This window comes from Protomyctophum bolini (genome assembly GCF_963924005.1).
Source record: "Protomyctophum bolini genome assembly, chromosome: 8".
Lineage (NCBI taxonomy): Eukaryota > Metazoa > Chordata > Actinopteri > Myctophiformes > Myctophidae > Protomyctophum > Protomyctophum bolini.
In genome coordinates this window covers 30,524,202-30,812,559 of record NC_137869.1, presented here as the reverse complement: position 1 = coordinate 30,812,559, position 288,358 = coordinate 30,524,202, and the positions used below count along the sequence as shown (strand labels likewise).

The following is a 288,358-nucleotide window of genomic DNA, read 5'->3' as shown; positions in this document are numbered from 1 at the left end:
GCTGAAAACCAATATTATCAAACTTGCTTCTTGAAATTTTAATTGTATATTTTAAAGTGAAATGTAGATTTTTGTTTTTGTTTGTTTTAATGTTTTGTAAAAAAGAAAAAGAAAAAAAGAAAGAGAACACATCAAGGCTGCCAAACCAAATACTTATTGTTGAACCAAGATTGAAGGCTTTTAAGTGCTGGTGACTTTGTTTTGCTCAGAAAGAAATCACTAGTGGCAACCTCTGACTGGTGAATGAGATTGAATAGAGGGAGAGAAAAGATAAAGCACATCAAACACAATTAGTTACAAATTATATTGCCCAGTATCTCAGAAGTTGACACTGTCTTAAAATGCCTAAAGGATCAATGGTTACTTGACAAGGCCATCTCACACCATAGTATTTCCGGTGCTATATTACCATTTTACTCTGAACATTCAAGGTTGCTGCACTGTCCCACAGCATAGGCAATATTTATGATACATAACCATCTTTCTAACCTGGGAACTTTGTATACTTTGTATCTTTTTTGTCCGTTTGTATTTTGTTTTATTTTTATTTTATTTGCCGCTACATTTTAAAGGAATGAATGTTGCGCGAGCAGCCGTGCATACTGTATCTCAGCTTCAGTATCAAAGTTGAAACAACATTATCAGTTTAGGTGAATGTCAAGTGCCTTTCATTAATCAAAACAACAACACGAAGGAGCTGAGTTCTAGCCGGTAAAATGTTTTCATAATGGTGAAGATTACAAGCTGTACACCTGTAGATACCAGAATCCAACCAACAGTTGAAATGACAATCAATCAATGACAACGTGTCTTATCGACTGAGGCTAAACTGATCAGCCTTTTGTGGGCAATCTAGTAATTAGATTTCTCTTTATGCAAGGACAAAACGATTTACAATATCAATCAAGAGTTTGCCTAATTTTGTAATCTTGTTGTCCTGTGACATAAATGGCAATAAAATTATTGTGGGTTATATTTTTAAGAATTGTGTCCTATATATTTTTTTTCTTGGTACTTGTGGGCAAATGTCCATGGCTGATTTAAAGTGATTAATGGGCTGCAGCAAATGTTTTATTGATTTTCCATGATGAACAATGTGGACAGTAGTACACATGCTTCAGCAAACAAGGGAAATTGGGAGGATTAATTGGAGAAGAAATCCTTTTATTAATTTCACTGCTTCAACCCAGCAGAGCAAAAAAAAAAAGGTCAGAAAAATATCTACTTAGAAAACACAAAAAGCAAAGCTGCCCACTTTGTCTCCCGAGACACCCATGACTTGGTAGCCCCGACTATTTAAAAAGATTCTACGGTCCAAAGATATGATTTACTGATTATATACAGTAAGAGGGTGAACACAGACCTTTTTTCCAAAAAGGAGACTCCCAAACTTGAGTCAAGAATAGAAAAATAAAGCTTTTTTCCCCCAACTTTTCTTGTGCATCACAAGTTTAGAGAGTACACAGCAACACCACACCTGTCAGGTCAGCTAGAGCAAAGAGTGCAACTGCAACCACACATAAACAAACATAAACACTACATATATTAAGAAGAGGTTATAGAAAAGATACAGTATGGCTTTTCTGTTATACATAGATAGTAATACATAAAACAAACACAAGACTGGAGACAAACTATGCATGGGCCTTCATAAAGTTTACTGCTCTGGGACCAGTTTGATCCATTTTATTTTATCATTCAAAAAGACTAGAAAGCACAACACAAAATACAAGAAGAATATGATCTATGATAATCATTATAGTGCTGTACTACTCTATAATCCTCTTTAGAGAGGACCATGGTTTATTAAAGGGGCAGCTGCTTATGTAAACTTCATAATTCTGTCTGTCAAGTATCAGTAGTCAACAGTATACATTATATATTGTGAACAAAAGTGATTGGAGTTTTAAGAATCTCAATACCGCAAGCTCGATAATTTGGAAAAAACCCTAGCCCTGGAGGTGATGTGCTGAAATGCGCAGTAGATTAGGTTAAGGCAGCAGTGCAGCTCAATCCCTTATCTTTCTGAATCTAAGACCTATAGGGTCACGGTGAGTGGATACTTCTCAGGGACTCCATGGCTGTCTGTGGCTCTTGATGGAGCAGACTTCATCAGTTATTTTACCGCTGTGTGGACTTACACACATACAGTACGGAGATTCTTTACCAGGGTTATGCCAGTGTCTCTACAAACTCCCGCTCTGCATACAGTACAATTGCTATGCAGAGATAAGCGGTATTTCTTTTACATGCATTTTAAATATATATTTTCACTACTTTTAATTCGTATTTGACAGGCCTGAATAAATGCCCATGTAATTTGTAACAACATACTACAAGATAGTACAGCATTGTTGTAGTTTCAAAATATACCAAACAAAAGAGAGAAAGAAACATAAACAATCAATTGATCACAGTTAATATTCCCCCCGAAGTAGCAATAGTATTTAGTTAATCTTGGTCATTTCAATGTGAGAACCAGCAAATTCTTAGAATAAAATTGGAAGCCTGTATCTTCACTGCAATGCATGTATGTTCCCCGAGGAAGTTCTCGCTTACTCTTGTGGTGTACCCAGTTCTCATCGGCTGACAGGAATTTGTCAGCAGAGTACATTTAGCACGCACACCCGTGGTATAAATCTAAGGGGTGCAGAGGATGCAACATCACAGGTCCCCCCCAGCCCACCAATTACAGTGTTCTATTACACGTCCTACATCATTATTATTAACCTTCCTTTCATCACTATACAATAAGGATGAAGGAAATGTCATCTCATTGGCCCCATCCTAAGTCATCAGAATCATTATTTGCATGGTCATCTACAGGTCATCTTGCCATTACAAGACATTGTCAGACATCTAAAATGATGTCTGACCAGTGTATTTTCTATATTTTGAAATGTATGTATTTCAATATTCAATACATTCATTGGTACTGGTATTTTGTACTTTATTTTGGTGCAATTGTTTTGGGGGTGTTTGTATTTTGTAACACAATTATCTTTATTTAAAAAAAATTGCCCATCCCTCCATTGTCCATCTTTGTTGACCATTAGTGTACACTCAAAAAGATCCCCCTGTAAGTATACACCAGTTAGTGTACACTCAAAGTAAGTATACACCAGTATACACACTTCCCTTCCCCTTATACCAGTGCATAATCAAACTGTCCTCGCTCAAAGCCTGGAGCGTCCTTGTGGTCGGTCCAGGACGACGCAGGCATGCGGCTGTAGGGGTCCAGCAGGATTCTGAAGCACCTGACCAGCAGGAAGACCAGGAAGAGCAGGAGGAGACCCACGAAGGCAAAGGCGGTGCGCTGCTCTGAATCCACCCCGCCCGTGTATCGTAGCGGAGGGCCCACACTGCTGCCAGAGGCCCCAGGGAGAGAGGAGCCGCCCGGGGACAGCAGCATCTCGTAGTCCAGGGTGGGGGCATCGTTCATCCTCCAGGGGACCCGGGGGCAGGGCTTGCACACGGACTGTATGGCGGGTGCGCTGGACGGAGGAGCTGGGAAGGATGGGAATAAGGTGCTCATGAGGGGACTTGTCCTCCTCGGGACGTAGGAAGGCTTTATATACAGCACTAATGAACAACCTTACACAGCGCTGATGAAGTACTACAAGCAGACGCACAAACAGAATGTATGCCTGGTGATGCGCTGGAACTCAAGAGCAATTTAAAACGTCCTTTACTTGTAGCGCTTATTTGTTGAGGGAAGGGCTACTGGTACTGGTCCTTAAAGACAATAAAGAGTGATGCATGATGTATGTAAATAAGTACTGTATAGGTAAGAACCGTTCTAAGTAAGAAATTTGTGGGGCAATCACCAGTGGAGTTACTGTGCTGTGTTTGCCCTAAACTGTGCGTGACGGCATCAGGGTAAGACCTACTCAGACTGACCACTGTGACCTATTTGTGTCTATTTCTTTCACAACTAGGTCAGCCAATGTGACATCCCCAAGACGGGCCCGGCCCTAATCTGCCGTGACAATGCGATAGACATGCACACTTGGACATTTCACCTTATGCACAGTCTTTCCTTTTATACTCACACATTGTTAATACATTGGGTTACCAACGGTGACGTGTATTTACCTGACCATACTGTGCCACATCAGGACACATTGTTATTCTTAGTCTGAGCAGACAAGACATGACACTGCCACCGAAATACGTACCGGTACACACACACAAAACATACCCACGTTAATCAATCCAAATGAACGCCACCTGGCAGACCCCAGTGAAGCTCAGTGGTCTCTGTTGGAGCTAATGTTGTGCAGATATGTGTGTTTTTGTGTGCATGTGCACCGTGTCTGTGAGTGTGAGTGCGAGAGAAAGAGAGTGTGTGCAACTCTTTTTTTGCATGCGTTTGTGTGTCCGCATTTGTGCGTTATGTATGCAGGTGTTGTATGGGTGTAGGTACGGGTGCACTGGCCTCAGTCTGGGCAGGCTATTTATAGTACCTGCTGATACCAGGAGCACTAGGTGAGGATGTCCACGTCTGTCTGCGAGTGTTTGTGTGTGGCTAATTAGATCACACGGTCAGTGGATCAGCGCAACTGAATGCCAACAGTGCAGCAGCTTGCTGGTGTTGACTGCTAAATACGCTGTTTTACTTTACTCAGGGTACATACGGTATCCGAGTCGAGATCTGTAGTACTGTCAAGTGCTCAAATCAACCGTTCACCCTCTAGTTAGTAGTTTCCCTGTGGGATGATGACTCCTCAAACCTCTCCTCTTTAAAAACATGACAAGGACCAGGAGGTATTAGTTTGGTAAGTAATGTTGCCTTGAAGTCCTGGGTTTTTCCTGTGAATAACTGGAAGAGGTCAGTTGATATAGGAGCTATGTCCAAGAATGTCTAAAGAATAGAGTATCTATGAGTCCATATTCCAACAGTCTTTAGTCAGCATGACAGTGGGACTGAGAATCATCCTGCTTGGCTGGCTGAGCAGAGTATACACCGTCTGCTCACGATCCCACCTTTCGTCTCCACAGCCTGAGAGCAAAAGAGAGAGAGAGAAAACTCAGAAATAATTGCAACACTGATAGACTATTCTTCTAAATGACATTTAAAATGTTACACGTCTTACACACAAACAGCAATATGAACTAGACATAATTAGAGCATTGTCAAATCACTGTAGATACACTATAGCAGTATTAAGGAGTAAAAAATATCTTTCACTGTGGATCTACCAGACCATAAGGAGAAGATTAAATCTTTCCTTCTACGTGTCTGTTAAATAACTAACAATGACATTAGCCAGCATAGGGACTAAATGGGTCACTCACATTCCTGGTAATGACAGTCAATTAGTTAGCTGATTACTGGTGGCATTATGGCTACATAAGCAGTAATGAATGCATAATTATAAACATTGATACTTGATACAGCATTATGTTGACCTCATTTGATGTGGGCCATTTGCTCATTTTGTTGCCATCTTTCATTCAGGAAGTAAAGAAAACATGTGGATTCACTGGATTGTGATGCCCCACACATAGTCAAACTATAGGGGCGGCAGTGGCTCAGGGGGAGAGTGGCCGGTAGAGCAGCTGGAACAGATCCTGTGCTCCCCCAGAGTTTGTGTTGAGCAAGACACTGAACCCCTAATTGCTCCCAATGTGCAGGTTGGTGCCTGCACATTGCCATCGGTGTGTGAATGGGTGAATGTAATGCACAATCTGCATGTAAAGAGCTATATAATGCACCATTTACCAATTATTATGAATATGAATAGGGAGTGCCTGCCTACTGTACATGCCTAACTCCCTATATTATTATAATTATTATGAATATGAATAGGGAGTGCCTGCCTACATGCCTAACTCCCTATAGGTGAGCTGGGTGAGGCTCATTGGAGAGGCTCACCTGGGCCTGGTGCCTCCAGGAGCCTATAAATAGCCCTGCCCATGCCATTCATGGAGAGATCCATAGGAGACAGACCTGTTATGTTTGACTTTATGCTTTCCATCTAATTCAATGGGCTTTATTGGCATGAGAAAACATACGTTTACATTGCCATAGCAAAAAGTGGAACAATATGATGAAAAAAGAACGTGCAATTGAAAGTCAGAATCTCCAATAAATCAATTTCTATGTACCGAGATCTCTCGATACAGAGTGCAGGAATACACACAATCATTAGTAGTCTTTAGGATGGTTCTGTTCCATTTGATATCCTTCTCCTATCACAGCAGCTCACAAATCTAGCTGTTTCACACCACTCATTACTGAATCCACACCTCATAGGATCTGTACACGCCTGTTATGTTGTTCTTCAGTTCTTTACTTCATGGCCTAATTCAATAAATACACCTTTTGTTCCACTTTTACCCTCCTCGTCTCCTGCCCCAGCTATGACAGGATACCTCATGAATAATCTAGGATCTCCTGTGGTGGTCTGGGTTTCAAATGGAGGAGGAAATGAGATATGCTCAGGAACAATCCATTTTTACTAACTCAGCAATCTGAATTGAATGATGACCGGTATCATTGCTCAGACAGAGCTGTTATGACAAGGTAAATAAAGAGAAGAAAGGAAGAACTAAATTGATAAGAGAAAGGGACTGATACAGAATGGAACAAAGAGATGGAAAGATTGTGACATTTAACACAGATAATAAAACATTTCATAAAACAGCGTGTTTTTTATACCTGATTTTAATCTATTGTATAACATGTTAAGACGATGATTTGGAAGAGAGGAGAAAGAATATAGTTGCTCACCAGTTCTGGTGAGCAGACACACCGTGGGTTATGAATATCAATAGAGGATGGAGAGATGGGTTCATGGAGTGCAGTGTGACTGTGCCCTGGTTTAGGGCACACTCACAATATTTATTTATTTGCAGAAACCCGGCAGCAAACGGCTCCATTTCCCATTGAAGTGCATTGGCAGAATCCACCCTCATAGGTAGAATAAACTTTAAGCGCGGCAGCGCCCAATGCATTGCACGCACAACCAAGGATATGTGTGTATGTACATCTGACATCTTAAAGTAATATGCAATGATTTAAATACTTTTACATATGTTTATTTATTTATCTATGTATGTACATTTGTTGGTCACCTGTCTCTCCTCTGCTGTGGTGGCAATCTAATCCTGTTGATTGGAAGGGGCCAACCACTGTAGATGAGGAGGGGTGTTTGTTCCTGTTATTTTGCATGTTAATTATTACATTTGTATGTGTTTGGCGCCTGCAATACTTATTGATTTGTATTTATTGAAAATAAGTTTGAAAAGCAGTATGATATTGTAGATCAGGCCTTGGTTTGCCTATTGTTTGAGTTAATAATTGATACCAATTACTATGATGGCACTTGGTTTGTCCCACCTGTTTAACAGCAGGCATGCTGCAAGTGAGGACTGTGGAGATGTTCAGTTTGACTTGAGACTAGCCAGGAAGAACATCAGGGGAGAGCTGCCATGCAGGGCCTCATGGAAGGCATAGCCTGAATAGCAGAATGAAATAGGCCTACCCCAAAATGTACTGGTGGGCCTGCCTACTTTATAATTTTTTGTCAACTAAAACCAAATAATTTCAAATGACTAACTGAAATTTTATTCAAAAGACTATCAATTTGCTGTCAAAATTAACACTGCATGGTCCTGCACTCCCCCCAAAAAGAGCTGGCTGGGAGATGAGTGAGGGACTGGCAGAAGGGCGGAGAGTGAGGACCCCTTTCCTGGGCGGGGAGAGACGGGTTACAAACGGCCTAGGTGGAGATGGGCGTTGTGGACATCTAGGATGTTGGCCCTGATGTAGGATTGACCAGCGGCCGAGGATTCAGATCAGCTGGTCTGAGAGACATTGCCTAGAAGAGGAATGACCGGAGTAGAGCTGTGACAGACAGTGTTAGGATTTGGCGGAGGTGCTGGTGAAACCAGAAGCGGGTGGCGATGGAACCATTCTCGGTGATGAACAATGGGTCTTGTGAAGAGGCGTTGAGAGAGCGTCTCATGGAAACGTATCAGAGGATGGGTTCGTGAGTACGTTGTTAATGATATCTACGGTGGTGGTGTTGTCTGAGTGTATTAGGATGCTCCTTCGGGAGCATTTGTGGCCCCAAATACCAGGTGGAGATCGGTGCGGGATGACTCCTCGATGGAGACGAGGTCGTGCAGGGAGTGTACGGAGGATGCGGTGGTGAGGAGGTGGGATATGAAGGGGTGAAATTCAGGTGACCAATGAGGGCTAGGAGTTGGCGTCTTGTGCAGCGGAGTGTGACAAGGTAGTTTTGTAAGAGGAGCTGGGTGCTGCTGAAGTCCCCCCCGTGACCAGTGTTGCCATGTTTGCTTACTATAAGCGACTTTGTGCACAAATACGAGTTGTATAAGCACTAAAAGTTTCAGCCATGCGAGAACAAAACTTCAGCCATGAGAGAGCTGTATGTGTACCCTTACCTGGCGGTGTGTGTGTGTGTGTGTGTGTGTATTTCAGTGGGAGGGGGAAGGACGACAGACAGAGATTTGCTCAGCTTATTTTCCTGCTCGTTAAGCCCTGCTCCCACCATCACCCTCCATCAACTTCACACACACACACACACACACACACACACACACACACACACACACACACACACAGCCGTCCATCAGCCTTGCCTTGCCTCGCTCTGCTCGCATTAGCACATCGCCCACTCCATTACTCCTCCAGGACACTTCCTCCGAGCACCACAGATCGCAACGAGACCTCAGAGACGAGCATATGAGAGGTAGACGCACATCAGTCTTCATAGAAGAGCCCTTAAACGGACACATTGCATTTTAATGCCTGGACACACACATCGCACACACACACACCCCCCCACCCCCACACACACACACACACAGTTTGAAAACACACAATTTCACACTCAATGGCATGGCCAGAGACATAACCACGGAGGCCGTCTCTCCTGCATAGAGCCATTGGTCTAACTAACGCTGACAGAACTCATCAGGTCAAATGAAGAGATGGAGCTCTGCTCATCCTTTAGTTACAGTACCCTACGAGGTCCCACTCCTTCCTTCATCCTGCCAAATATCTCAGCATTCCCTGCAACACCAGCAGTGACTCTCAAAGTTTTTTAATTGAAGTATTTTGGTATGAATTCTGATTCCCAGACATACACTGTAAAATCCTCAGTGTTCATTTAACACCCTGGGCCCTATTTTGCGCATCTTAATTATGGTACTTAAGACCTGGAGGCGTGGTCAATGCTGGTTTTGATATTTTGAGGATGGTAAAATGTGCATTGCGCAAGGTGGTAGATGCTAAACATTAGTCATGGGTGTGGTTTTGAGATCAGCGCAAGACGCATAGCTATTGTCCGTGCTGTGAGTTACACTTTTGCATTTAAGACGACTTAATGCTATGTGGTGAGTCTTGTTAAGTCAAGAAGAAAAATAGCAGATATCGCATAGATGGCGCCCTATCATAAACACTCCCCCAGGGATTTAATATGCTGGCGAGTCTTAAGTCTTAGATAGTCTTAAGTCTTCTTATATAGAAGATTGAATATTTTGCCTTCTATAGGTCTATAGGTTGGTATGGTCACATATTATGCCAATTATGAAAATTGCCCAACATATGCAAGTTAGCATCCGGCAGTTTCTACATGCTGGGGACCCATACTAAACATTTACAACATAAAACATTAGTGTACTCAACATGTCCGGGTTCACAATGGGGCTCTATGGGCTGGCTAATAGACTATTTGGTTTCTAACCATCAATCAATTAGCTGGGACCCCCACCACCAGTGACCCCTCGGAGTCCACGGACCCCACATTTGCTATTATACAGGGCTAGGAGCTACGATACAGAAAACAGCCTCGATTTGTCATTTATAGCTAAAGTACTTTCTCCTGAAAGTAGCTATAATTAGACTTGAGAAACAATGGGGAAAAGGGAGGATGCAGAAGGAAAGGTAGATGGAGGGAAAGAAAGGAGACAGAAAGGGAGTGTGAGAGAGAGAGAGAGAGAGAGAGAGAGAGAGAATACCTCCCGCCCCCTCGCTGCAGATAGTAAAGGTTCCCCAGTCTCAGGCACAGCCCTGCTGGGAATTGAATTAGCCCTTCCCAATTGTACACTTATAAAGATAAAGTGGAACCGAAGGAAAGGCCAGAGCAGCCATTTATCTATGAAATCCACAAGCTAAGGCTGGTGACCCCCTCACCTCACATAAAAAGTATTGTATAGATAGAATGCTATGACTGAGAAAGGAGAGAGGCCGCACAGCTCGTAGTCACGATGACATCACATTTTTATTTTTCAACGTTTCGGCAACAAGTTGCCTTCTTCAGGGAATAGATAGAATGCTAACATTTTGCTTGCAGGAATACTAACATAACTGCATATGTCAAACATGCACATGCCCCCCCCCCCTCTCTCTCACACACACACACACACACACACACACACACACACACACACACACACACACACACACACACACACACACACACACACACACACACAGTTATATAAATGTGTACTGTACAACCAATCTGAGAATGTATTGTTGTGATCCATCACTGCGTTTTATCGATAGGGACTGTTTGATTCTCTCATTGTAGGGACTTGTGGTTTGTCTGGTTTCATTCATCACCCTAAGTGTGGACGCCTGCTGTGTGTGTGTGTGTGTGTGTGTGTGTGTGTGTGTGTGTGTGTGTGTGTGTGTGTGTGTGTGTGTGTGTGTGTGTGTGTGTGTGTGTGTGTGAGAGAGTGCGTGCGTGCGTGCGTGCGCATCTGTGTGTAGAAAGAGATAATGAGGACTGAGTCACCTTGAACTGTGCACAATAACAGTCGTTCCTCAATATCACCCTCATACAACATAACAGCATGTAGCTCAACTTGCGGTTCACATTAGACAGGTCTATTTTACAAATGTATACAAATAAGAAAGACCAAGTGGCTACACACCGCTAGCAACATAGCTCACAGCCAGTCATTCCTCACATAGCCCCAGACATAATTAGGCTGGCAGACAGTCAAAACCACAGTAATGGTGATAAAGTTGGGCTATTATATATTCTGCTGTTACACTGCCATACACAAGCGTGTGTGTGTGTGTGTGTGTGTGTGTGTGTGTGTGTGTGTGTGTGTGTGTGTGTGTTTGTGTGTGTGCATGGGTGTGTACGTGTGGGGATGTGTTTTAGTGGGGTTTGAAATTAGAGAAAAGGAGAGAAAGAGAGAGAGTACTATTCATTCTGAGCGAGCATGTTAAGGACGTGACAGCACTTTGAGTGGACGGCGCTCAAACTGCTGACCATTGGAAAAAAGAATGCAGCAACATAATGAAGAAGGAGACATATTGTATTATTCATGTTCTTCAAGCTCCTGCCCGCTATCACTGTATGTATGAACACTCATCCACGCTTCACTCCTAATCACTTTGAAGTATTATGGACCCAATAACAGTCAATCTTTCAAGTGAAAGGTTGTCCATCGGTGCACTTGCATTGTGATGATTCAGGGAAAGAAACTTGAAAGTGTGGTGCGCGCACACACAGAATGGAAAGGTTATGACGTTGTGGAGCAATCAGGGAGGGAGGAAGAAAACAAGCCCTTTCTGCTCTTGAGTGGAGCGACAATCACTGGGCAAATCCATCTTCAAATGTCCTTGCAATCTGCCATGTATCACCGACCCCAGTGAACACAGTCCACAATCATCACATACAGGTCATTTTAAAAGGTTGCCATGGTCATTCTGAGTGCCTAGACTGTACTTCTCTCTTAGGAACCTCTCATCTGATCCATACCTCCCCCCTGAGGTTTCACTATCCTAGTGATCCATACCTCCCCCCTGAGGTTTCACTATCCTAGTGATCCATACCTCCCCCCTGAGGTTTCACTATCCATACCTCCCCCCTGAGGTTTCACTATCCTAGTGATCCATACCTCCCCCCTGAGGTTTCACTATCCTAGTGATCCATACCTCCCCCCTGAGGTTTCACTATCCTAGTGATCCATACCTCCCCCTGAGGTTTCACTATCCTAGTGATCCATACCTCCCCCCTGAGGTTTCACTATCCTAGTGATCCACACCTCCCCCTGAGGTTTCACTATCCTAGTGATCCACACCTCCCCCTGAGGTTTCACTATCCTATTGATCCATACCTCCCCCTGAGGTTTCACTATCCTAGTGATCCATACCTCCCCCTGAGGTTTCACTATCCTATTGATCCATACCTCCCCCTGAGGTTTCACTATCCTAGTGATCCACACCTCCCCCTGAGGTTTCACTATCCTAGTGATCCATACCTCCCCCTGAGGTTTCACTATCCTAGTGATCCATACCTCCCCCTGAGGTTTCACTATCCTAGTGATCCATACCTCCCCCTGAGGTTTCACTATCCTAGTGATCCATACCTCCCCCCTGAGGTTTCACTGTCCTAGTGATCCATACCTCCCCCCTGAGGTTTCACTATCCTAGTGATCCATACCTCCCCCTGAGGTTTCACTATCCTAGTGATCCATACCTCCCCCTGAGGTTTCACTATCCTAGTGATCCATACCTCCCCCCTGAGGTTTCACTGTCCTAGTGATCCATACCTCCCCCCTGAGGTTTCACTATCCTAGTGATCCGACCAATCAGAATTTGGGTTACAGAAAATACACAAAAATCTGGACATAGCTCAAAAAAGGGGGGGGGGGGGCTTTTACTCAGTTAAATAGACCTAGAAGCAATGTATGCGAGAAGAGCTTATTCAATGATGTGTCAAAAGAAAGTACAGGTGTTGCTGTGTGTCCCAAATCAAACCAAGATTGAATCCACCTGTTGTACGTGTTTTTTTTTTTTTTAAGATATTTTTGCGGCTTACGCCTTTTATTGTTTTTTTTAAGGGACAGACAGTAGGCTGACAGGAGAGAGATGGGGGATGACATGCAGTAAAGGCCGTGACCGTGTCGGGCTCAGGAGTCGAACCCGCGGCACACTGCGGCTGGATTACCAGTCGGGTGCCCAGACGGTTACACCACCGCCTGGGCCGTTGTACGTGTTTCTAAACTCAGCTATTACTGTAGATTCTCGTCTTACACAAACATTAAATTCCCTAGGAAACACAGAATGAAAATGAGTGGAATGCCCCTTTAAGTTTCTTCCACTGCTCTTCAAGAATGCTAGTGTGGTATACTCACTGGAAACATACTACTGTACTGTAGGTGTGCACGCACACGCACGCACGCACGCACGCACGCACGCACGCACGCACACGCACACACACACACACACACACACACACACACACACACACACACACACACACACACACACACACACACACACACACACACACACACACACACACACACACACACGCTCAACGTATTGCCAGGCACATTCACCCATGACCTTGTGGTTGACCTGGTGTGTTGAATAAGCCATAAGTAAAGTACCATGAAGCATTTTTTAAGTGAAATGACTGAAGATTCCTTTACGTGGCAGTAGCGGAGGAGGTATAGCGCCCCACTTGGGAACCGTAGCGTAGGTTAGTGTCAAAGTGTCATTGAGCAAGACACTGAACCCCCTAATTGCTGCTGATGAGCAGGTTGGTGCCTTGCATGGTTTCCTCTGCCATCGGTGTGAATGTGTGTGTCAATAGGTGAATGTAATGCACATTGTACAGCGCCTTGGATAAAGGTGCCATATAAATGCACCATTTACTATTTTATCAGTATCACTTTTCTTTTCAGCACTGCCAGTGCTGCGTCTAAAGCTCAAGCTCGGGGCAGCCTCATAGGAAGCGTAGCCCCCATGCAGAGAATGTTTACTTTTTGGAGGCTGGCAGGCTGACAGGGCTGTCACGGTCATTCACTTTTAGGTAATGATTAATTGTCATAGAAATTATTGCAGTTAAAGATTATTTTTTAAATAATTTGATATTGAACATTGGAACATATACAGTAAAAAAATACAGTAATAAATGACATTTATATACTTAAGCTTGTGTGAGCTTGTAGATACAGTATCTGAAAATATATGAACATTTCTCAACATGGAAAGATTGGAAACGATAATATTTCTCTGCTCTCCCTCCTTCACTGTATACCACATCCCCATTTAGAAATTTCCCCTCAACCTCTGACTCTCTCTCCAAATCCTCTCCATCTCCCACCAGTCAGGGTGAATAAGTATCCGACCAATCACTCACCATACAGCCCATGTTTAATTCACAGCCCAAATCATTCACAGACATGAAAAATTCATACAGTGATGAAGGGAGACCCATTCAAAACTGGCAGTGCAACAGTGGGTGGATGAGTGTGTATGTGTGTGCATGCGTGCGTGCGTGGTAGGCAATGAATGCGTAAGCAAGAGAGAGAAGAAACAGTTGTATGGTAAATTGCAATGCAGTGGGTATGGAACTTTGAACCGGTCATCCATGCTGAGAATAGTTGATGGGCTGAGAATAGTTGATGGGCTATTGAAAGATAGAAGGAGAGACAGAGACAGGAAGAGGAAGAAGGCGAGAGAATGGCTGTGGGTGAGCCAAAGAGCAACATCACAAGGTCCTCTGGTGTCAGCGCAGCGGAGCTGAAAATCACCAATAGAGAGACCAAGGACCAGCCTGAGTGGTGGTTATTTACAACTCTCAGAGTTACAAATGGATGCATGCACATGATGTTACTGAGAAAGAAAGACAGAGCAGGCTAGGAGGTTTGGAGAATGAGGGAGAGACAAAAAGAGAGAGAGAGCCGGAGAATGACACACAAAGGTGGGGTGGCAGAAAGCTTCTCCCTGTGATTCATGTCTGTATTCATACAGCTGAGTGGATATTATCAAGCAACGGATGGCATCAATCAGAGACGAATGTGAATGGGAGCCAGGCGACCAGTGAAAAAGATAGATGGAGGGAGGGTAGGTAGAGGTTTGGAAAATAAAGGCAACATTAATGAGATAAGTCAGGAGCACTTCCAAAGTCAGTGGACAGCACTTTCCTCCCATCGAACAGCACTTCAGTCGACTATTCAGGTCCACTGGGACTGAAGGGGGCCAGTGCCAGCCAGTCAGTCCCACTGTAAAGGCCATGCTATATTTACACAAACACATGTTCTTACACAGAGGTGGGAAAGGCAGAGATCAAGGCAGAGATCAAGCAATATGAGACATTGAAAGGGAAGGGTTTGAAAGGTCGTTGGAGCAAGATCGTGAACCAGGATATTAAACAATAGCTTAGAGACAGAAAATAGCATACTGACAGATTCAGAAGCAGACTGCCAGACTCCACACCCATCGTGGCCTGTAGTGTGTCTGGTATATTCTTTCCACCATTTGGATGAAATTGTGTTTGTTATGATTTTTGAGGGGGGTTACTGATTGTATTGTAAAATTTGTAATAGACGAGCGACAAGCTAGAATAACTGTGTTCGGCTGTGTGCTGCTGACTACTCTGATCCCCACAGACTGGACTCTTAAGAATGGATTAAACCCTAGAGAACCACCCCATAAAGACAGGGACACATCGCCCTGCTACAGAATGGATTAAACCCTAGAAAACCACCCCATAAAGACAGGGACACATCGCCCTGCTACAGAATGGATTAAACCCTAGAGAACCACCCCATAAAGACAGGGACACATCGCCCTGCTACAGAATGGATTAAACCCTAGAGAACCACCCCATAAAGACAGGGACACATCGCCCTGCTACAGCGAGGCAGCCCAGTCAGAACCACCGTATAAAGAGAGAACCACCCCATAAAGACAGGGACACATCGCCCTGCTACAGAATGGATTAAACCCTAGAGAACCACCCCATAAAGACAGGGACACATCACCCTGCTACAGAATGGATTATTAGACCCTAGAGAACCACGCCATAAAGACAGGGACACATCGCCCTGCTACAGAATGGATTAAACCCTAGAGAACCACCCCATAAAGACAGGGACACATCGCCCTGCTACAGAATGGATTAAACCCTAGAGAACCACCCCATAAAGACAGGGACACATCGCCCTGCTACAGAATGGATTAAACCCTAGAGAACCACCCCATAAAGACAGGGACACATCGCCCTGCTATAGCGAGGCAGCCCAGTCAGCTGATTTGATTACTGAGCCAAAGCAAGGACAATCCAAAAGTCTAACAGAATAGAAGAAGGACACCTCTCATAGACTAGGCCTATCACAGGGTCAAACAAATCTAGAGGGCAGGAGCGTTAAGAAAGGGGAGCTTAAACTGCACATTTAACTTTACAGTCTGTCAGCAGATTCCATTCCAGGAAGCCCATTCTCCAGTCCTTCCCGAGAAGGTAATGGCTTTCAACTGGAAGTACCATGTGCAGGATTGTGCGTTAAAGAGCTATATCTAACACAGTCCTCCAAACCAAGATGGAGCAGGGCGATAACAAAACAGGGGCCCGCCTAAACCACATGAGAATCTAGCGATACGGTGGGTAACACGATAACAGGGGTTACGATTCAATATATTGTGATATATTGCGACACATGAGCACGGCCATATTGCAATGCTTTAAATCTAATTTGAGGTAAACGGCCATTGGATATCTACATTTGTATTACTATTTATCACAGTTGCTGTAACATTGGTAACATTTAACATTTACCTCTGTAAAAAAGAAAATACATTATCTTCAATCGATATAATACAGTTTGTCTGTACTGTATCACTAAACCTAATGTTGAAACCTAATGTTGATAATGTATTGATACTTTATTTAATTGCCTTCTATTAGGGGGGCCCTTGTGTCAACTGTCAAAATGTTTCAGATTATGGAGATGATGAATATTTGAAGAGTGCATTTCAGGGTGGAAGCCCCATGACGCACCCACGTCTCCAGTTCACTGGGAGGGAAGTCATTTCCTGTATCAGGCTGATGGAATCAGGTGGTACAACCTGATTCCTTTCTCAGAGAGTAAACAGAGTGTACCGTGATCCAACATGGTAGTATATATATATGATTACATTTAGCTGTATATATACAGCTAAATGTAATCATATTCAGAGTGTGACATTGCCATAACATTTGGAGCAATATATACTCCAGTAACGCAATACACAGGTTAACTCACTCACTTGACTGCCATATCCAGTCAGCATGTTTTCAAAAAGCAATTTCAAAACCCCTGAAATGTGATTTCACAACGGTATATAATTTAAATAACATCTGCAGAAAATAAAGATGCTACAAAAACATGATCATGGTGAGAGCCTCTGGTGCTGTGGGAGCTGCATGTGGACAAAGCAATAAAGCAACTATTATATCGGCGGGCCATATTATACCTAATAACAGAGAACAGCAGTGACATGGTCCAGCAAACAGGAAGTGTGGATTGAAACCTTACCTTATTCACTATAATGAGTCGTAATACAGTATTTTCTGAGTGTGTAAACAGTGTAAAGGAGGGCTTTGTAATAACCACTAGGCCTAGGGTTTTCTCTTTCCTCTTACTCTGTCCTCTCATTACAGGTATCCCTATGTGTTGACACTGACAGCTCATCCAGCTGATTGATGACCATTACCATAGCGTACTTTGTAATAATCAGCACGAGGGGGTAGTCGTAACCTGACCGGAACGCACCGGTCGGCGGCTCTCCTCTCGGGTATCCCACACACTGCAACCACAAAGCACTGGACCATTCCCACCGGACGGCTCCCATCCGATTCCACTTCCAGACCATAAAACTCAAATTACTCTTTGCTGCCTATTAACAGGACATTGTTAATTATTTAGTTGTTGCTGTAGTGCATGACAAGCATTCAAAGAATGAAGGAAGGTCTGCGCTGCGGTTAATAGTTTAATGCCTTGCACAGATTTCCGATAGACAAGCCTAAATTGTCAGTGTTCATCTAACTCTGAGATGTAACTCTTTGTTAAATTAATGAACACTCAGGATTTTACTGTAGGCACATCCCTTTGAGAGTCCTATATTAACTGATAAGAAGAGACAATGTGAGACAAAGATAACACATCCATGGCCATGTCCACAAGAGCTGTATCTCATTACACAATAACTGATAGGAGGCTAAGAGAACAGAATAGATAGAGTACACTGTGCTGATAACCACCTGCCTGTGGAGGTTTCCTTTTCAGCATCAGTATATTTTGCATTTGCAAGTCAAATGCAAAATGTATACTGTATTATGAGGGCCAGATTGAATGTTCACTATCTGACAGGTGAAAAATGAAAATGTATTGGACGTTCATAGTATGGCTGTTTGGGATGTATACACGTAATGAAACCCACAGGGTGTTATGGACGCAAACTATATGTTAATTTATTTCACATTTCCTGTGGATGTTTTTCCTGGAACTAAATGCCTTATCAGACAAACAGTGTCATAATAATTTCATGCTACATTGGTTCACCTCATGGTATTAAACCAAAGATTTTCAGGGTTTCATAGTTTCGTTTCATAGCTATAAATCAAAGTGACCATGGTTTGGCAACTGTGGCAATATCCTTCCTCTGCAAGTGTTCCATCTGTCAAAAAGAAATATAACAACAAAAAAAGAAAGAATAAGCCAAATCTATCACTCACTGCTACTGACACTACTAATACACTACTGATATTGCCCATTATGTTCAAACCATAAATCATAAATAATTCATGTCTATAATAATTGCAACAGTTCGAATTAATTCATTTATTTGCCACTTATTTGCCACAACATGAAATTCATGACGTATATAAAACGATCCCCTTTGCATAGCCTACTTGTTTTGTTTTGTTTTGTTTTCTGCCAAATTCGACAGCTCCAATCAAAACCATTGCTGCTCTCTTTGGCAACGAAACTGACCGCTGTGATGAGCTGTCCTGCTTTGGTGTGATCTGACAGCGCGCAACAATAGGAGTCACACAAGACACTATCAATGGGCTAAGACAGTGTTACTTATAGTATTGACTCTTAAAGAGTTTAAAAGTTAAGCAGGAATTCATAAATAGTAGAATAGGCTAGACTGTTAAAAGATAAGTCCTGGCTGTTATATCCCACAGTAAATGGCATTGGCAGTGCACTCCAAAAAACAGATTTCCCGACTTCAACGTATAATTTACAACACTCACTCCCTCATCAGTGTTTGAAAAATTAGCAACAACAATGCATTTATTTGCAGCATTTCACATACCTGAATCCACATCCGTTCTGTGTTCTGTGTCCAGTGAACAGTAGGAGCTTGAAAACTTTATGCCTTGCGATGCGCACCAGGCATCGTGTGTGGAGAGCTGTGTATGTGCATGCGTGCGTGCGTGTGTGTATGCATCGCCGTGTTGCCGCTAGGCGACTATATCTGAATCTGATGAGGAGAGGGTGGAATAGACTAGAGAGCCCAGGCTCTTAAAGCACCCCGCCTTCTTCTATCTGCCTGGAGGCTAGCCAATCACATCACACTCTCATTATAGTAGTAGGCTACAAGGTGCGTAAAACAAATAATAAATGCCTAACCATGCAATTGTTCAGTCCGAAGTGAATTCATTCTGAATATAGGCTATCTTAATAAACAGGCTACTCATTTCATTTCACCCTTCATCATGACACCATTATTATGAATTAGTGATGTGGTAGGCCTACTAAATCAATTAATCTATTTATTTTCTCACAAGCATGATTGAGAATAAAAACGGCTTTCTTCCTTATTCTATACCTTAATAATGTGCCTGCTGCTTTCCTCTACAAGCCATTTGATCTTTTCACAAGTGAAACAACAGCAGTCTCAGATTCTGTGCAGTACAGTATTATCTACAGTATGTATCTGATTATTTACTATCAATCATGTCGAAATTTAAATCTGCATTCCAAAATAAAAAAACACTCAGACTTCACTCTGGAAAAATGCTCTAGTCAAAGCTTCTTATGATGAATGTGAAATGCCAAAACCTGAATTAAGTGTAGCCTACAGAGGAAATGAATTGATACCATTTTTATAACCACTGGCACGAAAATAATTATGAAACATTATGAATTATACATTATGAATTCATCCTTATAAGATCACCTGAATTGGAGATTGTATCTTTAAATAGGCCTGTTCCATTCTCCACTACACATCACAGATTCCAGATCTTCTGGTTGTGGGGTGGTTCTGGTTGGCAGACTGGAGAGTCTGGCTTCTGTCCCATAACTTAAAGGTCACACAGACATCTCCATGCCTGAAGCAGTCGATGTGTCCGCCAAGGCTGTGTGTTCTGGAGCTAGAGACCAGGCCCATGCACTGCTCACTGCTCAGTCCTTGTACAGTAACCTTCTGTGGATAAGTATAAACAGCTGTCATCACCTTGACATCCTACTTCTAAAGCTCCTTTATCTTTCCCTGGCTGTCTCTCTCTCTCCTTCTCTCTTCAACTTGACCACATCTGCCTCCGTCTCGCCTTACTCTCAACTACCTTCCAGCTACCTTCCAGCTGACCCCTTTCTCGTCCAGCTCCACCCAGCCCTTTGTCCGGGGGAAAGCATCTGTGCCACCTGCTGCCAACTCTCCATCCCGATTCCCGCTGCCAGGCTGTGCTGGTACCAGTTGCTCCTCCTATGCCCCGTATACCAGGTCAGGGCTCATATAAGGCAGCAGGTGTGAAATGGGGAGTCTCAGAGCACCTAGTGACGGGTCGAGCATGCTGAGAGGTTACAATTAGATTTATTACTGTAGTTCTGGTTCCCATGTTCACCACCAACCACAGTCATACAGCCAGGAGTTACATTATGCAATTGGTGAGTAGATTTGCCAACATATTGTTTGTCTTCAATCCAAAAGGCTATACAGGCAGTATACACACTTGGTGGGGAAATTGTAGAAAATGTCTCATGTGACATTTTAATGCAAATTAGTGTCGCCATTATCAAAAGTGGACAGCTAGACCCAAAGAGTATTGGAGAGTTGACTCTGTTTTGAGTTGTAGAAACAACTTGTTATTTCCCAGTCACAACAAGTACTGATTTGATGGAGTTCTGCACAAAGTAATTTTTCTACCTCTAATGTATCATGATGAGAGAGTAGGATAGCAGAATCATCAGCAAAAAGGGACATGTTTCAGTGAAACTGAAATTCAGTCTCAGGCTGAATACAGATTACCAAGTTGAGGGACCCCAAATTTTAGTAAGGTATCTGTGGAATGAGATTTTTTAGAAACCATGTTTAAATTTAAACAGGATCAGGTGTGATGACAAATAACTGTAATAATTTGTTCATATTGTACAGTGTACACTCAGAATATGGCCATTGATATTGCCTTCTATACTGAGCACAAAATGGAGATTCTGCAGGTCGATAGTCTCCCGGGTCAAATATTTTCCCTTTTTATAAAGAGGGATTACTCTTAGCAATTTGAATTCATGGGGAAAATGTCCTTGCTCGATGGACAGGTTTTTAAATAGGTTATGCAGGGAGTGATGACTTCACCTGCATCTCTTATCAATCAGGTGGGGATGTCATAAGCCGTGGCTTTGAAAGTGTTGGGGTTTTGAGCCAAACTTATATTACAGACAAAGTACATGCAAAGCTCTGAGCATAATGTCAGTCTCATCTGATCTGTGATCAAATGGCAGAGGGGCAGAATTTGAATAAAACATGATTCTAGAAGCACGTCTGCTCTATGTAGCTAATCTGTTAATCATGTCCAATCCATGAGAGCATGTCAGCCCCTGGAAGCATTTGAAGCACTTTCTGAAAACATGTTGTCTATTCCTGAGCTCTGTCATTCCTGAGTATTATGCCAACAAATTGGACAGCGTTTTTTTAAACAATGTCAATCATTCTCCTCAGATCAATGTGTGTGTGGGCCGAGACACAACATGGTGCTTGAACAAGATGATGACCTGACCTATAGAGTACATCTATATTATCACTGTGCTAATTCAATTGAAAGCAATTTTCTCTTCTTGGTACAAATGCCAGCGTCCCTTCTATGGTGAGAAATGTGTGTGTGTGTGTGTGTGTGTGTGTGTGTGTGTGTGTGTGTGTGTGTGTGTGTGTGTGTGTGCCTGCGTGCGTGTGTGAATGCGTGCGTGTGCGTGTGTGTGTGTGTGTGTGTGTGTGTGTGTGTGTGTGCGCGCAAGTGTGTGTGTGTGTACACGTGTGTGTGTGTGTGAGAGAGTTGGTAGGAGATATGATGAGAGCATTCATTGTGGAGAGCCTGTGTGGGTGTGGAGAGGCTGTGTGGGTGTGTAAAAGTAAGCTGGAGTGCAAATGTGTCACATTCCCAGGTGTCTGTCTGTCTGTCTGTCTGTCTGTCTGTCTGTCTGTCTGTCTGTCTGTCTGTTATTAATATTAGAAAATCCTATATTAAAATTGCCTAGAGGGTCGATCGATCCATGGTGGACGGTGGACGTCACGCCACAAACATAACATGCAGACTTGCAAAACACACCGTTGCTCCGAGCCACACCAAACTTGGCACCAGCACTGCTCAGGGGTCTTTCATCAGAATATCAACACCAGGTGCCACAGGTGCACCGTTGCTCCAATTCTCACCAAACTTCTGTTCAGGGGTCTTCTGTCAGAATAGCCACACCAGGAGGAAGGAGCCACCTGTGGCCTCCATGGCCCGGTGCCTTTGAAATAACATTCATTTAAGTTGTATTATTAAATATATATATAAGTTGCTCTACATACAAGTCTGTTTAAAATGTTGACGCAAACACATTTAGTCTTACAGGTTTCTGCAAGGAGTGCATGCATTAAAGGGACACTTCACCCTTTTTGCAAAGAAATATATGTTAATGACATTTAGAAGATTTAGAACACTTTCCTGGGGGTCTTTATGTGTGTAATATGTGGTTTTAGATATTTTAGATTTTAGCAGTGAGCAGTGTCATGTACTGGGCTCACTTACTTCCTGGACTATACATATTGTCAGACAGCCCTCCTATCCACAAGGAGGAGCAGTGCACAAAAGCATTATAGGCATTGTAGTCCAGGAAGGAAGTGAGCCCAGTGTCATATTACACACATGAAGATACCCAGTGGACTTCTGTGATCTCATAGCTGCATGGTGATGGCGGTGAGTGTTGGCTAAATGCCTACATTTAAAATGTTGTGCATGTGGGTATACAACCCTCAAGGCCAGAGTTTAAAACAAATGTAATCCTGTTAACCACTTTTAAGGCACCTCATGGACTGGCCCCACTTTATATCCTTGATCTTTTAACCCATAAGGATAATGTGAGACCTCTCAGGTCCTCGAATAAAGGTCTCCTAAAAATCCCGGTGGTTTTGCAGTGGTTGCTCCTACCTTGTGGCATGCTCTGCCCTTGCCTATGAGAAATTCCAAGTCAGTTGACATTTTTAAAAGCAGTTTAAAAACGTTTTTGTTCCGTAAACATTTTTCCCATGTTGTCGCTTGATCTCCTCTGCAGGTATGTTTGTTTTGTTTCTGTTTTTAATCCTTGTGTATTGATTACATTTTTTTCTTGCATTATTATACTACTATGTTTGTTTTAACCTGATTGTTTTATATTATGTCACTGTTCAGCACTTTGTAACCTTGTTTCAAAAGGTGCTTTATAAATACAATTTACTTACTTACATCTGTGTGTGTGTATGTGTAGAGGGGCAGGTGTCCATCCCCAATCAATACGTCTAATAATGAGATGTGAAGGGTGTCATTCTGGTGGCCCCTCTGGTTTACACAACACCTCTCCTAACGTAAGGTGTGCCAGACACCTCATTAACCCTTCAAGCCCCCATTATACGTCCATATGATTACGCTACAATGGAACTATGGAATGTGGAATGCACTTCCCATTGCAATCAGAACTGCAGACTCACTCCCAATCTTCTGCCGTTGTCTGAAAACCCACCTCTTCAGACTCCATCTTAGCCTGTGGCATGCCTCGACGACCTTACAGGCGTATGCAAAGGCCAGTGCAGAATTCATTACATAACAGTATGTTGATCTGACCCCCCATGCCAAAGTGCCAGTGCTCGCCCAGCAGTCTGCCGTCACCCAGGTGGATGCGTGCACGCGACTGGTTGCTTCTCGCCCACAGTATTATTACTGTGATGGACAGGAGTGGAAATTACTTGCAGAAAATATCCTAAATCCCATGCAGCACTCTAACGGTCTAACCAACCCACTCACAAAACATCACTCCTATACCCCAATGCCTAATCCAAACTGGATTAGGCATTACATCATACTGACACATTTTAGAGCTGACCAACTGGGCAGCTGATATGACACTTTAGAATTTGTTTATATATATATACATTGAGCTTGACAGCGTTTCTCCTCCACCACATAAGTTGACTATATCCCTCATCGGCTTAATTCTGCACATGCTGAACCCCAGGCCATGGATTACCACAATAATTAGCAGAAAATGAATGGCCACTGTTTTCAAATCAGACTTCAAAGTGAGCAGGCAACCGCTGGGAATCGGAGCTGTCCTGTAGACAATGACCTTCAGAAGCATATAGCGCCGGCACCACTGTGTGTGTGTGTGTGTGTGTGTGTGTGTGTGTTGTCTGACTGGGTGGTACAGTAGTTCACCCCCAACATGGCTTTTTTTTCCTATCGATTACACATTCCATGGAGCATTGAATTCATGGGAGGTTTAGTTTTTGTCCCTATTCCTAAGCCAATAATTTGCTGACCGGCGTAGTGTCCAACGTAGTGTCCGGCGACCGGCGTAGACTCCGCTGGTCATCAAATTATTGGTTTAGGAATGCGACAAAAAGAATAATCTCCATGAATTCAAGGTCATTCATGTGGTGTCTAATTGATCGAAAATAAGTCATTTCTTTCATTCTTTGGTGAACTATCCTTTAATCACACTGATCCTATGAGCGACGGACTGCGTGTGTGTGTGTGTGTGTGTGTGTGTGTGTGTGTGTGTGCGTGTGCATGAGTGGTGGGAACAGAACCTATAGTTCCCTTGGTGGCTTCCTGTTGGCTGCAGGGGAGGTGATTGGTGATAAAGTTTTAATTGCTTCACCTCAGTAGAGTAACATAATCACACTGTATCACATTAGCTCTCTGCCAATAGTGTGGTACGAGGTGTATTTCCATAGGATTTTTTTGCTAAAAGTGTTTTTTTTGCTTTTTTTGCTTTCATACGGACCAAACTTTCAGAAAATGATGGGGTTCAAATTTTCCCGACCCCCACCCCTTATTTGGGGGGGTCATATATTTTGGGACCTCCCATAATAGTACGCCAGACAATTCATGTCCGATTTTCATAATATTAGGGTTGTTTTATAGGTTTTTAGATAATCTGAGTTGATTTATTACACTTTGAAAGTAGCCAGAATGATCTTTTCTGACTTTAGGTTGGGGTCTTTCTTCACCGGGACCCCCCGGACTCATCTCAGTACTCATTACATTCCTCGCTCTGCTCCTGTTCCAGAACAATGTCAAATTAGATGATACTTAAAGCATTAAAAGCTTTTGTAGCTGGGCACCGATTACAAAAATGAGTAGTAGTTAATACCAGGGGTCTTCCACAGGGGGCCGGGACTAGGTTTTCCCCTATTCTTGCACCCATATATACAGATTTGCAAGTATTTCGAATAGTATTAGAATATCTTGCGTTTATGTAAAGTACTTTGATAGTTTATTAGTATTCTACCATTATTGTTGACAGATGTTACTGCAGGGAATAAAGGTATTGCAACTTCTCACTTTGGGCACGCAGAATGTGTCCATTTATTTCACACACTGCACTCACACTAACAACACGCACACACACACACACACACACACACACACACACACACACACACACACACACACACACACACACACACACACACACACACACCTATCCTCTTAAAGAGCCCATGGTCAATTATGCCTACAATACATTATTTGCAGGATCTATTCATCTTTGTCATCATCATCTTGAATGTCCTCCCTAATAGTGTTGACACAGTCTCCACCATAGCATTTGCAGAGAGGAGTGCAAGGCAGGTTATTGTTTGAGCAGCTGCACCGTCCCTTGCAACCTGCTTTGCAACCACATTTGATGAGCTCAAGTACTGCTTTTGGAGCAGGGAGGGCAAAACACCTGACTGGAACATACCCTCCACTATCTGAATTCCATCCATTATGTTCGATTGGTGGAAGCTCAGGGCAATTTGGCAGGTATGAATGACTTATCCCGCATTGTGACGTAGTTGGCACAGAGGATATGTGGTAGCAGTGCAGCACGAGTTGGAGGTAGCATCTCACCCTCCAAGTTCTTTGACAGAAATAGTTCCTATCTGAGTAATGGCAAGGTTGTTGGACCTTTTGGACTATAAACACGGCATGCAAAATGCTCCAATGACTCCAATGGTGATGGAAGCTTGCCGTTAACAAGCTCAGGAGGAATGGAACCCATTCCAAGGTCCTTGAAGCAATTAATGGCAGGATCATCATCAAGCCTCAAGTAGGCATTGACTTCTTGGAGATTCCAACTAATTTTCCTCCCCAGTCAGCACCAGAAAAATTGTGTAGGCCCAGGAACATTGTGTAGGCCCAGGAAGAATGCCATTTCTTGCCCCATCTGACACACGCGCTGATGAAACCAGACACTTCAATGGTGTGTTCTCTTTGAACAGATTGCCTCCACAGTGCAACTCAATCAATTTACATTGCTTGAGAGCATTTTCTCTTGACCTCAATGCAATCTCTCCTGAGAGCTGATAATGTTCTTTCCTTGAAGACCTGGAAGCTTTTGGGAAGCTGTTGAGGTACTGATTCACTAGACCAGAAAGATGAGGTGTGGTAGTGACTAGTCGGTCCAGAGCTGCTTCATCTCTACTGAGTCCAACCATCCACCCCATCTCCCTTTAGCTTCTTGATTTCCTGCTCAAGGGCTTGATCTGTGAAGAGATGAGTGAACGGTATCTCTGACTTTGCCAGTTGCCACCACAAATTCACCTGACTTCAGTGCGTTCCATGTTTCTGGGTCATCCTGTTCAAGAGCGTTCATTTGGGCAAGATAGTCGAGCATATTTAAGGAGATTACGAGCAAATAAATACTTGATGAGTTCCTCTAAGGATAACAAGTAGCCCTCCCAGTCACCTGACCGACAACAGAAAGACAAAGAGAAAAGAGAAAGACAGCAGCGGCTGATCTTGGCTGATCTTTATTTAGCAGCAATATTTGCTACACTTGGGTCTGAGGCACCTTACTTTGAAAATAGCTGATCTACAAGCTCAAACTACAACCTTGTAGATCAGCTATTGTTGGCTAAAGTTCTCCTTGGAAAAGGGATGCTATGGTTCAAGTGGTTTAATGTAAAAAAAGAAAAAAAGTTCCCATCCCACAATGATTTGGTGGGCCCCTGTATAGTAACTCTGAGGACCCCCTAGGGGTCATGGGCCCCCTGTGGAAGACCCCTGGTATTGGCTACTACAATTTTTTTTATATCAGAGCCCAGCTACAAATACTTTTATGCTTCATTTATGATCTAATTTGACAATATTCTGGAGCAGGAGCAGAGTGAGGAATGTAATGAGAACTGGAATAGGCCCAGGGGTCAGTCCGGGAGGTCCCAGGTGAGGAAACGCCCCTACCAAAAGTCAAAAAAGATTCTTCTAACCACTTTAAAAGTTTAAGAAATCAACTCAATGTTTTAAAACATACAAAACAATTCTAATATTATGTAAATCGGACATTAACTGGCTGGCATACTGTTCTGGGAGGTCCCAAATAGATGACCCTCCCAGAAACGGGGTGGGGGTCGGGAAAATTTGAACCCCATCATTTTCTCATAGTTTGGACAATTTTAGCACAAAAATCCTACGGGAGCTGTTTTTTTGACGCCTCGTACCACACTACAACCCTATAACCCCACCTTCAGGGTAACCTCCATGCCTTTACATTCCCTGGCCTGGACCACCCGATATGAAAGATCTATTCAGTACTTGTTCTACATTTTTAGACCTCCAGAATTAGGGATTTGCTGTCTTTCCCCACCCCCAATTAAATTCCAAATAATCCAGTTACGCAAAATGTTTATTGTAAACACATTTTTGTCACAGTTCCTGGCAATTGTGTGCATTCGATATTTGTCATTAGGCCAGTAACCTTGAAAAAAGGAAAAGAGGCCGCACAGCTCGTAGTCACGATGCAAGAAACTTTTATTGAACCGAACCGACAGGGTATTAGGCCAGTAACCACCATCCAACAATAGTAGCTTAGAGCTCTCCAGATCAATACCACAATGCAATTAATCAGTTCTGAGTACAGCAGTGGCATGATGGGACAATGAGTTTTTAATGGAAACACGTTAACTCAAGCCTCCCTGACCTTGGTAAGAGTATTTATTTCGGGATGTATGTTCTGCCCTGAAGGAGAGTGTAGCGTGGGCAACAGCATGGTCTTAGTTATTCATAAGATCTTTAATAATGCACAGATTGTTCAACAGTACTAAACATTCTCTCCGCAGTTTGAGAAAAGATGTTCTCAGCGTTCAATGTAATCCTGCAGCAGAAGAGGTTAATTACAGCAGCAAAGCTTGATAAGAATCTCATTCGTTTTTGGAAAAACAAACAAACACTGGATGTCAGATCTAGTTGCCAAAGCGACATAGAGAGAGACAGAGACAGAGAGAGTGAGCAGCATTGGTTAAGAGGTGTAGAAATAGATGACAGTAAACAGGGGACCAAGAGCGAGAGAAAATTAAGTGAGGAGACTGAGAGTGGAAGAGAGAAGGGAGAGTTGGGAAGAGACAATAGACAATGAGATGAGAGAGAGAGAGAGAGAGAGAGAGGGAATGAGAGGGTGCACGAAGGGAAGGCGTAATGAAATGAAAAGGGAAGAGGACACTATTCAGATAACAAAGTCTGATGGGGCCAGTTGACGGATGATGCTCTGTTTCTCCACATGATTAGCATCAACCAGAGGATTAATCCTGGTTACGTTTAACGTGATTGATCATTTTCATAAATAAATGAAACAAATAATAAATATATTAATACGAAATGAGAGCTAACCATTGCCATGCTGACACAATGAATCACTTGAGTTGCTGGTCAAGGGAACCTCCTCTCTCTCTTCCTTTGTTTCTGGCCTTCTCTTCTCCTTCCCTCTAATAGATACATACAGTATATTGCACAAAGGGCCATGGTTAGAAATTCTGGGCCCCAAGACGAGATGTGAATACAGTACCCTTAAAACATACTGATGTTGACATATATTGTGGGGCAAAATATAGTCGCAAGCCCATGAATCATTATAATTGTTCATGATGGTACTGCATGAACATATCCTATAATGTATACAATTACATTGTCATGTGTGTCTACTAGGGATGTTAATACACTATTTAATCGTTAATCGATTAATCGCTGTTAAGAAATTAGTCAATTAAACGTAACAGTTAATAACAATTTAGGCATTTCGCTCTTAATCCAGAGCGAATAACTAATCAAATTAATTGAAACGTCTCTGCTTTTGCACGTGATGTGACAGACAAGACAGTGCACTTTTCATTTGATTCTATTTGTCATACAAAGATGCCATTGCCTGGCCCTGTATCGCAAAAGGTATAATATAATATGCCTTTTGTATTCTTTCTGTATATCAGAAAAGTGTAGATGTTTAAGTTAGACATTGAGGGAAATTAAGATACTCCGATTAAAAGAAACGCTGCTTGTCAACTAACCGGTTAATCGATCGATAAGCTTAACAAAACGTATCAACTATCAATTAATGCCTTAATCGATAATTCCCATTCCTAGTGTCTACAGACAGCAGACACATGCCTATTAATAATTATACACAGCATGCAGTAGCCTACCATTTAATAATAATGTATATCCAGCATGCAGTATCCTACCATTTAATAATAATGTATATCCAGCATGCAGTAGCCTACCATTTAATAATAATGTATATCCAGCATGCAGTATCCTACCATTTAATAATAATGTATATCCAGCATGCAGTATCCTACCATTTAATAATAATGTATATCCAGCATGCAGTATCCTACCATTTAATAATAATGTATATCCAGCATGCAGTAGCCTACCATTTAATAATAATGTATATCCAGCATGCAGTATCCTACCATTTAATAATAATGTATATCCAGCATGCAGTATCCTACCATTTAATAATAATGTATATCCAGCATGCAGTATCCTACCATTTAATAATAATGTATATCCAGCATGCAGTATCCTACCATTTAATAATAATGTATATCCAGCATGCAGTAGCCTACCATTTCCCACTTAACTTCTAACATGGAATCTCTCAATTGACCTGACTGGACGTGCTTTTTTTAACCCTTCACCCCATCAGCTCAAAACCAATCAGTCAATACCATCCATCTACCTGCCATTAAGTGGCGAAAGGCGAGAATCAATCCCTTCTAATCCCCAAGATGCATTGAGATATTGAAGGAAGGTGACGGAGAAAACTCCCAAACTGATGAAGATAACAGGATTTTGATTGCTTGAGTGACTGAGTGATTGAGCCCTTCAGGCCAGTCGGGGTCCAAATCCCCACTGACTCCTCCACAGGAAACAACTGGCAGCCAGCCGGGAAATTACACGTTCAGTCGTGCAGGTCCACTTCACCATTCTACTGTGTACGCATCACCGTCAAACGTCGAGTCTGAGTGAAACCCGTCCACCCATCACACATCTGCCCAGTGAGTAATTAAATTAAAATGTTTACATAATTACTAACACCTATGTAAACACATCAATAATGAAAATCTGTTCTGACCGAGTAACTTCTACTTCTGCTGGCAATGGCATTCTTTAATCGACCTTGCTAATTTTAGTTTCCACCAGGCCGAAGGCGTGCATGGGGAGAGTTTGTTTTGCACCCCGTCCGCCCATGTGTCTGTCTGTCCTTCCGTCAGTGTACAGCTAATCTCCACCGTTGGCCCGGTCGCTGCCAAACACACTCCCTGGATGTCAATTCTGAACCTCTGCTACAAATTTTCAAGAAACAGCCTGTTATAGCGCCACCATGAGGCCGTTTTTGGCATATTACTACAGATTTTATCCATACCTTACATCAGTGGTTCAAAAAGTGGGGTCCGGGGACCCCCAGGGGTACCTGAGGGAGTTCCAGGGGGGACCCATCTATTTTGTTCATGTTCATAAAGTGCTAAAGTGTTTAAAGCAGTGGTTCCCAAACGTTTTCATGTCAAGGACCCCCAAATTGACACTACTTAGCCTGTGAACCCCCATTTGAAAAGATATGCCAGGGACCCCCATAAGAGAAGACGTACACATTTAGACGTCTACATTTAGACGTCTACATTTAGATGTACACATTTAGACGTCTACATTTAGACGTCTACATTTAGACGTCTGTATACATTTAGACGTCTACATTTAGACGTCTACATTTAAACGTATACATTTAGACAGTGTCCCCCTGAGTGCCTCCCCAGTGTCCCCCTGAGTGCCTCCCCAATGCCTCCCCAGTGTGCCCCCCGAGTGCCTTCCCAGTGCCTCCCCAGTGTGCCTCCCCAGTGTCTCCCCAGTGCCTCCTCAGTGCCTGCCCAGTGTCCCCCAGTGTCCCCCCAGTGTCTCCAATAGCAATACAAGAGCAATAATACGAATTAATCTTAATGTATTAATCTTATTAATTAATGAATCAAATTAATTCATTAATCAAAATTGCGGCCTGTGCCCAGCACCATGCCAAAGCTTTTTCCCGCAGGAAACACTGCTTGTGGTTGTAAATATATTGTTATCCGTGTTGCGAGGATGAGGGGGTACCTGGAAAAATATCTACCCCAAAAGGGGTACCTGGTCCAAAAAAGTTTGGGAACACCTGCCTTACATCACGCAAATCTGTAAACACTATCTCTATAGTCATGTGATCAACACAGATCTGTCCGCTTCCCCATATTCCATTCCGATTGGCTAAGATTGCCCTCCAAAGTTTGCAGGATTGTTCCGTTTTGAACAAAATGCCTCAAATCATAAACACAGAGTGCAATTTCCACTAGGCAGAGGAATAATTGCCACTTAATCTTTTTCAAACCAGCCTCATGGTGTTGTTGGTGCTATAACAGGCCGATTTGTGTTTTTTAACTGCACCAAACTTTGTAAGCTTACTCACTAGACTCTAGTGAGTAAGCTTACAAAGTTTGGTGCAGTTATTGATTGCACCAAACCTTTGCCCTGCATTTTTCACATCTGCCTTTTATAGAGCCACCAGGAGGCCGACTTATGTGAAACACATGTTTTCACTCTTTCAGATTTTATCCAAATATCACTCAAATTGGTATACATGATCTTTATAGTGAGACAACGTGATTTGTTATGTTTGCAGTTGCGTGGCCCGTTTAGAACAAAATAATGCCTCAAGATCCCGAACGCAGGGTCCAACTACTGTGAAACTTTGCATGCGCATTCACACTACGAGTAATTATGTCACTCTTAACATTTCCCTATTATAGCACCACTAGGAGGCACAAAAAATGTTCATATTACTCCTACACATTTTGTCCAAACATCACAAACATTCCTAACCTGGTGGAGACCTGTCACTTTTTAACCAGGTGTAACCTAACCTCGCCTCACCAGGCTTTCCACCTGGTCTCTGTTCCAAAAGTGCTGCATGTGAACCGGTCTGGAACGGATGATATTGTTACGTCATGTTGTAGTATTGTTTTGTATCATCAGGCAGGAACAATCAAGCGGAACTTCCTTTTCCCTCAAACCGAAAGAATAACGATAAAAGCTCTCGTAGTGGCCTGGGCCATGGTTCAGCGGTCCAGGCACCTTGGCTGGTAATCCAGTCTGGCAGTGTGCCGGTTCGACACCCGATCCCGACGGCCTTTACTGCATGTCTTCCCCCCATCTCTCTCCCCATTTCCTGTCAGCCTACTGTCTGTCCCTCCATAACAAATATAAAATAAAGGCGAAAGCCACAAAAAAAAAACATTTTAAAAGCTCTCGTAGCCTGTAGCTTTTATTGAGAAAAATCGGTTTGAGGGAAAAGGAAGGAGGCTAGGTTGTAATTTGGCTATACTGTCGATGTTGAGACTAGTGAGGACCTAGTGGACACTTTTTGAGTGAAGGAACAGCAATGTCCCTATGTCCTAACCCATGTCCCGATGTTTAGAGTACCAATAGGGGGTGCTGTTGCACCACTCGCTTCAGACTGGTCTGATTTTCATGATTTGCTGGCTGCCTCTAGTGCCTCTAAGCCAATGGGAGATAAAACCCATAGTCTGCAACGTGAAGCCATATCCTCTAAGCCAATGGGAGATAAAACCCATAGCCGTTTTGCTGCACCTGGCAGTTATGACGTTAGTCATTCTTGTTCTAGTTTATTACTTGCGCAAGCAGAGCGCGCAAGTAATAATTTCCCCCGGTCTCTTTCACCGTGACAGCCAACCCGCCATTTACGCATCAAATGGCGGGTTGGCTGTCACGGTTTTGGCACAAAGTAACCACAGTATACCGCTAATCAACTTACAACTACATACTCTATATAGTATATGTATATGTATACGTATGTCTTACGTCATCATTTAGAGCTAGTCATACGTATACTACCGTATATACATAATCAGTAAAAATAAAATAGCAAATTGTGCCTGATCTGCTGGGACCAGAGTACGTGGTGTGTGTATATGTATGACTAGCTCTCAATGATGACGTAAGAAATATGGTCATTTGTGTAATCTGGTCCCAGCAAACCAGGCACAGATTTGCTGTTTTTCTTGCATACGCATCAAATGGCGGGTTGGCTGTCACGGTTATTGGCGCAAAGTAACCACAGTATACCGCTAATCAACTTACAACTGGCGGGTTGGTTGGCACGGTTTTTGGCGCAAAGTAACCACAGTATACCGCTAATCAACTTACAACTACATACTCTATATAGTATATGTATACAGTATTATACTGTATAACATATTTTAATTCAGTTTACATACCTTTTTTTTCATCACATATCAATGATTTATTTTTCTTTAAAAAACAAAAAAGGGATCCAGAATATATCTACATCGATAAAACTGTATTTCTTATATAGATAGAAACTTGAACCATACTTAATAATACTAGGTGTTTATATGCATAAAGTAGGTAGGTAGCAAATAGTTACACCTAATAATTATGCATTTCAAACGTTCCTTCACAGAGATACTGAGATTTGACAGTTTACAGTGGTCGAAATATACTTGCACGCTCTGCTTGCACACTAGTTGGCCATTTATGGCCTACTAGTGTGCAACAAGCAAGTATGCACTCGACAGAGTGCAGTTCTAGTTTTGTTTTACTTTCACTTGTAGTGTGTTATTTTGATTTCAGTTTTGTTATTGTTGGGATTGAGAAGCCACAGCTATGAGGGTGGGTGAAATATATATGCTGGGCGAGTCTCCGATGCTTTTGGAAATGTGGTGATTCATCTCAAGAGGGAACACCGCTATTTCTAGCACACAGATTGAGGAAAGCCCATGAGTGGTAGTGGAAATGGTCCGGAACCCTACGGAATTGCATTCCAGGGCAATGTTTCCCAGAGTGATCTACATCAAGAGCATGGGGTTCTGCTTCCAAATAAGACATATATTCACTCCATTAACTCGCAATGAAATCAATTGGCATTTTGTAAGGTTGAAATACAATCCAACACCCGATATCACTAAGGATTCAGGTTTATTTGATTTGGGGAAGTGTATACACTCCTGTGCTATTTTTGTGTTTTCTTCTGATGAAATTCATGCAAACCAATGTCTAAAAGGAAAATGGATCATTTATTTTGGAAAAACTAAACAGCCCATTTACTTGGGGCCGAATCCGCACCTTGCCACAGCTCTGCCACAACTCCCATGCCGCCACTAGGGTTGGCTCAGGTGACACCGACATTACGATAATTTATATAGCAATCGACAATGGTTGAGACAGTTTTAAACAGATTGTTTAAAGAACAGTGCACAGCACTTTTTAACCACTTAAACTTCCAATTACCTGTACAGGTACAGGAACTTGGTTGTCAGGCGTCCCCCAGGGCTCTATATTAGTGACGGTTGTCCGGTGTCCCCCAGGGCTCTGTATTAGTGGCTTTTTTGTTGTCACTCACTTAATTTATATAAAATAGCCATCCTACAAGCTCGATCTGGATCTGCTACTTTATGCAATGGTTTTCCTCATGATATAACCACTTGAACTCCAGCATGATGCTTGGGTGTTACGTCCGCCAGATGATGGCCCCTATAGCTGTCCGATGTCTGTGGCTAATTTAGCAAACTAATGGGCCAATCAACACCAAACTTGTTGTGCCCCCAGTAGGCCAAAGTAGACACTCCCTGAATATTTTTAGGAAGTGTCTTAATTTGCAGGGAGTGTGTGCATTCTGTTTTGCATACTCCGTCCGTCCGTCCGTCCGTCCATCCGTCCATCCGTCCATCCGTCCGTCTATTCTAATCTATAGTATGTCGTATGTCCTTTTTCATGGTTTTCCACAAAAACCATGAAAAAGGACATACTATAGTATGTTGTTTTTCATGATTTTCATCTTGTTTTTTAATCGATAACCATGAAAAATGACTTACTATAGCCATGGTTTTCAACGATAAAAACGATGAAAATCAAGAAAGATGACATACAATATGGCACACATATCGCCAGCGAGGACCCAAAGGAGTTTTATTTTAAAGATATTTTTGGGGCTTTTTTGCCTTTAGTGATATATGTACAGTAGGTTGACTGGAAACAGGGAGAGAGATGGGGGGAGACGCACACAGCAAAGTTCATTGGGATCGGGACTCGAACCCGCAACACTGTCATGCTCGATTACCAGCCAAGGTGCCTGGACCGCTACGCCAGCACAGGCCAACCCAAAGGAGTATTGTGCCGATCGAAGAACCTCGCTCTGTACAATGGATCTCCGTGGAGATCTCTGAAGAATCGACAGAATCTCTGTGTGAACCATCCGACCAATGTCAGTGCTAGTCATATTGATGACATCAGAGATATCAGGCATCATTCCCAACAGGAATTGGCCTATAGTTCATTGATTCTCATTTTGATTTGTGTTGCTCATATCCATAGACAAAAGTGAAACAACTGTTGAACTATATAAATTTAATTTAATCAATGTTGAGTATAACTGCATGGACTATTTCTTGCTTAATCACTGCCAAAGACGTCTTTGGACGTCTGTCAATCCAAAGCCTACACTGCCAGCTGTCTTTTGACATGCATTGTGTTTTTAGTTTTTATGCTAGATGGCGCTCTTCGCTAACATATCAGTCACCATTTAACCCACAGTCATACAGGGAAACAGGATATTACAAAATCTCATTCATCTCATGACTTGCGTGTTATTGGATTTGGAGAAGAAAAAAAGACATCCTTGGCTCTCCATTTTTGGTCAGACATGCTATTTTCAACAGACAATATAGAGAACAGAGGGTGGAGTGACATTAGAGGCCTGCAGGTACCAGATATCAGGCCAAAGGTCTGAAGTGGACATATTCTAAATTGTAAATTGCCTCTACTCTTCATCAGTCGCCATAAATGGAAAGTGGAGGTGGAAGAGGTCTGGGATTTAATTTCCGCCGCTTACATATTTTACCCCCCTGCCCCTCCCTCCCTCCCTAAATCCTACCTTCCCTCCTTTCCTTGTTCCCTCCTGTCTACCTGCATGTTATCCATCATGCGATCTGACTTTAATATGCTTTAAGGCGGAATATGAGCCATTCATCATATAGCGTGGCGAGGCTCGGGACACTGCCATGTTGAACATTTCATAGGGCAGAAAGTCTCAGCAGTAGAGTGAGCCAGCTGTGGAGCTGCTAATGCCTTTATTTATTCCTGCAGGCAGACTCTGGGTCTGAGGTCAATCCATCACCGCCAGCTCCTTCCGGTCCGCCGCTGTACCATGCCTGTTATGGAACCACTCCTTTGTAAATAGACGTTATGCGCATGCATAAAGTAAAGTTAATCCTTGACACATTCCTTCATTTTAACATGTTTTCAGCCTTCTACTACCAATCTGCCTTAGGGAAGCTATTACAGGGTCTGATAGGGTTCCAAAATATCATTTAGCTGGGGACCCCCTGGAACTCCCTCAAGGACCCCTAGGTACCAATGACTTACAGTATGAGTAGTTTCCCGGCCTTTGATAACCAGACTAATATCAGTTGAGACACATTGCATAGTAGAACTCATTAAATATGGTGTTGTTCTTGATGCGAATTACCTATGTCCCGTAATCACTACAGTATGTCAAGAAATTGATTTACGGCCGGGCCATGTTCCTGTGCAGGGTACTTCGAGTGCTTAATTGTTCCTTATGGTTTCACAGAGTGCTTAGTCTCTCCTTATTGTCTGCATTCACCCTCTCTCTCTCTTTCACGCTCCACCTTCCACCTCCAGCAATAAATCACCGTACCTGTCCGTCTCTATGACCCTGCCCTTGATAACTATTGATGATGAACGGATGGAACTCTTTATTCACCGCCTCATCTACCTGTCACACGGATGGGAAATGAACAGCTATCCACATTGTGTGGATAGAGGTGCTCGCACGCACGCACGCACGCACGCACGCACGCACATTTAGGCACACAACAGAGTCAGAGAGTGACAAAGAGGCATGAATGGGTGATAATGGAATAGAAATAGTTAGGTGGTGATCGAACAACTAAAGGAAGAGATAGCTCAGGAAGAAAACAGCGGGGTAGGAACGAGATAAACTGGGGAATAGAGTCTGTGAGCAGGAATAGCAGACAGAGACAGAGAGGTGCCCTGAGGCGACCTCTGGATTCTCTCAGGACAATCATGCTTAATTTATACTCTGTTGTACGATGGTGTCGATTGCCAAAAATAGCAGATCTGCAAGCTTGTCGCCTCGCAACGTATTCTGAATTTAGATGTGCTAATTTTGGTGAGCGTCACGGCCATCACTATCATCCTACAATGATTCTAGAAGTGTCTGTCTGTCTGTCTGTCTGTCTGTCTGTCTGTCTGTCATCCCGCTTTTCACCTCACTTGACCAGTTGATTTGCATTTTCACAGATTGGCATTGACCATTACGTCATGCTGTACTGTACTGTACTGTACTGTACTGTACTGTACTGTACTGTACTGTACTGTACTGTACTGTACTGTACTGTACTGTACTGTACTGTACTGTACTGTGGTTAGCACCACTCAAAACTGAATTACAAGCTTGCAACATATTGTGAGATAGATTGCAGAGCTAACAGTGCTAACAGTTCACATATTATGACATGCCCAGAATAGGGAGTGTCTCATAGTGATTAGTAATCTATTGCTTCCCATAAACTGACATTTTGACAACCGTTTCTTCTCTAGCATGTGTTTCCTCAATGGCCTTTCCCAGTCCTGACTAATAGAACACTGTAGCAGTGTGTACAGTTAATTTAACTGGGCTTCCATCATCATTAGTGTTATTGATAAGATGCTGAGAGCATCATACGTCATAAGTCTGATTTACCCCTATGGATTAGCTGTCACCTTAAACCATTGTGTGTGTGTGTGTGTGTGTGTGTGTGTGTGTGTGTGTGTGTGTGTGTGTGTGTGTGTGCGTGTGTGCGGGGTGGGGCGGGGCGGGGCGGGGGAGAGGGGGGGCCAATGGAGGTGAGACGATCTGTCACGAAATCCACCCATGGCCGGCGAAAGAAAAACAGACATAAAAAAAGAAACATGCATGACTCATGATGTACAAACAGGAATTGGCTCATTTTGTTACCCTTTAAACTGTGACAAAGTCACCGTTTCACACCTCTGAGTCACCTCTCTTCTTCTCTCCTGTCATACATTTATGCCACTACACATCACTTCATGCCACGAGACAAACTGAGTGATCAATAGAAACAGCATTTGCTTCCATTGTTTTTCTTCTCCTCAGCAGAATCACAGATTCTCATAAAGAACCGCCTGCACAATTAGAGTGGGCTGGCTGACCGTGTCTGGGTTGGACGGGTGATTAGATTTAGAGAGGAGGGAGAACATCGAGAGACTGAGAGGAGAGAGGGAGAGAGGGAAATAGGGTGATAGGGAGAGAGGGCGTGAGAGGACAGAGCAGCAGTGTGGGAGGAGAGAAATAGTGATAGGGAGAGAGGGCGTGAGAGGACAGAGCAGCAGTGGGAGGAGAGAAAAGGTGATCGGGAGAGAGGGCGTGAGAGGACAGAGCAGCAGTGTGGGAGGAGAAAAATAGTGATGGGGAGAGAGGGCGTGAGAGGACAGAGCAGCAGTGTGGGAGGAGAAAAATAGTGATGGGGAGAGAGGGCGTGAGAGGACAGAGCAGCAGTATGGGAGGAGAAAAATAGTGATGGGGAGAGAGGGCGTGAGAGGACAGAGCAGCAAGAAGATGGGTTGGTATTAATAGTGCATATAAATAATAAGAGTGAATGGAGGGAAATCTCATGAAATACACATCAAGTTACATCAGACAGAAAGATAAAGGATAAGAAGAGGGAGATGCTGCCAAACAAATGAGGGAGGAATCAATTTTCTGGCCTGAGCTGGGAGGGTGCTGACGGAGTGACATCTCGTGATGCTGGTGAGAAGGCCTCTACTACCTCAGGTCGAAGCTCTAATGCTGGGCATGGAAGTTCCAGCACGTCCGCCTGTCCTCCAGCTCTCTGGGTGTACAGCTGGGAGGTAGAGAGGGGTCTGGTCAGAGCATGCTCCCAGCCAATTATTACCGTACTGGCTGAACAGGCGTGCCTGACCTGCCATAAATTTACAGACAGCTCTGCTGCTCATTTACAATGCTAAACAGAACCGCTGAATTCAAAGTGAGTCATGTCTACCGGTCTGTGCTTATGTCTCTCTCACCTATTTCTCCTTCTCTCGCCAATAGACCTTTCTCAGGGCAGCCATATTGATAAACAGTATATAGGGCAATAGGTTACACATACAGGTGTTACCAATAATACTGATGAAGGCTCCATTCCATTCCAGGTCAGCTATTGTGCTTTCTGGCTCACTGGAAAGGCTCTGCCCAACAAAATGGAATGGAAGGTAAGGTATCCTTGCCCTACTGTGTACATGAAAATGTGACAGTTCATGTGACAAAGTAATTGCGGAAATTGCGGAAATTGCGGCAATTGCGGAAATTGCGGAATTGCGGAAATGGTAATTGCGGAAATTGCGAAAATGGAAATTGCGGAAATGGAAATTGCAGAAATTGCGGAAATGGACATTGCGGAAATTGCGGAAATTGCGGAAATGATAATTGCGAAAATTGCGAAAATTGCGGAAATGGTAATTGCGGAAACAACACATTGAGCAGGGCACTGCAGGGAGTTGAACCCCGTTCCGGTAAACCAGAAGTACGACACCAGTGCCTTAGCTTTTGTGTATTCAACTATTTGGGTAACATGTGAGTTTTATCCTCTAATTCATGGGCCTGGATTTTTTTTTTCAAAATTTCAAAAAACATGGGCTATAACCCATCGTTTTTTTCATTTTTTCATTTTTTTCAAATCCTCAAAAATGATGAAAAACGGCGTGCCATAGTATGCCGTACGATATGGGCTATAGCCCACGGTCCAAAATGATGAGAAAAGAGGCTAACTTTTTTTTTCAAAATTTCAAAAAACATGGGCTATAACCCATCGTTTTTTTCATATTTTCATTATTTTCAAATCCTCAAAAATGATGAAAAACGGCGTGCTATAGTATGCCGTACGATATGGGCTATAGCCCATGGTCCAAAATGATGAGAAACGAGGGTAACTCTAATTGTAGTAGTGGTTAAGATGTTGGCTTTCCACGTGGGAGACCAGGGTTCGATTCCCGGCTGTTACACTATCATACAAAAGAAGACCTCAAAATTACCAGGAGACTTTGCTTGAGATTGTCTGACTGATGGTGCAGTGGTCTAATCATCAGGGTTTCAGTACAGACATTCCATGTTCAAGGCCTGTTCCTCCTACAGCTCAATGCTGCAGTAATTTGAACTTTTCAAGGCTAGAATAAAAAATAGAAACTCAAAAGCACCCGGAGACATCTGCTGAATGCCCAAAGGTGCCGTGGCGTAATGGTGTGGAGCGCTTGGCCCGATGCCTCTGCTACAGTCAGTTGGCCGGTTCAAGTCCCATGTCATGACATCAAGGTGCTGGAGGACCATCGGGAGTTCCTCCTACAGCTCAATGCTGCAGTAATTTGAACTTTTCAAGGCTAGAATAAAAAATAAAAACTCAAAAGCACCCGGAGACATCTGCTGAATGCCCAAAGGTGCCGTGGCGTAATGGTGTGGAGCGCTTGGCCCGATGCCTCTGCTACAGTCAGTTGGCCGGTTCAAGTCCCATGTCATGACATCAAGGTGCTGGAGGACCATCGGGAGTTCCTCCTACAGCTCAATGCTGCAGTAATTTGAACTTTTCAAGGCTAGAATAAAAAATAAAAACTCAAAAGCACCCGGAGACATCTGCTGAATGCCCAAAGGTGCCGTGGTGTAATGGTGTGGAGCGCTTGGCCCGTTGCCTCTGCTACAGTCAGTTGGCCGGTTCAAGTCCCATGTCATGACATCAAGGTGCTGGAGGACCATCGGGAGTTCCTCCTACAGCTCAATGCTGCAGTAATTTGAACTTTTCAAGGCTAGAATAAAAAATAAAAACTCAAAAGCACCCGGAGACATCTGCTGAATGCCCAAAGGTGCCGTGGCGTAATGGTGTGGAGCGCTTGGCCCGTTGCCTCTGCTACAGTCAGTTGGCCGGTTCAAGTCCCATGTCATGACATCAAGGTGCTGGAGGACCATCGGGAGTTCCTCCTACAGCTCAATGCTGCAGTAATTTGAACTTTTCAAGGCTAGAATAAAAAATAAAAACTCAAAAGCACCCGGAGACATCTGCTGAATGCCCAAAGGTGCCGTGGCGTAATGGTGTGGAGCGCTTGGCCCGTTGCCTCTGCTACAGTCAGTTGGCCGGTTCAAGTCCCATGTCATGACATCAAGGTGCTGGAGGACCATCGGGAGTTCCTCCTACAGCTCAATGCTGCAGTAATTTGAACTTTTCAAGGCTAGAATAAAAAATAAAAACTCAAAAGCACCCGGAGACATCTGCTGAATGCCCAAAGGTGCCGTGGCGTAATGGTGTGGAGGGCTTGGCCCGTTGCCTCTGCTACAGTCAGTTGGCCGGTTCAAGTCCCATGTCATGTCCCATGTCCCATGTCATGACATATAAGTGTCTATTTGTTTGTCTCTAAATGTTTTGATGAATTGAACAATGCCCTTTGTTCAATTCATGCCATACTATAGCACGCCGTTTTTCATCATTTTTGAGGATTTGAAGAAAATTACTGCAGCATTGAGCTGTAGGAGGAACTCCCGATGGTCCTCCAGCAGCGCGCAGGGTCCGGCCCATTCCTCTCTGTTATGTCATATGACGAGCATTTAACTTTTAATATCACAATTATTGTAGCTAATCTTTAACTGAATCTGGAAGTATTCCTTTATTAAATGATTCTTCATAGTCTGGAATTGTAACTGATCAATTTTCTTTTGTGACTTTCGCCTTTATTTTATATGGAGGGACAGTCAGTGGTGTAAACTTTATTTAAATAGCACATTTCATACATAAAATGCAACTCTGTCACATTCTGTCTCTCCCTCAGTCTCCACACTGGCCTCCCATATCCCATTCCAGCACACCCAGTTCCATTTACACACCTGTCAACTACCTAATCAGCCCAGCAGTGAACACTTCTCCAATCAACCTGCTCACTATAAAACTGGACTCAGTACAAACACTCATTGTCAGTTCATAACCTGTGTCACAGATGTCCTGCCTGTTCATGTGTTGACTTTGATGTCATTCTGATTCATGCCTGATTCCTACCTGCATTCCCCTGTGTAAGATATCTCGTAATTCTTTATTAAATACTTTATTATTATACTCTAGTTTGTTGTGACTTTGCTCCTGGGTTCAACTCTGTCTGCATCCTTGACAACTAAAGTACTTCACATATTAAACTTTATTTATATAGCACATGTCATACATAAAATGCAACTCAAAGTACTTCACATGAAAATAAAATAAAAAATAACAAGCAGCGGAATGCCAGAAACAAAAAGTAGGTCAATCTACAATTAGCAAATAAAAATAGCAATACAAAACTAAAACATTAAAAATGGTAAGGAAATTTGTATTGGATAATACATTTTAAATTGATATTATTAGATATTCAACTTTATTGACATTTATAATTAAATTGGTGTCTTTACACTGTATAATCCATTGTTGTTTGTTTCTGTTGCTTAACTCTGTTGCTTTAACTACATATAAGTGTCTATTTGTTTGTCTCTAAATGTTTTGATGAATTGAACAATGCCCTTTGTTCAATTCATGCCATACTATAGCACGCCGTTTTTCATCATTTCAAAAAACATGGGTTATAGCCCATTGTTTTTTGAATTTTTGAAAAAAATGTTATCCTCATTTTTCATCATTTTTGAACATGGGCTATAGCCCCTACCGTACGGCATACTATAGCACGCCGTTTTTCATCATTTTTGAGGATTTGAAGAAAATTCAAAATTTCAAAAAACATGGGTTATAGCCCATCGTTTTTTGAATTTTTGAAAAAAATGTTATCCTCATTTTTCATCATTTTTGAACATGGGCTATAGCCCCTACCGTACGGCATACTATAGCACGCCGTTTTTCATCATTTTTGAGGATTTGAAGAAAATTCAAAATTTCAAAAAACATGGGTTATAGCCCATCGTTTTTTGAATTTTTGAAAAAAATGTTATCCTCATTTTTCATAATTTTTGAACATGGGCTATAGCTCCTACCGTACGGCATACTATAGCACGCCGTTTTTCATCATTTTTGAGGATTTGAAGAAAATTCAAAATTTCAAAAAACATGGGTTATAGCCCATCGTTTTTTGAATTTTTGAAAAAAATGTTATCCTCATTTTTCATCATTTTTCATCATTTTTAGCCCCTACCGTACGGCATACTATAGCACGCCGTTTTTCATCATTTTTGAGGATTTGAAGAAAATTCAAAATTTCAAAAAACATGGGTTATAGCCCATTGTTTTTTGAATTTTTGAAAAAAATGTTATCCTCATTTTTCATCATTTTTGAACATGGGCTATAGCCCCTACCGTACGGCATACTATAGCACGCCGTTTTTCATCATTTTTGAGGATTTGAAGAAAATTCAAAATTTCAAAAAACATGGGTTATAGCCCATTGTTTTTTGAATTTTTGAAAAAAATGTTATCCTCATTTTTCATCATTTTTGAACATGGGCTATAGCCCCTACCGTACGGCATACTATAGCACGCCGTTTTTCATCATTTTTGAGGATTTGAAGAAAATTCAAAATTTCAAAAAACATGGGTTATAGCCCATCGTTTTTTGAATTTTTGAAAAAAATGTTATCCTCATTTTTCATCATTTTTGAACATGGGCTATAGCCCCTACCGTACGGCATACTATAGCACGCCGTTTTTCATCATTTTTGAGGATTTGAAGAAAATTCAAAATTTCAAAAAACATGGGTTATAGCCCATCGTTTTTTGAATTTTTGAAAAAAATGTTATCCTCATTTTTCATCATTTTTGAACATGGGCTATAGCCCCTACCGTACGGCATACTATAGCACGCCGTTTTTCATCATTTTTGAGGATTTGAAGAAAATTCAAAATTTCAAAAAACATGGGTTATAGCCCATCGTTTTTTGAATTTTTGAAAAAAATGTTATCCTCATTTTTCATCATTTTTGAACATGGGCTATCGCCCCTACCGTACGGCATACTATAGCACGCCGTTTTTCATCATTTTTGAGGATTTGAAGAAAATTCAAAATTTCAAAAAACATGGGTTATAGCCCATTGTTTTTTGAATTTTTGAAAAAAATGTTATCCTCATTTTTCATCATTTTTGAACATGGGCTATAGCCCCTACCGTACGGCATACTATAGCACGCCGTTTTTCATCATTCTTGAGGATTTGAAGAAAATTCAAAATTTCAAAAAACATGGGTTATAGCCCATCGTTTTTTGAATTTTTGAAAAAAATGTTATCCTCATTTTTCATCATTTTTGAACATGGGCTATAGCCCCTACCGTACGGCATACTATAGCACGCCGTTTTTCATAATTTTTGAGGATTTGAAGAAAATTCAAAATTTCAAAAAACATGGGTTATAGCCCATTGTTTTTTGAATTTTTGAAAAAAATGTTATCCTCATTTTTCATCATTTTTGAACATGGGCTATAGCCCCTACCGTACGGCATACTATAGCACGCCGTTTTTCATCATTTTTGAGGATTTGAAGAAAATTCAAAATTTAAAAAAACATGGGTTATAGCCCATCGTTTTTTGAATTTTTGAAAAAAATGTTATCCTCATTTTTCATCATTTTTGAACATGGGCTATAGCCCCTACCGTACGGCATACTATAGCACGCCGTTTTTCATCATTTTTGAGGATTTGAAGAAAATTCAAAATTTCAAAAAACATGGGTTATAGCCCATCGTTTTTTGAATTTTTGAAAAAAATGTTATCCTCATTTTTCATCATTTTTGAACATGGGCTATAGCTCCTACCGTACGGCATACTATAGCACACAGTTTTTCATCATTTTTGAGGATTTGAAGAAAATTCAAAATTTCAAAAAACATGGGTTATAGCCCATCGTTTTTTGATTTTTTGAAAAAAATGTTATCCTCATTTTTCATCATTTTTGAACATGGGCTATAGCCCCTACCGTACGGCATACTATAGCACGCCGTTTTTCATCATTTTTGAGGATTTGAAGAAAATTCAAAATTTCAAAAAACATGGGTTATAGCCCATCGTTTTTTGAATTTTTGAAAAAAATGTTATCCTCATTTTTCATCATTTTTGAACATGGGCTATAGCCCCTACCGTACGGCATACTATAGCACGCCGTTTTTCATAATTTTTGAGGATTTGAAGAAAATTCAAAATTTCAAAAAACATGGGTTATAGCCCATCGTTTTTTGAATTTTTGAAAAAAATGTTATCCTCATTTTTCATCATTTTTGAACATGGGCTATAGCCCCTACCGTACGGCATACTATAGCACGCCGTTTTTCATCATTTTTGAGGATTTGAAGAAAATTCAAAATTTCAAAAAACATGGGTTATAGCCCATTGTTTTTTGAATTTTTGAAAAAAATGTTATCCTCATTTTTCATCATTTTTGAACATGGGCTATAGCCCCTACCGTACGGCATACTATAGCACGCCGTTTTTCATCATTTTTGAGGATTTGAAGAAATTTCAAAATTTCAAAAAACATGGGTTATAGCCCATTGTTTTTTGAATTTTTGAAAAAAATGTTATCCTCATTTTTCATCATTTTTGAACATGGGCTATAGCCCCTACCGTACGGCATACTATAGCACGCCGTTTTTCATCATTTTTGAGGATTTGAAGAAAATTCAAAATTTCAAAAAACATGGGTTATAGCCCATCGTTTTTTGAATTTTTGAAAAAAATGTTATCCTCATTTTTCATCATTTTTGAACATGGGCTATAGCCCCTACCGTACGGCATACTATAGCACGCCGTTTTTCATCATTTTTGAGGATTTGAAGAAATTTCAAAAAACATGGGTTATAGCCCATCGTTTTTTGAATTTTTGAAAAAAATGTTATCCTCATTTTTCATCATTTTTGAACATGGGCTATAGCTCCTACCGTACGGCATACTATAGCACGCCGTTTTTCATCATTTTTGAGGATTTGAAGAAAATTCAAAATTTCAAAAAACATGGGTTATAGCCATAGACTGTAAAAAATATGGACAAAGCGTTCCGCGGGTCTAACATGAACTTAAAATGAAGCCTGTCAGTCCTTGCAATGGAAGTCGCCATCTTTCTAGATCCGTTTTGGCCCAGCTGCCCATTGGCTGGCCCAGACAACGAGGCGGGACTTCCCCCCTTCTTCTTCGTTGGTTTTTATTTTGACTCGAGTGGGAGGGGGATCCCGTTCATAGACTGTAACGGTAGCCACGCCCCTCAGAACATGCGCGACTTTATGGTCATTTTTTTAATAAATGGGACCATAATTTTCCAAAAAGAATATTATGACATTAGAAATGAGACTTTAAACTAGTGACTGGAAGAAAAAAGTATTCATGACCATGTTTATTAAGGTAATACAGTCTAGGTGAAGTTGGGCCAAAATACATGGACTTCTATGGGGCTATGGGTTTTTCTGAGCCCAGTGAGAGCGCCACAACAGGCCATTATATGAACTTTCATTTCCTTAGTGGCTTCACAAAATATCCGTCTGACTGCCCCCCTGGTTATAGCCCATCGTTTTTTGATTTTTTGAAAAAAATGTTATCCTCATTTTTCATCATTTTTGAACATGGGCTATAGCCCCTACCGTACGGCATACTATAGCACGCCGTTTTTCATCATTTTTGAGGATTTGAAGAAAATTCAAAATTTCAAAAAACATGGGTTTTAGCCCATCGTTTTTTGAATTTTTGAAAAAAATGTTATCCTCATTTTTCATCATTTTTGAACATGGGCTATAGCCCCTACCGTACGGCATACTATAGCACGCCGTTTTTCATCATTTTTGAGGATTTGAAGAAATTTCAAAATTTCAAAAAACATGGGTTATAGCCCATCGTTTTTTGAATTTTTGAAAAAAATGTTATCCTCATTTTTCATCATTTTTGAACATGGGCTATAGCCCCTACCGTACGGCATACTATAGCACGCCGTTTTTCATCATTTTTGAGGATTTGAAGAAAATTCAAAATTTCAAAAAACATGGGTTATAGCCCATTGTTTTTTGAATTTTTGAAAAAAATGTTATCCTCATTTTTCATCATTTTTGAACATGGGCTATAGCCCCTACCGTACGGCATACTATAGCACGCCGTTTTTCATCATTTTTGAGGATTTGAAGAAAATTCAAAATTTCAAAAAACATGGGTTATAGCCCATCGTTTTTTTAATTTTTGAAAAAAATGTTATCCTCATTTTTCATCATTTTTGAACATGGGCTATAGCCCCTACCGTACGGCATACTATAGCACGCCGTTTTTCATCATTTTTGAGGATTTGAAGAAAATTCAAAATTTCAAAAAACATGGGTTATAGCCCATCGTTTTTTGAATTTTTGAAAAAAATGTTATCCTCATTTTTCATCATTTTTGAACATGGGCTATAGCTCCTACCGTACGGCATACTATAGCACGCCGTTTTTCATCATTTTTGAGGATTTGAAGAAAATTCAAAATTTCAAAAAACATGGGTTATAGCCCATCGTTTTTTGATTTTTTGAAAAAAATGTTATCCTCATTTTTCATCATTTTTGAACATGGGCTATAGCCCCTACCGTACGGCATACTATAGCACGCCGTTTTTCATCATTTTTGAGGATTTGAAGAAAATTCAAAATTTCAAAAAACATGGGTTTTAGCCCATCGTTTTTTGAATTTTTGAAAAAAATGTTATCCTCATTTTTCATCATTTTTGAACATGGGCTATAGCCCCTACCGTACGGCATACTATAGCACGCCGTTTTTCATCATTTTTGAGGATTTGAAGAAAATTCAAAATTTCAAAAAACATGGGTTATAGCCCATCGTTTTTTGAATTTTTGAAAAAAATGTTATCCTCATTTTTCATCATTTTTGAACATGGGCTATAGCCCCTACCGTACGGCATACTATAGCACGCCGTTTTTCATCATTTTTGAGGATTTGAAGAAAATTCAAAATTTCAAAAAACATGGGTTATAGCCCATCGTTTTTTGAATTTTTGAAAAAAATGTTATCCTCATTTTTCATCATTTTTGAACATGGGCTATAGCCCCTACCGTACGGCATACTATAGCACGCCGTTTTTCATCATTTTTGAGGATTTGAAGAAAATTCAAAATTTCAAAAAACATGGGTTATAGCCCATCGTTTTTTGAATTTTTGAAAAAAATGTTATCCTCATTTTTCATCATTTTTGAACATGGGCTATAGCCCCTACCGTACGGCATACTATAGCACGCCGTTTTTCATCATTTTTGAGGATTTGAAGAAAATTCAAAATTTCAAAAAACATGGGTTATAGCCCATCGTTTTTTGAATTTTTGAAAAAAATGTTATCCTCATTTTTCATCATTTTTGAACATGGGCTATAGCTCCTACCGTACGGCATACTATAGCACGCCGTTTTTCATCATTTTTGAGGATTTGAAGAAAATTCAAAATTTCAAAAAACATGGGTTATAGCCCATCGTTTTTTGATTTTTTGAAAAAAATGTTATCCTCATTTTTCATCATTTTTGAACATGGGCTATAGCCCCTACCGTACGGCATACTATAGCACGCCGTTTTTCATCATTTTTGAGGATTTGAAGAAAATTCAAAATTTCAAAAAACATGGGTTATAGCCCATCGTTTTTTGAATTTTTGAAAAAAATGTTATCCTCATTTTTCATCATTTTTGAACATGGGCTATAGCCCCTACCGTACGGCATACTATAGCACGCCGTTTTTCATCATTTTTGAGGATTTGAAGAAAATTCAAAATTTCAAAAAACATGGGTTATAGCCCATCGTTTTTTGAATTTTTGAAAAAAATGTTATCCTCATTTTTCATCATTTTTGAACATGGGCTATAGCCCCTACCGTACGGCATACTATAGCACGCCGTTTTTCATCATTTTTGAGGATTTGAAGAAAATTCAAAATTTCAAAAAACATGGGTTATAGCCCATCGTTTTTTGAATTTTTGAAAAAAATGTTATCCTCATTTTTCATCATTTTTGAACATGGGCTATAGCCCCTACCGTACGGCATACTATAGCACGCCGTTTTTCATCATTTTTGAGGATTTGAAGAAAATTCAAAATTTCAAAAAACATGGGTTATAGCCCATCGTTTTTTGAATTTTTGAAAAAAATGTTATCCTCATTTTTCATCATTTTTGAACATGGGCTATAGCCCCTACCGTACGGCATACTATAGCACGCCGTTTTTCATCATTTTTGAGGATTTGAAGAAAATTCAAAATTTCAAAAAACATGGGTTATAGCCCATCGTTTTTTGAATTTTTGAAAAAAATGTTATCCTCATTTTTCATCATTTTTGAACATGGGCTATAGCCCCTACCGTACGGCATACTATAGCACGCCGTTTTTCATCATTTTTGAGGATTTGAAGAAAATTCAAAATTTCAAAAAACATGGGTTATAGCCCATCATTTTTTGAATTTTTGAAAAAAATGTTAACCTCATTTTTCATCATTTTTGAACATGGGCTATAGCTCCTACCGTACGGCATACTATAGCACGCCGTTTTTCATCATTTTTGAGGATTTGAAGAAAATTCAAAATTTCAAAAAACATGGGTTATAGCCCATCGTTTTTTGATTTTTTGAAAAAAATGTTATCCTCATTTTTCATCATTTTTGAACATGGGCTATAGCCCCTACCGTACGGCATACTATAGCACGCCGTTTTTCATCATTTTTGAGGATTTGAAGAAAATTCAAAATTTCAAAAAACATGGGTTATAGCCCATCGTTTTTTGAATTTTTGAAAAAAATGTTATCCTCATTTTTCATCATTTTTGAACATGGGCTAAAGCCCCTACCGTACGGCATACTATAGCACGCCGTTTTTCATCATTTTTGAGGATTTGAAGAAAATTCAAAATTTCAAAAAACATGGGTTATAGCCCATCGTTTTTTGAATTTTTGAAAAACATGTTATCCTCATTTTTCATCATTTTTGAACATGGGCTATAGCCCCTACCGTACGGCATACTATAGCACGCCGTTTTTCATCATTTTTGAGGATTTGAAGAAAATTCAAAATTTCAAAAAACATGGGTTATAGCCCATTGTTTTTTGAATTTTTGAAAAAAATGTTATCCTCATTTTTCATCATTTTTGAACATGGGCTATAGCCCCTACCGTACGGCATACTATAGCACGCCGTTTTTCATCATTTTTGAGGATTTGAAGAAAATTCAAAATTTCAAAAAACATGGGTTATAGCCCATCGTTTTTTGAATTTTTGAAAAAAATGTTATCCTCATTTTTCATCATTTTTGAACATGGGCTATAGCCCCTACCGTACGGCATACTATAGCACGCCGTTTTTCATCATTTTTGAGGATTTGAAGAAAATTCAAAATTTCAAAAAACATGGGTTATAGCCCATCGTTTTTTGAATTTTTGAAAAAAATGTTATCCTCATTTTTCATCATTTTTGAACATGGGCTATAGCCCCTACCGTACGGCATACTATAGCACGCCGTTTTTTATCATTTTTGAGGATTTGAAGAAAATTCAAAATTTCAAAAAACATGGGTTATAGCCCATCGTTTTTTGAATTTTTGAAAAAAATGTTATCCTCATTTTTCATCATTTTTGAACATGGGCTATAGCCCCTACCGTACGGCATACTATAGCACGCCGTTTTTCATCATTTTTGAGGATTTGAAGAAAATTCAAAATTTCAAAAAACATGGGTTATAGCCCATCGTTTTTTGAATTTTTGAAAAAAATGTTATCCTCATTTTTCATCATTTTTGAACATGGGCTATAGCCCCTACCATACGGCATACTATAGCACGCCGTTTTTCATCATTTTTGAGGATTTGAAGAAAATTCAAAATTTCAAAAAACATGGGTTATAGCCCATCGTTTTTTGAATTTTTGAAAAAAATGTTATCCTCATTTTTCATCATTTTTGAACATGGGCTATAGCCCCTACCGTACGGCATACTATAGCACGCCGTTTTTCATCATTTTTGAGGATTTGAAGAAAATTCAAAATTTCAAAAAACATGGGTTATAGCCCATCGTTTTTTGAATTTTTGAAAAAAATGTTATCCTCATTTTTCATCATTTTTGAACATGGGCTATAGCCCCTACCGTACGGCATACTATAGCACGCCGTTTTTTATCATTTTTGAGGATTTGAAGAAAATTCAAAATTTCAAAAAACATGGGTTATAGCCCATCGTTTTTTGAATTTTTGAAAAAAATGTTATCCTCATTTTTCATCATTTTTGAACATGGGCTATAGCCCCTACCGTACGGCATACTATAGCACGCCGTTTTTCATCATTTTTGAGGATTTGAAGAAAATTCAAAATTTCAAAAAACATGGGTTATAGCCCATCGTTTTTTGAATTTTTGAAAAAAATGTTATCCTCATTTTTCATCATTTTTGAACATGGGCTATAGCCCCTACCGTACGGCATACTATAGCACGCCGTTTTTCATCATTTTTGAGGATTTGAAGAAAATTCAAAATTTCAAAAAACATGGGTTATAGCCCATCGTTTTTTGAATTTTTGAAAAAAATGTTATCCTCATTTTTCATCATTTTTGAACATGGGCTATAGCCCCTACCGTACGGCATACTATAGCACGCCGTTTTTTATCATTTTTGAGGATTTGAAGAAAATTCAAAATTTCAAAAAACATGGGTTATAGCCCATCGTTTTTTGAATTTTTGAAAAAAATGTTATCCTCATTTTTCATCATTTTTGAACATGGGCTATAGCCCCTACCGTACGGCATACTATAGCACGCCGTTTTTCATCATTTTTGAGGATTTGAAGAAAATTCAAAATTTCAAAAAACATGGGTTATAGCCCATCGTTTTTTGAATTTTTGAAAAAAATGTTATCCTCATTTTTCATCATTTTTGAACATGGGCTATAGCCCCTACCGTACGGCATACTATAGCACGCCGTTTTTCATCATTTTTGAGGATTTGAAGAAAATTCAAAATTTCAAAAAACATGGGTTATAGCCCATTGTTTTTTGAATTTTTGAAAAAAAATGTTATCCTCATTTTTCATCATTTTTTAACATGGGCTATAGCCCCTACCGTACGGCATACTATAGCACGCCGTTTTTCATCATTTTTGAGGATTTGAAGAAAATTCAAAATTTCAAAAAACATGGGTTATAGCCCATCGTTTTTTGAATTTTTGAAAAAAATGTTATCCTCATTTTTCATCATTTTTGAACATGGGCTATAGCCCCTACCGTACGGCATACTATAGCACGCCGTTTTTCATCATTTTTGAGGATTTGAAGAAAATTCAAAATTTCAAAAAACATGGGTTATAGCCCATCGTTTTTTGAATTTTTGAAAAAAATGTTATCCTCATTTTTCATCATTTTTGAACATGGGCTATAGCCCCTACCGTACGGCATACTATAGCACGCCGTTTTTCATCATTTTTGAGGATTTGAAGAAAATTCAAAATTTCAAAAAACATGGGTTATAGCCCATCGTTTTTTGAATTTTTGAAAAAAATGTTATCCTCATTTTTCATCATTTTTGAACATGGGCTATAGCCCCTACCGTACGGCATACTATAGCACGCCGTTTTTTATCATTTTTGAGGATTTGAAGAAAATTCAAAATTTCAAAAAACATGGGTTATAGCCCATCGTTTTTTGAATTTTTGAAAAAAATGTTATCCTCATTTTTCATCATTTTTGAACATGGGCTATAGCCCCTACCGTACGGCATACTATAGCACGCCGTTTTTCATCATTTTTGAGGATTTGAAGAAAATTCAAAATTTCAAAAAACATGGGTTATAGCCCATCGTTTTTTGAATTTTTGAAAAAAATGTTATCCTCATTTTTCATCATTTTTGAACATGGGCTATAGCCCCTACCGTACGGCATACTATAGCACGCCGTTTTTCATCATTTTTGAGGATTTGAAGAAAATTCAAAATTTCAAAAAACATGGGTTATAGCCCATCGTTTTTTGAATTTTTGAAAAAAATGTTATCCTCATTTTTCATCATTTTTGAACATGGGCTATAGCCCCTACCGTACGGCATACTATAGCACGCCGTTTTTCATCATTTTTGAGGATTTGAAGAAAATTCAAAATTTCAAAAAACATGGGTTATAGCCCATCGTTTTTTGAATTTTTGAAAAATAAATTATCCTCATTTTTCATCATTTTTGAACATGGGCTATAGCCCCTACCATACGGCATACTATAGCACGCCGTTTTTCATCATTTTTGAGGATTTGAAGAAAATTCAAAATTTCAAAAAACATGGGTTATAGCCCATCGTTTTTTGAATTTTTGAAAAAAATGTTATCCTCATTTTTCATCATTTTTGAACATGGGCTATAGCCCCTACCATACGGCATACTATAGCACGCCGTTTTTCATCATTTTTGAGGATTTGAAGAAAATTCAAAATTTCAAAAAACATGGGTTATAGCCCATCGTTTTTTGAATTTTTGAAAAAAATGTTATCCTCATTTTTCATCATTTTTGAACATGGGCTATAGCCCCTACCGTACGGCATACTATAGCACGCCGTTTTTCATCATTTTTGAGGATTTGAAGAAAATTCAAAATTTCAAAAAACATGGGTTATAGCCCATCGTTTTTTGAATTTTTGAAAAAAATGTTATCCTCATTTTTCATCATTTTTGAACATGGGCTATAGCCCCTACCGTACGGCATACTATAGCACGCCGTTTTTTATCATTTTTGAGGATTTGAAGAAAATTAAAAATTTCAAAAAACATGGGTTATAGCCCATCGTTTTTTGAATTTTTGAAAAAAATGTTATCCTCATTTTTCATCATTTTTGAACATGGGCTATAGCCCCTACCGTACGGCATACTATAGCACGCCGTTTTTCATCATTTTTGAGGATTTGAAGAAAATTCAAAATTTCAAAAAACATGGGTTATAGCCCATTGTTTTTTGAATTTTTGAAAAAAAAAGTTATCCTCATTTTTCATCATTTTTTAACATGGGCTATAGCCCCTACCGTACGGCATACTATAGCACGCCGTTTTTCATCATTTTTGAGGATTTGAAGAAAATTCAAAATTGCAAAAAACATGGGTTATAGCCCATCGTTTTTTGAATTTTTGAAAAAAATGTTATCCTCATTTTTCATCATTTTTGAACATGGGCTATAGCCCCTACCATACGGCATACTATAGCACGCCGTTTTTCATCATTTTTGAGGATTTGAAGAAAATTCAAAATTTCAAAAAACATGGGTTATAGCCCATCGTTTTTTGAATTTTTGAAAAAAATGTTATCCTCATTTTTCATCATTTTTGAACATGGGCTATAGCCCCTACCGTACGGCATACTATAGCACGCCGTTTTTCATCATTTTTGAGGATTTGAAGAAAATTCAAAATTTCAAAAAACATGGGTTATAGCCCATCGTTTTTTGAATTTTTGAAAAAAAGGTTATCCTCATTTTTCATCATTTTTGAACATGGGCTATAGCCCCTACCGTACGGCATACTATAGCACGCCGTTTTTCATCATTTTTGAGGATTTGAAGAAAATTCAAAATTTCAAAAAACATGGGTTATAGCCCATCGTTTTTTGAATTTTTGAAAAAAATGTTATCCTCATTTTTCATCATTTTTGAACATGGGCTATAGCCCCTACCGTACGGCATACTATAGCACGCCGTTTTTCATCATTTTTGAGGATTTGAAGAAAATTCAAAATTTCAAAAAACATGGGTTATAGCCCATCGTTTTTTGAATTTTTGAAAAAAATGTTATCCTCATTTTTCATCATTTTTGAACATGGGCTATAGCCCCTACCGTACGGCATACTATAGCACGCCGTTTTTCATCATTTTTGAGGATTTGAAGAAAATTCAAAATTTCAAAAAACATGGGTTATAGCCCATTGTTTTTTGAATTTTTGAAAAAAAATGTTATCCTCATTTTTCATCATTTTTTAACATGGGCTATAGCCCCTACCGTACGGCATACTATAGCACGCCGTTTTTCATCATTTTTGAGGATTTGAAGAAAATTCAAAATTGCAAAAAACATGGGTTATAGCCCATCGTTTTTTGAATTTTTGAAAAAAATGTTATCCTCATTTTTCATCATTTTTGAACATGGGCTATAGCCCCTACCATACGGCATACTATAGCACGCCGTTTTTCATCATTTTTGAGGATTTGAAGAAAATTCAAAATTTCAAAAAACATGGGTTATAGCCATAGAGTTATTATACAATAGAGAAGACACCCAGAGGAAATCCTGAAGCGCAATGGACATAGTGGCCGAAGAAGGTATTGCAGTTTGGTAAGGTTTGGTCCTCAAACACATGAACGCGCACTAGGCTCCGTCCACTCTGCCGGTCGCTCGCGCGTTCATGTGTTTGAGGACAATCCATCCAGAATGCACACTGCTCCTAAACCGGAAGGAAGAGTGGATTCGCCTCATGCGCTTCTGAGCAACTCAATGCAAGTGGACGGGAGGAGAACTTGGGTGTCTTCTCTATTGTATATATACTCTAAGGTTATAGCCCATCGTTTTTTGAATTTTTGAAAAAAATGTTATCCTCATTTTTCATCATTTTTGAACATGGGCTATAGCCCCTACCGTACGGCATACTATAGCACGCCGTTTTTCATCATTTTTGAGGATTTGAAGAAAATTCAAAATTTCAAAAAACATGGGTTATAGCCCATTGTTTTTTGAATTTTTGAAAAAAATGTTATCCTCATTTTTCATCATTTTTGAACATGGGCTATAGCCCCTACCGTACGGCATACTATAGCACGCCGTTTTTCATCATTTTTGAGGATTTGAAGAAAATTCAAAATTTCAAAAAACATGGGTTATAGCCCATCGTTTTTTGAATTTTTGAAAAAAATGTTATCCTCATTTTTCATCATTTTTGAACATGGGCTATAGCCCCTACCGTACGGCATACTATAGCACGCCGTTTTTCATCATTTTTGAGGATTTGAAGAAAATTCAAAATTTCAAAAAACATGGGTTATAGCCCATCGTTTTTTGAATTTTTGAAAAAAATGTTATCCTCATTTTTCATCATTTTTGAACATGGGCTATAGCCCCTACCGTACGGCATACTATAGCACGCCGTTTTTTTATCATTTTTGAGGATTTGAAGAAAATTCAAAATTTCAAAAAACATGGGTTATAGCCCATCGTTTTTTGAATTTTTGAAAAAAATGTTATCCTCATTTTTCATCATTTTTGAACATGGGCTATAGCCCCTACCGTACGGCATACTATAGCACGCCGTTTTTCATCATTTTTGAGGATTTGAAGAAAATTCAAAATTTCAAAAAACATGGGTTATAGCCCATCGTTTTTTGAATTTTTGAAAAAAATGTTATCCTCATTTTTCATCATTTTTGAACATGGGCTATAGCCCCTACCGTACGGCATACTATAGCACGCCGTTTTTCATCATTTTTGAGGATTTGAAGAAAATTCAAAATTTCAAAAAACATGGGTTATAGCCCATTGTTTTTTGAATTTTTGAAAAAAAATGTTATCCTCATTTTTCCTCATTTTTTAACATGGGCTATAGCCCCTACCGTACGGCATACTATAGCACGCCGTTTTTCATCATTTTTGAGGATTTGAAGAAAATTCAAAATTGCAAAAAACATGGGTTATAGCCCATCGTTTTTTGAATTTTTGAAAAAAATGTTATCCTCATTTTTCATCATTTTTGAACATGGGCTATAGCCCCTACCATACGGCATACTATAGCACGCCGTTTTTCATCATTTTTGAGGATTTGAAGAAAATTCAAAATTTCAAAAAACATGGGTTATAGCCCATCGTTTTTTGAATTTTTGAAAAAAATGTTATCCTCATTTTTCATCATTTTTGAACATGGGCTATAGCCCCTACCGTACGGCATACTATAGCACGCCGTTTTTCATCATTTTTGAGGATTTGAAGAAAATTCAAAATTTCAAAAAACATGGGTTATAGCCCATCGTTTTTTGAATTTTTGAAAAAAATGTTATCCTCATTTTTCATCATTTTTGAACATGGGCTATAGCCCCTACCGTACGGCATACTATAGCACGCCGTTTTTCATCATTTTTGAGGATTTGAAGAAAATTCAAAATTTCAAAAAACATGGGTTATAGCCCATTGTTTTTTGAATTTTTGAAAAAAAATGTTATCCTCATTTTTCCTCATTTTTTAACATGGGCTATAGCCCCTACCGTACGGCATACTATAGCACGCCGTTTTTCATCATTTTTGAGGATTTGAAGAAAATTCAAAATTGCAAAAAACATGGGTTATAGCCCATCGTTTTTTGAATTTTTGAAAAAAATGTTATCCTCATTTTTCATCATTTTTGAACATGGGCTATAGCCCCTACCATACGGCATACTATAGCACGCCGTTTTTCATCATTTTTGAGGATTTGAAGAAAATTCAAAATTTCAAAAAACATGGGTTATAGCCCATCGTTTTTTGAATTTTTGAAAAAAATGTTATCCTCATTTTTCATCATTTTTGAACATGGGCTATAGCCCCTCCCGTACGGCATACTATAGCACGCCGTTTTTCATCATTTTTGAGGATTTGAAGAAAATTCAAAATTTCAAAAAACATGGGTTATAGCCCATTGTTTTTTGAATTTTTGAAAAAAATGTTATCCTCATTTTTCATCATTTTTGAACATGGGCTATAGCCCCTACCGTACGGCATACTATAGCACGCCGTTTTTCATCATTTTTGAGGATTTGAAGAAAATTCAAAATTTCAAAAAACATGGGTTATAGCCCATCGTTTTTTGAATTTTTGAAAAAAATGTTATCCTCATTTTTCATCATTTTTGAACATGGGCTATAGCCCCTACCGTACGGCATACTATAGCACGCCGTTTTTCATCATTTTTGAGGATTTGAAGAAAATTCAAAATTTCAAAAAACATGGGTTATAGCCCATCGTTTTTTGAATTTTTGAAAAAAATGTTATCCTCATTTTTCATCATTTTTGAACATGGGCTATAGCCCCTACCGTACGGCAAACTATAGCATGCCGTTTTTTTATCATTTTTGAGGATTTGAAGAAAATTCAAAATTTCAAAAAACATGGGTTATAGCCCATCGTTTTTTGAATTTTTGAAAAAAATGTTATCCTCATTTTTCATCATTTTTGAACATGGGCTATAGCCCCTACCGTACGGCATACTATAGCACGCCGTTTTTCATCATTTTTGAGGATTTGAAGAAAATTCAAAATTTCAAAAAACATGGGTTATAGCCCATCGTTTTTTGAATTTTTGAAAAAAATGTTATCCTCATTTTTCATCATTTTTGAACATGGGCTATAGCCCCTACCGTACGGCATACTATAGCACGCCGTTTTTCATCATTTTTGAGGATTTGAAGAAAATTCAAAATTTCAAAAAACATGGGTTATAGCCCATTGTTTTTTGAATTTTTGAAAAAAAATGTTATCCTCATTTTTCCTCATTTTTTAACATGGGCTATAGCCCCTACCGTACGGCATACTATAGCACGCCGTTTTTCATCATTTTTGAGGATTTGAAGAAAATTCAAAATTGCAAAAAACATGGGTTATAGCCCATCGTTTTTTGAATTTTTGAAAAAAATGTTATCCTCATTTTTCATCATTTTTGAACATGGGCTATAGCCCCTACCATACGGCATACTATAGCACGCCGTTTTTCATCATTTTTGAGGATTTGAAGAAAATTCAAAATTTCAAAAAACATGGGTTATAGCCCATCGTTTTTTGAATTTTTGAAAAAAATGTTATCCTCATTTTTCATCATTTTTGAACATGGGCTATAGCCCCTACCGTACGGCATACTATAGCACGCCGTTTTTCATCATTTTTGAGGATTTGAAGAAAATTCAAAATTTCAAAAAACATGGGTTATAGCCCATTGTTTTTTGAATTTTTGAAAAAAATGTTATCCTCATTTTTCATCATTTTTGAACATGGGCTATAGCCCCTACCGTACGGCATACTATAGCACGCCGTTTTTCATCATTTTTGAGGATTTGAAGAAAATTCAAAATTTCAAAAAACATGGGTTATAGCCCATCGTTTTTTGAATTTTTGAAAAAAATGTTATCCTCATTTTTCATCATTTTTGAACATGGGCTATAGCCCCTACCGTACGGCATACTATAGCACGCCGTTTTTCATCATTTTTGAGGATTTGAAGAAAATTCAAAATTTCAAAAAACATGGGTTATAGCCCATCGTTTTTTGAATTTTTGAAAAAAATGTTATCCTCATTTTTCATCATTTTTGAACATGGGCTATAGCCCCTACCGTACGGCATACTATAGCACGCCGTTTTTCATCATTTTTGAGGATTTGAAGAAAATTCAAAATTTCAAAAAACATGGGTTATAGCCCATCGTTTTTTGAATTTTTGAAAAAAATGTTATCCTCATTTTTCATCATTTTTGAACATGGGCTATAGCCCCTACCGTACGGCATACTATAGCACGCCGTTTTTTTATCATTTTTGAGGATTTGAAGAAAATTCAAAATTTCAAAAAACATGGGTTATAGCCCATCGTTTTTTGAATTTTTGAAAAAAATGTTATCCTCATTTTTCATCATTTTTGAACATGGGCTATAGCCCCTACCGTACGGCATACTATAGCACGCCGTTTTTCATCATTTTTGAGGATTTGAAGAAAATTCAAAATTTCAAAAAACATGGGTTATAGCCCATCGTTTTTTGAATTTTTGAAAAAAATGTTATCCTCATTTTTCATCATTTTTGAACATGGGCTATAGCCCCTACCGTACGGCATACTATAGCACGCCGTTTTTCATCATTTTTGAGGATTTGAAGAAAATTCAAAATTTCAAAAAACATGGGTTATAGCCCATTGTTTTTTGAATTTTTGAAAAAAAATGTTATCCTCATTTTTCCTCATTTTTTAACATGGGCTATAGCCCCTACCGTACGGCATACTATAGCACGCCGTTTTTCATCATTTTTGAGGATTTGAAGAAAATTCAAAATTGCAAAAAACATGGGTTATAGCCCATCGTTTTTTGAATTTTTGAAAAAAATGTTATCCTCATTTTTCATCATTTTTGAACATGGGCTATAGCCCCTACCATACGGCATACTATAGCACGCCGTTTTTCATCATTTTTGAGGATTTGAAGAAAATTCAAAATTTCAAAAAACATGGGTTATAGCCCATCGTTTTTTGAATTTTTGAAAAAAATGTTATCCTCATTTTTCATCATTTTTGAACATGGGCTATAGCCCCTACCGTACGGCATACTATAGCACGCCATTTTTCATCATTTTTGAGGATTTGAAGAAAATTCAAAATTTCAAAAAACATGGGTTATAGCCCATCGTTTTTTGAATTTTTGAAAAAAATGTTATCCTCATTTTTCATCATTTTTGAACATGGGCTATAGCCCCTACCGTACGGCATACTATAGCACGCCGTTTTTCATCATTTTTGAGGATTTGAAGAAATTTCAAAATTTCAAAAAACATGGGTTATAGCCCATCGTTTTTTGAATTTTTGAAAAAAATGTTATCCTCATTTTTCATCATTTTTGAACATGGGCTATAGCCCCTACCGTACGGCATACTATAGCACGCCGTTTTTCATCATTTTTGAGGATTTGAAGAAAATTCAAAATTTCAAAAAACATGGGTTATAGCCCATTGTTTTTTGAATTTTTGAAAAAAAAATTATCCTCATTTTTCATCATTTTTGAACATGGGCTATAGCCCCTACCGTACGGCATACTATAGCACGCCGTTTTTCATCATTTTTGAGGATTTGAAGAAAATTCCAAATTTAAAAAAACATGGGTTATAGCCCATCGTTTTTTGAATTTTTGAAAAAAATGTTATCCTCATTTTTCATCATTTTTGAACATGGGCATAGCTCCTACCGTACGGCATACTATAGCACGCCGTTTTTCATCATTTTTGAGGATTTGAAGAAAATTCAAAATTTCAAAAAACATGGGTTATAGCCCATTGTTTTTTGAATTTTTGAAAAAAAATGTTATCCTCATTTTTCCTCATTTTTTAACATGGGCTATAGCCCCTACCGTACGGCATACTATAGCACGCCGTTTTTCATCATTTTTGAGGATTTGAAGAAAATTCAAAATTGCAAAAAACATGGGTTATAGCCCATCGTTTTTTGAATTTTTGAAAAAAATGTTATCCTCATTTTTCATCATTTTTGAACATGGGCTATAGCCCCTACCATACGGCATACTATAGCACGCCGTTTTTCATCATTTTTGAGGATTTGAAGAAAATTCAAAATTTCAAAAAACATGGGTTATAGCCCATCGTTTTTTGAATTTTTGAAAAAAATGTTATCCTCATTTTTCATCATTTTTGAACATGGGCTATAGCCCCTACCGTACGGCATACTATAGCACGCCATTTTTCATCATTTTTGAGGATTTGAAGAAAATTCAAAATTTCAAAAAACATGGGTTATAGCCCATCGTTTTTTGAATTTTTGAAAAAAATGCTATCCTCATTTTTCATCATTTTTGAACATGGGCTATAGCCCCTACCGTACGGCATACTATAGCACGCCGTTTTTCATCATTTTTGAGGATTTGAAGAAAATTCAAAATTTCAAAAAACATGGGTTATAGCCCATCGTTTTTTGAATTTTTGAAAAAAATGTTATCCTCATTTTTCATCATTTTTGAACATGGGCTATAGCCCCTACCGTACGGCATACTATAGCACGCCGTTTTTCATCATTTTTGAGGATTTGAAGAAAATTCAAAATTTCAAAAAACATGGGTTATAGCCCATTGTTTTTTGAATTTTTGAAAAAAAAATTATCCTCATTTTTCATCATTTTTGAACATGGGCTATAGCCCCTACCGTACGGCATACTATAGCACGCCGTTTTTCATCATTTTTGAGGATTTGAAGAAAATTCCAAATTTAAAAAAACATGGGTTATAGCCCATCGTTTTTTGAATTTTTGAAAAAAATGTTATCCTCATTTTTCATCATTTTTGAACATGGGCATAGCTCCTACCGTACGGCATACTATAGCACGCCGTTTTTCATCATTTTTGAGGATTTGAAGAAAATTCAAAATTTCAAAAAACATGGGTTATAGCCCATTGTTTTTTGAATTTTTGAAAAAAAATGTTATCCTCATTTTTCCTCATTTTTTAACATGGGCTATAGCCCCTACCGTACGGCATACTATAGCACGCCGTTTTTCATCATTTTTGAGGATTTGAAGAAAATTCAAAATTGCAAAAAACATGGGTTATAGCCCATCGTTTTTTGAATTTTTGAAAAAAATGTTATCCTCATTTTTCATCATTTTTGAACATGGGCTATAGCCCCTACCATACGGCATACTATAGCACGCCGTTTTTCATCATTTTTGAGGATTTGAAGAAAATTCAAAATTTCAAAAAACATGGGTTATAGCCCATCGTTTTTTGAATTTTTGAAAAAAATGTTATCCTCATTTTTCATCATTTTTGAACATGGGCTATAGCCCCTACCGTACGGCATACTATAGCACGCCATTTTTCATCATTTTTGAGGATTTGAAGAAAATTCAAAATTTCAAAAAACATGGGTTATAGCCCATCGTTTTTTGAATTTTTGAAAAAAATGTTATCCTCATTTTTCATCATTTTTGAACATGGGCTATAGCCCCTACCGTACGGCATACTATAGCACGCCGTTTTTCATCATTTTTGAGGATTTGAAGAAAATTCAAAATTTCAAAAAACATGGGTTATAGCCCATCGTTTTTTGAATTTTTGAAAAAAATGTTATCCTCATTTTTCATCATTTTTGAACATGGGCTATAGCCCCTACCGTACGGCATACTATAGCACGCCGTTTTTCATCATTTTTGAGGATTTGAAGAAAATTCAAAATTTCAAAAAACATGGGTTATAGCCCATTGTTTTTTGAATTTTTGAAAAAAAAATTATCCTCATTTTTCATCATTTTTGAACATGGGCTATAGCCCCTACCGTACGGCATACTATAGCACGCCGTTTTTCATCATTTTTGAGGATTTGAAGAAAATTCCAAATTTAAAAAAACATGGGTTATAGCCCATCGTTTTTTGAATTTTTGAAAAAAATGTTATCCTCATTTTTCATCATTTTTGAACATGGGCATAGCTCCTACCGTACGGCATACTATAGCACGCCGTTTTTCATCATTTTTGAGGATTTGAAGAAAATTCAAAATTTCAAAAAACATGGGTTATAGCCCATCGTTTTTTGAATTTTTGAAAAAAATGTTATCCTCATTTTTCATCATTTTTGAACATGGGCTATAGCCCCTACCGTACGGCATACTATAGCACGCCGTTTTTCATCATTTTTGAGGATTTGAAGAAATTTCAAAATTTCAAAAAACATGGGTTATAGCCCATTGTTTTTGAATTTTTGAAAAAGATGTTATCCTCATTTTTCATCATTTTTGAACATGGGCTATAGCCCCTACCGTACGGCATACTATAGCACGCCGTTTTTCATCATTTTTGAGGATTTGAAGAAAATTCAAAATTTCAAAAAACATGGGTTATAGCCCATCGTTTTTTGAATTTTTGAAAAAAATGTTATCCTCATTTTTCATCATTTTTGAACATGGGCTATAGCCCCTACCGTACGGCATACTATAGCACGCCGTTTTTCATCATTTTTGAGGATTTGAAGAAAATTCAAAATTTCAAAAAACATGGGTTATAGCCCATCGTTTTTTGAATTTTTGAAAAAAAAATTATCCTCATTTTTCATAATTTTTGAACATGGGCTATAGCCCCTACCGTACGGCATACTATAGCACGCCGTTTTTCATCATTTTTGAGGATTTGAAGAAAATTCAAAATTTCAAAAAACATGGGTTATAGCCCATCGTTTTTTGAATTTTTGAAAAAAATGTTATCCTCATTTTTCATCATTTTTGAACATGGGCTATAGCCCCTACCGTACGGCATACTATAGCACGCCGTTTTTCATCATTTTTGAGGATTTGAAGAAATTTCAAAATTTCAAAAAACATGGGTTATAGCCCATCGTTTTTTGAATTTTTGAAAAAAATGTTATCCTCATTTTTCATCATTTTTGAACATGGGCTATAGCCCCTACCGTACGGCATACTATAGCACGCCGTTTTTCATCATTTTTGAGGATTTGAAGAAAATTCAAAATTTCAAAAAACATGGGTTATAGCCCATCGTTTTTTGAATTTTTGAAAAAAATGTTATCCTCATTTTTCATCATTTTTGAACATGGGCTATAGCTCCTACCGTACGGCATACTATAGCACGCCGTTTTTCATCATTTTTGAGGATTTGAAGAAAATTCAAAATTTCAAAAAACATGGGTTATAGCCCATCGTTTTTTGAATTTTTGAAAAAAATGTTATCCTCATTTTTCATCATTTTTGAACATGGGCTATAGCCCCTACCGTACGGCATACTATAGCACGCCGTTTTTCATCATTTTTGAGGATTTGAAGAAAATTCAAAATTTCAAAAAACATGGGTTATAGCCCATCGTTTTTTGAATTTTTGAAAAAAATGTTATCCTCATTTTTCATCATTTTTGAACATGGGCTATAGCCCCTACCGTACGGCATACTATAGCACGCCGTTTTTCATCATTTTTGAGGATTTGAAGAAATTTCAAAATTTCAAAAAACATGGGTTATAGCCCATCGTTTTTTGAATTTTTGAAAAAAATGTTATCCTCATTTTTCATCATTTTTGAACATGGGCTATAGCCCCTACCGTACGGCATACTATAGCACGCCGTTTTTCATCATTTTTGAGGATTTGAAGAAAATTCAAAATTTCAAAAAACATGGGTTATAGCCCATCGTTTTTTGAATTTTTGAAAAAAATGTTATCCTCATTTTTCATCATTTTTGAACATGGGCTATAGCCCCTACCGTACGGCATACTATAGCACGCCGTTTTTCATCATTTTTGAGGATTTGAAGAAAATTCAAAATTTCAAAAAACATGGGTTATAGCCCATCGTTTTTTGAATTTTTGAAAAAAATGTTATCCTCATTTTTCATCATTTTTGAACATGGGCTATAGCCCCTACCGTACGGCATACTATAGCACGCCGTTTTTCATCATTTTTGAGGATTTGAAGAAATTTCAAAATTTCAAAAAACATGGGTTATAGCCCATTGTTTTTGAATTTTTGAAAAAGATGTTATCCTCATTTTTCATCATTTTTGAACATGGGCTATAGCCCCTACCGTACGGCATACTATAGCACGCCGTTTTTCATCATTTTTGAGGATTTGAAGAAAATTCAAAATTTCAAAAAACATGGGTTATAGCCCATCGTTTTTTGAATTTTTGAAAAAAATGTTATCCTCATTTTTCATCATTTTTGAACATGGGCTATAGCCCCTACCGTACGGCATACTATAGCACGCCGTTTTTCATCATTTTTGAGGATTTGAAGAAATTTCAAAATTTCAAAAAACATGGGTTATAGCCCATCGTTTTTTGAATTTTTGAAAAAAATGTTATCCTCATTTTTCATCATTTTTGAACATGGGCTATAGCCCCTACCGTACGGCATACTATAGCACGCCGTTTTTCATCATTTTTGAGGATTTGAAGAAAATTCAAAATTTCAAAAAACATGGGTTATAGCCCATCGTTTTTTGAATTTTTGAAAAAAATGTTATCCTCATTTTTCATCATTTTTGAACATGGGCTATAGCCCCTACCGTACGGCATACTATAGCACGCCGTTTTTCATCATTTTTGAGGATTTGAAGAAAATTCAAAATTTCAAAAAACATGGGTTATAGCCCATCGTTTTTTGAATTTTTGAAAAAAATGTTATCCTCATTTTTCATCATTTTTGAACATGGGCTATAGCCCCTACCGTACGGCATACTATAGCACGCCGTTTTTCATCATTTTTGAGGATTTGAAGAAATTTCAAAATTTCAAAAAACATGGGTTATAGCCCATTGTTTTTGAATTTTTGAAAAAGATGTTATCCTCATTTTTCATCATTTTTGAACATGGGCTATAGCCCCTACCGTACGGCATACTATAGCACGCCGTTTTTCATCATTTTTGAGGATTTGAAGAAAATTCAAAATTTCAAAAAACATGGGTTATAGCCCATCGTTTTTTGAATTTTTGAAAAAAATGTTATCCTCATTTTTCATCATTTTTGAACATGGGCTATAGCCCCTACCGTACGGCATACTATAGCACGCCGTTTTTCATCATTTTTGAGGATTTGAAGAAAATTCAAAATTTCAAAAAACATGGGTTATAGCCCATCGTTTTTTGAATTTTTGAAAAAAATGTTATCCTCATTTTTCATCATTTTTGAACATGGGCTATAGCCCCTACCGTACGGCATACTATAGCACGCCGTTTTTCATCATTTTTGAGGATTTGAAGAAAATTCAAAATTTCAAAAAACATGGGTTATAGCCCATCGTTTTTTGAATTTTTGAAAAAAATGTTATCCTCATTTTTCATCATTTTTGAACATGGGCTATAGCCCCTACCGTACGGCATACTATAGCACGCCGTTTTTCATCATTTTTGAGGATTTGAAGAAAATTCCAAATTAAAAAAAACATGGGTTATAGCCCATCGTTTTTTGAATTTTTGAAAAAAATGTTATCCTCATTTTTCATCATTTTTGAACATGGGCATAGCTCCTACCGTACGGCATACTATAGCACGCCGTTTTTCATCATTTTTGAGGATTTGAAGAAAATTCAAAATTTCAAAAAACATGGGTTATAGCCCATCGTTTTTTGAATTTTTGAAAAAAATGTTATCCTCATTTTTCATCATTTTTGAACATGGGCTATAGCCCCTACCGTACGGCATACTATAGCACGCCGTTTTTCATCATTTTTGAGGATTTGAAGAAATTTCAAAATTTCAAAAAACATGGGTTATAGCCCATTGTTTTTGAATTTTTGAAAAAGATGTTATCCTCATTTTTCATCATTTTTGAACATGGGCTATAGCCCCTACCGTACGGCATACTATAGCACGCCGTTTTTCATCATTTTTGAGGATTTGAAGAAAATTCAAAATTTCAAAAAACATGGGTTATAGCCCATCGTTTTTTGAATTTTTGAAAAAAATGTTATCCTCATTTTTCATCATTTTTGAACATGGGCTATAGCCCCTACCGTACGGCATACTATAGCACGCCGTTTTTCATCATTTTTGAGGATTTGAAGAAAATTCAAAATTTCAAAAAACATGGGTTATAGCCCATCGTTTTTTGAATTTTTGAAAAAAAAAGTTATCCTCATTTTTCATCATTTTTGAACATGGGCTATAGCCCCTACCGTACGGCATACTATAGCACGCCGTTTTTCATCATTTTTGAGGATTTGAAGAAAATTCAAAATTTCAAAAAACATGGGTTATAGCCCATCGTTTTTTGAATTTTTGAAAAAAATGTTATCCTCATTTTTCATCATTTTTGAACATGGGCTATAGCCCCTACCGTACGGCATACTATAGCACGCCGTTTTTCATCATTTTTGAGGATTTGAAGAAATTTCAAAATTTCAAAAAACATGGGTTATAGCCCATCGTTTTTTGAATTTTTGAAAAAAATGTTATCCTCATTTTTCATCATTTTTGAACATGGGCTATAGCCCCTACCGTACGGCATACTATAGCACGCCGTTTTTCATCATTTTTGAGGATTTGAAGAAAATTCAAAATTTCAAAAAACATGGGTTATAGCCCATCGTTTTTTGAATTTTTGAAAAAAATGTTATCCTCATTTTTCATCATTTTTGAACATGGGCTATAGCCCCTACCGTACGGCATACTATAGCACGCCGTTTTTCATCATTTTTGAGGATTTGAAGAAATTTCAAATTTCAAAAAACATGGGTTATAGCCCATCGTTTTTTGAATTTTTGAAAAAAATGTTATCCTCATTTTTCATCATTTTTGAACATGGGCTATAGCCCCTACCGTACGGCATACTATAGCACGCCGTTTTTCATCATTTTTGAGGATTTGAAGAAAATTCAAAATTTCAAAAAACATGGGTTATAGCCCATCGTTTTTTGAATTTTTGAAAAAAATGTTATCCTCATTTTTCATCATTTTTGAACATGGGCTATAGCCCCTACCGTACGGCATACTATAGCACGCCGTTTTTCATCATTTTTGAGGATTTGAAGAAAATTCAAAATTTCAAAAAACATGGGTTATAGCCCATCGTTTTTTGAATTTTTGAAAAAAATGTTATCCTCATTTTTCATCATTTTTGAACATGGGCTATAGCCCCTACCGTACGGCATACTATAGCACGCCGTTTTTCATCATTTTTGAGGATTTGAAGAAAATTCAAAATTTCAAAAAACATGGGTTATAGCCCATCGTTTTTTGAATTTTTGAAAAAAAATGTTATCCTCATTTTTCATCATTTTTGAACATGGGCTATAGCCCCTACCGTACGGCATACTATAGCACGCCGTTTTTCATCATTTTTGAGGATTTGAAGAAAATTCAAAATTTCAAAAAACATGGGTTATAGCCCATCGTTTTTTGAATTTTTGAAAAAAATGTTATCCTCATTTTTCATCATTTTTGAACATGGGCTATAGCCCCTACCGTACGGCATACTATAGCACGCCGTTTTTCATCATTTTTGAGGATTTGAAGAAAATTCAAAATTTCAAAAAACATGGGTTATAGCCCATCGTTTTTTGAATTTTTGAAAAAAATGTTATCCTCATTTTTCATCATTTTTGAACATGGGCTATAGCCCCTACCGTACGGCATACTATAGCACGCCGTTTTTCATCATTTTTGAGGATTTGAAGAAATTCAAAATTTCAAAAAACATGGGTTATAGCCCATCGTTTTTTGAATTTTTGAAAAAAATGTTATCCTCATTTTTCATCATTTTTGAACATGGGCTATAGCCCCTACCGTACGGCATACTATAGCACGCCGTTTTTCATCATTTTTGAGGATTTGAAGAAATTTCAAAATTTCAAAAAACATGGGTTATAGCCCATCGTTTTTTGAATTTTTGAAAAAAATGTTATCCTCATTTTTCATCATTTTTGAACATGGGCTATAGCCCCTACCGTACGGCATACTATAGCACGCCGTTTTTCATCATTTTTGAGGATTTGAAGAAAATTCAAAATTTCAAAAAACATGGGTTATAGCCCATCGTTTTTTGAATTTTTGAAAAAAATGTTATCCTCATTTTTCATCATTTTTGAACATGGGCTATAGCCCCTACCGTACGGCATACTATAGCACGCCGTTTTTCATCATTTTTGAGGATTTGAAGACATTTCAAAATTTCAAAAAACATGGGTTATAGCCCATCGTTTTTTGAATTTTTGAAAAAAATGTTATCCTCATTTTTCATCATTTTTGAACATGGGCTATAGCCCCTACCGTACGGCATACTATAGCACGCCGTTTTTCATCATTTTTGAGGATTTGAAGAAATTTCAAAATTTCAAAAAACATGGGTTATAGCCCATCGTTTTTTGAATTTTTGAAAAAAAATGTTATCCTCATTTTTCATCATTTTTGAACATGGGCTATAGCCCCTACCGTACGGCATACTATAGCACGCCGTTTTTCATCATTTTTGAGGATTTGAAGAAAATTCAAATTTCAAAAAACATGGGTTATAGCCCATCGTTTTTTGAATTTTTGAAAAAAATGTTATCCTCATTTTTCATCATTTTTGAACATGGGCTATAGCCCCTACCGTACGGCATACTATAGCACGCCGTTTTTCATCATTTTTGAGGATTTGAAGACATTTCAACATGGGTTATAGCCCATTGTTTTTGAATTTTTGAAAAAGATGTTATCCTCATTTTTCATCATTTTTGAACATGGGCTATAGCCCCTACCGTACGGCATACTATAGCACGCCGTTTTTCATCATTTTTGAGGATTTGAAGAAAATTCAAAATTTCAAAAAACATGGGTTATAGCCCATCGTTTTTTGAATTTTTGAAAAAAATGTTATCCTCATTTTTCATCATTTTTGAACATGGGCATAGCTCCTACCGTACGGCATACTATAGCACGCCGTTTTTCATCATTTTTGAGGATTTGAAGAAAATTCAAAATTTCAAAAAACATGGGTTATAGCCCATCGTTTTTTGAATTTTTGAAAAAAATGTTATCCTCATTTTTCATCATTTTTGAACATGGGCTATAGCCCCTACCGTACGGCATACTATAGCACGCCGTTTTTCATCATTTTTGAGGATTTGAAGAAATTTCAAAATTTCAAAAAACATGGGTTATAGCCCATTGTTTTTGAATTTTTGAAAAAGATGTTATCCTCATTTTTCATCATTTTTGAACATGGGCTATAGCCCCTACCGTACGGCATACTATAGCACGCCGTTTTTCATCATTTTTGAGGATTTGAAGAAAATTCAAAATTTCAAAAAACATGGGTTATAGCCCATCGTTTTTTGAATTTTTGAAAAAAATGTTATCCTCATTTTTCATCATTTTTGAACATGGGCTATAGCCCCTACCGTACGGCATACTATAGCACGCCGTTTTTCATCATTTTTGAGGATTTGAAGAAAATTCAAAATTTCAAAAAACATGGGTTATAGCCCATCGTTTTTTGAATTTTTGAAAAAAAAATTATCCTCATTTTTCATCATTTTTGAACATGGGCTATAGCCCCTACCGTACGGCATACTATAGCACGCCGTTTTTCATCATTTTTGAGGATTTGAAGAAAATTCAAAATTTCAAAAAACATGGGTTATAGCCCATCGTTTTTTGAATTTCGAAAAAAATGTTATCCTCATTTTTCATCATTTTTGAACATGGGCTATAGCCCCTACCGTACGGCATACTATAGCACGCCGTTTTTCATCATTTTTGAGGATTTGAAGAAATTTCAAAATTTCAAAAAACATGGGTTATAGCCCATCGTTTTTTGAATTTTTGAAAAAAATGTTATCCTCATTTTTCATCATTTTTGAACATGGGCTATAGCCCCTACCGTACGGCATACTATAGCACGCCGTTTTTCATCATTTTTGAGGATTTGAAGAAAATTCAAAATTTCAAAAAACATGGGTTATAGCCCATCGTTTTTTGAATTTTTGAAAAAAATGTTATCCTCATTTTTCATAATTTTTGAACATGGGCTATAGCCCCTACCGTACGGCATACTATAGCACGCCGTTTTTCATCATTTTTGAGGATTTGAAGAAATTTCAAAATTTCAAAAAACATGGGTTATAGCCCATTGTTTTTGAATTTTTGAAAAAGATGTTATCCTCATTTTTCATCATTTTTGAACATGGGCTATAGCCCCTACCGTACGGCATACTATAGCACGCCGTTTTTCATCATTTTTGAGGATTTGAAGAAAATTCAAAATTTCAAAAAACATGGGTTATAGCCCATCGTTTTTTGAATTTTTGAAAAAAATGTTATCCTCATTTTTCATCATTTTTGAACATGGGCTATAGCCCCTACCGTACGGCATACTATAGCACGCCGTTTTTCATCATTTTTGAGGATTTGAAGAAAATTCAAAATTTCAAAAAACATGGGTTATAGCCCATCGTTTTTTGAATTTTTGAAAAAAATGTTATCCTCATTTTTCATCATTTTTGAACATGGGCTATAGCCCCTACCGTACGGCATACTATAGCACGCCGTTTTTCATCATTTTTGAGGATTTGAAGAAAATTCAAAATTTCAAAAAACATGGGTTATAGCCCATCGTTTTTTGAATTTTTGAAAAAAATGTTATCCTCATTTTTCATCATTTTTGAACATGGGCTATAGCCCCTACCGTACGGCATACTATAGCACGCCGTTTTTCATCATTTTTGAGGATTTGAAGAAATTTCAAAATTTCAAAAAACATGGGTTATAGCCCATCGTTTTTTGAATTTTTGAAAAAAATGTTATCCTCATTTTTCATCATTTTTGAACATGGGCTATAGCCCCTACCGTACGGCATACTATAGCACGCCGTTTTTCTTCATTTTTGAGGATTTGAAGAAAATTCAAAATTTCAAAAAACATGGGTTATAGCCCATCGTTTTTTGAATTTTTGAAAAAAATGTTATCCTCATTTTTCATCATTTTTGAACATGGGCTATAGCCCCTACCGTACGGCATACTATAGCACGCCGTTTTTCATCATTTTTGAGGATTTGAAGAAAATTCAAAATTTCAAAAAACATGGGTTATAGCCCATCGTTTTTTGAATTTTTGAAAAAAATGTTATCCTCATTTTTCATCATTTTTGAACATGGGCTATAGCCCCTACCGTACGGCATACTATAGCACGCCGTTTTTCATCATTTTTGAGGATTTGAAGAAATTTCAAAATTTCAAAAAACATGGGTTATAGCCCATCGTTTTTTGAATTTTTGAAAAAAATGTTATCCTCATTTTTCATCATTTTTGAACATGGGCTATAGCCCCTACCGTACGGCATACTATAGCACGCCGTTTTTCATCATTTTTGAGGATTTGAAGAAAATTCAAAATTTCAAAAAACATGGGTTATAGCCCATCGTTTTTTGAATTTTTGAAAAAAATGTTATCCTCATTTTTCATCATTTTTGAACATGGGCTATAGCCCCTACCGTACGGCATACTATAGCACGCCGTTTTTCATCATTTTTGAGGATTTGAAGAAAATTCAAAATTTCAAAAAACATGGGTTATAGCCCATCGTTTTTTGAATTTTTGAAAAAAATGTTATCCTCATTTTTCATCATTTTTGAACATGGGCTATAGCCCCTACCGTACGGCATACTATAGCACGCCGTTTTTCATCATTTTTGAGGATTAGAAGAAAATTCAAAATTTCAAAAAACATGGGTTATAGCCCATCGTTTTTTGAATTTTTGAAAAAAATGTTATCCTCATTTTTCATCATTTTTGAACATGGGCTATAGCCCCTACCGTACGGCATACTATAGCACGCCGTTTTTCATCATTTTTGAGGATTTGAAGAAAATTCGAAATTTCAAAAAACATGGGTTATAGCCCATCGTTTTTTGAATTTTTGAAAAAAATGTTATCCTCATTTTTCATCATTTTTGAACATGGGCTATAGCCCCTACCGTACGGCATACTATAGCACGCCGTTTTTCATCATTTTTGAGGATTTGAAGAAAATTCAAAATTTCAAAAAACATGGGTTATAGCCCATCGTTTTTTGAATTTTTGAAAAAAATGTTATCCTCATTTTTCATCATTTTTGAACATGGGCTATAGCCCCTACCGTACGGCATACTATAGCACGCCATTTTTCATAATTTTTGAGGATTTGAAGAAAATTCAAAATTTAAAAAAACATGGGTTATAGCCCATTGTTTTTTTAATTTTTGAAAAAAATGTTATCCTCATTTTTCATCATTTTTGAACATGGGCTATAGCCCCTACCGTACGGCATAGTATAGCACGCCGTTTTTCATCAGTTTTGAGGATTTGAAGAAAATTCATCATTTTTGAACATGGGCTATAGCCCCTACCGTACGGCATTTGTAAATGTAAGGCTTAATTGGGTCGTCCACTCACAGTTAACAGTCTTTGTATTGAGTTTGTGCTTGAAATGTAGGCCTACTGTAATTCTGCAAACTGTTAATAAATATTTCAATCAATCAATCAATCAAAATTGACATTTCAACAATTGATCAGACGCTGTGCATTGACGACACCTAGTGGTCATTCATTTTAATTGCATGCATGCAGAGAAATCACAACATTGTGAGACGCACTGGGTCGTTGCCATGTTTTGCCACGGAAACCAGCGACCTGCCTTGTGTAAGTAAGTAAGTAAATTTTATTTATAAAGCACCTTTCTTAACAATGTTACAAAGTGCTGTACAGTGACACAATAAAATCAATCATAATTAAAACAGGACAGTACAACAAGCAAATAAGAACAACATAATCAAGTCAAATAAAATCAGAAAAATGTTCCCGAAATAAAAACGTTTTCAGTGGACGAAGCCAGGCTTGATACGAGCAGACGTGGCAACGCGATCGAAACACAGGGGCAATCTCCCGTTGGCCGAGAGGTTGGAACTCACGGGCCAATGGGAGCCTGTGTCGTGTAATTTCTCCCTTTACACTGACTATAATTCTATCTATTTGAGACAGAAACGGCTAAGCAATACGGCAGGCTGTAGGCTGTAGTCAAAAGCATCGGACGAATGAAGGCAGGCAGAGAGTGTTCTGAAGTGTAGTGTAGAGTCGATCATTTTATTGCAACCGAGACCAAGACAGAGAGCTTCGCCATTGTCCCTGAGCCTGGAGCTCAGGGACTCCCTCGTACTGAACCGCTGCCGCGGCCAGTTTAAGACTCCCTAAACCTTGCATTTTACAGGACATATATACAGTGTTTTTGCATAGACACAGATATACGGAGGTGGAGACTGAAACTTTACATACCGGTATTCATCAACATATTGCCACTTGGTAAGCAAAGGTCTCTCCTGGATACAATAGAATGCTAATTCCCTATCACACCTGGCCAGGCCAAGCTACTTGACTAAGGCCCACGACACCTTGACTTTAAATATCAAAGACAGGCCTCTGCAGACACAGTGACTGCAGATAGTGACAGTTGACTTATTTAGCATGCCCTTAGCACAGTGACCAAATGTATAAGTCGGACATTTTAACATGGCTTATATATGAATATCATGAAATATAGATACCACACCTGCATGCTTTTGGGCGGCCAATAAGGGCAGGGGTAAAACAGAGAGAATTGTTTCCGGATCCTTAACATCAACTAGCACAGAAAAGCTGTATTGTAGTAACCAGCACTTAGCTCAGTGTGATGAGTGTCTGTGTTTGTGATCCACAGGTCCAGGGTTCAAATCCCACATTATTCATGTGTCTCTGTGATTCTTTGCTTTGCACACTGACTTTCAGAAGGACAACTTTAAAGCAGCACAGAAATTCCCAATGATTGTGTGCCTCAGTGGACCAACGGATAAGTCAAATGATATCCGTAGTATACCTAGTAGAAGTGTGCCGGTTCGAACCCCGACATACTCAAATCTTTACTGACACTTTGCATTCCACACTAACATCAACTAGCACAGAAAAGCTGTGTTGTAGTAACCAGCAGTTAGCTCAGTGTGATGAGTGGCTGTACTTAGTTGTGATCCACAGGTCCACGGTTCAAATCCCACATTATTCATGTGTCTCTGTGATGCTTTGCTTTGCACACTGACTTTCTTGAATAAAAAATAAAAACTCAAAAGCACCAGGAGACATCTGCTGAATGCCCCAAGGTGCCTTGGCTCAATGGTGTGGAGCGCTTGACCCGTTGCCTCTGCTTCAGACAGTTGGCCGGTTCAAGTCCCATGTCATGACATCAAGGTGCTGGGAAGGACCATCGGGAGACGGTGCTCTCTCCCCCTGTTTCCTGAAAAGTAACGGTTGGGGGTTATGCCGTACGATATAGGCTATAGCCCACGGTCCAAAATGATGAGAAACGAGGATAACTTTTTTTTTCAAAATTTCAAAAAACATGGGCTATAACCAATCGTTTTTTTTCATTTATTCCGCAATTTCCGCAATTTCCATTTCCACAATTTCCATTTCCGCAAATTTCCATTTCCACAATTTCCATTTCCGCAATTTCCACAATTTCCATTTCCGCAATTTCCGCAATTTCCATTTCCGCAATTTCCGCAATTTCCATTTCCGCAATTTCCGCAATTCCCGCAATTTCCGCAATTCCGCAATTCCCGCAATTACAATTTCCGCAATTTCCGCAATTTCCGCAATTTCCATTTCCGCAATTTCCATTTCCGCAATTTCCATTTCCACAATTTCCATTTCCGCAAATTTCCATTTCCACAATTTCCATTTCCGCAATTTCCACAATTTCCATTTCCGCAATTTCCGCAATTTCCATTTCCGCAATTTCCGCAATTTCCATTTCCGCAATTTCCGCAATTCCCGCAATTTCCGCAATTCCGCAATTCCCGCAATTACAATTTCCGCAATTTCCGCAATTTCCGCAATTTCCATTTCCGCAATTTCCATTTCCGCAATTTTGCAATTTCCGCAATTACCATTTCCGCAATTTTGCAATTTCCGCAATTACCATTTCCGCAATTTCCGCAATTTCCGCAATTACAATTTCCGCAATTTCCGCAATTTTGCAATTTCCGCAATTTCTATTTCCGCAATTTCCGCAATTTGCGGAAATTGCGGAATAAATGAAAAAAAAAAAGAAACGATGGGTTATAGCCCATGTTTTTTGAAATTTTGAAAAAAAAAATATCCTCGTTTCTCATCATTTTGGACGGTGGGCTATAGCCTATATCGTACGGCATAACCCCCAACCGTTACTTTTCAGGAAACAGGGGGAGAGAGCACCGTCTCCCGATGGTCCTTCCCAGCACCTTGATGTCATGACATGGGACTTGAACCGGCCAACTGTCTGAAGCTGGCAACTGGGTCAAGCGCTCCACACCATTGAGCCAAGGCACCTTGGGGCATTCAGCAGATGTCTCCTGGTGCTTTTGAGTTTTTATTTTTTATTCAAGAAAGTCAGTGTGCAAAGCAAAGCATCACAGAGACACATGAATAATGTGGGATTTGAACCGTGGACCTGTGGATCACAACTAAGTACAGCCACTCATCACACTGAGCTAACTGCTGGTTACTACAACACAGCTTTTCTGTGCTAGTTGATGTTAGTGTGGAATGCAAAGTGTCAGTAAAGATTTGAGTATGTCGGGGTTCGAACCGGCACACTTCTACTAGGTATACTACTGATATCATTTGACTTATCCGTTGGTCCACTGAGGCACACAATCATTGGGAATTTCTGTGCTGCTTTAAAGTTGTCCTTCTGAAAGTCAGTGTGCAAAGCAAAGCATCACAGAGACACATGAATAATGTGGGATTTGAACCCTGGACCTGTGGATCACAAACACAGACACTCATCACACTGAGCTACCTGCTGGTTACTACAACACAGCTTTTCTGTGCTAGTTGATGTTAAGGATCCGGAACAATTCTCTCTGTTTTACCCCTGCCCTTATTGGCCGCCCAAAAGCATGCAGGTGTGGTATCTATATTTCATGATATTCATATATAAGCCATGTTAAAATGTCCGACTTATACATTTGGTCACTGTGCTAAGGGCATGCTAAATAAGTCAACTGTCACTATCTGCAGTCACTGTGTCTGCAGAGGCCTGTCTTTGATATTTAAAGTCAAGGTGTCGTGGGCCTTAGTCAAGTAGCTTGGCCTGGCCAGGTGTGATAGGGAACTTAGCATTCTATTGTATCCAGGAGAGACCTTTGCTTACCAAGTGGCAATATGTTGATGAATACCGGTATGTAAAGTTTCAGTCTCCACCTCCGTATATCTGTGTCTATGCAAAAACACTGTATATATGTCCTGTAAAATGCAAGGTTTAGGGAGTCTTAAACTGGCCGCGGCTGTTCAGCAGCTGTTCAGCAGCTGTTCAGTACGAGGGAGTCCCTGAGCTCCAGGCTCAGGGACAATGGCGAAGCTCTCTGTCTTGGTCTCGGTTGCAATAAAATGATCGACTCTACACTACACTTCAGAACACTCTCTGCAAGCCTTCATTCGTCCGGTGCTTTTGACTACAGCCTACAGCCTGCCGTATTGCTTAGCCGTTTCTGTCTCAAATAGATAGAATTATAGTCAGTGTAAAGGGAGAAATTACACGACACAGGCTCCCATTGGCCCGTGAGTTCCAACCTCTCGGCCAACGGGAGATTGCCCCTGTGTTTCGATCGCGTTGCCACGTCTGCTCGTATCAAGCCTGGCTTCGTCCACTGAAAACGTTTTTATTTCGGGAACATTTTTCTGATTTTATTTGACTTGATTATGTTGTTCTTATTTGCTTGTTGTACTGTCCTGTTTTAATTATGATTGATTTTATTGTGTCACTGTACAGCACTTTGTAACATTGTTAAGAAAGGTGCTTTATAAATAAAATTTACTTACTTACTTACACAAGGCAGGTCGCTGGTTTCCGTGGCAAAACATGGCAACGACCCAGTGCGTCTCACAATGTTGTGATTTCTCTGCATGCATGCAATTAAAATGAATGACCACTAGGTGTCGTCAATGCACAGCGTCTGATCAATAGTTGAAATGTCAATTTTGATTGATTGATTGATTGAAATATTTATTAACAGTTTGCAGAATTACAGTAGGCCTACATTTCAAGCACAAACTCAATACAAAGACTGTTAACTGTGAGTGGACGACCCAATTAAGCCTTACACTTACAAATGCCGTACGGTAGGGGCTATAGCCCATGTTCAAAAATGATGAAAAATGAGGATAACATTTTTTTCAAAAATTCAAAAAACGATGGGCTATAACCCATGTTTTTTGAAATTTTGAATTTTCTTCAAATCCTCAAAAATGATGAAAAACGGCGTGCTATAGTATGCCGTACGGTAGGGGCTATAGCCCATGTTCAAAAATGATGAAAAATGAGGATAACATTTTTTTCAAAAATTCAAAAAACGATGGGCTATAACCCATGTTTTTTGAAATTTTGAATTTTCTTCAAATCCTCAAAAATGATGAAAAACGGCGTGCTATAGTATGCCGTACGGTAGGGGCTATAGCCCATGTTCAAAAATGATGAAAAATGAGGATAACATTTTTTTCAAAAATTCAAAAAACGATGGGCTATAACCCATGTTTTTTGAAATTTTGAATTTTCTTCAAATCCTCAAAAATGATGAAAAACGGCGTGCTATAGTATGCCGTACGGTAGGGGCTATAGCCCATGTTCAAAAATGATGAAAAATGAGGATAACATTTTTTTCAAAAATTCAAAAAACGATGGGCTATAACCCATGTTTTTTGAAATTTTGAATTTTCTTCAAATCCTCAAAAATGATGAAAAACGGCGTGCTATAGTATGCCGTACGGTAGGGGCTATAGCCCATGTTCAAAAATGATGAAAAATGAGGATAACATTTTTTTCAAAAATTCAAAAAACGATGGGCTATAACCCATGTTTTTTGAAATTTTGAATTTTCTTCAAATCCTCAAAAATGATGAAAAACGGCGTGCTATAGTATGCCGTACGGTAGGGGCTATAGCCCATGTTCAAAAATGATGAAAAATGAGGATAATTTTTTTTTCAAAAATTCAAAAAACGATGGGCTATAACCCATGTTTTTTGAAATTTTGAATTTTCTTCTAATCCTCAAAAATGATGAAAAACGGCGTGCTATAGTATGCCGTACGGTAGGGGCTATAGCCCATGTTCAAAAATGATGAAAAATGAGGATAACATTTTTTTTTTAAATTCAAAAAACAATGGGCTATAACCCATGTTTTTTGAAATTTTGAATTTTCTTCAAATCCTCAAAAATGATGAAAAACGGCGTGCTATAGTATGCCGTACGGTAGGGGCTATAGCCCATGTTCAAAAATGATGAAAAATGAGGATAACATTTTTTTCAAAAATTCAAAAAACGATGGGCTATAACCCATGTTTTTGAAATTTTGAATTTTCTTCAAATCCTCAAAAATGATGAAAAACGGCGTGCTATAGTATGCCGTACGGTAGGGGCTATAGCCCATGTTCAAAAATGATAAAAAATGAGGATAACATTTTTTTCAAAAATTAAAAAAACGATGGGCTATAACCCATGTTTTTTTAAATTTTGAATTTTCTTCAAATCCTCAAAAATGATGAAAAACGGCGTGCTATAGTATGCCGTACGGTAGGGGCTATAGCCCATGTTCAAAAATGATGAAAAATGAGGATAACATTTTTTTTTTAAATTCAAAAAACAATGGGCTATAACCCATGTTTTTTGAAATTTTGAATTTTCTTCAAATCCTCAAAAATGATGAAAAACGGCGTGCTATAGTATGCCGTACGGTAGGGGCTATAGCCCATGTTCAAAAATGATGAAAAATGAGGATAACATTTTTTTCAAAAATTCAAAAAACGATGGGCTATAACCCATGTTTTTGAAATTTTGAATTTTCTTCAAATCCTCAAAAATGATGAAAAACGGCGTGCTATAGTATGCCGTACGGTAGGGGCTATAGCCCATGTTCAAAAATGATAAAAAATGAGGATAACATTTTTTTCAAAAATTAAAAAAACGATGGGCTATAACCCATGTTTTTTTAAATTTTGAATTTTCTTCAAATCCTCAAAAATGATGAAAAACGGCGTGCTATAGTATGCCGTACGGTAGGGGCTATAGCCCATGTTCAAAAATGATGAAAAATGAGGATAACATTTTTTTCAAAAATTCAAAAAACGATGGGCTATAACCCATGTTTTTTGACATTTTGAATTTTCTTCAAATCCTCAAAAATGATGAAAAACGGCGTGCTATAGTATGCCGTACGGTAGGGGCTATAGCCCATGTTCAAAAATGATGAAAAATGAGGATAACATTTTTTTCAAAAATTCAAAAACAATGGGCTATAACCCATGTTTTTTTTAATTTTGAATTTTCTTCAAATCCTCAAAAATGATGAAAAACGGCGTGCTATAGTATGCCGTACGGTAGGGGCTATAGCCAATGTTCAAAAATGATGAAAAATGAGGATAACATTTTTTTCAAAAATTCAAAAAACGATGGGCTATAACCCATGTTTTTTGAAATTTTGAATTTTCTTCAAATCCTCAAAAATGATGAAAAACGGCGTGCTATAGTATGCCGTACGGTAGGGGCTATAGCCCATGTTCAAAAATGATGAAAAATGAGGATAACATTTTTTTCAAAAATTCAAAAAACGATGGGCTATAACCCATGTTTTTTGAAATTTTGAATTTTCTTCAAATCCTCAAAAATGATGAAAAACGGTGTGCTATAGTATGCCGTACGGTAGGGGCTATAGCCCATGTTCAAAAATGATAAAAAATGAGGATAACATTTTTTTCAAAAATTCAAAAAACGATGGGCTATAACCCATGTTTTTTGAAATTTTGAATTTTCTTCAAATCCTCAAAAATGATGAAAAACGGCGTGCTATAGTATGCCGTACGGTAGGGGCTATAGCCCATGTTCAAAAATGATGAGAAATGAGGATAACATTTTTTTCAAAAATTCAAAAAACGATGGGCTATAACCCATGTTTTTTGACATTTTGAATTTTCTTCAAATCCTCAAAAATGATGAAAAACGGCTAGCTATAGTATGCCGTACGGTAGGGGCTATAGCCCATGTTCAAAAATGATGAAAAATGAGGATAACATTTTTTTCAAAAATTCAAAAACAATGGGCTATAACCCATGTTTTTTTAAATTTTGAATTTTCTTCAAATCCTCAAAAATGATGAAAAACGGCGTGCTATAGTATGCCGTACGGTAGGGGCTATAGCCAATGTTCAAAAATGATGAAAAATGAGGATAACATTTTTTTCAAAAATTCAAAAAACGATGGGCTATAACCCATGTTTTTTGAAATTTTGAATTTTCTTCAAATCCTCAAAAATGATGAAAAACGGCGTGCTATAGTATGCCGTACGGTAGGGGCTATAGCCCATGTTCAAAAATGATGAAAAATGAGGATAACATTTTTTTCAAAAATTCAAAAAACGATGGGCTATAACCCATGTTTTTTGAAATTTTGAATTTTCTTCAAATCCTCAAAAATGATGAAAAACGGCGTGCTATAGTATGCCGTACGGTAGGGGCTATAGCCCATGTTCAAAAATGATGAAAAATGAGGATAACATTTTTTTCAAAAATTCAAAAAACGATGGGCTATAACCCATGTTTTTTGAAATTTTGAATTTTCTTCAAATCCTCAAAAATGATGAAAAACGGCGTGCTATAGTATGCCGTACGGTAGGGGCTATAGCCCATGTTCAAAAATGATGAAAAATGAGGATAACATTTTTTTCAAAAATTCAAAAAACGATGGGCTATAACCCATGTTTTTTGAAATTTTGAATTTTCTTCAAATCCTCAAAAATGATGAAAAACGGCGTGCTATAGTATGCCGTACGGTAGGGGCTATAGCCCATGTTCAAAAATGATGAAAAATGAGGATAACATTTTTTTCAAAAATTCAAAAAACGATGGGCTATAACCCATGTTTTTTGAAATTTTGAATTTTCTTCAAATCCTCAAAAATGATGAAAAACGGCGTGCTATAGTATGCCGTACGGTAGGGGCTATAGCCCATGTTCAAAAATGATGAAAAATGAGGATAACATTTTTTTCAAAAATTCAAAAAACGATGGGCTATAACCCATGTTTTTTGAAATTTTGAATTTTCTTCCAATCCTCAAAAATGATGAAAAATGGCGTGCTATAGTATGCCGTACGGTAGGGGCTATAGCCCATGTTCAAAAATGATGAAAAATGAGGATAACATTTTTTTCAAAAATTCAAAAAACGATGGGCTATAACCCATGTTTTTTGAAATTTTGAATTTTCTTCAAATCCTCAAAAATGATGAAAAACGGCGTGCTATAGTATGCCGTACGGTAGGGGCTATAGCCCATGTTCAAAAATGATGAAAAATGAGGATAACATTTTTTTCAAAAATTCAAAAAACGATGGGCTATAACCCATGTTTTTTGAAATTTTGAATTTTCTTCAAATCCTCAAAAATGATGAAAAACGGCGTGCTATAGTATGCCGTACGGTAGGGGCTAAAGCCCATGTTCAAAAATGATGAAAAATGAGGATAACATTTTTTTCAAAAATTCAAAAAACGATGGGCTATAACCCATGTTTTTTGAAATTTTGAATTTTCTTCAAATCCTCAAAAATGATGAAAAACGGCGTGCTATAGTATGCCGTACGGTAGGGGCTATAGCCCATGTTCAAAAATGATGAAAAATGAGGATAACATTTTTTTCAAAAAATCAAAAAACGATGGGCTATAACCCATGTTTTTTGAAATTTTGAATTTTCTTCAAATCCTCAAAAATGATGAAAAACGGCGTGCTATAGTATGCCGTACGGTAGGGGCTATAGCCCATGTTCAAAAATGATGAAAAATGAGGATAACATTTTTTTCAAAAATTCAAAAAACGATGGGCTATAACCCATGTTTTTTGACATTTTGAATTTTCTTCAAATCCTCAAAAATGATGAAAAACGGTGTGCTATAGTATGCCGTACGGTAGGGGCTATAGCCCATGTTCAAAAATGATGAAAAATGAGGATAACATTTTTTTCAAAAATTCAAAAACAATGGGCTATAACCCATGTTTTTTTTTATTTTGAATTTTCTTCAAATCCTCAAAAATGATGAAAAACGGCGTGCTATAGTATGCCGTACGGTAGGGGCTATAGCCAATGTTCAAAAATGATGAAAAATGAGGATAACATTTTTTTCAAAAATTCAAAAAACGATGGGCTATAACCCATGTTTTTTGAAATTTTGAATTTTCTTCAAATCCTCAAAAATGATGAAAAACGGCGTGCTATAGTATGCCGTACGGTAGGGGCTATAGCCCATGTTCAAAAATGATGAAAAATGAGGATAACATTTTTTTCAAAAATTCAAAAAACGATGGTCTATAACCCATGTTTTTTGAAATTTTGAATTTTCTTCAAATCCTCAAAAATGATGAAAAACGGCGTGCTATAGTATGCCGTACGGTAGGGGCTATAGCCCATGTTCAAAAATGATAAAAAATGAGGATAACATTTTTTTCAAAAATTCAAAAAACGATGGGCTATAACCCATGTTTTTTTAAATTTTGAATTTTCTTCAAATCCTCAAAAATGATGAAAAACGGCGTGCTATAGTATGCCGTACGGTAGGGGCTATTAGCCCATGTTCAAAAATGATGAAAAATGAGGATAACATTTTTTTCAAAAATTCAAAAAACGATGGGCTATAACCCATGTTTTTTGACATTTTGAATTTTCTTCAAATCCTCAAAAATGATGAAAAACGGCGTGCTATAGTATGCCGTACGGTAGGGGCTATAGCCCATGTTCAAAAATGATGAAAAATGAGGATAACATTTTTTTCAAAAATTCAAAAAACGATGGGCTATAACCCATGTTTTTTGAAATTTTGAATTTTCTTCAAATCCTCAAAAATGATGAAAAACGGCGTGCTATAGTATGCCGTACGGTAGGGGCTATAGCCCATGTTCAAAAATGATGAAAAATGAGGATAACATTTTTTTCAAAAAAATCAAAAAACGATGGGCTATAACCCATGTTTTTTGAAATTTTGAATTTTCTTCAAATCCTCAAAAAGGATGAAAAACGGCGTGCTATAGTATGCCGTACGGTAGGAGCTATAGCCCATGTTCAAAAATGATGAAAAATGAGGATAACATTTTTTTCAAAAATTCAAAAAACGATGGGCTATAACCCATGTTTTTTTGAAATTTTGAATTTTCTTCAAATCCTCAAAAATTATGAAAAACGGCGTGCTATAGTATGCCGTACGGTAGGGGCTATAGCCCATGTTCAAAAATGATGAAAATGAGGATAACATTTTTTTCAAAAATTCAAAAAACGATGGGCTATAACCCATGTTTTTTGAAATTTTGAATTTTCTTCAAATCCTCAAAAATGATGAAAAACGGCGTGCTATAGTATGCCGTACGGTAGGGGCTATAGCCCATGTTCAAAAATGATGAAAAATGAGGATAACATTTTTTTCAAAAATTCAAAAAACGATGGGCTATAACCCATGTTTTTTGAAATTTTGAATTTTCTTCAAATCCTCAAAAATGATGAAAAACGGCGTGCTATAGTATGCCGTACGGTAGGGGCTATAGCCCATGTTCAAAAATGATGAAAAATGAGGATAACATTTTTTTCAAAAATTCAAAAAACGATGGGCTATAACCCATGTTTTTTGAAATTTTGAATTTTCTTCAAATCCTCAAAAATGATGAAAAACGGCGTGCTATAGTATGCCGTACGGTAGGGGCTATAGCCCATGTTCAAAAATGATGAAAAATGAGGATAACATTTTTTTCAAAAATTCAAAAAACGATGGGCTATAACCCATGTTTTTTGAAATTTTGAATTTTCTTCAAATCCTCAAAAATGATGAAAAACGGCGTGCTATAGTATGCCGTACGGTAGGGGCTATAGCCCATGTTCAAAAATGATGAAAAATGAGGATAACATTTTTTTCAATAATTCAAAAAACGATGGGCTATAACCCATGTTTTTTGAAATTTTGAATTTTCTTCAAATCCTCAAAAATGATGAAAAACGGCGTGCTATAGTATACCGTACGGTAGGGGCTATAGCCCATGTTCAAAAATGATGAAAAATGAGGATAACATTTTTTTCAAAAATTCAAAAAACGATGGGCTATAACCCATGTTTTTTGAAATTTTGAATTTTCTTCAAATCCTCAAAAATGATGAAAAACGGCGTGCTATAGTATGCCGTACGGTAGGGGCTATAGCCCATGTTCAAAAATGATGAAAAATGAGGATAACATTTTTTCAAAAATTCAAAAAACGATGGGCTATAACCCATGTTTTTTGAAATTTTGAATTTTCTTCAAATCCTCAAAATTGATGAAAAACGGCGTGCTATAGTATGCCGTACGGTAGGGGCTATAGCCCATGTTCAAAAATGATGAAAAATGAGGATAACATTTTTTTCAAAAATTCAAAAAACGATGGGCTATAACCCATGTTTTTTGAAATTTTGAATTTTCTTCAAATCCTCAAAAATGATGAAAAACGGCGTGCTATAGTATGCCGTACGGTAGGGGCTATAGCCCATGTTCAAAAATGATGAAAAATGAGGATAACATTTTTTTCAAAAATTCAAAAACAATGGGCTATAACCCATGTTTTTTTAAATTTTGAATTTTCTTCAAATCCTCAAAAATGATGAAAAACGGCGTGCTATAGTATGCCGTACGGTAGGGGCTATAGCCAATGTTCAAAAATGATGAAAAATGAGGATAACATTTTTTTCAAAAATTCAAAAAACGATGGGCTATAACCCATGTTTTTTGAAATTTTGAATTTTCTTCAAATCCTCAAAAATGATGAAAAACGGCGTGCTATAGTATGCCGTACGGTAGGGGCTATAGCCCATGTTCAAAAATGATGAAAAATGAGGATAACATTTTTTTCAAAAATTCAAAAAACGATGGGCTATAACCCATGTTTTTTGAAATTTTGAATTTTCTTCAAATCCTCAAAAATGATGAAAAACGGCGTGCTATAGTATGCCGTACGGTAGGGGCTATAGCCCATGTTCAAAAATGATGAAAAATGAGGATAACATTTTTTTCAAAAATTCAAAAAACGATGGGCTATAACCCATGTTTTTTGAAATTTTGAATTTTCTTCAAATCCTCAAAAATGATGAAAAACGGCGTGCTATAGTATGCCGTACGGTAGGGGCTATAGCCCATGTTCAAAAATGATGAAAAATGAGGATAACATTTTTTTCAAAAATTCAAAAAACGATGGGCTATAACCCATGTTTTTTGAAATTTTGAATTTTCTTCAAATCCTCAAAAATGATGAAAAACGGCGTGCTATAGTATGCCGTACGGTAGGGGCTATAGCCCATGTTCAAAAATGATGAAAAATGAGGATAACATTTTTTTCAAAAATTCAAAAAACGATGGGCTATAACCCATGTTTTTTGAAATTTTGAATTTTCTTCAAATCCTCAAAAATGATGAAAAACGGCGTGCTATAGTATGCCGTACGGTAGGGGCTATAGCCCATGTTCAAAAATGATGAAAAATGAGGATAACATTTTTTTCAAAAATTCAAAAAACGATGGGCTATAACCCATGTTTTTTGAAATTTTGAATTTTCTTCCAATCCTCAAAAATGATGAAAAATGGCGTGCTATAGTATGCCGTACGGTAGGGGCTATAGCCCATGTTCAAAAATGATGAAAAATGAGGATAACATTTTTTTCAAAAATTCAAAAAACGATGGGCTATAACCCATGTTTTTTGAAATTTTGAATTTTCTTCAAATCCTCAAAAATGATGAAAAACGGCGTGCTATAGTATGCCGTACGGTAGGGGCTATAGCCCATGTTCAAAAATGATGAAAAATGAGGATAACATTTTTTTCAAAAATTCAAAAAACGATGGGCTATAACCCATGTTTTTTGAAATTTTGAATTTTCTTCAAATCCTCAAAAATGATGAAAAACGGCGTGCTATAGTATGCCGTACGGTAGGGGCTAAAGCCCATGTTCAAAAATGATGAAAAATGAGGATAACATTTTTTTCAAAAAATCTAAAAACGATGGGCTATAACCCATGTTTTTTGAAATTTTGAATTTTCTTCAAATCCTCAAAAATGATGAAAAACGGCGTGCTATAGTATGCCGTACGGTAGGGGCTATAGCCCATGTTCAAAAATGATGAAAAATGAGGATAACATTTTTTTCAAAAAATCAAAAAACGATGGGCTATAACCCATGTTTTTTGAAATTTTGAATTTTCTTCAAATCCTCAAAAATGATGAAAAACGGCGTGCTATAGTATGCCGTACGGTAGGGGCTATAGCCCATGTTCAAAAATGATGAAAAATGAGGATAACATTTTTTTCAAAAATTCAAAAAACGATGGGCTATAACCCATGTTTTTTGACATTTTGAATTTTCTTCAAATCCTCAAAAATGATGAAAAACGGTGTGCTATAGTATGCCGTACGGTAGGGGCTATAGCCCATGTTCAAAAATGATGAAAAATGAGGATAACATTTTTTTCAAAAATTCAAAAACAATGGGCTATAACCCATGTTTTTTTTTATTTTGAATTTTCTTCAAATCCTCAAAAATGATGAAAAACGGCGTGCTATAGTATGCCGTACGGTAGGGGCTATAGCCAATGTTCAAAAATGATGAAAAATGAGGATAACATTTTTTTCAAAAATTCAAAAAACGATGGGCTATAACCCATGTTTTTTGAAATTTTGAATTTTCTTCAAATCCTCAAAAATGATGAAAAACGGCGTGCTATAGTATGCCGTACGGTAGGGGCTATAGCCCATGTTCAAAAATGATGAAAAATGAGGATAACATTTTTTTCAAAAATTCAAAAAACGATGGTCTATAACCCATGTTTTTTGAAATTTTGAATTTTCTTCAAATCCTCAAAAATGATGAAAAACGGCGTGCTATAGTATGCCGTACGGTAGGGGCTATAGCCCATGTTCAAAAATGATAAAAAATGAGGATAACATTTTTTTCAAAAATTCAAAAAACGATGGGCTATAACCCATGTTTTTTTAAATTTTGAATTTTCTTCAAATCCTCAAAAATGATGAAAAACGGCGTGCTATAGTATGCCGTACGGTAGGGGCTATTAGCCCATGTTCAAAAATGATGAAAAATGAGGATAACATTTTTTTCAAAAATTCAAAAAACGATGGGCTATAACCCATGTTTTTTGACATTTTGAATTTTCTTCAAATCCTCAAAAATGATGAAAAACGGCGTGCTATAGTATGCCGTACGGTAGGGGCTATAGCCCATGTTCAAAAATGATGAAAAATGAGGATAACATTTTTTTCAAAAATTCAAAAAACGATGGGCTATAACCCATGTTTTTTGAAATTTTGAATTTTCTTCAAATCCTCAAAAATGATGAAAAACGGCGTGCTATAGTATGCCGTACGGTAGGGGCTATAGCCCATGTTCAAAAATGATGAAAAATGAGGATAACATTTTTTTCAAAAAAATCAAAAAACGATGGGCTATAACCCATGTTTTTTGAAATTTTGAATTTTCTTCAAATCCTCAAAAAGGATGAAAAACGGCGTGCTATAGTATGCCGTACGGTAGGAGCTATAGCCCATGTTCAAAAATGATGAAAAATGAGGATAACATTTTTTTCAAAAATTCAAAAAACGATGGGCTATAACCCATGTTTTTTTGAAATTTTGAATTTTCTTCAAATCCTCAAAAATTATGAAAAACGGCGTGCTATAGTATGCCGTACGGTAGGGGCTATAGCCCATGTTCAAAAATGATGAAAATGAGGATAACATTTTTTTCAAAAATTCAAAAAACGATGGGCTATAACCCATGTTTTTTGAAATTTTGAATTTTCTTCAAATCCTCAAAAATGATGAAAAACGGCGTGCTATAGTATGCCGTACGGTAGGGGCTATAGCCCATGTTCAAAAATGATGAAAAATGAGGATAACATTTTTTTCAAAAATTCAAAAAACGATGGGCTATAACCCATGTTTTTTGAAATTTTGAATTTTCTTCAAATCCTCAAAAATGATGAAAAACGGCGTGCTATAGTATGCCGTACGGTAGGGGCTATAGCCCATGTTCAAAAATGATGAAAAATGAGGATAACATTTTTTTCAAAAATTCAAAAAACGATGGGCTATAACCCATGTTTTTTGAAATTTTGAATTTTCTTCAAATCCTCAAAAATGATGAAAAACGGCGTGCTATAGTATGCCGTACGGTAGGGGCTATAGCCCATGTTCAAAAATGATGAAAAATGAGGATAACATTTTTTTCAAAAATTCAAAAAACGATGGGCTATAACCCATGTTTTTTGAAATTTTGAATTTTCTTCAAATCCTCAAAAATGATGAAAAACGGCGTGCTATAGTATGCCGTACGGTAGGGGCTATAGCCCATGTTCAAAAATGATGAAAAATGAGGATAACATTTTTTTCAATAATTCAAAAAACGATGGGCTATAACCCATGTTTTTTGAAATTTTGAATTTTCTTCAAATCCTCAAAAATGATGAAAAACGGCGTGCTATAGTATACCGTACGGTAGGGGCTATAGCCCATGTTCAAAAATGATGAAAAATGAGGATAACATTTTTTTCAAAAATTCAAAAAACGATGGGCTATAACCCATGTTTTTTGAAATTTTGAATTTTCTTCAAATCCTCAAAAATGATGAAAAACGGCGTGCTATAGTATGCCGTACGGTAGGGGCTATAGCCCATGTTCAAAAATGATGAAAAATGAGGATAACATTTTTTCAAAAATTCAAAAAACGATGGGCTATAACCCATGTTTTTTGAAATTTTGAATTTTCTTCAAATCCTCAAAATTGATGAAAAACGGCGTGCTATAGTATGCCGTACGGTAGGGGCTATAGCCCATGTTCAAAAATGATGAAAAATGAGGATAACATTTTTTTCAAAAATTCAAAAAACGATGGGCTATAACCCATGTTTTTTGAAATTTTGAATTTTCTTCAAATCCTCAAAAATGATGAAAAACGGCGTGCTATAGTATGCCGTACGGTAGGGGCTATAGCCCATGTTCAAAAATGATGAAAAATGAGGATAACATTTTTTTCAAAAATTCAAAAAACGATGGGCTATAACCCATGTTTTTTGAAATTTTGAATTTTCTTCAAATCCTCAAAAATGATGAAAAACGGCGTGCTATAGTATGCCGTACGGTAGGGGCTATAGCCCATGTTCAAAAATGATGAAAAATGAGGATAACATTTTTTTCAAAAATTCAAAAAACGATGGGCTATAACCCATGTTTTTTGAAATTTTGAATTTTCTTCAAATCCTCAAAAATGATGAAAAACGGCGTGCTATAGTATGCCGTACGGTAGGGGCTATAGCCCATGTTCAAAAATGATGAAAAATGAGGATAATTTTTTTTTCAAAAATTCAAAAAACGATGGGCTATAACCCATGTTTTTTGAAATTTTGAATTTTCTTCTAATCCTCAAAAATGATGAAAAACGGCGTGCTATAGTATGCCGTACGGTAGGGGCTATAGCCCATGTTCAAAAATGATGAAAAATGAGGATAACATTTTTTTTTTAAATTCAAAAAACAATGGGCTATAACCCATGTTTTTTGAAATTTTGAATTTTCTTCAAATCCTCAAAAATGATGAAAAACGGCGTGCTATAGTATACCGTACGGTAGGGGCTATAGCCCATGTTCAAAAATGATGAAAAATGAGGATAACATTTTTTTCAAAAATTCAAAAAACGATGGGCTATAACCCATGTTTTTTGAAATTTTGAATTTTCTTCAAATCCTCAAAAATGATGAAAAACGGCGTGCTATAGTATGCCGTACGGTAGGGGCTATAGCCCATGTTCAAAAATGATGAAAAATGAGGATAACATTTTTTCAAAAATTCAAAAAACGATGGGCTATAACCCATGTTTTTTGAAATTTTGAATTTTCTTCAAATCCTCAAAATTGATGAAAAACGGCGTGCTATAGTATGCCGTACGGTAGGGGCTATAGCCCATGTTCAAAAATGATGAAAAATGAGGATAACATTTTTTTCAAAAATTCAAAAAACGATGGGCTATAACCCATGTTTTTTGAAATTTTGAATTTTCTTCAAATCCTCAAAAATGATGAAAAACGGCGTGCTATAGTATGCCGTACGGTAGGGGCTATAGCCCATGTTCAAAAATGATGAAAAATGAGGATAACATTTTTTTCAAAAATTCAAAAAACGATGGGCTATAACCCATGTTTTTTGAAATTTTGAATTTTCTTCAAATCCTCAAAAATGATGAAAAACGGCGTGCTATAGTATGCCGTACGGTAGGGGCTATAGCCCATGTTCAAAAATGATGAAAAATGAGGATAACATTTTTTTCAAAAATTCAAAAAACGATGGGCTATAACCCATGTTTTTTGAAATTTTGAATTTTCTTCAAATCCTCAAAAATGATGAAAAACGGCGTGCTATAGTATGCCGTACGGTAGGGGCTATAGCCCATGTTCAAAAATGATGAAAAATGAGGATAATTTTTTTTTCAAAAATTCAAAAAACGATGGGCTATAACCCATGTTTTTTGAAATTTTGAATTTTCTTCTAATCCTCAAAAATGATGAAAAACGGCGTGCTATAGTATGCCGTACGGTAGGGGCTATAGCCCATGTTCAAAAATGATGAAAAATGAGGATAACATTTTTTTTTTAAATTCAAAAAACAATGGGCTATAACCCATGTTTTTTGAAATTTTGAATTTTCTTCAAATCCTCAAAAATGATGAAAAACGGCATGCTATAGTATGCCGTACGGTAGGGGCTATAGCCCATGTTCAAAAATGATGAAAAATGAGGATAACATTTTTTTCAAAAATTCAAAAAACGATGGGCTATAACCCATGTTTTTGAAATTTTGAATTTTCTTCAAATCCTCAAAAATGATGAAAAACGGCGTGCTATAGTATGCCGTACGGTAGGGGCTATAGCCCATGTTCAAAAATGATAAAAAATGAGGATAACATTTTTTTCAAAAATTAAAAAAACGATGGGCTATAACCCATGTTTTTTTAAATTTTGAATTTTCTTCAAATCCTCAAAAATGATGAAAAACGGCGTGCTATAGTATGCCGTACGGTAGGGGCTATAGCCCATGTTCAAAAATGATGAAAAATGAGGATAACATTTTTTTTTTAAATTCAAAAAACAATGGGCTATAACCCATGTTTTTTGAAATTTTGAATTTTCTTCAAATCCTCAAAAATGATGAAAAACGGCGTGCTATAGTATGCCGTACGGTAGGGGCTATAGCCCATGTTCAAAAATGATGAAAAATGAGGATAACATTTTTTTCAAAAATTCAAAAAACGATGGGCTATAACCCATGTTTTTGAAATTTTGAATTTTCTTCAAATCCTCAAAAATGATGAAAAACGGCGTGCTATAGTATGCCGTACGGTAGGGGCTATAGCCCATGTTCAAAAATGATAAAAAATGAGGATAACATTTTTTTCAAAAATTAAAAAAACGATGGGCTATAACCCATGTTTTTTTAAATTTTGAATTTTCTTCAAATCCTCAAAAATGATGAAAAACGGCGTGCTATAGTATGCCGTACGGTAGGGGCTATAGCCCATGTTCAAAAATGATGAAAAATGAGGATAACATTTTTTTCAAAAATTCAAAAAACGATGGGCTATAACCCATGTTTTTTGACATTTTGAATTTTCTTCAAATCCTCAAAAATGATGAAAAACGGCGTGCTATAGTATGCCGTACGGTAGGGGCTATAGCCCATGTTCAAAAATGATGAAAAATGAGGATAACATTTTTTTCAAAAATTCAAAAAACAATGGGTTATAACCCATGTTTTTTGAAATTTTGAATTTTCTTCAAATCCTCAAAAATGATGAAAAACGGCGTGCTATAGTATGCCGTACGGTAGGGGCTATAGCCCATGTTCAAAAATGATGAAAAATGAGGATAACATTTTTTTCAAAAATTCAAAAAACGATGGGCTATAACCAATGTTTTTTGAAATTTTGAATTTTCTTCAAATCCTCAAAAATGATGAAAAACGGCGTGCTATAGTATGCCGTACGGTAGGGGCTATAGCCCATGTTCAAAAATGATGAAAAATGAGGATAACATTTTTTTCAAAAATTCAAAAACAATGGGCTATAACCCATGTTTTTTTTTATTTTGAATTTTCTTCAAATCCTCAAAAATGATGAAAAACGGCGTGCTATAGTATGCCGTACGGTAGGGGCTATAGCCAATGTTCAAAAATGATGAAAAATGAGGATAACATTTTTTTCAAAAATTCAAAAAACGATGGGCTATAACCCATGTTTTTTGAAATTTTGAATTTTCTTCAAATCCTCAAAAATGATGAAAAACGGCGTGCTATAGTATGCCGTACGGTAGGGGCTATAGCCCATGTTCAAAAATGATGAAAAATGAGGATAACATTTTTTTCAAAAATTCAAAAAACGATGGGCTATAACCCATGTTTTTTGAAATTTTGAATTTTCTTCAAATCCTCAAAAATGATGAAAAACGGCGTGCTATAGTATGCCGTACGGTAGGGGCTATAGCCCATGTTCAAAAATGATAAAAAATGAGGATAACATTTTTTTCAAAAATTCAAAAAACGATGGGCTATAACCCATGTTTTTTGAAATTTTGAATTTTCTTCAAATCCTCAAAAATGATGAAAAACGGCGTGCTATAGTATGCCGTACGGTAGGGGCTATAGCCCATGTTCAAAAATGATGAAAAATGAGGATAACATTTTTTTCAAAAATTCAAAAAACGATGGGCTATAACCCATGTTTTTTGACATTTTGAATTTTCTTCAAATCCTCAAAAATGATGAAAAACGGCTAGCTATAGTATGCCGTACGGTAGGGGCTATAGCCCATGTTCAAAAATGATGAAAAATGAGGATAATTTTTTTTTCAAAAATTCAAAAACAATGGGCTATAACCCATGTTTCTTTAAATTTTGAATTTTCTTCAAATCCTCAAAAATGATGAAAAACGGCGTGCTATAGTATGCCGTACGGTAGGGGCTATAGCCAATGTTCAAAAATGATGAAAAATGAGGATAACATTTTTTTCAAAAATTCAAAAAACGATGGGCTATAACCCATGTTTTTTGAAATTTTGAATTTTCTTCAAATCCTCAAAAATGATGAAAAACGGCGTGCTATAGTATGCCGTACGGTAGGGGCTATAGCCCATGTTCAAAAATGATGAAAAATGAGGATAACATTTTTTTCAAAAATTCAAAAAACGATGGGCTATAACCCATGTTTTTTGAAATTTTGAATTTTCTTCAAATCCTCAAAAATGATGAAAAACGGCGTGCTATAGTATGCCGTACGGTAGGGGCTATAGCCCATGTTCAAAAATGATGAAAAATGAGGATAACATTTTTTTTAAAAATTCAAAAAACGATGGGCTATAACCCATGTTTTTTGAAATTTTGAATTTTCTTCAAATCCTCAAAAATGATGAAAAACGGCGTGCTATAGTATGCCGTACGGTAGGGGCTATAGCCCATGTTCAAAAATGATGAAAAATGAGGATAACATTTTTTTCAAAAATTCAAAAAACGATGGGCTATAACCCATGTTTTTTGAAATTTTGAATTTTCTTCAAATCCTCAAAAATGATGAAAAACGGCGTGCTATAGTATGCCGTACGGTAGGGGCTATAGCCCATGTTCAAAAATGATGAAAAATGAGGATAACATTTTTTTCAAAAATTCAAAAAACGATGGGCTATAACCCATGTTTTTTGAAATTTTGAATTTTCTTCAAATCCTCAAAAATGATGAAAAACGGCGTGCTATAGTATGCCGTACGGTAGGGGCTATAGCCCATGTTCAAAAATGATGAAAAATGAGGATAACATTTTTTTCAAAAATTCAAAAAACGATGGGCTATAACCCATGTTTTTTGAAATTTTGAATTTTCTTCAAATCCTCAAAAATGATGAAAAACGGCGTGCTATAGTATGCCGTACGGTAGGGGCTATAGCCCATGTTCAAAAATGATGAAAAATGAGGATAACATTTTTTTCAAAAATTCAAAAAACGATGGGCTATAACCCATGTTTTTTGAAATTTTGAATTTTCTTCAAATCCTCAAAAATGATGAAAAACGGCGTGCTATAGTATGCCGTACGGTAGGGGCTATAGCCCATGTTCAAAAATGATGAAAAATGAGGATAACATTTTTTCAAAAATTCAAAAAACGATGGGCTATAACCCATGTTTTTTGAAATTTTGAATTTTCTTCAAATCCTCAAAATTGATGAAAAACGGCGTGCTATAGTATGCCGTACGGTAGGGGCTATAGCCCATGTTCAAAAATGATGAAAAATGAGGATAACATTTTTTTCAAAAATTCAAAAAACGATGGGCTATAACCCATGTTTTTTTAAATTTTGAATTTTCTTCAAATCCTCAAAAATGATGAAAAACGGCGTGCTATAGTATGCCGTACGGTAGGGGCTATAGCCCATGTTCAAAAATGATGAAAAATGAGGATAACATTTTTTTCAAAAATTCAAAAAACGATGGGCTATAACCCATGTTTTTTGAAATTTTGAATTTTCTTCAAATCCTCAAAAATGATGAAAAACGGCGTGCTATAGTATGCCGTACGGTAGGGGCTATAGCCCATGTTCAAAAATGATGAAAAATGAGGATAATTTTTTTTTCAAAAATTCAAAAAACGATGGGCTATAACCCATGTTTTTTGAAATTTTGAATTTTCTTCTAATCCTCAAAAATGATGAAAAACGGCGTGCTATAGTATGCCGTACGGTAGGGGCTATAGCCCATGTTCAAAAATGATGAAAAATGAGGATAACATTTTTTTCAAAAATTCAAAAAACGATGGGCTATAACCCATGTTTTTGAAATTTTGAATTTTCTTCAAATCCTCAAAAATGATGAAAAACGGCGTGCTATAGTATGCCGTACGGTAGGGGCTATAGCCCATGTTCAAAAATGATAAAAAATGAGGATAACATTTTTTTCAAAAATTCAAAAAACGATGGGCTATAACCCATGTTTTTTGAAATTTTGAATTTTCTTCTAATCCTCAAAAATGATGAAAAACGGCGTGCTATAGTATGCCGTACGGTAGGGGCTATAGCCCATGTTCAAAAATGATGAAAAATGAGGATAACATTTTTTTCAAAAATTCAAAAAACGATGGGCTATAACCCATGTTTTTGAAATTTTGAATTTTCTTCAAATCCTCAAAAATGATGAAAAACGGCGTGCTATAGTATGCCGTACGGTAGGGGCTATAGCCCATGTTCAAAAATGATAAAAAATGAGGATAACATTTTTTTCAAAAATTAAAAAAACGATGGGCTATAACCCATGTTTTTTTAAATTTTGAATTTTCTTCAAATCCTCAAAAATGATGAAAAACGGCGTGCTATAGTATGCCGTACGGTAGGGGCTATAGCCCATGTTCAAAAATGATGAAAAATGAGGATAACATTTTTTTTTTAAATTCAAAAAACAATGGGCTATAACCCATGTTTTTTGAAATTTTGAATTTTCTTCAAATCCTCAAAAATGATGAAAAACGGCGTGCTATAGTATGCCGTACGGTAGGGGCTATAGCCCATGTTCAAAAATGATGAAAAATGAGGATAATTTTTTTTTCAAAAATTCAAAAAACGATGGGCTATAACCCATGTTTTTTGAAATTTTGAATTTTCTTCTAATCCTCAAAAATGATGAAAAACGGCGTGCTATAGTATGCCGTACGGTAGGGGCTATAGCCCATGTTCAAAAATGATGAAAAATGAGGATAACATTTTTTTCAAAAATTCAAAAAACGATGGGCTATAACCCATGTTTTTGAAATTTTGAATTTTCTTCAAATCCTCAAAAATGATGAAAAACGGCGTGCTATAGTATGCCGTACGGTAGGGGCTATAGCCCATGTTCAAAAATGATAAAAAATGAGGATAACATTTTTTCAAAAATTAAAAAAACGATGGGCTATAACCCATGTTTTTTTAAATTTTGAATTTTCTTCAAATCCTCAAAAATGATGAAAAACGGCGTGCTATAGTATGCCGTACGGTAGGGGCTATAGCCCATGTTCAAAAATGATGAAAAATGAGGATAACATTTTTTTTTTAAATTCAAAAAACAATGGGCTATAACCCATGTTTTTTGAAATTTTGAATTTTCTTCAAATCCTCAAAAATGATGAAAAACGGCGTGCTATAGTATGCCGTACGGTAGGGGCTATAGCCCATGTTCAAAAATGATGAAAAATGAGGATAACATTTTTTTCAAAAATTCAAAAAACGATGGGCTATAACCCATGTTTTTGAAATTTTGAATTTTCTTCAAATCCTCAAAAATGATGAAAAACGGCGTGCTATAGTATGCCGTACGGTAGGGGCTATAGCCCATGTTCAAAAATGATAAAAAATGAGGATAACATTTTTTTCAAAAATTAAAAAAACGATGGGCTATAACCCATGTTTTTTTAAATTTTGAATTTTCTTCAAATCCTCAAAAATGATGAAAAACGGCGTGCTATAGTATGCCGTACGGTAGGGGCTATAGCCCATGTTCAAAAATGATGAAAAATGAGGATAACATTTTTTTCAAAAATTCAAAAAACGATGGGCTATAACCCATGTTTTTTGACATTTTGAATTTTCTTCAAATCCTCAAAAATGATGAAAAACGGCGTGCTATAGTATGCCGTACGGTAGGGGCTATAGCCCATGTTCAAAAATGATGAAAAATGAGGATAACATTTTTTTCAAAAATTCAAAAACAATGGGCTATAACCCATGTTTTTTTTAATTTTGAATTTTCTTCAAATCCTCAAAAATGATGAAAAACGGCGTGCTATAGTATGCCGTACGGTAGGGGCTATAGCCAATGTTCAAAAATGATGAAAAATGAGGATAACATTTTTTTCAAAAATTCAAAAAACGATGGGCTATAACCCATGTTTTTTGAAATTTTGAATTTTCTTCAAATCCTCAAAAATGATGAAAAACGGCGTGCTATAGTATGCCGTACGGTAGGGGCTATAGCCCATGTTCAAAAATGATGAAAAATGAGGATAACATTTTTTTCAAAAATTCAAAAAACGATGGGCTATAACCCATGTTTTTTGAAATTTTGAATTTTCTTCAAATCCTCAAAAATGATGAAAAACGGCGTGCTATAGTATGCCGTACGGTAGGGGCTATAGCCCATGTTCAAAAATGATAAAAAATGAGGTTAACATTTTTTTCAAAAATTCAAAAAACGATGGGCTATAACCCATGTTTTTTGAAATTTTGAATTTTCTTCAAATCCTCAAAAATGATGAAAAACGGCGTGCTATAGTATGCCGTACGGTAGGGGCTATAGCCCATGTTCAAAAATGATGAAAAATGAGGATAACATTTTTTTCAAAAATTCAAAAAACGATGGGCTATAACCCATGTTTTTTGACATTTTGAATTTTCTTCAAATCCTCAAAAATGATGAAAAACGGCTAGCTATAGTATGCCGTACGGTAGGGGCTATAGCCCATGTTCAAAAATGATGAAAAATGAGGATAACATTTTTTTCAAAAATTCAAAAAACGATGGGCTATAACCCATGTTTTTTTTAATTTTGAATTTTCTTCAAATCCTCAAAAATGATGAAAAACGGCGTGCTATAGTATGCCGTACGGTAGGGGCTATAGCCAATGTTCAAAAATGATGAAAAATGAGGATAACATTTTTTTCAAAAATTCAAAAAACGATAGGCTATAACCCATGTTTTTTGAAATTTTGAATTTTCTTCAAATCCTCAAAAATGATGAAAAACGGCGTGCTATAGTATGCCGTACGGTAGGGGCTATAGCCCATGTTCAAAAATGATGAAAAATGAGGATAACATTTTTTTCAAAAATTCAAAAAACGATGGGCTATAACCCATGTTTTTTGAAATTTTGAATTTTCTTCAAATCCTCAAAAATGATGAAAAACGGCGTGCTATAGTATGCCGTACGGTAGGGGCTATAGCCCATGTTCAAAAATGATGAAAAATGAGGATAACATTTTTTTTCAAAAATTCAAAAAACGATGGGCTATAACCCATGTTTTTTGACATTTTGAATTTTCTTCAAATCCTCAAAAATGATGAAAAACGGCTAGCTATAGTATGCCGTACGGTAGGGGCTATAGCCCATGTTCAAAAATGATGAAAAATGAGGATAACATTTTTTTCAAAAATTCAAAAACAATGGGCTATAACCCATGTTTTTTTAAATTTTGAATTTTCTTCAAATCCTCAAAAATGATGAAAAACGGCGTGCTATAGTATGCCGTACGGTAGGGGCTATAGCCAATGTTCAAAAATGATGAAAAATGAGGATAACATTTTTTTCAAAAATTCAAAAAACGATGGGCTATAACCCATGTTTTTTGAAATTTTGAATTTTCTTCAAATCCTCAAAAATGATGAAAAACGGCGTGCTATAGTATGCCGTACGGTAGGGGCTATAGCCCATGTTCAAAAATGATGAAAAATGAGGATAACATTTTTTTCAAAAATTCAAAAAACGATGGGCTATAACCCATGTTTTTTGAAATTTTGAATTTTCTTCAAATCCTCAAAAATGATGAAAAACGGCGTGCTATAGTATGCCGTACGGTAGGGGCTATAGCCCATGTTCAAAAATGATGAAAAATGAGGATAACATTTTTTTCAAAAATTCAAAAAACGATGGGCTATAACCCATGTTTTTTGAAATTTTGAATTTTCTTCAAATCCTCAAAAATGATGAAAAACGGCGTGCTATAGTATGCCGTACGGTAGGGGCTATAGCCCATGTTCAAAAATGATGAAAAATGAGGATAACATTTTTTTCAAAAATTCAAAAAACGATGGGCTATAACCCATGTTTTTTGAAATTTTGAATTTTCTTCAAATCCTCAAAAATGATGAAAAACGGCGTGCTATAGTATGCCGTACGGTAGGGGCTATAGCCCATGTTCAAAAATGATGAAAAATGAGGATAACATTTTTTTTCAAAAATTCAAAAAACGATGGGCTATAACCCATGTTTTTTGACATTTTGAATTTTCTTCAAATCCTCAAAAATGATGAAAAACGGCTAGCTATAGTATGCCGTACGGTAGGGGCTATAGCCCATGTTCAAAAATGATGAAAAATGAGGATAACATTTTTTTCAAAAATTCAAAAACAATGGGCTATAACCCATGTTTTTTGAAATGTTGAATTTTCTTCAAATCCTCAAAAATGATGAAAAACGGCGTGCTATAGTATGCCGTACGGTAGGGGCTATAGCCAATGTTCAAAAATGATGAAAAATGAGGATAACATTTTTTTCAAAAATTCAAAAAACGATGGGCTATAACCCATGTTTTTTGAAATTTTGAATTTTCTTCAAATCCTCAAAAATGATGAAAAACGGCGTGCTATAGTATGCCGTACGGTAGGGGCTATAGCCCATGTTCAAAAATGATGAAAAATGAGGATAACATTTTTTTCAAAAATTCAAAAAACGATGGGCTATAACCCATGTTTTTTGAAATTTTGAATTTTCTTCAAATCCTCAAAAATGATGAAAAACGGCGTGCTATAGTATGCCGTACGGTAGGGGCTATAGCCCATGTTCAAAAATGATGAAAAATGAGGATAACATTTTTTCAAAAATTCAAAAAACGATGGGCTATAACCCATGTTTTTTGAAATTTTGAATTTTCTTCAAATCCTCAAAATTGATGAAAAACGGCGTGCTATAGTATGCCGTACGGTAGGGGCTATAGCCCATGTTCAAAAATTATGAAAAATGAGGATAACATTTTTTTCAAAAATTCAAAAAACGATGGGCTATAACCCATGTTTTTTGAAATTTTGAATTTTCTTCAAATCCTCAAAAATGATGAAAAACGGCGTGCTATAGTATGCCGTACGGTAGGGGCTATAGCCCATGTTCAAAAATGATGAAAAATGAGGATAACATTTTTTTCAAAAATTCAAAAAACAATGGGCTATAACCCATGTTTTTTGAAATTTTGAATTTTCTTCAAATCCTCAAAAATGATGAAAAACGGCGTGCTATAGTATGCCGTACGGTAGGGGCTATAGCCCATGTTCAAAAATGATGAAAAATGAGGATAACATTTTTTTCAAAAATTCAAAAAACGATGGGCTATAACCCATGTTTTTTGAAATTTTGAATTTTCTTCAAATCCTCAAAAATGATGAAAAACGGCGTGCTATAGTATGCCGTACGGTAGGGGCTATAGCCCATGTTCAAAAATGATGAAAAATGAGGATAACATTTTTTTCAAAAATTCAAAAAACGATGGGCTATAACCCATGTTTTTTGAAATTTTGAATTTTCTTCAAATCCTCAAAAATGATGAAAAACGGCGTGCTATAGTATGCCGTACGGTAGGGGCTATAGCCCATGTTCAAAAATGATGAAAAATGAGGATAACATTTTTTTCAAAAATTCAAAAAACGATGGGCTATAACCCATGTTTTTTGAAATTTTGAATTTTCTTCAAATCCTCAAAAATGATGAAAAACGGCGTGCTATAGTATGCCGTACGGTAGGGGCTATAGCCCATGTTCAAAAATGATGAAAAATGAGGATAACATTTTTTCAAAAATTCAAAAAACGATGGGCTATAACCCATGTTTTTTGAAATTTTGAATTTTCTTCAAATCCTCAAAATTGATGAAAAACGGCGTGCTATAGTATGCCGTACGGTAGGGGCTATAGCCCATGTTCAAAAATGATGAAAAATGAGGATAACATTTTTTTCAAAAATTCAAAAAACGATGGGCTATAACCCATGTTTTTTGAAATTTTGAATTTTCTTCAAATCCTCAAAAATGATGAAAAACGGCGTGCTATAGTATGCCGTACGGTAGGGGCTATAGCCCATGTTCAAAAATGATGAAAAATGAGGATAACATTTTTTTCAAAAATTCAAAAAACGATGGGCTATAACCCATGTTTTTTGAAATTTTGAATTTTCTTAAAATCCTCAAAAATGATGAAAAACGGCGTGCTATAGTATGCCGTACGGTAGGGGCTATAGCCCATGTTCAAAAATGATGAAAAATGAGGATAACATTTTTTTCAAAAATTCAAAAAACAATGGGCTATAACCCATGTTTTTTGAAATTTTGAATTTTCTTCAAATCCTCAAAAATGATGAAAAACGGCGTGCTATAGTATGGCATGAATTGAACAAAGGGCATTGTTCAATTCATCAAAACATTTAGAGACAAACAAATAGACACTTATATGTAGTTAAAGCAACAGAGTTAAGCAACAGAAACAAACAACAATGGATTCTACAGTGTAAAGACACCAATTTAATTATAAATGTCAATAAAGTTGAATATCTAATAATATCAATTTAAAATGTATTATCCAATACAAATTTCCTTACCATTTTTAATGTTTTAGTTTTGTATTGCTATTTTTATTTGCTAATTGTAGATTGACCTACTTTTTGTTTCTGGCATTCCGCTGCTTGTTATTTTTTATTTTATTTTCATGTGAAGTACTTTGAGTTGCATTTTATGTATGACATGTGCATGCAGACAGAGTTGAACCCAGGAGCAAAGTCACAACAAACTAGTATAATAATAAAGTATTTAATAAAGAATTACGAGATATCTTACACAGGGGAATGCAGGTAGGAATCAGGCATGAATCAGAATGACATCAAAGTCAACACATGAACAGGCAGGACATCTGTGACACAGGTTATGAACTGACAATGAGTGTTTGTACTGAGTCCAGTTTTATAGTGAGCAGGTTGATTGGAGAAGTGTTCACTGCTGGGCTGATTAGGTAGTTGACAGGTGTGTAAATGGAACTGGGTGTGCTGGAATGGGATATGGGAGGCCAGTGTGGAGACTGAGGGAGAGACAGAATGTGACAGAGTTGCATTTTATGTATGAAATGTGCTATATAAATAAAGTTTACACCACTGACTGTCCCTCCATATAAAATAAAGGCGAAAGTCACAAAAGAAAATTGATCAGTTATAATTCCAGACTATGAAGAATCATTTAATAAAGGAATACTTCCAGATTCAGTTAAAGATTAGCTACAATAATTGTGATATTAAAAGTTAAATGCTCGTCATATGACATAACAGAGAGGAATGGGCCGGACCCTGCGCGCAAGGGGACAATTTACAATTTTACAATTTAGGCATTTAGCAGACGCTCTTAATCCAGAGCGACTTACATTAAGCAAGAACAAAAGCATGGGAATACATCACATAAAAGCATTGATCATGAAGTGGAAAACAGGAAACAAGAAATGGGTTTAAATTGATATTGTAATCACAGACTATCTTCTTGGTGTCTTTGAACTATAATTTGACATTTGATTTAAACATACAAAAGGACAAAAGTGTCATCAAAGCAGGTTATTGAGCAATGCAGGGCCTCGCACCCCATATAGGTCAGCAGAAGCTGGCTAATAGTACTATTACCATCGCTTTTCGTGTTGCTTTGCTTTGTGACACTTGAGTTCATTGCATGTGAATAGGCCTAGACAGTTAAATAAATAAAACAAGAAAAATACTAAAATAGCCAATCTACAATCTGGCTCACATTACATAATTTTCACATTTTGTGCCCATATATGGAGCTGAGTGGACCTGGCCCCTTTTGTGGCCATATATGGAGCTGAGTGATTGCTGATGCAACACACTCCATATTTGGATAGCGGGACAGACACACACACACACACACAGACAGACAGACAGACATGATCTGCTAGGTCTCATAGTAAGTGCTCACTGGGTTCGCAATCACTGCGTTCGCAATAATGAGAAGAACCCATTGCAGCTAATGCTAACATATGCTGCAATGTCCATGTCTATGCCAAAATGAACCAAAAATGTTCCAAATTAAAGTCGATTCCTTGGTGAGACCTGGTTGACGCCACGGTGCCTTTCACTAATTTCCAAACGCCTTGTACGATTTAATAAAAAAATATGAAATATTCACACATAATAAGAAGAACCCATCATCATCATCATCATCCAGCAGCTAGCTAACATGCTAACAGATACTATACATGTCCATAACTAAGCCAAAAATGGACAGAAATGTTCCAAATTAAAATCGTTCCCTTATTGGCCCCTGGAGAAAGCCCTGCTGCCTTTAAATATTTTCCAAACGCCTTGTACGATTTAATAAAAAAATATGAAATATTCACACATAATATTAAGAACCCATCATCATCATCATCATCCAGCAGCTAGCTAACATGCTAACAGATACTACATGTCCATAACTAAGCCAAAAATGGACAGAAATGTTCCAAATTAAAATCGTTCCCTTATTGGCCCCTGGAGAAAGCCCTGCTGCCTTTAAATATTTTCCAAACACCTTGTACGATTTATTAAAATTATGAATACTTCCATCCATCCACCGCACACTGTAACAAGATGGCCGCCGCCGTGCTGTTTTGGAATTACTGAGAGGTAGGGGCGGGACCATGCCCCCATTGGCTCCTGGGTTGGAACCCCAGTTGGAACCAGCCAATGGTAGCCTGCACGATCCGGGCACCGGCCAATCGGTGGCCCGGAAGTTGCAACATTGTTGAAACACTTGGAACAAAAAAAGGACGAAGATGGAACTCGACCAGCGCGCTGTCATGACATGGGACTTGAACCGGCCAACTGACTGTAGCAGAGGCATCGGGCCAAGTGCTCCACACCATTACGCCACGGCACCTTTGGGCATTCAGCAGATGTCTCCGGGTGCTTTTGAGTTTCTATTTTTTATTCTAGCCTTGAAAAGTTCAAATTACTGCAGCATTGAGCTGTAGAAGGAACAGGCCTTGAACATGGAATGTCTGTACTGAAACCCTGATGATTAGACCACTGCACCATCAGTCAGACACTCTCAGGCAAAGTCTCCTGGTAATTTTGAAGTGATCTTTTGTTCGTTAGCCTTCAGTTAGTAAAGTTTAAATAACACAGCATCATATTAATCAGATCTTTCTTAGCGCTGTTGAGGTCTTCTTTTGTATGATAGTGTAAGAGCCGGGAATCGAACCCTGGTCTCCCACGTGGAAAGCCAACATCTTAACCACTACTACAATTAGAGTTATCCTCGTTTCTCATCATTTTGGACCATGGGCTATAGCCCATATCGTACGGCATACTATAGCGCGCCGTTTTACATCATTTTTGATGATTTGACAAAAATGAAAAAATGAAAAAAAAAGTGGGTTATAGCCCATGTTTTTTGAAATTTTGAAATAAAAACTTAACTTAAACCCCCAATGCATTCTCTATGGCAATAGCACAAACTTTGGCATGCTACTAGTCCTACATACTTAAACCTACCAACCCCATTCTAGCCTACTTAGGTTCATCTTACGGTGGACATGTTTGCCTGAAAAGGAATCTTTGAAATGTTTCATAGTTTTAGAAATATAGTGCCTTCAAATTTGAGACATTTTACAATGGGGCTCAAAGGCAGACATTGGGCACGTCAAAAAAGCACTTTCACCTAGAAACTCCATTCACACTTTTTATTATTCAGCTTACTGTGCAGATACATGCTGGAACTTTTTACTTTGAAATGTTTTGTAGTTTCTGAGTTATTTAACTTAAACGCCCAATGCATTCTCTATGACAATAGCACAAACTTTGGCATGCTACTAGTCCTACATACTTAAACCTACCAATGGCAGATTTTGGCAAGTAAAGATTTGAGTGGGGTTTGAACCCACAACTGTATAATTTAATTTCACTTGATTGTGAATCAACAGCTTGTGAATAACACTTTACAAACTGTCTGTACTTGTGCCCTATGTGTTTTCTGATCTCTTTTGTAATTTGTGTACCGTATAACATTTGTTGTTGTGATTGTGGCTCCTGCAATCAAGGCGTCATTGAAAAAGAGAACTTGCTCTCAATTGACCCCTCCCTGAATAAAAGTGAGGGGGGGAAATGTGTACGCTCCTATTTAAATGAACACAAGGATTTCACTGTGCAGGGAGATGGGTGCCAGGGGAGCTCAAGGACAGCATACTTAATGGGGCATCAGACAGAGGAGCTGGGAGAGAAGAGAGATGCAGCATATTAACTGAAAGGGAAGGATGACAGGCATCAGAGACTTGACGTGTGTCGAAAAATTCCATTTGTAAAACACAAAATGAAACCTGTGTGAAATAACATCACTCCAGTGACAAGTGGCAGTGAATTGAGCTCCACACAGTCAGTTACTTCTAAGGTCATCTCTCTTCAAGCAATTTGTGATTTGACACCATTTGCTTTCATACAGAAACGATTTGTTAGAATATCTACTATATATTATTATATCCATACCGAGCAATTCCTAGCTGAACTGCCACGACCCCCCCACACAAAATAATTCTTACCTGAAAGAGAAGTGCTATTTTTAGCTAACTAAATATGCAAGAATGATGGAATGATATTCTACAATCTGCATGATAGAACAGAATGCTCTATCTTGCCTTTTAGCCCACATATACCAGCCGGCCGCCTCTGAGCACAACACAATATACTGAGAACAAATTAAATTGAAGAAAATGTTCAATTTATTGCTACACACAGTGACATTTATATTTACAAGATAGCAAAACGATTCACCCCTACTGCTTGTTCAGTCACGAGTTCAATCTGTAGAAACATTTTCATTATAACATACCCATTATTTATCTGTGCTACACGGTGGCATGCAGTGACAACTGAGGTGCCTTTTCCGCCTTTTTCCCCGTCTAATATTGAACCAGTTCAGCGCATTTCCACAAGTTGGTTCGGACCTGGAACAAACAATTGGCCGCCAGTTCCGTGAAAGCACCAAGGCTGCAAGAATCTAGAACTGAACCAGTTCTACAATTTACAATTTAGGCATTTAGCAGACGCTCTTAATCCAGAGCGACTTACATTAAGCAAGAACAAAAGCATGGGAATACATCACATAAAAGCATTTATCATGAAACATGCGTAAGCTAAGAAAGTAACAGTGGAATATCTATATAATGAAACTATACATATAAACTATACGTATATACTACTATGCTATACATATGTACTATGGCGTGCTATGACTATATACAATGCAATTCTAGTGCCGTCTACATAACATGCTATAAGTCTGTTTCAAATGCTATCTAAGTCTACAGAAGTGCTATCTAAGGGCGTAGGGTAAGTGCTACGGGCCATGATGGAGTCTGAAAAGGTGGGTTTTAGAACCAAAGAACCAAAGTTCTTTTGGTGGAAAAGGGGCCACATGGGCCACTGCCCTGGCCTACAGTACTGTAATGTTTACTGTAGTGCATGCTGAAGACTTTTTTTGTATCATTAATGCAAGAACATAATGGCTTCTATTATAAGACGCTAACATTCCAGGACGACAAAGCCTGCAGTTTCTGTTTGCTTTGAATGTCAGTATATGAGGTAAGGAAGATGGGTGAAGTGCTCCTTTAAGTTGTGTCATTTTGAACCAGTGATTTTAGTTCAATCAACTAATGACCTTTGGTTTATATTTGTATTATAAAGGAGTAATTGAAAAAAGCCAAAGGAGTCAAGAGTTTAGCATTTTGAACATTGGTTGCCGTGTCTAGGATTTAAAAACAATGTACCCATCAATGTTCTGTGATCTGAGGCATACATCTGTGTGTGTGTGTGTGTGTGTGTGTGTGTGTGTGTGTGTGTGTGTGTGTGTGTGCAGTCTGCACTCCATGTCCATGAGTCAAAGAGATGGTGAGAAATCAATAAACTCAAGATAAAAGTAGAAAGGGATTCTTTATTTAGCATAGGCCATTGCTATTCCATGGTGTATTGTCTTCATCACATATGTCTTTGCTAGAGGACAAGACAGAGGTGAGTGAGTGCATATACATACAGTATGCATACTGTATGTATATGCACTCACTCACCCTTCAAGCAAGAGCATGTACTGTATATGTGACACTTCTGCCCTACTTCTGTGGGACCTGACCTGACTTGTGTGTGTGTGTGTGTGTGTGTGTGTGTGTGTGTGTTCAGAGAAATGTGTTCAGAGAAATGTGTCTTTATCTGTCAAGAAATCAATGGTGTCCTATGTACAGTATGTTTGCATGTGTCAGCGTAAATGCTACATTGTCTTATTGGTGTAAGTAAAAAAAGGAGCACAGACTCCTTTAGTAATTCTATATCCTGTTGTATGTATTCATAGCCTATGTGTATCAGATCCACTCTGAGTAAGTGCAGGCTCTCTGAGACAATTTTTGTATTAGGCTCAGACATCTCGTTTTTAAGTAAAATAACGGAAAAGGCTTTCTTTCATCAACTGAACAACAGGTCTGAGGTCTTCCAAATCTGGATTTTGACCAGACTACAGCACTGAGATTGGTCTTGTTAAGGTCTTCAATGCATCCACCTAAACACAGTGTAGCAAAGGATTTACTTTTATACCTATGACTACGCCACCTTGAGATCGTTCAAGGAATTATCTGAATAGACCAGGAAACTGGGTTCCCCAACAAATGCAAGTTCATTTATAAGGACTTGAGACAAAGTTCCAAAAACAGGAATTTATTAAGATTAACCACACAGATGATTGGCACAGGGGTGAAAAATGGGTTACAAAATCGTGGGATAAGAAATATATTAAAAAAGAAAAAAGAAAAGATTAACCACACATGGGTTAAAACACTACATGTACACAGTATTTATTAGAAATAGTTAAAACTACCAATATATTGTAGAATATTAAAATACAGTTCCATACAACCCCAGAGATAAAGTTAAACAGACAAGCAATGGCAATCACTGACCACAATAAGTATAGCCAGAGTCAACTGGCCAGTGGGCGACAACACTTCTCCAGGGGCAGCTAGCTAAAGGGGTAGGTTAGCTCACTATGCCCAGCCAGGCAGCCAACCACAAAGCAAACACACATACACAGCACACAGAAAGAAGAAGCGCCACCATGAAAAGAGGTGCACGCACACACGCCAATATTGCAAACCTTTGGGGCTGTGGACTACAGTGAAACCCCTGTCGGGCAGTCAGTTGCACCACTGGGTTCCCCAAATATGCAAGTTTCTTGCAAGGACTTGAGACTTGAGTTCCAAAAACAGGAAATTTATTAAACGTTTAAGAACAGGGGAAATACAAAACAACATTTATTAGACCAATGTCATATAATGATATAATGCGAATAGACCAATGTCATATAATGATATAATGCGAACAATATCTTAAAAACCAGGTAGACTACTAAAACCAATACACAGGTCAAACACTCTACTGATAAAAGGGAAAACAATGTGACATTTGGAGCCAGTGGGGCCAATAGGCAAAATAGTCAACCAGCCTCAAAGGGGAGCTAAGCAGATAGAAGGCACAGTACCCAATGAACGACAAAGAACAACTATTAATCAACTAAACACACGCACAGCACAGCACACAGCATGCAGGAAAAACAAGAGCGACACCGTGAAAAGAGGTGCTCGCATAGTCGCATTCACAGCCAAACCTTGGTCGTGGGCTAGCCCTACAAGCAGAACCCAATGCTACTGAAGTTTCTGACATTTTTTAGACCCAGAGCATTGGGTCCTATTCCATCTCCACCCTGCCACCAGGTACGCACACATAAATAAACGTAAACACGTTCGGATAAGTCAATCTGCGCACTTTGAGGACTTTTTTTCGTGTGTTCACACATTCTTCTGAATGTGTGAACTATAAGTACCTATACATACCGCTGCGAATATCTCCTGTGTCGCGGAAGCCGTTAAGTATTTTGCAGATGCAGATCAGAGGCAGGAACGTAGCCGGCACAAGCCAACCGCACATCGGGAGGCGGTACAATAAACGGTAAATAAACAAGAAGAATCAAAGCGACCAAATCGGTCAAACAAAGTAAAAATACTTACCGGCTTCCGCGACACAAGAGATATTCGCAGCGGTATGTATAGGTACTTATAGTACACAAATTCAGAATAACGCAAACCAAAGGAAGACGTCAAACGCCGCAGATATGATGTTACCGAGGATGTTTATGTCCGTGTTCCAACATTCCCATACGAAAATATAGATACGCACAGGGACCCTACATAAAGCGACATCCAAATTTCAGAAAAGCTTTATGGAGGGTTTTGAGAGGGGCTAGTCGTGGGCTAAACGTGATGTCCTACATGCCGCAACCCATACGGCCACTCAGTCAGCTAATTCACCAACAAGGCTCCCTTCGGCATCCAGATGCAACAAGTTAAGCAGCACATACTCGCCACCATGTGGGGGGGGGGGGGGACAACAAATTAACACAAAAGAAAACAGCTCAATGAACAGAAAACAGAAATGGCTCAAAATAAACTTAAACTAAACTAAACAAAAGAAACCAAAACAAAACAGCAGTGGCGATTACTAGGGAGATGGAGACAAACAACCATTTAGTATAATATAACAAAACACAGCATCCAGTCGGAACACCAAATTGTTTACATATAGATGTACCTTCAAGTGTCTGTGTTCTGTCATTTTATCCTTCTTGTACATGGACTCGTCACACGTGACCTAAACATGGGTAGTCACACACACACACACACACACACACACACACACACACACAACTATGGTACCTTCTGGGCTTGACAGCCCATTCATCCAAACAGAAATGTCCTGTCTGATTGCATTAATCAATGTTAAACAAACTCACCAACATTGCAGCTGTAGGAAAAGCTTGAAGAGTAGCGATTATCAAACGTATTTGCAATGCCATACGTTGAAAGATCTGGTGCCCGTGGACAAGGCACGTTACCTCCGCAAGTTAGATATTATCGGCATAGATGTTTGTCCGTAAGTAATTAAGGATCTTGTTCCGTGTCAGTGTATACTCTCTATACTCCCATTGGTTTGAATCATACTTAAAGGTGCAGGGCCTAATTGTGCCTTGGCAATTGCACACCTGAGCCTGTAATCTGAGCAGACATGGGATGGAGCGTTCTGCAATGCTCAATTCTGTTCAACACCTGACCAACATGCTCCCACTGGCTCAGATTATGGAAAAACTAAATATCATAATTTTGCAGATGACACACATACATAATCATATTACCAGGGCCCAAGAGTTCAGATTTTGGGTAGCATAGTTCGGGTAGTAACCACTAGCCTAAAAAGGGGAATCAAAGAACTAAAATTTAAACTCACTATCCAGAATGCTGCAGCAAAAAATTGGGATATTTAGTACTCTTCCCATGACCCACAAATGGTTCCCGACCTAGTGTTTGGTCAACAGTGCTGGATACTCTCACCATATCCCTGCCATTTACTGTGTGTGTGTGTGTGTGTGTGTGTGTGTGTGTGTGTGTGTGTGTGTTGAGGGCGTGCATCCTGAGCAATGGGGGAGCTACTGTACCCTGAGGAGCTGCTGCCTCAGCGTAGCTTACCAATACCAGCCGAGGGGATCCATCATCCTTGACAACCCTGGAATCGTATACTACACAAACGTGCGCGCGCACGCACGCGCGCGCACGCACACACACACACACACACACACACACACACACCCACCTCCATGTATGAATCAATGTACACAGGCTTGCTCATCAGGCCCTCCACAACATGCCCCTTACTGTTCCAAGGCCAGCGTAATCAATCCAGCCATGCGAGAGAAGGCCCATCTGAATTCAGAGCACCGTTTGTGAATTCTATATACCTTCTGTACCTCTGACTGTAACCTCGGTTTGTCAAGCAGCTTAGGAGAGTCATATAGACCCATTGAGTGCAAGCAAGGAGTGATTTGATCAAATTGTGGCTCTAGGGGGGAAGACAGACGTGCACAACTGACAGATTCCATTCCCTTTTTATGAACACACTCAGGTAACAAGTGAAGGTTTTAGTTTAGGGGGGAAAATGTTACTAATTTGTCATTTAAATGCTGAACGTTTTTTTTAAATACATTAATACGTGCAGTACCATTCAATAATGAGTTTTTATTTTCATGCCAGCAATTAGTCACAGTGGCAGGCATCACATTTTTCCAAATGGTGGATATTAAAGTCTTACTTAATTTGGGGGGGGAGGAAGGGGGTACTGAGCATTTCAAGCATAAAATCACTTCTTTGGTGCTTCAAGAATTATATAATGTATTTTAAATATTCAGCAGTGTATAAAGAACAGAATTGCCATCCTGGTTGAAGCTCTTTCATTTTAATAAAAAATGACCCGATACCTTTGATATGGATAGAGGCAAAATTACAGGATTTGCAAGATAATTCACGGTTCCCCAATGTTAGAGTTGACGGGTCGGGCCGGGCTCGGGCCGGTCCGACTCTAATTTGTTATGTATTTGTCGGGCTTCGGGTCGGGCCGGGCTAGTCATTTTATATATGATATTATTCATATTATTATATATATATATTTTTTAATAAAGACAGTTGGACATGGGTACAATGACTGATGTTCTTAACACATTATTAAGATTTGATGAGAAAAACGGCTGCCTGCAGCAATTAAGCTTGTTTAGAATAAATGTCGGGTTTCGGGCCGGGTCGGTCTCACTTTGTCAATTATGTAAACGAGCTTCGGGCCGGGCCCGGGCTGAACTTCTGTCGGGCCGGGTCGGGTCGGGCTCAACATTTTAGGCCCGATTAAAGCTCTACCCAATGTTGACTTGACAGGATAGGGCTTGTGTACAAATCAGTCAATATTTTAATCTTCAGCTAAAGATAGACGGTATCTGTGAGTTGTAGTAATGTGGTCTGTGTATCTCCATGTTGTCTTGACTAGTGTTAACTCATTCATAGCTTAGAGTAAATATGTTGATAAGCCCACATAAGACATTCCTTTCAGAGGTGTTGTGGAAGGCAATTTTAGCCCACACACACCAAGTTTATTAAAGAACATGTAGACACATGTGTCCCCATCACAGTGGACCACAGGTTCTCAAAGTGAGGTCCAATGACCCCCAACGTGTCCATAAGGGCATTCCAGGTGTTCCCCAGCTAAATTAAGTATAAACACTTCTAGCCGCATTACATTATTTGGCTGACAAATGTTCTCTTATGAGTGTTCCTGGCACAAAATGATTTAAATTCGGGTGCCCTTAAAATGAATAGAGTTTGACTTGCACTTTCTTTTCCTGTTTTTCGTCTTTTTGTTGTCCTGTGTATGTAAGATTGAGAGTGCTCTGAGCAAAACAAATTTCATTGTATGTATACTCTGTATTTATACAAATGACAAATAAACCTGAACCTGAACCTGAACCTGAACCTGAACCACTGCACTGGACCACATAGCAGATAAAGATGATACAATGGAGATATTGGCACATAACATGGTTGTCTTAGTGGTCAAATTACTTCTACAGTCAGTCGGTGAAACGGACCATTAATAAGTCACTACACGGTCAAATCTAGTGGGTGGTCTATTTGCACATTCGCTAAACATAATGCTTTGTGAATGCAAAAGCTAGTGTTAACCCATTTAGGCCTGACGTCGAAATAAAAAAAACGTTCGCTCTGAAATAATTATTCAAAGATTTGTGCCGCATTTTTACAAAATTTCAAAAATAGCAGACCTACAAGCTCGTAGTGTGCCACGAGTGGCGTGCTATTAGCTTGTAGATCTGCTATTTTTAGTAAGTGTAAGAATAGATCACATAAGAGTAAATTTTAGAGTTAAAAAAGACACATTTCATTATTAAATGCACATGTGGATGTTACTGTATACGCTACCTAGGCTGCACATAACCTATATACACTCTAGCCTAGCTGGCCGTGGCACAAGTAGGAATGTCAATGATAATTTGATTTTGAGTAGTACCACATCAGGGCACATTGTCTTCACATTGACAAGACTGAACACTACAAGTGAATTGAGTTCAATTTGGTTGACATGGACATACAGTATTTGAACCCAGTGCAGTGATCCTCATTGTTGGTTGTACATATCAACCTCTAAAGAAAAGTGAAAAAAAGATTCCAAAGTCTAATTCACAATTTCATCCATGCTGCCAGCATTACATTCACAGAGGATATTGCATTTTACTCAAAGCAAATTGAATGTTACCTGAATGTTATTCAATATTCATTACTAAAATTAAGTGTTCCATTTCTGCTATGAAAAAAAAGCAAAGCAAATCATCTGCAAATTAACATTTTCCCATAGGAAAGGATGTAGGTCACATTGAAACCACACTTAATTGAGCATTGATGAAACAATTTGAGCCTGCCCTTCATGTTATATTAAGGTGAGCTTAAATACTTGAAGGGGCATGGTTTCATTCAAATGTCCCAATGTCTTAAAATCTGAAATTTCCTTTTATTTCAGAATAAATATACTTTGTTAAGTTTACAATTACAATTAAACTGGACTATTATCATACAAACATGGGTCACAAGGCCACTATTATCCAAGACAGGGTTTGACAGAGAGGGAGGTAATTTTAAAGTCCATCACCTCATTGTGAAACTAACACCATTACAGCCTGCTCCAGCCACGTCAGGGGCTTAGTTATGTACTCATTTTACACTTCATGCCATCAGAAATGTGCATGAAAGACAGAAAGCCCTGATATTTTACCAAGGAAGTAAATTAGGAGTAGAAAAGGGGGAGTACAAAGGAATCTTCAACCTCATGTCAGAAACAAACAAACACTTTGGACACCAGAATAAGTAAACGGGTAAACAAACAGTAGGGGAGAATCAGACGATGGAGAAGAGTAATCTATCACCCCCTAGTGTCAAACAGTGGAATGACTGGGTTGTCTATACTGGGTAACAGCAGCTTGCAATCTGCAGCCTGCCGGGCTGTCCACGACCACAAGAGAAACCCAGAGCCAGTGTTGCAGGAATATGTTGGGCAGCTGATAATTAGCAGCAGCACTCTATTTGGATGCTTCCTTGACAATTGAGCCCATGACCGCTGGTCCTTCATGCTCAATCCATCCACTGCCTTCCTCTCCCCTTCCTCATTCCAAGCCTTGGACAGATCCGTTTCCTGATATAATCGCTGGGGATTGTTGCATCCCAAAGTGTGTCTGTGTTTTAATGTCTTTTTTTTTTTAAAGAGTCATGTGCCTAATTTAAACTCCATCGCACAATGGTGTCGCTTGCAAAAAAGGAACCGATCAACAAGCTAACGATGCGCTGTTAGCTTATAGATGTGTTATTTCTAGCTACTAGCGTCAATGTCGTACGATGAAGTATAGATTGAGCTTTAGAGGATCTGCTCAGTGCTGGAGGCAGAGATGTCCAGTAGTCTCCAGGCAGCGTTGGGGTTGAGTTCCTCCTGGTCTCGACACAGAGCCCACACATACATCATCCTCAGCACCTTGTCCTGAGAACGAACACATTTCGCTCTTCAATTCTACTTAATCACTATACATCAAATAGACTGGTGAAAAGAAAAAACACAATTTAGGCATTCAGTACACACTCTTATCCAGAGCAAAGTGGCATGAACGGGATCAACCAACAGCAGGTATAATATGGACAAGGAATTAAGCTACTAAGAAAACAAATGCTGACAAGAAGAAAAATGCTACTAAGTAAGTAACTAGGCTCAAATCTAGGTGATTAGACTTCAACCTTGGTAGTATACAACATGCAGCAGCTACCGTGTTACATTATCATGCAGTACATACATAGATAGCATCTATCTAGTCAACAACTGCAGATGCAGAGATAACGATTAGCATCAAAATTATTTGCTGATGTAAAGCATCCTTGCATCTCTTGAAAGGCACTATTCGAGTTAAAGTTGTTATAAGTACTGAATATGCTAGGTCCTAGCAGCTAGGAGATGGGGTGGAACATGAGTTTTTAGACTACGGCAGAAGACTCCTGACTGACGGCAGGAGGTAAAAAAAACAAGACAGCTAACACTGGCCTTGTAAATTCACCTCAACTGTGTGGTTTTGGACGGACAGTGTACCTACCCACCCCCCCCCCCCCCCCGCGCCCCCGCCAGCATCGTACTTTGCTGTCAACAGCCTGAAGAATAACACGGATATCTCTGTAATACAGACAGGTATAAACTAATACTGAATTACCTGGACCGTACAAGTACCCAGATAGTCCATGAGCATCCATAATCAAAAGTGCTTTGAGAGGAAACTGATTTATATGTCAGGGGTGAGGCGAGGAGAAGGACAGAGAGGGGAGGAGTGGAGCTGTGCACGGGAGAAACAACTCTGTCTTTAAAGACAGAGTCTTTAGTTTAGATACGGCTCATAAAGCACAGAGGCAGGGTACATACACCATTAATCCACATAGCATGTTCTTTTCATCTTACCAATGAGCCAACTGCCTGGTGCTGAAAAGATACCCCACAAGCGCCACAAATCTTTGGTGTCCCTCAGGTCTGATTTTCCAGGTCTTATAAGGACCATAGCAGTCTAATTCTAGCCATTAGCAGAGATAGCCCGAGGTCGTCTTCAACAATGTTTTGTATACATAAGTGTATATAGTAGTGATGCGCAGCTCACACTAAAGAAGCAATAAATAAATAAAAACAAGGAAGGAGAGAACAGAGAGACAGGGAGCGAGCGGAAAGATTGAGCGTGAGCGAGCGCACACACACACACACACACACACACACACACACACACACACACACACACACACACACACACACACACACACACACACACACACACACACACACACACACACACACACACACACACACACACACACACACACACACACACACACACACACACACACACACACACACACACACACACACACACACACACACACACACACACACACACACACACACACACACACACACACACACACACACACACACACACACACACACACACACACACACACACACACACACACACACACACACACACACACACACACACACACACACACACTGAAGTCAAATTAACAATCAGGATTTCACAGTGCAGTTGTAACGTACCGGGTCTCCCTCCACCACCTCTCCTTTAGTGTTGCAGATCACCATGACAAGCTGGGCTTGGAACGTGATGATCAGAACTGGCCCCTGCTCCATCATCTTCCCCATGGCCAACTGAAAAAAAATATTTCAACGATATCCATTTTCATATGCATTCAGCTGTCTATTACTGTAAACAGCTTTATCAAAATCACAGAGCTGATAAAGAGCAATCTCCTTCGACAGTAAACGTCTTTACACACCAAGGCCATGACGAAAAAACATACAAATCGCCAGTGAGAATTTTGCATCAAAACTATAGTTGATGAGTCAGGTTGACGTCTTAATTCAAGATGACATTTTTACCTCTTTACGATTAAGAATTCATTTTATCGCCACATAATTATGTATGATGTACTAAGAAAAGTTGTTCTGGGAAATAATCGCATGGAAAGAAAGAAAGAAAGAAAGAAAGAAAGAAAGAAAGAAAGACACATCGAGTGTCAGTCTGGGTCAACTCACGTCAATATTGTCAATGTCCAGAATCTTGGAGCGGAACTGTAGCCCCATGGCCTTGGCTTGCTGGATGGGGTGGGCTAACTGGCTGTACGTCTACAGGCCCACCAGGGACAGGTACAGAGGGAAAGAGAAATGAGAGAGGGCAACATTTCTAACAACAAGACCCATCCATGGATGGAAATGCTGTATTCAGCAACAGTACTCCAAGGAATAATAGCAGTATCTTGAGATTCCAGTAATTTAATTTTTTCCTGTTTTTGTTTCTTCTACATTCTGATCAGATAGACAGTTACTTAAAGAGGTCGTACCGCCTCGTAGCTCCAGTCCTTCAGAACCTCCAGCTCCCCTCTGATCATGGCCTGCAGAACAAATCACACAGTCTTAGTTAAAGTTAGAGGAGAGATAAAGGGCTAATGCTGCATTCACAAGGAAGCAGTAGACGGCAAACGGCAAAACCTGCTGGATGGCACGGAATGGTAAAAAGATGAAATATTGTAACATTGATGCCATCTGCCGTTACCGTCGCTGGTTCTGGCTGCCGGGCCGTTCTGTTCCGTTTACCGCCCTGCTCCCGTGGCTTGCCTGATCCCATGTGAATGCAGCATAATGTAGTAGTGCTGGGAAGGTGCTCTTTGGTAATGGGATTGTGACGTAATCCAAAATAAGAGGGTGGGTGCAGTGGTGCACTGCATTTAAATGGAAATGCCTTCATTTATTTATTTAATGTTGATTGGATTTTTTTGTAACTAAAGGACCACTTCACCACTTTTCAACCTATCTTCATATAATAGGTCCTCACTAATAATCATGATTTTTTTCCTACTCAGTCTGTGTCTCATAGGAGGGCTGTGGGCAGTTTAGAAACCGTCCTCGAGTGACATCATCATTAGGCGGATTCTTTTTGTTTTACAAAAATGTTTAGATTTTCATTATCGTGAGAACGATGGCTTCCATTTTCGTATTGCAACTTCTCAGGACTAGAAAGCCTGCCGTTTCTATTAGCTTGTATTCGCCATCGATGTCACTGGAGGACGGTTTCTGAACTGCCCACAGCCGTCCTATGAGACACAGACAGAGTAGAAAAACATTGGTCTACTTTTTCATGATTATTAGTTAGGACCTATTATATGAAGATAGGTTGAAAAGTGGTGAAGTGGTCCTTTAAGTGCAAGTTACAGACAGACAGGCAACATTATCTGCAATACTGTGATTTGAACATGAAAGTCAGTCTATGACAAATGATGTGACCCTACAGCGCATACATTTACTGTATATAGTATATAATGTATTGTTATGTAATACAATGTTAGCAGCAATGTGCACATACCTCCAGTACATTAGGGATTATGTCATGTTCACACTGTCTGAGGAAGGTATCCTTATCAAAGGATGGGTCTATTTTCAGAATCTCAGTCAGGACCTCAGACATCTCTGTCTTGGAGAACAGTCCACCTAATCACAGATCCACACAGATGAAGATGAAATTATTGTTTCATTTAAGCAGGACTGTGAAGAATTACAGTAAAACAAGGTATAGGGAACTGGAATGGAACAGGCAATGTTGCAGTTACTTGAATGACTGTTTTTACACAGTGACATTAAAGGAGCACTACGTTGTTACTGTGCAGGTTTCTTGACAGACTCTTTTGAGACACAGAGTGAGTAGGCAGAAATGGTGCCATTTTATAATGAGCATTAGTGAGTTCCAATTATATGACATTAGGTTGAAAAATGGTTCCGCCAAATCAATGTTTTAGAGTTTGTTAGGAGTTATTTTTGTAGTATTTATTAACCCATTTAGATCTGAGTCCGATTTTGAAAAGGCCTTCTGAAAGAGGTTTATGAAAGATGTCTTTCTGAGAAACTTCACAGAATTTAATCCGGAAAAGTGATCACTTTATGAGCTTAGTAAAATATGTTGGTTATGTCGGTTAGTAAAAACAGCGAGATGTGTTGGGGTGAGAGGTGAGTCACATATCATTGCGGCTTAAGTGACGTCATGTTGTAGTTTTCCCCAACCATTGTGGTGAGTAGCTTATCACCTAAAACTAGAGTATGCGCCGTGGGCCTTTAGAGTGAGAGATCATATTTGTGTCGTTACCTATGATGTCAGTCATCTTATCAGTGACAGCACGTGATGCTCTGATGAGGGCGTTGTCACTCTCGTCATATTTCATCTTCATCTCAAAGTATCCTGAATGGGCAGAGAGAAATATACACACAAAGAGTGATTGACAGAGGATAAACAAACAGACAGATTTGCAATCTTAATCAACAGGATCGGGCTTGCTGGAGCGCAGCACCTCGACGTGCTGTGATCACACGTGGAATCAGATGTAAACAACAGACAACTGTTAAACTTGCAGTGGCAATGGACTAAGGGTTTTGATATGTCTGGGACATATCAAAACCACATATCACAATGTATTCGAGACTAGAGTTAAGTGCTGATGATGCCATGACCGCACTGGAACTCAATATTGTGGCAACTGGTGATTGTGTTGAATTTGCGCAATGTCATTTCTAATGTCATTTTATTTGCTGTCCAAAAATTATTCATCTCCAACAGTCTTTTTAAGTAATGCATAATTGCTTGGCTTGCACAACACTTGAGTGCAGCCAGAGTGGGATGAAACACATCAACATTCTGAGGCATCTGTTTCAAAACGGCCTCCCTGTTCCTCACCACCAGTCCCAGGAGGAACCCTGGTCTGACACTTGTTAGCTGCTACTCATTAGCCAAGTCTCTCAGTCTCCAAGGTTACAAAGTCCTTAAATAAAACAGACTTTATACATGCATTGCCTATGCACAGTGAAATATGTATTCATTTACCTCACAGAGTGTACAAATATTTTGTGTCCATTTGCACACTCAGCATTACCAATCGATAGATTCACACAGATGATTCTACCGTTCATAAATACTGTATATGAACATGCAACAATTGTATTCATGTTATACTTATGCTGGAGTCTTACATAATATTAGATAACCCAAATCAGCCTGGTTTTTGCCCACTGACCTGGAATGTATTCAATATTTTCAAAAGTAGCCATCAATTTGCTGAGGGATTCCAATTTTGCATACAGTACACCTGCTTATTTCCCTACAAAACTGACTGATGACATGTCTATGACATATTCCACAGCACCATCTATTGGTCAAATCTGACCTGCAGCATGAAAAATATAAAATGCAAAAGATAAAATCAACGTTTTTGCCAGGCACATTAATACTTAATACATACTACTAAAGGAAAGACAATTTAAACACTCAATACAGAATAGTCACATGTTGCTTACTGTTGAAGACAGCATTATTGTCTTTGAAGTCCTTCCACTGCTGATACCATTTAGAGTCTTTGTGGAGCACAACACCCATGGCTTCCCTGGAGTACGCACACACACACACACACACACACACACACACACACACACACACACACACACACACACACACACACACACACACACACACACACACACACACACACACACACACACACACACACACACACACACACACACACACACACACACACACACACACACACACACACACACACACACACACACACACACACACATTATTAACATACAGGCTGTGTGTATTTGCCATGTCTCACCCCTTCATCAACTCAGGCCGACAGACAGTCACAGTACAATACACATCTCACTATAACCTGCTGCAAGTATATTCGGAGGGAGGCCGTCTGGTCTTTTGCGAGTGCCAATGTGTCAATGTCTACTCAGATATTTGTGATCGGTAAATAAATAAAGGGAGGGGGTGATACGAGATGTTACGATACCTTGCTAACAAGAGCTTAGGCAAAATCAATTACAGCAGCACTAAACATGCTGAATTTAAAGAAAACGGTGCTGAAAACTGCAACAAACGCATTGTTTCATGTGACAAGCTGCTGAAAGTCAAGTTCACTGGACAGCTCGTCGCAAAGTTCTGGATATCAGTCCTGAATGTGTTCCCAGTGTTGTGTAATGCTGCACTGACAACGTTGTCCCCTTCGCATCAACAAACCTTGTTCCTCAACACCAATTTTTCAGCACTAACATTAATACAAAATAAATGCAGATCTCGCCTCAGAGTAGAGGCGGATCTCTGCCTCTTTCTTAGCACAATGCAGCCACGTATCATCTCTTTCTTAGCACAATGCAGCCACGTATCATCTCTTTCTTAGCACAATGCAGCCACGTATCATCTCTTTCTTAGCACAATGCAGCCACGTATCATCTCTTTCTTAGCACAATGCAGCCACGTATCATCGCAATGTTCCACACGGCAACTTGCTCGCTTTAGCTCTATCGGTGGTGTCTCTCATGAATCAAGTTCGCTTGAGACGACGCGCATCCGTCGCGGTCTAGCAGCGGAGCGCTCGCTAACCCACTGACGTCATTCACTGGTGAAAGTACTGGGAGAAAAAAACGCTTCAAGGTCCTGTGATCAAGCTTTCACATAATGGGGTGTTTTAGTGCCATGGCAGAAGAATGGAGGGTGTTCACTTACTCGTTGGCTTCAAAAACTCTACTGTCGTCATCTGCACCCTTGGAAGAGAACTCACTCCTCTTTCTGAGTCTGGAAGGGGGCCGGTAAGGACCAGTATGACCAAGGTCATCGATCTCTTTCTTTACACTCTCCATGCCCTGTGGGAAAAAACAAAAAATAAACAAATAACATTATATGCAGTACTTTAAAGACAAAGTTGTATGCAGTGTTCCGCAGTGTGATGAGGGAGTGCTTGTTACGAACCCAGTCAGTCACTCGTTCTCCTACGGACTATAAATATTATAGCTCTAAAATTAATGACAGGACTTTTTATGTTGCCTTGCTACCATATTGAGTACCAGACATCACTGGTAGAAGACTGTAAAGGAGAGATAACGTTATGTTGTGCTATGTTACGCAACGTATTACTCCAGTTTACTTTTACTTTTACTTGTTTATAAATCTCTCAATGGTCTTGCACCTTTCTACCTCTATGACTGCCTGCCTAGTTATGTGCCTAAAATAGCATATGAACAAAACCACTGCATTTATGCCATGAAAGGTCCTATATAAATCAAGACGAATCCAGGAACGGGTCTCATGGTCACAGCTTACGTATTTCCTGTAGGCGGACTCGACGTAGCTGCGGGGTTTAAACCCTCACCAGGCGCACTTCTTCTACTATAGTGAAGTTAGTGAATGGCAGAGTGACTGATGTTAGTCAGCCTCAAACATTACTCTTTTACCTGCTTTTTACTAAACACTAACATTACAAAGATGCCCAGAACATCGGGATGAACCTGTGTAGTTTATGGCTGCTCCAACAGTAGTGGCAACATTAAAAATACATAAAACGGAATGTCAAAATATCCACCACGGTGGCTGAGACCAGAGCCATTGAGTAATGGTTGAGACGAAGCAGTGAAAGGTCCTGAAAGATACATAACGTCAGTCTTACCCAATACCCAATCTTTCCGTTTTATGAACACAGGGCTGCTGTATTTTATACCTCATACTAAGCATTTCAAGTATGAGGTATAAAGTACAGCAGCTTTGTGTTCATAAAACAGAAAGATTGGGTATTGGGTAAAATACGTAAGCTGCGACCATGAGACCCGTTCCTGGATTCGTCTATAAATCAAGTTTATTATTATTACTGCGAGGCAAATTGGAGCCCTGACGGAATGCATTGAATTCAATAAGAGCCCGGCAGACAAGCATATGAATAAACACTACATTTGTAAAATAATCCGTTTAAGGAAGTAAAAGGAGACGTAATACACATTCTCTTATCTCTTGTTTTTCCAATATGCACATATAATATAATTTTATTGAAGACTGGGCTGTATGGGCTGCCTGTCAAAGCAAGACTGCAGTTGTCGACAGGCTGTCAAACACATAAGAGGGAGTAATTGATCCATGTGGACCTCAGGCATGAGTCTTTGGTCCCCTAGCTAGCAAAGTAAGAGGCTTTGAAGGTGAAAGGGGGTTCAACACACTATACATTAATGTCTATGATTGGTCTATGATTGTAACACATTTTAATTTGTTACAATTTCATGTTGTCTAAAAGCTTCATAGTTGGTTAATAAGCAGGGCAACTAAAACCTTAAAACTGCAACCTACTTGTGATATTGCTTTAAATGCCCCAGTCTTTCCCAGCATCTCTCCTCTCTTGGACATAGACTCTGCTGAGCTCTTGGCTGCTCCCTCCACTCCTTCCTTGATCTTCTTTCCAATGTCTGAACGACTAACCTCCTCAAGACCCTGCAAACATACATACACACCACTCAGATAATGGGACTTCCTCCATCAAGCATGTAAACAAATGTATTTGAACTTATGTTTCCACATACCTCTTTGACAGTGTCTGAGAGGTTCCCCAATGTTTTCTTAAGGACCTCGGAGGTCTTCACAGTTTCTGACTCAATAGATTTCTGACAGAAAAAAGATGTAAGGGTTCGAAGATAAGAAAGATGAACACAGCACGGCACAAATAATGCATCTCAAATAATGCATCTCAGATGCCCAATTTTTAAATCACAGAATAACTGACTGCTACAGAGGTTCTGGAAAGTAGCCAAACACTAACATATTTTTTCCGAGCTTGTGTCAGCGCATCTGATTCGTCTAGTTTTTTGGCCTCTTCCCGGAACTTCTTGATGTTCTCCTTCATCTCATTGTTCTTGTTAAGCTCCTGCTTCAGGTTATCCAGAAACCCTCCCAGGAAACCTTTCCTGCCTCCACCTTCTGACGAATACCGTACCTACATGAATATGAGTTAACGACACGTTTTAGTGCAATAATGTGTTGAAGCAGATATAACTCTCAGCTTGAATTTGTTATCTGGCTGTGGGTCTCTTGATGAAATGTTATTGAAGGAGTACCGGTATTTAACTCGCCAAATGAATTAATCAATTAATACTCACACACCGCATGACAGCTTGCACACAAGTGAGGAACGTGTTAACAAGCACATGCGCCACGGTGTGCATCATTTTGGATCACTTCATTCCTCTTGTGAACACCGCGCTCTGACTTTAGGTGCATTAACCGTTCAAAACATATCAAATAAATAACGGTAGCTAGTGGCTCGCACACACCAAGATCAGTTCAAAAAGAAAAATCACTTCAATGAACAGGGAACAAACGTTTCGGCTATCCAGCCTTCACTGATGAAGGCTGATGAAGACTGGGTAGCCGAACTGAACTGCAGTCTTGGTGTGTGCGGAACACTTCATTCAACATAAATGAATGTTCTACAAATGGAGATTGTACGGTACTTGTAGTCAAGCCATCACAGGGTGAATGCCTGACGCATAGGGAAAGGGGTCGTTTTAGGAGTGAACTACCGGTACTCTAAGAAAAAGGTGGAATGTCATGGGTGAAAAAATCAAAATGCAATCAACTACCTGTGAAGAATTTGTAAGGGACCCACATATCCTGTAGGCATGAGGTCTGTTGTGGAGGAGCAAGTAGGGGCTGGATACCAGCAAAGCTCTTCTGATACATATCTAGTGAAGACGATAGATTAAACCTCACTCAAATACTGTAGACCAGCGGTTCCCAAACCTTTAGGCCCGTGACGCAAAACAGGAATTTGAAATTCACCCGGGACCCAAAATAGTGAAAATAGCAGATCTACAAGTTAGCTACGAGCTTATAGATGAGCTATTTTCACTACTTATTAAACAATTGATCAGTTGAGACGAATAACAGTCTAGGTCCATAATTTAGTCTGACCCCTAATCCATAATTTATACATTATGGATAATTTGTGTGGACTTACTGTTATTCGTCTCATTCATGGAATTTCTTAGATTTATTTTATTTCTTCCTGAAATTACTGGAAAAATTCATGAAAGATTTTGCTTTTTGTAAATGTTTTGAAATATTAGAAACAAAATGTAGGAAACGCAAAATAAAGTGACCAACAAATGGGTCCTGACTCCTGACCCACTGTGCTGTCTGCTGTGTAGTCTACACAGCACAGTGGGTCAAGACTCTCAGTCTCAGGAGTGTCTACACTGTAGACTACCAGCCAACTTACTTTACAGTTTGTTATGAGGACACATACAATACAATTAAACTACACAATAGAAAATTGTGTCATTTGTGTTAGAAAATGGGAGTCCCCAGGGCTTTTTGGTTAATTTAGTATGTGACTGTACTACCATGCTGTTCACATTTAGGTCTAATATAGACATAAAGTACTCAATCAATCAAAGATACTCTGGTCCAATTGGTTACAGATGGAAGTGAAAGTATTCATTAAGACAAGAAATCCGGGACTAGACTCCAACATGAACACGCATATAGATTTTGCTCAGACATTTTCCTGGTTGTTTTCCATGCATCAAATCCAGCTTGGAGCTCATTCCATTCAGACGTTAGCAACCTAGCTTAGCCTTTTTTGTCAGAAAAGGCTCGTATCAATATTGTGGAACAAGACGTTTGATGCATACACGTCTCTGCATAGTCAATGTCAATTTTGCCAAATGTGCAATTGTAGTATAGGTGTTTGGAGACATAATTTAACAGTGGTTAATATAAACTCACCTGATAACACTGGCACAAGGAGGTCGCCATCTTGCTAGATACAATGTGTGACCTTTTCCGGTGATGACCTTCTGACGTACGAGTGGGAGGGGCTTGGTATTGTACGCAGCATGAAAAGATCATGTTGCGTAAAAGGGCTCTCCTAATCGGTCATGTTCATTAACTTGTTCTGACCCGACATAATCTAAACTAATTCCCTAGCTCCGACCAAGTCCAGCCACAATAACGTACAGAAAGACAAATACAATTACCTTTTATTTTAAGAGAAATATAAGGCATCATGTAAATACTTCTACACGAGAAACAATTTCACACTTTAGGCCAATGCATGCCCCTCCAGTCCAGTTATGCTTATGCCACAATTTACAGTCAGGTAATAGTGCATTATGCACTATTTTTGTTTGTTTGTTTGTTTGTATGTATTACACAGTACTTGGAGCAGAGAATTGGAGGAAGTCAGTACTACTACATTGAGGACATCAGGGATCTTCATAAGGGCATGAAAGGGATATACATCTGTAGATCTTTCAGTTCCAAGATGAATGATGTGAGGGGGAGATATATTATACATTCATTTATTTTGATGCTTTGCACCTGTATGAAAAATAAACCTCTTCATTCTTGAAATGACAACAGAAACCAAGAATTTCCAGATTTTCACATTTTATTTATCAAAAACACCTTACAGGTCAAACCCAATGATAGGTGAAGCATGATGTAAAAGAAATAAAGTAAACTAAAACTTTGACTAAAAAAATTAAACATCGAACAATATCTAAAAATAACACAACTGCACTGTTACAAATGCCTAATAAAGTAACAAAATAATTATAAAGGTCATTCAACAGACAGGGCGCTTGGATATCAAAGCTATGACGACACGTCAAACGTACACACAAGATAGCTTATGCATTCCTATCAATCCTAACGTCGATCTCTCTCCCATTCAGCCTATAGCCATTCATACTCCGGCAGGCACGCTCAGCGGTCTCAGGACAATCAAATCGGACGACACCACAGCCCTTGGACTTCCCATTCTCCATCTTGATGTCTGCATACTGGACCATCCCTGTAGTAGGTAGATGGAGATAATGTGGTGAAGAGTATTTTTATTTTGATGAATATTTACAACTAGCATTTGTAACTGTCACAAATGGCAGGCAGACAGTTAAATCAACAATAATAACAAATCTTACCACATGTATTGAAGGTATCCTTCAGCATCTTCCAGGTGAAGTCAAAGGGCAGCTGAAAACAAAAGTACATTCAGGTCAATTTGAATCCCATCTGTAAAGTTATTGTAAAACGCAATCAAAAGATTGAAATCATAGATGTCTTGTATGAGACACTCACATTTCTGACAAAGATCTGGCAGCCCTTCCTAGGGTTGCCAGCTCCAGGGCCTCCAGCTGCAGCTCCTCCGAAGGAATTGCCACCAAAGCCTCCACGATCCAGATCAGCAGGACGATCAAACTGGCCACCAACACCGGCGCCGCCTCCCATCCGGTCCATGTTGGCACCCATTCGGTCGAGTCCTCCAGACGGGAATCGGTCGAGGCCGCCAGCAGAGCCCATGCGGTCAAAGTTGTTCCCCATCCTGTCGATGCCGCTGTTGCCCATGCGGTCCATGCCCACAGGGGAGTTGAAGTCGAGGCCGCCACTCATACGCTCCAAACTGGACGGGCCTAGGCGTTCGAACCCAGTTGGGCCGAGGCGGTCCATGCTGGAGCCCATACGGTCCACGCCAGAACCAAGCCTGTCCATACTGGGCCCCAGCCGGTCCATCCCCGAGCCCATTCGGTCAAAGCCAGTACCCAGCCTGTCCAGCTCGGACGCGCGGTCCATCCTATCCATGCCCATCCCTGCTATACGGTCCATGCCAGCTCCCAGGCGGTCCATTCCAGAACCCATGCGGTCCACACCCATGGAGTTTCCTACAAGATTGCGGAGTTAAGAACAAAAACAAGGGACAAGCAAAGATATCACATAATGGGAAGTCACAATGAACACCAGACCTTATGAGACACGCCAGGGGAATTTTTTTAAATTATCAAAATCCTGAAAGTACTAACCCATTCCTCTTTCAAAGGACTCTCCAAAATTATTGCGAGACATGCCCATTTCATTTCGACCAAACTCCCTTTCAAAAGCACCACCAATTCCACGGTCCATCTCTGACAATGCAAGGGATTAAACCATTAGAAGAGACCAGCAAAACGGGAAAATGTTCCACGCTCGCTGAAGAATACGTGCTTTGTTTTCTCTTACCATTTATTCTGCCCATTCCAGAGGGTCCGAAGCGGTCGCCCATGTTGTTCATCCCGCCAAAATTGTCCATGCCTGAAGAGTATGGATGGATGCATTAAGAAACGCAAAAAAAAAAAAAACTACCACAGCTGTATCATTTATGCAACACAACAACAACACATGCATAAGAATGCAACTCAAAGTGCAATACAACACAGCAAAAAATAAAGGCACAAAATGATGAGCAGTTAAAATATTTAATGGTTAAAAAAATAAAACCGAAAGAAGCAATGATACAAGCTATCCATTTGCCTTTGAAGACAAGTGGAGGCTTTTAATTGTTGCATAAAGATGTTTACAATGTTTAATGAGACCTATGGATAATGCATAAAACCACACACCTCCCATGCGGCCTCCTACGTTTCCAAAGCCAAGTGCATCCATACCTACAAGTCAAAACAGCCAACTGTGATTAGCCATAGCAAAACAAACAAGGTTTTATAATTTAAACACATGCAGTGCCATTACCTCCGGGGCCCATGTTGCCCATGCCTGCTGGTCCTCCACCACCCCCTGCTCCTCCTCTGTTGAGTTGTGTAGCATCAATAGGCTGGCCGCCAGGTCCCAGGCCCAGACCAATACCACTCAGGCCACCTGGAAGAGAGCAGATTAGGAGTAGAACATCTCCATCAGTCAAGGCAATGGATTTCTAGGATTTTAATTTTGTTTCGTTTAATATATTTTACTCACGGGGAAGAGCAGCTGGTCTCTCAGGTGGTCCAAAGTCTTTGTTGTTGTTGGGCATGGACTTCTCGTCCTGAAAATGACAAAACGTATAGAATAATGATCAGATCATGTAAAAATTTGGGGCGGGAACCCCTTTTGGTAGTTAGCATTATGTTATGCTTTAGCTATTGAAAAATAGCAGATTTACAAGCTCATAGTCTGCTATTTTTGAAAAATCAAAGAACGACATAGAAACCTAGCTTTCTCAGAAAACTGTCAGGATTTACAAGACATTTTTAGAATCTGATCTCAGGTCAAAATGGGTTAAAAGGGTATGTATAGTATAGTCTGAAGCAACTTACCAGTTTAACATGCATGACCCTGTTGAACAGCAACTGACCATTGAACATGGCTAAGAAGAAGTAGTTAAGGAAACACACAAGACATTTAAAAAAGGTTGCAAAAGATTTTAGGTGGGAACAATCTGTGGATAAATAAGTGCCTGCATGCTAACAATGTCAAACGAATGTTTTATTTTTCACTCAAAACCGGAGGCTCATATTCAAGCAAATCAGTGAGGCGCAAACATTATTTTAGTGAAGTTGAGAGTAAAAACTGGACCAGTGGGACCACTACTGAAGGAGCACATCGGTGTGTGCACATAGTACCTACTGTTATTGTAAACAAAAACAAATCATTTAATAGTCATTAAATATATATCCCCACTAATATTATATTTTCCAAAAAGGATACAGACAGCCTGGACCGCTTCGATGGGCATATCGAAGGTGACTGTACCCATGCCTCTGCTCTTCCCATCCTTGTCCTCAAGGATGTCCGTCCTCACCACAATGCCTGCCATGCTGAACACCTCCTTCAGTTTCTTCCAGCCCACTTTGTAGTCCAGCTATAAACAACAGTCCAGACAGATCTGGTTAGTTAGTTGTTCACATTACAAGCTAGGGTTAAATCTGGAACATAGATTGTAGATCAAAATGGTAACATTCTGTCTCTAAACGCACTGTTCCCCTCTAGATATACAATAAAATATATTGCATAATATTCCTAAAACACTCATGGGAACATTTTTTATATCCGAAACATGGGGCCACTTACGTTAGCCACGAAGACTGTGCTGCCGATCTTGCCAGCCTGCAGGCCATGGATGATCTCGTTGGGAATGTTGGGGTTGTTCATCAGGCTGGGAGGGATATTGACCGTTGGGCCACCAGGGCCAGGCCCAGGGCCCATGCGGTCCATGCCCCCCATATTACGGTCCATGTTCATGCCGCCGCCCATGCGGTCCATGCCCCCCATATTACGTTCCATGTTCATGCCGCCGCCCATGCGGTCCATGCCCCCCATATTGCGGTCCATGCCCCCCATATTGCGGTCCATGTTCATGCCCCCCATATTACGATCCATATGTCCCATGCCACCCATGCCGCCACCCATACCCCCCATGCCACCATGGCCTCCAGCAGGTCCTCCACCCCCTCCTCCTGCCTTGTGCACTTCCCTCTGGGCAATGATACCATCAGGGTCCTGTGGCACATGGGATTTACACAAGGATTTAGTGAAATTCCAGTTTTTAACAGTAGACTAAATTCACATTCCACATTGGTTTCATAGTTCATTATGACTCGTGGCTTGGTCTACCTCTTTGACTTTCAAAGGACGTCCATTGCAGTTGTGTTTGTTGACCTTCTCCACAGCTTTCTTCATCAGCTCCTCAGTCCTAAACTCAACAACACTGTAAAGGAAAGAAAAGCCCAGTGTTAACAGCCTGGTATGTTGTAATGAACTACCAGCTTTTGTGTTTATGATTTTCTGTTCAATGTTTGTGTACGACTAAATGTAATATTAAAAGGACATAAAAAAGTGCATTCCTAGTTTGTACAGTTGTGTCCATACTACTTACGCGCATCCCTTTTTTGATTGAAGACATGGTAATAGCCCAAAGAAGATTTGAAGAGAAAAGAAAATTAGTAAAAGGGAGACATTGAGAGATGGAACACTTCAATTGGCAGTTGAGTATTTTTGAATAATTGAGTATCATGCACAAACATTTGTAAGGCTTTGAAATTTTGCCTTCAATATTACACATTTTCGGATCTCACAATCCGCATCAGACACTTACAAATTCCAGAGATCGTGGTGATTCTTAAACCACTAAAAGTATTTTCCGACTTCAAAAGTCAGAAAATCCACAAAGAAAAGGGGATTCCCTACAACAAGATATTGGAAATATCTAGTCCATTAAACCAATTCTAAGGAAGGCATTACATTTAACAACAATCTAACAGCCATGTTTCAACCGCTTGCGGACAGGACCACATTTATACTATACGTTCAGCAACCACAGGGACATTATAAGTTCAGCAATCCCACAGGACCGGCTAGGAAACCTGAAAACCTGTATAATTAAGCACCGACCCATCAGTCAGTGCCAAGGACGACACCAAACACTCCTCAGTGTCACCATCTGACACACTCCCCCCAACAATGAAAGTAAATAAAGAAACCCAAGCTGACAAAGATTTGTCTAGCTTAATTCATAGTTTTTATTATGCGTTTTTTGCACTTACCCTTGATTTGCCTTCTGCGTCCATTAAGTGTTCCACGTACGTTACCTCACCCACTACAAATCAGATCCCAGAGACGACACACACCAAGGGAGAGAAGCCGAGAGAACAATGGGGATTTAGAGCAGAAACACAAGTGGGGCTGGCCGGTGACAGTGAGCTCGGACTGACAGTCCTGAGCCTTCCCCCAGCACCTCAGCAGCAGTAGCAGCACAATCTGGTACAGGTCTACAAAATGCAAGCTTGCATCTTATAGAACAAAATGAAGACTTCTTAGCCTGTCCCTGTTGGAATCCAGAAACACCAGCAATAGATTGAGGACAACAACTCTTAAGTAGCCATCAGCCCTCCCATTTGGATATTGCCATCGAAAACCATATCTCCTGGCAATAGATTGAGGACAACAACTCTTAAGTAGCTATCAGCCCTCCTATTTGATATTGCCATCAAAAACCATCTTCTATGCAGGAAATAATTAACCTGTTGGCATTTTCAAGTTAGAAAAGCACATTCAATGTTTCAACTCATATCAACCCGCTTTTTGTCAAATATTGCCATTGGAAACCACAGGCTAATGCACCAATACATTTGCCCATTGTCTGTAGGCGTTCATCTACACTAGCAAAGGGTAGACTATGATATCTACAAAAAGCTGTTCATCTCTGAAATACAGTGAATCTGATTTTGTATGCCACATCGACCATAGCCACGCCGTAGCTCTATAATCTAGATAATGTGTCTGTTCAATGAAAAGGGACATCACTGGCCAAACCTCTAGCTACAAGGACAGGACGCAAGAAGCTGCTTCATTTTGTAGACCTGTACCCCAAGAATTCCCGAACACACGTTAGTTTGGCACAACATGGAGATCTGCTGAGAAAACATTTGCCACGTCAAGGTTCAAACCTAAAAAAGAAAATGCAATTTAACGCCACAGTCAAATATTATAAAATCAGTACGAAGTACTGAAAATGAATTGGTAACCTCTTAACACATGCTTCATCACATTAAAGCAGATGCCAATTTGAGGCATTGCTTTTGATACATCTGAAGCTTGCCCAAGCCATTTAGCTGTGCAACTTCTAACAATGTAGTCTGAATAAACAAGTCATAAATTCTAGATTTTATCCAAGTTGATGGACAATAGGCTCCATACGGAAATTCAATTGTTACATGAAGGTCTCAAAACTGTCTCCAATTGGAACATCTCCAAGATTGTGATCAGAGTTTTACTAAATGCTGGCATAATGCACCTGAAAGCAATTCATTGCCTCTGGGCAAAATCACGATCGATGATCGAATCACAGTCGATGAGGATGTAGGCCCATCCTTTCATTCGTTTCACCATTCAGTGTCACAAGCTATTGAATTTGTACATTTGTGTAATATCTTGTACAACTTCAACGTCATATGAACCATATGGGCTTTGGTAATTATAAGAGGAAATAACAGATGTCTAAAAATCCATGTTCCCAGCACTACAAATCTTTAAACTATGGTAAGATGACCAGAGTCACCAGACACGTGCCTCTCGACTTGAGGACTCCTCCCATTCTTTTTCTCTCCAGCCAATTCCCATAGAACTCATGCCACATTGTACACCTCGAGTCCATGAGCAAATTTCCCAAAAAACCTTCAAAGCGAGCCAAAGTGATCCTTCACAATGACCAATGAAGATGCGTCTTTTACAAAGACCAGAGTTGGACTATAAGACAAATTCTTATGTTGAGACGTTACCTTTTTCTTTCATCAGGTCTTTGAGTGCTTGCCATTTCACATCGTAGGGGATGTTGCTGACAAACACTCTGTATCTTTTGTTCACATTTCCATGTCCATGATAGGGTTCAAAGCGCCCGCCACCCCCTCTCTTCTGGGGCCTTTCCTTCCGCCCCCCCGCAGACTCTGGCTTAATGCCGGGCTTTCCATTCATCTCGCTGTGTAAAAAAAAAGGGGGGGAAAGGAGTGGGATTTTAAGTCAATATCGATGAGAAATGTAATTCAGCAAGGGTTAATGTTGCAGAATAAACCATGGTCAGATTTATATCGTATATTATAATGCAGAGTGGATTGCTTTGTCCAACAAATAGGCGGGCCCCGAACTAGCTAGAATTAAATTAAATTAAACATTTGTTCCCATTTGTATCAGCACATAGTTAACGATGTAATAACGTGTTATATAAATTAAAAATACATTAATTAATCCTTAACTATATGTCCAGTTAACAGGTTTTAATGAACTCATCATCGTAGCCAATGTGACTAACGTGGATTCCAAAGTACGACCAATGTATTTACTAAACTAAAATGGCGCATTTTCAAATTAAAGAAATCGGAAGAAATGGCTTGAGAAAGGGTAATCTGTCGCGCGAAAGAGGTTCGTGCGAGGCATTTAATAATGAAAATGTAGCCAATAAACAATATAGCTGGCTAGCAGATTAGCGAGCTAGCACAGGCTAACAAAGAAAGGTTGAATGAATGAATCTCGTCGTTAGTTACCCTTGGTGCTTGGCTGGCTGCACCTGGGCCGGGCCTGTTTTCTCTGGAGCACCATCGGCCTTTTCAGTCGACATCTTCTTGCGCAGTTTCCGTTTGTTTCTTCTTGCTGTTTTAAAATGTGAGCTGAAATGTTCCTTTCACACTCTGCGTTTCTGTTTATAGCAACTTGCGTAGGCCTAAATTTACTTTAAAAATGTATACAACTAATAACACCATTCACAGGACTACTGTCTGTTGCAGAAGAGCGGCGTTTACACCACAGAAGCTAACGATTAACGAAATGGCGGAGAGGAAAAAATGTCACCAGTGTTTGTTATCTCGGGCTGGAATATGATTGGAGGAGAGAAACCAGAGAGGATTATGGGAACCGCATTTGTAGTTTACGCCTTCTCCAGAGCCTTCTCCCTTTCTTCCACTATCCTGAAACCCTACAGTCTATGCCTGAAACCCGAAACCAGAGCGATGGCTCTGCCTGAAACCAAGTTTTGCATAATAAACCTGATTTCTTTGTATCGTGTGATTGTGAACCATGTAATAAAACATGTATATTATTTATTTATTTAAAACATTTCTGCTGCTACGAGTCTTCTTAGTGATTTTTCTTTTGTATTTACCATTGCACTTTCCTTGATAACTGTGAATGCAAATTTCAATAAATCTATCAATATGCCTACTAGTACCAACAACAACAATACAAATAATAATTATTATATACTTTCATCCTCCCGTAATAGTTTAGAAACAAATATAATATTTAATTATAATAGGCTACTATTATAAATGTTTCAAAGTGTTTTTATAAGATTTATTATGTATTTATACTCCGTAGTATGCGACACCCTCGTACTACGGAGTATAAATACATAATACATCTTAGTTATAACTGATCTACAATTTACAACGTGTCCCGATCGCGACGCATTCAGTTCAGTCGCATTGTTAGGTTTGTACTTTGTAGATCAGTCCTTTTGGGCACGCTCTACTACGCCGTTGTGAGACTCCTCCTCCCCCTCTGCGGAGCCAGGAAGCACCCGGCCCCGGCCTCTCCCCTAGTCCCCTCCCTGGCCTGAGACGCCTCCCTTTACTCGGTATATCGGTTCGGTTGTTGGGTTGCTGGGTGTGTGTATTGTATGTATGTGTGTGACAGGCATACTGTAACAGCCGCAGTCACACAAACAAACGACATTGTTATAAACCATCATGGGAAACAGAGACGATGAGTACGACTTCTTGTTCAAAGGTAACGTTGGGATATCGTCCACATTTTAAAGAAAGACGTTTGAAAAACAAGTGAACTAGCGAAGTTAGCCTTTTAGCCGAGCTAGCCTGCGTTGAGTGCTCTGTCAGTGTCAGGATATCACTATCAGCTGCTGCTGGTTATTAGAACAACTAACGTACCGTTTACAATATAAAGTTTTAATGTTTCTATTAACTGCATCGTGTAAAGTCAAATAACCTGCAAAAACTCAAGCCTGTTAACAAATACGAGTTGTTAATTTGGGAGTTGTTTGCTAGCCAACATTTAAAAAAAAAACACAAATAAATGTCAACAATATAGACAAAATACAAATGTGTGTATAATTATGGTTCTGAATATATAGAACATGGATGAACATTAATTTGGCCTTGCGTATTTCTGTTGGCATTATGACAATTCAGAAAAACAAAAAACAAAGCAATGTCATTTTATTTTCATATTGTGTGCGTGTTCAATACTTCAATGAAAGGAATTTAACTTCAGATTTAAAATAAAAATGTACAGATGTGGCACTTGAGGTGTATAGTATCATCCATTTATGCTTTTCCAGGAAGAAGCCATTCAGGGACAGGAAAAGAGGCTTCAGAATCTGTTGAGTCAGATTTCCCAGTTTGTAGGTTGTTGGCAGCTTCCTGCTGCAAACTTGGATAAGCATTAACCAGCAAGCAATCCATAAAACTTATATCAGTTTCACATCTTTTAAAAACAACGCTTTTAATGTAGTACTATGTACACAGTATTGTGTCACAAGTTCACAACTGGATGATTTCAGTCATCTTACTAAGTTACATTTTATTTGAAACTATTTCAGTAAAAATGTGGTGATCTTAAAGATACATTTTTGGGCTTTTTCTGCCTTTATAGACTGTACAGTGTACAGTCTATAAAGTCTGTGACTGTAGTGTACAGTGTACACTACTGCAGTCACAGTGTGGTGACAGTGATCCCAAAGGTCGTTGGGATCGGGACTCGAACCCGCGACACGCTGTCAGGCTGGTTTAAGGCTCATTCATAGTCTGGATTTTCAGTGGTGAGCTTAAATAACGTTGAGCGATGAGCGGTGGTGAGTAAAAACAGAGAGAAGGGCTGGGGCGGTGGCGGTGGTTTGCTGCAGCTCCTGACGTCATGTTGTAGTTCGGTGGTCACCTCACCACTGAAAATCCAGACTATGAATAACGCTTTAACAGCCTAGGTGCCCGGACCGCTACAATAGCCGCCCAGGCCAAAATTCTGTGATCTTAAATAGAAGCTCAAACTTGTCATCTGTTTTGGCTCTAGTTGTTCTGATAGGAGACTCTGGAGTGGGGAAGAGTAACTTGCTGTCCCGTTTCACGAGGAATGAATTCAACCTGGAGAGTAAGAGCACCATCGGGGTGGAGTTTGCCACCCGCAGCATCCAGGTAGATGGCAAGACAATAAAAGCCCAGATCTGGGACACGGCTGGACAGGAGCGCTACAGAGCCATCACCTCAGCGTAAGATTAACATTTTATGTGTTTGCCTTCAAGGTAAGGTACTGCCTACTTACTGCAGGCTGCCTGCATATACAGTTCCTTCAAAATAAAAAAACATATTGTGCAAAAGTTAATTTTCTTCCAAAAAAAGGGAAATAATATATTCTCAATTCATTGCGCATAAAGTGCAGTATTAAACCTTTTTTTGTTTTAATGTTGATGACAATCAAAAAAATCCTATCTCAAAATATTAGAATAAATTGATAAATAAATCAAATCTGAAAAGTATATTAATGTATGCAGTCAATACTTGGTCTGGGCTACTTTTGAACAAATTATTTCATCAATGGGGCATGGCATGGAGGTGATCAACCTGTGGCACTGTTGAGGGGTTATGGAAGCCCAGGTTTGCTTTGATAACAGCCGTAAGTTGTCCTCTTGACAATACAACCTAGATTCTTTGTGGGGTTCAGGTCAGGACAGTTGGCTGGTCAGTTAAGCACAGTAATATGGTACAGTACACAGTAGCATGGTCAGTACACCAGTTACTAGTAGTTTTGGCACTGTGGGCACACTGGGCAGGTGCCAAATCGAGCTGGAAAGGAAAACTGTCATGTCCATAAAGCTTGTCAACATACTGAAGCACAACAAAGTGCTCTAAAATATCCTGATAGCTTTTGCATGATATTCTATTTTTTTAAGAAGGACCTGTATTCTTTTAGAATGAGATGATGTAGCTTCCTGCAATTATATCTTTTCTTACTCCTTTGTAACCAGGTACTACCGAGGGGCGGTTGGTGCTCTCCTCGTTTATGATATAGCCAAACACCTGACATATGAGAATATGGAACGCTGGTTGAAAGAGTTGAGGGACCATGCCGACAACAACATTGTGATCATGCTGGTTGGTAACAAGAGTGACCTGCGCCACCTCAGAGCAGTGCCCACTGACGAGGCTCGAGCATTCTCAGGTAAAACCAGTAAACCACCACAGAACACTGTTGTGGACAACACACTGCCACAGTAGTGTACATACGAATGTAATTCATGCTCATCTGTTAGTCTTTAAAACAAACTTTACTCTTTCTCTGTCTCAGAAAAAAATACACTATCATTCATTGAAACATCAGCATTGGACTCTACTAATGTAGAGGAAGCATTTAAGAACATTCTAACAGGTATGGAAAGTGGGGGACAGTATTGTACAGATCAATGTATTATAAATGAATCAGGTAATGACATTTGAACTCAATAAAAATATATCACTTTCTTCCTCAGAAATCTACCGTATTGTATCACAGAAGCAGATAGCCGACAGATCTGCACATGATGAATCTCCAGGCAACAATGTAGTGGACATCAGTGTCCCTCCCACCACTGATGGGCAGAAAGGCAACAAACTACAATGCTGCCAAAGCCTGTGACACTCGCCTTTCTCCACCTGCTCCACACCCACCCCGATACATCACACCTCCCTTTTTTCCCTGCACACCCCATGTTTCATTCCCATAACACTGTTCAAAGCCAATGCGCTCTAGTATGTCTTTCTTTAATGTACAGTACCTTGTTATCTTTTAAAACTCACTTGTGCTCTTCTTTTCAGCCATCACATTTTTAAAAGGCCTTTGTGTCACTTGGTTTGTCATGAATTTAATGAATGTCGTTCCTGCAATGTAGGAACTAGGCAACATAAGTATGTGAAAACGGTTTGAACTGCTGTCACATACAGTATTTGGTGTTCTGGAACATTTCAATGGTTACCACTAGATGGTGCTGTGTAAATAAACCACTGACAGTTGCTCCATCAGATGAAGCCGTTTTTGCAACGATATGCATTTGTAAGTGTGGTTCTTATTTTATGTTTTTCGTCTGTGCATTAAGTTATGCCAAAAATACCCAAATTGTGTATTTATTAAAAGTATTTGGCTAGACCTGTCATTGTTTTACTTTAAATGTAAGCACTAAAATATTTACAATAAAGTCCTTACAAATATGTGTATTCATCTTTGTGAAACTGCTAGTGGATAGATACTAAGTACTCAGTATGCTTTGCTAAACTGAAACTGCTAATAATGGATTTTATTTATAACGCATATTATATATATTCGTGAGAATCTCAAAGTGCTACAGCAAATGAATAAAAGCAAAAGAAACACCATTAAAAACATCAATAGAACAGGACCATTTAAAACAAGGTCAAGGCTATAAAAATGCTTTGGTAAAAAGGAAAGTTTTTAGTCCTCTCTTAAAAGTGTCGACCGACTGTGGGGCTCTCAGGTGGGCGGGGAGAGCGTTCCACAGTTCAGGGGCGACCGAGCAGAAGGTCCAGTCACCCATGGTGCATAGCTTAGTCTATGGGTTGGCTTGTCAAACAAGTTGAAGGCAGCAAATGATACCATTTACTATTCTTATATTTATTCAGATACATATGGAAGTATTTGAAAGTATAGTGATGTAATGTGGTGCGATCCCTTATGTCTCTTAGCTGTTGCATTAGGCAAAAAGCACTAATCTTTGACATATTGAGTGATTGAAATGTACAACACATTTCTCCTACATGCTGGGAAGAAAAGCCCCCTATCAGAGTTAACCCAGTGGTGTCACAACTCAACCATTTCTAATGCAACATATGGAAGATGGTGTTTATTCCAACTAAGCTTCTTATGTTTTCCCAACGCAATGGGTGGGGTAAGGACATTCTGACAAGTCCACACCCATATAGTAGCAGACTGCTGACAGATTTGCTTCAAATGGGTCTGTCCTTGCCTGAATTGCATCAGTTTTGTTTATGTGGGTGTTATGTGGTGAAAAACAGTCTAATAATGGCACCTGATGTTCGTTTGTCAAAGAGCATAATCCTTGATTTATACAAATAGAATGCACTGTAGTGGAAATATTAACATTGCCCAGTTGTACATAGTAATACATCAAAGTTACAACAATTTAAGCAAGGAAACCAATAAGCCAATGTGTTTATTCACACAGTTGCTTCATGTTTTATTTGCTTTGCAAACATTTCTTGGCTGATTTGCAAGTACCAATATTTTGGTGAAGACATCTTTCACTTTCTTTTTCCACTGCACAACATAAACATATTTAAAAACTAAAAAGGAATTGAAAACATAAATTACAAATAATATACATTATGTCCACACAAACACACAAAAACAGTGGTAAATCTTTTGATAAAAAAACACTTTACCAACAAAACAGGTCTGCACACCATGTTGCTTTTAATTTAACAACATAATTATCCCTTTCTGGATTAGCATGATGAGGAAGCTATAGACAAAGTAATCCCATTATATTATGATCTTCTTTGGAGAAAACAGGACCCGCTAGGGTTTTAGATAGCTGCATAACACTGACAGGAGTAAGCAGGTCTGTTGAACACTCACAGAGCAGTGTTGCATATTTTGTAGGCAACTTGTACAGACTTCCAATATAGAAAAACTACTGTCACAGCTCTCTCAGCGCGTATTAGTTGAAACAATTTCCTGGTCCATACAATCTCCTATATTTAATTACACTTTTTTCTTTTAAGGTTTACTGTAGCAAACATTTGTTATTTAACTGCACACTAACTACTGTAGTTATACTGTCACACTGCGGTCGCGCAACAATTCTGTGGGTAAGAGAGCCAGTTACAAATGGCAAACACATGGTCAGTCGGAGATGACTCATAAGCTTACAATGCAGACAAGCCCTCTGGGTGCATCTCAATATTGTCATCCTTTCATTGTTCTTTTCAGCTGATTTCAAGACATTATTGGTTAAAGCAATAGATGCTAACTAACTTTTCCACTAATTGGTCACAGTGGCTGATGGATCCAAGATTTCTCTATTTCAGCTAAATAGCAATAAAGACTAAGAGACTACAAACCCACTGCCAGCCTATAGTCCATGCTGCTCCTTACCCCCAAAGAGTAAAAGGCATGGGATCACCAAAATCTGTAGGGTTCAATGTGGAATCTAGATTATAAAATGGCTTGTGTGAAAAGTTGATATTTTGGACTGAGGGTGGCACTACAAGATGGTCATGGACTCACTAATAGTTGGGGTTCATCTTCCAAGGAGTTTCCTTGGCAATTTAGACAAGTAGTTTTGAACCCTGCTTCCATGATTGACCAAATTCATACCACACTTGGTCAAAGCAGTGACGTGAAAATGACTGGCTTCACCATACCAAGTATAGTATGTTTAAACACAATTTCACCTATTCTTGCAAAATAAAATAAAAACATTTTAGACCACAGGATTTATTTAGAGTGAAAATCAACACTTGCAGGAGGGGATAATAGTTTTTGTTGACAAGTCAACAAAAAGTTAAGATTGAGTCAAGGACTCAGTGAACTGGTCTGGCTGGTATACTAATTTTCTTTGCTGAGCCACAGTTACATATATCACTGGCACATTTCCCACCATTTTACTACAAGCATAAGTTATCAGTGTGCGCGCGCACACACGCACACACAAACACACACACACACACACACACACAGTCAAGCATACAATCATAGAAAAGTGTGCATACGGTAAAATCCAGACTCTCTGGCCTCTGTACACCACAGTTAAGGTTCCCAAATAAAAACATCAATTCACATTTAATATAGACTACCTGCAAAACAATGATCAATCTAATTTGAAAGTACAATGAAGACAAAGAGGTGTAAGTACACTGCATCCAGAGTGTAACAATTGACCAATATTTTGCAGTGTAGGGAGGGTCAAACAAGAGAAACAGAAGTGGCATCTCTTCTGAGGAACTGAAACGCAACAGCCATAATACCGTACATAAAGGAACTGAAATTGTAATAAAAAAAAACTGACCTGTTTCTTTCCTATGTTTTAATCCTTCCTCTCCCTTCCCCCTTGTCAACTACAAATGATGAAGCCTGCACAAAAACTAATTTCACCCACCTTTTTACACCTGTAAACCTGTGATGTGACAAAAAAAAGATATTTGGCCATGGTGGAGGTTTTTGCATTAGGTATCACCATGAAATGAATTAACAGCGGCTTAAGTTCAGAATAGTCTGGCACCACCAAACACTGGAAGTAAAATAATCTAAAATCACCTCGACTTCTATTAGAATACTAATGACTTGGGGCGCCCGCTGACCAAGTGGTCCAAGCGCATGACACATATAGGCTCTGGCCTGTCAGCATGTTGCGTGTTCGAGTCCCGTTCATGACGACCTTTGCTGCTCGTCTCCCCCTCTTTCCTGTCAATCTTCACTTAAAAGGCAGAAAAGCCAAAAAACGAATATTTAACAAACAAAAAATAATAATACTTAATGACTTGATTGGTCATAGCTGAAACGGAGAGCTGGCTTTGATTGGTCAAAACACGACAACAAAACAGAACACACATTGTATGAATCTCCTGTATGCTCCAATCCTTCAATCACTGAACCACACACAAACCACATGCACACACATTCACGTCATTATAGAAAAGGAAACAAAATATTAAATAAATCACCCTACGGCTATTCACTTCATTTTCCGATTAAAAGTATGCTTTTACTTCTACGCATCGCAAATTACATCTAATGCTTGTGTAAACTGTTCCCTTAAAAGGCATGTACATTTGTACTTTCTTTTAAACTTTACCCTATACATACACAAATCTGCTCATTAAGGCTGCATGTCAACCGAAGTCCTGTAAAGAAGAAGGGGGGAAAACGTGTTTGTTTTGTCATTAATTTCCTATGGAAACATTACATTTTCACTTTCAGCAATCAGCACTCCCACTTTTTTAGGACCTAGTGGCAACCTGTTAAGTTGAAACAATATCAACTTTGTCTGAAGAACAGTGCCCATCAATGTCACTTGAGACAGAGCTGTACCAACCAATAGGAGTGAAGCAGAGGCTTAAAGCGCTTCCACTGCTTAACTGGATTTTCGATGTAAACACGACCCAAGTCCTGATAATACATAAACAGGAGGATGCTGTATAACAATAGTTCATAGGGAGTTGTATATTTGTTCATTCTTCAGTGGTTTAAAAAGCAAAATAGAAAAGCAAAAAATAAAACCGCTTTACATCAGAAAAAGGGGACAAGAAAATAAACTTTCTTTCCAGAGTAGTTTTAAACAGTGCATGCATGCAAAATTGTGCATGTTGTAAGCTGTTCTTTCATGTATCGTGACGCACACCACTGTCCATAGTGTTTTATTGCACAATCTCAGGCGTTACCATTATCGCACCACCATCATTGCTTGGATGGTAGAGGAGAAAATGAATGCAGACTAAATGTCAAAAGAAAATATGATGGGAGTACATTATAGTGCTGGGAGTTTTTACACTCCCAGCTACGATTTGTGTCTTAAACCCTCAGACAGGATGCAGGTATCAAACAGTCCAAACTGATCAAAACCTCCATGTCCATTTCATGAATATCTTAAATCTACAATCCAGAGCAAATATTAATGATTACATTTGTATTTTAACCAATCTGTATTTAAATCTGAAGTGCAAATTGGGTCATTTCTCTAAGTTCTACCTGGTGTCAGGCAGGACATCTACTGGTTGACAATGTCCAAGTTATTTGAAGCAATGCACCAGATTGGACAGTAGATGCACTGCCATTGTATAGGGGGGGGGGGGGGGGGGGAAACTACCATGGAATAAAATAAATAACACCCCAGTTTGAAGTGAGCGGTGCCTTTGAGTTGATCTGCTGGACCCACTATCAAGTACAGGACGTCATAGTAATTTATTTTGCCATTGACTTTAATGGGAATTGGGGGCGGTTGTTTTTGACAACATACACACAAAGTCACTTGTTGGAGCGGTTAGGACTGCTCAAAAATACTTGGATTTCTGTTAAAACACTTCTAGACCAATGGTAGAACTGCTTTCTGAAGCAAAGTAGGATGATAATGAAGACAATAATCCACTTGACACTTCAGGGTTTGGTCTTCTTTTCATCATCATCATCATCATGATTACCATCTCTAGACATCTTCCCCATATCTTTTGGCATTACCCTACGCTGTTCCCTTCTCTTGAACAAGTTTGACAAACATCAGAGACTAGATAGACTTAACCTAAATTGAATACTTTCTGCACCAGTATGCTGGCAATGCTGAAGATGTCAAAACAAAACAAGATGTGAATAAATAAGTGTTGATGGGATAAGGGGGGGAAAATGCAACCACAAGCGCTTCTTTCAAGTCTAGCTCAGAGGCAACGTTGAATGAAGAAAGCCCCTGTCCATTAATGATACCGTTCATCATCATTATGAGCTCTCTCCACCGTGACCATCTTCATCTCACCTCATACTATACTCTCATCTGCAGACTTCTTCATCAGTTTGGTGGCTAGCAAGGAATGCTGGGTAGAGTGAGACCCCTTGGCATCAGGAATGAGCAGGCGTACTTTCTGATTGGTTCTTCTCCATTCAGAGTAAAGCTGACAGTGGTAGCGGAACGATACCTGTAGATTAAAGAGGGAGACGGGTCAATGCAATGTTTTAAGTGCTGAAATCTAGTCAGCCATGGTTAATATAAAACGAAATAAGTACAAAGCAAGGGCTGCTGTCATATTGTATTATTATGGATAGTCCTTTTAGTTTAATTTCGATTTCTGATACAGAACAGTGTGGTATAAACACACCCTGCCAAAACACCTTGTCGTTTTTTTCCTGCCTGATAATTGCTGTCTCTTTGTGAATAGACAGCAATTTTCACCCAGTGTGGCGGTTTCTCCTGACCATTATAAAAGTTCTGATTGACTGATAAACCCTCATATTACGACATATTACATAAGACAGAAACTCAATATTTACCTTATAACTACTTAAAACAAAATGTAAATGTTTTACATTCAAGGAGGAGCATTTGACTTTACCAAGGTCCAGAGGACGTAGATAGTGAAAAGGGCAATGGTAAGGGCAATGAGGCCCACAGCCTCCAGCCTGCTCTTCAACTGAAGATGGTCCTGGGCGCCCCTCAGACACAGCCAGCCTGAGATTGCTGCTAAGGGTGTGATGAACAGGAAACACACCATGTCGCAGAACAGTGTCCTCTTCTCATTACGAGGTCCTGGGTCTCGCAGCCACTGTGGAAGAGGATGAGAGAGACGTTGCAAGGGTCAGAAGGTGGATGTGTAAGAGCAAAAGTGAAGTGTGAGCATGGGGTGACAAGCCAAGACACAGATGCAGGAAAGGAAGGAAGGGAGACAGAAAGAGAAAAAGGACAAGTCACTGTAAAGTGTAAAATCAGCGAAATCACTAGTATATACTATACTATGATGAGGCACATTCCGTGAGCAACAGAAAACGAACTTGATAGGAAGGAAGGAAAAGAAAGGAAAGGGAAAAGTACAGACAAGGCGAAAGGCATTGACCTTACCTCTGTGAGAGGCCTTGGTCGGCGCTCAATGGTGAACTCTGTGTGGCAGAGCTCACAGTAGCTGGTGTTGGAGGAAGAGAGCCACTTCTCCAGGCAGCTCTTGTGAACTGTTCCCAGGGTACCTGTACAGTCGCAGGGGGATAGGAGTCCCTCTCCATTACCTCCTTCATGGCAAATTCTGCAGATGGGACCGTCACTGAGAGAAAGACAGAATCAGATCAACAAATTAACATAAATAGACAGCATAGGCACATGGCCTTCTTAATGGTTAAGAATTGTTGTGTGACCGGGTTAATTTCCTGGCACCATGTGACACTGCCACATAAAATGTGTGGGGAAAAAAATACCTGTCCAGGTATGGGTAATGAAAGAAACAGGACATACATGGTGAAAATAAGGGGACAATGTCAAGTTTTCCAGTTCGACTACTAATATGCTATTCACACTCAGTTCACACTCAGTAGCTCTGAGATCCAGCAATAGTAATTAAAGTGTATTAAAGTGGAGCAGTATTTGTGCTCTGGTGTGGTCGAATTCCTGACTGGAAGACATTAAAGCAGTTGTTTTGTGCCAAGAAGACAGCATTTTCAATTATTTAGTTTAAAAATGGGAGGTTTGATATGGGCCTAAAATCGTTCATTAGTTGTCTACTAGTGAGGTGTGTGGCTTGATGATGGCAATTTTCAGGGCCTGTGAGAAGAAACCTGATAAAAGAAACATGTTGACAATTTGTATAAGATCTGAGGCCATGCAATTTGTTTTTGTGGTTGATGGGATGGGTTATGCTATTGTAATTAATTTTAAGTGCATACATACTGTATCCGATATGGATGCACTGATTCTAATTTTCTGCCGCCTGCGATCAGCTTTGATACTTCTCCTTACCAGAGACCACCTTAACCTCAGTGAGTGCAATTACATCAATAACATCTGTAATTTCAAGAAAGCCTGAATAAATATTACACTGGTGTTTTCAGATATATACCGTTTTGTGATTACCTCTAAACATTTTGTGATCGCGGAGATAGCACTCTCAAAGTAACCACAGGAATGATCAGAGAGAGCAGCATCGGTCAACATGCAGTCTGTAGCCCATCACACACCATCTGCGACTGCCGCGCGTCAAAACAGCCGCCTCCATTATTTTCAATGAACCTATCGCACACCGGCGCCTGGCGCGCCGATAGAACCAGTTCTATTTTCCAGGCGTCGGACGGAGCCGGTGTGTGTTGGGCTTGTGACAGACTGGCAGACTGGTGATGGCTGGTTGTCTCCTAACCACAGGCATGGATGTGGTTACAAGCCTGATTAGGTTATGGTCTCATGAACCAAGAGCTGTGGAACCGTAAGCTCAGCAGGTCCAGGGTGTTATTTCCTCTCGTTTTACAGGTCACACACTGGGTGAATTTTGTCAGGGTTTTGGAGACCTTAACATATATCCGGACAAGTCTTTTATTATTGAGCTGTACCCATTCTGCAATCTGTTAATAACATTTTCAATCAATCAATATAGCTACTGGGGTTCCTCGTCTGTAATGCTACGATGGAGATTGGTACAACCAACCAGCCTGTTCCGTGTTACTGCAAACAGTAGTCAGGGAGGTATAGGCATATTTTTCTTGGAATATGACTAGGGGCGCTAGTCATTCATATATAAAGATGTTTGTCGTCTGTACTTTAGCCTACTGAGTGCACACTGTGAATCAGAGGTGGGGAAGTGACGATCGATTCGTTCATAGGAACTAGTTATTTGCCACTTCCTTGTTATGTTAACGCTTTTGCTCATGCCCCCCCAGCACACAGGATGGGCGGGGTGTTCCTCCTGCGATGGACAGACCATCAGACAGATGGTGCGGTAGAGTTTTTCTCTAGAGACATTATAGACATGCATGCGTATTGCTATTTGAATTGAAATAAAGGTAACCTACTGTTGTTCAGGAAAAAACACAGATAGTGTTAGCCCCACATTTAAGTATCAAAAGAAATACATATGAATGGTTCTTCTAGTCTAGACAAAGGACAGGTCAATTAACACGTTTTAGTTAAACTTTGAATAGAAGATGCAAATATGCCACACCTTCATGAACTGCATTAAGTTAAAGACATGCTATGAAATCGCAGTCACGTGAGTATATTGATAAAACATTGCATTTGTGGAAATAATTCTCAACTAATAAAAATAACTTTACATAATTTTAGTTATTGTGAGGAATATATCATGCAATTAGAATGTGAATGACAGTGCTGTGTTCCTGTGCAGTCATGTCAGTGTTATGGGATGCACACAGTTACATGCATAATACAGACCCTTATGTTGCATTCACATGGGCAGATGCAAAGATGCAGTCTACCATTAGCAGCTACATGCATCATTGCGTCTTTGCATCGTCATGTAGCTGGCTTCCATTGACAATGAATGGTAGACTGCGTCTTTTACATGTGCCCGCGTGAACGCACCAATAGAGTGAAGTTGCGTCACACTTTGATCTCACCACAAAGCGTGATGTTTCCACTTCGTTCGAAACTCTATACGGCTTGTTCAATGACGTGATTGGCCAGTGACCACTTTGAGTGGCAGTCGGGGAAAACACTCTCGCCAGAACATGATTTACTACTCTCTGCCTATCGGGTCACAGCTCCAACAGCCCTGAACTGAATCGAACTTCGCAATGTTTGACACAGCAACTTGCTCACTTTAGCTCGCTCGGTGGTGTCTCACGTGGCTCAAGTTCGCTTGAGATGGCGGGCCTCCGTCGCAGTCAGAAACTATGCTTTATCGCCCAAAAAAACAGTCCACAGTTGTTGTAGGCGAGCGGCACTTCCCCGTTGGCCACAGAAGCAGGTGTGGTTCTAAGCACATGCTGTCTAGGGTTTAGAACTTTAGAATGTCACAATATTTCCTCCTGTAGTTCCAAACATTGGAACGGATGGGAGTCTATGCTAGTAAACATGCATAACTCTCTCTCCCTCTGTGGGTCTGGCATAATAGCAGCAGCTCATGCTATTATACATTCAACGTTCAGTTGCGACTGTGAATGAATCATTTGAACTAGTGCTGCACGATTCTTGCCACAATTATTGAGATCACGATTCTCATTTTTTTCATGAATATATTTATTGTCTTTAGTCTGTAGTTGCCGACCATTACTACATTAAAAAAGTGGCACCTGTAGCCAACTACTGTGGTTTAAACACGCACACTACCACCAAGGCTCGTGAAAATAGTAAAAAGTAAGACACCCTGAGAGCGAGGTTGCGTGCATGCATCCACCTGGGTGACGGCAGACTGCTGGGCGAGCCCTGGCGCTTTGGCATGGGGGGTCAGATCAACATATGGAATGAAGTCTGTACTGGCCATATATGCAGCGTGTCTTAAGTGTACATGGTTTGATGAGGTCAGATCAACATAAGGAATGTCAGAACAGGTCAGCTCCATATATGGAGATCTAGGGATGGCAGCGGGGGCAGTGTTTTGAGTGTACAGGGTTTGATGAAGGCACAGGTAGGGCCAGGCCTTAAGTTTTGGGCCTGCCGGGCACAGCGGCACTAATAACGTTGGGGTGGGCCCGTCTCGAGTTTGAATGGACAGGTATCAGTCAAAAGGGAGACATCGAAGAAGGAGGACGGGTGGGGAGGGATCAACATATGGAATGTCAGAACAGGTCAACTCCATATATGGAGATGGCACTGCACTCGACTACCTCTGGGGGAACTGAATGAGAGTGGGTAAGCGGGGCAAGTGTCTACCACTCAAGAAGCAGGGACGCGGACAAGGGTTGCGCACTCTGTTTGGACATTTTTATTGGACCGTTTCCACCGAGCCTGAGGCAGCTGTGGGACCACGGTTACAGGAAATTGTCAAAATAATCTGCATATCGTGACGTTACACCGCATTTGGTTACCTATCAAATTATGTCCTGTCCTATTACCACTGCAATGACGACAGGTTACAGAATCGGATGAATACATGCTGTGTAATAGTGTACCATTTTATGCCTCGGTCGTGACATAAACTATATTGCACTGCATTATTGCCATGCTGTGCATACAGGACAACAAAACAGATGAAAAGCTGGTCGCTGCCAAGGGCTTCAGACCCAGTTGAGTCTGTTAACCCCGTTCATGAATGAATGCATGAATGAATGTTCATGAAGGGATGAACATGACTTTTTTAGCCTGGTTGTCACCTTCAATGTTCTATGGTCATAACTTTGAAATGCACTCTAAGGTCTATAACTGCAGAACGTCTATATATACACAACAATATAACTTTACACCCACTGACTGAACCATCACACCATTTTAATAACTGTTAATTAGGCATGGTTGTGACTGAGGCACGTCATATACCTCCATCACCATTTGCTAGGATAAAGAGGAACATGCACACAAAGTACAGTAGGGTGGGTTAACTGCCATCAACTGTCCTTACACAAAGCACTTAACAGCCACTGTCGCAAGTTTAGCGTTGTCCAGCAGCTAAGGAGTGGACAGAACAATGTATTGGGCCTCTACCACAAAGATCAGATTGTATTCTCAGTCACAAGACAACACCCTCTCTGATGAAAAGGATGTCAGTGAATATTGTGCTATTTATCAACAAGGCCAATACCATGCCTTTCTGGCCAACAGATATATTAATATTAATGCCCTCGTCTAAGCAGAAATACAGACGTCTGAAAGAAAATCAGAATAGGACTTACCTCTGTGTGCAAACCTGCTTGAGGACAGAGGACAACAGCCGTCCATCTTTGGCTGTGACCTGGGTGACATACTGTGCCTGGCACCCATCACTGCCCGCTTCCTCCACACTCTTTGACAGGGCTGCATTGCCAGCACAGTCACACAGTGATCCGGGCAGGTGGCAACACTCCCCTGTTGTCATGGTTACAATGTCCAGAGAGTGGCCGTGGGGATGAGGCTGATGGTGTTGAGGTTCAAGGGCGAGGGATGAATGGGTGAGCAGAATGTACAAAGCTCTGCCCTGCCCTCCCACAGGTTGGAACGGTTAGGCCGAACTGGGAGGAAGAAAGAGAGATTCAAGGTTGTGCTTTTTTGTGCAGCTTCCTTCAGACAATGCAGCACCATAGGTAATACATTTATATGATAATAATAAGCAATTATTAAGCATACAATGGGCAGACCAGAAAAATGTTCAGACTGCAAATATAGCTGAACAGAAAGATCCACACACCAAATATATTATAGGATTTTTACTTTCTACTGTGACATTGAGCGCAAGGCTCTCCCTCCATCATTTCAAGAGAAGCATCAAATAGAGGGTATAATGCTTAAAGTGAATGGCACATCGAGTGGCACAGCAACATGCAGTGAGTTTAACATTGTTCAATGCAATCAGACAGGACTTAAAGTGAATGGCACATGGAGTGGCACAGCAACATGCAGTGAGTTTAACATTGTTCAATGCAATCAGACAGGACTTTTGTGTTTGGATGTATGGGCTGTCAAGGCCAGAAAGTAGTAGGCGTTCCCGCATAACTTCCTGGTTTGATGATGTCACGCGCATACCCTCTATAGTCTATACAAGCCAATTCACAATTATTGGGTAATTTACCAGACAATGATGAGGTACACTGTTGTCAGTAACATAGAAAGTGTCAGTTTGCTGATGAGGCAACTTGCTCTCTCTTCCTCAAAATGTGTGTCCAAGTAAGTAATGCACAGCAGAGCACAGCTAACTGATAAACAGCTGTCTCCCCTCAGATAACACATCATCAAGATAAAGCCATTGACACACAGCATGCTGTGTCAACTTTCTGAATTTTGTTTACTCGATCGTAGCCACACACAATAATGTAAAGTAAACCGATCATAATCATATAGCAGAGTTAAACAATGTCCTTTGAGTAAAAAATAATGAAGTGTATTTATACGGTTACGACTATGAGTAAAAATGACACGACAGGCTCTTTAAGGAAATGTACATCATCTATGCATGCAAGCTATTTGCCAGTCTTTAAAGGGGAAAGATACTAAAGGCAGCATTTCATACTTTGAAAACCCAGAAAAAGTTAACCATTATTTTCCAATATAAAAGGGAGCTAGTGTATTTTATATATCAGTGGCTCCCCACACACATGTAGTACGTAAAGCGACTTTGAGTACTTAGAAAAGCGCCATATACATTTCAGATATTGTTAATATTATGCTATGCTAGTATTAACAATTAAATTGGTGATTAGTTAATGTCTATGTTCTCTTTTCTGCCTTTACTTCCAAAGAGACACATGTGAAAATCATTGTGGCAGTGTTGAAAAATAGAGACACAATCTAAAAAGGAAATGTATGCCATGGGTCCATTTAATTAACGTGCCAGTCAGCTGTTATAAGCTTGAACTCAGACTATATTGTCTGGCACCGCACAATACACTGTAACAGTGTACCATAATAACAACACAAAACTAATGAAGCTTTCTAGGTTAAGTTAATTTGCGTCGTGACGTTATCACAGAGAGAAACTACCCAAGTTAATTATCATAACCATCAGCAAATAGCATGCATGCCATAGATAGTTTGTTGTCACAGCTGTCTCTTTTGAGCTAGCAACTAGCTACAATTGGCTAGCGTGCTAGCCAACGGACTGGTGTCAATAAAAAAAACACATAAAGGGGTCTGCTCACCTCGTGTTCGTTCCCTTTGTCATTTTGGTAGACGTCGTATCCGAGTAACGTGTCCAAATACGTGGGCTCTACTGGAAGCCAACGTTATTGTATATCATGATCAATCCTTTGCTAAAGCTAACAACACATTGCTGTATCGCACTCAGCTGACAACACAGACACAACTCAGGGTATCCACTGGCTGTGTGCCTCACAAGGGTTATGGGGAGTCGGAATTGACGAAATTTTGAGGGTGGATACCTATGGTGGATACATTTCGTCGCCGCTGTGGTAATAACGCTTCACTTAATTGCTTGCTATGCAATGCATGCACCCCGTGTCTTTATCAATGAATTCACTATAAACATACCGGTAATAATTTATAATCCGCTTAACACTATAATTATAGTTATAAGAACTAACATGTTCATAATCAATGCTTCATAAACAATAATAATCATAACACATGAAATAATTTGATAATGACTTGCCATATATAGAAATACATATGTTATAATCAGTGTTATAATGAATCAGTGTTACTTATAATCACACTATATATAATTATATTGTGATTACAACACTGATTTGATTTATTATTTGTAAGTCACTATAAGTGGTCATGGGTGCTTTAAGAAACTATATTCCAGAAGGTGTAGGCTGAAACCTTTTTTTGTTCTTGCAGACATTTAATTGGTTAATTGGCTTATAGTGACTCTGACTTGTATTACATATAGTAAGTATAGAATGCATTAGGCTATATTGTATTATAGTGTAATAACTATGAGAATTATGATCTATGATAACTATGATCCCCCTGGCCTAAAGAAGTCTATATAGTTATTACCAGGCAGTAATTATGAAGTATATTGATTATATGTCATTATGGAATGCTTTATACTTAGACCTGGGATGCATAGCAGGTGTTACCATACTGTACAGTATGTAATTGCACATAATTGCAACGTTTCTGACCTACTAGGTCTTCATCAGGAAAATAATACCTGATGCCTAGTAGGTCGAAACTTTGCAATTTGTTGCCTCTAAATAAAGTAAATCTCATAGAGCTCTAGCAACTAGTGTGCGGATGTTCTTTCTCTTCCTTGATATTTGCCTTGATGCCTGACATCCAGCACATGGCCTAAATATAGACATTTAGATGCGCACACAATCTTCTCTTTGAAATATTCTATTCTAATCATTTAAAAATGTGTTCTTTTAGTAACTGTATTATTTGGGATACACTTAAAACAGCCATGGTCTAGTTCTTTCTTGGTGAAAAGTGCAATATACAAGCAATAGTAAATCTATTTAACTAGATCCCAAATGCATTTTGAATGAGAACTTCAGTGACTGAAATATAGGCTACCATAACCATTCAGTTGCTGGCTGGCTGCCAAATAAGCCTTAAACCGGAAATACAAAGTAAAAGCACCCTCGTACTACAAACTAAAGAACCGGAGATTAGCTGGTAACAGATGGATGGACGGACACACACGGACAGAGTGGTAAACTGTTGCAAAACATACTCTCCCTATGCCTTCGGCCTGGTGGAGACAATACATTGTTGCCACCTGCTCAGATGGATAGGGTTTATATTTATTTAAATATTCCTTTTGCCATGGCAAAAAAAGTTATATATATTTTTTCAAATGGGAAATGTCAAGAGTAAGACATTACAGAATGTATATGGATAACTGCAAATGGCATTTCTGCCATCTAACAAATATAAGGCATTTATATCAACCAACCAAAAACAACTTTCTTTAAACTGTAGCTCATCAATTCCAATTAACAAACTAAACTAATAGCAGTTTAAATGGCTTTGTGAGAGCGTGGAGCTGGAGCATAATCCAATATTCCCATCCTTCCAAGTTCCAACACATTCTCCTTGAACAGATGCGTGTAAACAAAAACAAACAAGATGGGATTGGGTGCAAAGTATGCAACCACCATTCTCTAAAAAGTTCATTATCCAGGATAGTGAATTTTTATACCGGTGTAGATGGTAGTTTTGGACACAAGCGCAAAAATGTTTTTAGGCAGATTGATCGGTAAAATATGTCACAGTATAGGCCAACTGTACAGACTCAGAAGAACTTGCTCCATACTAGGGTGACCAGATCCAAACTGTTCATTTTAGGGACAGAAGTATCACTTGCGTGGGACAAGTGGGATGGGAGGGACAATGTCATATTCGACCAAATAGACCTAATATTGACTATCATTTTGTTATTTAACCCCTCTGGTGTCACATTTTGTTTTAAAATGATGCTAATTTGGTCATGGGTGGTATGGCCGACATGGTACTGTAGCCTATAGGGGATATTTCTCATGTTTTTTTAACACATCTCGTGGGAAAAGAGACAATGAGAGCAACTATTGGGGGACTAACTATTAGGGCATTTGAACACTGACACTTGCCAGTCACAATGTAGGGCAGGGTCTCCATTTGTGGGATGCCTAAAGTCTTGGAAATGAGGGACTGTCACCCTACTCCAGACTGACATGGCTTACTACATCATCAGCTACCAAATGAATCATACAATTGCTATAGTATTTGCTGTGGTTGTGTAAATTACTTACAATGATTTATGAGATCACCTGGAACATCAGTAAGGAAGTGTAAGATTGAGATTGATAGAACTTTCTCTTTTGGTATCTCTGTGCAGTTAGCTTCTCAATAAAATAGAAAACATTTGTCTCAGCTTGTCTCACTCTTGTTCTTGTAACCTCAGACAGTCACTACAAATCATGTCTCTGGCTCATTTAATTCCACACCGGACTCAGAGCAGAACAATTCAAGAGGCAACTGGAAACTCTACTCTAGGGTCTACTTATTACCAAAAAGCTGCCTCCCTCCCCGCCTCTGCTGCTTCACCAGTGTTGATTTTGCAAAACAACTGCAAAACAACCAACATGGACTTTGGTCCATGTAACTCTAGGGAAAACCATAGAACAAGGAATGTAAACTCTGAAGGAGTTTTTAGAGTCAGAGACTTCTGAACACATGGAGGTATAAAGACAGTAGCAGCATATGGTGCTTAGAGTAAAGCAGAAATCAAGTAATGTATAGCTTGTGGGATAATAAAGGGGGGCAGGTACAGTTGGGTGTCACAGGCTTTGGCAGCATTGTAGTTTGTTGCCTTTCTGCCCATCTGTGGTGGGAGGGACACTAATGTCCACTACATTGTTTCCTGGAGATTCATCATGTGAAGCTTTGTCAGCTATCTGCTTCTGTGATACAATACGGTAGACTTCTGTTGAAGTGGAACAAAAATAATATATTATAGATAGATAGAGAGATAGATAGATAGATAGATGTTTTAAATTAATTGGCAAATTGTGACCCATGATGCCACTTCTCACCTGATAGAATGTTCTTGAAAGCTTCCTCTACATTAGTAGAGTCCAAGGCTGATGTTTCAATGAATGACAAAGTGTTCTTTTCTGAGCCAGAGAAAGACAAAGTTAATTATTATGTATTTTAGATAAAGCAAAGTTAATTATGCATTTTATAATAGACTAACTTAATTGCATTACATTTATATGTACAATACTATTATGTTTTTGGAGTTTTGTAGAAATAAATGTACCCTCTTGGCCTGCTGTGCTACGAAACCTGATGTATAGATTTATGTGCAGGTTAACAGACTCTGTGAACAGCATCAATGTAGCACTTTCCAACCCTGCTAAGAGCTCTGTCAGGTTATCATCTAATTCTAAGCTGTGGAGCCACTGGCATTCTAGCCTGTATGTAACGAGATAAGTCCTCCTTGTTTGTTTATTTATAGTTTGTTTACTTTGTGTTTTTATGTTTTATGTGTTCCGCTCTATGGACCCCCCTGTGAGTTCTTGAATAAAGTTTGAATTGAATTACCACAGAATGCTCGAGCCTCATCAGTGGGCACTGCTCTGAGGTGGCGCAGGTCACTCTTGTTACCAACCAGCATGATCACAATGTTGTTGTCGGCATGGTCGATCAACTCTTTCAACCAGCGTTCCACATTCTCATACGTCAGGTGTTTGGCTATATCATAAACAAGGAGAGCACCAACCGCCCCTCGGTAGTACCTGATTGATTGATTGATTGATTGAAATATTTATTAACAGTTTGCAGAATTACAGTACATTTCAAGCACACACTCAATACAAAGACTGTTAACTGTGAGTGGACGACCCAATTAAGCATTACACTTGTTTACAAGAGGGTCCACCATGTTCAATTCATCAAAACATTTATAGACGTACAAATAGACACTTCTATATACCGGTAGTTAAAGAACAAAACAGGAATTCATCATAAAGGAAGCAAAAAGGGAAAAGAAACATATACAGTGAGGGGAAAAAGGGGGGGAATTCAGATTTTACGGGGGCCAGTTTCGAATTGCAGCCGTCCGTAGGTGCCCTTTGAGAGCGGTTTTGAAGGAGTCAAGGGATTCACATGTCTTAATGACTGTTGGTAGGGCGTTCCACATTTTGGTGGCATAGGAGCGAAAATAATTTAGTCCCTTGTTTGTGCCGAATCTGGGTTGTACATGGTTTGTTGCACTCCCTCTGGTGTTGTGGGTGTGGACTTAGTTAACATTAAGGAAGTATTTAGACAGGTACATGGGTATCTTGTTGGTGTATCTGGTTACAAAGGAGTAAGAATAGACATACGTGCAGGAAGCTAAATCATCTCATTCTAAAGCCCTAACCACACCAGAGACAACTGCTTGCAACATACTACTTGCAACCATTATGTTGCAAGGAGTTGCATGGGTATACGGTAACTGTGGTTTGTTGTGTTGCAAGGAGTTGTGAGTAGTTGCAACTTGCAAGGAGTTGCAGTTGGTGGGGTTTGGGCCTAACAGAACTGCACTAGGCAGTACCTTACCTTGAAGGCAAACACATAAAATGTTAATCTTACGCTGAGGTGATGGCTCTGTAGCGCTCCTGTCCAGCCGTGTCCCAGATCTGGGCTTTTATTGTCTTGCCATCTACCTGGATGCTGCGGGTGGCAAACTCCACCCCGATGGTGCTCTTACTCTCCAAGTTGAATTCATTCCTCGTGAAACGGGACAGCAAGTTACTCTTCCCCACTCCAGAGTCTCCTATCAGAACAACTAGAGCCAAAACAGATGACAACATAACCAGTATTCAAGGCAAGGAAGCAGGTGCTCAGGAGGTGTGCAGGTATACAAAATGTAAAAAAGTAAAAAAAAAATAACACATCTATAGAACAACGCGGAGATGCGGGCACACTTAAAAAGGAGGAAAACTTTATTCAACCGACATGTTTTCATCAGGGTTGAGACTAGCCCCTCTCGGTTGAGCTCTTTTCATCGTTCACCCATAGGGTCCCTTTGCATTTCTTCCACTCTCGTAGACAGACTCCTCTGGCTAGCTGCGACAGAGCAGATCAGAGGCAGGAACGTAGGGACGCGCAGCTAGCCAGTGTCGGTGCGGGAGGCGGTACAATGGGAAGTCAAGGAAGGAAGGGAAAATTTCAGAGCAGCAAAAACTTAAAATAATACTTAACTGCATCTGCGCCAAATGAAAAATCTTCCACATTTCCATTGTCTCCTATAGCCGCTTTATGCATCTTTGAAACATCTCACCACCACTTAAGCGGAGTGCAGATCGGCCTGAACGGAGCGTATATGTACAACCATAGAGAGTGGAAGAAATGCAAAGGGACCCTACGGGTGAACGATGAAAAGAGCTCAACCGAGGGGGTTCCGAGAGGGGCTAGGGCACTAGGCTGAGACCAGTGTTCTTGTTATGTTTATGTCTCTGGCCAAATGCTAGCCCCTCTCGGAACCCTCCATAAAGCTTTTCTGAAATTTGGATGTCGCTTTATGTAGGGTCCCTGTACGTATCAATATTTTCGTATGGGAATGTTGGAACGCGGACATAAACATCCTCGGTAACATCGTATCTGCGGCGTTTGACGTCTTCCTTTCGTTTGCGTTATTCTGATTTTTTTAACTATAAGTACCTATACATACCGCTGCGAATATCTCTTGTGTCGCGGAAGCCGGTAAGTATTTTTAATCTTTATTTGACCGATTTGGTCGCTTTGATTCTTGTTTATTTACCGTTTATTGTACCGCCTCCCGATGTGCGGTTGGCTTGTGCCGGCTACGTTCCTGCCTCTGATCTGCTCTGTCATAGCTATAGCGCCACTAGCTAGCCAGATATGCGGTACAATGAGGTGTCAATAAACAAGGTAGGAAGAGAAGAATCAAAGCGACATTTTTAATCAAACATAGATTAAAAATAGATATTCGCAGCGGTATGTATAGGTACTTATAGTTCACACATTCAGAAGCCCTCACAAGAAAAAAAGTCATCAAAGTGCGCAGATTGACTTATCCGAACGTGTTTACGTTTATTTATGTGTGCGTACCTGGTGGCAGGGTGGAGATGGAATAGGACCCAATGCTCTGGGTCTAACAAATGTCAGAAACTTCAGTAGCATTGGGTTCTGCTTGTAGGGCTAGCCAAATGCTAGACATGATGACTGAGTCAAGTGACTGATTTATGTATTTTCCGCACTGGCTACATGTACATGTGCAGAGTTTACTCAGTTTTTAGGCTTCAAAATCCCTTAAAATGTATCCAAGTCGTTCATGGTCATTCACAGGTGGTTATAGCTATTGTACTAGACTAGTGAACCAATGGACAACATTTGCTAAATAAAACTTTAGATTTTTCCACGCATACAGAAATCCAGATTTCTGTCGTTAAATTAGTTACCTAACGTTTCCAGCTTTAATCTACTCGACTAGCTGGTTAGCTATGGTAGACTACCTGCAGTTGGGTATAGTTTAGCACAGATATCATGTAGCACTACTGGCTAGCAACCAGCAGTTCACTTCCTCACTGTGCTGGCACTCAACTTCCACAAGTGAGACAACAGGGGCACCATGACACCCTCACCTGTAAATTAGAGGGATTGACTTACCTTTGAACAAATAGTCGTATTCGTCATCTCGATTTCCCATCTCAGAAAGCTGTTTTTCTTCTTTTAATAGTTATTAGAATGGATATATCGGCTCCTATCCCGTCTACAGACCCGGCCAGACTTCAAGGAAGGGAATGGGCACGTGAGCTGACGGATGACTGCATCGACCAATGGGAAACGTCTTTATCCTGACTGACTGACTAATGTATGCAAAACAATATTGACCAAAATAAAAATAAATTACTACTACTACTACTACTATTATATATATATATATATATATATATATATATATATATATATATATATATATATATTTGTAATATACATTAAAAAAAAATAAAAAATGATGCGTTGATGAAAAATGTCAGTATAAAGACACTAGTCTATGGCCTATGCCCTTCATGTTACTAAACAACGTTTTCTCTTGTGACAGAAGAAAGTAGGCCTACTAATTGGATTTTGGTTGTCATGCAGCCAGTGAGTCCTGTAAAGATCCTCCTAGAATATAACATAATACATGAAAACATATGATCTGTAGTTTAAATTTCAGTATCACAAAAGTGGCAGTTATTGTGATCAATATTGAGCAATGCATAGAATGGATCAATATAACATTGATACTTCTCTATTTCTTAAAGCTGCCAATCCAGAACATATTTTAAAGGATACAAATACATTGATCTGCTTGGTGAAGAATGTTATTATAACTAGCACATCTGCAGTGGTTGAAGTGGTCTCCATACTCTTCCATAAGAAACAGATTGGGTAGGACAAAAACTGGAAATGTCTTTTGCAATTCTGTCTAAACCGCAGCACACATACTGTATGGTAGGTAGAAATAAAACAGCGACAACAATTCATAGACATAGAACTGCTTTATTTTTGTATTCATTCTGATCGGGTTCAAACACACACACACACACACACACACACACGCACACACGCACATACAGCCATCTATTTACGTCTTGTATAAATAGATGAATATAGACAGATATACATAAATACACATGTCTGATATGCATATTCATTTTTAAATCATGCTATGTCTTTGTAGGCCTAAAGGACTCTCCCTACAAAGAGGGCACATGGCGATTTGAAAACACATACACAACACAGCTGGACAGTCAGAAGAACCCCCACTGATTTGCATGTACATTAAAATCAACAAATCTTTCAGTTTAGAATATCTTACAAAGAAACAGCTCCAATTTATAGACCATAAATATAGCTGCATCTCATTAATCACATTGAAGAACATGATACAGTAAATCATGTAAATCGTAATAATTTCTTGCCAGCAGCAAAAAACAAAAACAAATAAAAATAATATTCTCCAATTCAAATGGAAAATATATTTATATATTTTTATATATGTATTTATAATTCTATGTACACATTCTCAGGAGTACAACTATCGGAGAGATAAATAAATACAACAGCAATAATGGGGGAAAAAATGATAGGCCTACATTTCAGATTCCTCAATAAGGCAATTAAAAGAACTAAAAAAAACAGACTGTACAAAAATATTGCTGCTATGCTCTCCACACGATGAACAACAGCAAACATGTTACAACTGGCCACTGCACATCATGAGAATGAAATGATCCCTATTTCACAATGTCTTACTTTGACATGAACTCCCTTACACACACAAATACACACAGCATACCAACTAACTGAAGAAAATTGCTACCTGTGACAATAAAGCCTAAATGTATCTTAGTTGAGAATCATATGCTGTCACAGAAACTACTGTAAACAACACTAATCCTGTGTAATGATTGTGATTAACGTCACCTTTTACACACTCAATAATGGTAAACTAAAGTGCCGTCTAAAAACATACCCATTGCTAACACAACGGAAAATGAAGAATTCTGGAGTGTTGTGTAGTATTGTGTGTAATTTGGCCTCTATGACTAGCTCATTTTCAGGTCCTTTTCTTAAGTGCAAACTCCAAATCCATTTACAAACTGCCATGTGTCTCAGAGAGAACATTGCAACGTACCATGTTCATTGAAATATACTGACAATATTAACTAAATTAATTCAATTGGATGATGATGTTAGGATGACCAGTAGTGTCAAAAGTCATTGATCATTGATATGTTGATTTCTGTAATTATTAAAACAACTGTGTGAATCAATATTCTTAGAAAATTATTTGTTTGCATCTGTCCATACGCAGGGCAACATTGGAAGACATTGTAATGATGAAAATATGAATACAGTGATTGACAATGTCTACTCTCTTAGTGTTGCGACTGATTCCACTACTGAAGGGGTTGGTATTTCAGTAAAAAGTTGTAAGTTGTAACACTGAACATCCATGAAGTAATGATAAACACTTGATGTAAAAACAAACCATTGAAATGAGCTATTATTGAACAAGCTATCAGCTACAAATGAATATTAAATTGTAAAAGCAAAGAGTTTGCACTGCAACTAGTTCACTATGAATGATCATAGTGAAGGCCATGACCCCACACAAATAAAAACAAAATAAATGTTCACAGTAGTGAAGTGCCCAGATAAAAATAAAAATAAAAGATACAAAGAGAATGATTCAAAGTAAAAACATAAAAGTTTCTCACCACTGAATATGTTCACTAACAGGAATGTGAGGGCTGAGGGCGTTTTGATTTCGCAAACATTACTCTTTTTTGTTGTTGTTTGGTGATCATTGACCTCATTTTTATTTTGTTCTTTTTTTGGCAGGGGATAAACATAATAATGTAGGATTAACACAGAGCAGAAAGAAAATAAAATGTAAGAAATATTTATGTTAATGAAAAAAGAGAAAAGAAATAACATTTCTGATTGTAACCAATGGGACATTCCCAAAAAGACTTGTGTTTGTTATTCTGCTATAGGTTTACTCTTTATTTTTAAGTTGTCGAGAATGGAAGTGAGAATGAGCGGTGATGTCATCACTGCACGTTTCCCCCCTCCTGTAGCCGGTCACTATTTTCTCTCACCTTTATTTTCGTTCATTTTTGTAACAATGTTTAAAATCCAGGTTTGGACTGGGATCCTGCTGCCACTGGTGAGGTCTGGACCACACCAGGTCTGGTCCTCTTCATGAAAGCACCTTCCACTGGCTGAGAGGAAGCTTTACTGTTAGAGAGAAAGAAAAAGAGAGAAAGAAAAAGAGAGAGAGAGAGAGAGAGAGAGAGAGAGAGACAGAGAGAGAGAGAGAGAGAGAGAGAGAGAGAGAGAGGAGGGGGATGATAAACGTGACCATTCATCATAAAGCAAAAACCTGTCTTCTGGCATTAATGAAAGTACATATATTGACCTGACCGATCCAATCCAGTACAAATAAATCAGAGTAAGAATATTAAAGCTGAAGAGACATCTATCTACTGTATTTCATATCAAACAACTGTTTGGAGTATGAAATCATATCAAATTAAGAGTGACAAAGGACTCGCATGTCAAAAAGACTGGTATGCTCCAGTGAGCAGAATGTCTGCAGCTTAAAACCACAGCTAAGAACTGGCAGGTGTCAGTGAGCTTTTAAGACAGTTCAGTCTTATTGTGCTTTAGCTATCTTACAAAGCCATGTTGTACATTTGGTGGGATATCTTGTGGATCAGGCAATACTGGAAAGAGGTAAGAGAGCAAAACCAAGCCAAAGCCTGATGGAGACGCTCACCGAAAATCTATTATTTCCCCCACGAGCAAAATGGTCATATATTAAAGTAAATTTGGTTTAACAACAGCTAGGTCAACCGCAACTGTCTGAGAGACCAACCTCTCAGAAAAACGTAGACCCAGCTGTGTGTTAGGATTCGGAATAGGATCACAAATTACTATTGAGATACCCGGTATATAAAAAAGATAAAAGATAAAGAAGAAATGTCCCCGGTGTCTAACATTAACTATCCAGCTGTGGGAGTCTTGCCATGGTGATGTATGAGGTGAAGACATGGAGAGACGCCACACAGTCAGACGGTGGGAGGCAGTGTAGTAAACACTGTCCTTCATGCTGCTGGAGGACTACATGGGTGGTGTAAGGTTGACGGCGGTAGTGACCATAGCCCACCCACTGATGTACAGCACAGCATGTACAGTACAGATCAAACCAAATGTCGGCCCAGACATACTGTAGATGTCTTGCCTAATTCAATGAACCTGATAAGATGGAGAGTTATGTTTAATCTAAATAGAACCAGCCTACCAAAATAAATCAAAGCTTCCCTCATAAGGACAGAGATTAACCTGCCAATCCTTGTAATCCAAGACTGCCTTTAAATACAGGGCCCTCCCAGGAGAAGATGGTCCTGGTCTATAGGGCTGAATGCAGAGTCTTTCTGTGGAATTCTAGGACTTTTTTTAAGGGAATTTTCCTGTTGTATATTTGACTCCTTCTCACTTACTGTCTCACTCTCCCCATTCCCATCTGGCACAGGCTCCTCTGAGCCATAGTGTAGCGGAGAGTACACCCAGGTCTTGTCCTCCGGAGGCTGCATTTACACACGCACCGCAGCAGAGGGGGCCAGAGGGCCAGTGGCACACAGACAGAAGCGACGGAAGGGCAGGCAGGAGGAATACAAACACAAAAGAGCACAGGAGCAGGAAAAGAGGAGACAGGACAAGAACATTAGAGAGATGCATTGACCATATCCACACAGTGGACATTTTGCTCTTGCGTCATACTCAGGAGAGGGAGGGAGAGTTTTTCTCACAATGTATAAAACATGGTTAAAGTGGTTAAAGTAAGTGTGATGCTGTATTAAAACAGCATCACTGCCATAAGTTTTCCACCACCTGAGTATGACATAAAAGCAAAATATATCATACGCCATGTGATTATGTTCAATAAAAAAGGAGGAAATGCTGCCCAGACAGATTAGAAAGTGTCAGCTTGATAGAACATTCAACTGTAAGAATGATAGTGTTAAAGACATTGTGAAATGTTAATGCACATTGGACTTCACTGCAGGCTTATATACATATATGCCTGTAAAACGTAAATGCCAGCAATGACACGTAACTGGTTGCTTTTGGAATAAGAAGAACACGCTAGTCGTTTAAACTGACACACCCCATAATTACGGAACTAAATATTATCATGGGTTTAACTGTGGCCTGTAATGAATCACATGCATCATTCCATCTCTACATTGCCTAATTTGGACTATCTCCTAGGAAGCAAAATGACACAGTGAGTCGATGCATCAGCCAAACAGGGGAGGGCAGCAGCAGGAGGAGGGGGTGGCAATAGTAGTGGATGGAAAGAAAGGAAGCCAGAATGCCAGGCCTGCCAAACGAGCCAGAGAGAGAGAGGGAGGGGGGGGGTCTTCCTCCAAAGCAAGTCTCTATTATTTAGATAGACTCAGACAATAGATGTGCTGAAATGGTTGTATAGTATTTTAACTCCACCACGATACCCGGCCAGCCTCTGTAAAAGGCTTCCAGTAATGTCTTTTTCCATAAGGTACTGGCCCTTTAAAAGAGAGCAAGCTGCCTCTGAGGCACGTGAGGTTGGTGATGAGGATGATGGTGATGGATGGAGTCAGAGGTGGCACCGGGGGCTGATGTCACAGCACGCACGCACACACGCACACACGCACACACACGATCAAAACCGTGCCGCCATTAAAGCATCTTCTCAGGTACAAACAGAGAAATCTGACACAAGCAAATTGGCTTAACTAAATGTCAATTCAAATGAAAATCTGGGAGTAAAATAAACATATATTATTTATTTTTAAATGGACACAGAGCGCTATATCTTGCCCTTACCCCTAAACTTATTTGCCATTTTTTACTATTTTAAAATACCTTTTAAAAAATAGTTCAAATAGCTGATCTACAAGCTCACAACGTGTAGATGTAGGTCGGCTAGTTGAACTATTTTAAAATGGTTTTCAAAATAGTGAAAAACACTCATCTCGTCATCCCTAGTCTCCGACATGTCTCCTGTAATTCAACATGACCACAAACAGATCCATAGTGGAGAGTGTGTAACCACTGACCATGACACCAATTATGAATTCTGACTAAGCCTACACATTCTGCGGTACTATGATGGGTGTGATCAAATGACTGCAAACTGTAGGCCTATCATGATGTGTTTCACAAGCAGCTGAGCAACCGCTAGCATTTAACACAGAGGCAACACCATGAGCACACTCACAAAGGATCAGCAACAGCACACTGGACAAATAACTACGCTGTAAGATTCTCAGTGTTAATTGACCCCTATATTGTTTATTGACAAGTGTCCCGCAGGGCTCAATCCTGGGTCCCTTCATTAGGTTACATTTATTTTCCTGCACCCATCTCTTTGCCAAAAGTAGCCCATCTACAAGCTTGGGAGATTGTGAGAAATTGGGAGATTTGCAATTTGAGACCAGCGCATATCTACCCAGAATTTCTTGCTGGAATGGAGTAACAACAATGACAGCTGAGCCGAGGTTTCCTCAGACAAGTAGAGACAATCTGGGTCCACCCTTCTGGAAACATACAGCAGGTAAGTGGGGACAGGCCCCGCAGAGCAAGAGTAAGGAGGGGAAATGTGAAACATAATGAGAAGGTCAGAGATGGAGTCAAGAGTAGGCTGCTATCTTTTCTGTTCACCGCTCCTCCTCTTCATATTCTTCTTCCTTGTCTCCTTATTCCCTTGTCTTCTCTATTTCCACTGTGCCGTCGCACCACTTCAATAACAGCCGGGGAAGAGCAGTCAGAGCAGAGAGAAAGAAATAAAAAAGGGTACAGTGAGGTCAACGATGGAGATGAGAGTCGAGGGGAAAATACACAAAAGAGCCGAGGCCTGCAGTGAAAAATAAAATTCATGGGGAAAGTGAAGTGGTTGAAGGAGTATAATAACCAAAAGAGAACGAGCGTAGATGAAGGAGAGGAAAATGAAACCGCAGCTGAAGGAGAGGAGGAACATAGTCATGAAAAGTGAATGTGGAGACTGTTGATCGTGGTTGAATAATTCAAACACAAGTAATTCAGACGAACTTGTGAAGTGAAGAGCGCTAGCTGCGCAGTGCCTCAGCTGACTTCAGCAATCACTCCAGACTCCTCACCGTCGAACGATATACTGATATTTCCCGGGGGAGTGCGGTGATTATATATCATGCCGGGGCAATCTCATGTCTATTAGCTGGTTCTCCGTTCAATACAAGTGAAGTCAGCCCCAACCCCAACCCCAACCCCCCTTCCCGAGATATCTTGCCTTGTCCTTCTGTTCAGTGTCACTCAAACAGACAGGGTACTCGACAGGGTACACTGTACACTGTATGCCACCATGTATAATTTTACTCGACAGAGAAACAGGTTTAAGTGTGTAAAACTCCTGTGGATGCAGGGGGTGAAAACAGTTGGGCAATATGTCTTCTGGTACTGTAGGTCACTACTGGTCACTACAGTACCAGACCAGTTACTTTCACTGGAGTGTGGTGTGTGTGTGTGTGTGTGTGTGTCTGTGCGGGTATATGTGTGTGTGTGTGTGTGTGTGTGTGTGTGTGTGTGTGTGTGTGTGTGTGTGTGTGTGTGTGTGTGTGTGTGCGCGCGCGCACGTGCGTGTAGTACTAGTTACATCTGAGAATGTATGGTTGTGCACAGTGTGTCCTCCTGACCCTGTGTCTCTCTTCGTTTCCACTGAATGAATAATAACCGGCTCTTCTTAAGTTGAGACAGGGCAGGGCAGGCTATGTGAGCAGACTGATAAATAAGTGAGGGAGCTCGCTGACTAACTTGTTGCTATGTAGGACCTCTGATGGCACATTTAAAGCCAGAGTCATACTCGACTGCATGGGTCGTGGGTCTGAAATAGCTGTACAACAAGCTCACAACATGTCGCAGAACTCCGTATAAATCACAGGGTGTTTGATTGCTGACAGAAAACACACCTCCAGAGCAGAACCACCAGATGTGAAAGGAAACCATGTATATTTACCATATATTGGCACTTCAGTGATTCTTGCGGAACTGCCTCGTTCCTGACCACATCACTGTCCAATAATCACGGGTAACGCACACCCTCTGGTGTAATATTGCTCGTCTGTCCGTTGGTAAGTAAGTAGTGACGTGACACACACAACATGGCAGATGTTGGACACGCCCTCGCCCTCCCCCCAAATCTCGAGACCACGTCCCAAGCGAAGTTTGCAAGCCCTATTGACTAATTCTACAAAAGGTGAGTACTTTTCCACGTTGAAGCTCACTATCTGGAGCTGTGATCACTAGCTCCATCTGCTATCCTCTACCAGCCCCTCATACATTCATTCATGGCTCTGCTTCTGGGAGTATTTAGACCTGCCAACACAACACTATCAGAGAGATCTGATGGTAGGTGGTTGTTGCCGGGAGGACAAACACGCACGCACATACACAATTACAATTTAGACATTTAGCAGATACTCTTAATCCAGAACATAATGGTAATAGGCCTACATCAAATACAGAGAAATAGTCATCAAGGATGAAGGATCATAAGTAAGCTAAGAACCTAACATCCGTCGAACAGTAGAATATTGCACGCACGCACATGTCTCCCTTTCTCTGACTCCAGCTCTTACTAATATCAAAGCTGTCAACACCGTGGCAAGTGAGGTGAAGCCAGCTGTTAGATCTACATTTCTCTACATTTGCGCGACAGTCACGTACATAATGACAAATCATGGCATTTTGACAGTTTGCGGAAATAAACGTAAAAGGTTGAAATATGGGGATACAAGGTTTCTGGACGACTGCCACATGCTATTAAATACACTGCATTGCACACCGCACCGCACTCTTCATCTCTCTCATACCAGTGGTATGGACTCGGCATCTTCTCTGAGGTCCTTGTGTCAACGCTTCTGTAGGACAGCATCGTACAGGCTCAGACTAGTCCATTCAATCATGAGCAACAATTCAATATGCATATTGCAATGAAATCATATTTTATTGCAATATATGTTGATATATGTCGCATAATATAATATATTCTGACAACACATATATCACACCAGGATGCTAGCTGAATATGCCATGCTATCTTAAAGGAGCACTTCACCCACTTTCAACCTAATTGGTCCTCAGTAATGTTCATTATAATAAAGGATAATTTATGTATGGCAGTGGAAGTGTCGATGTTGTCGCATACCTCTGGAAAAATTATTGACTTTGCTGGCTCTGATTGGTTGAAAAGGCTGCTACAATGGACCACAATGGAAACCAGCCCCCTATAGGGCTTTTTGTGTTAATAATCACGTTAATAACGTATTCGATCAAAAGACGAGATACGCAATACCACATTCACTTCCTGTAAATCTCAGAACGTTGTGAGACACGTAGTGCGCCGCGTTGCTCAGACTATAAATTAGGCTTAAGATGGCACAATTTCTGTCTACTCTCTCTGCGTCTCAATGTCAACATCAATGGGGATTCCAAGCTAATAGAAACTGACGCCTTTCTCTTCCTGGAAAGTTAGCATTCTGAAATAGAAGCCAAAAAGATTTAATTACCAATCCCTGCCTACTGTCATGATGATGTCACTGGTAGGCAGATTTCGGAACTGTCCACAGCCCTCATCTGAGACACATACAGAGTAGACATAAATGGTGCCATCTTCTAATGAGCATTAGTGAGCACCGAGAAAATGGGCGAAGTGGTCCTTTAATGGCTATGTAAAAATGATGTACCGCTAAGTGATTGATTGGAGCTGGCCCTCCTCAGTAGTCTGGTAAGTCTTACAACGTATCACTTCATTGAGTGCATGGTTTGTCTGCCTTTATCTGTCCGAATCATTTATAAATCCCTTCTATATCAGTCTTGAGGAATCATTAAAGTCAAACTGTGAATTTCTGCATCCAACAATATGTTTGCATGTGTCTATACCGTAGTACTGTAGGTCTGTTAACTGTAAGTGTTAATTTAGGCTAAAAGGCTTTAGCTTGGCCTAGCTTAGCTTACAAGGTCTGTGATTGGCACGTCGTCCTCATCATCTACGGAAGCCTGGCTGGTACACCCGGAGCCCGACACCAGGCTGGCCGTATCTGCTTCCACTACCACGACCACCGGGCTGGATAGAGCCTCCAGGGGATCCGTGGCCTCTGCAGTTCCAGGAGAGGAAGCGGCAGCTGGGGAAGAGGAGTGGGAAGAGGCCTCAGGAGCCATGGAAGAGCTGGGAGTGGCGGCGGCAGCAGCAGCAGCAGGAGCAGCAGCAGGAGTTTCAGCCCCAGTAGGAACCTCAGCACCAGCTGCTTCCTCTACCTCACTGTGGAGGAAGAGAAAAGAAAGGGGGGTAAGATTGGTAGTAAGATTGGTACTAATTAGAGATGTCCCGATACTGTATCGGTATCGGATCGGCCCTTATTTGGTCATATCGGTATCGGCGAATATGCCAGTCTAACCAACGATCCGACACAGGGGTAATGGGTTGACACTATGGCAGGTAAATAAAATGTTGCCCAAACTGCAAGTGCACATTTGATTGAGGAGTCTGGTATAAACACAACATGAGATATATAGCTAGATAGATTCCCGGTTTGTGGACTTCAAAATAAGATATGTTTTATTTTTTAAATTATTATATATATAATTCTCTGGTAAATTGTGGTATCGGGATCGGATCGGGAAAAGAAAAAGTGTATCAGGACATCCCTAGGACCCCTAAATGGGTCATTTGACCTCATCTTGCTGATTCTATTCAAGCTCTCAATACATAGAATACATACTTTTTCAATTAATTAAATAATCAAGATGCACTTTTTTTAATTATATAACACAAAACAATTCTAAAGAGCTTTTTTATCATTGACAAAATGGATTAGTCTGATAATCTCTGCTTGACTTCTGGGCAAATACACCCCAATTTGTGAGTTTGATCCCAGTACAACACTTACATACATACACCACTAGACTACACATGAGCATACAATACATTAAGAACACACAACACTTGTTTTGTTGTTCCCAGACCCCAGTTCCAGTCCTGAAGCCATCCTGCCTCACTGCCCTACTCTGACGTTCTGGTTAGCCTATGTTAGGTCTTTTCCAAACCCATTACTCCCTCCCACACAGTGCACCATATAACACGTCACGTCGCGCGCACACACACACACACACACACACACACACACACACACACACACACACACACACACACACACACACACACACACACACACACACACACACACACACACACACACACACACACACACACACACACACACACACACACACACACGGTACATCAAGCCCCATTAATTGGGGCACTTACAGTAAGCAACTCTAATAAAACAGAACAGATGTGCAGGGCTATTAGATTTGAACAAACAGGCTCTAAGTAAAGTGTAATGGATGGTGTGTGTGTGTGTGTGTGTGTGTGTGTGTGTGTGTGTGTGTGTGTGTGTGTGTGTGTGTGTGTGTGTGTGTGTGTGTGTGTGTGTGTGTGTGTGTGTGTGTGACTGTGTGTGTGTGTGTGTGTGTGTGTGTGTGTGTGTGACTGTGTGTGTGTGTGTGTGTGTGTGTGTGTGTGTGTGTGTGTGTGTGTGTGTGTGTGTGCGTGCATGCACACGTGCCATGCGTGCATGGGTTGTGTGTATTCATGGTCTAGTTGCCAGCCACCACTCTAAGACTTACCAGCTGTCTGTGTGTTAACACAATCCATTATTCTTCCTGTCCAGATCACTGACTATTAGCAGAAAGGATTTAGGCTTATCCAGACTGCTTTCTCAGCTTGTGTGTTTGAGCGTCGCTTCGCTAGAGTAACACTCTAGTGAATGAATAGTGAGGAATAGCAGATTTGGCATCTTACAAGGAGAGAGCTGATTGACTGAATGGTTAATATAGGGGGCACAGTGTGACAGTCTCCCCCTATCTGTTACACTCTATCTCTACAGCCCCCTTTCTTGTCCTCCCCGTCTCATCCTCTCTCTGCTCTCACCAGCAGGTGATCTCAGGCTGCTTGGAGAAGCAGGGGCATCCAGATGGTCCATGCCCCTGTTGCTGGCTCTGTGTCATTCACTAGCCCTTCAGCCCCAGCCATGCTTGCAGCAAGCTCCTTCCAGAACCTCAGGCCATGATGTTGAGCCCCTAGAGCCCCTCCCAGCAAGCACGGTCAGGACCTGGACCAATTTGTGACGTCTCTATTGGGGCCAGATCAAGTCAGACTAGTCAGATCTGGCCCAGAATATCACATGATTTCAACCAACATTAATTCTGCCCACTAAGACAGACATCCCTGGAAGAATCAGAGGGAGTCCGATCGAGGCCAGATCAACGTAAGTCATATCATAAGTCATAACTAGTCAGATCTGGCCCAGAATAACCTACCATATATTATTACAACTGGTGAAGACGTCCTTGAAATGACATAAAGATCCTCCCCATATGAGCTGTGATGGCCTGAACGTCCTGAACGTCACCAGAGGACGTCATCATGACGTCATTTGGCCTACTGGGCTGCCATCAGACGCAGATGTTTAATCAGTCTCAGCAGCCTCACCCTGATCATCCAATTGATTCCAATCCAGTCCAGTTCATTCAATTTCATGTTCAGTTTAAAATGAAGCTAAAGTGAGATAAAAGTAATCTTTAAACATTTTAGAATATGGAGAGGTCTAGCTTATCTCTGTGTTTTGCGGGTGGGGGATTAATCCACAGCCCTATATTGACTTTCTGGTTTGCCTATGTTGGGGCTTTTCTAAACCATTCACTCCCTCACAGTGTCAACCCATAGCGCACCCAACGCACGCACGCACACACACACACACACACACACACACACACACACACACACACACACACACACACACACACACACACACACACACACACACACACACACACACACACACACACACACACACACACACACACACACACACACACACACACACACACACACACACACACACACACACACACACACACACACACACACACACACACACACACACACACACACACACACACGTATGCACACATTGCACACGCACACACACACACCCACCCACACAGTACAAAATAAATCCTGATAAACACGCATACACTCGCTTAACTTAATTAGATGCCTTCTCCAGATCACATGGCACATTCTGTCTGTCCATAACCAGAAACTTAAGTAGACCTCCCAGACCCTAATAACAAAATGGGATAGTGCATTCGCCCTCCATATTCTTTCTGTCCATTAACATGGGACGTAAGTATCTCAGACTTAAATTGCTGAGGTTGTGCGTTGGCGTACATATGTGCGTTTCATGTTGCACAGTGAGGGGTGCTCACCCAACAGCTGGCTTAGTCTAGGTTGGAGGTTGGCAGCAGATTATTTATAGCAGGGTGCCAAACTCAGTCATATTAATGATTGGGGTCATGGACTACTCATTATAATGGCTCTACAGCTTAGCTAACCCCCTATTAGGTCGCATGCTCTTTACCTGGCATGCAGGGTTCTATTTCTTGTTGTTTCTAAAGGAAAGAACATACTGGTCCTGATGGTACTGAGGGCGCCGTAGCATGGGTTTTAGCGATCAGAGCAGCACGTGTTAGTAGTTAAAACTAATATTTCAATGCCCAACAAATGAGTGCTTCAAATAGGCTTTCCAATAGTATAATACCAAGAACTTTCAACTGAAGTACATGAAACAACAAGAGCTCCTCAGTGTTAACTCATCCATTTGTGACAATGAGAATGAAGGGAGTTCAAGAGTTAAATTAACACTCTTACTGTGTACCTCTAGTCTAGTGTGTGTCACTGGACAAGAATAATTAATTTATATGTTATCCTCAAGTGACCCATGACATATCCAACAATGGTACTGGTCCTAAGGCATCGCACACACGCATGCACACATCCCCAGACGTACCTAGTGTCAGGCCAGCTCTGTGGAATAGTGATGGTGGGTTCACTGTCATGCCTTTTCACCTCCACCTCCACTGTGATGGTCTGCTGGTCCTCATCACGACAACGCAACTCCTCCTGGGTTCTGCTCCCACAAACAAACACAGAATACACTCAGAGGAAACAACGTGTATGTACAAAGTGAAACAGCCTCGCACACACAAAGTCCCACTCATAAACATAGACCAACAGACTGACCTAGCACAGTTTCCATTCACACACGCCTACCACACCCAAACACGACTCTGGTGCTGTATAAAATATGAAACTAAGAGCTGTGGAAACACGTAATGGGACTTTCAGCATGTTGACTTGTTAAAACAAGCATGGCCTTTGTGAAGTGAAAGCAGCATTCACTGTGCTGCAGACTCACCGCCCGTCGTGGCTGACAGACTGGGTGTGTCTCCTAGGGACAGAGAGAACAGTGTCAATACAAGCTTTATGGTAGGTTGTCATACTGGGAAGGACATCAGGGCGGGCTCCGAAATTATGTGACAGGACTTCAACATACGTAGAAATTTCATATGATTTCATCTCATATTTGATGTATGTGTTACCAAAATGGTAACACTTGCTATGCATCCCACGTTTATAATGCATTATGAACACACTTATAAGATATTATAATCTTCTCATAAACATGTATAATTATATTTATAAGCGCTGATAAATAATCATTATACTTTAAAAGCTTAATCATAACACATTATAAACTTTATTATAATGACTTATAATATCAAGTATTATAATACTTCATAACTTGCTATGTATTCCATGTTCATAACGCATTATAAAAATTATTATAAGACAATATAATTTTCTCATAATTTTAACCTTCCTTTGTCAAGCAATACCAATATATGTAATGTATATAAAATATAGTGAATTCATGTCACAGAGACAACAGGCGTAGCAGTTGCTTACACATGGAACTGAACACAACTGTGTAATATGGGATATCTTATGTGTGTTGGTACCTGTAGCGCGGGTGCTCTGATGTGTCAGATGGAGACCTCTCAGGAATGGATAGAGAGGTGGTGGAGGAGAGTGTGGTAGCGATTGAGGCAGTGGTGGCCTCTTCAAATGACGGAGGGGTGGAGGTTAGGAGGTCAGATCGCCCTGGGAGAGAAAGACAGAGATAAAGAGAGTAGTGATTGGACCATGATATTATGTCATGATATTATGCTGTGTGACTCGACAGTTGACAACTGACAATGTGTACCCCCCCGGCGGCAAATTTCCTCATTATGTAGGCTCAGGTACAGTTTCTATCCCCAGGACATAAGATTTCAGAACTCAGAAATAAAACTGCAATAGGATTACATAGTTTATAGATGTGGAATGTTAAGATTCTGGTCATTGTGTGGAATAGGAAACGCCCACGTCTCAAACTTTCCTTGTTACAGCGGGCCAGAGCTGATGGCGGTCTCTCGTTGCCTAACTTCAAATTATACTATTGGGCTTTCACTCTTCGCCCCCTTTTAAGATATTTAGACTCAACTATAAAGGTCTGTTGGCGAGAGCTTGAGGAGAGTTTGGTTCATCCTGTTGAATTGAGAGATCTGATCTATTCAAACATAACGAATAGTCAATGCAAAGTTCGCTTTGGGCCAATCATCTCTCAGTTAGTAACAGTGTGGAGAGCGGCTGAAAAATTGTGCAAGATTGATTTGAAATGGAATTCGTTTTCCCCAGTGTTCAACAATGATGGTTTGCTTTTGGACAATCGTCCTATTCGTTTTCCCAGATGGAGTTCCAAGGGGATTCATACTTTGGGTGATTTATTTGATATTAATGGTTTACGTTCTTTCCAGAATTTATGTGATATTTTTAACTTGCCGGGTAACTCTTTTTTTTTCTATTTACAATTGAGAACTGCCATGAGGACATACGGGGTTCCATGGCAGACCCCCCTTGCAATGCACCCTTTGCATAGACTTATTTGTGATGTTAGGTCAAGAGGTTTTGTTTCCATATTGTATGATTATTTATTAGAATCTAGTTATGGGACCTTGGCTGTCGATACTGTATGGAGGAATGACATACCAAATCTAGATCCAGATTGGAGCTGGGATACAGTGTGGTCTAATGTTGTCCTGTCTTCTAGGAATCCTGATCGTCAACAAATTCATCAAAATTTTGTTCATCGGACATACTTAACCCCCCGCAGATTGTGTGCTATGCGGATTTTAAATAATCACAACTGCACTTTCTGCACTTCGAACACCATAGGTACATTCTTTCATATGGTGTGGGAGTGTCCGAGTGTCCTCACATTTTGGAATCTGGTTGCTGCTAATCTTTCGATTATTCTACAAATTAACATCACACCCTCCCCATCTCTATTCTTATTAAATGATGTATCCCAGTTACCATTAAATAATACCCGTATTCATGTCTTCTTTGCTGGCGTAACGGCCGCAAAGAAGATGGTTGCTTCGCACTGGAAACCACCTCATACATTGTCATTTCGCCAATGGGCTTTGACCTTTCTAGATATAGTTTATTTAGAAATGTCTACAGCAAGATTGCATGGTGCAAAAGAGGAAAACATTGAGATTTGGTCTGGTATTGCAGATTTGGTTAAGGGCATGATTTAGTCATTATTATTACTAGCCCTTACCCGATATTTGGGTCCGGGTGCATTTTTTATTCACTAATAAATTCATTATTAATCATTAATGTGTCAAATCGAAAAAAGGGCTCCGTTAAGACCTCCATATTCATATGGTCAATGCATGTGTGAAAAGTGGGAGTGATTGGTGCAGGCAATGATGACATAAGGCGGTGTTTCTGACAGACAGACAGACAGACAGACAGACAGACAGACATTGTTAGAATTATAGTATGATTATTATCATTATTTATTTTTTGTTCCCATTGCACAGTAGTACTGTAGGAGTACTGACATTTTGTGGCATCTTTGGTCTCGGGGGGAGGGGTGGGTGGGATTGTTTGTTTTTGTGTTCCTTGCTTTTGCTGTTATGTGATGTTTTATATGTGTTTTGTTTTCTTTAGTCATTCATGACGTTAACGTGTCTTATTGTGATTTTTTGTCTTTAATAAAAAACATTTGATAAAAAAAAAAAAGATTCTGGTCATTGAGTGCCAATTAGGATTTTAGCTTCTATTTTTCAACATTTTCAGTACCCAAAACCAGATATATACTGTACATTTTAGAGAATTCTGCCTGTGTTCACAATCAGGTGATCATGTCAAAGACCCTGACGTATGCGGAGTATGCGGAAGTGCTGTTTACGCCTGTGCTCTGACGTCGTTCACTTTACCTCTGCATTTACAACCCAGCTTTGTTTCTGTGATGCGATGGACCAAAAGAAACGTTTGGCTTCTCTTCTCAGTGCTACTTATATTTTCACTCTGTTGCACCACTCTTCGACACACGACATTCACGGAGAAACAACAATACGGAACAATAGCAACACAGCACGAAACAGAAAACACACGGTCAGTGGGCACTGTGTGATTGTGTGTGTGTGTCTCACTCGGATCGACACAAACTGCGACACAAACATGTGGCGTTAGACACGGGTCGAGCTTCTAGTATTTAACAATTCTACTTCTATCTACCTGAGAGAGAGAGAGAGAGAGAGAGAGAGAAAGTCTGACACGGATTGTCTACCTTCATCCTCCAGCGTAGGAAAGCTGCGTGCTCCTCTCAGGTCATAGATGTTCTGGTCTCTCTCACAGGGCAGCCGGCTGGCTGACCAGGCCGCTCCAGGACCGATGTACTTGGGCACCGACAACGACACGCGGCCTTTCTTAGACGGAGATGACTTAAGAGCTGGTGTAAATGGAAAGTGTGATGATAAATACTGTTAGACGGAGATGACTTAAGAGCTGGTGTAAATGGAAAGTGTGATGATAAATACTGTTGCCGCTCAAAGATTCTCAAATCAATGCATGGCTTTTGAATAATGCATAATTTCAATATGGTACAAGCAATACCCATATACTGTAGACTACTTTTTTGAGGGCCGCTAGTCCCTCCACTGCATGGCTTTTCGAAATTACGTCATAGGCCAGCCAAGTTTATGGACTTTTGTCAAGAGCCTATAATTATACATTTCTCGGCCAAGCCAAGTCTATGGACTTTAATGTTTGTTTAGGGTAAAATGATGATGAAATTTGTGTCAGCCAAGTCTATGGACTTGGGTTTAGGGTAAATTGTGACGACGTAAGATGTCATCTCGATGATATAAATAGCCTACATCTTGTTATTTCAATTTTCAATTTTCATGGGTGAACATCAACATGCCCCCAAAAATCTGGGCACCCCTCACTTCACACATGTGTGATTTCCTATGCACAGCTTTGAGTGTTTGTGTAAACACAAACATTGAAGACAAAAGTGAGGACGCAAATTGTGATTGACCAGCGTGATTGGGTGGGATTGGTTGAGAATGAGATGATTTACACTTTTTTAACATTGACAGAAACATCAAATTACCCTTTGATTTATGTGCAAACCTTCATCTTTGAAGTGGGATGCAATGGGAAATCAAATTGACCTTTTCCCACCAGCGTGAAATTTTGCACGCCCTAATAAGGTATTCAGCAATATTATTTCCCTGACAAGGCTTGGCAACAATACAGAGTAAATTCTGGAATTACTGGAGTTACTCATGATCACAGAACTGACTATGTAAGGAGATGTGTCCATCTGAACAAACTCACAGGAACTCTTCTTGAAGACGTTGATGCTCATGAACTTGAAGAACCTGTCAGCATAGAAGCCTGGCCGATGGACCGATACCGTGTCCTGACACACAGAGAGAGAGAGAGAGAGAGAGAGAGACCTTTAACGAAGCCTTTATTTAATCTTTTGTGTACACTCACATATTCTTCAGGACATTTCTAGAAATGTCATGCTTTGGGTACTCACAATAATATTAAAACCCATGTTTTGTTTTGTTTTGTTTTGTTTTTCTCTTAAAGAGATAAAACCAGTGATTCTTGCGAGAGAGAGAGAGAGAGAGAGAGAGAGAGAGAGAGAGAGAGAGAGAGAGAGAGAGAGAGAGAGAGAGAGAGACACACACACACACACACAGACACAGACACAGACACAGAGAGGAAGATACTAGATAGTGAAGTGAAAAGGACCAAACCAAGTGATCATCTGATCCACTTTACTAATGCTTTTTTTTATAATGTTTTTTGAAAATAGAAAATTACAAAAGATGCTTATCTACAATGCTCCCAATGTGTTTCATGGCAACACATTGTGAACTTGTACTGTATACGTACCTGGTATTTAATTTTAAAAAATGAGAACATCCGAAAGATTTTTCTATATAATTGCAGACACTAATGCTGTACAAAAGTCAAATAATGGCCGATATACAGTATATCGGCCCGGCTCTAATGGATACACAGACTCTGGTACACAGTGGTGACAGGCTAGAGGCTAATGTAGTCTGTCCATTATTCATGATCCTACAGGCTAAGATCACACTGCCACCAGACCAGACTGACAGATGACACTGGGTATTTGGTTTAGGCTGATAAAGGAATGGGTGGATGCACATACAGGTGGAGTAGATGGAGAGACGAGGATAGAGGAGCGTGGTGGTAAAAGGTTAAGGTAAGAGATGAGGAGAAAGGAACACAAAGACATTATGTACAAGCAAGGAAGAGAGAAGCTGCGGTAAACAAATATCAGCTGGATGCAGAGGAAGGGACGGAGGCCAACTTGGCCCAAGTAATTTGAACTAATTTCAGACCCAATTATAGTGAAAACAGAACTGTAACTGCTAACAGAAGCCACTTAGAAATCCAACTACTCTTCCTCGCCCGGTAGCTATTTCTGAGCTTTGAGCCAGCATTGCTCGAGTGCGTGTGTGTATGCTAGAACAAGATAAAGAAAATGTGGGAGAGAACAAGAGTGTGTGGGAGATGTGCAGGTGATTGGGGTCAGAACTACTTTGGGAGAAGACAGAGGAGAGAACGACACGGAGAGGGGAAGGATGAACAGAAAGCCTGAGCTCTCATGCAATCTGTGGATGTAGAGTACAGTATGTTTAAAAGATTCACTGCATGGATTTGTTTTCACTCATCTCTCAAGGTCTCATATACACATATACACACACACACACACACACACACACACACACACACACACACACACACACACACACACACACACACACACACACACACACACACACACACACACACACACACACACACACACACACACACACACACACACACACACACACACACACACACACACACACACACACACACACACACACACACACACACACACACACACACACACACACACACACACACACACACACACACACACACACACACACACACACACACACACACACACCGCACGCAATGCCGCGCACACAATGAAATAAAACTGCCCCAAAATGAAATAACTTAAGAATGCTGAACATCAAAGAGAACAACAATAGCAACCAAACAAGATTCAGCTCAAGAAACGAGATAATTCAACTGTTTTTATTTTGTTTAACATCCCTAGAGACCACAGCAGACAGTATCAGACAGACATGTAAACACTAACACTAGTTAAGAGAGCTAAAGCTCTCCTCAGTCTGTCTGGCTAGGATGGTCACAAACCTTAAAAAGGTCATTGTAAGTCAAAGCCAAAGTTGAGGAATACAAAAATAAAAATCAACATTTATTCATTACTGACAAGGCCTTGCATAGCAGAGCTCTATAGGATGTATTGCTGACCTCTTAAAACACTATCATACTTCAGTCAGGAGTCAACTAATTGTTATTGCATATAAAATTACCAGTATATTTAATCGATATTTTGTCGATTTAGATACTCTGAGAAATTACATTACATATCCAAGGTGTCTCCAGTCGCTAGACAAAGGTCTTTTAGTTGTACTGCTGACTAAGCTAAGATTAAACAGAGAGCAAGTATTAGCACTTATAGTGAAGCCTTTCATGGGTGAAGCGTTGTTCAAATTATTCTTGGCAGTGAAAAGTTTACTTATATATTTTCTTTTTAAAGTCTGTCATTGTATTTTTTATTATTTTTATTTATTGTATTTTCCTGCAGTGTTTTATCGTCATTATTTTAGATATATAAATAAATGTGTTTGTTGTTCTTCTTCTTCTCCCTCTCAATAAACATATTTATATTATTAGAGCATCAATGTGATTATGGAGACTGTATGTTGAGTATGTGTGCCTGCCCATGTTTGTGTTTTATGTATAGCAGCATTAAAAATGCAAACTTACCCCATCATGAACCAAAGCCTTCCACGTGTGCTCCAGTTTCTTGATGAGCCTGCAGACACAAACAGAAGCGCCCTGTTAAAACATGTATAACAGTCACAGGCAAAAAACATAAACAGCCTGCCTGCAGGCTATGCATGTCTGTTGAAGGAGACCTGGAGGTGTTTAACATAACTCTGTGGTATTTTAGATAGACAGACCTTTATTAATCCCCTGGGATGAATTCAGTCGCCAGAGGCAGACCTAACAGGGTTAGTTAGGTCTGTCATGCCAAGCTTTTCAGCCGCGAGCCCTTATTTTGAAGAGCCCAAAAGCTGTTTTGGAAGTGACCAGAAGTAATAATCATTTCCGGGGCGAGCGCTAGTTATTATTATTTCGTCACAAATGCTAATATAGTAAGCGCGACGTTGTGGGGAATCTTTATTGAGCTCTTAAAACATTGAAGTTCTGTATGATCACGTCAATCTGAGCCTCAGTTCCAAAGAAAATGCAGCTAAAAATTGTTGCTAAAGATAGAGTGGACGGAGCGAAAACATTCAATGATGTCACAACACGGAAGCAAAGCGTTGCCAGGTGCCAAGAACCGGTAAATATAATACTGGCGATTCTGAATGCATTATAACCTAATAGTTCGTCCAATGTCGTCCTAGGAGAACTGTGTTTTCTTCTAAGTCGTCCAATGTCATTTTAGGCAGAGAAAGAGTTTTTCTGGGTGAGGACTGAGGATCCACTTGAAAGTCTCAAAATGGTTTGCGGCCCACCCATCTGAGCATGATCATTTTAATGATTGATCGATCAATCAGGCAATTAATCAATCAATCATCAATTATGGCTGTTATGGCTGACGGCATGTGGTGATTGGCTGTAGTTCGTTCTGATTACCTGTAAGATTGCAAAATGTCAATGAGTCCAATGTAGAGAAGAAGACTCTCCCCTTTTCCATTGACTGCTGGGATGCCTCCCATCCTATTGAGAGAAGAAGAAATAATTTTCTCTGTATTATTATATACTTTAGTTACAAATCACTGTTGTCTGGCAGAAACCTTGTATGTCCAAAACAGTTACTTCTCAGGAAATGGAAAAAATAACCTATGGTCCAATGGAACCAATGCAGTTATTACATTATATTATATATTAAGGAAACCTCTGTGCACCAGTCAGTCTGTCTGTTCCACATTTGTCTCCTCAGTGGGTTGAGCAATTGATCTGAACATGCAGTTTCACGTTCCCAAAATGTAAGCTGTTTATTAGTTTTTGTGTAAACACCTGAGGTTCGGGTTATGGAATCTCTAGCTGCTGCCTAGACCTGTCTTTTATGTACGAGACAAAACATACCAAGCTGTGATGGTTCATGTCAAAAGAATGCATGGGTCCTAAACATGCATGAGGAGGTAGCGTGTCACGAGTGTTCACAAAAATATATTTTTCATCCTGAATATTTGTGTTCATTGCTGCACTATACAAACTCTCTCTTAAGTACTGACCCATAATAACCTTCTTAAAGGAGAATTCCATACTAAAAGGCTTTCTTACCTTTCTTTGTAGTTGTTACGTCCCCATCAAAGAGGTCCAGGTGTTAGTTTGTGCAAAAGCTCCTTATTGGCTATTTCCCCTACCATAAGCCCTAAATGAATTGCATTGAATTGAATGGGATGCTAATTCGCTTATTTCCATCGCTCAAAATTATAATTTTTTTGTATATATCCTCTCTTCATAATGTAAATAATAACCCAAACTAAAGAACACTTTACTACTTATTTCGATGGAAATAAGCGAATTAGCACAACACCCCATACATCCCATTCAATTCAATGCAATTCATTTAGGGTTTATGGTAGGGGAAATAGCCAATAAGGAGCTTTTGCACAAAATAACACCTGGACCTCTTTGATGGGGACGTAACAACTACAAAGAAAGGTAAGAAAGCCTTTTAGTATGGAATTCTCCTTTAACTTTGCCAGGTGTAAAAGTCAAGTCAATCAAAAGCATCTTTCTCACTATGAGATTAGCAGCGCTGCGCAGCACACACATACAGTACACACCGTTGTCAACTTGGATCAGTGCCGTCCTCTCACTGCTGCCCTTTCAGATCTCATCACTCCACTAGTCCACTTGTCTCATTTGCTCCCCTTGATTTGGTTTGCGGGTCTTATCACAGTGTGAGATTGCTAAAGATGGCAAGTGCAGAGCCTCCGAGAGCGGTTTTGATTGACAAATATGAGGCGCCTGGACAGAAATCGATCCAAATTTGTGCTCCCTCTTTCAGTCTCTATACCGGTGTCGTGATTAGGCTTGACTATAATCCAGAACAGAAAAATGGACATTCTGACATTCATAGCGAAACATAAAAATAAACGACAAACAAATTAATATTGGAAACGGTGGCAGTTAAAGGACCACGTCACCACTTTTCAACCACACACACACACACACACACACACACACACACACACACACACACACACACACACACACACACACACACACACACACACACACACACACACACACACACACACACACACACACACACACACACACACACACACACACACACACACACACACACACACACACACACACACACACACACACACACACACAAACTCACGTGTCGTCAGTGTCGATGGTCTCCCCGCAGGCCGCTCCTCCCTGGATGGACTCCATGGCTGTGGAGTAGAGAGCTTTCTGCTGGGCCACAGGTCTCTTCTCACTATCGCTGCCTCCCTGTGAGCCCTCCATCTGTCTCTCCCTCTCTGCCTGGTCTATGTTGTGGACCCCCAGCAACAAGCTGTAGTCCATGATCTTAAAGCTTTCCAGAACCTGGGAGAGAAAAGTAGGGATGCACCATGTTGAAATCTTGGCCGATATCCATTATACATTATTATTAGCAGCATTGGTCAAATCGATTAATGCCGACACCGATACTGCAAAATACAAGTTTCTAGTACGGTTTACCTTACACTTGTTAGTAATACAGTAACTGTGATTCAGGGTGCAGGAGCAGCACATCTCTATGGGGTACACATATTCCTCAGCTAATCAAATCATCGCTATGGGGCACACACAAACACACAAAGCTGGGCATAGGAGGTGCTAGCGCCCCTCCAAAATCAATTATGATTTTTTTTAAATATATAATTCATTAAATTGATTAGTTTGATAACTTTTTGCACCCCTATTTACAAATGTAACCAAAGGAAAAGAAAGGCTCCATGATGAGTTGACTGTGCCGGGCACACAGCCAAACACACATGAGCCCGTGATTGATGTGACATGAGGGACCGTGCTTATACCACACCAGACACCCCATGTTTCACTGCTCGCTCCTAACAAAGAAGGTCTAATTTATAGACGCAACCCCCTGGGGGGTGTGGGGCGATAAACACGCACATAAATATCTCCTCTTGTCTCCATTGAGTCACTGTATGTATACGCATTCTGTTTTCCCTACTGAGTTCAGTTCACACTTCCGACTCCGTTTTGCCACCCACCCCGTCCCCCTCCCTCAATTTCTCTTCTCTAATAATACTAAAATGAATAATAACAGTCTGTTGTGGTATTTGTCACTGAATATTTCCAAATAAGTGAAGTCCGTCCTCTGCATTTACCCGCCCTAATTATTAGGAGCAGTGTTAACACAGGACCCAGGGAGCAGACTGTCTTGCTCAGGGACACACAGACGACGCATGGGAGAACCGGAGGATGAGCCAGGAGTCCAGGACGGTGAACTTATGATTACCAGGCCGCTTCTCCACCCACTCGGCTAAGTGATTTCCACACTCCACTCGGTTGATGTCAAAACCACGCCAGAGGGAGGACTCATTTTGGTTCACATGATAACCAAAAAAATTAATAAAAAGAAGGTCATGCTGCATTACACACAGGATGCTGAGTGAACCAAAATCATGCAGCACTCCTGAGCTCAACTGGGCGGAAATCGCCTGCATGCAAGCCAACATCTTTACCCTCCACTCCCTTATTGCCTTGCATCGTTTACACACTCCATCATTGATTCTCTTACCGGAGCAGCTCTCTGGGGGGTCATGATGAGCATAACATTACATGGATCCAAGATTCACCAGCAATCAATGCCTCATACTATTCTCATGCTGATCTCTTCCTCTATCTGGGTAAATTATCCTTCTACAGCACTGCCTCCCAATTGTGGAATGCCCTGACCCCTTCCCTCAAAGAATGCAAATCACTGGCGTCCTTTAAAACAGGCCTGAGAATCCACCTTTCAGCAGGCCAAAGGGAGAGGAAATGATCGCCCCCACCTTGTTATAACCCTTTTTTCCCCAACCTGTATTTTTATTATTTTTTGTGGTGATTTGAATTTTGTTATTTACCCAGGACCTGAATGGAAACAAGACCGCAGGGACTATTTTCGGCGATATCCTTTTAGACTACGTGTTTGACTGTACTCTGTTTACATTTCTGCCTAATAGAGTATTCAATCAATCAATCAATCAATCAATTCTACTGCACAAATGTATCACTACTTATTCTGGTCTAGCATCAGACAAACCCCTCCCTCCCTCCCTCCCTCCTCTCTGGCACTCACCAAGCAGTCTCTCTGCAGCGTCTTGACCAGGGCCTGGTGCGTGTCTTGGTCCAGTATGAGTCCATCTTGCATGTTCTGCATGAAGTCCAGGTCTTTGAAGGTGGGCCTGGTCTTCTCTCGTTCCTTCTTGGAGGCGCGCCTCTTGTAGGTGGAGCCCTTCAGGTCATACTTGAGGTGCATGCGCACCACACGGGGTAGAACGTTGTTCATCACCACCACACGGATGTTCTTCCCCCCGGACTGGACACAGTAGAGGCCGAAGAACTTGGGCAGCAGGGTGCGAGGGTTCTGGTTCAAGTTCTGAATGAGGGGTGGATAAAAGACAAAACTAATGAAAACAGATAAAAGACAAGACAAAGTGCTCTTTTTAAGTAACAGGTAAACAATAACATTGTTGTGGGGTATATCCAGACCAGAAGCTGGCAGACAAGAAGGCCACTCGAGGTGAAACAAAATTGATTCAGAATTGATTCAATCTATCCTGCTTCCCTTTATCCCTACATCTGAATATTTCAGTAGTCAACTTAAGCAATGAAGCAAATGGGGTTAGTAAGGCACAGTTAAAACCCTGTTTGGACCCCGGGATCAGGGCCAGCTCAGCTCCATTAGAGAAATGAAAGGTTGAGATACTGCCCTCAGATATCTACTGGTACAAAGCAATACATAAGTAAAGAGGCAAAAGTTGTATAGATAGATTGGCAGAAAGAAAAAAAGACAGAAAGAGAAGAGAGGAGCGTGATTGTAGAAGCATGCCCCTCTACAATCACTCTCCTCTCAAACCCAAAGGGTTTGAACTGAAGCACAAAGCTGAGACCAAAGCTGCTGACCTTCAGAAGGACTGATACATAGAGAGGTAAGACAGACAGACAGACAGACAGACAGACAGACAGACAGACAGACAGACAGACAGACAGACAGACAGACAGACAGACAGACAGACAGACATGTGGTGAGGACACAGCAAGAGACAAGTCAACACAGACACAATTGAACTAGAAAAAGCATTTCCTCGATATACACCAATACAAAGACTCAATGAAAAGTTGAATATATCCACATTTACAATAACATCCGTTGAAAGCTGAACATTTTACAGTTTGAATACATTTAGCTAATGTATGCAGAAGTAGTTAGTCACAAAAAAGTGTACTGACTAAATGAAGAAGGGTAACAAGCAACGAGGTGTACTCAGTGCCCAGCAAGCACACCAAATACAGAAAAAGCCAACTGATTGAAATTGGGCATAGATTTTGGGTGATGGAATAACGTGACCTACTTTATACAGTGCACTGTATAAATATAACAGGCTGCCACCATCTCTCAGTTTGCGCATGAACGTTTTGGACCGACAGATAGTGCCTTATATTAGCTAATCTAATCCTTAGATTACATCTCCTCTCTTTATGTGTGTCCATCAATCTCTGGGCAGCAGGCAGCCCTCCGGTTATGTCCCACAACTGTAAGGTCAAAGCTGGCGTGTTCTCTTGAGAGTCTTTGAGTGGCCGGTTAGTTTTTCTGCTTAAGGCTAATAACACAAACTAGAAATTCCATGGAAATCTTGCATTTTAAGGTTAATCTTAATCTAAGATGCTTCATGCCACCAGGCCACTGAACCTCTTCCTGCTTACCCATTGTAAACTGCACCATATTAGAAAGTGTCGGTTGACGCATCATCTATTCGCCTTGAGTCTGTCTCCTGCAGAGATGCCTCATGTTGTCTTGTTTGTATGCCTGCCTGTCTCTCTGTGAGACAACCTATTCATCCGTCACTGCATCTCAGTCTCAATGTCAAAATGTCCTGGCCTCTGGCCACCGTACACAGTTCCCACGTGAGCCTGAATTTCTCTACTTTCATTAAGCCACGCAGTCGGACCAATTGAGGCCACCAAGCTGCTAAGAGCACAACCAAACGATGGAAAAGTAAATGAGTTTGAACGCTCCAAGGCCATTTCCACGAATGGATAAATGCCTCTGTGGCTGTGGCGGTTGTCACGCATGAATATGAACAAAGCTGAGACCCCCCCCCCTCTCTCTCTCCATCTCTGTCTGTCTCAGTGGGAGGTGAACCTGAGAGACTGAAATAGCAGCATGGACATACATGGAGCTGTTGCTGATTATAAACCGGTTCTGAGGGGGACCGGGGAGAGGAGGGTGAGGGGCACTGTCGGGTGAAGTCACGCTCCGTTAAGCTTGACCTTAAGACATCCATCCGGCTGCAGAAACACACCAGTGTATGTGTGTGTGTGTGTGTGTGTGTGTGTGTGGAAGCTCACCATATAGTATCCAGGAAGTAGTTTCTGTAAGAACTCTGCCTCCTTGTGCATGACTGTCTTGATGATGAATTCGTCGTCCCTGGTCAGATAGAAGACTGATCCGCTCGCTCCGGGATTGGACAACTCAATCAGAGGCTCATTACACAGGGAGTACTGCAGGTGCACACACACACACACACACACACAGAGAGAGAGAGAGAGAGAGAGAGAGAAACCCCAGTCAGAAATAGTTAAAAAGCAGATCCATAACAACCCACGGAATGGGAAGCTTTGACACGTTCAATGATTGTAGTCAGGAAGTTAAAAGGCAGTGACAACTCTGGTGTAATGCATCCGTGCCACAGAAACCACAAGGAATATCTCTGACAACTCCTCTAATGCCCCTTTTCAGAACACATCAGTGACTGGATCACGGCTCTGCGTACAGCGTACTACTGCACAGCTGCTGGATCAATATCAGTGGATGACGCACGCACGCACAATCTTTGTGGGAGACATTAAAACCAATTTCTGCACCTGCGTCACTGTGATGTGTAGCGTAATGACACTCGCACACATACACACACAGACTGTGGGACGTGGGAAAACAGCACACAAGTTTATAATGTCACTGAGTCAGAGGTAATCTAACATCTATTAGCACTTGAACTTGTACTTTGATAGGCTCGCATGACATTAGCCATGCTTACCATCACATAGTCATAGTCAGTGTCAGTGTAACAGGCAGAAACAGTGCAGTCTGCCCTGACCCCTACACAGTACGCATCTATATGCTCAACGTAGCCTGACAGCATGTCACGGGGTCAGAGTCCCCAACCCGACTGCATGTCACTTCCCATCTCTCTCCTCATTTAAAAAAAAAGAGTGCCGTCTGCGTATGTATTTAGATTTTATTTTTCTGTATGTCTCAACTACACCCCTTTTTCATTTTTAAGAGGTGCAACCACTTTATTAAGGAGCTTTGTGTGTGGCTGGCTGGCTGACTGCCTGGGTCTGAGCACGAAAATAACGTTTGGTTGATGATTTCAGGTGTGACAGTACAGTACAGTACAGTACAGTACAACTTACTTCACACAGGTGTGATTTTAAAAAAATCTCCAAAAATGACCAGAATTATTTTGTCTGTCTGTCTGTCTGTCTGTCTGTCTGGTCCTGTGCAAGCATTTTTGTAAACAAAAATTTCAATCAAACCCCACAAGCACCTAGAATCTAGATGGTATTCATGGCATTGATGATACCAGTCTAAGAGAGAGGGCAGATAGGAGAGGGCTAGCGGTCTGGCCCGGGATGACATTGATGGACAACACACACACAGTGTGTGTGTGTGTGTGTGTGTGTGTGTGTGTGTGTGTGTGTGTGCGTGCGTGCGTGCGTTGCCTTGCGTGCTCCCAAACTGCTTACATCTTAGGGAAGAGCAGTGATTCATGCTAAGCCCCATACTGATGGAGAATGACAAGCTGCAGACCTTCCTCCTCTCTCTCTCCCTGGCACTCTCTCAGGCACTCTCTCCATCCCTCCTCTCACGCTCTATGTTCTTCTATTATATCAGACTCGCCCTTTCGTTCTACTTCCTCGCAGAGCCTTTCTTTTAACAGACAAACATTAATCTTCTCATTTCTAATTAGCTCTCTGTCTATCATCTCTCTTCTTCTTACCCATCCTCCTCGCCGTCTGTTTACCAGTAGCCACTATCCTGGAATTTGGTTCCATCCACAGGCACCCAAGCAACTCAACCCAACCTTAACCACTTGAACCCCAGTATTCCTATTCTGAGGGGAACATTCGGCAAAAATAGATGTAAATCGGCTATTTAGGAGATATGGGGGTCCTATCGCGCCGCGCAATGCCGTGGCTCTACCCGCTATCCGTTAATTATGCACAAGGCAGCTAGCACTGGCCATAAACAGTATCTTACGGCAGTGTTACCCGCAATAGACTATGGCGACTCCCTTATTTGTGCCTGGAAGTGAAAGTGCGTTTCCGCTTCTCAGACCACCCAAAAAAGCGGTCCAAGTAGAGTTACGCAAACTCTGTTCACTTCATGGGGCCAGTCCAAAGGCGGCTATTCTACATAGACTTCTATTGGTTTGTCCCTATTTAAAGGCTTCAAGGGACAACCGGAAGTTTACGGAATCGTGACCGTGCTGTTTTCTGCCCCCTCAATATCGCAACTCTTCTATTAGATGGCTCTGGATCCACTTTACTGAGAGTAGAGGGTTTAAGTGGAGCCTGATTTAAACATAGTCATGCGATGGTGTATAAATTAAGCTTTAGCTTTTGTATGTTCACTCTCAAGAAAGTATTGTCTTTAATTAAATTTCAAGCAGTTACTGTATGTATACGGAATAAAAGAGTCTCACCAGATAGTCATCCGGTCTGATGCCGAACAGTTCTCTGAAATAGCGAAAGGCCACAGGAGCGTAGGTTTTGAAGCGGAAGTCTGGGAAATGGTGGGCTGGGGTCAGGTTGCTACCCTCACTGAAACACACACACACACACACACACACACACACACACACACACACACACACACACACACACACACACACACACACACACACACACACACACACACACACACACACACACACACACACACACACACACACACACACACACACACACACTGAGTGTAATGAAGGGATAATTCTCTGCTCTTCTCTTCCGTTATAATAAAAACACTAATAAAATACAATATATACAGTATATTCACACAATGCACATATTAATACCAAGTCCTATTCCAAAAGCTTATTATTGATACTGTAAATGCATGGACAGGGTCTTGTTTGTAAGTACCTGGGGAAGAAGATGCTCTCCACCACATAGAAGTCCTGCATCAACACATCTCTCTCAGGCTTGGAGCTCAGGTTGCCCACAGTGTAGCCGATACCCAGCTGGATGGCTCCTTTCAGGGCGGAGGACGTCGTCTGCAGGTGGGTGAGGGACAGAGAGGTAGCAGGGTCAGATTGGGTAGAAGTGAGTCATGTTACAGGATTATAAAGTAGCTATGTAATGTTACTAGATTATAATGGGGCTATGTTACAGTATTATGAAGTGAGTTATGTTACAGGAGTATAAAGTATAGCTACCGGTATGTTACAGGGCCATAACAGAGCATTACAGGATTATAAATGAGCTATGTTACAGGATTATAAATGGGGCAACAGTGTATTTCTTTCTTTCTTTTTAAAACGATTTAGAATAGTCAAAACAAATGTGTTTACCTCCCCCCCTAGTAATCTAGACACAATGAGATTGCACTCTGATCACTCAAGAGACACATTTTAAAGATTTATTTTAGGTCAGTGTACAGAAAAACAAGGGCAGCGAGATGAAGAGAAAGTGAGAAAGGGGGTCGGATTCGAACCCATGTCCTCGGGCCCACAAGAAGCATATTATGGTCTGTGCACTAAGGCTGATCGAGCCACCAAGCACTGCTCAAGACACAATTTATTTAGTGCAATTTAGTGCAATCAGACACCCTGTAGAAAAAAGGTACATACTGACGAACCTCCGAATCCACAGAGCGGCAATAGGTGTCAAGTGGCAATCATGAGAGCGCAAGTACAGGGCAGCACTCTGTGGATTCGTCAATAGGGGCACAATGCTGTAGTGGCTGCACTTAAGTACCTTCTTGTATGTAGTCTCCCCTGAAGCGTCCACCCCTCTGTGGCCCATCTTCTTCCCCTGCCCTGGCAGGCCTGAGGATCCGGGCATCTGAGAGGAGAGACAATTAAAGAGAGATGCAGACTCACATGAATCAACAGCTAATTATGGATCCAGATACTAAAGTTAGATAATTATTCAAACTAGAGAGGTGCCCGTGGGGCCTCTGCGGCGGTGCCCATTGGGCACTGGTCTACTTGGAACGATGCAAGTTGGAAATGCATGCCCCACCCAGATATTATGTCCCTTTTATGCCCGACATCAGAAATTCAGAATGATAATAATTATGGAGTGTTGGGATGTCAGAACAGAACAGGCCAGCTTATGGAGTTCTGTGTCAGGCATGAGCCGCATGACCAAATATGGAGTCTTGTGTATATGAGAGGCTCTCATATACACAAGACTCCATATTTGCAGAGCAAATATTTTGTTCTGGTTACAAATACATTGTAGCAGCTGTGTGTGTGGAAAAGAGTATGCATGTATGTATATATATTGTCATATAATATATATATATATATATATATATATACAGTATATTGCCCCACCCTGCGTATCTAGGTGTGCCCTGGGATTTTTTGGCTATGAAAAGTGTGCCCTGGCAGAAAAAAGGTTGGGAAACACTGGACTAGAGTGAGGGATGAATGCTGGATCAAGCAGGAGCATAATATGATTCAATCATGACACTCCTTTTTGCATGGTCAGGATGTGATCCTTTGATCCGTACTGTACAGCACAGACGAGCAGACCAGAGGTGTGTATAAGAACAATGTTTGCAATAAACACAGTTTATTTTATTATTTATTGATTTTATTTTGTAATAGAATTTCCTTACAGCAGGCTTATGTTCATCTGTTGATTAAACCAAACAAGAAAGCTAGCAGTTATTTAGTCCATTGACATTATTCTATCACACTTCTATTCTATCAGACTCAGTTTGAGTTTTGCTAGCGTGTCTGATAAAGCAATGTGATTTTAACAGATGGGGTCAAACAGCATTGGCAAACAAATTGCCTGTATGTGCATGAGTAGTAGCAGATGGGTGCCGGTTTACCACATCAAGACACCCAAGTTGTCAGTCAGGGAAAGGATTTATTTAGAGTTTCAAAATTGACTGGGTTTATTTAACTTAAACCCTCAATATACTTAGTAAAATTGACCTGAGTCAGCAGCACATGCTTGGTCCGCACTTTTCCCCCTCTCTTTGCCCCAGAAGAAGGACGCTGCGGCTCACATTTTGAGATGTATCTTGTGTCGTCCTGTGTGGCAAACCTAACTCAACCCGTACCCAAGTAGACTAAAGCAAACATGTGGGACATAGTTTACAAATACTAACCTAGGTCTGATCCTCATATAAGGAAAACCTTTTGAGAGTAAGGGTTTATTACATTCCGTAGCAGACATGCACAGCTGGAGTAGGATGTCAGACAGTGAGTGGAGTAGTTATTCAAGTGGAGGATCAAAGAGAGGAGTTTAGATGTGAGGAGAGCATTACAGAGAGGGTCGTCACAAGGACAGCCTACCTCCGTGATATGGGCCTTCCTAGCAGCAGCATCTGAGGGAAAGAGACAGCAAGACAGAGAGAGAGAGAGACAAAAGAAAGATGTCCGTGTTAGTAGTTCTGAGAGGATGTGGACATGTTCCATTACCATCATTAGTGCTGGAACAAAGATAAAAACCCAAAGGGGTAGACACAGCAGTACAACATTACGCAATAAAACAGTCGAGCACACCTGGGGCCAACCAGTCAGTCAGCCATCAGTCAGTCAGTCAGTCATCGTGCACGTCACTCAATCAGTGGAACTGCAGCAGAGATGAACATTAGTCTCAACTCCTAGTACAATCTATTTATAACCCTAACCACTGTGGGCTGCACTGCACGGGGGTGAAGTGTCACGAACAGGCGACACACGATTCCCAGACGGCCTCTCTCTACCCATTGAGCTATGCTACAGCCATATATAGTATAGCGCTAGATTAGAGGATATTGCATAGATAGCATACAGATATAATGATTTGAGACTGGAAGAAGCGACATATTCTATTTTATTTTAACACATAGTAAGTAGCCTTGGAAACCAATGGTTCCCGATCAATGTGAGTGTGATGCATAGGTCAGATTTACCGTGCACAAGGTTAGCAGAGTTATGGTAAATGCCGATCCAAGGCATCACCTGTCGTTTGGATTTGTACTCTTTTGAGACCGAGTTGGACCTGTTGCTTGCAGAGATGGAGAGATTTATTTGAGACTTTGAGTTAGCCCGTTATTGAGTTTAATAAAAGACCATTATTGGACTAAATGTTCTTCCATCGTCTTTAACAGTGGAAGTTATATTACAGTTATATTACAGCACAAAGCTCTGTGAAATTAATGCTAGCATAGATGATCTTTAAGTATCAAAGATGTACAGTATTATTGTATAGTACAGGAATATTATGGGTTTTACCCTATTGCCTCTGCCATAGTCGGCAGAGGCTTAACAGTTAATAATGCGAGAGTCTGTCACGTTACAATGCGCTAGACCCCTGGGAGATCAATTGCTGAGGTAGAGTGCCACACTTACATCAGCTCCCATACTAGTACTCAACGTATGAACGTACAACTTGCCATATACCCAAGCCGTGCTATCATACGTCGCTGAGTTGGCGGGATCTAACCCATGACCTTGTGGTCCCAAGTGGATCTAACCCATGACCTTGTGGTCCCAAGTGGATCTAACCCATGACCTTGTGGTCCCAAGTGGATCTAACCCATGACCTTGTGGTCCCAAGTGGATCTAACCCATGACCTTGTGGTCCCAAGTGGATCTAACCCATGACCTTGTGGTCCCAAGGCGAGAGCTCTACCGACTTTGCTTGGTGGGACGATATCAGAGTGTCTGGTGATGCTGAAAAAGCTCCTCTAAAGTTGCTGCTCATCAACGTTTCGATCTTATTAGGATGGCATCAGGAGGACATATGACATATCGATATGTCCTGATGAAGATCTAATAGGATTGAAATGTTCTACATTCAAAATTATCTTATCTTTAATATCACAATCCAAATCATATCCATAACGTTACCTATGGAGCGCAGAGAAACATTTTGGTGATGCATTCTGTATAATGGCGAACAGAGATGCAAAGGAGATGAGGAGCAAAATATATCTCTGCCCTTGTTGCTCATGCAGTAGGCATCACTTTCTATGACATCTGCTTTTCATATAGTTCTGATTTCCCCTTCAATCTGCGATATAGGCCATTATTAAATCACCAACCGGAACAAGCCTATAGAACACAGGGGCTGATTAGTTCAGGGTGGTCCAGGAAGTCTCATCAAGTTCACGCAATGGAATTTTTTTTTACAATTAAGCGTACAGCAGGAAAACAACCTGTCTGAACACAGCACTGACAGGAAATCAATTATAAGGAATGTGCCCTGGCATGAGGTGCACTAGAACAGACCAATGCAAGACACCGACATAACACAGGACTATCATAAAGTACATGGAATAAAAGTCGATCATATAATATAATATCGTTCGGCATCTTTGTGACATGCCAAACATTCTTCCCTTCCTCCCCACACACACATAGGAACAGTTTTATCATGGGTATTGACTTTACTTCCCCCTCTTACGCACAAGATCGTTATCGGTATCGGCCGATCGTGAGAAAAACAATCGGTGACCGGGATCGCTCCCAAAAAACCTGATCGGAGCAGCTCTACTATAGAATATAAACCAAATAGAGACTAAAATAAAACAGAGGAGATAGTCACAACTTCATGATTTGGTTGCAGTTTGACATGAATAGAAGGGCACTGTGGCATTTCTGTGACCAAAGTCAAATGGTCTTATGTTTAGAAGATTATATATAAAAAGAAAAAGATAATTAGACCTTGGATGTTCTATCTTTTTCCGTACTTTGAGAACGGCATAATCATCTCAGGCAAAGCAGACAGATGGCAAATGAAACACGACTTTGATATTACAGCCAAAGACATTTTAAAAGACCCCCGACATCAGTGATATTTACAGCTAAAGACATTTTAAAAGACCTCCAACTTCAGAGGTCATTCATCCTAATGAGCCTGTTCATGCTGAGATAGGAAGCCCAAACTGCTGCGCGACGGCGAAGACATGGGAGGGATGGCATCTTCACACACAGCATGCCTTTTTCCCTCCTTTCTCCCTACCTGGCTTTACACGCTCGCCTGCATCTCGTGGATACCCATGTGACTGAGCAGAGCCAGAGAAAAGGCTGTTATAGCGACCACCCCCCCCCCCACACACACACCTTCATCTTCTTGCTGTCCCTACCTATGTTGAGCATTGGGTTGAGTAAGCAAAAAAATGTGCCAATGAATGAAATCCCAACAACCCTCACTGCGGGCAGCGAGAAGAAAAAAAGAAGAAGAAAGAAAAAGAATACAGTGCACATTCAAAACATGACAGCAGCCACTTGCCAAGGGTAGCCAAAGGTTAGATCTCTTTGCTACTCTGCCTTGGTAATATTATAATTGTTTGTGTGTGGCTATGGAACTGTGTGTGTGTGTGTGTGTGTGTGTGTGTGTGTGTGTGTGCGCTCGTGCGTGCGTGTGTAAATGGTTAAACCCACCAGTAGTGTTACTGTACATGTTTTACATAGTAGAATCCTCAGAATTAATTTGATTCCTTTAATAACTCTGAGACTGAGTGTACTAGTACAAACTGTAATAAAATGGACCCTTACCCTTAGTTAAATTACACTGTTAATGTGTACTGTGTGGCTGTGTGCTGTATCTTACTAAAGCCATCCCCCTTCCCTTCCACATGCCTACATCCCTTAAGGCTGCCTTGAGAGTTAAGCGTGTGTCTGTGCGTCAGTGTGTGTGCGTAGGCTGGTGTGCATGTGGGTGTGTGGCTGAAGGCTGAGGCCAGCGGGTTATAGGCATTGTGCATGCACCGTGCACGCACACAGTGAGCGTATGCCTGGCTGTGTGTGCATGCCCACTGGCAAGTTGCAGGCCGTGCCATAGCAGTCGGAGCAGGAACATGAAGGTTTGAGCAGCTCCTACACGGAGCCATCCTCCATTAGCCTTACAGAACCGTCCGCTAACTCTCTATTCTGCAAAAAACTGAATTATGAATAATAGTAGTATTATAAGTATTATTTATATCGTGCCGTGCTATGAGCTTTTATATCTGCTATCTTTTAATAATATATACTGTATATATATTTTAAAAAGTTAAACAAACATTATTAACACAAATCTTTGCTTCTGGGGTCCCTGGAACTAAATATTTGTGAGTTGTGGGGTCCACGGCCATGACATGAAAAGGTTTTGAGCAACAGTGCCATTGATATATACAGTAGAAACATACTGTAGGTTTTTCAGAAAACTGTTCATTTCGAATGCATTTTTAGAATTGGGTCACTACAATAGTGGTAGTGATCAGTGGAGAGAGTTGAGTGAGATATTGCAGTACTAGTATTTCTTCCTATATTTCCATTTTCCAGACCTCCTAATCGTGTTTTGTCATGAGAAAGGATGCTCATTTGATCTATCAGTCAAGTATCAGCCTCTGTAGCTGCATTTATTTCAGTGATCTGAGCTAATCTGATTGTCTCGAGTCTCGTTTATTCACAGCAGAGATAAGTGAACCAGTGACGGCTGCAGCCAATTACATTAATAATGAGACAGTTTTATTTGGGTACACCAGAGAGCAAGCTGGCATTAGTCAATAGTACTGTCAATGCTTCGTAACTGGTTCAAATCAAAGTGGTACAAATCAAACTGCTAATTGTATTAGCTGGCTTCATTCACTGTGTGACAGCAGGTCAACTGCGGTGGAGATATACAGCTCACTTCTATCCATCAATGGCAATTTAAACTAAAGGAGATAACAGAATACACAAAACTTGCAACACATCAATATAAATATAACATTGTGGTTGGCAACCTTCTTACCAATAATGGGAGTTGGCATTATGTAGATGTGGCATATGGAGGTACCAGAAATACATACTGTACCGCCCCCCCTGTAATAAGCTGTGATACTGTACACGAACCCATCCAGTATATGAACAATATAGCACGGCCGCACGCACGCGCACACAGTGTATACAGTGTATACAGTGTATACAGTGTGTGTTGTATATACAGTACAATGTACAGTATATACAGTACACAATGTATACACGCTAGTGTTTGTACAGTATGTACAGTGTACATACTGTACAAACACTAGAGGTTTGTGCCATACTCTGCACCACGTTGTGTGTGTGTGTGTGTGTGTGTGTGTGTGTGTGTGTGTGTGTGTATATACAGTAGGCCTATACAGTATATATATATACACTGAAATTGTTCAGAAGGAATGGAATGGCTGGGCAAAACAAACAAATAAATAGCTTATCATGTTGGTTGTTGCCCCGCAAGGCTGTTATCTTTAACAGCCTGCTCTTCTCTTGCCACCATTAACAGAATGGTCCATTACTACTGAATGTCAGTGGATGGTAACCGACCAGAGAGAAGAGGCAGGAGACTAGGGAATTCAAAGCTGCATCTTCTCCATCACCTCCCTCCCCCTCCTCCCTATCTCTCTGTCTCTCTCTCGGCTGCCCTTTGCCTCCTCTCTCTCCCTCCCTCTTTTCTATTCTTTCTCAGTTATAAGTGATCTCTCCCTGCAGGTGTTATCCCTCAGGGGGACTAGTTGAGCCTGTTATAAGTGATCTCTCCCTGGTGTTGTCTCTCAGGGAGACTAGTTGAGCCTGGTTAGGCCATCATCAATGACATCAGCTCTCGTCTACATCCGTGGTTCTCAACCTGTGCGCCCTGAGGATATTGCAAAGGCTCAAAATTAACTTTTCTTTTCCTTTACTTGGTAGTGATGAGTGATGAGTGATGACTCCTCCCCCTCGCCAGATTTGAAAGAATCTGGCGAGGGTTTACCCATGCTAGGCAAGTCTATGGACTTTTAATGTTTGTTGAGAGCACTAAACCCGACGTCAGGTGGCAGCCATGGACTAGGAGCACATAGGTTGGTTAACCAATAGGGAGCTGACATCCGTTTAAAGCGCTATAGTTTGATCTGCCTCTCTATACCAAGAAAAGATCGGGTACTGTCAGGTTAGGGCCCATTTGGTTCCATTTGTACACTCTCTTAGTTACATATTCCGATAAGGGTTCCTACTATATACCATTTAGCTGGCGTCTGGCGACCCCCTGAACTCCCTGAAGGACCCCTGGGGGTCCCTGGATCCCACTGTCCTACACACTGTGTCTGTGCATGTGTAAGCACAACAGCATCCATGTTGTTACCTGATCATAGCTGAGGGGGACGCGTCCCTCGTTTGTTTCTCTGATGATAGCTGAGGGGGACGCGTCCCTCTTTTGTTTCCACATTGTAACCAGTGCCAGCCGTTCTATAACATACATTTGTTGTTAGCACTTTTTCAGTCATTAGCATGCTCTGTACAATGAAGTATTGCCAAACAGAGATCAACTACTGCTATCTTTGTCAACCAAAACGGTTGCAATTTCCGGCCTCCAGATAATTGTCGAAACACTAAGATTAACAAACACGGAAGCCAAGTACAACATCCAAGTCAGTGTTCATTTAATCTTTACACAGTACACAGTGATTTTTCACTGTTAATGAATGCATTAACCTGCATGAATATCACCAAATGAATAGTTTGATGCAGAACTAAATGGAGCCTTTCATTTAAGAGTTAATTTGAAATGATTTTCGCCATGTATGGTCAAAATCTGTGATGCCGGAACATGGGACTCATGACCTGTCTGTCTGTCTGTCTGTCTGTCTGTCTGTCATTGTTGTCATTGACATTCTGCATCAAATATCCCCACAGAGATCCAACCTACTCAGGAGTTCAGTACAGAATACAGATGTGACCAAATCCAATCATCCACTCACAATGTGAATATGCTGCACATGTAAGTATAGTTGCACTCTCTCTCTCTTACACGCACGCACGCACGCACGCACGCACGCACGCACACACGCACACACACACACACACACACACACACACACACACACACACACACACACACACTAACCTTCAATTCTCATACAGAGAATAAATTATATTCCATGTTTTGAAATACCACACTCATACGAACACTCTGTATATGAGAGGAAATATATTTTGAGTGCTTAAAATGTACCTAGGATGCTATTTATGATATGATAATGTATATCTAGGGTCTGAATATATATTTTCAAATACAATTTGAGGCAGATTAGTGCCTTATAAATATTTAGTAATAGACATTTAGTGATTTAGGGTCAAATTACCTTACAGTAACAGACTAACAGTATAATATCATTGCAGTTGGGCAGAAACCTCATCTCCATATTTCAACACACACACACACACACACACACGCACACGCACACGCACACGCACACGCACACACACACACAGTTCTTTTCTCTCCCACTTCCCTCGTTTCCATGGCGCCCCAATTGAGGTCAACCAGGTTTTTATGAGTTGTGCACGTGTGTCGGGTATCAACAGACACATGCTGCCTTCTACATGCGCCCTCTGACGAGTCCGGGGGAATTAGCATTGCATATAATTATAAAACATATTCACTCATCTGCATTGCATTATACATGCCAGACCAGGAGGACAGTGGAGTGGACACACTCAAGTTCTCTAATAAGCACCGTTTGCATTGACTATATTAACACTCCATGGCAGTTAGGGTGATGTTAAAAGATCAAGCCGCATCCATGCCTTCACAGTCGGCAACCGACATGGTGATGCACGGATTGCACGCATCACCATGTAAACACTAAACGGACAGACGGATGAATCAAGAGCCACAACATAAAAGAAGCTAAAAAAAAACCACAGAATCACAGAAGAAGTGAACAGTGGACCACATCCACTTACTGAAACAATCAGCTCAATATGTAAATGAGGCATACAAAACAGATCAAGATGAAAGCATGCCCTGGGGGCGCCCGCTGGCCAAGTGGTCCAGGCACATGCCACATACACTGTAGGCCTGACAGCGCGTTGCATGTTCGAGTCCCGTTCATGACGACCTGCATGTCTCTCCCCTTCTCTCTCTCCCTCTTTCCTGTCCATCTTCACTTGATACTATCAATAAAGGCAGAAACGCCACAAAAAAAGCATGCCCTAGCCTAGAACACTATTGTGCGTGTGTGTGTGTGTGTGTGCGTGTGTGTGTGTGTGTGTGTGTTAATTCTTCATTGATCCGACCCAGTTGGGATCAATAAGGGTGGCCCCGTAGATGAACTAAGTAAGAGACAGTCTCTTAGCGATGCTCTGTTATTGTGGCAGAAGCTTAGTAATGGTGCTCTAGATATCGATTAGTTTTGACTCCTTAAAGCAGCATTTGCTTACTGTGTCAAAGGGCTCTGACCTTATCTACAGAAAGAAAAACACTCAATAAGATATTTGTAAAAATAAATTAGGAAAAATCTATGACTCAGCCATTTTTAGTCCTGGATTGATAAAACTGACCCGGTTGTCAATTTAGCCAGTAAATAATACTTTTCCACTATATTCAGAGTTGGAGAAAGGAGAAGCCTGGGAACCTTGTGATCCCAAGATGTCTGCTCCACCTCTATAACATATGCTGCAACATGGCCTTGTGTGTACATTGAGTGTATATAGGCCTTAAACCTGGACGCGGAGAGAAGCAGCCTTCTCTGCATAACGTATCTGGAACAAATTCTGCTACTCTGTTTTAAGTACATTTCTGTTTGCCACAGACTTTTATTAAGGTTTTTGATTAATTTATTATGGTGCACTGTTACTCTATTGTCATATTTTGTTTTATTTGAGCTTATTCTTACTGTCTCTGCACTTTGTCTGAATAATATGAATGTTTTGTCTGTATTTGTCACAGGATACTCAGGATTAAACTCATGCTGGTTCTGTTCAACATCTTCTGTCACACATGAATGCACACGTATATCTTTGTAATTAGTTTAAGGCACATTAGGTGAGACGAAAGGTTACTAGTACTACATATACTTGGGGCATGGGCTATTAGAGACAGTATTGGCTAAAGGCTTATGTTTTGATCGAGGGAACTTGAACAGATCCGAAGTCAGAACCATCAGCATACTTCACCTCAGTCTTTTGTCTCAGTAGCAGGTCAGCTGGGGTTTCGGTTTTTCCATGACTGCACTGCTTTGGCCCTGCCCTCTACTCCCTCTGGCCATGGTCCAGCATGTAAGAGTAGGCTGTGCAGAACAAGTCTCACGCATACGCATGAGACTTTCTCATCCAAAGGAACAGCATCAAAATAATGACTTGCTAATGTGCTAAGCTGTGTGCTATGCTCATGCATGCAACCAGACGCACGCACGCACACACACTACATGTTGCAGACTAAGCAGCATGGCTAAAGTCAACCATGAAAGAAAATAATTTGCCTAATTAGTCTCCCAAGAAAATGTGTCAATCATGTCGGTACACATCCACTTCCTTATGATCTCAGTATTAGTTTGAAAACCCCGTCTATTCAACACACATCCTCACAGCGCGGGAAAGAGACTCTTCATATGCTGCTGCGGACAGTGCTTGCATACCATGCAGTGTATGGTATATGCGAGTATAACACTGCGGACGCCTGGAGGGAGCAGAGACTAGAGAGGAAAGCCTTTCACTATGCCAAGTCAACTGAGTTCCCATTATGATCAATAGTGTCAGGCGGGCAGGCAATAAAAAGCTTCCTGCCCTCCCTTTTTTCATCTGGCTGGAAACATCCCTCAGAGACATGGAGCCGAGAGCTGCTGGATGATGAGCCATTCATGGCAGAGTGGACCAGTACCTCTGGCTCTGACCTGCTCCTGCTGATGAATGAAACTCAAAACAGAGCCTTTATTGAAACAGCGAGTCTGTATAAGAAATATGCTTTACATAACAACTCTGTTCTCTTATGAAAAGGTTATTAATAGAAGGCACTACGGTCTAGTCCATGTTCCTTGATGCCTATATACAGAGACAGACATTGTCATGATAGTCATAATAGTAATTTGTTAATTTTTCAGTTTTGGTTCACCGCTTGTCTTCTTTTAGTAGCTGCTAGCAATACCACAGTAAGCTTCTGAAACTAATGCAATTTACAGTCTGTGCTAAATCGATAGTATGGCGTCCGTCCAGTTAATTTATGTTCAGTTATTCCACCTCTAGATACTCCTTCGACTGAATCTGCCAAGTAAGTGCCAACCTCTCACTCCAAGATACATATTGTGAAGGTCCCAGATTAGTACTTGTGGAAAGCCTGGTTTCTACTAGTCTGACTGCGCTCAGATCTGGTCTACTGCATGTATGCGGCCATTTCCGTACCAGAACCATGCATGTACGCATGCTGCGAGTCGCACGTCTGAAAATAATTGAAACAGCAATAAAAGCATGCACTGTCCATCAATATAACATAATGAACATTCCGACATCCGGACTGGGGCCAGCCCTACTCCGCAGCCACAAGGCCCTCACCAGGTCCACTCCTGCTTCAGTAATCAGTATATAACACAAGTCACTTTTACAGAAGTCAACATCCTGACAGGTTGAGTTAAATTGTCTCTACTGGCTGCTATTATACATTGGCTGAGGTAGTTTACTGATGCTTCCACATAAATATATTACAGATACTCTCTGGTAATAATAACAACAACATTAACCCGGAACCGGAAACACTGAGTTCACCATCTTTTCCCCGTGCTCTTAAAGGCACAATACCTCTTGGGTGAAAGTCTCTCACAGTCTCAAGATGTGGGTCACCACCACACAGGCCCCCCCAGAATTCACCCACATAAAAGTAATAAACAGCATGAAGCCACACCCAAAAACAATCGCTCCCAGTCAGTGAACAGTCCAAAAGAGAACAGTCAACGCGGCGGGGGACGGATTAAACGTCCAAACCGGCTGCGCTGCGCAGGAGGGGGATCGGTTTTGGGGGCAAAATCGGGGGACGCCCACGACGCGGGGGTACGGCCAACCGAACCGGCACATCAGCCTCCAAGTGAGCAGGTTTCAGACGGTCTATAGCAACCCGCTCAGGCCTGCCTCCCATGTCCACAACAAAGTTCTTAGCACCAGGTTCCAGAACCCGGTAGGGCCCGTTGTTGTTTTTTAACCAATGCTCAAGTCTCCGATCTTCTGCTCCTACTCTTGATCATCAAACGCACTAAGGAGGAGATACATTTAGATTCAAACGTCTTAGTTCACAGTTGCTATGAAAGCGAAAGCTGTTGAAATGAAATGAAAATCCCGGCAGTTACTGTCAGCAGTCACATAATTGATTCTTCTCATTTCCTGCAGTCTGATCTCTATCAGGAGTCACAGCACATTTCGTTCCAAACTGTATGACGTTCCTAATGGACTATAAATGGAAGAGGTGGTTATGAAAATGTCTTGTTTATTCTAACCGTAGTGGACTCTGACATGGGCCAGGGCTACGCTACAGCACGCCTTTGTCTTCATAGTGCATGTGGGTTCGGTTCAGCCCTGCTCTGCCAAGTCTTAATGTGTGCACTATGAAAATGTCCTGCTGCACACTGTGCCCACTGCCCAGTAAAAAAATAACAATCTTGAGTGTCCTGAAACTGGGGGGGAATTGATCATGTGAACTTCCTCTGGTTGAGTACCTGTGAGCATCCCTCACTCTAGGCAGGTAGCCCAGCAGGTACAGAGGCATCTGTGTGTGTGTGTGTGTGTGTGTGTGTGTGTGTGTGTGTGTGTGTGTGTGTGTGTGTGTGTGTGTGTGTGTGTGTGTGTCTCTCTCTAAACATGGAAATGAGAGGTTCTAATAACTAAGAACAAGGACCCTTCCTATCTGAACGCCACCTCACACACCCACCCCCATACTGCCATAACCCACCTCCACCCCCAGACCCGAGCCATATTTGTGCCACATTTTGGAGGCAGTTGGACTATGTCAATTTGTAACTTGTCAATTGTAACACCCCCCCGTCAACACACAAACGCACAACACTAGATGTGACATTTGTTGATATGCTGTGGAAGTGGAGACAAGAAGGAAGGAGAGGCGAGACAGAGTGTTTCTATGGAAGCAGCTAGGGAGGAGTTAACAGCATGAAGACATGAACAAGCAGGGTGGAGAACTGGAGATGAGCTATTTGGATCTTGCTGCGGTTTGTTCTTGCTGACAGCAGCACAGGCACCTCCTCACGTTAGGTGACTCAGTAGTAGCCAGGTAATCCAACTACAAAGAGGCCTAATTCATGCCCTGTCACAGAGATGCCTCATGCCTGTAGAAGGTTTATGACAGAAACGTTGCCTTTATATATAATAAAAGCTTTCTTTATTTTATAGAACATTGGGGAACCCTGGTCAAGGAGGTATAGGTTTAAGTGGTTAACTTAATATGACCACTGGTTGTCCTTTGGTATTATCCTGAAGAATGCTCCATTGCCTTCTCCTCAGGCATAGGCTTTAGCAAATAAGGCTAACATTGAGACAACCACAGCTCTGTCAACACAGACCAGTCTCTGCAAGTTGGCACCAAAGAAGCAGGCCAAGCCCAATAAATACCAATAATATTTCGCCAACGTGACTCACACGGTAAGTAAGGTAACATGTTTTTGAGGCACCAGTAGCAAGACCTAGTGTAGACAGTCACACTGACAGCACTGCTTTTGTGACAGCCTGAGGCATACAGTTGCCTCCACACACGAGGAAAACATTGGAAATCACAAATGACATGAGCCGCCCTCTCTGGTGTGAGGCTATGCTGTTAAACGTAAGTAATTTCAGCTATGCTCAGCTCAGATAAAATTAATGCCCACGGACAAAGAGCACTGAACAACGCGCCGGGTTTCTGGGAGAAGTCACTGACAGTATGAGTAAAACGGCCAGAGGCTGATAATATGAACCATATAATAAATGTAATGTAGCACATCCTACAGTTTGCCACAGGTGTTGTTGGGACTGCATGACCTGGCCTCAGTGGAGACAGGGAGATTGGAGAGAAATGGCGATAGTTTGCACTGCAAAGTGTATATACATGTACTAATGGTGGTGCATATCCTATTTTCTTTTCTTTATTTATTTGCGGCAAATGAGGAGAGGCAAGTGCCATTGTAATTGATATGAGAGCGGTAAATGGGTGGCAACATACTTGACATACTACAAGAGAAATGCTATGCAGCAGGCTTCATAGTCATCTAGAACCGATAAATGAACCCTAGTCTGCTCTCTGGTCCAACAATAAACTCAACATCTCACAAGAGTTGTGAGCTTGTAGATCTGCTATTTTTGCAGAATGTTTGTCAATTCTTGCAGAATATTCAACTGTTTTGCCAAATGTTTACTTAACATGCCCAGAATATGGACACATGGGTGAATGTGGTTCATGAATGAATGACATTACATTCTCAACGCACAGAATCATTAAAATTAAATAAAAACATTCAGGCTCCACCATCTCTCTCTTTCATTCTTCCACTCTGCAAAGATGGCAGGCATGTCATTCACTCCAACAGACAATGGAATCAAACCCCTTGAATAACAATCAGGGAGACACACACCAGCCCAAGTACGTGCAGCTTTGCAGGTATAAACCTGGCTTACGGTCGCTAGTTTTCTAGTTCTAGTAGCGACCTAGTCATGATTGGCTGCCTCCTAACTCCTAAGCCAATGGGTGTCTGAACCCATACTCTGAAACGCCGCAGCACGGAAGTCTGAACCCATACTCTGCAACGCTGCAACGCGGAGCGAGTGGCAACAGCAGTCTAATGTTATGAGCCTGTCTGAGCAGCAGCATTGTCCAGAATACTGTAAAAATATTTTTGTCAAAACACAGCATTATTATGAGGCCTAACATTAAGAAAAGATAACAAATAGGAATTGTCAAAAGTCAAAACACATACTGTGTAGGAGCCAAAATATACATTTTGTTTGTTGTTTATTCTATTTGTTTATTTTTTCCCATGCTTGGGTTTTCGATGTGCCACAGCCCTTACTTGATTGATGAGCTCCTGCTGTGTGTCTGCTAATCATGGTACTTATGTCAGCTGTGTGTCTGGGCAGTGGCATTCAGTGAGAGAATGGGGGTGAGCTCTAGGCTCAATATTTTCTGTTGACCGTTTAGTCGTTTAATCGTTTTATAAGTATACCTACGTTTTCATTTATCAACATCTTCAGTACATTCTTTTTGGACCTTGTTTATTTGCCAATAAATCAACTTAACTATAATAAGAACTTTTCTGGATTGATTGAAACGCGTCACACAGTTCCTGCCGACAGCTCAGCCTCATAGCAATACTTCTATTTGAATTGATGGGAAGAAGTAGTCGCTACAACATTGTCAACAGAAAATAAGATCTGGAAGGAAACATTGGAACATGGAGGACATCGCAGCAACAGTTGTACTTTGAGCGGCGCCTCAGTATCTCGGATTGGAGCGAGATGAACCGCCGCAGCGGTGAAAATATTTGAACACGCAGCAGCGCATCACAGCCATTAGCGGTGAGATACAATTGTATTAGCACGCCAATTCCTTCTGTGTATTTGGTTGAATTGAACACAGTTGGAAAGAAGTGCTGCCGCTGGTCCATTGGGGACTATTGATCGTTGGCTGGTGTTGTGTGCGCGCTGCGCTGCATTGACGCAATTGACTGGGGTTACGGCTGCTCGTTTCACTGGGGTTGCTTACCGTGAATTCTTTCTTGTATATTGGATGGAAATGTCAAAATGAGTGACACAAACGTTACAAGTACAGACACAAACGAAATGGATCTGGAGGCTCAAATGGAGGAGGAGGAGTCACGGAGGAGGACGGTCAAACTCACGGCTAAAGCGCTGTCAAATAAAATTGAAAAGTATCAGAAAGACCGTAAATCTTATGTGAAACAAATGCAAGAGCTCACAAAGGAAATAAAAGGGCTTATGAAAAATGCTGTGAAACAAACGCAAGACCTCACAACAGAAATAAGAGGGCTTATGAAAAATGATGCAAATGTAAGGGATGTGCAAAGCACAATGGAGAAACTGAATGAAATGTATGAAAATGCAAAAGCAGCACATAATTCAGTAATTGTCTTGATTCCACAGGAGGAGGTGGAAAATCAAAATTTGTGGTTTTCACGTGTCATAAAGCACCATTCAGATTTCAGGGATGATGTAAAACTGTGGTTTGATATGATTGAAATGCCAATTCATGAAATGATTATTGTGAATGAATCAATTCCTGCACAATCAGTAACTGAAGTTGAGCCAGTTACTGAATCTGTTCATGTGGAAATTAATGTTGGACTTGCACAACATATTGAAATACCTGTTGGACAGGAGGTGGAACTGGAAACTATGGAAATGACTGATGGGCAGCAGGACAAATTGCTACCCACTAATGCTCAAAGGCACACACAATCACAACATGTAACTCAGTCACAACAGGCAACAGAGTCAGCTGACTTACAGGAAACAATCCAACCTGGCGACAGTGTGTCAAACATAACCAAGAAAACAAGGGGTTCTAAAGCTTCAAGTACAGAATCCGCACGTTTGAAAGCTGAGGCAGATATGGCTGATCTCATTGTTCATCAAAAAATGATCCAGAATAGACATGCCCTAGAGGAGCAAATGGAGAACCTGCGAAGACAAAAGGAAAGGCTTGAGCTGGAAACGAACATGGCTGCTAATGCGGCAAGAATGAAGGTTCTAGGCTCAAAGCGATCCGGTGTTACTATTCAATCTTATGTGACAGATGGAATGATGTCTTATTTTGAGAAGGCAAAGCAGGCTGCTGTTTACACAACACATTTACAACCCACTCAAGGTCAAGTTCATGTGCCCTCACAACCCACTGTTGGCAGGCAGGCACCAGCACCTATAACAACAGGTGGCGCTGTGGCTCCGCTCCACTCACTGACAGCAACTACAACTACAGAGAGAGCTGTTGGGCAATCGGCGCCAGCGGGCACTGTGAATCAGACTGTACGATCTCGCACAACAGCAGCACCCGTGGAAAGCCAAATGGGCACCAGAGGTACAGTTGAACAGGACAATAATATATATTCTGTCATGGAGAAGCAAAATGAACTCACAGCTTTACTCATTCAACATCAATGTCTGTCATCTATGCCGAAAAAGGAGATTCACGTTTTTGATGGTGACCCACTTCAATATCACACATTCATAAAATCCTTTGAACACAGCATTGAAACCAAAAACCCAAATCCGACAGATTGTCTCTACTATCTGGAACAATACACCCAGGGACAGCCCAGGGATCTTGTGAGGAGTTGTCTACATATGGTGTCAGACAGAGGTTACAGAAAGGCAAAATCTCTACTAAAAGAGCACTTCGGCAATGAGCATAAGATCTCTACAGCCTATGTGGAGAAGGCTCTGTCATGGCTGTCAATCAAAGCCGATGACACTAAAGCTCTGCAAGCGTATACTCTCTTCCTACGAGGATGTTCTAATGCAATGGAGGACGTAGACTACATGCACGAGCTGGATATGCCATCTAATTTGTTGACCATTATAAAGAAGCTGCCTTACCGTTTAAGAGATAAATGGCGATCTGTGGTATGTGATTTTCAGGAGAACCACGGCAGAAGGGCAAGATTGAAAGGCATTGTCATTTTTCTCGAGAAACAAGTCAGAATTATAACAGATCCCATTTTTGGCGATATCAAAGACACTCCAGAAAGCAAAGACACAAGAAGGTCCAGGTCACAACCTCTTCACAAAACAAAAGGAAGTAATTTTGCAACCACAGTGACAGCCGCAAAAGAGAAGGAAAAGGAAGGTCGTTTTGTGACGAAGAGATGTTTATTCTGCCAGGGTGAACATGCTCTAGAACTGTGCCCAGAGCTTGAGAAGAGGGCACATAATGAGAAATTCACATTTCTAAAAGAAAACGGAATTTGTTTTGGATGTTTGTGTAAAGGACATGTCAGTGCTACATGTAGAAAGAGACTCAATTGCAGCATTTGCGGCTTAAGGCACCCCAAAATGCTGCATATCTACCAAAGAACAAAGGAATGGAACAAAGACCCAGTTGAAATGAAGGAGACTAAAGAAAAAGCCATAGCTTCCGTGCTGACAGGTGGTCTAACTGGGGCCGGTGAAGATAAATGCAAACTTGCAATCGTGCCGGTTCAGGTAAAGGCCAGGAAGGGGAACACGACAGTACATACATATGCATTCCTCGACCCAGGTAGCACGGCATCGTTTTGCACAGAGAGGCTCATGGCTAAACTAAACCTTCATGGAAGGAAATCCAACATATTGTTGAGAACTATGGGACAAAAGAAGGTTATTGAAACACAAATCGTTTCAGGCCTAGAAGTGGCTGGACTGAACAGCAATGAATTTTGTATTCTTCCAGGCATGTATACGCAGAGGACTATGCCTGTGAACAAAGGAAACATACCACAGCAAAATGACATCGATCAGTGGCCTCATTTGAGGAATATTCACCTACCTGAACTTGACTCTGAGGTGGAGCTGCTGATTGGCTCAGATGTTCCCAAGGCACTGGAACCTATTGATGTCATCCGGAGTGTGGGAGATGGACCGTACGCTGTAAAAACCATGCTTGGTTGGACAGTTAATGGGCCATTAGATGGAAAGACTGACTATGCGCAAGACCAGTCAGTTATAAGTGCCAACCGGATATCAGTTGTGAAACTTGATCAACTATGGGAACAACAATTCAAGACAGACTTTCCAGAGTGCAGCAGAGACGACCAAGAACACTCAAGAGAAGACCAGCAGTTCTTGAATTCAGTCTCAGCCTCTGCTAAGCTTGTCAATGGGCATTATTGCATTGCATTGCCTTTAAAGCAAAAGGAGATATTCATGCCTGACAACAGAAGTGTGGCTGAACAACGCACACTGAACTTGAAGAAAAGGTTCAAGAAAGATTCTTCTTTTCATTCTGAATACACCAAGTTCATGTCTGATATGATATCTAAAGGTTACGCTGAGAAGGTACCAGACAACGTCTTGGGACGCAGTGATGGCGGAAAATGGTATCTACCACACCATGGGGTTCTACATCCACAAAAGAAAAAGCTTAGAGTGGTGTTCGACTGTGGAGCTACGTTTCGAGGAGTTTCACTGAACTCTCAGCTCTTACAGGGGCCAGACCTGACCAGTTCATTAATTGGAGTCTTGGCCAGATTCCGTAAAGAGCCTGTTGTCATCGCTGCTGATATAGAAGCAATGTTCCACCAGGTGAAAGTACCCACTGAAGATCGAGACTTGTTACGATTCCTCTGGTGGCCAGATGGAGACTACAGTCAGAACATGATGGAATACAGAATGACTGTACATTTATTTGGAGCAACTTCCTCACCCAGCTGTGCAAACTTTTCTCTTAGGAAATGTGCTGAGGACAACGTCAACCAGTTCAGTGCTCAGGCTGTAAATACCATCATGAACAACTTTTACGTCGATGACTGTCTGGCATCAACAGATACAGAGGAAAATGCAATAGCTCTGTATCATGAACTACGAGCAATCTGTGTCAAGGGAGGCTTTATACTTACCAAGTGGATGAGTAACAGTCGTCAAGTCTTGACCGGCATACCCGAAACCGAAAGAGCAAAGGAAATGAAGAATCTTGATTTAGATCATGATGATTTACCTGTGGAAAGAGTGTTAGGAGTACAATGGTGCGTCCAATCAGATGTATTCAAGTTTAAAATCATCTTGAAAAACAGACCTCTCACAAGAAGGGGAATCCTCTCTGCAGTCAGTTCTGTATATGATCCCCTAGGAATGTTGGCTCCGGTAGTCTTAACTGCCAAGAAGATCCTGCAAAAGTTGTGTAGGAAAAAGATTGGTTGGGATGATGCAATTCCAGATTCTATTACAGAGGAATGGATGAATTGGATTCAAGATCTTCATCTATTGGAAGATTTCAAAGTTGACAGATGCTTCAAACCCACAAACTTTGGAACAGTGACATCTGCTCAACTGCATCATTTCGCCGATGCGTGTGAAGACGGTTATGGAACTGTCACGTACCTTGTACTGTACAATAACCGTGGCCAGGTACACTGTAGTTTTGTGCTGGGGAAAGCAAGAGTAGCTCCTTTAAAACCAGCTACTATCCCTAGAATGGAGTTGACTGCTGCTACCATGGCAAGCAAAATGGACACACTAATGAGAAAAGAGCTGCAGATGGAACTGGCAGACTCTGTATTTTGGACCGACAGCACATCTGTGCTCAAGTACATCAACAACAAGACTGCAAGATTTCGAACTTTTGTGGCAAATAGAGTTGCTGCAATCGTCAAAGTCTCACATGCACACCAGTGGAGATATGTTAACTCTGTTAACAACCCAGCAGACATGGCTTCGAGAGGCTTGACAGTTAAATCTTTTCTGAAGAAAACCACATGGGTGTCCGGTCCTCAGTTTCTTCTTCATCCCCAGGAAGAGTGGCCTCAGAATCCTGACAGGTTGGAAGAAATCTCAGCCAAGGACACTGAAGTAAGGAGCATGACTGTAAATGCTGCTCAGATAACATCTGAAGAAGTGGATGCAACAACATGCTTCATTCATCACTTCTCATCCTGGGCTCGTTTGAAGAAGGCTGCAGCATGGATGCTCAGATTTAAAGGACTGTTTCTCAGCCGTATCAGAAAAAGAAAACAAGCCACTCAGCTGCACAAAGATGACATCCCACAAAGAGAACTGCGATCTGCACAGAAGGAGACAAGAAAACATGAAAACCAGAAATGGCAAGGTCTCACTATTGAAGAACTGGCTACTGCTGAGATGACCTTAATCTGCTTCTGCCAGAAGAAGAGATTTGCAGATGAAATCTCAAATCTGAAAAAAGGAATGAATGTTAAGAGGTCAAGTCACATTCATAAACTCAATCCCGTTTTGGATAACGAAGTGTTAAGAGTTGGAGGGAGACTTGACAGAGCAGCAATGCCAGAAGAAATGAAACATCCTGTCATACTGGCCAAAGAGCTTCATATCTCAAATCTGATTCTTAGACATATTCACAAACAGGTGGGACATGGTGGTCGCAACCACATGTTATCCAGACTACGCCAGAAATATTGGATTCCTGGTGCCACTGTTGCAATCAGGAGAATCATGTCAAAATGTGTTGTTTGCCGCCGCATCAATGCTACTCCAGGACAACAGCAGATGGCAGACCTGCCTATTGACAGAATCTCTCCTGATGAACCTCCATTCACATATGTGGGAGTCGATTATTTTGGACCCTTTGGAGTGAAACGTGGAAGGAGTATTGTGAAACACTACGGTGTCATATTTACATGTTTGGCTGTAAGAGCGATTCATATTGAAGTGGCATCATCACTTGAGACAGACTCTTTCATAAATGCACTTCGTCGTTTTACAGCAAGACGAGGTCAAGTGAAAGAATTAAGAAGTGACAATGGGACTAATTTTGTGGGAGCACAGCGTGAGTTGAAGGAGGCGATTCAAGGCTGGAATCAAGCCCAGATTCACAATGTGATGCTCCAAAAAGGAATCAATTGGATCTTCAATCCCCCTGCTGGCTCACACCATGGAGGTGTGTGGGAAAGACTGATCAGATCAGTGAGAAAAGTGCTCAATTCTACACTTAATGTGCAAAATCTTGATGAGGAAAGTCTGCACACCATTCTGTGTGAAGTTGAAGCTATCCTCAACAGCCGACCGATCACCAAGGCTTCTACAGATCTAAATGACCTTGAAGCACTTACCCCGAACCACCTTTTGCTTCTGAAGACTGCACCTTCCATGCCACCAGGACAGTTTCAGAAGAATGACATATATGCTCGCCGCAGGTGGAGGCAAGTTCAATATATGTCAGATTTATTTTGGAAAAGATGGGTCAAAGAATATCTTCCACAGTTACAGGAGAGACAAAAATGGTCTAACATCAGACGCAACTTTGCACCAGGGGACCTCGTGATCATAGTGGATGACACAGCGCCTCGAAACTCCTGGCTAACTGGAAAGATTGTAGAGACCATTCTGGACAGAAGAGGACTCGTACGTCAAGTTCGAATTAAGACCAAGACTGGCTTTTTGAACAGACCCATCACCAAAATCTGCCTGCTACAGGAGGCGGAAGAAAATTGACTTTGGATTCACCTTTTCCCCTTTGCCGCTGACTTTTGCCCCTTTTTTGCCCCTTGCACACTACACTACACTGATTCACTACACTCACTATGAACTATACACACATCTTGAAGAAAGGAGAAAGAAGACTTCGATTTGATTGCCATTCATGATTGTGTAATTATTATTTGTTATTTAATAATTAGGGGCCGGTATTGTAGGAGCCAAAATATACATTTTGTTTGTTGTTTATTCTATTTGTTTATTTTTTCCCATGCTTGGGTTTTCGATGTGCCACAGCCCTTACTTGATTGATGAGCTCCTGCTGTGTGTCTGCTAATCATGGTACTTATGTCAGCTGTGTGTCTGGGCAGTGGCATTCAGTGAGAGAATGGGGGTGAGCTCTAGGCTCAATATTTTCTGTTGACCGTTTAGTCGTTTAATCGTTTTATAAGTATACCTACGTTTTCATTTATCAACATCTTCAGTACATTCTTTTTGGACCTTGTTTATTTGCCAATAAATCAACTTAACTATAATAAGAACTTTTCTGGATTGATTGAAACGCGTCACACAGTTCCTGCCGACAGCTCAGCCTCATAGCAATACTTCTATTTGAATTGATGGGAAGAAGTAGTCGCTACAACATACTGTATACGACTTTTAGCTTTACGTAGGCCTATGTTTTATGTGTTTAGTGTTATTTGTGACAACATATGGCCTCATGAAGCCTTCAAGTGACTGGATCATACTGGTGTCACATTTTAATTAGAAACAGCAGTAGCGCCTTAATGCTTGGCTGACACCAGGAAAGCAGGCAATGAGGAATGACAGAGCCATGCCATGGCCCTTTGCATGTACAAAGTCAGGGCAAAGGCAGAAATGGCCCCTTTCCCATTGGACCAAAAAAGGGGTTAAAAATAGCATTAATTCCTGGGAGAAATGTCTCTGCAGTTACAGTTCTGATCAACAATGAAAGCATTAGGGCAGCTGGGTAGGCAAGGCAAGGCAAACATTCTCTGTCTTATTAAAATGTTTACTGCATTTACTGCTGTGTGACATTTAGGCACATCGCCAAGACTGAATTGGTAGTATGACCATCAGAAAGGAGTACATATATTGATGTATTGCAATACAGATTTGTTTTAGCACAGCTACAGTATAGTGAACCGACCTGTGTAGAGAGTAGACAAACACATTTTAAGAACCTGGCCAAGCCCAATGGGACCTAATTGGCTTTGCTGTCATTTTACATACTGTACCAGTCATCAACTGATTTCAGCCAGGGACAAGAGCAATATGCCAGCACATTTACTGTTCAGTTCAGTTAGTGTTTCTAATGTCTTACTGTCAGTAAAACATTAGTGGTTGAACGTAAAATTAACTGCATCACCAAAGTACGTACGTAAATGATGCCAACAGACAAAGTCCAAGCACTGTCAAGCACATCGTGCCACTGACGTGCCAGCCAGAGCAGCACAACCTGAGGGGGCGAGATAAAGAGTGCATGCACGAGTGTAAAGAGGAAGCAGATGGATCAATTGTAAATTACGCAGCAGGCAGTCCCCCCCCCCCCTTTGTGGCTGCGTCAGCAGTTCAGACAGCCACTCGCCTGCAGCTGAGAAAGAAGGGAGCGATAAGGACCGAGGGATAGTGACAAACGAGTGGCAGAGTCCAGGGAGTCACTCATAGTCATAAGGGAAAAGGGAGAGGAGAGAACAGGTTCAATATTTACCAATTCACAGACTTGATGCAACTTAAGTCATTATTTATTAAGGCAGTAATTCGAAACCCTTTAATTTCAAGGACCCCAGTTTCATATGTATTTAGGCCACAGACCCATTTGATTAAAAAAATTAAATAAAACGATTAGGCACAAATAAGCTTTGAGCTCCAGCCTATAGAGCGCCGCAGTGACGTCAGAGCCAGACCCAGAAGTAAAAATCCCATTCACCTGGACCATAGGGAATTCTCGTATCAGCCATAATATCGTAACAATTCCATGTACACTTACCATTGTGGTCGTGGTTGTAAAATGGTTCTATATGCTCCTGTAGAAACCCCAAGCATGCATGCTATCACTCTAGTTTTAGTAAAAACGATCTTTATGCGCGACCTCACGGAGAAGTACTTCATTACCCAGAATGCTAAAGTCCAAACATCCGGTGATGTCGACGTCTGTGATTGGTGGAGGTTGCGGTTTCCGTGGAAATCGTTACTGCCCCCTGTTGACCCGCCATATTAGAACACTAGTATTCTAATACCGTTTACAGGTACATGTGCAGGTACAATGATTTCTTTATCGAATATGTTACGGTATTTTAAAAATGAAGAAAAGAGTGTCCGCCGCGGTGAAAACCACTATGAGTCTGGCCATGTCCTGGCATGTTCTTTTTCACAAGGCCAGCTTATTGGCTCTGTAAGAGCCAGTATGAAGAACAAGACATACAAAGTTATGGTGAGTTCAGAATTAGTAACTAACGTTTATCTCTCTACGTCTACATAAATCAAACTGACTCAAACAATTCATGTTATAGTGGGAATTACAAATTAATTAACGAATTAATAAACAGCAGGGGAGAACACAAGTACCAGCCAGAAGTAACAACATTATTTATGATGACTGATGTTAAAATACAGTAGTGTGTACAGGAGATCACACACACACACACACACACACACACACACACACACCCACACCCACACCCACACCCACACACACACACACACACACACACACACACACACATTAATATTTTAATGGCCATGCAGTGGTGCATGTACTCAATTTGTTTTAGTAAAAAAAGTAAAAGTATCAATATTGCAATGTAGAAATACTCTGTTAAGTACAGTCAAGGTAATCAGAAGTTACTTGTAGTACTCATTGTGCAGAATGTCATGTTTCACAAGTTATTATATGTATACAATTACAATTTATCACAAAACAATGAGACATGTTGTAAGCTTGTAGATTGGCTATAAGTGTATATTTTGTAATAATAACCAAAATCTATAAAGTAACTAACTGCCTGGTAACTAAGGTTTTCAATTAATTGTAGTCGAGTAACACAAAATACATTATACATTATTTAAATCATGAGGTACCTTTGGATTTATATAAAATGTAATGATTAGGTAAGAACATATGCTATCCATTACATTGAAGCTGTGATTGTTATTTTTGTTATCAAGTATCAAACATTGAAGCTGTGATATCATCGTATACGTCTCGTCCATAATGTGAACGCCGACTTGTTCTTCGGGAAAGTGTGGAAACGGCAAATATTGACCCCAGGCCGGTGGTTGCAGTCGGGAACAAAGCACTGCACCATACTTATGTTATGGTACAAAAGAACAGATAAACTTTTTAATGTAGACTAGAAACTATAATCAAAGAACAAACACTACACGACTGACGACTCCAGTGCACAACGCGGGCAATTTCTCATTCCAGCCTTCCAGGAAGTGAACGTCAGTCGCAATGCTTCATGGGAGTGTAGTTTCAGCATTTTGGACAAAAAGTATGTACACAGTGTTGTACCCTGCCCCTTTTTTATTCTTTCTGATTATTTATTCGGTGCAAAAAATTTAGTTTATTGTCATGATTTCTCACGACTCGAGTTGGCTTTGTACGAGCCTTAAAAGGTCTTTAAATAAATACGGACTGAATTGGCTATGACTGAAATGAATGGTAAGTTACTTCCTGGGCCGTTCGTCCGTTCTGAGAGGGGGAGGGACTGCGACGCTCTATACCTTTTCAATCAACCAGAAAGAAATGTCAGATTACATTATGTAATGTTTGTATGATACTGTTGATGAGGATTTAATTATAACTGGGACCCCAATTTATACTGTAAAATTATATAATGTGTTCAGTTAAGTACACAAACTTAAGGGTCCATTTGATCCATATTCACAATTCGTCAGAGTTACAGCAACCATCAATTAATTATCTAGCGGCCCCCTAAAGTCCCCTCAAGGGGGATACACCTATCCCTCCCTGCGTGTGCGTGCAGATGCGCATGTGTGTGTGTGCGTATACTAAATGTAGGCTCTGCCTCTGCTTTAGCTGAACAGAAGCACACCTGGCTGGGCTGGTAGGTAAAGGCATAATATGTTTGGAATCCTAGACACGTTCATTTAGATAAACACAGCCTATATGAAATGGTACACTACAGAGTTGGCCATAATACTAGCGCACTGAACGCACAGGCCTGTACAGTTGACGTTTCTTCTTTTCCTAATATTTCTCTGTTCTGCAAGCCTATGCATGTGACATGTCAGGTCAAACAAAATACTGTACGGGTTAATTTTGTTTACAAACAACTAACACAAAATGTCTGCAGACAAACTGTAAAACCTTTGGCAGGGCAGGAGAATGCTGAAGAATCCATCTTTATCTCATTATTATAGAATGACTTTAAGCTAGAAGGAATGGAGTTTCTGCTCTCAGTGATTTCCTGTTTGTTTTTAAACCTGTTTTTGAAAAGCTATATACACCGGTAAATAAAGTTTATTAGTATATCATTATCAGTTCATTGTTTCTTTCCAGTTAGGCCTACATTTTCCATTGCAGGGGTGGCAGTGGCTCAGGGGGTAGAACGGATGGATGGGAAAACCGTGAGGTTCCCAGTTCGATCCCGGGCTCCCCTAGAGTTAGTGTTGAAGTGTCCTTGAATGGGTGAATGTAATGCACAATCAATGTAAAACGCTTTGGATAAAAGTGCTATAAATGCACCATTTACTATTTATTGCATGTGAGGTAAGGGTGCAATATGTTAGCACACATTTGTGACATAACCGGTGCAGTTGGGACACACTTTAGCTAGGCTAACTGACTAGAAAAGGGCCCAGCCAGGCAGGCGGCCAAAGGCACCTTCTGACACAGCTGAGCTGAACTAGTCACCCTCTCTGCTCGTGCTCTTTGGTTCGCTTGGCTGTTCTGTCTTGAAGTACTGGTTGGTTCAATTCGCCCCTCGATTCTCTTGTCAATGTCAGTGCGTTTAGTCACCATGGACAAGATGAAAACCCCTCAACCTTGACGAACAGCTCAAAGGACCGCTGAAGCATAGCGTGAATGACGTTTGGCCCATTCAGCAGTCCAATGAATGTTGTGAGGTACTGTATGTTGTGGGTTGTGTCATATAGTATGTGCATTGTGCACGTGTTAAGGCTGGATATGCATTCGCGAATTTCGCGGCCACACACATCCACTGATCTCTCAAGACAGATAACAGCAGAATCTGTCAGCAGTGCACCACTGCCCTAAACAATACACATGGAATGTTGTTGTTAGTAGGAAATTAACACAGAAGTTAACTAAGGAAGGGGTTGAGTGCTAAACCTTTTTGCCCCCCTTTCTCTCTTTTTTTTTGAGGGGCGCTAGCCCCTTCTATTGTCCCCACACCCCAAATATTTGCCATTAACAATGAAAGGAGAAAATGGGTCAAATGTCTGCCAAATATGACGTAATCTTGTCCCAACGGGAAGCACGCACATCTCAAAAATGTTGACGGGTGCAGGACAAAAATATACATACAGGAAGAAGGTAAGTCCGCACACCGTTCTTTAAGCTCCCATCAATTATATTAATCAGGAATAACAGGTAAATCTTGTCCCCACACGTCTCATATTTGCCATTGACAATGAAAGGAGAAATTAGGTAAAATGTCTGCCAAATATGACGAAAATTCGTACGACGACAAGAGCACCCCTCACTTCACACGGGTGTGATTTTATTTTTACCCAAATGGGTTCTCAGATTGTACAAGTACTCAAATGTCTACACAATGGGCCATTGGGCCTAGATATATTTCTAAAGTAGATAATAAACAGCTTCATTCAACACCCAAGCAATGTGGTTAATTTCACAACGAACACAGCAGGTGAAGGAAGGTTTTATAGAACATATTGTACACTAGATCTTGTTGGTAGGGCTGAGATGTTTTTTATGTTCTATTTATTAGTTTATTTGTCTTTTGTATACTGATTTTATGATGTTCTCTGTTGGGAATGTTATTATTGCAGTGATTTTAGTTAACAGATGTTTTATGAGTGAGATACCATACCTATGCTGCAATTATTTATTTGGATCACAATGGAATTACGTCCTCAGACTTTTTGTGCAATCCTGATAATTGTACTGTACTATGCACTTTGGTGAATTGTATCATGAATTTATCCAATCAAGTCAAACACCCTTTCTTCACATTTCTTCAAATCAAGTCAAACACCCTTTCTTCACATTTCTTCAAATCAAGTCAAACACCCTTTTTGTAGACCCTGATCCTTTCACTTGTAGACCCTGATCCTTTTCTTTAACCATCAACCACCGGTTTTCCACCTGCTCTTTTTAAATCATGCACATTATCTACTTGAAAAACTTGAAAACGACTCTACCTTCTTGTTATTTTACTTCTCTATTCTCTTTCCTTATTCTAACCCTTCCTGTAACTGCAACTATTGAGAGCTTGCATAATAAAATAATTCCACCAACACCCTGTTTACATGTGATGTGACAGTATAGTTATATTCTGATTGGATGGAGCCTCAGATGCAGGAACGGAGTGGATCCTTTCTATAGTTCATGGAAGATGCAGATGTTCAGGCTAGCACAGCTGTCCGTCTCCCCCAGCATCACATGGACTAGCCCCAGTATGTTCCCTCAGCACTACGCTCATTCTGTAGTATGGGATAATGGGGCTACACATGGACATGCCATTCATAGTACTATAGCCTACTATCACTGACACCAGCATCCCAAACAAGACCAGACACACTTCACTGAGCAGGCAGGCAATATTGAGTTATATCCAGATCATAGAGGATCCAGATTCCAGACAGTTGACAACTAGATGACTTTGACCGACTGGCCGCCAAATAACGGGTACAAAAACACTAAACACCACATTATACTGAGCGTCGAGTCCGTGTCTTCCATGATGACTGATTGGCCACCACCTTGATAGTTCACCTACCTTCTTGCTTCCCACATCTATCCAGCTAACTCAGCTAGCACTAGCTGCTAGCAAAGATGACTCTGCTCTGCTGCTCTGGACTCTCGGGCTTGGTCGTCAACCATCACAACACAACCACCGCGTATGGAACTCCAAACACGTATAAAAAATAAATATGACAGTTGGGATTTGTTATTAAAACAGACAAAAAATGAGTAGGCCTACCCATGTCTCCGGCGTCCATCCCATAGCTAACTCCAACGACCGTGTCCGCATCCTCGGATGCTGAAGCTGAAGCCCCGGATAACGAGCTCCCATCCCTGGCCTCGCTGGACAGCCCCACCGCTCCCTCGGCTGCTGCTTCCATTCAGACTCCCAGAGAAAGGGCGAGCCCCCCGACAGAAAGACCCGCAGCTTAATGTGGATGATTCCGGGAGATGTTGAACGTGTCGCGCGCCGTACAAACCATATGATGCAAAAATCTAAATAAGAAATTGCTCTCTCTCTCTCTCTCTCTCTCGGTGTTAATCCCTTACGGTCCTCTCATCCGTGCGGTGGACCAGGACAACAGCAGTACTATGTACTACTGACTGGCTGCTGCCGGCTCCTCCTCACGACTACACTGATGCCACTATTACAAATACGGTATGCACGCACAGTGCACAGTGCACACAGCAGGCAGCAGCTTGCCCGTGTGTCGGGCATTATGGTGCCATCTAGCCAATTCTGCTGTAACTGCAGTCATTTGATTTGATCCATTTGTAGTCTACGTACAACTTAAAGGAGAACTGACACGCCCCTCGGGAGCTAATAACTGCTATCAAACAATGCTATCATGATTCTGACGTCAGGGTGGCGAAAGCTTTCCCCAACGACTTCTATGCGGGCTCGCCGGGCTTGGTGGCCGTGGTAGCATAGCAACTTATGCTACTATTTTGGTGTCACATTTAGCTTGAATACTGGGTGAAAGTCTCATTAAAAAAATTAATTTTTCGCAACATTGTTCAGGTGAACTGTGTGTTTATGCTTGTTCATTGTAATAATCAATATCGCTATGATTATTTTATTTATCGCCGCGTCGCTCCGCATGACAACATACAGTCTAGCCCGTCTCAGATGCAGGCTGCACACACACGGACGGACGGACGGACACACACACACACACACACACACACACACACGCAATGGCACGGAATCTGCCTCGGGCGTCTGTAGCTCTCTTCCCCGCTGTCATGCACTATAGCCGTGTGTGTGTGTGCGTACACACATGCCCAGTTCAATGCGGGGACCTGACCAGAGACTATACGTCCGTCCGTCCGTCCGTCCGTCCGTCCGTGTGTGTGCAGCCTGCATCTGAGACGGGCTAGACTGTATGTTGTCATGCGGAGCGACGCGGCGATAAATAAAATAATCATAGCGATATTGATTATTACAATGAACAAGCATAAACACACAGTTCACCTTAACAATGTTGCGAAAAATTAATTTTTTGAATGAGACTTTCACCCAGTATTCAAGCTAAATGTGACACCAAAATAGTAGCATAAGTTGCTATGCTGTGTGTGTACACACATGCCCAGTCCCCCGTAGAGGCTCATGATCTCGTCCGCAAGACTATGCCTCGGCATAGCGATATTTATTATTACAATGAATACAAACATAAACACACTATAGTTCACTTGAACAATGTTGTGGTAACTAACTACGGTATTACAGAGTGAGAGCGAGGGTGTACATGTCAGCCTGCGGCTGAGAGGGGAAAAGAACAGTAGTCGCGCTGCTCTCACAGCGGCCAGACAACAGCAGACCGTCCGTAGTCGCGACTGTCGCGCTGCGGGGCTGAGAGGTCTCAGAGCGGGCAGACAGGGGTGTTGGCGACCGGGGGAACATGGGACTCCAGTCCAAAATTTGCGCTTGTGCTGCAGTTCCCCTAAAAAACCCCACGCCAACCTCAATTGCATTCAAACTAAGCATTTCTGGCGAAAAAATAATTTTTTTCAATTACATTTATAGCCAATATGACGCTAAATGTACCGTCAAAAACGCTAGCCTGACCTATAGCCACTTGTTGCTAGCGCCGTAGCCCCGTTTCAAACTGTTTCAAACTGTTTTCAGTCAGACCACGTGATGTGCTGTACCACCCATATTAATTTCGGGGCATGTCAGCGGACCTTTAAGTAACTAAATTCAATCAGTCAGTGTGTAAATCAATTACTTAAAGTCTGAGTGTACAAAATGTAACTAAAATTGGACCTTTCCGTGTCTGCATTGTGCCCAGCACATTAGATTAATCTGAGTTCAAAATAGGCATTGATTTATATTTTCACAGAAAACTCACCCGAAGATCGAGGGATAAATCTGATATGAGCTGATAATTGGAGCCTGCTCCCTGCTGATATTTCATTACAAAAAAAAGTTTATGTTGCCATTTATGTGGCAAATCTTCGATTAATAAAATATTTTCTTTATGTAATGTGCGCTGAAAGTGCTGACTGTACTGATAAGACTCAATTATTTCAAGTACAAACAAGACTTGGACCATGCTGCATGCATCAAGTATTCATTCAGTGGCTGACTGTAGATCAATAATATTAATATACAAGCATGGTGATTGTGGCTATCTTTGTATAGACTAGAGCGGTGCCCGTTGGAAATGCCCCCCACCCAGTTATTACGTCTGTGTCCCTTTTATGAGTTCTTTGTCAGGCATGCCCAAATATGTGTCATCATTGTGATGTCAGAACAGGCCAGCTCCATATATGGAGATCCAGATCAGGTGTGATCAATTGGCCCTGTCCAGAGCCTGGGCAGAGCCTTTTGTGCCGGTTCAGCTCAATGCCGGCACTGCACTCCCTGTGGTGGTGTGTCAAATTTGAAGTTGGTGGGGCAAAGGGTTCTCGAGTTATGTGGATTACAGACGTACACACGTACAGAGACATGGTGCATTTATAGATACTAGAGCGGTGCCCGTGGGGCCTCTACAGCGGTGCCCGTTGGGCACTGGCCTACTTGGAACGATGCAAGTTGGAAATGCATGTCCCACCCAGATATTATGCCCTACTATGGAGTTCTTTGTCAGGCATGCCCAAATATGGAGTCTATGCAGACGTCAGAATTATGTCAAAACTGTTCTTGGTCAGACATGCCCAAATATGGAATCTGGCTCGGGCAGAGGCCTTTTGTGTCCCGGCAGAGGCCCTTTGTGGCGGTTCTGGACAACCATGGGTCAGACGACTCGAAACCGGGCACTGCACTCCCTGTGGGGGTGTGGAACACGTGTGTCAATTTGAAGTCGGTGGGGCGAACAGTTCTCGAGTTACGTGAATTACAGATGTACAGTACAGGTACAGAGACTTGGTGTATTTATAGTCAGATATAGATGCCATTAGTAGCCATTTCCAATAGAGGGCACTGTAGTACAATTTTGTCATCTTAAATTTCCACTGGTAGCACTAACACTAATTCACGATTATTTGCTGATTGCCTGAATCTAAAAGAATTATCAATATAATTATCTAATTTATCATATCATATCACAGAACATAAACCTACCTCTGACCCAATATCAATGAATATCAATATTCATACAAAACCCTAGAAAAATGTGCTTCCAGCTAAAAATAAAATACGCAAGAGACAACATTAACATTTGAACAAAATCTTAGTCGTTTTTATTATAAAATGATGCTACAATTTAACTGATTATTGTGTCATAAGAGTTACTAATGAGTGTAGGGATTAATCCTCTCTCTCTCTTGTGTACTAAATGGATAAAGTGTTGGAGTCCTTCCAGAAGGTTTGCACGCCATTTACATCAGGTGTGTCCCATCCGCCAAGCGGGTTTACGGACATACCGTCACTGGTCTGGGGTGGACCCAATCATAGCCACTGGTACTTGGAGAGGTAGAGGAGGAAGGGATGATGGCATGTAGAATCAATAAGTTAAGCATCAGTCAGTCAGTATGGATTTAAAGATAGTTGGGAAGGTCCCTCTCCACCACCTGAAAAGCAAGAAACAGCAGAAGGAAATCCATTACATCCATCCATCCATCCATAAATCCATACACACTGTTAAATATAAATTAAATAGCTCTTTATTCTGATTACTCATCGTTATAAATTGTTTGTTCAGTAGCACGGGTCTCCCTGTCTCTCCAGCTCTTTAATAAACAGAATCAATTACACTACCTAAAGTTAATACTATTACCGGTAGATGCATGTTCTGTTGTAGTTAGTTTTTAGATATTTGATGTCGCATTGCATTTTTACTAGTTACAAAGAAGACCACCAATCTCAATGTCATTGCTTTACTTTTTACTTTCGCTATCCCACTTTAACAGAAATGTTCGAATGATCTGTACTAACTCTCAGTATGACTACGTGTTAAGAGTTTGTTTGCATTTAATCCTCTGCCGTCTGGCTTTTTGTTTTTCTAATGCAAGTTTGGGTGGGATGGCCTATTTGGAAGGAAAGGGACAATATAAAGCTTTTGATGTGCATTTCATTTAAATGTTGATGATTATCATAGAACAACCCGTGGTGCATTTCAATGCCAAACTTTGGCCTGGCACGGCCATATTACTATATTACTGTATAGCATATAGCGTATAGAAAAGACAACACGCCACACAATCACTGAGAGTAGGTGCTAAAAACCAAGCCACATTCACCGATTTTACATGACTCAGTCACTGGAGTTAACCTTTGTGCAAAACTTCAGTGGCATTCGAAAGTCACACAAGCCCTACAACAAATAGGTAATGTTGATAGTGTCCCTCCAAGCTAGTCTAAGACAATAACAGTAACACACACATCTATGATGGTATTGCAGCATTTAAAGGACTACTGTAGTCCAGTTATTCCACTCAGCATTAGATCAAACAAGGAGGTTATTTTATACATACACTGGGATCATCCATTGGTCCATATCTCTTCATCACTTGGCCTTCTCTATTGATGAGAAACTAAAAACAGAGAGTCAACGGGATATTAGATCATTACATTTACATAAATAAAGAATGAGTTTCTACAAATTGCTCATCTTGTCAATGTGTAAATAGCGTTTACTTTCTGTATGGGTATTATCATATGAGTAGCCTTCTATAACTATTAACTATATTCAAAACAATTACAATTATTTGTCTTACAGTAACATTGCGGTTACATTGCACATGTATTGAATTTCTCTGTACAGGAAAGGTATACCATTGCTATTGCCATGTGAACTCAAATATTTAAGAGTGACTGAACATAAATTCTGTACTTGCCTTGGTGAAATTCCACTTGATACTGCTGCAGGGGTGAAAGAAATAACATGTGAGAAGATTATACCAACCACACTGGCTACAAGAACAAAAACATTAAATACATAAAATAGTCATCATGAATCTTATGTAAGCTAAGAACAGTGGAATATCTATATAATGAAACTATACGTATACACTATAGAGTGCTATGTCTACCTAAAATCTAAGTGCTACGGCAAGTGCTACGGGCTAAGATGGAGTCTGAAGAGGTGGGTTTTCAGACGACGGTGGAAGACTGGGTGTGAGTCTGCAGTTCTAATTGCAATGGGAAGTGCATTCCATAGTTTTTGAGCCAGAAGGGAGAAGCGTTTGGGACGTGTGGAGCATTGTGACTGCGTTTTCAGTGAAGGTACTTCCAGCTTCCCTTTGTTGGCTGATCTGAGCATGCGGGAGGGTTTATAGGGTCTTATCAGACTTGCAATATATGGCAACCTTTGGTTGCTTTGAAGACTAGCATCAGAGTTTTGTGAGGGCCGCGACCGGGAGCCAATGGAGGGATATTATTATTTAAACTGTCCTTCAGGAAGTGCAATTAACAGTTTGCTCAATACTGAATTACATGAAGGTATGTCAGGGGAAGAAAACTAGAATCAACTATAAGACTCTGCATCTAATGATAAAGGAGGATTGGCTTTGCATTACAAGGCAGCATAAAATCACTGGCTTATCTGTGCAATCCATCATACTCCAGATGGAAGGAGAGTGAGAGGGATATACAGGTTATAGTGGGGGACCCTAACCCTTTGGAACAGGGCGGGCGGGGTCTATTGGTCTAACTTATCAACAAAGGGGCAGTGGTGTAAAGTAACCAAGTATTTGTATAGATACTTACATACTAAGTGTGCCATCAAATAATTGAACAAATTGATAGAAATGACAACATAGATAAGGTCAATTCAGGAATATTAAAAGTGTTTATAGATGTTATAACTCGGAATCATGCTATGGTATCATTCTAGAACTAGACTCTAGAAGGGAGGGGAACTTTGATATGACAGAGGAGGAATGGGAGAAATTGTATAAACAACATTGTCGTCTCCCAGTGTTCACTCGTTGACTTGCTCATGACCATACAGTACAACTTACTTTCCCAGGAAGCCTCTCCCGTTGGGTTGATCCTTTAGCCACTTCCACAAAGGGTGGGCATCGTCCCCATTTACATCAATCTTACTGAACATAGGAAAGTCAGCATTGTAGGACTTTGCAAATGCCTTGATCTGGGCCTCAGTGCCAGGTTCCTGGGAAGTAAAACAAAATACTTATTGTATTATTCAGGTGCTGATTGATCATGTACCCACACTAAATGTAACCACTTGTCACTTGTGTTAGACATTTATCTTTGATGGTTAACTTTTCATGTACATTTTATTTATTCTAATAGGCACTAGAATTATGCTGGTGCTGGAATAATCAATAAACATCTACTGTATGTAGTATAAGTGTATGCATGGTCCTCTGTATATGGCAAGCAATTCAGATGTAACCTACCTGCTTCCCAAATTGGTTAGAGGGGAAGGCCAGGATACTTAAACCTCTCTCAGCGTACTTAGCGTGCATCTCCGCAAACTGAGAGTAGTTTACTGGGGTTTTACCTCATTTAGAGGCAACGTTGGTGATGATGACAACATTCCCCCTGAAAACAAGTCAGACACATAAAGAACTGTATGGGACTATGCATATAGAAATTGTAAAGACATACAGTATGGGTCCTAATACTGTAGCACACCATATACAACTGTTGATGAGGAATTAACTGTACAGGACTGTGCATATAGAATTGTAAAGACATACAGTATGGGTCCTAATACTGTAGTACACCATATACAACTGTTGATGAGGAATTTTGAATCAACATACTTTATCTATACAGTAGATCGATTGATTTTATTTGGTGTATTAAAGTTTATTTTATAAATAGATGATTAAAATGAACACATTCTTCAGTAGTGGTTGCATTACAAAAGAAACATCATCTACAACTGCCAAATCAACACATACTGTAACTATCTCACATTTACTGTACAGTATATTGCAAATGACCCACTGTCTATTATACTGATATTATAATTATCTATTAACAGCCATATAACTAACCTGTATTTTTCTAGGGGTACTACGTTGCCATCAATATCGGTGGCTGAGAAGTCATAAATAGATGTGGCTCTCTTCCATTCCTCTGTTGGGTTACTCTGTGTAGGAGACAGAACATAGAAAGGGAGATAAGAGAAAAACAAGAGGAGAGTTTCACAACAACTTTGGGGGAGTTAGTTGTTGCAACGTGTTAGGACGTCTTCCTAATGATGAAGATCTGTCTGTGTGTGCAGATGGACACATGCCAATGTCCACATATTTGCTGCACAGTGAATAGCTTATTATGCAATGCAAGATGTGAGCCAAAATCTTTGCGCTTATCTCTGCATCCAAAGTTTCGTATGAAGGTTCACCTTAAAAGCATTTCCGCGTATTTCATCTCTACAACATACTGTGTGTGTGTGTGTGTATGTGTGTGTGTGTGTGTGTGTGTGTGTGTGTGTGTGCGCGTGTGTGCGTGCGTGCGTGCGTGCGTGCGTGCGTGCGTCAGTGTGCGTCAGTGTGTGTGTGTGTTGTTTGCTTTAGTTTTTGCTGTTGTTTTTTACTCTGTTTATTAGTTATTCAATTATAATTATAATTATAATTTTTTACAGTTTTTTTTATTTATCCTGTTACCCGCTGAATTACTATTTTGAGATACATTGATTATTTGCTTTAATACATGCCTATATGACCTGCTGAGTCTGTAAAAAAAAAGATCCCCAAAACTCAATAAACTGTTTAAAAGGTTTTGATCCCCTATGATCCCCCTAAACTGTTTAAAAGGTTCTGATCCCCTATAACAGGGATTTTCAACTGATTGTGAAGCAGGGACCACCACCCTGACACTGTTGTGTTGTGAGAAATGCATCCCATGTCTCTACATACTACTAATGGTCCACAGACTGCTAGTGTTCCATGGGATAATAGGCCCACAGGTGGTCCATGGGGAAATGTTTTAAAGTAGCATTCAGCGATTTGAGGGATTTGGAAACCCCCCTGGTCCACCCCGGTATTAAACCCCCCATGATGCACGTGCATACCCTCTATTAAACAAGATGTGCACATGCACACGTTCTACAGTGGAGGCTGGAGGGACACACAACAGGCCAACAGCACATGCACCAAGGCCCGCCCCCACTCGATCATGATTGGAGGAAGGCCCCTCTCATCCTGATTGGATGAAGGCTGGCTAACCCTAGCCAAAAACGAAACCTACGGTTTTTTGACCCCAGGGGTTAACTGGGGACAGAGAGGAACTCCTTATATGGTCAGCACACTCTATAGTAGGGAGGATTATTAAAAATATATATTTGAATTAAGTGAAATCACTATATATATCTTTAAAATAAAATGCCTTCGTTAAATGTATTAAAATACCGGTATGCTTAAATAATACAGTATTTCAAAAGTCAAATGTAAGAAAATATTTAAATTAATAGCTAATTAATTGAAATTAAGTGGTGCAGAGCCAAAAGATATATATATATTAGAACAACTGATCTATTCCTATCCCACGGTTAACCTTATTCCTTATTCCATTCTCTTACTTTATCCAACCTTCCATTAAACTCAGATTAACTGATATACAGTACTGATATTGCAGACACAGGATGACTGTGTGATTATTGTTTATATGGGCACATTTCCTTCCTAATAATGATGACTCAATCAGGCAAGCTAGTACACTCCCTTTTCTGTGGAATTTCTTAACCTACAAACCTACAAACCTACAAAATCATCACTTTGCTTAGTAAATGCATGGTCATGGACCTCATGCAATACTAGCTCTGGTCCATAGCTCTAATGCCTTCATTAGAGCTATGGAACTGTTCTCTTCCTACGCTCGCATAAATGCAGACCAGCCTCTCGTCTGTAGCGTAAATATAAAAAACCAATACAAAGGCAGTGTGTGTAATTAGAAAGCCTACTTTCCTTAGTGGACGCACTCTTAGCCCCCCACCACATTTATTTTCTCCGGAAGGAAAATCAAATGAGATTTTTCTCTTGGCAATATCGGTAGAGGACGCAGTGGAGTAACTAAAAGTATATTTTTCCTGGTGGAAATACAATCCCCTAGCTCTTACAATCATTTTCTATGTGTGGTGGTGGGCTCAGATTGCATCCACTAAGGAAAGTAGGCTTTCTAATTACACAAACCGCCTTTGTATTGGTGAGTAGGTAAAACGTCATTTCAGCTACAGAGGAGAGGCTAGTCTGCATTTAATGCGAGGGCTAGAAGCAAAGAGTGGCAGAGCCTTGATGCAACGGCAGCAAAGGGCATTAGGGCTATGGAGCAGAGCTAATGCAATAGCAATACCTTCACAGACCACCTGTTGAAAACCCCAGCCCTATCACAATGATCAGCTTCATGCAGAAAATGTAGCTTAGATATTTGATTAATTACACCAGTTCAGCTGGTCTTACCATAGTCTGCAACAAAACCGCAAAGAGAATGGTGGGCCCTAGCAGACCCATGACTGCCTTTCAGTAAGGCCCACTGAGAAGAAAGTGTTATCTCCAAACCCTGAGTGATTTCACCAGCTGTCCACAGTCCTATAATAACCACTACTGACTCTCGCTGCTACAAAAGGCACATATTTGAGTGACTATTTATGAGGCTCAGGTGATGATTAACATGACAGATAAGTGGACTGTGACTTGATCAATCACACGTCTGCAGTGGTCCACAGTCCACAACATTTTCCACAGGCTGCATGACGAGCATGTGGTTATCTTCTCTTAGAGGCGTGAGACATAGTCAGGCAATGCATTACATCATATACTGCCGTCTGCTGCTCTAACATACTAAAGGTTACATCAGTCAAACATTATGCCTGAAGTGACCCACTATGTCATTTTTCAACTGTATACTCTGTTGGCCAGGATCCCCAGGGATACTTGGCTATACTATACTTCCTTTCCTCCCTCTACACACCAAATATATTTTATTTTTATATATAATATAGCTCATGTTGTGAGCTTGTGTATTGGTTATGTTTGCCTCTTTTTGTAGAATAGGGACGCTAGGGTGGTTAAACAACATAATACCATAACCGTTACCATACACACTACTAGGGGACAACATAATGAACATATATATGCCCTACTGTACTACACTACCAGGGGCATACTCTCGTGGAAAGGAAAATCAATGTTATGTCTGAGTCTTTTTCCTATGAAGAACAACAGGGACGAAAATTATGCAAATAGATGATCCTGTAACTGTAAGGTCTCAGATCACACTTTTTCCTGCATGACCTATCATTGCACAAGTGTTCTTTAACAAAGTACTAAGCCCATGTCATGTGAGTATTACTGCTAATCCTGTATACAGTTAGGCAACATGCCTGAGTGTATAGACAGACTGGCTGGGGTGGCGTTCTCCCTTTCCACATTGATAACTCACTTGAAATAATACCGTATTTCAATTCTTAATATATTACAGTAAGAATTTGCTGACTGTGTCTGTGTCTACAGATGTCAAATGGCAACAGAATTCCATACCAGTTTTCTCACAGTGAACCAACCTACCGAGATGCCAGTGGGAGTGCTTGCATTTGAGCTGAGGCGGTACTAGGCAGAGCCTTACTCAACATGGCTAGTGATAGCCTGATAGGGTAATAATCTAATCTGATTTAGGATGGATTATTTTCAATTACGTACACACCTCACCTCAATAAATCAATCTCTATAACTCTGTACCCTGCAAAAATGCTAAATAATTATATTTCCATTGGTAAACACAGCACAGCCAATTTTATAATAATAATAATAATAATATATTATTATTATTATTATTATTAACTATAACTATAGTTATAAATTTGATGTGGCGAAATGCTGCAGGGACACAGAAGAAACAAGCTCCCTCATTAATTCAAAATTGTCACGCAATTTTGCCATGATGATATTCAAGTAAACTGCGCAGGAATGGCTGTGGTTAAATGAGATAAGCTGCAGTCTGCACGCTGACAACATAAACAAACTTGACATTTGTTATCGTGCATGTGCAAGCTTGAGAACATTATCAGAGAAGACCTGCATTTCCTTCCACTGAAGGAAGAAGTTATACATTGACCAAATCTCCCTGGAGTAAAGTAACATTACCAAATAATTACTAAAAAGCAAATAATTGAATAATAAATAAATAAAACATCAAAGGTGAGAACACGGATTAGGCGTTTTATGGTGGTTTTAGGGCTATATTGTGGACTGTAGACTGACGCCGGGGATGTAACGGTACGCAACGGTACAGTATACATTATTAACTAATAATAACAGAGGTTAAAATTAAACAAAACAATAGCTACATCTATGAAACGACCAGATACATCTTAAACTACTTACTATAACTAGGCCTATACAAGACATAATGAATTATATTACCGTTGTCAATAAAAAATAGTACAATACCATCGCAAGCACTCCACTGCAGCTGCTCGCCAATGCCCCAAACATAAAAATTCGATAGAATGGTTTCATTTTGTCAAACCCTTTTCAGTGGAGTTTGGAATGCACAAAAAATGTGCACAAAAAAATTTGCGAATTGCGAAATGCGTGTGCGCTCATCAGACTGGCGTAAGCTTCTTACATCCGCTTGGTAGTTTGAAAAATAAAAGTCAAATATGTTACAAAAAGTTATTATTATTATTTTTTTAATTGCCGCAGCCCGCAACTATTAACACATTTGTCATTATTTGCACATATGGCTTACAGTGTCACTGTTTTTTATGGCCAACATATCTCGTGCTTTCCTTACATTGAATCAACGCTGCCTGCTAGTACTGCTACTTCCCCCCGTCTTTTTCTGAAAAACATAAAATACGCCTTTATTTTGAAGTCCATTGATCGGAACTTGGGAGAAGAACTTGGAGTCAATGCTTACTTATTACAGTCAGTGACGTTAGGTTACTTGAGCTGGAATGGCGTGTAGAATGATTGATTGATTGAATGAATACCAATCATAACAAAAGTACATAATGTTTGCTTTAAGCCCACATTGAATCTATCAAAATTTGAAAATACACTTTCATTCGTTATGTTGTCCTCGCCGTGTCGTGGTGCGGCTATTTACTTAAAATAACGTTTAATTACGAGATGCACACACACACACACACACACACACTTCAAAAATAATTAATTAATCAAATATGTTAGATTTCTATTTTCTATTAATCCTTTTTTTGTTTTTGTTTTGGGATCTCAGTCGCACAGTGATGATGACACAGACAGATAAACGTAATCAGTTTGCGACGTTAGACGGAAACGTGAGTGAGAGAGTAGCACATCACAGAGAGAGTTGAATAAAAAACGGATTTAATAAAAGTCCACATCATACATTCACCTGAGAGGAGATGGATGACGAGGAAGAAACATACAGGCTCTGGAAAATCCGTAAAACAATCATGCAGGTGCGTCGTAAAAACAACTAAACGTCGTTTAGCCCCGTGCTGTTTTTGAGATTTCATTACGAGCTGTAGGGTAGCTACATCAAGTAATTTAGATCTATTGATTGATTGAAGTATTAATTAACAGTTTGAAGAATTACAGTACATTTCAAGCACAACTCAATACAAAAAAACTTAACTGAGTGGACGACCCAATAAAGTACACTTGAACGTTTATCTAACGTTCAAATATATGAATACAATATACTTCGTTTTAAAGTTGAATTGACACATTAAAGTACCATTGCAGGTATTATTCATCATCATATTTTATAATAAGAAATGTGTCTAATCAGGATTGTGCTGATCTTTTGTTAGCTCCGTTTGGAACCTACGCTGCTACGCTTTATCTCATAGCTCATCTCGGAGCTAAAGCGTAGCAGCGTAGACATAGACTGAGGTTCCAAGAAACGGAGCTAATCTTTTGTTTGCTTCGTGCTAAACCAACCTGCTGTTGTCTCTGCTTTCAGCTGTGTCATGACAGAGGCTATCTGGTGACCCAGGATGAGTTGGACCAGACTCTGGACGAATTCAAGAGTCAGTTTGGCGACAAGCCCAGTGAGGGTCGACCCAGACGGACAGATCTCACTGTGCTGGTTGCACACAATGATGACCCCACTGACCAGATGTTTGTTTTCTTTCCTGGTGGGTTTATGGCCAATTATTAATGCCAGAGGGCAAATGTGACAATTTTAAACGAAGTCGTTTAATATCCAGCAAGAATATAACAGTCAGTGTTGTTAATAATGTCTCTTCACCTATCAGAGGAGCCCAAGGTTGGAATCAAAACCATCAAGATGTACTGTCAGAGGATGCAGGAAGAGAACATCACACGTGCCATCATTGTTGTTCAGATGGGCATGACGCCATCAGCCAAACAGGTAAAAGATCAATGATAAGCCATGTATGTTATAGTTAATATTATGTAACTCTAACATTGAAGTCAACTTTTATGTCATTTGAATTGACTTCTATTGTACCAAAGAGAGAGAGGCCTTGACATAAAAGGTTTAAGCACCACTGATATAGCAACATTTGTTTTTCAGAAAACCTAGGATTTAGAAGACATATTTAGAATCAGCCTCAGGACTTAATGGCCGGTATACTATATACATATGGGCAACTATGCTACACTACACCAAATCTTTGCGTTTCAATGTGTTGTGAGCTTGTAGATCTGCTTTTGTAATAGGGAGGGACTCTAGCGCTTATGCATTGTGTTGGTGGGCATATTGTAATTGGCACTGTACTTTAAGATTACTATTTGTCTAATTATTTCTGGGCATACATTTCTATATTCAGTCTCTGGTTGACATGGCCCCCAAATACATTCTGGAACAGTTTCTACAGCAAGAACTGCTCATCAACATCACAGAACACGAGGTAAACAGCACATTGTTTCGACCCTTTACTGCTCCCATTATGCTCGAATAGGGAAATATCTCTTAGTGACACTGTTCTTTGTCTTTCAGCTTGTTCCTGAACACATTGTCATGACAAAAGAGGAAGTGGTCGAACTACTGGCAAGATAGTATCCTTTCACAGTTCATTCAAGAGGAAGGACTTTAATAGTCGGATGTTATACATTTGTGCTTCACAACCTGATTGAGGTATTTACTGCTACTACTGATATTTCACTGTACAAGCCAGGTATGTTTGCTATTCCTTTACACTTAAACCTCAGCAAACTGAAGGAGAGTCAGCTACCAAGGATCCAGGCAGGGGACCCTGTGGCCCGCTACTTTGGCCTGAAAAGAGGACAGGTAACCAAACTGATGCAGTAGATCGCTTTCCCCCTGCTGACATTATATACCTACCAACTTATTTATTTCATAAATATGGATTAATTACCACTAAATTGTTTGAGGCACTGGGACCATGGAGGTGCCTGTTGCTGAATAGTCTACTCTAGATGACCATTTAAACCTACCATATATCTAAAGTTGTCGTATTTAGGAGAAAATATAACTATGAACTTTCATTCACTTTCTTTTTCCAGGTAGTAAAGATCATCAGGCCTAGTGAGACAGCTGGGCGGTATATTACATACAGACTGGTACAGTGACAGCAAAGTGAGTACCAACGGTAGTAGTGCGTGCTACTGCATTCCCCCACATCCTATGTTTTAGACTAAAGTTAATCCAAAATGAATATAAACATCTCTTAACCCATTGATGCCTGAGGCCGAATCTGGGAACGCCTTCTAGGGCCTGACCTAAGGTTTCTGAAAACCTTCAAATTCGGATGATTTTTTTAAAAGTTATGTTGCTACATGTATAGCAATAGCTGATGAGACAGAGCGCGCCAGCATCAAGGGTAGAACGTATAAGTTGCACCAGGCGTCAATGGGTTAAAGAATTTAGCAAACTAAATGTCTGGATCTGTTATGCTTTTTCCCCAGATATTTTTATATTCCTACTTCCTAGTTACAGAAACCGAAGATGGAACATCACCTGTGGCTAATTCCTTAGCATGTCTCTTTATTTTCTATATTTAGTTCAATTTTACTTTTGTAATATTTTGTAAAATAAACAAACTGAGTTACAAGACTGTTTTCACGAGTTCACTCCTTGGTTAGAAAAGCCTACCTTCTTTCTCAAACGTAAAGCCATGCTGCTTCAACTGCAGTGGATCCGATTTGCATGACTACCGGTATGTTTATACTGACAATCCTCTAGTCTTACGTACATAAAATGTATTCATGAGATCCAGATAGAACCAGTATTTGGTATGCACAATAATGGTTGCTTCCAACTGTTTAGTATGCCCAACGCCTAATGATTGTATGAAACAAGGACATTCAAAATCCTCTGAAAATACAAATTTATTTATCACGACAAGACAGACATTAAAAACCAAGCAACATTTAAAAATTAAAAACAATTGTGCTGAAATAAAACCAGCAGCACTTTCAATGAAATGGTTGGAAAGAGCAATGTCAAAATACTTTTAAAGGGGAGTGATTGTACGAAACAGCAGTAAGCATCTGGCATTGTAGAGTTGTATGCATACATTTCACTACCAGGCTAGATTAAAAAAAAATCCATTGTAAAACTCAATTTCAGTGTTTTCCGACACTCAAAAGAACACATATCTTATTGACACCCTGTTTCATAACATACTTGACAATATACACTGGTTATCAGACAAACTCAGCCTCTTTGTCCGCATTTCTGGTTAGGGGTAGTTTTTGCCCATGTAGACGTGTCGGGGTGTGCCCTGCTATGCTCACTGTAGGGGAGCAGTTATTGTTGGACTGGTTAATGTTGAGCTGTGACAGGGTGGCACCCACATCCTCTTCTGCACCAATCTCTTCTGGGGGTTCACACTGTGGCGGCGCAGGGGGGTCACCTCCATCAAAGGCTTTTTGGCTTTCCTGGTCCGCATCCGTATGGCACATAGGCTGGCTGGACAGATCAAGGCTTTCCCTGTTCAGCTGGTCATCATCCGTGCTGACCACACTGTCCTGCTTGACCAGGGTGTGTGGCTGCTGTGAGTGTGTGGTTGCCTGGCCGCTCTCATCCAGTTCCGAGTCAGAATCTCGATCCAGCTGTTCGCTGGAGCCTAGAGAACTGTCTGAATGGAAGAAAGAGACAACACTGCTCAGGAAGGAGTGTTAATCCTGGACACACTTCACTGACGCTTATGAAGTAGGTCTGTTGATTAAATAACCAAGAGTTATCGCTGTCAATAAAATAAACAGCATTATGCATTGTTGCACACATCAGAACTCTTACCACATCCCTCCTCCATCTTATCATGGTCTTGTCCATTCTGCTCCTCTGTGCCACCACTGTCCTCTGCTTCAACAGTGCTGCCACCCTGAACCAGAGGATAGAGGAAAACCTTCACACTAAATAAAAATCACACCCATGTGAAGTGAGTGGTGCAACTCCGTGTGTGTGTGTGGGGGGGGGTGTGGAAGTTCCAGACCCACAGGAAGACCCAGGGTGCCGGCCTGATTCAGAAACGGTTGAGAAATGACAGTTACCGTGTGGGGGTCCCTCTACTGTCACTGTACTGGCACACTCGAAATCACCATTTACAGTTAATATGTGCGTGTGTGGTTGCGCACACTCCGCACAGGTGGTGAAAAACAACCATGCTGTTTTCGTGCTCAGACGCACACACAGCTCCGTAAGGGAGTGGTTGCACCACTCAAAATGTGTTCATCTTGGTGTCGACAGTTATCCATGTTAGACATTCTGCAAAGACGTAGATCCACCTCGTAAGATTCTCCTGTGTAAATAGACTTTGAAAGGTCTGCTTTTAATGATGTCAAATTGTGACAGCCCTGTTCAGCAGTGACGTATATGAAAGTAAACTACATTGACAAAGATGCATGTTTCAACCCTCGGTTGTGGGTGTGAAGGGGATACAATGCTCTCGTACAGGGAACTAGAATGAACAAAGCCTACCTGTTCCTGGTGAAAACAATGAGTCATTTAAAGGGAACTGCCGAAACTATATTATAAAAACATTGACTATTTTTTAATGGTACTATGCCTACCGTCTTAAAACTTGCATGTATACAAACACATTCTACAAATGTTACCGAGATGTAAAAAGGCTGGCCAGTGCAGTACAGTGTCTGGCTCATTACCCGTCATGTACATTGCCATACCTGTTCAGTAGAGGGAGTGTGGCAGGTGGTACTACAGGATGATGTTTTGGACTGGAAGATGGCAGTGTAGAAGACTATGAGGGCTTCTATGATGCGGGCCTGGTGGGGGTAGTCCACCAACGACGACAGAGAGACCGTGGCCCCCGTTGGCCGGGGACGCATCAGGGAGGGCCCAAAAACAATCCCCAAGTTACTGGGACTCATCTTGTTTTCCTGCTCCAACTCTGAAATTCTGTGAGAGTGAGATAGGTGCAGGACAGAGATTGAGGAATGAAGAGTAATATGACAGTTGGTTCTCTCAAAAGGTTCATTCAGAAACTGAAGCCATTCAAACATACTATGAAAAGTAATTTTTGTTTTTTTACCAGCCGTGTTAACTGACCTGCGGAGGTGGTGTATGATGTAGCGTAATGTAGCAATGTTAGGCTTTGGCAGCCCCTTCAGAAGCTCCCTGAGCTTGTCCACTAGGACCAGGGCATCCGGGTCAGTGTCTGGACCACGGTCAACTAGCTCCGGCCCCCTGCCCATCACATGGCTGCCACTGCCTGGCTCGGCATCCTCTCCTGGGGTGTCAGCCTGCAAGCTCTCCTTGGCGAGCCCCATCAGATTATTGTACAGAGGGAATGGCATGATGGGCTCTTGCAACTGGGGGGGGGGGGGGGGGGGGGGGGAGATTTAATTAAGAGTAAGGTAGGAGTGTGGAAACTGGAATTAAAGGCTCGTGTTAAAAGGGGTGCAACACTTAAAGCACACATCTTTTTTCATATTATACAGAAGTTATGAGTCATTCAAAGCATGGATAGTTAACACTTTGTGCATCAACATTGTTTATAATCATACTATAATTCAGCGAATGTCTGAATGTCTGTCTGTCTTAATGTCTGAATGTCACTGACAGCGCATTATCTCATGATTAACTGCACGAATAACTCCCACTTTTCACACAGGCATGGACCATAATTATATGGAGGGCGTAACGGAGCCCTTTTTCCCATTTGACACATTAATGATTAATAATGAATTTATTAGTGAATAAAAACAGCCGTTTACAGCCGTTTATCCGTGGTCTATCTCCGACCGAGCCACACTATTAGCACACATCTCTCCATGCCAAAAAAACCCTGCACGCTCCCAGAAACCGGCTAGGCTACTTTTTACAGACGCAGCTGTCATATTTACTGTACAAATATTGTTTTTCACCACACGATGGGCAATGCGCCCGGGCGCAGTACCCCCCACGGCCACAAGAGGGGGGCAAATATCTCACAACGGGTAAGGGCTAGTTAATTCAACACAGCATCAAAGTCCTTTTCCCATTTTGTGCATGTATCCGTCTGTGTTCATTTAATGATACCTGTCTGAGGTAGAGCTTGAGGACATTGCTGATGTCATGTGGTGAACACTGAGACAGTTCTACCAGCTCCTTGCCATTTTCAAAGGACTGGCACAACTTCTCCACACGAGTCTTCACCCCATTCACCCTGTAGATACCCTAGAAAGAGGTGATGAGATTATGTGTAGGTTAGCTGAGCACACATGGATTTTAGCAACACCCTTGTTAATAAATTCAATTAATAAAGCACCACCACCAATTAATCGCGTTTGTAGATTAGTACACACTATTTAGCTGCTGGGGAGTCTTCAGATTATGCACCTTGGATTATGAACACATTTTGCCTCCCATGGTTTGATTGAAATAGTTTGCAGAATTACAGTACATTTCAAGCACAAACTCAATACAAAGACTGTTAACTGTGAGTGGACGACCCAATTAAGCATTACACTTGTTTACAAGAGGGTCCACCTTGTTCAATTCATCAAAAATGGTGCTCATTGTGTACTGGTGTGGGATAGACTCCTTCCCTTATCACATATAAGGTAATGAATGTTACCCTTTTGAATGGCATTGTGAAACAATGCACACTGCCACACAGTGACACACACCAGTGAATAGGTAACGCAGGTAACAACAGAAACTACCAAGCACACTAGAGAAATAGACTCTAGTCTAGACTCTCCCTCACCTTTATCTTGAGTGCCCGTCTCTCGATCTCAGAGATACATTTGGTGATGATAAAGGGGATGCCATCACTGCCACAGAAGGCTGCCTGAGAAAACTCTCTTCCAAACAGCTGTAGACGTCCCTGCAGCTTCTTATGGCCACATTGGATGGCCAGCGTCTCCAAACAACGCTTGTGGCACGCTAGGAAGCACTGTAGGAGGATGATTACAAAGTATTGAAAACTTATCCCAATACATGACAATCACACAGTATTTGTAATCGTTAGTGTCAGCATCAGATTTATTGTTTATAAATAGTATATTTTGCACATGAAGAAGATTGTCCCAGTGATGTTGGTACAGTACATTACACTGAAATCAATAGCACAAATTAGTATTTTGTACCATTTACTCAAGACAACCGGTAATCACAGCCCCAAATGCAATGTACAATATATAGCCTGGTATACAGTAGCAATACATATTCATTCACAACAAATTATAAACTACCGTACTTCTACCAGATGGCATAATTCCTTTTGCATACCATTATGTGAATGACCAATGCCTTGAAATTATAACTTAACTGCAATAAAAGTACAAGAGCAACCATTTATCTGTGGCTTGGTGATATGGGACTTAATTTAGTTTTAGTTTAGCATTTTCAAGCCTTTATTTGATAACAAAAGTGGAAAGAGACACAAAATGACAAGAGTGAGAGAGATAGGGAAGGACATGCGTCAAAGGGCCTCGGTGGCCTTTGAACCCGGGCCGGCTGCGCAAGGACTGAGCGGTATGCATTTTAGTATTTTACCCATGATAAATTAACTCTCACCTCCTCACACTCAGCACCCTGGAAGTAAACGTAGCTGTCACACTCCCGACACTTCGAAGGAGTCCGCAGCTTCCTTAGTCTGTGTGTTTGTGCCGCTTTGGAAAGGCCGATGTTCCGGAAGGGTCCAGTGGAGACCACATCAGGCTCCATGTCATTGACATCTAGAGAATAGGAGATGCATTAATGCACATTCAGTAACACAGTTCTGCCAACTTAATTCTGTAAAATAAATATATATAAATTGTAAAACATTTTTATGCCACTCCGTTCACTTGTCATGCAAAGTAAAGTACAGAAATATGACAATCTGTGGATCCTACTTGGGGTTTCAAAGGATGTCACATTGCCATCCGGTTTTTCGTCTTCAGAAGACATGGTACCAGTGGACGACGTTCTTGCGATTTTAGTGATGTCACCTAAAATGTGCACACACAAAAATAAACATGAATGTTTAAGTTTAACACACAGCGAAAAAAGTCAGGTGATTAGTGTATTAAATGTATGCATATCCATCTATTCAATGACAGTAGATTCAGATTTACATGTGCTAGCAGTAGGAGACTCCATCCCTCCAACACTGTCATCGCTAACTGTCGATCCCCATGACTTATGGCCTAGTCCTGGTGAATAGAAAGACATGATCGACTATGAGTAATGACAGCCCAAAAGTATTGGGTTTACTAGGTAAATACATGCACCTTACTTTTTACTGTTGTGCATTCAATATTAAAATTAATTAAAATTGCCCAAGCAATCTAATATTGCAATCACTGCAAATGTTAAAACAAGCAGCTCTGTCCCACTCACTCTTTCGATTTCGCTCGGTTTCTCTGCTGTCTCCAGGGCCCGTGTCCACAGAACAGCTGTCCGTGCCGCTGGGCTGATCCATGTTGAAACTGTCATTCCTGGTTCTATGGCCCTGCCTACGACACAGTCAAATCATCAGAAAAGTAACTACTGTAAGTACATTCACTCAAGCACTGTACTTGAGTACAATGTGGTAGTTTAGGTAAGCATTTCTAGTTTTTAATACTTCTAAATCTGAGTGCAGATTTAGATTTACTACTACAAAACCTACAGTAACATAGCAACAATATAATATCTATATATTGCCCAGGTATTGCTGTGCCGTGTCTGGCATCACTTACTGTGAGGTGGAGTACGGCTCAAAGGCGTACTGCCGGGCAGGCTGCTCTGGCAGCTGCAGGTCTCGGACATGGGCAGCGTACTGCTGGCCTGGGTCATACAGCTTACTGCTCTCACACAGGGTCTGGTAGTGGACTGGTAAAGCCACGGTCTGCATGTGCATATTCTGATAGTAGGAGATTGTTGCCTGTACAAAGATGAGCAAACAAGTAAATACAAAATGCACACATGAACGTAAAAGGATTTTTATTTAACCACTTAAATAAAAACTAAAAAAAATAGACGATCTAGAAGTTCACAACGCATCGACACACTGAGCTCGCAGATCTTTTTCTGAGAGGAATTTTTTTTCACTTTTCAAAAACGGGGACGCCAGCTTGAAATTGAAGACATATCGGCATAATTGCCAATACCAAGATCGTAAGTAAAATAATGTCCGGCGTATCGGCCAGACCGATATAGTTGTCTGGATTTATGCTATATATCAAAAGATGAGGGACGAGCGGTGAGTCTAGATGATGCAGATGGGGACTTTGTGTGTCGGTACTGACCGAGCGTAGGGTCTGGTCACTTTGTTTGATGACTTCCTGTAGCTGTCTCAGTACAGTGACCTTGGTGTGTTCTAGATCCAGCTGCTGAGTGGTGGCATCAGCTATACAAGTCCTGTAGGTTGCCTCAGCTTCATCAGCCTGCACAGAGAGGGAAGCAATACCTTTATGCATTTATTTTTGCCACTTTAGCCTGACACCGTTGTACGACCAAGTACGGCATTAATTAACGGAGATACAAGGTTTCTGCCCGACAGCAACGATAAACAGTAAGGGAGTGGCAAGTGGAGACCTTGTTGCGAGTCTCTTCCTCCAAACGTTTTTTCTTCTCCAGGGACTTGCCGGTGGACCCGCCTCCATCCTCCTCAGCACGGCAGGCGGAAGCTTTGGCCTTTTCATATTCCTCGCAGCGTGCCATGTAGGCCTGCTTTGCCTTCCGCAGGTTCGCCTCGCATTCCATCTGTACACACGCACGTACAGACCAGTGCAGAATTTTACACGCAATGTTGGAGGTGATTTTTCGGGGTATGGTGCTTAAATGTTTTTATTTTTTAAAGACCACACACACACAGCGATGTTGCGTGCATTTCCCTATAGGCATTAAAACGTTGCCTAGTTCACATCATTGCGCAGTCATGTACAGAAAATAAATTGAAAGTTTCAAATAAATTAAATATAAATCATTTACACATACAGAATTTGTTTTGTACATTTAGCCCATAATAACCATAAGGAGCGTTTTCCAGTACCCGATCAAACAACTACCGTTTCCCAAACAATGGGTTTTATGGATTTTCAAATAGGGGAGTGCTAAAAATGCCAGGTATGAATGTACAAATAAGACAAAAAGAGGCCATACTAGTTTCCTCCTGGCTCGAATCCACTGCTCCTTGATCTCCTTCCGTCTCTTCTCGTGCTCCTGTTTACGTTGCAGCAGTGGCTACAAACAAACAAGACACTCTTCATGTCAAAGATCTTACATTTTTGGGACATAATTTAAGTCTGTGTGCATGTGCCTTTGTGTGATGAATGAGTACCAGGATGAAAGTCTGGTTGTGCAGTCTGGCGTGCGCCTGCTGAAGCCCAACGCTCTGCTCTTGGTCCTGCTCCAGAGCCAGAGAGTAGATGGAGAAGAAGGGCATGTGGGGCTGGTGAGAGAAGAGGAGAGGATTCACCATGATGGAATAAAGCAAAATCTATAAAGCAAGATTTACAAGCTCATAACACATCGCAGCACATAGAAAAGTGCAATTATTTAGTTTATTTTTCCCACTGTGTGGGAACTGGCATATTTGCTAAATCTGGCATATCGGTATTGACGTTGCATTCACATGTAACTGTCCCGTCCAAATAAATTAATAACGAAAGAAATGAAAGTATGCCTTGCCAGTAAAGGGGCAAATCTCTGGAACTCACTGATGTAAACTCAAATGATGGTTAAAATCAAAACGGTGCTCACATGAATAGACCGACTGGTTTATCGTTAGGATTATGTTGAGTTTCTAAGTTTCTATAGTTTATGTATCGTGTCTGATTCTAGTTTTATTTTATTCCCTGTATTTGATAGTTTTATTTTTTTAGAAAAGCCTCCTGTGTGTTGAGAATTATCACTTGCGCTAGAACACTCAAGCAATGCATCTCGTCTGTCCAATATTATTATGATGTCAAATAATCATAAAAAAGGCTAATAAGGATTAAGTGATTAAAACCAAGAAAAAACAACACTTTCTCCACATCACAATATCCATCCATCTCCAACCGCTTATCCGTAGTCGGGTCGGCATCTCATCCTTGGTCTGCCCCGGGGTCTCCTCCCATGTGCGAGGCATCGTGGACCTCCTCAGGGAGACATTTGAGACAGCATCCTAACCAGATGCCCGAACCACCTAAGATGGCTCCTTTTCAGGCAAAGACGCAGCGACTCACTCTGCTCCGAGTCTCTCTCGCATGACTGAACTTTCTCACCCCATCTCTAAGGGAGATGCCAGCCACCCATTGGAGAAATCTCGGCTGATTGTATTCGCGACCTTCACGATATGCATAATGTAAACGTGACAATATCTAGTCTCATATCATGATAGTGATATATTGCCCTGCCTTCATAGATTGAAGAAACAAAACATGTTTACTTGTGTGATGCTGTGTTTGCAGGACTGATACAGTCTCTGAAGGTTCTTGGAGAACTCCATCTCTAGAAGGGCACAGAAAAACAAACATTTAAATTTGTTGCTGACAGACAAAGATATAAAGAGGATGGTTCTAGATATATATATATACACACCCAACGAGAGCCTCTTCTCCACATAACCTATCAAGTCCTTCATGTACTTTGAAATCGTCTTGGCGTAGAGCAGAGCCGAGTCCACTCCTCCTTCACTGTGCTGCAGGATTATATCCGCTTCCTCCACCCTGCCTACAAATGCATATTATATACACATAGTTACTGTGCTTCAAAAGCAGTGGAAAAGTGCCAGTAAGGGACAGAGCAGCAATGAGGGTTGTTGTGTGTGTCTACTTGTAAGACAAGAGGGGAAAACAGCACTCACACCAGTCTCTCAATGAGACATTGGAGAATAGTGAGGACAATAATAGAAATGGGAGAAAGTGGAAAGTGATGGAATTCCTACCGATATACTGAGGGTCATTCCTGAAGTGGCTGCCATCATGTCCTTGACCTGAGGCTGGATGCAGGTTCTCCATAGACTACAGGGAACAAAGACCACATCTAGAAGTCAATACAAACAAGCAACAATTCAAGTCTAATCTAAAACCTGACAGGCCCAGGGCTAAGTGTATTCCTCTGAAACTGACCCATGTTTTAAGCCAATTACTACTTTAGGCACAGGCAAATCCACTGCTGCAGGTCTAATTCCAGTGAATAAGGGGCTTAGAAGGTGGTTATCTGGACCCTCAGAGGCAGTGTGGCTGCATGTGTATTTGCGAGTGTGTGAGGAACCGGCATGATTTTAATGATCGATCCATCCATCTTCAACTGCTTATCCGGAAATCGGTTTTCACTGAATGTTTGCCCGCAGAATAGGGACACACAGGGCTCATGTGGTCTATACCAGTAAAATGTAGGCAGTCATGCACATAATTCATAACAAGACATACCCTGCTTTTCTCAGTTGGCAGCAGGTTGAGCAGTGTGCTGCTGTCCACCTCTCCCATGAGCAGCTCAGACACACTGTGAAGAAAACACAGAACAGTACAACTGAACAAAGATCCAGGCCTAATATGTTCATATGAAGACAGGACAATGAATATAGTGATGATACATGTTCCAGAAGGAAAGCATTCTAAAATTAAAACCAAAGGAAGACAAGGCCTTTCATTGTAGTAGGTAGGTAGTATAAGAAAGGCATTGGTTGTAGTAGGTAGTATAAGTCAATAGTCAAGCACGGAGCAAATGGTACAGTAGATGGCAAAAAATAGCCTTTATCCGTGTTGTGTTTGGCTTTTGTATACTACGTCTGGTCTGATTCACCATCGTCCATGTCATCAGTCTGTGTACTTTATTTGATTTATTTTAAAAGAATGTATTCATCTACCAAACTATCAAGTGGATCTTCATGGGAATCTCTACACATCTTCATGCTCCCCAGAGGATGACCCCTACTGATTGTAGTGAGCCAATGGCCTTTCCTCTACGCCGCTACCGTTAGACCAGAATTTCCACTAAAACTCTGCTGGGCGGATTGCAATGAAACTCACCGAGTGCATGCATACTCCATGATGGCCTTTCTTCCATTAATATTTTCTACTTGTGCACAAGTCATCTCAAGCTGTAATGGGCGCATTGCCATGAAACCTGCAGAGCACATTCATGCTCTGGGAGAAGGACCCTAAATATTTTAGCCATCATCTGGCACCACCCGCAGGACAAAATATAAACTTTTCTCATAACCTAATAAGATGACCCTATGGATTTCCACTAGTGCCATCCTTTGGGCAATTTCCATTTGAAGTGTAAGAAGAAGCATGGACTCAAGGTGCTGCTACTATAGTGGGGCTTTAAGACATTTATGTTGCGTTGACATGGGCAGACGCAACGACGCAGTCTGCCTTTCATTGTCAATGGAAGCCAGCGCATTTAGGATGCAAAGACGCAATGATGCATGTAGCTTCTCCAAATTATACTCCCATTCGTCTTCGCGTCTGCCCGTGTGAACGCACCATAAGTCTCGTTTAAATTACAATGTAATTTAATGGAGAATACGCTCTCCCCCAAGAGGCCCTTTGCCAAGATACCATGAATTACAATTTGTTAATAAATCATTTAAAGCATATTAAATGTAATCTTCAGGTTGTGATCCAAAGAGTAGAAGACAGAATGAGGAAATAGCCTCGGCAGGGGGAAATGTTCAACTCAACTGTCCTACTCTGCCCACTCACTTCCTCCTATGGGTCTATGCCTTTTTAAAGACCATCAGAGTAGCTTATGGTAGATGTGTACACAGTCTGTATAAGGAAAACACTGAGACCTACGGTATTTTATCCATGAAAATATTTTCCCTTTCAGAGAACGTTCAGGTACTAAAGAATAAACTTTCATTTTCATGTTCTTTTCAAATCGATAACAATCAGTTCAGACTGCAACTAGGCACCGATTCAGAATAACAGGGTTTTGGTTTGTGTCATACTGCATGCAACGCAGAAGAAAACCACTTCCTGTTTTCAGCTCTGCCTCATGCAAATGTGTCACACAAGAAGTGCACTTCTCTCCAGACAACGTTGCACAGGTTATACACAGAATGACTATTGCACTGCACCTCAAGCAATCCCTTATGCTCTTGCATTGCTCACCTCAAGTACACTCATGATGACTCATGATGGACTACACATTAGTAATAACAAATACAATTTAGGCATTTAGCAGACCCTCTTAATTCAGAGTGATTTAAAGTAAGCAAGAACAAGTGCCATGTCTACATAAAATGCTATCTAAGTTACTTAAAGACAGGGTGAAATGGTTAATTTGGGCATTTTATTTTGAAGTTTCAGCTTGAAACGCTGGCTCCGAGTTTCGGAACCAATCAGAGCGTCGCATCCCTTCAGGCGATGGGACGGTAGCTCTGCTACACGCACGCAACACGCATGGAGTGCGTTTGTTTACGCAGTCAGACAGTCGGCCAGCTCTAGCAGTTTACTGCCCTGTGGCTAATTTCTTATTTCTAATGTCATCTTGAATGAGATAAAAAAAAATGGAGTGGTTCTGTAATCAAAACCATCTGTGTTTGGACGGACACGCAGCAATGGGAATCAAACAGGTGAATTTAATCAAGATTCATTATGCATGTGAGCCTCGACACGTCATCACGCAGCACGTTTTCGTTCAAAGGAAGTAAATCACAGATATGGTCTAAAAGTGTGAAAAACGTATTTTTACGGTAGGATTATAGAGATTCCACTTCACTAAATATAGATAGAAGAGAAGACTTACTTGCTGCTAAAAGCCACTGCAATCGTCTCAATGGCCTTCTCAAAGTCCTTTTTATCTGCCTCGTTACAAGCCTCATAGTGGAAACCTATAAAACCAAGATCACAAATAGGCTTAGCTCTCATATAAAAAGGTAATTTAGTAGACAAATGCTCTACCTTAAAGTTTTGCATTACACTAATAAAGATGGCAAAGCTGTCATTACATTTTCTTTCACATTAAATAAAACTAAACCATCCCATTTCCCCCCAGGGGACTTGTAAACGGTAAGGGGTTCTGGTCGGAGCAACCAACTGACCTTTGACCTTGGATATGAGCATGCCCGCAGCGGTGAGGATCTCCACAGTGTTGAGCAGAGGGTAGGTGCTAATGACCTGCCGTAGAACCCGCAGAACCTCCCCCAGACACTCATGGGCCACAGGACGCCGACTCTCCTCCTTACCTGGTTCAAGGTAATTCAGAGGGGCTGACAGGGAGTGTGGGAGGGTTAGAGGGACAGAGGAAGACATGAATGGTGAATTTATGTTGCATGAGTTGACGACTTCACATTGCCGTGTGCCAGACGGAAAGGAAGACATACAAGAAGAGAAAGTTGGCAGAGAGTACCGTGAAGCCTAATTGATACTTCATGACTGGTGTCGCTGAATATATGAACGATATTCAAGTGGAAAAACGTGACAGCATCCTGCAGAACAGCATTCTGGTAGAAAATAGACAACCTGTCAGACATTGTCAGCACCACAGTAAAATCCATAGTAAAAGACAGTGTTGAAAGTTCACACTGTGTCACACCTCCGTCTTGATGTCAGTTAAAACATCTGCAGCCTTCTGTTCATTTCCTCATTTCTTGTGTACTGCATCATCTGCCTACACCTCCCTATTTCTATCAAAGCAGCTCTCTGAAAAAGGGCAACCTTCCCTGAAGTTCCCTCCGTCTTCTCCCTTTTGCGTCCATGTAACCTCGTCTGTAAATGTCTTGTCTGTGTCAGAAGCAAGAAGACAAAGGCAGAGGGCTACGTGACCTGCGTCAAGTTGTCAGAGGATGTGGCCCTTTCCCATTGTTTTGACCGATTACAAACCGACAACTGTTCTTGCTGTACAAGTCTGGTACTGTACAAGAAACATGCTCCGTCAGCTTTCTGTTCTGGCTAAATTCAGCAACCTTCTCCATTAAGTGTATGCATGTATAAAGGAATTTGGCATGGGAAAAAAAAAGATTATGATGGCCACCATTCTTTAGCTTTGCTGGATGTGCAGATAAATCAAAGGACCATACCAGTGGTCTGGCACGTTTAGCCCACAGACTACAACTCAGTATAATTAACATTACTACTATTTTCCAAAGCATACAGTAGTCGTTTGTTTGAAGTTAGTCATTGGATTCCATTCATTTCAGTATGGTATGAAAATCAACATGCAGACTTGAAACTTGTTTCCAGCATACAAAATACTGTCACTGTATTGTCACATTTTGTCAAATGTTATTGCATTTGAAAGTCAAAGATAGCCCCTGGAGATTAGCCAAACAATGTTGTTTAGCCAACATTGGCTCAATTATCCAGGCAAGTTTACAAGAAATGTAAACTAACGCATAATCTAAAAATAGAGCAATTAACAGGAAAAGGTCCTATGTCTATGCATGATATATGGCTGAAGCCATACATAGACAATGACCTGTATGCAATATGGTAACGGTCATGGGGAATTCTTCTGATTAAGCGGAGTAAGAAGTGGAGACTAAGCTCTGTTGTGATGCGATAGGTGAGGGGTCATGGCGATGCAGCCAGCCTATCAGAGGAGGAAATGTGAACGAGGCCCTTCTTTCAGAGACTATCCATCATGGCTTCCTGTTTAGAATGCTCACCATGGGTGGAGAACGACACAGAATAGAACCAGATAAAGTGAGACAGACAACTCTCTCATCTCAACCGTTAGAAACCAAAAACGCAACAAGTGTGTCTACTCTACTCTGAACAAGACTTTTCATCCGTTTAAAACAGGCATCTTTTATTTCTATTCTGTTTCTTCATTGTTGTTTAAGTCTTGTATGTAAGTCTGCTGTTTTGTCCTTGTGTCTATGTAAAGAAAACCCTCAAAATAAATAATGGGAAAAAAACAAAACAGGCATCTTCTCCCCGTGTCCCCTAGGGTAGGTACCCTCACAAAAAACATGCAGTAATCCTGGTCTCTAAACTGCCTACCCCTGGCCAGCCGGGGCGCCTGATGGAGGGGAAAGGAACTGGTTGGAATAACGTGTTCCTTTTCACACGCTACATCCAACCAGGGAACCCCCCCCCCCCCCCTGTCAGGTGCAAAGGAGCAACTTGGACACTCAGGAATGAAGGAAGCATGAGTTCAAGTGTGTGTGTGTGTGTGTGTGTGTGTGTGTGTGTGTGTGTGTGTGTGTGTGTGTGTGTGTGTGTGTGTGTGTGTGTGTGTGTGTGTGTGTGTGTGTGTGCGCGCGCGTGTGTCCCATATAAAATATGGTCCCCATATTATGGGGTTACTAGGTTGGCGGAGGGTGTGTATAGCCCAGGATCACATTAGATAATTGACACAGGGGTGAAAAACGAGTTACAAAATCATGGGATAAAAAGTAAGAAAAATAAATAAAACTGGCATCTTTCTTACATTATGAAAAAACATATTGCTTATACCTGAGAGGTTAGAAAAGCTTTTACAAATGCTTCAATGGCAGTATGGCACTTCTTTTAAATAAACAAAATGTAAAATATATCCTGAACCATAACCTTCAACTCCACAATGTCTAGTCACGATGTGGGAGTGGAAATCTTTCACCATTCTAGCCCTGTAGCACATACATAGTAGAGCAGGGGGAAGAGTGTGCGAGAGGCTGCAGTAAACAAGAAGTTGGCTTCCTGCTGGAGACAAGAGCGCGGTCGACTGTGGGCGCAGCGGAAACGCAGCCCTTCAGTTGGAGAGAGGAAGCTACGAGGCACTTGTCAGCTTGCTGCAAAGTGGCTCCACGCCTTCAATACAATATACACATGGTGGGTAACAGGAGAGAGATTGACGTTGGTGGATTCCTCGTCGTCTCCTCTCCCTTATCAAGATGCAGTGAAGGGGACCATGTCAGCCTTTCACCTTCACGCCCCCCCCCCCCACACACACACACACACACTCACTCAGAGCCAAGAGGGAAGGAGGAGCCAAAACAACAAGTGTTGCTCCAGACTCAACGTACGTTTTGTGGTGTGTGTGTGTGTGTGTGTATATATATATATACATACAAAGACACACCACACACACAACACAATAACACTCAAGAGACAATGGTATACAGTCACCATCCAGTAGCCAAATATTAAAACTAATAAACAAAAGGAACATTAATTACATATACACAGATATGTTTGTATCTGTCAACTGTCCCATTCATATCCCTGGGTCTGTGATCACTTGTGTCTGTCTGTCACTTGCTATTTTCACCAAACTGTTTCATAAGGCAGATCAGAGCCTAACCAATCATTTAAAGTTGAAGTAGTAAATATTTGGGATGATATCAATCATGTCAACCTTTTTTCCAATGCTTCCAAGAGAAGAGTTATGACTGGCTCTGGAAGAAAAAGCCTCACCCTTCTATGAACTGTACTTGGCTGAAAGTTCATAGACACAGCTTCATGAAAGCATCTCATTGCTACATTCTCCCTCTCTCCCCCCTTACCTTCAGCCAGCACGACATCCTTCAGTTTATCCACAGCCTCAGCAAAACGCGCCACATCCCTCAACAGGGCTGGGATGTCTTCCACCTCAATGGCTGTGCTCTCAGGACCATCGTTTGGGGTGGTAGGGGCAGATGCTCCCTTCCCTTGGCCCTTAGTAAACACCCATGACTGCAGTGGGAAACCTGGGGGACACACAGCTAGTCACTCAACCAACCAGGCATTTACATCATATGGATTATGACCATTACACTTTATGAAAAAAACCACACCTGTGTGAACTGAGTGGTGTAACTCCCCTCTCTCCCACCCCTCCTCTCCTCTCTCTCTCTCTCATTAGCAGGCAACAGTGCAGCACTAATACTATCTCTCTCTCTCTCTCTGTTTGTTTCTGGCACAACAGCGCCCCTACTGGTACGGTAGTCATACTGGTGCTCATGAACCAACACATACATAGGCGCACACACATAGGTGAACACGGACATTGCTGTTCCTTTTTTGAGTGGTTGCACCACTCAAAAATATGAAACATTTTCCTGACATAGGGTTGGATTTATAAACGGCTGACTTGGACATTGAGCCTTGCCAATGTTTCCATAACATTGACACTATTTGCACTTCCCATACACTTGCACACCCCACTGAAGTGTGTACAGTAAAGAACATAATAGAGGGTAAACACATTAATAGCTTAACTTTAAAGAGCGAGACTTGGAACTAGCGTCAAAGACGATGTCCACGGTTTCTCTTTTGCATTTTATGACGTAGGTAGGGCTGCACGATTATGGTCAAAACGAATATCATGCATTATTTTGACCAAAATTAAGATCACGATTAGTTTAGTAAAAAACAAAAATCACTCATGTGAAGTGAGGGGCGCTCTCACAAACACGTCCTCCATAATAAATACAAAAACTGAATGAAAACAGAGCAATGCTTTCACTTTTACATATTCCTGCTAATAAACACATCTTTGTATACTTAAATACCGTTTGCATTCACTCCAGTGAGTCTTTCATTCCATTCATTGTACCTGCATGATGGATGTGAATAAAACTGCTGAACCACATTAGTCGATTTTAACTGATACTTTATCGTACGTGGGAAGTGAAAATCGTGAACCCAATTAAAATTGTATTAAAATTGTATTAATTGTGCAGCCCTAGTATGACGTGTTGACATTTTATGATGGTATTGAAATGGATACTGTAGTCATTTTAAAATACCTTTTCGTTATACTGCCCAAACCAATTTAGGCTGTTTATTTTCTAAAGTCAATTAACCGGTGGTTTCACCTGAATTCCTCTAGTTCGTCCATTTCATGCAAAAATCAGGTGTTTGTAACAATGCACATTCAATGCATGCTATAGCTACACGTCATCTTTTCAGCACATGATTTGGTCTCTTGTATTCTCGGTTTGTTGCCAACGTGTCAGGCGATTGCGTGGATGTGAACTGCAGCAGAAAGGAATATATATTAAGAAAATAACCGCAGTTTATGACCAAACCTGCAGCGCTGGCGTGCCTGCTGAGGGCCGTGGGCCTCTTCAGGGTGGCCACTGGGGACGGGCAGCCCACCACTTGCAATCCCGCCAGCTTACTATGATGGGGGTTAGGTGTGCCTGGGCACGACATGGAGGGGTCCAGCAGTCCAGCGGAGGTCGGGGTGAGAGTGGAGGTGGAAGAGGAAGGACTGAGGTCGACAACATCTCTACGCTGCTCCTGTAGAATGGACAGCTAAGAGAGAGAGTGGCATGAAGAGAGAGACGGATAGATGGAGCAAGAGAGAGTCAGACATACATGGAGACCGCAAATTGTATGAGAAACATCAAGAGACGAAATAAGTTGAAAACAGCATGCACACCAATTGTTTTGCTGTGCCCTGCACTACAAAAATCCAACATTTCAGTTGCAAGGATGCGACCAAAAACAATTAAATGCAGAGGTATTCAGTAAGTGCAGCAGGAATATTTTTTTTCTTTAAACATGAACAGACAGACATGGAAAAAGGTTGAGATGATCGCATGACTTATGCCCAGAACCAAACAGCACGAGGGCAAAAAATGTGACTGCTTCACTTGTGGTGTCCAGGACGACCTTAACACAGTACTGTTGTTGGTAAACACATAAATAGAGACTTTCACAAGATCCTGTGCTGGCTTATGCAACACTTCCTCACTGAAGACTCAAGAGCTGCTTCAGGGTGTGGCCAAATTGAGCGTCTATAAATTCAGAAACTGTATTTTGGGAAAGTATCGTGATTCGTGAATATGGGTGATGATACACACAAGTGTGTGTGTGTGTGTGTGTGTGTGTGTGTGTGTGTGTGTGTGTGTGTGTGTGTGTGTGCACACTCTCTCTCTATATACATGGATGTATATAGATATTTAAAAAAGGAAGCACAGTACAGCAGCTAACTGGACACTCACTACCACATTTTGCAGTCTCAGCATTTTAGTGTGTTTATGAATAAACCTGCCCAAGCCTGGGTGGCAGGTGTATGCCCCCCAGCTAGATTGTAAAACATTATAAGCAGCATCTGACCTTGCGACTAGTACTTGTTATTAAATGGTCTGCATATCTTATCAAATGGGGATCCATTATATTTACTACAAGTAGGCTACTGTAGTGTGTATACAGTATTTATTTACTCTTGGAGTGGGAGTGAGAAGTAAAAGAAATATTGTAAGTCTTGAATAAAGTCATTGGTTTCAGAAAGCAGCAGGCTGTACTACTGTCACTGTGCATAATCTTTGGACAATCCACACAGAAAAGGCCCATTTTCATTCCAGCTCAAAAATTCGCAGTTTGCATATCGGTTATCGGTGATTGTCCTCGGTCACAACAATCCCCATCGGTCAGAGTCTTAGACACTAACTAGTACTACAGATACAGAAGCAAGTGACTCCTCTGCAACAGGAAGCAGCACTGTATGGCAGTTTAAAGCATGATGGGCATCTCAGGGAATAGGCCCAACTACTAAAATAATGCAAATTATCTGTCACCCATTACAGAAATGAGTTTACACATTATTACACTACACACTTTTTGTTGCATATACACAAAATTGTTGAATAACTATTTCCAGTGGATGTATTGGAAAGTGGTTCATCTGCAGAAGGGGAAACATACCTGCTTAAGCCATAAGTTCGGTCTGTTAGGAAGTATGTCCAATTTATCCTTTCCCTTAGACTCGCTTTTCTTAACTCTCTGACCAGTAGAGTAAGGGTTGTAAATGGGTTTTCCACCACGTTTCTGCATGCTCCTGTCCCTATAGCTCTTAGAGTACTATAGCTGCCTCTCAGTATAAGCTATAGCTGCCTCTCCATCTTAAGCAGAAGTACATTTTGAAAGTACGTTGGTCTTGCAAGAGCACCCCCTGTGTGGCTTATACTGGCTTGAAAGTGAGAGGGGGAGGGGGGGTGCGACTGGTAGCCTACTTCTGCCTATGATGAGCCATAAGTCTATTTCACAAACGAGGCGCGGTAGCGTGACACAACCTGTTAAGAATGTTGTTGATACCAAATGTCAAATCTGAAGGCTCTACCATAATGTATATTTCTTATAGCCATATATACTACTTCTCATTAGAGCATCTTCTAATTCTAAATGGCTAAATTGTAACAGCTGCAAAAACGTTATTTCAGTCAGTTGTCTATAGGCTGTCACTTTCCACTCCCCTCAAAGTCCTGTCTGTCTAGAAAAAGACAAGTTCCTCAAGTCGTGATCTGACTGACACTGACTCACTGTCAGTCAGTCACACAGTGACAGCAGGAAATGGGTTAAAAGCCTGATATACTTCGTCGTACGAGGGTGTTGTATGCCAAAAACAGCCGATCTACAAGCTCACAACACACAGGGGAATCGGGGATGCAACACCTCCTGAGCTTGCAAATCGGCTTTTTTTGGGCGCGCGACACACGTCGTACGGTGTGGAGCAGCATAAACCAAACAAAGACAAATCTAATTAAAACAGTGCCAACCATTAAACTTACAGAAGGGACGCCGCTCTGCGTCCCGGGGTTTCCTGCTCGGCTCTTCTTCGAGATGGATGGCGTCTTGATGAGTTCCCGTTTCTTTCGGGTGAACATCTTCAGCGTGCCCTTGCCGTCCATCCCGGCCACTTTGAGTTTCCCGTAGATCCCCCCCGCCCACCCCCCGACTCGCCACTTGCGGTGTGCTCTGTGCCCGGTTAGCGCCTCTGGCACCTCGCCGCTGCCATCCAGTCCGACCTGCCTGCCCCACGTATACCGTCTGTGGTCTGCCGTTCTCTCGTTGTCACACATGGGAGAGAGAGGGCGCGCGCGCACGCTCACAAGTAACTAACTCAAACCCAACCGTCACTCACCACACACACAGTCTGTGCAACACACTGAGCAGCAGCACACGACAGGGCTTGATTGATTGATTTCGTCCGCGGAACGCAATTCAAATGTTGGGTGGTTTTATGAATTACTATTCCACAAAGGCTGGTTAGTGGCTATTACATGAATATTGTTTTGTTTTTCGTTCGGTTTCTAGTAAATCGAACAGAACGTAGATGATGATCCACCCTACTACCAGGTTCTCTGATGCTCATGCATTGCACACCAAACTGGGAAAAAAACAAACACCCTTGCAATTGATAGCCTACCTATCAATCAATCCGTCTGTGAACACCTGAGATTTTTTGACCATGTGATTTGTAACTCCGCCTCGCATGATGCACCTGTCTGACCCTCACTAAAGTGGATGGATACACCCCCTCAGCTTGATTGACGTGATCAGAGTCCAAGATGCTTCATCTATTCTAGTTAATCTACCACAGACATTCTGAAATGGATATGGATCTCAAATTAATTGCACCCTAGTGCCAATTGCCAAACCGAGGATACTTTACTTGGTGTATAGGATGTTTTTTATTTTTGTCGTACGAGGAGGGTGTACTGTAATAAAGTTTGCAAAAAAACAAAAACAAAGGCACATATTTATACAAAAGGATGCTAAAAGGATACCCCTCCCAAAGAAAGCCTGTTATTTCCATTGAGGGCCTGTGTATTCAATTCATTGAGACTTTTAAAGACAAACAATAATCCATCTATAAATGCACCATGTCCATGTCTCTGTACAGTAATCAGAGACATCATGTGTGTAATCCACGTAACTCGAGAACAGTTCGCCCCACCGACTTCAAATTTGACACACTTGCGTTCCACACCCCCACAGGGAGTGTTGAGTCGGTCGGACCAACGGTTGTCCAGACCCGCCTCAAAAGCCCTCTGTCCATATATGGAGCTGGCCAGTTCTGACATCACAACACTCCATATTTGGGCTGGGAAAAAACCTGCCTAGGGCATCGAATTGCTCAGGGCCGGCACTGACAGATATAGAAATCTCCATGGGCATAAACGGGTGATGGGTGGAACGGGTATTGCATAGCCGGATGGGACATGGATCTCCAACTTCCATCATTACCGACTCGGTGCTCTACAACCAGGCACCGGTCTACTATACAATAATATGCAAAACCATCGTATCGAAACGAGTAGTAATCAAAAAGAAAAATGCAGGTATAACAGAAAACAGTTGGGGGGGGGGGGGGTCATTTCCAGTGATAAGTGAGGACTGTATGGGAACATATCACAGCTGTTTTGTGTTGTGCTTAATAGACTACGGCACTACGCCATAGAGTAAAAGCAGACCTCAAGTCAAAAAAGTGTGGGCACCCCTGCTACGGTATACCCATCAATAAACAATCAACCACATATAGCCAATTTTTGGACTCATAGTTACTCATCAACACTGATATTTACAATTATCTTACACTTTAGGCAAAAAAAAGTGTGATGTAGAATCACAACATATGTTGGCTATTATCATCAATAATAAATAATATACTGTAATCTTAAAGAAAGACATCCAGGAAAATCAAGAAAAAAATGTTTATTGTAGCAAAAAGAACCTTGTGCAGTGCCATGATGAATCAATAGCTATAAGATGTTACCATTTCTAATAAAACTAGAATTTGTTAAACTGATACATGCTATAGCAATATGATTTAAAATGAGCCATTTAAATAAAAATAAAAAACCAGGCATTCCTGACTGATCTAAATGGGGGGTACCCAAACACTATAAAAACAATACCTGTCTCCCATAGCCCACACCTGAATGAGGCCCTGAGATTGGCCCCACAAACATTTTCAAACAAAGTTTTTTTCCCCGTATAAAAATGTAATAAATGTATTCCTATTAATGTTTAAAATCCTAGAGACAGCTTCAGAGTAGTGGGGAATGACATTGTTGTTTTGTTCCCATTGTAGTAGAGTAATGGCCTTGGTACCGTTGGCTTCAAAGTTCTTTATTCTGAAACGGGGAAATCTGCAGTCCAGTTTCAAGTTGGCCCAGTTTCTAGAACACTGTTAAATTGTGCTTAAATTGCGCTTAAAATGTTCTAGAGTTCTGTAGCCGGACCCCATTCAAAGTCTTCCGCCTCCTCCTCTTCCTCAGAGCTGTCACTGCCTCTGATCTGTGTGCGTCTGGTTTGAAGAGCCTGGTGATGAGCCAGCCTATAGCAGAAAGGAACAGATTAACACACAAATAAAATACCTAGCATTTGTAGCTCATTGTGACTCACTAACTGCCGACCATTTTCCATAGCATACTGTTAGTTTAGTTGTTTTCAAGGAAGTAATTAATTGGATTCTTCAGAATGATAAAATCAAGAGACTTGAAATGTGCTTGAGATACAGTAGGTTAACTAAACTAAATACACCAAATACCACTGCATGTTTATTTTTTTGTTTTGTTATATTACTTTGGGGGGAGTGTGTTTGTGAGTGTGTGTGTGTGTGTGTGTGTGTGTGTGTGTTGGGGGGGGGGGGGGGGGGGGGAGACTCAAATTCAATAACAAAGCCAACAAAGAAAATGGTCTATGTTTACATGCATTATACGGCCAAAGCTGTGAATAGAAAATTGAAGATTTTCAAAAAATTGTCGATCTGCAGTATCTTTTAAATAATTTAGAAAATATTTGTGGGTAAGTGGTTAAATACATTGTGGTCTGACTATATACCAATGGACTCTGAAAGAATACTTACACAAGGAACTGAGGAGACTTCCTGTCTTTTGCTTCTACTTGAGGCTCTGCAAGGCGAGCCTAGAGGGACAAGACCAATTTAAAGCAATTTTGTAAATATACACCTGTCATTTAGGATTACAAAACTCTGTCTACAGCAAGTTTAAGACATATGGCTAAAATCACTGGAGCCCTATAAATATGCCAAATGTAATATTTACCTGTTCTAGTTTCTCTTCAATAACAGACAAAGTGATGGGTGGAGGACTCTCAGGCTCCATCTCAACAGGTGGAGGTTCAGCCACAGAGTTCAGAGTGGTGGGGTCAGGGGCTATAAAATCTGGGGGTCCATCTGACGGAGTAGTGGGGGCCACTTCTTCATTGGCACTGTAATCTGAATCGGAGTAGCTCCTGTGAGAGGGAGCCTCCTCTGGAACAGCGATTTGAGGTGGGCTGTAATCCCCATGTCGAGACGCCTTGGGCTCTGGTACATGCATCAAAGGTGGGATTTCTCTAGGCATGTAGGAGTCACTATCGGGCTCCGGGTCCATGTCAGAGTTGTGGCGTTCCGAGGCAGGCTCAGAGGATCGGGCTAGTGCGGCACCAGTAGCTCTGGAGCTCTGCCGCGGCAAGGTTTGGTCTCTGTGAAAGGCCTCGTCCAGGTCTTCATCGGTGTACAGCTCTCCATCGGTGAAGGCCTCTCCGTCCGTGTCCTCCAGGTCACTGGCAGCACTGAGGTAGTCCGAGTGAGTTTGGTCTAGTGTTTCCAGATCCTGCTCTGCACCACTCTCCAACTGCATTAGAAAAAGCACAGGATTGTTGTTGTTTTATTTAAAGTATTTCACACAATACAAAGGAGAAATATGACAAAGGAGAACAGGTGAATAACAGTTGAAGATACAAATTATTCTCATATTATAAGCTTTAGTTTCCACCCATTAGCCTAATGGAATAAGGGCTATGCATATAGTAAAGTTTCCTGTGACTTTAAACAAAGCTTTCCATTCATACTAATTTAGCAAGTTATAGCAATTCACTTCCCTAACAAGTGACTTATCTCTGCCGCAACAGAAAATCCTCATATTTTTACTTGGAATGATGGATTACTATGGTCCTCTATGAAAACACTGGGACTAGAAAACCTTTTTAAAAATCCATTCATTATATAATTTGATTTCAATGTCTGACAACACAAAAAAAAGAAAAGAAAAAAATGCTGTCAATTTAATCACACGGCTGTTTCTTTCATTCCTGCGTGTCTGTGTGTTTGTGTGTGTGTGTGTGTGTGTGCGTGCGACTATCTTACCGCGACCTCAGACACCCAGACTGGTTTGGCTTGCTGGTGGCGGATCTTGTCCTTTAGCGTATCATACCAAACATTGGTGTTGGGCTGGAGGTCGACACGTGCTGGGAGGGAGAGAAGAAGACAGAAAACATTAACACAGTGTCAAAATCACACATAACCTGCTAGTAATCAAATATTTCATTATTCTCACATTAAAGCAGGAAATGTCAGACTGTTTCATAAGTGGAGCCACAGAGCAGAAGGTTGTAACCAATATCTAACAGTATACTGTATGTCAAAACAAATTATGAGACCGGTGCTGAAACTGTTCTTTGCCTTACACATTTTTATATAACTTTGTAATGCTACTGACGTTTGTGTGCAACACTTGAAAACAAAGCATTGCATTGTGGGTTTGCCTGTGGGTTTGGAGCTGACAGGCCCTTCTTGATGTCAATCAATCAAGTCACCTTAATTCAAGTGGCAGCTGCCAAAAAGGAGTTATGTGATTTTTGTTTATAGAGATTTGTTTTATATTTTAATTAATATTTTAAGGGCATGTCATGTGGTCTACCTGCACAGCCTCTGTGATCTACTGGTAGATCGCGATCTACCTTTTGGGCACCCTTCTAGTCTATAGCTTCATTGTCTTTAAAAGGTCATGGTTTGTTTTGTGATATAAATGCATTCATTTATATACCTTTTTTATTAAACAGTTGTACTTTCATTGTATTGAATTTAAATAGCCTATACTGTATACAACAGTGGAGCTCAAAGTGTGGTCCAGCGACCCTCGGGAGTCCATCAGGGGGTCCCCAGCAAAATGAGTTAAAATAGCATAAAAATCAGTTCAACCACTTTAAACATATATACATAGGCTATTTGAAAATAGTCGATCTACAAGCTCAAAACGCGTTGCATCGTGTTCTGAGCTCGTAGATTTGATATTTTTGATATTTTCAAAATATCTAGGAAAGAAAAGTGGAAAACACAATTCTGCAAGATATTTTCAGATGGGGGTCCATGGAACAAACACATTCATTTGGGGTTCCTTGTCATGAAAACGAGAAACACTGGCCTATACAACATGGCAAAGATGTTTACCAGGAGGAACGACATGGTGTTACCTGAGAAAAGATGACTGCAGTGTTTCCTCATCTTGAGGGCCTGTGCGTAGAGGCGTCTGGAGCTCTTGTTGGAGTTGGGGCTGTACCTCTGCCTCATGGCCTTCACCTCCTTGCGGCTGTGAGGGTCCAGGAACAGCACCATTGGGTGGTACTGGATGTAGTTTAGCCTCTCCACTGCAGTGGGAGTGATGTCCAGCAGGGGGTGCTTGTCCTGAGATTCAAAGGGATGTATGGGTGTGACAGTTAATCAAACTAATAATAATTAATTTAATCAGCTATAAAAGATAATAAGTTAAATAAAATTATTTGAATGGTCAGATCTACAATCACTAAGTACTGTAAATAATCAATAGACAGCCCTAAATGCCACAACCAATAAAATAGGCTGTTTTGAATGAGGCGATGAGAAGCAAGCAAAACAGAATATTTTGTATTATATTATTTTACAGTATAATCAGGTCGTTTGGCAGATAAGAACATCTTTAGACTAGCAGGTTTCCCTTCCGCTTCATATACAATCAACGGTCTAGTCCAGAATGTGTAACAGTCTTGATTTAATCAATCTTAATAAATCAACCAGTCAGGTAACCGATGAAATGCTTGTTTTTATAAATATTTATGTCACTTAGTGTTCACCTTCTCAGCTATCTTCCTCACTGTGTCCAATTTAATAACTGTAGAGCCACTGTCCCCTCCTCCACTGCGGGGTACCATTTCTGTCATTGCACAAGAATCATAAAAAAGCATTGTTGATATTTTTGTTTTAAAAAGGAAAGCAGATAAGAATATGAAATGACAAAGATGAGAAGCATAAGTTACATTTATCTTTAAAAACCTTTTTAATAACAGTACATTGGCACATACAAGACATACAACTAACCTGCCATCTCATATTCATCAGGCAACTCTCTGGCCAGCTTCTCCATGGCAATGTCATTTAGAGGACCCAGGATAACAATAGGCCTTTTAAAATTGGCTGAAGACATACAAGTTACAACAGTATCAGAACCAGTTCAACAAGTAATCAGTGAAATTTGTCTAGTGGCATTATGTTCATCATCATACAAAAGATATATTTGTCTTTTACATGACACTGACATTTGTCCTGTTTGAACACATGCAGACGAGTGTCAACAAAACACCAACCTTCTCTGAGCAGCACTTTCTCATAAGCCGGGAATTTGCCCTGAATGGTGAGCTGCAGTAAGTCATCACGATTCCTGCGAATGTTCTTTTTGGCACCTCTGAGCCCCCGTAGTTTCCAGAATTCAGCTCTGGGTGCTGAATTCTGGACCTGCCGGTCTCCACTGCCCCTCTGAGCCTTCTCCAGGCTGGCCATGGTCTCAGCCCTGGGAAAGAGTACAGCAAACTCAGTACAGGAAAGGGAATTTTACAATATGCAGTGTATAGTAAATACATAAATGACACTTATAGCATTTAGTCAATTCGTTAATTGTGGTTCAATCTTATTTGAATGCAGATTGTAAAGTACTTTGGATACAGGTGCCTTATAAATGTACCATTGAATTTACATTTATACTTAATATATTATTTTTATATTCTAAAACTAAACCCAGTTGATCAGTCATTTATTGTATGTACATATATGTCCCTCTGACCTGACTTGGTTGGGGATGGTGCCTTTATCCATTTCATGCAGGTCATGGCCCATACGGATGGCTAGCCAGTTTCCCAGTTTTCCACGGTGCATGGTGTCCACCACCCTGAACACCTCTCCTCTGGTGAAGCTCAGGCCGATGTTGCCCTCCGCCTCATGGTCAAAGTGAGTCCGAATGTAGAAATTGTCTCCCAGGCTAGACTTGAGAATCTTCTTATAAACTGTAAAATGACAATCATTACGTTTGGCAGAAGAAGAGATGTACAGATGCTAAAATCCCTTACATTCCTAATGCCATCTGTTTCTTTAGATAGAAAAAAACAATAATAAGTTGATTTAATAATAATAATAATAATAATAATAATAATAGCATAATAACAATTGAGTTCCTATTTTTGTTCAATTCTTGTGACCCTGCCCTATAGTAAAAACACAGATATAGTATCTGTGAGAAATCGTTGTACTGTAATGATACTTACGATCCATCTTGTTTTGTGTGCGGATTTCCACCTGCTCCCCTCTCTTGATGTTGAGGAGGAAGTTGGCAGCCTCCTCTCGTGTGAAATGGCCAAAGTCTATTCTATTCACCTACACAGAAACAAGCACACACCCGTTAACTTATCTTGGTTTTAGATGATAAATAATAATTTCCTCAATAATGTGAGAGAGTACTTTAAAGACAATCTGATAATTCCTTCTCAATTCTTATTAATTTGCCAACACCTTTTTTTGACATTATCAGTCTCTGCCCACAGTACAACAACCCTATATACATCATTGACTGTGTTCCCCCACGACGTCTATACTGTCCTTTTACACCTCTTCCCACAAAATATAAAAGCTCGCAGTGAGCAGAATGTACACTACACTCAATTTATGACGTGCCAAAATTGGGACCCTAGGATTCATGTGGTGGTTAACTATGTTATCAGGGCTGTGCTGTGCAGCTGGCCCTCGTCCTCTGCAGTGGAACACATGTGTTAATAACAAAAAAATAACTCTTAACGGGTGTGTCACCTGCATAATCTGGTCCCCTTCCTTCATGCCCTGATCGTAGGCAGGGCTGTTGGGTTGAACCCCACCAACAAAGATGCCAACGTCATTGCCACCGACCAACCTCAGACCCACGCTGCCCTCTTTTGTAAACGATACAGTCTTCAGATCTGAGCTGTATCTGAAAATGTGAGAGAGAAAAAGAGAGAGAGAGAGAGAGAGAGAGATGGGCAGCGAAAAGGTGGAGGATCGGAAATTGAGTTTGTTTATTATAACAATATCATATTAACTGCATAAGAAATAACAGAATAAATTATAGCCACATCTATGTACACAATTCAATTCAAAGGGCTTTATTGGCATGAGAAAACATACATTGCCAAAGTAGAAATAACAATACAACAATACAGCAATACAATCAAAACAAAAATGATGTACATTTGAAAGTCAGAATCTTCAATAGATCAATTCATTTTTATTTTTATCCCACGATTTTGTAACACATTTTTCACCCCTGTGTAAATTATCTAATGTGATCCTGGGCTCTACACACCCTCCGCCAACCTAGGGAGAGCAACGGTCTTGAACTCATGCTTCCTTCATGCCCGAGTGTCCAAGTTGCTCCTTTTGCACCTGACAGGGGGGTTTCCCTGGTTGGACGTAGCGCGTGAAAGGAACACGTTATTCCAACCAGTTCCTTGACCCTCCATCAGGCGCCCGGGCTGGCCAGGGGGAGGCAGTTTAGAGACCAGGATTACTGCATGTTTTTTGTGAGGGTACCTATACCTACCCTAGGGGACACAGGGAGAACACAAACTCCACACAGAAAGGCCCAGAAAGATCAATTTCTATGTACCAAGATCACTCGATGCCGGTATAGTGCAGGGATATACACAATGATTAGTCTTTAGGGTGGTTTTGTTCCATTTGATATCCTTCTCCTATCGCAGAAACTCACAAATCTTGCTGCTGTGTTTGCACATTGTTGTACTTCGCCCAGGAAATATGAGAGTTTTTTGTCATTGGTCATGTTTTCAAAATCTCCGTGTGTGGTTGTAATCTGTGGGAAGTATGTGTCTCTGATATCTTGGTACAATGGACAGATGGTTAGGAAGTGTAGCTCGGTTTCCACTTCATTTTGTGTGCAGTGGGTGCATAGTCTGTATTCTCTCGGGATACAGGTCTGCCTATGACGGTCTTTCTCGATCGCGAGACTGTGCTCACTGAGTCTGTACCTAGTTAAGATTTGTCTTTGTTTTGGGTCGGTCACGGTGCTCAGGTATTCTGCCACTGTGTATTCTCTGTTTAGGGCCAGATAGCATTCTAGTTTACTCTGCTTTTGTGTTGCTTCTTTCCAATGTGTCAGATAGTTTTCCTTTTGCCGTTTTATAATTTGGTTTAGTCCAATGGGTTTCCTATCTCGTGGCTCTGTTTGTGTTTGTGCCCGGAGTTCCAGGGCCAGCTGGCTGAAGGGGCATCTCTCTAGTTTCGCTGTGTGTGAGTGCCTTGTTATGGAGTGCATCTAGGTCACTTTCTTTTAGGTGGTTGTAGAACTTAAGTGCTCTCTTTTTTATTTTGATTATGAGTGGGTATCGTCCTAATTCTGCCCTGTATGCATTATTTGGTGTTTTTCGCTGGGTACGGAGAATGGATTTGCAGAATTCTGTGTGTAGGGTCTCGGTTTAGTGTTTATCCAATTTTTCAAGGTCATGGTTTGCTAATGGTCCCCAGATCTCGCAAACCATAGAGGGAGATTGGTTCTATCACAGAGTCCAGTATTTTAAGACAGGTTTTAATTGGGATGTCTATTTTGATTTTCTTTTGATGGCATAGAATAGAATGCCCTTCTTGCCTTGTCTCTCAGGTCCTTTATAGCTTGGTTGTAGTTCCCTGTGCTGCTGATGTTTAGGCCAAGGTAGGTATAGTTTTTTGTTTGTTCTAGTGGGATTGTATTTAGGAAATATGTATGGTTTTGGCGGCTGGACCTTTTTTGAAATATCATGATTTTAGTCTTAGTTAGGTTCACTGTCAGGACCCATGTCTGGGATAATTTGTGTAGGAGATCAAGTTGCTGCTGTAGTCCTTCCTTGGTTGGAGACAGCAGCAGCAGGTCATCTGCGAAAAGTAAGCATTTGATTTCTGTGTTTGCCAAGGGGATGCCTGGAGCTGTAGACTGTTCTAACGTTTTTTCTAATTCGTTGATATATATGTTGAAGAGTGTTGGACTCAGGCTGCATCCCTGTCTAACTCCTCGGCTTTGGGGGAAAAAGTAATTTGTTGTTAGTGTACATTGCACATTTGTTGTTAGTGTGTACATTGATTTTATGATGTCATAGGTTTTCCCCCCAATGCCACTTTCCAACAGTTTGTACATCAGACCCTCATGCCAAATTGAATCGAATGCTTTTTTGAAGTCGACAAAGCAGGAGAATAATTTGCTTTTGTTTTTGTTTATTTGGTTGTCAATTAGGGTGTTGAGAGTGTAAATGTAGTCTGTGGTCTGGCGGTATGTTACTTACCCTAGATTTGGTGTAGGGTAGGAGTCTGGCGGTAAAGAATAGATGGGCTCTTCTACGGGCTTGGCTAAAGGAGATTTCAAACTGTTTAGAATCTTCAGCCAACCACAGGTGAATCAGAAAGCACTGCAATGGTTCCATAGAACAAACAGATACTCACAGTAGACTTGGGGGTTATTCTTCACTGAAATCCCTGACCTTATTGTGCCAGTTCCATTAGTAGCTCTGGGAATGCTGCAGTAGAGAACATGACATTATCTGAATACACATTCAAAATATAACAAAATGTATAAAGGGAAAATGTATTCTACTGTAGATACACTGTAAAATCATTGTGTTAATGTATTCATTTGTAAGACGATGTCATTCCTATGGGAACTTGCTAAACAGGAAAACAGTAGAGGGAGAAAGACCATAACCCTATCTATGTATGTGTAATAGCTACTGATCAAATGTACAGTATGCACAATCAGGGCCCAGGGGCATGTTGCTTTGTTATGTTACTCAGGGTCACTTACCTGTGGTTGCTCTCCCGTCCTGAGCTCCCAGACCTCCTAAGATGGGACAGCTGGTCTGACTCTGAGGAGTCTAAAAGAGACAAAGTTACAGCAGTCAGGTATAACTCCAGCATATACATCACAACCTTCAGTGTTAGCTGTTAACTCGTTCCTGATGTAGGTATGTGAGGAATATTCAGCTTGACAATATCACATGACCATATCCAATTCACAAATAAATATAATATGTCCCTCTTCCCATTTATTTGGTGAAGTATGTAGACCAGATAGGGCATACACAGAACGAATTGGCGAAACAAAATGCAATAAAAGCCAGTGTTCTTGTGGCGGTCCCTTTCCTTGAACACCAGCTCCAAAAACTAATACTACTAATGATTTCACTGAGCACCTGCTGCATAATTTGTGAACTAGTAAAACAGAAACCAGAACCACAAGTAACTTACGAGATTACAAACGTATTCAAACATGTTTGAAAAGCTAGATATCATATTAACAATCAATAAGTCTCAAAGTGCTTTAAAATAACTATGAAATTACAGGTACAAATGTGAAAGGAACAAGCATGTATGCATGAATGTTTGAGGAAGGGAGGGTCAGAGAGTGTGTGAGAGAGGATAGGATGTGGTGCATACAGACCATCTGGAGGTGGTTTGTTGGGCGGCAGGACTGGTCGAGGAGGCTCCTGTTTCACTGAGGGTGGAGAAGACCCCGTCTCCGAAAGAACTCTGGGAGGGGGATACCAAGAAACCCAGTGAATTGATTCAGTAATACAAGCACTGGGTGATATACCCCGGCCCATAGTTTTTATTTATTTTATAAATGGAACGTGACGTGATAATGGAGTTTATTTGTTTTAAACTTTACACACATCTCAGTGCTACATTGCATAAAAAGTAAAAAGTAAAAAACAATGAAATGAATAACATTCTGATCAATGACGCCCCCCCCCCCCCTTCCCACTAAACACAACTAAGAAAAGGTTTCAAGTTTAAAAACACACAAAGGCCCTCAATGTCTTACTTCTTGCAGGAAGTGTCAGGTCATGTATGTGTGTACAGAGTTGTTTGAGTTGAGACAACAGTCATCTGTGTCTTAAGCAGATAAACCAGTCTAACATCCTGCCTCGATATATCTTTGCATATCTATCTACACTGAGACAGTGACCTAAAAAACCTTTTGTCAAATGCATTATTTATTTTGTACACAACTGGAGTGTGCAATTGTTTGGATATGGGATTGCATGCTACAGGCCCAGTGTTTGGTACAGTACCTGCACCTGCTTTTAATATAGATTGTCAGTGACATCACAGCACCATGCTCCTCAAACCACACTCATGTTGTCCCGTCAGCCATACCTGTATCTGTTCTTGGCTGGTTTGGAGTGTCCACTGTCTGAGGAGTCCCTACGCGGGACAGCTGCATAGCTGGCCTCCGACTCGGAGTCAGAGTGAGCTGTGTACAGAAATATGCACCTTCAATAAACCCTAACACTCACTTTGTACACTCATCTCATAGTAATTTCTCTCTCTCACACACACACACACACACACACACACACACACAGGTTATGCCCACTTTCCCAAGAAGTAAATCTGTAAATTCTGGGGCTGTGTGATAAAACATGCCATATCTCAATTTGTATGCCAAATACCTGCTTATTAGCTATGAATATGGGGTCACACTTATTTGAAATTCTGTAAGTGTAACAACAGTTGCAAGCAGTTGCATGGCGACCCTCTGGTGTGGTTAGGGCTTTAGTGTCAACACATGCGCGCACACACGCACACACCCACATCTTCCCCACACCCACATCTCGCCCAAACACACACACACACACACACACACACACACACACCTTTCTGTGGTGGAATGCTGGCAGTTACGCTGGGTGCCTTCCAGCGTGGTGGCTCCACCTGGGTAGGCTGGGAGACATCTGGGAGGACTCTGGAAGAGAACAGAGGGAGGTGGGAGTGAGGGAGGAGGAAGACAACAAATCTCAGTTACGTTTGGAGAGGGGGGGTCGCGTGGCTAATATGATGATTATTGATGATAGGTGGAGGTGGAATATTGAATATTCACCTTAGCGTCTCTGGGGGGGGGGTAGCCCTCTCTTTGGCGGTTTACATGCGTTAAAACTTAAAAGTGATCACAGTGTATCGACAAAAAGCAAGGGGTCAATTCATTCGGCAACGTTGGTCCCGCTTGACCTGGCCTTCTTGCAGTACTAGGTCTAAAATATTTCTGTCACATGTGATCATCACGTGTCATACGAATCATGCCGTCTTATCTTGGTTGACATTTGTATTGATATATTAGATAATATATGAGAGTGTAATGAGACAGGAAACCGTCATAACAGAGATAGGGGACACACTGATTTGAGCCTGGCTCCTCGCAACTTCATAAGAAGTGCATGAAGTGTCCTGAACACACCATCTCTACTCGGAGTTGATATGGGGATTGTTTTTCATCAGGCCGTTTGAAAACAGCGATTGTGGTTCCCTCTGGAACATCAACATACAGTCACATAAGAACGTGATCAGTGGAAGTCATTTTTATTTCATTGCTTAACAAAATCAAACACAACTTAAAAGATTATCAAAAATCCAAATAATTAAAAATAAAAAAGGTATCACGCAGTACACGGTACACAGTACAACACAACAACAACAACAGTCAAATACAACTCAAGACTAGGATTCTACAAACACAAAATAACCAAATCAATTAAAATCACAAGGTAAAATTTCTAAAAAAAGATTTAAAAAAAAGCTATGATTAGCTAATGAAGACATGCATAACATGCATCGTTTGCTCAGCGTCCCAGTCCGGGAGGTCTTGTTGAGGGGGTAGGGGCTAGGAAGACGTGACAGTGGGACCCTCATCTATACCTGTATCTGCTCCGGGAGTCTTGGCTGTGGGGGGTGCCCTGCCTCTGGGGGGGTCCCGAACTTCCATCTGACTCCGACTCAGAGTCTAGGGATTGTCAGAGAGGTAGTTTTAATGTTAATGTTATCATCATGCGGTAACTTTAATGTTAATGTTAGCAGAGTGTGGTACATTAGCTTTAAGGTTAGGCTCTGACCTAGCCACAATTTGCAACTCTAGATTTTTTTATAATGGGATGAATCTAGAGTACCTCCATTGACTCCCCACTCATCAATTTGCGTTTGCGATCTGCTTGTATTAAACGACGTTAACATTGCAGCTGTAGTCCAAGCTTGAATTATCCTCTTTCAATCTGCCGAGCTTGTTTTTCATAAAAATCCCAAGGAGACATGTTATGAGCTACTTTCTGTCAAGAAATTCTGTGCAAGTGATTCTTTTTCTAACTGCTGGAGTTTGGAAGCGCTCGTCGTAAGTCACTGAACGGCCTTGCATGCATCTGTTTCGCATTTGCACATAATGCAGGAGACAGCAGCACGACCCCTTAATAAAAACGAACGGTTCCAAACTCCAACATTTCTTCTTCTTGACAGAAAGTAGCTCAAACATCTCTACAGGGGATTTTTATGAAAAACAAGCTCGGCAGATTGAAAGAGGATAATTCAAGCTTGGACTACAGCTGCAATGTTGGTGAGTTTAACATCGTTTAAGACAAGCAGATCACAAACCAAATTGGATGAGTGGGGAGTCAATGGAGGGTATTGCAACTCTAGATTCATCCCATTATTAAAAAAATCTAGAGTTGCAAATTGCGGCTAGCTCTGACCATAGATAAGATTCATTGATGGTAGGTACTGCTGAGTTGTAGCCTACTTGTTACCATATCATAGCCTGCACTTCAGTTCCATTTCGGAAGGACTCCAATTAAACATGTTAATTTAAACTGTTTTGGGGCCTGGGGATAGGGTTTATGTGTATACAGAGCTTGGGGGAAAGAGTTTAGAAATTTTGTAAATATTTGTGTCCTTATGTGGACATAAATAAATGATTAAAATGTGTGTGTGTGTGTGTGTGTGTGTGTGTGTGTGTGTGTGTGTGTGTGTGTGTGTGTGTGTGTGTGTGTGTATTGACCTGGGGGTGCGTCTCTAACGGGAGAGTTGACACGCCGAAGTGTCTCATGGCGAACAGTGATGGGGGAACCACTTCTCATTCCAAGGTGGGGCAGGTCAGGAAGAACTCTGTAGGACACACAGAAGAGATGAAAGTTCAGCTCTACTAGAGCAGTATATGTCATGTGCCGTGATAACAATGTCTGAATTTTGACGAGGCAGGGTGACCCGGTTCCAAAATCGTCTCGAATGCCGGCATAATCTGCACACGGTCACACCAAAATTATATATACCATTAAATTGCTAGCATTTCAAGCAAGTGCGAAGAATCAGGAATGTGGATCAACAATCGAAATTAAATCGGAGTGGAAACAATAGGGAAGAGTCAGGTACAGTAGAGGGTGGACAGATGTGAGTACTACAACAAATTCAGTTCAATACTACTACTACTACTACTGTATGCATTGCTGTGCTTACTTGTATCTGGAATCTAGGTGGGCTCTAGGTGCAGGGCTCTCTCTCCGTGGGGGAGGGGAAGCACTCCGGTCCGAGTCCGAGTCCGAGACAGGCTTACGGGGCCGGGAGGCACTGGACGAGGGGCGTGGGGCGGTCCAGCTGTGGATGGAAGGAGTGGCTCCCCCCGAGGTCCCCCCGAGCCTGGGGAGGGTGGAGACTCCTGACAGACTTCTGGAATCAAAGATGAGTAACACGTTCTATGAAGTCCATATTTATGCATTAATAGATACCTTCATAACACGCAAGTAACGAACGTATGTTTAGATACCTAAATGCATGAAAGTGAAGTTGGTGAATTATGTGGATTCAATGCTCATAAAGTGGCATGAATACAAGTAAACACAAATGTTTTTTTTCCCTTAAATCACTGACTTGTATTTATTGGAGTGGTCCCTGGTGTCAAGGCTGCTGTCTCTCCTGGCAGGAGGTGGGGAGACACTGCGATCGGACTCAGACTCTGACGGGACTGGAGAAGCAAGATCAACAGTAAAAACATATTGTTCCATTACATATTTCCAGCTGCTTTAGACAAACAAACAAGCTCTGCTCACACAGTAGATGTCGGAGCTTTGGTTACAATCATTTCCCATGTAGGCTCCCGTGAAAACACAGCTCTGTGTCATCAATATTATCGACGGGGTGGCCCCCGTTAATATTTCTAAGCTTCTGGGGGTGCCAACTTTGGTTTGGTACTTTAGTTATCTGAGAACCTGTTTGTTTTTTTGAGTGTGTAATAGATCGACTGAGCCTGGATCTGTTAGGAGAGAGCTATTCTCTGCAGTACTGACCTCTGCGAGTGGCGTAGGCCTTGGCGGGAGGCCGGGTCAGGGTTGAGCGCACCGGGGATGAGTCACGGGACTTGGCTGGAGGCGGTGCTTCAGCTCTGGTTCTGGATTCAAAGATAGGCAGAGATTAGAAAAGCCATCCAAAAGCCAAATAAACACATAAAAAGGTGAGGCGAGAACCTGGGGCCTGTTTCACGAAACTTGGATTAGAGATTAAGCCGGGATTTAACACATATCCTGGCTTAATATATCCTGGATCAGCGATTAACCGGTTTCATGAAAGCTGGTTAATCTTGCCAGATTCATTTAACCTGGATATGTTGAGGCTTCATTTGGTTTCATGAAAGTGATGCTACATTAGTTACCATGGAAACTAATGCTTTGGATTTAGCCTGCTCCGGACCAGGCTAACAGCCAGGTTTAACCTAATCCTGATGTCTTTACTGTTCATTAAACGCCCAATGCATTCTCAATGGCAATAGCACAAACTTTGGCATGCTAGTCCTACATACTTACACCTAGAAACCCCATTCAAACCTATTTAGGTTCATCTTACGGTGGACATGTTTGCCTGAAAAGGAATCTTTGAAATGTTTCATAGTTTTAGAAATATAGTGCTTTCAAATTTGAGACATTTATAGGCAGATAGTGGCATGTCAAAAAATCACTTTCACCTAGAAACTCCATTCACACTTTGTAAAATTCAGTTTACTGTGGAGACAGATGCTGGAACTTTTTACTTTGAAATGTTATGTAGTTTCTGAGTTATTTAATTTAAGCAGTCAAACTGATCACAAACCAATTATGTTTTCCAGACTTATTCAATTATTATGGGTTTATGTTGCCTTATTTGTATCGGTCTGCATTAAAGGACTAATTTAAGCACTATATAAAATCAAATAACCAAAATATATAGGCTGCACAACATCATGACAGCTTATAGATCAGCTGCTTTTGGTGAATGTTCCCCAGAATAGGTTTGATGTCGTGCAAGTGCACGGTTAAGAATAATTATTATATTATATTATTTATTTTTTTTGTAAAAGTGAAAACCACTAAATATTAACATTACTCATTGTTTTACAACATATTACCATTGTAACGTTTCACCCACTATTGAACCCATGACCCACAGTTCACCAGTCTGGCCCCTGTCTGGACAAAAAAAGTGGGAACCTTCCCCAAAGGTAGCTCCCTCAGAGGAGGGAGTTATGGCCAAATATCACAATGCGACAATATCATTATGCTTACAATATTAAGAATTCTGTTAGTAGTGGTAAAATGTAAACTATATTTTTGGGGTAGTTAATCATTCAGTCTATCCACTATTGAGAGTATGTTCTCTCTTTAATTACAGCAGCAGTATTTATTTTAGAAGCTTAAGTCCTTGTATCAGTAAGTCTTGAATAGATTAGTAAAGATACTGAGATATACAAAAGGGGGCAGTAATGCAACTATTAAGGATGCAAACTGCCATAATAACGCATGAAGAAGAAGGATCAGTAAATCTGTGTTCTACAGAATGGGTCTAGAGACAAAAAGTCAGGCTATCTATTCAGCCAGGCTTGCTGATCCCAGCTCGCCAAATCCGCCAATTCTGAGCCTCGCTTGGCTTTAGTGGAACGGAACAAACCAGGCTGTAAAGACCAGGATTGAAAAAGCCTGGTTTTGGCCTAAATCCTGGATTAGTTAATCCAAGTTTCGTGAAACAGGCCCCTGATAATACTAGATAACGACAAAGACAAGCATCGTGTGTGTGTGTGTGTGTGTGTGTGTGTGTGTGTGTGTGTGTGTGTGTGTGTGTACTGTGTACCTGCGTGTCCGTTTTTCTCTGGTGGGGGGGCGGGACATTCTGTCTCTAGGAGCAGGAATGTCTGTGTCGAGGTCTGAAATGTCTGACAGGAGAAAGATGGGCATTGTGCTTTAAAATGACATCACACATTGGTATTTAACAACAATATCTCACACACAATATCTCACCACACACGTTCCCCTCGGTTTCTCCACTCACCCTCCAGCTCCGAGCTGCTGTTTTTGTGGCGGTCCTCCTCGCTGTTGGGGGCACTGTCCTCCACCTCTGGAATGCTGACCAGGAACTTGCGGTCATCCCTGAGAACCATCATGGTCAGTTTGCCCCTGCTCTTCTCCACAAGGTGCTTGGTCTCCAGCAGCGACAGGTTCTCTGTCGTCATGCCATTTATCTGAACACAGGGATAATGGGGGCTAATTATGTGAATTGAAAACAACAGTATATATTTTCACAGTCGTACAACAAAAAGGAAAAACAACATCCATTCCAGGCTGCTACAATATTATTTTACTAAATGGTAAATGGTGCATTTATATAGAGCCTTTATCCTCATTCATACACTGATGGCGGCAAAAAACATGCAAGGCACCAATCAGGAGCAATTAGGGGTTCAGTGTCTTGCTCAAGGACACTTCGACACCAACTCTGGGGGAGCCCGGGTTCGAACTAGCAATCTTGCAGTTACCATCCAGCCACTCTTCCCCTGAGCCACCCACGGCGCGGCCACTGATGCATCAACACAAATATCCTGACTACTACCATCTGAGAGAGCCAGATTCTTTATTCTCACCTTGAGAATAAGGTCTCCCTCTTGCAATGTGCCTTCTTTGGCAGCCAGGCCCGTTTCTGTCATGTGTTTAATGAAGATCTGACTGCCCAGCTTTAGTCCATATTCTGCAGACACAGGAAGACAACAAGATACACCAATATTATTTCAGAAGCCGCTAGGTGCTTCCAAACAGCATAAGGATTTGAGACTAAGTCGTAACCCATATCTCTCTGTGCTCATTTCTCCTTACCATCTGTGAGTTTCTTCTTAATTAGGGTGGCTCTGATGGGTTTTTCTGCTACGTCCTGGCGTGGCAGTCTCTTGTACCCCGACGATACGAGGGGCAGCGTGTGTCCGTTGCGATCCGGCGAGGAGCTGCGTGCGCGGTAGCGGTATCGGTCAGAGTCTCTGGCCTTGTCACTGCCATCTGAGTAGCGCCGTGGCCGTCGAGTGGGGGCGCCCGCGTCAAGCAGGTTGGAGTGAGAAGCAGCCCGGGTTGGCCTTGAGGTTGCTGGGATTTGGATCTTGCGAGGACGCTTCACCGTCTGCAGAGAGGGGGACAGACAGACAGACAGAGAGAGAGATGTGTGACAGAGAGATGGAGTGTTAGGCTACAATGTGTTTAAACTGCATGCTTGCTTCATCAGAAGACAGACAGCATTGGCGTTCGTTGGTGAAGACCGTATGTGCTACCTAGCACGAAGACGATTAAGTAAGTAAGTTCTTCATGTGCTTCATCATTAATGTCTGGAAGAACATATGGATCAAAAACTCCAAAATCAATCACTACAGACAGAGAACAAACAACATATGGTCTTCTCCTAAAGGGGTAGAAGGGGTTTACTCACTACGTTGGCCGTCTTTCCACATGACTTTAGGTTCTGAATCGTGAAGTTAGAGTGGACGTTTTCCATAGACACTCCATTGACCATGACCACGTGATCTTTGGTGCTATAGGGTAGAGGCACAACATTGTCAGTGTGATAACCTGTGAGAAATGTGTGAATATATATATAATATATATATATAGTGTGTGTGTGTGTGTGTGTGTGTGTGTGTGTGTGTGTGTGTGTGTGTGTGTGCACGCGCAGTATTTTTTGTCCCTTCAGGTATCTTAATTCATGCATGTGGGTCAGTGAATGCAAATAGTCATGATAAGGCCTGAACTGAAGTAATTTCAGTGAAATAATAATGAACTCACAACAGCCTTCCCATTGCTGGTCCATTAGGCAGCACATCTGAGATCACTATAGCCGTGTCCCCAGTGTCAGGGTTGGGCTTGTCCCGGCCTCCTGATAGGGCAAAGCCAAACCCAAACTTTGGATCCTGGATTTAAGAAGGTAGGAGATGTAGATAAAGAAAGAAAAGAAAATACCGGAAAGAGGCAGAAAAAGGCGAGGGGGCAAATGAGAGAGAGAGAGAGAGAGAGAGAGAGAGAGAGAGAGAGAGACACACATTATTATAATTATAATATGGGAAAGGAGAGGATGTCAGTGTGGAGCGGGGGAGAACCATGTGTGGGAGATGGAGAGATAGGAGAGAAAGAGTACATTCCATCAGCGCTCAACTGTATCACCTGAGCCAGCAGGTAGGTGCTACAGACTGTAGCAGGGTGTGTCTCTGTGAATTCCTTCCTTCCTTCCCCCTTAATTTAACCCACAGTGTAAAATGGACCTTCTGTGTTCTGTCCCCCTTCTTTACAGTTCAATTAACACTGAGGAATTTGCTGTGGTGAAACTGATAGTTCTGAAGACCGGTGAAACTCAACCCCCCCCCCCACAAAAGCTTTAACAATACATTCTTAAAAACAACAGCAGTTAAACTACGTATGAACCTCAACCTAAGTCTAATGAAGCCAGACAATCACAGATCTCTGCCGTAATACATATGGTGAATCTAAATTCAATGAACTGAGTGGAAAAACTAAAACAGAACTACTGCAATTTACATTTACAATGTAGGCATTTAGCAGATGCTCTTAATACAGAGCTCCTTACAGTAAGCAAGAACACCAAAAGGTATTAGTAATACATCAAGTACATAGAAATAGTCATCTAGGATGTAAACTTAAGGACCTAACAAACTTTAAAGCTAAATCTTTAGGACAGCCTTTCATATGGGCATAGTAAGATCATAGTAACAGTATCAGAACTGGTTTTCAAAGTAGTGGACATAGGTTTATTTTCCAGACGTTTTAGCCCCTAACCCATTGTGGTTTCATCTTTTGCGTTGAAACTTTTGGTAAAAATAAAAGTCACAACCTACAAATCAGTGAATGAGATATGCCTACTCACTTTGTTCAGCGTTATTGTATGTTGCTCCCATATTGTCAGCTCCTCCATACCTGGTTTCTGAAATGACAGCACAGAAATGATGAGACACACAATGATGGTCAAATGGCCATAATACTCACATACTGAGAGAAAATCCAAAAACAAGCTCTCACATTAGCAATATGTCAACCAACCAACCAAAGGATAGTTTGCATTAACATATGGCAGAGTCCAAGCCCTTACAGAGTCAGAACAGCAGAGTCCAAGAGTCCTTACTTACAGAGTCACAACAGCTGAGCAAGAGCAGTGTATGACACTAAGCATGCACTCACCTGTCTAATTCCTGTCTGACAGGTATGGGGGAGGGGCTTCCTTGAAAGTGGGAATGCGTGTATGCTCCCTCCCTCTCTCTCTCACCTCTTATGTCCCTGTGGTGGCGGTGACATATGACACCAGGGGGTTGTTCGACGAACTTGTGCGCAGAAATAGAGCGTATAGAACTGAAGTGACTCCCTCCTCTCCCACTACAACAGGGATTCTGTGTCTGTTCTACACAGTACACTGTGTATATCTGTGCCCTTCACGTTCTGTAAACAGTGCACTCACACTTGGCCCCTGGAGCTGGTGAAACGCTAGAGTGTTTGTAGATAGTCAACTGCTTTCGGTTAACAGTCTTTTGTTATTCTGAACAGTATACCGTAACCATTTGCTGCGCTGACACACACAAATGCATTATAGGTTTATTTTCAGTCAGTGGTGTGTCTCTAACATGAAGCGCAGCAGACCAACCTAGAGACAGACACTGTCTTATTCGTTTTGCTGCACTGACATACCAATCATGACTCCCATTTCCAGCATTCCAGCTCATTTCAAAACCAAACAACAAGCAGGCAGGCCTATATAGAGTAACAGTATGCAGGAGTTCTTACTTGGACAAAGATGTGGGCACAAAACTGGTAAAGCCAGCTATCCTACTCTGAAGCACAACCTGGTTCTGTTGTATACTAACCCAACCAAATTAGAACATGCTCTATTCAAATAGCGAGGGTATGAGGAAGTCATGTATGCCATAATATGAGTAGGGAGTGGAACGCAGTGACACACATTTACACCAGCAAGGTAAACAGACTTTTACAAGCAGGAACAGCAGCACAGGAACACTGTATGTGACCTGTGAACAGTAGACTGTTTGTTTGACCAAGTTAATGATGAACCAGAACATGGTAGGGGAAGAAAAGGACATGGGGATAATGTCTAACATGAGAGCTGGCTGTGGTCACTGACATTGGTATTTGACATACCGTTTGCTATTACTGTAACTGTTACTATACACATACTATAAATGTGTGTACAGCAAGATGAAAAGCAAACTACAGAGGGCCCGGTTTGATAAAGGTTCCAAATATTAAACGTTATCACACCAGTCCCTGCGTGGGTAAAAACCAGTGTCCCGACCCACCCTTGGCCTGGATGATAAAGGTTCCAAACAGAACATTTATCATGCAACCACGTGCACTAGATAGAAGGTCCAATGCACACATGACTACACACCTCAAACAGCCATAAACATGGCTTTATCCCAGTGCCTACTGAAGGTGTAGCGACCAGTGGGAGACTGCACATTACTGTCTTTCTCAACACAGAGCAAAGAGAACACTAAAATAACTTACTTTCCTTTTCATATAAAATCTATGATTTACTACTGCCCATATTCTCAACCTTATATTAGGATACAACACACAAGAAAAAACAACAGGATTAATCCTGATCAATATACAGGTTGTCAAAAAGATGCTACTTAAAGTATAATGACATTTAGAACATTTTGCCTTATATTGGTTGTTGATGGCACCCCAACTTTCAGCAGCTGTCAAAAATTCCATTCTTGGTAAGAAATGTATTCCCAGATTTGACATTATTCTGATAATATTCCCTGACTAATGTATTTTGTATTGAAATTATCAGTAAAGTCACAGTGACTCTAAAGGTGATGGCGCATATGACAAAGCTCCCTGGCTGTAATAGTCCATTGAGTGTTACAATCAAAATCAAACAGTAACAATACCTGTCAGTGTCAGTAAACACATGCCAGGTGAAAACAGGAAGTGACTGTTGCTGACTGCCTATGGTATCCACACTTTTCCTGGGCTGTGTGTGCTCCAGTTTCTGCCGATTTGATCCAATGAAAGCCAATGAAACTGGTCAGATGACCAATGAAATCAACAGGAACTGGAGCACACACAGCCCAGGAAAAGTGTGGATACAAGCCCCCTGTAAGGCTATCCAACATTGAAGATGCCACTACCTACTGGCGAAATGTGGAATTGCAGCACTTTAATGGAGGTGGACGGACGTTCATGACCTCACGTGCGCTAGGCTAAACTTCCGCTCGCTCGAGCCATTGAGTTATAATTATAATTCCGGAAGCGCTTCCGGGTGCTTCAAAACGCCACTGAGCAACTTCCACTGAAAAGAATAGGGGGGGGGCTAACGCTCCAGTTCGGTCTCTAGCCTTTATAGCTCTATGATGGTATACCGTATGGTGGGTGGAGGCCTTGTTGAAGCCTTATGTGTAGAGAATGTTTATCTAAAAGCTAGAACATACACTCCATTGTTACAGTTACAGTATACTCTGAGTTAACTCACACTCAGGATTTTGCAGAGTTCTGTAGGGGGGTGACAGATGGGGGAAGCAATAAACACAGCTAGACTGTAAACATCATCATCACACCATTTTCAAGTACTTCGACATCGAACAGTAGACCATAAATGTTTGAGCTTCCCACTCACCACTTGTTCTTTGAACCTCACTTCCATTTCCCCACTGGGATCACTAAGCCTAGCAGCAGCACACCTGCGGCCTCCTCCTCTCAGTAAACAGCCACTTCTTTATATTCCATATGGCAACATTGAAACTGGCGGTCTTGGCAAAATCAAAGATCCCACACTTTTCCCCCAGGCTCTGATTACTTCCTCGTCAGATCAACTGTGTGTCGATGACCCTCAGACCCTGTGAGGGCCACTGTCCAGCTGACACCCGATATCCCTGAGGTTATCAATATCTAATGTGTCTGGCTGTGGTGTTCTTCTGTTAGTAGCAAGGGGAGAAACAAAACACCTATCGTGGCCGAAAACCCAGGAGGGCTCCTCCCCCATACAGCTATGCCCACTCATACAGGCATAGGACTTTCTATTGGACTTTATTGTCGGGGACCTGTCATACAGGCATAGGACTTTCTATTGGACTTTATTGCCGGGGACCTGTCATACAGGCATAAGACTTTCTATTGCCCTTTATTGTCGGGGAACTGTCATGCATAATTTCCCCACATCGAATTGAAAAGGTGAAACACCTTAAGAGAGATAAAATAGGTAATCATAAACCAGTCAAATAGGATATGAGACTTGAACAGATACAACTATGGAAAATGCTCTGAACAACACTGCTCAAAGGGACGGGCAAATTCAAACACTGTCATCGAGACTAGGTGATGTCATCATTGTTACTGTTGGCAGGGGTAACTTCTTGAAAAACAAAAAAACTTCACCACTCCTTGTTTCTCAGAAGTGAGGTACAAAAACAAAAGCAAGATACAGCTTGGTCAGCAAACCTTTAAAAGTGTAGAATGTTCTCCCTTCCTAGTAATAATCTATAATTCTATATGACAATGTAGTCGCCCACAAAGTATGGTATTGGTAAGCTTGAGAAGATAGTCAAGTATAGTACAGCATGAAGATCAATCCACTTACAGGTACTACCAGTAGTGGTGGTGGCGGAGGCTCTGGGGGCAGGGAGCCAAAATGCTTCATCAGTTTCATTCGTTGAGCCAGATTGAGATTCATGGTGATACGAGCAGGGTTTTAAGTGCAAAAACCCCCAAAACAAAACGAAAATCCCCGGTGACCAACAGAATCACCCCTGGTCTTACTTCACACAGAAACACACAACACTATCTCCTGAGCAAACTGGAATCAGTCAAAGAAATAGAGTGCCTTTGTAGTCAAGGTCTCAGCAGGATATAGTCACTAGTACAACTTTATACAATCCTGGAAAGAAATATTCTCCAAAGAGGCAAGATAATAAGCATAGAGAAACAAAACAAAACACCCTATAAACCAGCTAAAAAACAAGTTTCTTTTCCATTCCCAGCAGCTACTGTAGGATCCAATATTCCAAAGGTACTGTATCCTCAATTATTTTGTTTTTGAAGGAATCATGAAGTCAAAAAGGTCCACTGGCTCCCACTGTCAGTCCTCAGTGTGTGTGTGTCTGTGTGCATGTGAGCGGTTTGTTTAGGTACTGGTCTTTCCCACAGGGCAGCAGCAGGTCTCAAGCTGCTGCCTGGGTTCAGCTGAGCTCGGCACTATGGTTACGCAGGGGGGAATGAGAATACTGGGCCGTTAATAATTGACGACAGTGTTTGCTACACCAGAGCCCTGAGTAAAAGTTCCTGGGTTCCCTTACAGACCCACACCGTGTTGTGGGACCAGGAAACAGCCATTTGGCTATACTTGGAACTGTGATTGTATCTATTCTATCTACATGGCACACATTTTATGCATGGCTATTATTTATATAGCACCTTTCAAAACAAGGTTCCAAAGTGCTGTACAGTACAAGGTTAAAAAACAAAAACAACATATAGCAAGTCAAAATCAAGCACATGGGCGTGATGCTGCAATATAGGCCTAACACTGTGCGTGTAATTGATCGTCAGCACCCTGCCAAACCAAGTGCACAGGTTGGTCCTTTGAATTGTGCCCTACTTGCATGGGAGGAGGAAAGGGGTGAGGCAGCTAACTAGACATTTCTCTACACTACTGTAAACTAATGTGGACTGATGGTGTTGTATCACATCTTCATCTTCAAGGGAAACCTATGCCTTGAAATCGTATTCAGTAATAGTAGTTTGTAATACTGTGTTTTTCAAGTGTTTGTATTTAGTTGGGTGGAACAGCTGGCCTTTGGACCACTACTAGCCATACTGAATCATTAATAGGTCTGAGGGGAATGGGACAGTGCCAAAAACTTCCACTTACTAGAAGAAACTTTTGCCAGTAGTAGCAGAGAACTGAAAGTGACAGTGTGCCACTTTCTTCAGTAAGTAATAAGTAGGAAACACTAACTTCTTAATAGGAATGACACATTCTATACAGACAATGGGAAATACTGTAAGTACTGTATTTGCTGTGCTATAAACCTGCACTACTCTATCAAATATCTTCTTGTGCCCCCTGTTCACATCAAATGTGAGCTAAACTTTGAGATATTGTACAGTGGCCTGATGTAATAACAAAATAAACAAATGTGATATTTTCACAGAGCATCAATCAAACAAGTCTTTACTCTGACTGACTAGTTGTACATCATGTGACTGCAACATACATTTTTGCTCAATGGTTCACAAAAATAACAAAGGGGCTTCCTCCAAAGTGCGGCCCGCGGGCCAAATGCAGCCTGGGGTCCGATTTTAGGCTTCATACCCGACTTGTATTACCGCAACATTTTTTTAATTAGCACATTATATGTCAGTCGAGGAGATGTAGTTGGCCCTAATTGGGTCAGTGTTTTCATATTTTCTAATATGGCACCCTTTTAAAAAGGTTTGGAGTTGGACACACCTGTCCAAGGCTACAGTTGTGAAACACTCCGTGGTTTCCAGATTCCACAGAGTGGATGTACTTACACAGTTTATTTTCACTACTAGAGGAACACCAAAGGTATGTCCTCAACATTGTTTACATACCGCAAACACCAACTTGACAATGAGCCTCATTGCCATTGTATGTCATTGTCATGGTTATATTCTTTGCTTAACTAATCACAGAATAATGTCATTTTGATACAGCCGGATAGCCCTTCAGAAAGTCTTAATTTCCTAGACAAAAGCCATAATGATCCACATACCGTTTTATAATTAAGAAAATAAATCTCAAATTGAAACAGATCAAACTGTAGTGGGATTTACAGAATGGCAATCATATTTGTTTTTAATTGTGATGAATACCAGGCAGGCAGACAGTATCACCATCAAACACCACTATACAAATCACAGCAGTCAGTTGGAAGGCAAGTAAGCTACGCAGCTATCTGGGAATGCAGGGAGTCGAAACTATTGTGCAATTTTATGGCAGGCAGGCAGAAACCTGCATGTGTGGCAGTCTGCAGAACCAGTAAAGTAAGGCCAAGTCAATTGGTCCTTTACTCGGAGTCTGAAGGCATCCCACACGCACGCGCGCACACACGAATTGAATACCTTATGGCTTTCTGCGTTATCCTTTTAGCACATCGTACCACTGTACTATTAAAGTATTCAATCAAAACACACACACACACACACACACACACACACACACACACACACACGTCAATCATTTAATTTCAACCGCACCTCATTATTCTTTGTTGTCAATGTGTGTCAACAAAGCCTTAGCTTAGCTATTACAAAGCCTAAAGTAACTCACCTGTAAACTTTCAGAGTAACGTCCAGTAGACTCCTCGCACACTAAAAACGAACAAACTCAGTAGTTCACAGGTAGAAGCAGTCTTGTTAGTAAGTTGTATGTATGTACAGCCGAGTGATCTAACTACAAACTACTTGTGAAGTTTCTAAATCTACCTGAAGACAAGAGGAGAGAGGGGCGTGTCGTTGGAGGTAAAAGTCCACTAGGTAAGTCCTTCTTCGCCGCAAACAGGTGTCGCGCGTCAAAAAAGTAAATCTACAAGCTCACGGTGCGTCGCATCCGCGACGCGCCGTGAGCTTGAAGATCGGCTGTTTTCGACGCGCGACACCTGCTCGCGGCGGAGCATAAATTGGGCGCTATAGTTTCATGACGTCATCACGCATGGTACTAGTCGCAGGTACGCGCGTGCGTAGGCAACAAAACCAAACCCGAGTCGGAAATGAGTCATTTCATTTCCAAATGGGCTTGTCAGTGTCGTTTTTATAATTTTAACATTTGAATAAATTGAAAAATAACCACCGCTCATCTGCTGAAAAAAACTTAAGGGAGGTGCTGGAGCCACAAAGGTAATATAAGAGAAAATAAAGAGAAGCTCCGCACACTCATCTTTGAGTAAACATTTGAATAAATACCATATAGTCATAGGGACATTTTTGGTGACAAAATCTCTTTGATACAAATTTAGTTTGTTGTTTTTTTGTTGGGTCCATATAAGTACTTTTCAAAAGAGTAGCTTTAATACTTTTTTGGGACAATCATGTTACAATTATGTTTGATTCACACTTATAATTACACACACACACAAATGCAATGACATATATGTTATAAAAGTATATAAACATGTAAATTAGCATAATTAGCTAATTATTCCCCAAAACAAGAAATTACTATAACTTTGCTTTACTTAACTTAAAAGGGTGATCTAAGAGTCTATGTTTGTGATGTTTAGAAATTCACCTGTTACCATAGTGCAATCATGCCACCTTTTTGATTTGCGTCGTGAAAGAAATGAGGTCAAAATAAGGACATTTCTATACTTTACTAGAAATGTTCTACATTTTTCACAATTTAGTCTATAGGATTATCTTAGTTACTCGACTCTGAGTCTATACATATCCTGAAATTCATATCTTGACATGGCTAAATTATTCAACCTTTTGTCATTTAGCATATTTGCATAAATTATGAAATAATTAGGCTGAAACCCATAAATAGCTATTATATGTTTTGCTTTACCTTTATTGAGAAGGATCTTACAGTCTAAGTCTGTTTTGATGTCCATAAAATAATGTCTTGTCATAATTAAGTTATGTAACCTTGATGACTTTAATCCTGGGGCATGTCTGGTCTGGCTACTTTCAAGTCTTCATGTGCACAACTGAAACTGAGGATGTCCTGGTCGTGGACACCATGTCAACAGATGACCTGATACCCTCTTGGGGTTCCTAGCAAGATGTCCCTGAGAGTGAGGGCTTAGCATTGAAATGATCAGTTCCCCTCTGAAAGATCTGAGGAAACATCAGTCCTGTCACCTCCACCACACCCGAATATCCCTATCTGGTCAGCATATAACTCAATCCTGGCATCTGAGAAGCCTTTGACAGAGGTCTTTGTTTTTGCTTTGCATTTGAGATGAGATTCAATGTATTGTCAATGTACAGTACAGTACAGTACGTACAGTACAGTATTTTCGCATCTCACCAAACATGCATGCTTTTCGCTGTGCTGTACTGTACTTTGTGATTGTGACTGTACTGTACTGTACTGTACTGTACTGTACTGTGATTTGATTGCAGCTCTACCTTATGAATGGCAAACACTGATAACAGCCTTGAAGCAGACACAACGGATGTACTGCATGATCACTAGAATACCGATGAGCTTGGACCCAACACCATAGATAGAAGATAGTTGGCTTGATGGAGCCTGGAAATAGGCACATGTATACAGTATACACTATACTATACAGTATATGGCCCTACCACAACAAGGCATATACTAGAAGCAAAGAACAAGAATAGTGCTGTAGAAGCACACATGAAAACAGTCCTATTTCCCACCAGAACGGTTCATGTGCAGAGTCAGCACAGCTGGTTGAGACTTGAGAGCATGAGCAGCAGGCCATGCTACAACAATAAAATCCTGGAGGAAGATCCCGAAATCGGGGAACTTTACCTTTCTTTTCTCAATGTGCTATGAAACTACGTCCCCTCTGATTCCCCTCTAAAAGACAAGAATTCATCAATGTACATTTCATGTTCAATAAGAATCAGATCCCTGTGCCATTGGGTGAATAATGCACTTCACATCACAAAGGTCACTGTAGGCCTTGTGGACATTATTCGGAGGAGAGAGCAAGGTCATACTCAAAATGCTGTCCAACCAGAAGAGGACTACCGGTATATGACTTTGGTTATGTTGATCAGCAACCAGAATAATACCACTGAATGTTTTCGCTTGCCAAGAAAGGCCAAAGATTATAGTGGAATGTAGTGTTTTGTTTCTCCTTGTGACTTCACACCATCATATATGGCCGTCAGTCCCTCACGCCTCGTGACACATTACACCACCATATATGGCCATCAGTCCGTCACGCCTTGTGACACGATCCATATATGGACGTCTCCATATATGAAGATCACGACACTGCCCTCATCAAACCCTGGATATCCCCACCCGTCCTTCCTCTTCGATGTCTCCCTTTTGACTGATACCTGTCCATTTAAACTCTAGACGGGCCCGCCGCAAAGGTATTAGTGCAGCCGCGCCCTGCAGCCGGCCCGAAAATGTAGGACCAGCCTACCTGGGCCCTCATCAAACCCTGTATATTCAATACACTGCCCCCGCCCACCATTAGATCTCCACATATGGAGCTGACCTGTTCTGACATTCCATAATGTTGATCTGACCTCATCAAACCCTGTACACTACCAGTGTGTACGGACCTGCAAGCTTTCAGATTGCTCCTGCCTTGCCAACAAATTAAAGTGCACAGAAATGTGCAAGCTACAAACCTGAAGTGAAACTGATTGATTACGTGATGATAATGACGAATAATGAATAATTGATATTGATATGACAGTGATGATTATGATGATGTTCATTGGTTAAAGTGAGTGAAAGACAGACAGATAATTCTTCATTTTTCCCTTTGTATGACATGTTTTATTCAAAAAACAGTTTGTTTCATTCTGTGAATCTATAGTTGGTGTCTTTGAAGGCTGATAACTGCAACTAAGCTACCACTTGGGAACTGCTATCATGTTGAAATATTATCTAGGGATATTGACCTTTAAAAAAAACATGATAGCATTTGCCACCTTGAATGTCCCTCACTAGTGAAAGTCCTGGTCTGGGCCTATGGACTAATAGTCTCCCTGTCAAAATGTCCCTCAAATGCTTTTTCTTTTTTTAAACAAGGAAAATTCAGTGAAATGTATGATAAAAAAAGCTGATGATAATGCTTAGTACTGTAGCCTATACATTTCATACACTGTACACAAAGGTGTTTTCCACAGATAAAAATAGTTGTTTGGTTCTGTAGAGTAAGTATTTTTTATTTTAACATGTTTCAAAGATTGTAATAGTCTAAAGAAACAGTCTAAAGAAAAGATCTTTGTATGAAATGTATGTACTACAACTACAGTATAATGAGATATATGATATATCATACAATTCACAGAATTTTCCTTGCTTAAAAAAGCATTTGAGATAGGCTACATTTTGATAGAGCTCACGTATTTCTTCAAATTACAAAAAAGGAAGTTTAATACTGAAAAGCCCATTTCACTGAATTGTCTCAGAGGGCTGTGGACTTGATGAGCATTAGTTATGACCAATTTATACCAATAAGGTTGAAAATGGGTGAAAAGCTCCTTTAAGCATAACATTTTCTTCTCTTTGAATATTGTCTGCCTTTTTATATTCCATTGAACTTAAGTGGCTTTACTCTAGTTATTTACTAAATGTACATCCAGACCATTACACTTCAGAGTTTTTATTGTTGCGTGTAACTCACCTGTCTTTCTCACCAAGTAATGTTAAGGATATTAACTTGCTGAATCAAGTATTTTAGTTTGAAACTCCCTCCCTCAAGTTTTAATACATTTTATAAACGTGTGTACTGTACTTAATAATACATTTTATTTATAAGGCGCCTTTCAGGGCACTCAAGGTCGCCGTACAGGTTAAAAACAGTTGATACAAAAACACAGTTAAAAGTTACTTGTACTGTTCTCATGATGTTGAGCAGATAAACTATACAATAAATTACTATGGTAAGGATACTGTCTAATCATGGCAAAAAAAGACTAGAATTCAGCAATCTTCAAGGTTTTATTTGTTTACAAAGTTAAGATTGCAATATGATATATTCCTTCCTTTATGAGTAGAAAACCTTTTTAAAGAATTAGTCGAAAGGCACGATTTTTACAATATATACATTTCGATCTAAATTATAAATATATATAGAAAAACAAAAGCACAACCCAGAATAAAAGTGCTGAACACATCTTTTTTTACAGAAAAAATAGGCTTTGTTTAAAAATACATACAATCAGTAGCATGTTTTTTGTTTCATTTTTTGTTAGCAATAAATTATTTGAATGTGATAACATTTATTTATATAATATGCAAAAGGTGGGGAAACAAAGAAGTTTGTTACAGTATACAAATAGCAATCCATCAAAAGGTCAGGAACACAATGAGCTTGCAACTCTCAATCATAAACAAGAACAGTAACATGATTATGCCATTCTTAGTGCAAAATTATAAAAATGACAAAAGGCCTAACTACTCTGATCAAAGTAACAGAGTTTCAAAAGAAACACAATTATTGTATTCTTTTTCTGTCAGAATATCTTTTATGGACATTTATCCAATTCCCTCAAATGTAAAACAAATATATAATAATTATGACCGCATAACTGATGGGGAGAGCCAACTCATTCATTTGTATATCTCGGAATGTGCCTTGATGGAGAAAACTAGAAGCTAAAGTAAAGTGGGCACAAAGACACCATAAAAACATCTGAAAACATAGATAATTAAAAGCAATCAAGTGTGAGTAATACACACAGGAGAGGAGACTAAATCAAGACGGATGCAATAGAGCGAATTCTGAAGACTTTGCACAAACCATTGCACATACGAGTATAACCCAGTGCAAATCTGCACTAAATCTTTGTCAGATTTAACATGGATGAATTGTATAATAACCCTACCACAAAAATAAAACATTGTAAAGACAAAATAATAATGTTCCTTAAAAGAAACAGCCTTTGATCTTTGCCCTAAGAAGGCATATATGTTAAGAATCTCTGACACTTCCACTACAATGACAAAACAGACCCATCACATTAAGTTTCTGAAAAAGCAAAAACAAAT

The 288,358-nt window shown here is 40.3% G+C and overlaps 12 protein-coding genes across 22 annotated transcripts in view; 3 read left to right on the top strand and 9 right to left on the bottom strand.

Annotated features, from left to right (window-relative positions):
* The window catches only part of fbn2b (fibrillin 2b), an 88,452-nt gene extending 87,467 nt beyond the window's left edge, over nucleotides 1-985 (top strand). The window contains exon 65 of the mRNA XM_080770357.1: nucleotides 1-985. This exon is cut by the window's left edge and continues 2,153 nt beyond it. The gene's annotated coding sequence lies outside the window, so the exon portion shown is untranslated.
* A 2,096-nt stretch (nucleotides 986-3,081) lies between these two features.
* LOC308319801 (cortexin-1-like) lies at nucleotides 3,082-3,535 on the bottom strand (the record flags this gene model as incomplete). Its single annotated transcript, XM_080769988.1, has 1 exon — nucleotides 3,082-3,535. The coding sequence occupies one exon, from the start codon at nucleotides 3,533-3,535 to the stop codon at nucleotides 3,146-3,148; it is 390 nt and encodes a 129-aa protein (XP_080626114.1). The 3' UTR covers nucleotides 3,082-3,145.
* Nucleotides 3,536-46,665: 43,130 nt separating this feature from the next.
* timm44 (translocase of inner mitochondrial membrane 44 homolog (yeast)) lies at nucleotides 46,666-126,886 on the bottom strand. 2 transcript variants are annotated; one of them, XR_013964532.1, is made up of 14 exons: nucleotides 126,833-126,886; nucleotides 125,686-125,787; nucleotides 124,866-125,039; nucleotides 124,630-124,710; nucleotides 124,400-124,540; nucleotides 122,795-122,931; nucleotides 121,576-121,661; nucleotides 120,374-120,466; nucleotides 119,600-119,724; nucleotides 118,581-118,631; nucleotides 118,276-118,365; nucleotides 117,778-117,888; nucleotides 114,103-116,175; nucleotides 46,666-46,678 (listed from the first exon to the last, which is right to left on the bottom strand). XR_013964532.1 is itself a non-coding variant. In XM_080770824.1 (13 exons), the coding sequence occupies exons 1-13, from the start codon at nucleotides 126,860-126,862 to the stop codon at nucleotides 116,056-116,058; spliced, it is 1,341 nt and encodes a 446-aa protein (XP_080626950.1). In that variant the 5' UTR covers nucleotides 126,863-126,886; the 3' UTR covers nucleotides 113,683-116,055. The 2 variants fall into 2 exon arrangements, 1 of the variants encoding a protein (XP_080626950.1); XM_080770824.1 differs by lacking the exon at nucleotides 46,666-46,678 and having other exon boundaries at nucleotides 113,683-116,175.
* Nucleotides 126,887-127,478: 592 nt separating this feature from the next.
* On the bottom strand, nucleotides 127,479-135,175 carry hnrnpm (heterogeneous nuclear ribonucleoprotein M). Of its 3 annotated transcripts, XM_080769857.1 has the most exons (16): nucleotides 134,887-135,175; nucleotides 134,128-134,324; nucleotides 132,394-132,446; nucleotides 131,727-131,734; nucleotides 131,465-131,558; nucleotides 130,922-131,350; nucleotides 130,559-130,712; nucleotides 130,168-130,217; nucleotides 129,830-129,896; nucleotides 129,608-129,733; nucleotides 129,481-129,525; nucleotides 129,101-129,172; nucleotides 128,905-129,006; nucleotides 128,186-128,766; nucleotides 128,029-128,080; nucleotides 127,479-127,901 (listed from the first exon to the last, which is right to left on the bottom strand). In XM_080769857.1, exons 1-16 carry the CDS (start codon nucleotides 134,958-134,960, stop codon nucleotides 127,738-127,740), a joined length of 2,268 nt encoding a protein of 755 aa, XP_080625983.1. In that variant the 5' UTR covers nucleotides 134,961-135,175; the 3' UTR covers nucleotides 127,479-127,737. The 3 variants fall into 3 exon arrangements, with proteins under 3 accessions (XP_080625983.1, XP_080625982.1, XP_080625981.1); XM_080769856.1 differs by lacking the exons at nucleotides 128,905-129,006; nucleotides 132,394-132,446; nucleotides 134,128-134,324; nucleotides 134,887-135,175 and having other exon boundaries at nucleotides 131,727-132,375; XM_080769855.1 differs by lacking the exons at nucleotides 129,481-129,525; nucleotides 132,394-132,446; nucleotides 134,128-134,324; nucleotides 134,887-135,175 and having other exon boundaries at nucleotides 131,727-132,375.
* An 804-nt stretch (nucleotides 135,176-135,979) lies between these two features.
* LOC308319829 (ras-related protein Rab-11B) lies at nucleotides 135,980-139,528 on the top strand. The gene is made up of 5 exons (XM_080770027.1): nucleotides 135,980-136,126; nucleotides 137,423-137,618; nucleotides 138,375-138,568; nucleotides 138,695-138,775; nucleotides 138,876-139,528. The coding sequence occupies exons 1-5, from the start codon at nucleotides 136,087-136,089 to the stop codon at nucleotides 139,019-139,021; spliced, it is 657 nt and encodes a 218-aa protein (XP_080626153.1). The 5' UTR covers nucleotides 135,980-136,086; the 3' UTR covers nucleotides 139,022-139,528.
* Nucleotides 139,529-140,567: 1,039 nt separating this feature from the next.
* Nucleotides 140,568-152,835, bottom strand: marchf2 (membrane-associated ring finger (C3HC4) 2). Of its 2 annotated transcripts, XM_080771125.1 has the most exons (6): nucleotides 152,600-152,835; nucleotides 150,662-150,976; nucleotides 145,959-146,154; nucleotides 145,456-145,665; nucleotides 144,882-145,041; nucleotides 140,568-143,262 (listed from the first exon to the last, which is right to left on the bottom strand). In XM_080771125.1, exons 2-5 carry the CDS (start codon nucleotides 150,841-150,843, stop codon nucleotides 144,883-144,885), a joined length of 747 nt encoding a protein of 248 aa, XP_080627251.1. In that variant the 5' UTR covers nucleotides 150,844-150,976; nucleotides 152,600-152,835; the 3' UTR covers nucleotides 140,568-143,262; nucleotide 144,882. The 2 variants fall into 2 exon arrangements, with proteins under 2 accessions (XP_080627251.1, XP_080627250.1); XM_080771124.1 differs by having other exon boundaries at nucleotides 140,568-145,041; nucleotides 152,600-152,834.
* A 1,321-nt stretch (nucleotides 152,836-154,156) lies between these two features.
* On the bottom strand, nucleotides 154,157-159,667 carry LOC308320430 (ras-related protein Rab-11B-like). The gene is made up of 5 exons (XM_080770825.1): nucleotides 159,531-159,667; nucleotides 157,491-157,686; nucleotides 156,459-156,652; nucleotides 155,948-156,028; nucleotides 154,157-155,838 (listed from the first exon to the last, which is right to left on the bottom strand). The coding sequence occupies exons 1-5, from the start codon at nucleotides 159,568-159,570 to the stop codon at nucleotides 155,693-155,695; spliced, it is 657 nt and encodes a 218-aa protein (XP_080626951.1). The 5' UTR covers nucleotides 159,571-159,667; the 3' UTR covers nucleotides 154,157-155,692.
* Nucleotides 159,668-160,406: 739 nt separating this feature from the next.
* Nucleotides 160,407-220,773, bottom strand: pip5k1ca (phosphatidylinositol-4-phosphate 5-kinase, type I, gamma a). Its single transcript, XM_080769810.1, has 17 exons — nucleotides 220,370-220,773; nucleotides 192,669-192,700; nucleotides 191,110-191,196; nucleotides 190,276-190,406; nucleotides 189,837-189,954; nucleotides 187,477-187,629; nucleotides 185,204-185,503; nucleotides 183,248-183,459; nucleotides 181,519-181,602; nucleotides 180,640-180,688; nucleotides 178,084-178,168; nucleotides 177,029-177,190; nucleotides 174,366-174,507; nucleotides 173,762-173,794; nucleotides 173,354-173,473; nucleotides 169,455-169,758; nucleotides 160,407-162,656 (listed from the first exon to the last, which is right to left on the bottom strand). Exons 1-17 carry the CDS (start codon nucleotides 220,509-220,511, stop codon nucleotides 162,654-162,656), a joined length of 2,157 nt encoding a protein of 718 aa, XP_080625936.1. The 5' UTR covers nucleotides 220,512-220,773; the 3' UTR covers nucleotides 160,407-162,653.
* A 3,013-nt stretch (nucleotides 220,774-223,786) lies between these two features.
* gpx4a (glutathione peroxidase 4a) lies at nucleotides 223,787-232,106 on the bottom strand. 3 transcript variants are annotated; one of them, XM_080769891.1, is made up of 7 exons: nucleotides 231,910-232,106; nucleotides 227,545-227,639; nucleotides 226,939-227,083; nucleotides 226,537-226,688; nucleotides 225,412-225,436; nucleotides 225,049-225,108; nucleotides 223,787-224,145 (listed from the first exon to the last, which is right to left on the bottom strand). In XM_080769891.1, exons 1-7 carry the CDS (start codon nucleotides 232,003-232,005, stop codon nucleotides 224,113-224,115), a joined length of 606 nt encoding a protein of 201 aa, XP_080626017.1. In that variant the 5' UTR covers nucleotides 232,006-232,106; the 3' UTR covers nucleotides 223,787-224,112. The 3 variants fall into 3 exon arrangements, with proteins under 3 accessions (XP_080626017.1, XP_080626018.1, XP_080626019.1); XM_080769892.1 differs by having other exon boundaries at nucleotides 231,937-232,106; XM_080769893.1 differs by lacking the exon at nucleotides 231,910-232,106 and adding an exon at nucleotides 229,948-230,104.
* A 680-nt stretch (nucleotides 232,107-232,786) lies between these two features.
* Nucleotides 232,787-235,511, top strand: polr2eb (RNA polymerase II, I and III subunit E, b). Its single transcript, XM_080771159.1, has 8 exons — nucleotides 232,787-232,934; nucleotides 233,441-233,615; nucleotides 233,736-233,851; nucleotides 234,273-234,353; nucleotides 234,443-234,501; nucleotides 234,655-234,733; nucleotides 234,970-235,042; nucleotides 235,372-235,511. Exons 1-7 carry the CDS (start codon nucleotides 232,878-232,880, stop codon nucleotides 235,033-235,035), a joined length of 633 nt encoding a protein of 210 aa, XP_080627285.1. The 5' UTR covers nucleotides 232,787-232,877; the 3' UTR covers nucleotides 235,036-235,042; nucleotides 235,372-235,511.
* Nucleotides 235,512-235,776: 265 nt separating this feature from the next.
* arhgap45b (Rho GTPase activating protein 45b) lies at nucleotides 235,777-255,492 on the bottom strand. Of its 2 annotated transcripts, none has more exons than XM_080770113.1 (24): nucleotides 255,243-255,492; nucleotides 252,756-252,984; nucleotides 251,250-251,432; nucleotides 247,863-248,030; nucleotides 247,568-247,652; nucleotides 245,239-245,311; nucleotides 244,752-244,827; nucleotides 244,406-244,537; nucleotides 244,254-244,315; nucleotides 243,162-243,272; nucleotides 242,984-243,064; nucleotides 242,417-242,584; nucleotides 242,128-242,265; nucleotides 241,579-241,763; nucleotides 241,238-241,353; nucleotides 240,973-241,050; nucleotides 240,751-240,846; nucleotides 240,431-240,591; nucleotides 239,619-239,807; nucleotides 238,949-239,086; nucleotides 237,977-238,239; nucleotides 237,595-237,826; nucleotides 236,708-236,792; nucleotides 235,777-236,546 (listed from the first exon to the last, which is right to left on the bottom strand). In XM_080770113.1, the coding sequence occupies exons 1-24, from the start codon at nucleotides 255,360-255,362 to the stop codon at nucleotides 236,113-236,115; spliced, it is 3,603 nt and encodes a 1,200-aa protein (XP_080626239.1). In that variant the 5' UTR covers nucleotides 255,363-255,492; the 3' UTR covers nucleotides 235,777-236,112. The 2 variants fall into 2 exon arrangements, with proteins under 2 accessions (XP_080626239.1, XP_080626238.1); XM_080770112.1 differs by lacking the exon at nucleotides 255,243-255,492 and adding an exon at nucleotides 254,380-254,759.
* A 1,662-nt stretch (nucleotides 255,493-257,154) lies between these two features.
* On the bottom strand, nucleotides 257,155-283,172 carry tjp3 (tight junction protein 3). Of its 4 annotated transcripts, none has more exons than XM_080769519.1 (30): nucleotides 283,129-283,172; nucleotides 276,530-276,586; nucleotides 275,437-275,561; nucleotides 275,084-275,186; nucleotides 274,486-274,780; nucleotides 274,257-274,360; nucleotides 273,668-273,857; nucleotides 273,470-273,551; nucleotides 271,660-271,760; nucleotides 271,244-271,337; nucleotides 270,833-271,042; nucleotides 270,378-270,484; nucleotides 269,252-269,336; nucleotides 268,216-268,304; nucleotides 267,716-267,812; nucleotides 266,997-267,085; nucleotides 266,361-266,430; nucleotides 266,003-266,076; nucleotides 265,846-265,909; nucleotides 263,351-263,507; nucleotides 262,813-262,921; nucleotides 262,335-262,554; nucleotides 261,862-262,064; nucleotides 261,596-261,691; nucleotides 261,352-261,431; nucleotides 260,716-260,926; nucleotides 259,610-259,710; nucleotides 258,525-259,097; nucleotides 258,326-258,384; nucleotides 257,155-257,794 (listed from the first exon to the last, which is right to left on the bottom strand). In XM_080769519.1, the coding sequence occupies exons 2-30, from the start codon at nucleotides 276,575-276,577 to the stop codon at nucleotides 257,680-257,682; spliced, it is 3,951 nt and encodes a 1,316-aa protein (XP_080625645.1). In that variant the 5' UTR covers nucleotides 276,578-276,586; nucleotides 283,129-283,172; the 3' UTR covers nucleotides 257,155-257,679. The 4 variants fall into 4 exon arrangements, with proteins under 4 accessions (XP_080625645.1, XP_080625643.1, XP_080625646.1 ...); XM_080769517.1 differs by lacking the exon at nucleotides 283,129-283,172 and adding an exon at nucleotides 282,974-283,109; XM_080769520.1 differs by lacking the exon at nucleotides 283,129-283,172 and adding an exon at nucleotides 282,974-283,109 and having other exon boundaries at nucleotides 263,351-263,501.
* Between the last annotated feature and the right edge of the window lie 5,186 nt (nucleotides 283,173-288,358).

Excerpts from the sequence above, each read along its gene's own strand:
- pip5k1ca (XM_080769810.1), bottom strand. The coding sequence starts at position 220,511 with ATGGAAGCAGCAGCCGAGGGAGCGGTGGGGCTGTCCAGCGAGGCCAGG. Across the intron at positions 173,474-173,761 it reads TCTGTCAGCCACGACGGGCG|AACCCAGGAGGAGTTGCGTT; the intron begins GTGAGTCTGCAG and ends TTGTGGGAGCAG. Across the intron at positions 169,759-173,353 it reads CAGAGCTGGCCTGACACTAG|TGAGGTAGAGGAAGCAGCTG; the intron begins GTACGTCTGGGG and ends CTTCCTCCACAG.
- polr2eb (XM_080771159.1), top strand. The coding sequence starts at position 232,878 with ATGGATGACGAGGAAGAAACATACAGGCTCTGGAAAATCCGTAAAACA. Across the intron at positions 232,935-233,440 it reads TCCGTAAAACAATCATGCAG|CTGTGTCATGACAGAGGCTA; the intron begins GTGCGTCGTAAA and ends CTCTGCTTTCAG. Across the intron at positions 233,616-233,735 it reads GATGTTTGTTTTCTTTCCTG|AGGAGCCCAAGGTTGGAATC; the intron begins GTGGGTTTATGG and ends TTCACCTATCAG.
- LOC308319829 (XM_080770027.1), top strand. The coding sequence starts at position 136,087 with ATGGGAAACAGAGACGATGAGTACGACTTCTTGTTCAAAG. Across the intron at positions 136,127-137,422 it reads GTACGACTTCTTGTTCAAAG|TTGTTCTGATAGGAGACTCT; the intron begins GTAACGTTGGGA and ends TTTTGGCTCTAG. Across the intron at positions 138,776-138,875 it reads ATTTAAGAACATTCTAACAG|AAATCTACCGTATTGTATCA; the intron begins GTATGGAAAGTG and ends TTTCTTCCTCAG.
- marchf2 (XM_080771125.1), bottom strand. The coding sequence starts at position 150,843 with ATGACAACAGGGGAGTGTTGCCACCTGCCCGGATCACTGTGTGACTGT. Across the intron at positions 146,155-150,661 it reads AAGCAGGTTTGCACACAGAG|TGACGGTCCCATCTGCAGAA; the intron begins GTAAGTCCTATT and ends TCTTTCTCTCAG. Across the intron at positions 145,042-145,455 it reads TCTACGTCCTCTGGACCTTG|GTATCGTTCCGCTACCACTG; the intron begins GTAAAGTCAAAT and ends TTTAATCTACAG.
- timm44 (XM_080770824.1), bottom strand. The coding sequence starts at position 126,862 with ATGGCGACCTCCTTGTGCCAGTGTTATCAG. Across the intron at positions 121,662-122,794 it reads AGAGTTTTTGAAGCCAACGA|GGAAGCCATGGGTGTTGTGC; the intron begins GTAAGTGAACAC and ends TGCGTACTCCAG. Across the intron at positions 117,889-118,275 it reads TGGACATTGACAATATTGAC|TTGGCCATGGGGAAGATGAT; the intron begins GTGAGTTGACCC and ends ATTTTTTTTCAG.
- hnrnpm (XM_080769857.1), bottom strand. The coding sequence starts at position 134,960 with ATGTCGACTGAAAAGGCCGATGGTGCTCCAGAGAAAACAGGCCCGGCC. Across the intron at positions 130,713-130,921 it reads GCACAGTCTTCGTGGCTAAC|CTGGACTACAAAGTGGGCTG; the intron begins GTAAGTGGCCCC and ends TGTTGTTTATAG. Across the intron at positions 128,081-128,185 it reads GCCAGATCTTTGTCAGAAAT|CTGCCCTTTGACTTCACCTG; the intron begins GTGAGTGTCTCA and ends TTTTGTTTTCAG.
- tjp3 (XM_080769519.1), bottom strand. The coding sequence starts at position 276,577 with ATGGAGGAGCTGACAATATGGGAGCAACATACAATAACGCTGAACAAA. Across the intron at positions 262,922-263,350 it reads AAGGGGACCAGATTATGCAG|GTGAATAGAATAGACTTTGG; the intron begins GTGACACACCCG and ends GTTTCTGTGTAG. Across the intron at positions 259,711-260,715 it reads CTGCAGTCATCTTTTCTCAG|CACGTGTCGACCTCCAGCCC; the intron begins GTAACACCATGT and ends TCTCCCTCCCAG.
- LOC308320430 (XM_080770825.1), bottom strand. The coding sequence starts at position 159,570 with ATGGGAAATCGAGATGACGAATACGACTATTTGTTCAAAG. Across the intron at positions 157,687-159,530 it reads ATACGACTATTTGTTCAAAG|TTGTTCTGATAGGAGACTCT; the intron begins GTAAGTCAATCC and ends TTTTGGCTCTAG. Across the intron at positions 156,029-156,458 it reads TGAGGCTCGAGCATTCTGTG|AAAAGAACACTTTGTCATTC; the intron begins GTAATTCAATTC and ends TCTCTGGCTCAG.
- arhgap45b (XM_080770112.1), bottom strand. The coding sequence starts at position 254,508 with ATGCAGAAACGTGGTGGAAAACCCATTTACAACCCTTACTCTACTGGT. Across the intron at positions 242,266-242,416 it reads AGGAAGAGACTCGCAACAAG|GCTGATGAAGCTGAGGCAAC; the intron begins GTCTCCACTTGC and ends CTCTCTGTGCAG. Across the intron at positions 240,592-240,750 it reads GACATCCTTTGAAACCCCAA|ATGTCAATGACATGGAGCCT; the intron begins GTAGGATCCACA and ends CCTATTCTCTAG.